The sequence below is a fragment of the Rosa rugosa genome, chromosome 7 (assembly GCF_958449725.1).
Source record: "Rosa rugosa chromosome 7, drRosRugo1.1, whole genome shotgun sequence".
Lineage (NCBI taxonomy): Eukaryota > Viridiplantae > Streptophyta > Magnoliopsida > Rosales > Rosaceae > Rosa > Rosa rugosa.
In genome coordinates this window covers 40,337,189-40,610,446 of record NC_084826.1, presented here as the reverse complement: position 1 = coordinate 40,610,446, position 273,258 = coordinate 40,337,189, and the positions used below count along the sequence as shown (strand labels likewise).

Genomic DNA, 273,258 nt, shown 5'->3' with positions numbered 1-273,258 from the left:
GGGCTTTCCATTAATTTTCTTTCCAAATTCATGATTCAACATAATTCAGAAAATAAACCCCTAAACTTACAAAAGCTAGCTTGGAAACATATGAGCAACAATGTACAAAAGTTCCACACCAAGGTTTGCTTCAAAGCCAAAACTAGCTAGCCTTACTCAAAAAACATCTTGGCAGTCACAGTCCTACATCAAACTCTGTATATAATCAGCCACTTCAATGCACACCTCGTCAATTTGATTTTGGCTATATGATTTCCGCGTCTTTACCGCCCACTAGAAATATATAAACATGCAACACATAAGGCACAGTGATTGGGTAAACAAGCTAATGAAGATAATTAGTGTGGAAACCCTATGGACTATCTATAGAGGCCAACACTGGCAATATAAAGACTTGGAAGTAACTGGAACGTAAAACAGAAACAGAAACAAAATAATACCTTTTTTCAAATGCTTCTATAACATCAGAGACAGATTGGAGATTCTCCAAGGGTTCCCATGTATTAGCTATCTCTGGCCAGCCACGCCCGCACAAGCACAACACCAACAGGTTGATTCTTCGGATATTACTCTGACTCCTTTGTTAACTAATGTTGCTTCCACCTGATCAGCAGACTGACAGCTAGTTGACTCTAACGTTCTGCATACAAATTGCAGAAACAAGGTCATGTGTCACTTATCTGCAGCATACATCAAAATCCTACAAATGTAGATATTATTGATGAGCATCTGAACACAATCTAGACTGAAATCTGTCCAGCAACACTTGATAAAATAAGTACTCAAATAATCTGAAAATCATGTAGAATTTCCAATAAAAGGATCACATATAAACCTGGATAACAGGTGTTCAGCTTCCAACTCCGTCATAAATGCACTAATAAGTGCAAAGTTTGAAACTTTGATCTGTCAAGTTCAAGCAAAATAAACATTTACAAACCCTCAGACAAATATCAAGCAAAACCAAAAAAGAAAAAAGAGGCATTCAAAGCATAGCATAGCAGCACTGAGAACCATTGCTAAAGGCAAAAGCCTTATTATCATATACTTTAAATCTATCCCACTGACACGAGTGGCATTGTATAACATCCCTAATAGAAATGCATTTATAATACTATATGTTAGGTTACAACTGAATATACAGACACTATATAATGACAGGTGCGAGAACAGCAATGGAATCTTGTTCTTATGAATTGAAATCTAAGTTTCTGGATTTAATCAAGCAGATATTTGCCAACGTTTATTTCAAAGGAACAACACCTGCAAGGCTTTCTCTCAACAATATGATAGAGACGGCCAGGTGCATACAGCCTCCTTGGATCTTTAAGCATCTTCTTATCAGGTATACATGTGTCCCGCATACATCTTAGGCATAGTAGACACGGCAAACTGTAAAATAAATCCAACTTTCATAATACAGTGAAAATCTAGATACGTAAGGGCAGAAAAATGATGTCATCACTTAATTAAGTCTTGTTATACTAGTCTGCCCACTCCTAAAATTAAAGTCTCCATTAACCCCTTTCTCAGATTGAACAGTTTGATGGTGCAGTGACTAGTGATATATATTAGCAACACAAAATGATATTGTAAAGGGCATTTTAATTAGTTTCTATCTTGTTCTGCACTCTAGTATTATCTTTACTATCCATCAGCTCAAAGAAACAGTTGAAGACAGAGTATATATATATATAATATATATATATATATATATATATATATATATATAGAGAGAGAGAGAGAGAGAGAGTATCAGGGAGATAAACTGAATAAAACAACTATGGAAATTCATTATATAGAAAAGAAATAATGATGATCCTCTGAAAACTTAATAATACGACAACATATTTTGATTGTTTTAGATGCATGCAAGTAACTTGGCTATAAAAGTATAAAAATTAGAAACGATCAAATTCTACAAGAAAGATATGCAGTACGTATTCTATTCTAAGGAAAAACATAAAGATACCAACCTTGCTCCTTTTGATCCGCTTGCATAGATCGCACAACAGTGCCAATAATTCTTTTAAAGAAAATTCTAGCCTTTAATTTCTGCAACATATAAATTTAATGAGGCAAAACCAGGACTTGGGGTTTATAAACAATGCTAGTGACTAGAAAGTTATAGCATATACTAGTAGAAATTGAACCAAGGGACACAAGTACTAGAACTGTTGAACCAGAGGATAAAACATCCAGTCATAAACAAACAGTCCAATTAGTCTATGATTCGTGGTGCCTGAATACAAATCCTGACCAGAAGTGAATGCCAGAAAAAAAAAAACGATCGGAGTATCTAAAAATTCTTTCTATAAATTCATTACCATGATTTGTAAAATACAAGAACAGAAACTGAATAGCTAAAAATGAGTATCATACAACTAACATACCAATCTTCTCTGCTTGCCGCCACCATTTGACGCAAGTAGTCCGTCCACATGAGGATGATTATATGATCATTTCTGTCTCATTGTTTTGTATCTCACCTTTGTTTCTGTAGTTAATCAATGAATGATACATGAGCTACTTTAAAGCCAAATACCAACACTAAGGATTGAAACAAATTGGGAGGTGGCTAATAAACCCTCTGTCTATACAACACATGGATGAGATAAATAGATAAATTAAGTCTTTTGCCTTTTTTGCTTATGGTTGTCACTGCCATCTTTTCTTTCCCATCTTCCTTTCTTGGGTCCCTAGCATTAGATTATAACAAATCAATTAGCAACTTCTGGTCTCTGCCTACCAACATGAAGTATAATCATGAAGAAATAAGTACAAAAAGGAAGCTAAAGTATACCTGAGCACTGAGAGACTTAAGGCGGTCCTTATCTTTCTTGAATCCACGGCAACCAGGGTTGTTGTTACCCATTGCAGCTCTCGCAAGCTTAACTCTCTTGTTGGCTTCTTTAGTTGTTGCATCCAACAGATAATCAGCCACAACTCGCAGGTGAGGAGTAGGGGGCTTCTTGCTCAGAACCTTGTCACTTTTTAGAGGTGAGAATTTCATTCCTCAAATCCTGAGCTCGGGATTCTCTCACGGCAAGTTTTGTCACACTCTTTGAGACATCCTGCATAATTCACATTTTAGCATTAATGACCGTCCACCCTATCTTTCTATCATCCAATGCAATGTCAGAATTAGGAATCACAAGAGTGCAACTTAAACAAGGTGATTAAGACAATTAAAAAATAGTACAGGGGTTCAGAGCCAGCAGAAAATCCCAACTTCCGGACACCCAAATACACCCAGTCACCAGATCTCAAACAAAACACCTAAAACCCATCAACCCAACTATAAATCCATCCTTCACTCACTACCCAAAACCTAATTAAGCAAAATTCCATCAATTTTCTTCAACAATATTCCAAATAAACCAACAAAAACACATCAAAATCGCACCTTGATGAGGATTGTGTCGCCCCTAAAGAGCTAGCTAGAGCTTCTCCATGGTCTCAGGGTGGACAGTGACGACGGAGTTGTCATCGTTGATGGCTTCATCGACGACAAGGAGATTTACTGCCTTCTTCTGTTCGAGAATCGCAGTGCTGAAATCCCTCTTGGTCCCCATATTGCAACAATTTTAAAAGCAATCGCATCATAAATCAAAATCCCTAAAAAATAAAAATTTCAGAAAACCAAAAAAGTTAGGTCAAAATCGAAAAGAAGAGGAATTGGATCTGAGGGATATGAAAAGTAGAAAACTGGATTGAAGCAACAATAAATATAAAACAAATCCAAATTCAAAATTCAAATAGGAATGAGGCAAATTGACTCACACTGGCTTTTGGGAGGAGGAGCAATGATGGGCTTCTTCGCTTGGGCAACCTGGAAAGTCGGAAACAAAGTTAGAAAAGAGAGATTTGCCAATCGGAAAGAAATTACCAAATCACGGGAAGAGTTGAATAGGGTTTCGGGCGGAAGCAAAATCAACTTGAATCCCTCAACTAGAAGAAATCAAATTCGAAACCGGACCTGTTTAACAGCGGGCTCACCGGAGCAGTGTCATATTAGAAGAGAGACAAAATCAGTAATGGTGGTGGAGAGAAGAGAGAGAACATACGCTGGTGGTGGTCGGAGAAAAGGCTTGAGGTGGCTTAGGTCGGAGAATGAGCTCGAGGTCAGGACGAAGAACGAGCTCCAGGCTCTGAGCTGAGGTCGGGGCCCCGGGTCAGGTCGGAGAAGGAGCTGTGGTCGGGGGCGCGGGTCAGGTTAATTGGAGAAGGAGCTGAGGTCGGGAACGCGAAGAAGGAGGCAGTGAGAGTTTATCAATTAGGGTTCGAAAGTTTCAGACAAAATGACTAAGTGTTGGAGGAATTAAAATTTTGGACCCCGCGTTTCTCAAACTTTTTAACTTAGTCCCTCCGTGTTTTTTTCAAAATTTTTGAACGAAAGTTTACACATCGGTTAATTTAACGACCGATGTTTATAACCACAATAGAAATCGATATTTCATAAGCCGATGTTTATATGTTTTTTTTACATCGCGGGCAATTCCGACCGATTTAATAGTGGTGATGTAAATGAACAGATTTCTAGTAGTGTGGGTTGTTTACTGATTTTCACAAAATGGTGACTACTCAGTATCAACAATCTATTAGAGTGTTTCAATCTGACAATGGTGGAGAGTTTGTGAATGGCCCTATGTTTGAATTTTGCCGGTCACAGGGGATTCGTCATCAAACCTCCAACTCTTATACTCCTCAACAGAATGGTTTGGCAGAACGGAAGAACAGACAGTTGATGGAAGTTGTTCGGGCTTCATTGTTTGGCATGAATGTACCTCGGTCTTATTGGGGAGAAGCGGTGAAGTCTGCAGCATACCTCATCAATCGTACTCCTTCCCGGGTAATTGAGTTTCAGAATCCTCATCAAAAGCTTCATACACTCTTGACCATCCCCTCTCTGCCTAATTTGGAACCCCGAGTGTTTGGTTGCACTGCTTATGTTCATATACCAAAGCCACACCGAAGCAAACTTGATCCCCGTGCGAAGAAGTGTATGTTTGTAGGTTATGCCGAGTTTCAGAAGGGCTACAGATGTTATGACCCGCTCACTAACACAGTACACCTCTCTCTTGATGTCTCCTTCCGTGAATCTCAGCCATATTACCCATGGGGAAATTCTCGGTCTTCCCTTCAGGGGGAGAAAGGTTGTGAAGGGAATCCTATTTGTGATTTTGATGTCTTTGAAGACTTGGAAAATTTGGAGGAGCGATTTGAAGGACGAAATTCTGCCACAGCCAAAAACGATCGATCGCCAGGGACAAACGATCGATCGTTTCCAGAGACAGAAACTTCCAGTGGACAAAACGATCGATCGCCAGAGACAAACGATCGATCATTTCCAGGGACAGACGCTGACGACACAAACGATCGATCGTTTGGAGAGAACGATCGATCGTTGCAACAAACAGGGACTGAGGCAGAAGCAGACACCACAAACGATCGATCGTTTGAGGCTAACGATCGATCGTTTCCTGATATGACCGGTTTGGAGAATTTGAATCAAAATCCAGACGTATCTGAAGCTCACACACAAGATATTTCCCCTTCTACATCACCAACTGAAGATTCCGCTCAGAATGATCCACCTCAGGTACCCCTAAACTTTAATGAGTCTTCTGGGTTAGAAAGTGTTGAGTCTAGGAAATCACAAAGGGTTACCAAGGGAATCCCAAAAAAACAATATGAACCAGATATCAAAGCCAAAGCTAAATACCCCATAGCTAACTTTATATCTAACCATAGGATTTCCGGGTCACATGCACTTGTTGTTGATCAATTATCTACTGTATCTATTCCTAGTAACGTGCAGGATGCATTGAAGGATCCGAAATGGACAAGGGCGATGAATGAAGAATTGGAGGCTCTTCAGAAGAATGCAACATGGGAGTTAGTACCTATGCCGGTTGGAAAGAAGACTGTAGGATGTCGTTGGGTGTTTACTTTGAAGCTCAATGCTGATGGAACTATTGATAGATACAAGGCTAGATTGGTTGCCAAGGGATACACACAACGTTATGGAATTGATTATGAGGAGACTTTCGCACCTGTGGCAAAAATCAATACTGTTCGGATCCTAATCTCACTTGCAGCAAACAAAGATTGGCCCTTGCACCAGTTTGATGTGAAGAATGCGTTTCTTAATGGGAATTTAGAGGAAGAAGTGTACATGGATGTGCCTCCTGGTGTTAAGAATTATCCAAGTGAAGCTGGCAAGGTGTGTAAATTGAGGAAATCGTTGTATGGCCTGAAGCAATCTCCAAGAGCATGGTTTGGAAGATTTTCAAAGTCCATGAGAGCTTTTGGATACAAACAGAGCAATTCTGACCATACCTTGTTTATCAAGCGGAAGAATGGCAAGATTACAGCTCTTATTGTGTATGTGGATGACATGATTGTTACAGGGGATGATCCGAAAGAGATGAATGAGTTGCAAAAGTATCTGTCAAAGGAGTTTGAAATGAAGGATCTGGGACAACTGAAGTATTTTCTGGGTATTGAAGTTGCGAGGTCTAAGAAGGGAATTTCTCTGTCACAGAGGAAGTATGTTCTTGACTTATTGGCTGAAACGGGGATGCTGGACTGCAGTCCAATTGAGACACCCATTGAGATGAATCACAGACTTGCCATTTGTCCTGATCAAGTTCCAACTGATAAGGGAAGGTATCAACGTCTTGTAGGAAGGTTGATTTATCTTTCACATACTAGACCTGATATTGCTTATGCTGTGAGTGTTGTCAGTCAGTTTATGCATTGTCCTAGTGAAGAACATATGGATGCAGTTTTTCGGATTTTGAGGTATTTGAAGATGGCGCCAGGTAAAGGATTACTGTTCGAGAAAAAAGATGAATTGGAAGTTGTGGGATACACAGATGCAGATTGGGCTGGTGATAAAACTGACAGGCGGTCTACATCTGGGTACTTCACGTTTGTAGGAGGGAACCTTGTCACTTGGCGTAGCAAGAAACAGAAAGTTGTTGCCAGATCAAGTGCAGAAGCTGAATTTCGAGGTATGGCACATGGAGTCTGTGAAATGTTATGGATTCGTAATGTCCTGAAAGATCTAGGTTACAAGCTTAAACAACCTATGGATTTGCATTGTGATAATAAAGCTGCAATTGAGATTGCACATAATCCAGTTCAGCATGATAGAACAAAGCATGTGGAGGTTGACCGTCACTTTATCAAAGAAAATCTTGACAGAAAGGTTATTCGGTTTCCATTTGTAAACTCAGAAGAGCAGTTAGCTGATGTTCTTACTAAAGGAGTGTCCAGGAAGATATTCGACAGCTCGGTTGACAAGTTGGGCATGATAGATATCTATGCACCAACTTGAGGGGGAGTGTAGAATCGCTGTAAATCTTATGTAATTATGATTCCTATTTAGGTAGGTTATCATGTAATTATAGGAGTATCTGTTTCCTATTAGAGTTAGACGACTCCTCTTGTCCTTGTATATATACCCCTTTGTGGATGAATAGAATTAATTATTGAAAACCCTAAATCAACGTATTCTTTTCTACTCCTACAACCTACAAAACAAAATGTCTGATACACCAAGGCAAGAATATACACTTCAAGAAATCAAATATTGCAAAACTTTAAACTGAAAATAGTACCTGTATTGGAATGTACAAAAAATGAGATAACATCAAGTTTCAGTATCTCCAAAACGGAAGTGCCAGCTTCTCTAAGCAGCTGAAACTTAATTCCAAAAATCGTTGTCATGTAGAGGCCAAAATAACGATGAAAATAAATAAGATCACCAAAACCAATATAGAATTCAGCAGAGTACATGAATCTCGCTGAATTCCAGTTGAACCAAACACCAAAAGATGAACTAAAGATTACACAAATTAACAAAACAACTCAAGATTAAACAAACAAAACAGACACCCAGAAGGCCAGGAACCAAGGCATCATCTATTCACATACTCATCAGTGTATTAGGAATCTATCTTTTTACATGGGCTATCATTATTTTATGGGCCTATTTGGGCTTTCTGTTACATGAGTCCACTACTTCTAGATATTTGGTCTGCTTAAATAGCTGATAGGACTTGTAATGGGATCATCGAAGAATTATTGAATTGTTTTAGTAAATCCAGAATATGTGTCTGGCCCAAACTCTAGGCTATTTGACCTAGTTGTAATAGGGTTTAGAATTAGAGATATTCTCAGAGATATTCATAGATATCCGATTAATTGTACGATTATCTTTCCTTGTACAACTCTGATTCTATGTCTTGTAATCCTCTATATAAAGAGGTCCCTATTATCAATGAGAACAGACAACAATTCTCTCCCAATTTTGGTTTTCCTTAAATACGTTATCAGCACGACGCCCTAACCCTAAAACCTAATAGCCAAAACCCTAAATCCGAATACAAAACTTTGAACCCCTTTCGGCCCCCGCAGCACATCTTGAAGCCCTCCTTCCCAGGAGTCTAGAACCGGCGGCGCCACCCCAAGAACCGGCCGGAAACCTACCGAACCGGCCACCGGAAGCTCCAAACCACCCGCAGAAAATATTCCACCGGTTCACCAACTTCAATACCTCCAATTGTTACCAAATTTTTCCACAAGTAGCGTCTCGATCCCAGAATCCGGGAACCGGAAAAACTTTCCCCGGAACCGGCCACCTGAGCGTCAGCACTCTTGAACCGGCAGAAGCAGAAAAGAAAAGAAGAAGAAAGAAGCAGCCCAGCCCAAAAGGAAGAAGTCAAAGCCCAGCCAACTGCCAGAGGCCCACTGACATCAGCTTGCCAAGTCAGCAGCCGGACCCACCGCCACGTCAACAACCAGACCCCATTGCCACGTCATCAACCAGACCCCACTGCCACGTCATCAACGACATCAACCTGCCACGTCATCACGCCACGTCAGCATTAGTGCCACGTCAGCCTCCGGTCAACGCTGGTCAACCCTCCGGTCAATGACTTTTCAGACAACTTTTTCCTGCCAAATTTCCCGACAATCTATTTCGAGGTATTTTTTACTAAAAGTTCCCGTTTTTGAAGTTTTTATTCAATTTCTCTTCTTTTTCTCAGGGACTTGCAAACTTCCTTCTTCTACCCTCCTTTCTTTATCATAGGGGAGACCTAATTAAGCCGAATTGTGGGGGTTCGTGCTTACTCCAAGCTTAGAGCTTGTAGAGATCTCCAAACTTAGAGTTTGTAGAGAATTTATGATCGACCACTTACGTCATTGTTTCGATCTAATCCAATATCTCTTGGAATTGAATTTCTTGGAAGCGATTACGCTCAGAATTTCCTAATTTCTTGGGAGCGATTACGCTCAAAAAGTTTATATGTTTTCGTGGTAGCCTTTTACGCTCTGAAACTAACCCTAATTTCTTGTTCTCTTTCAGGATGAGTAACCTGAACAAACTGGACTTCGCTCCATTGGGAACAACTGGCTCTGGATATTACAAGGATTCGTGATATCCGCCAGCATCTCAAGGCCGATGGAATCCTGGATATGATTCTCGAGCCTAGCCAGGACGTGCTAACTGTTGAGTAAGCTCAAGCTTTGGAGGCAAATAGAGTAGCCTTAGAGGCAAATAAGGCGAAAGCCATCATCCTAATGACTCGTCATATGGATGATTCACTCCAGTACGAGTGTATGAATGAAGAAGACCCAAGAAGGCTGTGGGTCTCACTCGAAGAAAGATTTGGCAACGTCCGTGACTCCCTGCTTCCTGACCTCGAAGTGAGATGGCATAGCCTCCGCTTCTGTGAATTCAAGTCAGTTCTTGACTACAACTCGGAAGCACTTCGCATTAAATCCTTAATGGAATTCTGTGATAAAGAGATCACAGATGCGATGTTGATTGAGAAGACTCTCTCTACCTTCCCCGTCTCTGCATTGATGGTTGCTAAGAATTATCGAATCGATGTTACTACAGGACGGATCACAACGTTTCATGAGCTCATTGGAGCTATGAATGTCGCTGAAAAGCATGACAACATCCTTGTGAAGAACTATAATTTGAGATCCGTGGAAACAGAGCATATTCTGGAATCCAATTATAGCTGCGCCCCTAAGAGAGGGCGCGCACCAAGAGCGAAACCCTAATCTTAGGGATACTTCTGGACGTTCTGGTCCATATAATCGCTCTACTTGGGAAGGTAACCGCCAAAATAGGCGAACACGAAACCGAATAGGTCAACGTGGAAAGAGAGAGGGAGGCAACGCCTCTGGCCATGTTGGTGGCGCCACCAACACTAAGAGCCATCTAAATGACACTTTCAAAGCGCCTCAATCAATGGAGTCTGAGCAAAGAGATGAATGTTCTCGATGTGGAGTATCCAGTCATTGGGCACACATTTGTAGAGCTCGTGAAGAAATCGTCACCGCCTACAAAGCATATTGTGAAGCAAGAAAAGCTCACTATATGGAACAAGAAGATCAAGAAGATGATCTAGAGTGAAGGATTGAAGACTACAAATCTAGCTGGGATCAATAGATCACCAATTCTGTTTAAGTCTTTATTTTTCCAAGAGATGTAATAGGCAATTGCCAAATACTTTGTAGTAAATGCCATTGGTTTAGTTTTCCTTCACATAGGCTCATCCAAAATGAGTGTGATGTCTAGAAAGGTTTTGAAATAAGTGGTACTTAAGCGAGCTTTGCTCCACCGACATCTCTCTACTCACCTGGTCATATTTATTTTGGAGTTACCGAAAGAAGTCAAACGACTACCTTTGTTTTGCATTAGCTAGCAGTTGGATTAGATTCTCCTAATGGTTAAGAGACAATGATATACTCCGTTGGCTTATGAATAAAATTTCGAGTTCTTTTCATTATGACTCCATTTTGATTCTGAGCATATTTCTTTGTGACTACGATGGCTGGGCCATCAGTATTAATTCAAGGACATGGAATAGCCCAAGTTTCCCTTTCCAAATGGCACCTTGATTACTGTCATAGAAACTCTCTACGCTCCTAGGGCAAATCGCACCTATGATTAGCCAACTGATTCCATGTGAAAACGCATGTAGAGAACGAAAATGAGTTCCTTTGCAATACCTCTAATGATTGCGAACAAAGGCGCATCTTAGAGAAGTTTATGTGTCTCTCTAGTGGACTCTATGTCATTATTCGAGCTATTAAATCCAATAAAGAAGATCTATTGGATTTAGACACATATTGGCTTTGTCACGACAAGATAGGTCATCCTGGTCATGATATGATGATCCGTCTACTAAAGACTTCACACGGACATCCATTCTTTCGAGCGAAACGAAGCATGAATCAAAAGTTGATTCTTGGACTAAGTGTGACCGCCATCGCTGCCTCCGTAGCCGCCGCCGTCCACCACCAGCCTAGGGCTGGCATAGTCCTTATCCATGACGCCATGGATAGCGTACATCATGGTGCTGACGCCCCAGGTGATGTTGCAATCACCAACTTTGCTTCAAATAGCGTTTCAGACGCTGAGGCCCAACCAAAATCCTCATTGGTTGATTCTAAGGCCTCTCGCTCGTTTTACAAAGCCCGTTCCTTAGGGAAATTAGGACTGAGACCGTCCTATGCAAAGGATATGAAAATACACGTTCTGTTCTTACATAGAATCCATGGGGATTCTGTGGACTGATTCAACCAACCTGCGGACGGTTAAATATCACATGATGTTGGTTGACACGCAAACACGCTGGTCACATGTTGTGCCATTGTCCACTTGTAATGCTGCTTATACTACACTCCTAGCACATATCATATAACAACGGGCTCACTCCCCGGATCATCCTATTTCGTCAATTGGACTTGACGATGCTAGAGAGTTTACATCGAAGACTTTCGATGGATATTGCAATGGGACTGATGTTGGACATCATATTCTCATGAACACACCTAAATGGTCTCACAGAAACGACTACGATGGTAGTCAGGACATTGGTAATGCGCACCAATCTCCTTATATCCGCTTGGGGTGATGCAATATCGCATGCAGCTACGCTAATTCGTCTACGACCCACCGCCACTCAATCTACCTCTGCGTTACAGCTAATGACTGGGTACAAGTATCGTACTTACGCATCTTTGAGTGTGCCATTTATGTGCCAATTGCGCCGCCACAACGCTCTTTGATGGGTCCTTACAGACAAATGGGCAACTAAGTTGGATTTAAGACTCCAACAATCGTCCGCCACTTAATGCCCTTCTTAGGCAATCTCTTCACCGCATATCTTGCGGGTTGTCACTTTGATGAGACAGTCTTCCGGTCGTTAGGGGGAGATAAGAACATGGATGTTCAGCAGAAACGACAGGAATTGTCGTGGTCTGTCCCCACTATGTCTCATCTCGATCCCTGTTAAAGTGACGAGATCACACATCTGCTGCAAATATGCCTGCAAGGAAGGACGTCCCTACGAGAGGACGTAGCGCCACCCTACACGGAGGTAGGCATGGCGCCAACGCCAAAGAGAGTGGCACTCTGGCGGATAGGCCATGGCCCCAGCTAGGATGCGTGGGAGGCCCGTGGGTTCGAAGGATACTTTGGCACAACCCAATCCTTGGATCATCGACACTCAAAATCCGTCTCATGAGAATCTTCCGGATTATGGTTATCGTTGGGGGACGCCTCAACGTCAAAACCTATTCCTGAGAATATAGAGCTCTATGAAAATTACACTAGTGTACATGAGACGTGGGATAGAAACTCCATCATAATTGATGATGTAGTTGTGCATGAGTTTATTGAGTCTGATGATACCGAACCACGCTCCGTTGATGAATGAATGCCAACGTAGAGAAATTTGGCCTAAATGGAAATATGCGATCCAGGTTAAGTTGGATTCTCTAACGAAGAGGAATGTTTTCAAGCCAGTGATGCCAACACCTCCTAACATAAAACTTGTTGACTAATGGGTCTTCGTTAGAAAGCGTGGTGAGAAAAAGAGATGGCAATCTCGCCTTATGGCTCAAGGCTTCTCACAAAACGCCCTGGAATCGACTACGATGAGACATATTCTCTCGTAATGGATGTCATTGCACTCCACTACCCTGTCAGTTTGGTAGTTTCCAAATAACTGATCATGCAGCTTACAAATGTGGTCACTACGTATCTCTACGGGGATCTAGATACGAAATGTACATGAAGGTTCATGGTGAACTTCATTTACCCAAATCAAGTGGCTCTAGACCACGGAGCGCGTTTACAATAAGGTTGAAACGCTCACTAAAGTGACTACTTGATTGGGAAGGGATATGCCCACGCGTTTCCATAACAAGTTTCGGATTCTATCGCGGTTCATGTTGGACATGATCTTCATTGGAAGCCCTTAAAGAGTTAAGGGAAACCGCTGAACACTTGAAATCCGAGTTTGAGATGAAGTATTTTGGGAGAACACGATTATGTCTCGGTTTGGAACTTGCGCATCGTGTCGATAGATGCTTTGGCATTTTGACAAGGTCAAGCCTTCAAGCAGCCCCATGATCATCCATAGTCTTGATCCTAAAAAGGATCTTCTTTGTTCGAAGGATGATGGCGAAGATGTGCTAGGGGCGGAAGTGCCCTACATAAGTACAATAGGCCCATTATTGTACTTAGCTCAATGCACAAAACTGGACATCTCATTTGCAGTGAACTTGGTAGCTAAGGTATAGCTCTGCGCCAATGCGACGCCATTGGATTGGTGTAAAAGATAGGATTAAATATTGTTTACTCCTTATACTTATATGGTTTCATCGTTTCAGTCCCTGACCTTCGAATTTCATCTAAAAAGTCCCTGAACTCTCAATTTCCTCCCAATTGGTCCCTGCCGTCAAAATTTTCTGTTAAAGTTGCTGAAAATGTCTATTATGCCCTCACTTACTTTTTTTATTTTTATTTTTATTTTCTCTGTTTTATTTCTTTTTTTCATTTCACCTCTTGAAGGTCTGTGGATTGGAACCATCTTGATGAGGAGATGAACAGAAGGAAGCGAAAGAGCCGGAAGAAAAAGTGGTAAAAATAAAAAAAAATAAAAAAATAAAAAAAGAGAGGAAGATAAATATATATTTTTTTAAAGTAAATGAGGGTATAATAGACTTTTTAGGGGAAGATAACTGAGTTTTTGACGGATGTTTGACGGTAGGGACCAATTTGGAGGAAATTGGGAGTTCAGGGACTTTTTAGGTGAAATTCAAATGTCAGGGACTGAAACGATGAAACCCTATAAGTATAGGGAGTAAGCAGTATTTAACCCTAAAAGATATCTTTCGATACTAGAGATGTACGATTGATATGGGCATGCTTTATACCTACATAGAGATGATGGATTCGGACCCATCACACACCAGGAACGCCGCCAACACTGGCTTGCGTCCTCTATCCCCATCCCAAAACAACATGTGTTTTGGAAGGTTTTGCTGATATTGGGTATTTCTCTGACCCACACAAAGGTCATTCCCAAACTGGTTAAGTGTTCACCATGGGTAAAGACCGTGATATCTTGAAGGTCTACAGAATAGACCCTAGTCGCTATATCTTCGAACAATACAGAGATTATTGCTCTTCACGATGTGGTTCGTGAATGTATATGGATTGGATCCATAATTATGCATGTTCGAACAATTGTGGTTTGAAGTCTACCACAGATGAGCCTACAGGATAATACTGCTTGTTTTAATGAAGCAAGGCTATATCAAAAGCGACAACACCAAGGATAATCAGCAACAACAGACTCTCCTCAGGATCAAAGTGAACTAGGTTTGATCTGAGGACAGTGTGGCAGACTTGCTCACTAAGTCATTGCCTAAATTCCACTTTTCAAGAAACATGTTGGTAGCATCATTTGCGGAAGTTATCCGAACTCCCATGACCGTAGTCATCAGGGGGAGATGTCTACATGTATGGTCTCGAAACGTGAAGGGTGTGTTGTGCTCTTTTTCCCCTTCGACCGAGGTTATTTTTGTCCCATTGGGTTTTTGTTACTCGGCAAGGTTTTTAATGAGGCAACTAGAGGAGCACCACGTTTGGGCGACACAAGGGGGAGTGTTCAAGTAAATCCAGAATATGTGTCTGACCCAAACTCTAGGTTACTTGACCTAATTGTAATAGGGTTTAGAATTAGAGATATTCTCGGAGATATTCATAGATATCCGATTAATTGTACGATTATCTTTCCTTGTACAACTCTGATTTTATGTCTTGTAATCCTCTATATAAATAGGCCCCTATTATCAATGAGAACAGACAGCAATTCTCTCCCAATTTTGGTTTTCCTTAAACATGAATCAGTTTATTCATTTGTTTCTCTTAGTTTTCCCTTCTTTCTCTTTTACAACAATGTCATTTTTGGGCTTGGATCCTGGGGATCCTAACAACTGGTATCAAAGCCCGCAACTGGTATCAAAGCCCGCAACTGGTTTCACGAAAACAATAAAAATTTCTGAGCGTAGTCGCTTCCAAGAAATTGAGAATTTTCGAGCGTAGTCGCTTCCAAGAAATTCGATTCCAAGAGGGGTTGGATTAGATCGAAACAATGGTGTTTGTGGTGGATCGTTTTATCTCAACAAACTCTACGTTTGGAGGATTCTACAAGCTCCAAGTTTGGAATGAGCACGAACCCCCACAATTTGGCTTTTTGGTCTCCCCTATGAAGAAGAAAGGGGGGTAGAAGAAGGGAGGTTGCAAGTCCCCGATAAAAAGAAGAGAAATTAAATTAAAAAACTCTAAAAAAACGAGAACTTTTAGAAAAAAATACCTCGAAATAGGTCATAGGAAAATTTGGCCGGAAAAAATCATCGGAGGTCGGCCGGAAAAGTTGTCGGAGCTGACATGGCAGTCGGACGCTGACGTGGCAGTCGAATGCTGACGTGGGTGCTGACGTGGATCAGGCTCTGGGCTGACGTCAGTGGGCTTCAGGCCTGCTGTGCTTCTGGGCCGAGGGCTGCGTCTGTTTCTTTCTTCTAGGCTGTGGGCTGCACCTTAGCTTCTGGGCCTAGGGCTTCCTTCTGGATTGGGCTCGGTGGTGAAGATGCAAAAATCTGGCAGATGCAAACCGGCTAGGAACGTCAGAGGATCTACTGGCCGGTTCAGGGTTTTTACGTTCGGTTCCGGGAAATTTTTTGGCCGGTTCCCGGATTCTGGGGTAGGTCTACAGCTTCTGACAGAAGATGGCGGTGAAAGGTGGACGGGAAGAATGAGAACCAAGCAAGGGATCTACATATTCTTCTTAGGGCCGGTTCAGTCACTTCCAACGGTCGGTTCAGGTTGATTCCGGCCTGTTCTGGGGGTGGCGCCGCCGGTTCTGAGTTCTTAGAGTCTGTGGCTTCAAGGTGGGCGGCGGAGGTTTCTGGGATTTGAGGGCTACAAATTTAGGGTTTCAGGGTTAGGGCTTCGTGCTGATAACGTGTTTTAGGGAATCAGAAATTGAGAGAAAACTGCTATGTATTCTCATTGATAATGGGGGCCTCTTTATATAGAGGATTACAATGCATAGAGTCTGAATCATACAAGGAAAGGTAATCATACATTGAATAGGAATCTCTAGATTCTTCTAATTAAACCCTATTACCACTAGGTCAAGTAACCTAGAGTTTGGGCCAGACACAAAATAGGGATTTACTTAAACAAATCGAACTTTCTGCAGTTTTTTATTTTTTATTTATTTTTATTTTTTTTAGGGAAAATTTCACAAACAGTACAACAAGTAAAAGCCACTAATAATTCTTATACATAAAGTTCCAAACCAAACATTTCGGTACACGAAATCTGAAACTCGACTCACTATCAGTACACGACGTCAATTTTTGACACCAAAATGTCCATTATGCCCTCAGTTCTTTTTTTTTTTAATAAATTTTTTTTCCTTCGTTTTTTCTGTTATTTTTTTCCTTTATTTTTTCTGTTGTTTTTTTTTTATGTTATTTTTTTTTCTTCCTTCATTTTTTTTTTCCTTCGTTTTTATCTCTTTCTTTCTTTTCACATGACTAAATATTGGCTGAGTTACAAATATAAGCTGTAGGACCATAAATCTCACCAATTGGAGGGCAAGGGCGGCGTTGGAAGCGAGGGAGTGAGCGTGGAGGTGAGGAAGAAGAAAGAGATAAAAACGAAGGAAAAAAAATAACAGAAAAAAAAATTTATTAAAAAAAAAAGAACTGAGGGCATAATGGACATTTTGGTGTCAAAAATTGACGTCATGTACTGATAGTGGGTCGAGTTTCAGATTTCGTGTACCGAAATGTTTGGTTTGGAACTTTATGTATAAGAATTATTAGTGGCTTTTACTTGGTGTACTGTTTGCGAAATTTTCCCTTTTTTTTATAGAGGAGCGCTCTAGTCTTTTATACCAACTTTTTAGTCATATATCGACATCTCCATCATTCAGTTTTTAGGTCCCTATGAGTAGATCACTTCTGCAGATTTTCAACCAAATTCATGATCGTTTGGCTACCGAACTAGATCAAATCAATGAACAAACTGAATATGTTCAATCTGAACCGTTCGTGTTCATAATTAGTAAATCATGATTATGAATACACAAATAATCATCAATTTGGCTGAAAGTTTGCAGAAATGATCTACTCATAATGACCTAAAAACTTAACGGTGGAGATGCTGATATGTGACTGAAAAGTTTGTCTAAAAGATGATTAGCTTCTTAATACGAAGCTAAAAAAGCTAATCAGTTAATTCTAGAGAGCTCCTCGTTTTTTATAATATTAGCAACTTATCGAAATTTAAATCTGTTTTTTTTTTTTTTTTTGATATTGAGACCCTAGTTAGTAAAAAAAATGAAACGTGTATAGTACATGTATTCTTCGGACATTTTATCAAATAGTTCATTGAAAAGTTCAGCAAAATATTTTTAATTAATTAAATAGTTAATTTTTAATTAAAAATAGAGGTACTGACCAATAACTACAATAGGGCTTGACTGTTTACCATGCGCAAGACTCGAATCACGTAGCCCATGCGGTCTGCTAACAGTAACGAGCCGTCACCACTCTAAAGCCCAGTGACAGAAAGGGTACTATAATTTCAAACTAATTACGCGAAATGCGATCGACACTGATACGACCAATTCATTTCAGTTCTCCCAGTTCATCGACACTGAGAGAAAGCTCAGACTACAAAATCGATCGTCAAGCAAGGAAGAGTTTGGTCCTGCAGTGAAGCAACAAATCGAGATTGGTGGCAAAGCAACAGATCGAGGTTCCAGCGGGGATGCAACAAATCGAGGCTTCGACGACGAAGCAAGAAACTAAGGCTCTGGCGGCGAAGCAACAGATCAAGGCTCTAGCGGTGAAGCAACAGAGAGAGGCTTTGACGACGCTGGGCCTTAAAGGTCAGTAACCTAAGAAATTTCTAGTTACTGAGGCTTAGTAAATATAGTTTCTGATTACTGGTTGATTTTTTGGTTTGATTTGGTAACCAAGAAATCCGAAGAAAGTGAATAATGGATTTATGTGGCTATAGGATAGTAGACTACTAGATTTGAGATTTGATTATGAACTTTCTGATACAATAGAATGAGTTAGGGTTAGGATGAGAAAATGCATGAAATTATTTAAAAATGGCGAGAAATTTCAATTTCAATTGAAGACAGTGAGATTGAGTAACAATAGCCTGTTTGGCTTGAGTAAAATCTGAGTTTTGAGGGTTAGTAGCATTAAAATTTCAATTGCAGTTAAAGCTAATGAGGATTGAGTAGCAGTAGCCTGTTTGGCTGATTAACCTGTGTTTTGAGGGTCAGTAGCATTAAAATTTCAATTGCAACTAAAGCTAGTGAGGATTGAGTAGCAGTAGCCTGTTTGGCTTGAGTAAAACCTGTGTTTTGAGGGTCAATAGCATTAAAATGTACAATTTGTTCAATGTAACTTTTATTATGTTTTTGCCTCCTATGCACTTAAAATGTGGAGTGATATAAAACTACTGAAAGTGATTTATCCATTGTTGCTTAAACTGTGTTTGGCTACTTTTCATTCAAAGAATTGGCTAGTTTTTTATGCATGAAAATGCTATTGAGCTTAAGTTTACACTACCGAGCTTATATACTGATATAGAGACTGCAAAATCATGCAAGGCCAAAGTCAAAGTTGCTCTATGTTGTTGAGTCTTTCAGCTTCCATTGGTCTTTAGCTTAAGCATAGGACCAACCACATATTGCTAAAATTCAATGATACTTTGCATAATATGGTAACTATCTTACTACAATTTACGACATTGTAAAATTTCTAATACTTTCATGATTGTGATGATAGTGCTATTACCATTAGATCATTTAGGTTCCTTATTGTATCTTCTGAAAGAATAATTTTTAATTCATATCTAAATGGTTTACTTATATTATTGAGGGTCAGTAGCCCCAATCACAAAGCCTTTTGGTAAACTATTTCAATTTTGTTCTGCTCTCTTATTTGTTATTAGGTCTTTTGTATTCTTATAAGTTATAAATGTATATTGATTTGTGGAAAAAATTATAAACTATAGTACATCTACTTCTGGGAAAAAGTCAGCTTACTAATGATTTACTAATCCTACTGAGGGTCAGTGGCCTATTGAGGGTTATATGTATATATATATTGATTTGTGGAAAAAAATTATAAACTATAGTACATCTACTTTTGGGAAAAAGTCAGCTTACTAATAGTTTACTAATCCTATTGAGGGTCAGTACACTATTGAGGTGCAATAGCTTCATAATTTCATTAAAACTATTGATTTCTAGCATGTATATGTTGCATTGGTTTGAAAATGCAGGATGCATTATATGATTTCCTTATAGTTCTGTTCTTTAGTAAGGATTTGATTTTTGAGTAGTGGGCTTGTGTTCCTTATTAGTCCTCTATGTTTGGTGCAACATGTGTGACTAGTTTGTGACTGTTATTCTTGAGAATGTTTCTTTTGGTTTAAAATTTGTTCTTCATGTTTTGTTACAACATAATTAGGATCAGATACATGGATAATGAGTAAATTAGTGAGGGTCAGTATTTAATGAGTAAGCTACTGAGAGTCAGTATTTTTTTTCATAAAGATGTTCTACTGAGGTCAATACTTATATATTTGCATATCATATACACTGATTAATTGCATTGGCAACGAGGAAGGGAAAACACTTGTTAAAGAAGCAACAAGTAGTCAAAAGACAAGACAAAAGAGGAAAGCTGTTGCAATCCAAGAAACCTAGAAAACTGCCTGGTAAGTTTATCTATAACTCATTGTCTTTTAGTAGCATTATCATATGTTAGCACAATTCAACTTGAATATATAAATTTTACTTTGTCTGTTGCTTATAACGCAGAGATTCATTTTGCGACGAAGACGAATATGAAATTATACAGAGAAATGATGTAGAAAGATTGCTAAAAGGATATGCAAGAACTACCAATATTTCTTCCAAACTATGAAAGACAAGATGAAATGCAACTTGTGTTTTTCAGTATTTGAATTGCTTAGACTCATTATAATCCTTATGCAAAAATACAACATTCTCATGTTATTGTGGTACAATAGACTTGAAAAAAATTATTTCACACTATTTTGAACATTTCTAAATACATAGTATATTCACACATCACTTCAAATCTTTATATATATATATATATACTCAAAATAAATATGCTAGTAAACTAAAAAGAGTCGGACAAAAGAAATATATATATTTTTCACAATATAAACTAGGGCTGGGCAGGTCAAACCGAAATACCAAACCCGTCCCGAACCCATACCGAAAATAGGCGGGACGGGATGGTATCAAAAATATGAAAATCACTATTCGGCCCGGCCCGTACCAAACTGAATAAAATGGGACGGGATCGGTATTAATGTTTTAGATACCAAATGGGCCCAACCCGTACCGATTTATATATATATATATACACACACAATATCTTGTCTTTCTTATCTTCTTATGGGAGTATGAGACCATCAGACCATGTGCACTCCCACTTTCGCAACTCTCTCCATGTATTTGAGTATTTGTCATCAGAAAAAAAAAAAAAAAAAAAAAAAAAAAAAAAAAAAACTCTCTCTCTGTTCATCCCCCCCCCCCTCCCTCTCTGTTCACTCTCCCCACTCTCTTCCTAATCCTTTATTCAGCCTCTATTTCGAATTTATATCGACACTCTAGACATCACCACCGCACCATCTTCAGTCGACACAGGTAGCACCACCCACAAGAAACGTGATAGGAGCATATTAATGCGACGTTTTAATAGTTAACTCCTCATATTTTGCTTAGTTATTTCCTTTACATAATCATTTTTAATTTAGTTTCTATTTTCTAGGTACATCGGATAAAAAAGGTAAAAAAGAGCAGAAACGAGCGTAAATGAAGGATAAGTCATTTTAGAAACTTTCCTCTTTCATTTTAGGAAATATTTCCTATTTTGTTTTAGGGAACTTTTTTCCTTTGAACTTTCATATTTCTGATTTTCTTGTTTTAAAGAGAGTCCATCCCATTGAAAACTCTTGAGTGATGAAATCAAGGAAACTTGAAGGATAAGAAGACTTACATAAATAAGGAGGAATTCAAGGAGTTTTCATTCACATAAATTCTTCTTATTTCATGGAGATAAAAGGGGAGTGTTTATATTCAATATTTATCCTAATTATCTTATTTGCTATTGATTATAACTCTAATTAAATTCTGATTTTTCTTGATTATAGGAATTCATTGTGTGCACAACTCTTGGAAGAAGAAATTAGTGCAATTCAAAGGAGGGAAAGATGGAGTTTGCCGTGCAAAATTCTAGGGAATTTAAGAGGAAGGAATAAAATCAGAAAATACTAGAGAGGAATAAGGGATGTATCCGGTCACTATTCAAGGGAAAAGAGATCAGAAAATTTAAGACTCTGTCATGAGAAAATCAAGGAAATTTGGAGGAGAAATCACCTCTAGATGATTGGCCATGATTGCTGTTTCTGTTGAAGAATACGGAACGAGACTAAGTGTGGATCATGAGAGGGAGAGAGAGAGAGAGACACAAGCATGTATAGTGGTTCACCTTGCCCTTGAGGCAAGGCTACGTCCACTTAGATATTGTACTATGTAGTGAGGCCAAGTAGCCTTTGATAGTGATACAAGTGAGGGGATCATGGATCCATCCCTTCTAAGAAGGGGAGGACTTCCCTTTTATAGCTAAAGGAAGTCCCCATCTAGTCTATATTTCCGATGTGGGATACAATGTACATATATTGCTTCTCTTGAAGCCTCTTGGAGAGCATAGGAGGGTGGCCTCCTGACTAGATACCGGCCGACCTCCACCATGGCAACGTAGCTCGGGTGTCGGCCTACCGGATGCATGCCATAGGCGGGGCTAGCCATGCCGCGGGGCCCACCTATGAGGTCGTTGATTATGCTTGGCGGTATGTAATATAAGTGATATCAACAAGTCCCCCAAGTCCCCGAGTAAGAGGCGCTTCTTGGTTGGGGAGTTTAAGTATGATGCCGCCAAGTATGAGTGATGACCTTGTTGAACGCCATACCCATACTAGTCCCCCAACTCCGTAAGTAAGAAGGGACTCTACGGGTATGTTGGTGCCCCGGGGCCCTCATGAAGCTAGTACCTGCAAATAAGATGAGAGTGCACAAAAAGCATATTGATTGCGCTAGGGCAATCGAAGTGACATTTAAGTCAAATGCATCGAGGTGCATGAATGTTTATGTGAGATGCATGTTACACATGGTGTGGATGCTCATATTATGTAATGTTGACAAACGACGTATAAGTCAAAAATGTATGTGGTTGTGATAGCATACAAAGTGTGTATGATGCATAGATATGTGATGAACGTGATGACGCGTACATAATGATATGTAATGTTGTATGCACGTGATACATGTGTGTTAGGATCGGGAGTGTTGTTACTCGCCGAGTCCCCCAAGTCACGTAGTAAAATAGGAATTTGGATTTAGGCTACGGTAGACGAAGCCGGTAAGGCTAAGAATAAAGCTCCGGGATCGAAGTAACCATTGACAATACTAGCGAGACTATGGCGTGACCATGATAGTCCCCCAAGTATAGGTTAGAGGAAGGAACTCTAACTTACCTAACCCGAACGTATAAGCCATAACCTGATTGTTTGGCTTATGTGTAACGGGAACGTAAGAGATGAGCTCGCTCATGTTGAGTGGGTGTGAGTTTTGTCCTATGGTCTTATTAATGGGATGTAAAAGAAATTTAATTGTTGCGATCAACAATAGGTGAAAAATTTCAATATTTCCATTAATAGACCATAACACGAAAGTATGAGCGTGAAGCTCAATGATAGTCCCGGTCGGGTACTACCTCCACTTGTGATAAGTGGTATGAATAAGTCCCCCAAGTATGGAGAATGCTCGGGAGGTGAGATGACTCAAAAGAAAAGGATTGGACCTTCGCTTACCCCGCCTCCGGTACCAAGTGGGGTTTTCTGAGGGCTTGAGCCTATGGTACCCGATAGGGTAGAATGAGGATTTGGGTCTCTGATACCCGGAAGGGTAGATTGAGGACCAGAGCCTCTGATACCCGGAAGGGTAAATTGAGGACTTGGGCCTCTGATACCTGGAAATGAGGACTTGGGCCTCTGATACCGGGAAAGGTAGATTGAGGACCTGAGCCTCTGATACCCGGAAGGGTAAATTGAGGACTTGGGCCTCTGATACCCGGAAATGAGGACTTGGGCCTCTGATACCGGGAAGGGTAGATTGAGGATTTGGTCCTCTGGTACCCGGAAGGGTAAATGATGACTTGAGCCTCTTATACCCGGAAGGGTAGATGAGGGCTAGGTGCCTCTAGTACCCGATAGGGTAGAGTGAGGGCTTGATGCCTCTCGTACCCGATGGGGTAGCATGAGGGCTTGATGCCTCTAGTACCCGATAGGGTAGAGTGAGGGCTTGATGCCTCTCGTACCCAATGGGGTAGCATGAGGGCTTGATGCCTCTTGTACCCGATAGGGTAGAGTGAGGGCTAGGTGCCTCTCGTACCCGATGGGGTAGCATGAGGGCTTGATGCCTCTGATACCCGGAAGGGTAGATTGAGGGCTTGATGCCTCTTGTACCCGATAGGGTAGAGTGAGGGCTTGATGCCTCTCGTACCCGATGGGGTAGCATGAGGGCTTGATGCCTCTAGTACCCGATAGGGTAGAGTGAGGGCTTGATGCCTCTCGTACCCAATGGGGTAGCATGAGGGCTTGATGCCTCTTGTACCCGATAGGGTAGAGTGAGGGCTAGGTGCCTCTCGTACCCGATGGGGTAGCATGAGGGCTTGATGCCTCTGATACCCGGAAGGGTAGATTGAGGGCTTGATGCCTCTTGTACCCGATAGGGTAGAGTGAGGGCTTGTACAGCGTGGCCCGGTGGGGTCACGTGAGGACTTGAGCTTCCTTAACCCAATGGGGTTGAATGAGGGCCTGTAGGCCTCCTTTACCCGGTGGCGTGGCCCCGGGTAGAATCAGAGATTGAGCCTTGTAACCCCGTTGGGGTATCCGGTAGCTTTCGCCTCCGGTACCCGGTGGCGTGGCCTCGGGTAGAATGATGGCATTGGCCTTGTAACCCCGTTGGGGTACCTCGCCGATTGGAGAGGATTTGTATAATGATATGACCTTGGCTTACCCCTTGGGGGTACCGCGCTCGGGGCGAGGATTTATGAGATGCATGTTGCATTTATTTTTGTGAGTGTCACATGTATATATGTAGCAATTTTAATTGTCGGGCAATTAAATAAAGTAATAACACGTAGGCATAAATGAATATGCTATCAAAATTGGACGCATTTAAAGACATGCTTAGACGATAGTGATCGCTATTGAAGCATGTAAAGCATTACATTAGCTCAAAGTGAAAGAGCATAAGTGAGAACTTATCTGGAGCCGTGAAGAAGTGGTATAAATATTGTAAAGTATGGGAATTGCTCATATGTAGGACTCCATGTCAGCTAGCGAGTACCAATAGTTTATTTGGCCTCGTTTGTACAAGGGGGTGCCCGGTTGGGATGATTGTACCTCACCAAAAATAAATAGGTGATTAGCAGTTTGTTTATATAATTTTAGATTGACTAAATATATGTAGTTGAGATTTCATGTAATCATGTTGAAACATAGCGTAATTATAACTACACGACATTAATAGACAACCAAATGCTTGAAGTTTCACAAGCGGGAGCATGTGAGAGCCTGAATATAGAGCTGCTAGCTGTAGGAATGCAGAAGCAGACAAGCATGCCATTTTGTTCATGTGTGTCACCAATTTTAGAGAATGGCATTGACACAAATGTGATTTAAATTATGACAAGTGCGCCTTAGCAGTAGCTATGCTATTTATAAGTTTATAATAGGCTGAGTGTATGTGTGCAGATTAACAGGGGAGCATAAGTAACATGCAATAGGCACAAATTAAGTTATTATGTGATAGGCGAATTATGAATTCGTGTGGTGTGAATGATATGCATACTTGGAATGAATATATATATATGAGTAAACCATCTAAGATAGAATATTGTGCATGGTACCCATGTGAAAACAATTAAACACGTGGTGGTGATTTAGTTATTTATGTACAAAGGGAATATAATTAATTAAGTGGCAAGATGAATGTGTGCCTTAGCTAGCAGTCATACCTGACCATGCATGGTGATACGTGGTACCGGTAGTATGCTAGCATGTGTATAGGTGAGATAGTTGGCATGTATGAAGTACTGTAGTGATAGAGTTGATCATGCTTGATATGTGTTGTAGAAATGATAATTATGCATGAACTGTGCCCGGAAGTTTGGTCAACGGGATTAGCTGGACCCAAAGTCATAGGGGCCAGGTATTCAAAGCATGCATGTATTTGAAGTATCAAGAGTCATATAATTAAGCATGTAAGATCAGATGAAAGTACTCATCTGTAGGAAGCAGTCCGAGTCGCGTAACTGAGTTGTTGGGTGTGGAGAAAATTTGCAGGGACTGGACATGACCAGCGGGTACCGGATAGGATCAGCGGGTACCGGAGGCCTCTCTAAATCCCGGTGAGGATCAATGCTTGGTGCTGCCGGATTGGGTCGTTGTAGACGAAGGACGTCACAGAGTTGCATCGCTCGAATGCTCGGTGGAGATAGCTCATGGTTGAGAAGAAATAAAGTCAAAGCTCTCAGTCGAGTTTGTCATGTACTCATGTGCACGAAGAGGACATGAGCTGGTTGATGAAGCCGGCGGGTGTCGGTGAGCCATAATGAGTTTGAACCCGTAGTGATTAATGAACTTGGGTCGGTCGGAGGCTAACGAGGTCGGACCCGATGGCAGGAGTTGGGAACAACTAGAGCAGGTTTGCAGGTGAACCCGGGATCCGAAGCAGCTAGCGCCGGTGGCTCGAAAGGTACTTCGGTGCCTGGAGAGAGCTTGAGCTAAGTACCACCGGTTGCCAGAAGCCATTTTTTTTTAAACCCCGAACGAACATCTGATATACTCCCGGAGAGTAAGAGTAGGAGAGGGTCAGGCGGTACCGGAGAATGCTAAATCGTTGGGTTCCCACCGAGATTTTTTTTTTGAATGGTTTGCTGAATTGCTGCGGTATCTCGCTAGAGCTATTTGAAGTTACCGGTGGGTCACTGAGAGATGCTTCCAAGTTTGGTACCAGTGCCGAGACCAACACCTGAGAGGTGGGTCGCCGGTAGATCGTCGCTGCTCGGAAGAGGCACCGGGAGGTTGGGGTGCTGGAAGCATTCAAGTTGGGTGCACGGGTGTACTAAGGAAATTGATCCTCGTTGATATTCAAGCAAGGGGTTGTCTCCGGGACCGGTGTGCCCAAAGGGAGATGCACAAGGGAAGAGGGCTCTGGAAGAGCAACGAGTTGAGTCACCGAGAACAAGGTGCAGGTCTCGCCGAGCGGTGTTCTAGTCCACCGGGACCCGAGTTGGTTAATGAAGTGTGAGTATCATGTGCCCGGAGTGGTGAAGCCTTCGGGTCTCGTAAATGAGAACGAGTAACCAGATTGAGGCTTGGGCTTGACTCCTTGATGTCAACTGGACCTTGACTCCTTGATCATGATGAGTGGTACCGAAGACTTGGCCCGATGATAGTCACCGGGAAGAATATGGTCCCGGGAGGTTTTGAGTTTGTGGGTGCCAAAATAAGATTTGGCCAATGAGTTGAGGGTGCGGGGTGTGCACGTACCCGCTGGTTTGTGAAAGTACCGGAGGCTTAGGGGTGGAGGTACCCGCATGTACTCATGTACCCGGATGGCTCATGGTACCCGGATGGCTCCTTGCTCAAGGTCGGAGGCTCACACCCAAATTTAGGTACCCTCCTTCTAGCGCCAATGTTTCTGTTGAAGAATACGGAACGAGACTAAGTGTGGATCATGAGAGGGAGAGAGAGAGAGAGACACAAGCATGTATAGTGGTTCACCTTGCCCTTGAGGCAAGGCTACGTCCACTTAGATATTGTACTATGTAGTGAGGCCAAGTAGCCTTTGATAGTGATACAAGTGAGGGGATCATGGATCCATCCCTTCTAAGAAGGGGAGGACTTCCCTTTTATAGCTAAAGGAAGTCCCCATCTAGTCTATATTTCCGATGTGGGATACAATGTACATATATTGCTTCTCTTGAAGCCTCTTGGAGAGCATAGGAGGGTGGCCTCCTAACTAGATACCGGCCGACCTCCACCATGGCAACGTAGCTCGGGTGTCGGCCTACCGGATGCATGCCATAGGCGGGGCTAGCCATGCCGTGGGGCCCACCTATGAGGTCGTTGATTATGCTTGGCGGTATGTAATATAAGTGATATCAACAATTGCATCACAAGAGAGGAGGATTCCACTATAAATAGTAGCAATTCTTGAAGACCACACCACTTCTCCCATAATTCTAAACACCAAAAATTTTCTCCATTAATCTCTAGTCTTCAGAAGCTCTGCGTCTCAACCAAGGAGGAGAAGAAGTCATGCAATACATCAAGATCCTAGCCGACATCCACCCTTGTGTCGTCCCTAGAAGATTGCTTGCTTTCAAGGATCTTCAAGTTCTTCGTCTCAAGGCTTTGTCATTCATCTTTCACGATGTATTTCATACTTTCTTTTGTTTTCCTTTCTTTGATTCGTAGAGTTATGAATTCTAGTTAACATGACGTTAAGGGCAAAGTTTAAAGCCCGTTTATATGTTTTGAAATAAAGTTGTGATTTCTTTATGTTGATTTATATGGTGCTTATGTGAGATTGCTTGACATCCACCCTTGTGACGTTAAGGGCAAAGTTTAAAGCCCGTTTATATGTTTTGTGATTTCTTTAGCCGACATCCACCCTTGTGTCGTCCCTAGAAGATTGCTTGCTTTCAAGGATCTTCAAGTTCTTCGTCTCAAGGCTTTGTCATTCATCTTTCACGGTGTATTTCATACTTTCTTTTGTTTTCCTTTCTTTGATTCGTAGAGTTATGAATTCTAGTTAACATGACGTTAAGGGCAAAGTTTAAAGCCCGTTTATATGTTTTGAAATAAAGTTGTGATTTCTTTATGTTGATTTATATGGTGCTTATGTGAGATTGCTTGATTGATTTTGGATTACAGAAATCTTTTGCATGTTTATGTTCTTTGGTGGCCAACTTAGGATATATGCATGTAATTGGAGCTAGATTTAGGTAAACAATTCACCTAATTGTTTTGTGAACCTAAATCATAACTAGTAAAGGCTTTGAACAAAAGTCGAAATCAATTAAGCAGGATTGCAAATAGATGAACTTTTTCATACTAGGTTGTGCACTTTGGTTGACATCCTTTCTTTGTTCTTCATGCATTGAATGTGTTATTGATTAGCTAGCTTTCTAGACTATGATTGCATGTTCAATAGGTTTAATTTAGGTGCTTTCACTTAGATTAAATATTCAAGGAAAATGAAAAAAAAGGGAAATCGTTTGCTTATTAATGTTTCACATGGTCAACTTCTTTCTCATGACATAGAAAATCAACTATAGGATTTGTAATTGGATTTCTTGCATATGGATGTGGTCTTGATCTTTGTTCCTTCCGTTCCACCCTTGTATATGTGTTTTTACATTTTTTTTATTTTTTTTTTATTTTTATTTTTAATTTTATAATCCTAACCCCCCCCCCCAAATCCTTTTACATTAACTTGTATATATTTCTATTCTTTGTTTTATTTTTGTAAATAATACTTTATACTTATTTTAATACTTTATTTGTTTTTGCAATTACAGGTGTACCCTCAATCCCTGGCTAGAACGATCCCTACTTATTCTATACTGACAACTACATTTTGCAGGGTTAAATTGCGCGCTTGTTTTTAACGTATCAAAACGCTGTCCAGATCTGTCCCCATCAATCTTGATGATCTTTTTTAAGATCTGGGTTTGTCAAATTGTGCATGTTCAATGAGGAAAATAGAATTTGCAGGGCGGATCATAGTTTTGTGTTTGTTTATGGGTTTAGGTTTGAGTGTTAGGTAGCAGAAATTGTTTGTTGCTGGAATTTGTTTCCTTTACAAAGTTGATTTAGTGGGTTGCACTGAATTTTGTTTGTTTTGAGGCAAAAAAAAAAAAGAAAGAAAAGGAATGCTTTTGATTGTAGGAGGACAAAACCCGGTCTGGATTGCAACTTTGCAACTTCGTTTTTTTTCTTTTTTTCTTTTCCGGTTCAGTCCCGTAATGGGCCCGAGCCCGAAACCGGTTGGGTTCGTTACCGTCGGTATCAAATTTCAAAAAGCCCCTTACTGTCCCGGCCCGTCCCGACTTATAATTCCGGGCCTGGGATCGAGTTTACCCCAAATCTGACCCGTCTCGACCCGTGCCCAGCCCTAAATTATAAACTAAGAGATTGATTATTATGAATTTATGTTGAACCAGTTTGATAAAGAATCAAAGAGAATCATAGCTCAGCTGAGGACTCTATCTCGAATGAAGAAGAAACAATATGAAACATACAAAAGTGTTTTGGTTATAGTTAGAAGGGTATTTTTATAAATTACTATTTAACATAATACGTTGAACATAAATAGAGTTTACCTGCACAGTTTAATTGTATGACCGCATGGATCTCGGCAAAACACGACCTGCGCATTAGCCATACATTTCAGGATGTGTATCTGATGGTAATTTTCGATTAAAAGTATTGATGTATATACTGTTTGTTCAATACAACTAGCTCCGCACATGTCAATTGACTTTTATTTGTTTTTTTTTTTTAAATTAAAAAAGTTACTGTAATTTCTCTCCTAAATTTGGGAAAGCTTCTTCTTTTTTCATGGGAGGTATTGCAATTTTTTCAAATATAATATAGTTTATTGACTATCTTATCCTCATATAGAAATAATTTGTTTATTAATATTTATAGTATGTGAGAGCATATATGGTACTTCAAAAATTTAACCATTCGCTCAAGAATTGACTTAATTATATAAGATACAATTTGTAAAATACGAAAAAAAATATAAAAATCGGGATAATATTTTTGACTTAAAAAAAATGAAAATATATTTGAAACGAAGATGCAAAGCGGCGTTAGCGCTATAAAAGGGGAGTAGAAACCCTAAAATTAGAGAAGCACTACTTGATCTTATCCGAGCAGGAACAAAGAGGGCTCCAGAGTTGCTTGAGAGCCACCCTCCCTTCCCTTAGGGCTGCCGGCGGCTCAATCTTGACTCTTTGCCTTCTACTCTTGCGATGAAGACTGCCCGCCGTCGGAGCCCCTCCTATCTCATGATGGGGGCAGTGATGGCTTCGCGGGCTCATCCCCCCAATCCAAATTATTTTGTTCGTGTTCTTGTTGTTGTTGTTGATCTGGTCTGTTTCATATTTCATCTCTTGTTCTTGATTGGTGTGGAATGCTTTCTCTGATTATTTTGGTACTTGCTGGTTATAATATGTATGTATCGCATGCGGACTCTTTAGTTGTTCCTCTATCCTCCATTTGAAAGTTGATTACTCTTAATTCATCATTCAAATTAATTTGATTGTGTGGGTACTTGTCATTGTTATGGCTTTTCTGAGAGGTTTCATTGAGAATGCTGTTTTGCTTTGCACTTTTCTGTGTCAAAAATCAGCGGCTACATGCTCTCTTGCTACTTCGTTTACCAGAAAAGGAAAAAAGATGAATTGGTTTCGAATTTGTTCACATTTCTCCTGGGAATACATTTGCATGCCTCCCCTATATAATATGCCTCTACATCTTTGGTCTTTGAATTCTTTCCGGGAAGAGACTGCATTCCTTCAGCCAATAATGTGGTTTCACAGCTAGTTCTCGATGGCATATTATTTGTTGGAATTGTGAGGATAAAGGAACGGCTCACTTCTTTAGATAGGAACTGTGATCTGTTGGGTATGACTGGCTGTATAAACCTTTCATTTGCTTACCATTTTTTAGTGTTTTAGTGTCGGAGCATGTTGTTGTTCCAACTGTTCCGATTTTGTTCTCTTTGGAGAAAATTGGAGGTTCTTTTTTCTTTAGTTTGAAATAGCTTCTTGTAAATGTTTTAATTGTATCGTTTGAGTTTATATCAGATGTTATATTTGTGCAAAATCAAAAGCACCTTCTTGGTTTACACAAATTTTATGCAGTAATCTGGGTTAACTGTAATTATAGATAGAAACTGTATCATTGAAAGTTCAAGGCTTGTGTGTCAAATCATGCTTTGTATGGGGCTCTTCCCCAAATGTAATTTTACACTTGAACTCTGCTCTAATTCTTGCAACGTGCTATCTACACTTTGTTTAATTCTTATCTTGATTGTTATTACAATGTATTATCCATTAGATGAATATTAATGATATTCGTGTCAATTTGCATTCTTTTTTTTAATATTTTTTTAGTTTTTATCAAATGAAGTAACCATTTATTGAAAGAAAGAAGGGTTACAAAACATTGGAATAGGTATCTATCCATTCCATTAGCCACTGTTGCCCTGATTCAACACTTCATTTTGCTCCAAAGTCCACAAACTTGTAATTCACACAGATAAGTACAGTTCTCAAGTTTCTACCATGTGGAAGCTGTGAATTTATCACTTCTTTATATATTGTTTTATCCGTTGCCTTCGGTGGACAATTCAGTGGAGCAAATCTTCCCAATACTTTTCAACTATTGTTCTGTCTTTTTTAGTAAGTTTGCAGGGGACAATGTATTAGCACTAGCAGTCGCTTCATTGTGCTCTGTATTTTTTCCCCTCCATTTTATTATTCTCTTCTTCTGTTCTTCTCCATCTATTGGCTTTGTTCAACTTTTCTCTTTACTGAGAATCATGTCGTGCGTTTTTGCCATTATTTTACTTCTTGTCATTTATGTCTGTAGTAAGGTGGCTAAAATCAGATGCAGTAGTAGCAATCAGGTCAAGTAAAGAGTTATGCTATAGCACTAGCAACATAATAGGATTCTTAATGCAGTAGTAGCTATTTTCTAAACATTTTGGCAAGTTGAAGAGTCATGCACTTATTACTAATCATGAAGTAATAGTAGCTCACTCAATTTTTTCCTTTTTTATTCCTTCTCCACCCATCCCTGATGCTTAAGAGATTTGAACCTAGTTTGGGTGCTCTTTGCACGATTCTTATCAATTATATTGTATTGGTACTATGGTGTTTATGCTCTGTATCAATTGAACTATTTTGGGTTTTGGTTTCGTTATAATGATTGTTAAAGGAGTTTATTGTTAGCTTTTGAAATCAGTCTTGATCTTGTACTGATTCAATTATTATTTGTTGTTTTGTGTTATAATGATTGTTAAAGGAGTTTATTGTTAGCTTTTGAAATCAGTCTTGATCTTGTACTGATTCAATTATTATTTGTTGTTTTGTGTTGTTTGAGTGCTTTCTATCTTTTCTCTGAAGTAGGGTACTTGTTATTATGTTCTTGTTGATTATACTTTGTTTAATAGCAGAGTCTTTAGGTTGTGAGAATTACTGTGAAATAGTAAAGTATTTCATGTATTGATAGAAACTTTTCAAGGAGGGGATATTGTGATAATCCCAATTCCAATTTATCTTTTCAATTGGGTTTACATTTTTCAAGCAATTAAAGATTTATTTCTTTTACTTATTTAGTTGGGTGCTTTTGTTTTATTTGTTTTTGTCTCTCAGTTTTTCTTTCAGTTTTCATTTACTTATATTAATAGTTCTTGAGTTTATTTCTTTTGTTGGTTTGTTTTTGGGTATTGGGTTTTAAATGAAGAGGATAAGAGTTCAGCTTTTGGGGGCTGACGAGAAGAGGAAAAAAAAAAAAAAAAGAAGAGAGGAGGAGACGGGAAAAGAAGAGGGAGAAGGGGAGAGGAAAAGAAAGAAGAAAGAAAAGAAGGGGGAGATCAGAGGTAAGATGCAAAGGAAGAAGAGAAGAAACAGAGGGGAGGGGAGCGCGACTATTTGAAAAAGAAAGAGGAATGAGAAGTAGAAAGAGGGAGACGGAGAGGGAATGAGAAGAGAGAATTAGAGAGTTTGGGGCTTTTTTCAAATGCTGCGAATTTTGGGTATTTCTAAATTGGAGGAGAGTGAAGCTATAGAATTGTGTGAGAGTTTCGATTGAATTTTAGAAGAAAAAGAAAGATGAAGGAATGAGAATGAGAGTTTGATTTCCTGCTCTTGAAACTGAATTGTGGGAAGGCCAAGGGAGGAAGTTTTCAGAAGTGAAGGGTTTTCGTCTGGGTTGTTTTGTATCTATGGTTGTCTTGCTTTACTGTGAGTGATTTCCATACTTTTTTATTTGTTTTATTTTCTTTATATCCACTGCCTTGCTGCCGTTAACATGGAATGTGAGAGTTTGGTATTGATAAAGGGTTATGTTCGTTGTTTGATGTCATGTGAACTTACTGAATTTGTTGATTTGTAGTTTGGGTGCTCTTTGCACGGTTGTTATCAATTATATTGTATTGGTACTCTGTTGTTTATGCTCTGTATCAATTGAACTGTTTTGGGTTTTGGTCTCATTATAATGATTGTTAAAGGAGCTCTTGGGTTTATTGTTAGCTTTTGAAATCAGTCTTGATCTTGTACCAATTCAGTTATTATCTGAAGTTTTCTGTTGTTTGAGTGCTTTCTATCTTTTCTCTGAAGTAATGTACTTGTTATTATGTTCTTGTTGATTATACTTTGTTTATTAGCACGGTCTTTAGGTTGTGAGAATTACTGTCAAATAGTAAAGTATTTCATATATGAATTTGGATTGGGATTGGTTCAGTTTTGTTAGTTTTGTCTGTAAGTTTCACATATGTTAGTTTCTGACTAGCAAGATTAAGCAAGTGCTCACCGAACCCTGTTTTGTTTTCTTCCGGCACTTATTATTGAGAGTTTAGGCTTTCTGCTAAATCCCATTTGTTTTGCAAATGACAATTTTAAATCGGCTCCGAAGGTTAAAAGAGAGGTACTTCTCTTTGTATGCCAGAGAGTTTGATTGCAGACTCCTTATTTGTTTAAAAAAATTATTTTGGTTCTGTTGGTTTGAGTTTTAAGCCTGTTGTTCCTTGGGTTTAAAATTGGGAGAGGTAGCTTTTGCTGCTCCTATATTCAGCACCTTGTCGCTACAGCTGAGGCTCACTACTTTTAATTGTTTTCAGAATACTTCTTTTCTATCTACATTTAGTTTGTCATCAATCTTCTGACTTCAAGTTTCATCCATATTATCTCGTCATTGGTGTTTGTAATAACTAGCTTTATAGATGTGGAAATAGTGATTTACTGGGAAAGTCTCTTGCTTTATGATTTTGTTTACTATATTTGTTAAAGTCTCTTGCTTGGTGTTTACTTGCTTTCTGTTGCTATTTGAGTACATGAGTGGTGATCGCTTTTCAGTGATGTAGTGGTGGAACGATTTCTACAATTGATTTCCAGATTTGTGTGATGGGAGCACGAAAATTATATATTATTTTAGAATCCTCTAGCCAGAAGGAGAGTGGTACCGGCACTGTGCACATTACTAATATGACGTGGCCATGATTTGTGGCACGATCATGGGACTGTAATAGCCTGATTTAGCTAACGGGTTTTGCGGTGGCAATTCTCATATGATATTTAGTTAACTGGTTTTGCGGTGGCAATTCTCATATGATATTTAGTTAACGGGTTTGCAGTGGCATTCCCATATGATATTTTGGAAATGGATTTGAGGTGAATTTTCCTTGTGTTATGATTGGGTTTGCGGTGGCATCCCATTCTTATTATGAGATTGCAGTGGCAGACTGGCAGGTCGTTGATTTTAAATGATCATTGTGTTGATCTTGTTTCAAGTGGGTGCGTGTTGGTTTTTGATTAAGTTATATTTCGGAGATGTAATATAACGGATTTTGTGAAAGTTTGTACTTTGAAAGTGCTTAATTAGTAACAAGTTCTCAATTCCTCAATCTTGTGACTGGTTCTTGACAATGAGATTGTCTCTTTAATTTATTATTTGGGTCGCTCACTGAACGTAGTTTTGCTCATTTCTCATTTGTTCGTGTTTGCAGGTTCTTTTAGTTTTCAATTCAAAAGAGTTTGGGTTGAATACAATGATGATAGAAGGTTGTCTTATTTTGTTGTACTTGTAAAAGAAAAACACTTTGGTTCTGTTGTACCGTTATTATTAATTTATTTACAACTAATTTCTTAAATTGTGTTTTTCTTTCTGCAATTCAATTTTAAAATTCAGCCAGTAAAAATGCTTTAGTTCAGTTTTGGGCCAAGGTTTAAAAATAGTGAGCCTCAGGTTATTACAGGTACTATTATTTTTTCTACTTGCTGAGGTCCACACTTTCTTTCGTTTCTTTTACCTTCGCTGTTTTGTTGGTAAGTGATGTCGAGTTTACAGGACTAAACTCTTTTCAAGGGGGGAAGAATGTGATATTCTATTCCAAATTTTTATATTTTTAATATATAATGTTCATTTTTTTATTTATTATATTTTGTTTATTTGTTAATAGTAGAAAGGTTATTATCTTGGTTAGTCTTTATATTACTTGCTCCATGTGGTGATGGCTGGGGAAGCCACTGAGCAAAAGGTTTCTAGGACCTGAAGTTTGGGGGTGGGAGGGGTGTTTTTGGGAAAAAGGGAAGAAGAGGAAGAAACCGGAGGAGGAAAAGAAAATAAAAAAGAAGAAAGAGTTTAGCAGAAGAAGAGAGGGTTTTAGAGGACAGCAAGAAGAAAGAGTTTGGTTCTTGTCAGAAATTCAAGGTTGGTGTTTACCTTTAGTTTGGATTTTTTTTTTTTTTTTTTTTTTTTTTTTTTTTTTTTTTTTTGAGGGGATAGTTTGATTTTTCTTTAGATCTTGTAGGAATGGTGAAATTCAATCTATTGGTTGTGTTGGGTTTAATTGTTGTGGAGTTCTGAGAAACTTAACTCTTAGATTAAAGAGTGGGTTTTCAAGGGGTTGAAGATGGAATTGGAGATAGAGTTCCTACAGTTCATGTACTGGGCATATATTATTGATTTGCAGTCAGGGGCACCAAATTGATTTTGTAGAGCTTTATTTATCAAGGAAACTATATGTAAGGTTAAGGAGACATCTGAATTTGTGTGTAGTATTCTTCTCTTTCAAAGAGAGATATTAGGTTTGTGTATTTTCTTTTCCTTGAATGATTAACCATGATTAGTGGCTTATTCATTTGGCGTGCGTTTGGCGACCAAATATAACGGGTATGCGCTTGGCGACCCAAAACTCTCATAGTGACTGTGGCAGCTCAATACTAATAGAACAGGTCTGTGGCGGTTCAAAGTTTTATGTGTGAGCAAGCAGTTGGCTGCTCAGCTTATAAATCCATGTCTGAGTTTGCTTGATTTGTTCTCAAGAGAGGGGTGTAAGAACAGTGGCAATATCTACTTGTTTCATATTTGATTGTAGTCAATGAACTATGCTTTTCTAACATCCTATAAATAAATCGTTTTGCATGTACTTATGAAGAGTTGTTTTAAAACCTATCTGGGGTGTGTGCTGAGTTTTAGAGATCACCCTATTTTGCTTTCTCTTGAGACGTTGTATAATCTTTCTGTGAAAAGTGTCTCTACTTACAACGATGCCCTTGTGTATATGACAGTAGATCCTACCTTGATCTTGGATATAAGTAAATAGTTAGTTCTGGTTTCAATCATCTATATTCCTCTCTTTTTGTTTTTTTGTTTCCTTTTCTTGTTTTGTCATGCAGTATATAAAGTTTGTTTTAATTGTCCGTACATCCAATCTCAGATAATTTTAGAATTGGGGTGTGACAATTTAAATGGTATCAGTAACTTTCAGTGTCAGTTATATGGCTATATTTGAATACATGTACAAGCAATTACCACACATTTATACATGATTACTTCAAAATGATGGCCCATTTCCTATTCTCTCCAACCCTTCCTCTTTTCCTTTGGTCCCTCTTTCTCCTTCGTTATTCTTCCTCTCGTGAATACTCCTTCCACCAGCTATTCCGAATCAACTCTTCCCTCCTTATCCATTCTGCCCACTATGATGCTGATGATGTCTCCTCTCAATTCTCAACCTGATTTTCAATTGCTTCTTAAATCCTTCAATACCCAAAGCTCACCCGTTTGTCTTCCGATCCAATCTTTTCGTTTACTGCCATGGGTCCTCGTCTACTGGTTAATATGTATCACAAGATGAGGTTCCACTTTAGCTTTAGCCTTTGTTGCTGCGAAATCTCTGCTTTCTACTGGGTATATACTCGTCAATTTGTTTTGCTTTTGGGTTCTTCATCATGTTTTTACCAATTTTTGGAAATTTGCCCGTAAATTATTGGCCGATAGATGAGGAAAATATGGTGCTTTTATTGTTGATATCTCAATAAAATTTCATTTTTGTTGGATTTTAGTAGGTATTAACTATAGGAGAAGAAATGGGAAGGGAAAAAAATAACAGCGCCTAGAATAATTAATGCAGAGATTTTATTGAGTTTGAAGGCATTGAATGCAATATTGCAGAATTAAAAACAACTCGAGCATAATGCGAAGAAGAATAATAATTGTGTGATAAGGAATGAAGCAATAGGGAGCATATCTTAATTTTGGTTATTAAGACCGAAATATTCATATAATTTTATTGTTCTTTCCTTCTTAAATTTTATGTTTGTATAGTATAAATATGAGGCATCTAACTCAATGTAACAGGTTCCGACCAACACAACACAACTCAATTTCAAATATATCTATAACTTTTGTGCTATCTTTTCTCTCTAGCCTAGTCAATTTTTATTGCTTTTTTTACATTTCGCACATCATCTTTCCTACCTTTTTAAATTTCACGCAATTCCCACATTTACTTTAGGATTAATTCCAGTTTACCTACCTCAACTTATAGTCATTCTTCATGTTAGTCCCTAAACTTTCAATTTCATCAAGAACACCCCTGGACTCCCAATTTTCATCAGCCGTGTCCAATTCTTCAAACTCCGTCCAAAATTTCCGTCAACTGATGACGTGGCAGACGACAGAAAGGTGAAATTCTGATAATAACCCTATTTGATTATAATTATAAATAAATAATAATTAAAAGCCAATGTTTTTAAAATGAAAATAAGGACTTATAGGAATAATATCTTCCACGTTATTAAGTCTTGTATTCATACATAATCACAATTTCTTGACAGATTCTTTCTTCTATATGAACACAACATCTCCTCCAAGATTTTGAGACTCTGAGCCACAATATCAAGTCTTGTTCAGTTTTTTTTTCCAGCAGTCTGCGATCTAACTCTCTCCCAGACTGAGAGTCTCAATATCTCGCACTCCCAAACCCAGTCCTTCAGTCTTTAATTCAAAATTCAATCGACCACCGCGCGCTTCTCTATCCCCTTCCCCACCGATTTTCTATATCCAACTCATAGACATGATTTATTTCAATTCCTCATTCTACCAACAGAAACAGAGATTTCAGATTAAAGATTGTGAATTTGATCCTAGAAATAAACAAATCGAGTTAAACAAAGGCGTATATAGTTATATACCTGGAAAATGAACCTCGACCAGTCAGTCCCTTCGATCTGAAGCAAAATGACTCTAACGGCTTCCAGGTTCGGTTTTTCTGCCAAGTTTAGCTTGCCCAGATGGCCAGACCTAGTGTACGGACAGCTCCGCATCTCGCACTCGATCGAATGGGAAATTTAATGTTGCTAGATTTGGCAGCCTCTCCAAGTTATATATTACGGTCAATTTATCTAATCCAATGGCCTTATCTCAAGCCTATCACTCCCAAGCATGCATTCTTCTTCTACAGATTCTTAAATTCAGAACTGCAACAGGTTTCTAAACCCATATGCTTTCCTCAATCTCTCATCTCCACTACCAAATTGGAAACCACAACGCCAAAAATTCACAGATAATTGAAGCCATCAAGCTATAAGAAAACCCAGCAATTGAATCCAGATTGCAACAATTGAATCAATCAATTCTACATATTTATGTTCTTGAACCCAGCAACAAAATAGAAAAGGAAAATCCCAACCAACGAAATTCAAATACCGGTGACCCAAGTCGTCGATGAACCCACTGCCACCATCAAAGCCGCTCGAGCACTTCCACCACCGCGACTCTGACGCCAGCTTCACAAGCAGATAGTCGTGAGGCCTTCCTATGGTTGCCGAAGGGAGGACTTTCTCGTCGTACTTGATCCCTAGGGTTTTGAAGATCTGATGGAGGCGATTCACCTTAGGGTGATAGAGAACCGTAAGAATGAGGTTCACGATCTGGAGATCCTTGGTGTCGGAGACAGAGAAGAAGATGTGGAGCTTGGTCTTGATATCAAAAAGAAAAAGAAAATGATCCCCTTCAAATAAAAATAAATAAATAAAAAAGGCAGATGAAATGTAAATTGACCATTTTAGCCCTTCTGTCTCCTGCCATGTCATCAATTAATTGAAATTTTGGATGGAGTTTGAAGAATTGGACACGGCTGATGAAAATTATGAGTCCAGGGGTATTCTTGATGAAATTAAAAGTTTAGGGACTAACATGAAGAATGACCATAAGTTCAGGTAGGTAAACTGAAATTAATCCTTTACTTTATTTCTCTTTGATTTACGCACCTTTACATTCTCATAAACATTATATATCTATATATATATATAAGTTTGCTCAGGTGCGGATTTCCAGTTTTGACCCACTTTCTGATCACATTTTTACATCTTAGCCGTTTAGTTTTTAGATCCTAATGTATAGATCATCTCTGCAAATTTTCAGCCAATTTGATTATTGTTAAGGCATCCAAAATTGCAATTTACACGAACGGACCGAATCTGTCGAACCGGAACCGTTCGTATTTATAATGGTAAATTGCAGTTTTGGATGCCTTAACGATCACCAAATTGGCTGAAATTTTGTAGAGGTGATCTATACATTATGACCTAAAAACTGAACGGCTAAGATGTGAAAATGTAATCGGAAAGTGGGTCAAAACCGGAAATCCGCACCTAAGCAAAAAGTGCGGACGTCCGCACCGGAGAAGCGCTGTATATATATATATTATTAAGAAATTGTTCAAGTAAATCCAGAATATGTGTCTGGCCTAAACTTTAAGTTACTTGATTTAGTGGTAATAGAATTATACTTAAATATGATCTCAGAGAATCTTGGAGATATCTAATCAATGTAATATTACGTTTCCTTGTACAACTCTGGTTCTATGTCTTGTAATTCTCTATATAAAGAGACTCCAATTATCAATGATAGCACGACTCAATTCTCTCCCAATTCAGTTTTTCTAAAACACGTAATCAACACGAGCCCTAACCCTAGCTTGAAGAAGCCAAAAACCCAAAAATCCTTTTTCTCATTCGCTGCCGCCATTCGCCGTGCACCTCCCCTGGGCGCCTGTGCTCTTGTTCCTGCTGCAAGCCTCTGTCGCTACGAGCCTATGCACATGTTCAGTCGCCTGCCCTTGCAGCACCGCATCCACCTAGTACCTGCTTCGCCATCTGCCGCGATCAGGATTGCAAATTAGTTATAATCCTAGCTTAGGATTGAAGTTCGATTGGAATACTACAACAAGGAAAAAGCACCTGCTTCGCCATCTGCCACGACCAGGATTGGAAACCAGTTGCAATCCTAGCTTAGGATCGAAGTTCGACTGCAACCCTACATCTAAAAAGCACATGCACGTAATCAGGATCGAAAGCACATTGCAATCCTGCAAGTCCGTTCGCCTGCACATAACTAGGACTGAAGCTCGTCTGCAATCCTACAACAAGGATCAAAGGCACTCTACAACCCTAAGAAGTATGTTTTACTAAAAGTTCCCGTTTTTGAGTTTTTTCAATTTCTCTTCTTTTTCTCGGGGACTTGCAACCTTCCTTCTTCTACCCCCTTTCTTTTTCAAAAGGGAGACTAAAAGCCGAACTGTGGGGGTTCATGCTCACTCTAAACTAAGAGCTTGTTGAGATCTCCAAACTTAGAGTTTATAGAGAATTTATGATCGACCACTTACATCATTGTTTCGATCTAATCTAATTCCTCTTAGAATTGGATTTCTTAGAAGCGACTACGCTCAGAAATTTTATATGTTTTCGTGGTAACTTTTTTCGCTCCGAAACTAACCATTTTTTCTTGTTCTCTTTTAGGATGAGTAACCTGAACAAATTGGACTTCACTCCATTGGGAACAACTGGCTCTGGATATCACCAGTGGGTTCGTGATGTCCGCCAGCATCTCAAGGCTGATGGAATCCTGGATACATTTCTCGAGCCCAGCCAGGACATGCTAACTGTTGAGCAAGCTCAAGCTTTGAAAGCAAATAGAGCAGCCTTGGAGGCAAATAAGACGAAAGCCATCATTCTAATGACTCGTCATAAGGATGATTCGCTCCAGTATGAGTATATGAATGAAGAAGACCCTAGAAGGTTGTGGGTCTTACTCGAAGAAAGATTTGGCAACGACCGTGACTCCCTGCTTCCTGAACTATATGTGAGATGGCATAGCCTCTGCTTATGTGATTTCAAGTCAGTTATTGACTACAACTTCACATTAAATCCTTAATGAAATTCTGTGGAAAGGATATCACATATGTAAAGGACTCTCTACATTTCCCATCTTTGCATTGATGGTTGTTAAGAACTATTTAATCGATGTTACTGCAGGACGGATCACAAGGTTTCATGAGCTTATTGGAGCCATGAATGTCGCTGAAAGGCACGACAACATCCTTGTGAAGAACTATAATTCGATACCCATGGGAACAGAGAATATTTAGGAGTCCAATTATAGTCACGGCCCTAAAGGAGGGTGCCAAGAGCGAAACCCTAAATCTAGGGATAATTCTAGACGTTCTGGTCCATATTCTCGCTCTAATGAGGAAGGTAACCGCCAAAATAGGCGAACACGGAACCAAAGAGGGCAACGTGGAAAGAGAGAGGGAGGCAACGCCTCTGGCCATGTTGGTAGCGCCACCAATATTAAGAGCCATCCAAATGACACTTTCAAAGCGCCTCAATCAATGGAGTCTGAGCACAGAGATGTATGTTTCCGATGTGGAGTATCCGGTCATTGGGCACACGTTTGTAGAGCTCGTAAAGAAATCGTCACCGCCTACAAAGCATATTGTGAAGCAAGAGAAGCTCACCATGTGGAACAAGAAGATCAAGAAGATGATCTAGAGTGAAGGGTTGAAGACTTCAAATATGACTAGGATCAACATATCGCCAATTCTGTTTAAGTCTTTATTTTTCCAAGAGATGTAATAGACAATTCCATATACTTTGTAGTAAATGCTATTGGTTTAGTTTTTCTTCACAAAGGCTTATCCAAAATGAGTGTGATGTTTAGGAAGGTTTTGAGATAAGTGGTACTTAAGCGAGTTTTGCTCCACCGACATCTTTCTACTCACCTGGTCATATTTATTTTGGAGTTACCGAAAAAAGTTAAACGACTACCATTGTTTTGCATTAGCTAGTACTTGGATTAGATTCTCTTAATGGTTAAGAAACAATGATGTACTTCATTGGCTTATGAATAAAATTTCGAGTTCTTTTCATTATGACTCCATTTTGATTCTAAACATATTATTTTGTGACTACGATGACCGGGCAATCAGTATTAGTTCAAGGACATGGAAGAGCCCAAGTTCCCCTTGCCAAATGGCACCTTGATTACTGTCACAGAAATTCTCTACGCTCCTAGGGCAAATCGCACCCTATGAATAGCTAACGGATTCCATGCAGAAACGCATGTAGAGAACGGAAAATGAGTTCCTTTTCAATACCTCTAATGATTGCATCTTAGAGAAGTTTATGTGTCTCTTTAGTGGACTCTATGTCACTATTCGAGCTATTAAATCCAATAAAGTTATGAGAGAAGATCTCTTGGATTTAGACACATATTAGCTTTGTCACGACATGATAGGTCATCCTAGTCATGATGTGATGAAGCAAGAATCAAAAGTTGATTCCTGGACTAAAGACTTCACACGGATATCCATTCTTTCGAGCGAAATGAAGCAAGAATCAAAAGTTGTTTCCTGGACTAAGTGTGACTGCCACCGCCGTCCAACACCAGCCTAGGGCTAGCACAGTCCATATCCATGATGCCATGGATGGCGTACATCATGGTGATAGCGCCCCGGGTGATGCTACAATCACCAACTTTGCTTCCAATAGCGTTTCAGACACTCAACCCCAACCAAAATCCTCATTGGTTGCTTCTAAGGCCTCTCGCTCGTTTAACAAAGCCTGTTCCTTAGGGACATTAGGACTGAGACCGTCCTATGCAAAGGATATGAAAATACTCATTCTGTTCTTTTGTAGAATTCATGGGGATTCTATGGACTGATTCAACCAACTTGCGGACGTTTAAATATTTCATGATGTTGATTGACACGCAAACACGCTGGTCACGTGGTGTGTCATTATCCACCTGTAAATGCTGCTTATACTACACTCCTAGCACATATCATATAACAACGGGCTCACTCCCAAGATCTACCTATTCAGTCAATTGGACTTGACAATGCTAGAGAGTTTACATCGAAGACTTTCGATGGTTATTGCAATGGGACTGATGTTGGACATCATATTCCCATGTCCACACCCAAATGATCTCGCGGAAACAACTACGATGGTAGTCCGGACATTGGTAATGCGCACCAATCTCTTTATATCCGCTTGGGGTGATGCAATATCGCATGCAGCTATGCTAATTCGTCTACGACCCACCGCCACTCAATCAACATCTGCGTTACAGCTAGTGACTTGGTACAAGTATCGTACTTACGCATATTTGAGTGTACTATTTATGTGCCAATTGCGCCGCCACAACGCACTATGATGGGTCCTTCTAGACGAATGGACAACTAAGTTGGATTTGAGACTCCAACAATCGGCTTCCACTTAATGCCCTTGCTAGGCGATCTCCTTACCGCTAGATTTGCAGATTGTCACTTTGATGAGACAGTCTTCCCGTTGTTAGGGGGAGATAAGAACACGAATAGTTGAACTTGGTTTAAAGGGAAAAAGTTTTCCAGGTATTTTGTATTGATGGTTGAACCATCACGCATGTATAATTATGAGATTATGTATCGATTTTTAATTGTGTTAAAAATCAGGGGCGTGACAGGTAGAGGCAGGCGAGAATCAAGAGACATGGTGTCCTCTAACCACTTTTGAAGATCGATCGTGTCACACCCCTGATTTTTAACACAATTAAAAATCGATATATAACCTCATAATTATACATGCGTGAACGTTCAGCCATCAATACCAAATAACTGGAAAACTTTTTCCCTTTATACAATATACATGTTGATGCCCTGAACCCACTATGTCAATATTGACCCGCCCACAGGCAGGGGTGGAGCCACATGGGGACCCAGTGGGTCCCGTGCCCCACTGACTTTTATATTTTTTTTTCAATTTCTGTACATGAAAACTTGCTTAAATAAACTAGAGTATGTTAATATTATCACTAGCCAACTTGGTGTAGTGGTAAGGTGTGCATTGGTTTTGTAATTGGTCCCAGGTTCGAGTCATGGATGCTGGAAATGTTACTTTTTTCAATTTTTTTTTCCTTTTGAGAACAATAATACAATTTTTCCTTATAGTTTTAAAAGTTAAAAATAAATTATGTCTCCTTAATGAAAAATTATCTAATATCTAAAGCTATAAAGTTTATTAATAAAATATGTAATTTAGAGAAAAATATTAATATTACCTTAATTTTATTTTACTTTATTATTTTTTATTAAAATTTTGGTATATATTTAAATTCTAATTTTGTTCCTCACTTAATAAGAAATTCTGGCTCCGCCACTGCCCACAGGGTCATATATTACATAAGCTTACGAATTAAATTGTCAACAACAAGATAAAACGTAAAAGCTCCTCAGAGTTTACTACACAACGGAAGTCATAAAAATGGCAAGGCCAACCAAATATGCTTCCTACCCGTTCTGCTGCCAACAAGCCACCTCAGCTTCAGTCACGATCACCCTGACCTGCAAGGTTAACCCCTACACCGTTTGAATAGTGCACCGGGTTGTCACACAACAAACCCGGTAAGCTTTTGCAAGCCCGTATGAGTAACTCAAAACAACTCACGCAAAATCACGGGATAAAAGCCCGCACAAGTCACGAGATAAACTCACTCAAATCACGTTTAAATCAATAAACAAATCACGGGATAAACCCACAAAAATCACGAGATAAACTCACTCAAATCACGTTTAAATCAATAAACAAATCACGGGATAAACCTACACAAATCACGAGATAAACTCACTCAAATCACGTTTAAATCAATAAACGTACAAATCACGGGATAAACCCACACAAATCACGAGATAAACTCACTCAAATCACGTTTAAATCAATAAACAAATCACGGGATAAACCCACACAAATCACGTTTCAATCAAGAAACAATGCACGGCGGACAGACTAGAGCTCTATTGAAATCGTAATCACTCGTCCTACCAATGACGTGATTACCTATTTCCTGCCTTGGTCACCATCTGCAACCTGTCACCATCTGTGACATATGATCTTTAGACCCCGTATGGTCTCAAAGTCAAACGTTAAGTAAGTCACACCTGACCTAAAACGTTACAAATATCTAATTTCGACTTTCCTATCCCTGCTCACCATCTGTGACCCTTGGTACAAAGACCAATACATTTAAATGAGTCACGCTTGACTCAAAAATGTAACATCAAACTCAATACATTTCAACAATAGAAAACATCTTTTTCCACAATATTGTTTCCATGAAAAGTCACATTCAACAATAATATAAGCATCATCATGCATATTATTCATCAAATACCATCCACAAGAATATATATATTTCACGTAAATATATATATATATATATATATATATATATATACGTAGTCATTCGCTCAGGAATGCCTACTAATACCAACTATAGTTTGCAGTTAATTAATTAACGCCAAAACAATAATGGTACTTCTGTTCATAAAGATCCTTGTGAGATTTACTCACCTCGAAACTCTCGCTGCGTCTTCAATACAGAACAAAGCAGCCAATCACAATAGCCGTCCAAAGAATACTTCGTCAAGTACCTAAGGAAACACAACTCTGATTCAGTTAACGAATCACAAGGAATAACGTTCGAAACCCTAAATCGAACCAAAATTCCCAAGGTGACGCCAATCGAGGCGAAACCACATCCGAGACCCCCCAAAGTCTCCGGAACACTTCCACGATCAATGTGTTCAAGCCACAAGTCGATCCGATGCTTAAATCCTCAAGGATTTGAATAAATTCACCGATATGAAACGGTGAAAATCATAACAAATCCATACGAACTCCAAAATCTGCATATTATATATCAAAACGCTCGTATCGACGAGTAGAAGATATATGGTACCAGAAACAGTTCCTTACATGGCCGGAACACCGCAGGAACGCCGCCACAGGCGGTGGCGCACCGCCGCCGGCCAAAACTCAATATTTCACAAAACTCTCAACATCAAAAAGCTTCATCTAAGCATGCTTGTGAACTTTCATAACTACAACAAAGTCCAATTATGAACCAATCGATCTTCTTTTCAAAAAAAAAAAAAAATGAACCAATCGATCGAATTTTACCTTAGAACAAAACAGCTCGATTGAAACCCTAGAATTTCAATTCCAAAATTCGACCTCCACGAGTTGAATCGATGCAAGCCACCTTGTGGGAAGCATCAACGTCCTCCAAGCTCCAAAAGCCCTCAAGAATCACCGGCAAAGGTGACCGGAATCTCCGACTCCGATCAAGGCGATTTGCAGCTCCACCGTGCGACTTCTCGGCCTTGTAGCGTCGTGCACAGGTCTACCCACACAGTGAAACTTCACAGGGTGCTAGTGGGAGTGAGGCGAAGAGATAGGAACAAGAATCTCGTCGATTGGTGGCCGGAGGAGGGAGAACGAGCTCGGTGAAGATGGCTGCTCGGGAAAACTCGGGAGAGAGGAGAGAGAAAATCCTTCCCAAAATGGAAATCTGATTTTTTTGAATAATTTTCCGGAAAAATCCAAAATGGAAACTTTTTCCGACGGCCATAACTTCCTCATACGAACTCCGATTTCCACGTTCCACATATCTACGAACTCGTATCGACGCGCTCTACAACTTTCGTGAAGGAAGTTTTCAGAGAATCTCAACGTATCAAAAGTCAACCTTGAAACCCCCCCCCCCCTAATTCCACACTTTACGAATAAAAATTCGTCCAAAACACTTCCGCTCCGTCCACGAGCCACGAAACAGTCAGATACCCACAATTTAAATTCTGAAAAATCCTCGGAAAATAAATACGAATTTCCGGGGCATCACAGATCGGGACCTTTTACACCAACGGTTCGGAACGCGGTCCGCTCAAATGCCAACAAGCCACTAAAAATTGACTACACTGGCGTAGGAGACCCGTACCAACATGTGCAAGCTTTTCGTTCACAAACGAGCTTCAAGGGATACACGGATGAGGTCTACTACAACATGTTCGAAGAAACACTCTCCAGGGAGGCTTTGAGTTGGTTATACGAACTGCCGGCTGGCTCTGTAGGATCTTTCAAGGAATTGGCGGACAAGTTCGTAGCTCGTTTTATTTTGCGTACCGACGGAATCAACACGCCCACGGGGCTATTAAAGGTACAACAAGGCGAGAGGGATACGTTGAAGTCCTTTGTCAACAGATGGCAGTCAGCCACAGCAAAATGTCAATACCTGAACAAGGAGTTGGCCGAAATGGCCTTCAGACAGGGTTGTAGACCTGGAGATTTCCTCTACAAGATTAACCACCACCCCCCCGGTGAGCTACGACGAGTTAATGGCCACCGCGATCCGGCATGCACAGGTAGAATTTGAAACATACGGCGATACTGTGAAACCAGAAAGGAAGGGGGCCATATCCAATTCGACCCCGATGGCTAGAGATGAGCCCAAGAAAAGAGAATGGAACCAAGACAGTGGCAGGTCATCTTATCCAGCGAGTAAACAAGGCAAGGAGTCATTAACTAGAGCTACCGAATACTCCAACAAATCTTACCATCGGGAAGAAAGGTCACAACAACATTACTCAAAAACCACACCCCCACCGAGGTATAAAGTTTTCACTATTCTAAATTCCTCTTACAAGACTATCTGGAACTAGAACAGGGATGAGATACCAAGGCCTCCACCCCGGAAATTCCCAAAAAGTAAGCTTACCCTGCGGGATATAGGTATATATTGTACTTATCACGAGGATGCCAGACACAATACCAATCTTTGCATGGCTTTGAAGAACACCATCAAGTCACTAATTCAGAATGGCAAACTCCAAAGGTATCTACCCGCCAAACAGGTGGGTGCCATCAACGTATACAGTCGAATCCTCACAATCCACGATGGAGGACCAAAGGACCAACAACCCCACAGGAAGAAGCGAATTAAGTACCAGGTCCGACCACACCGAGGTCTTCAATTTTCACAAACCAACGGGAGAGGCCAATGCATCCGGATAGAAGTCAATTACTTTCTTGGAAGAGGAGGAAGGGAATCTCAAGATGCCTCATGACGACCCTTTCCTCATCAAGCTACAAATGGACCATTATATCACTTCCAGGGTCTTAGTGGATACCTGTGCTTCTGTCAGCGTGCTATTTCGTGAGGCGTACAAAGCATTTAATCGGGGACTTTCAAAATTGTCACAGGACAACGAACCGTTAATCAACTTCTCCTGGGATATAGTTCAGCCATTGGGATCTGATTATCTGTCAATCACGGTAGGGGAGAGTCCAAACTCGTCGTCAATCAAAACTGAATTCATCATGGTCGACTGAATCTCTGCATATAATGCAATACTGGCCTGCCCGACACTATGGCGCCTCAAGACCTTTGTGGCCGGGCACATGCTTATGATGAAAGTTCCAACACTGATGGGTGTAGCAATGATCAGAGGTGACCAGGTTGCAGCAAGACACTGCTATGCATTAATAGTAATAGCGGATCCGTCACCTTCTGACAGATATGAAGACCCCAAAGATGACACCGATTCTGAAGAAGAGTGGCCCGGTGCCGTAGAAGACATAGAGGAAGTCTTCCTATCAGAGGAATACCTATACAGGACAGTCTGAATCGGTACAAAGTTAACTCCGTCTGTCCGGGATAGTCTAATCAAATTTCTATGAGCCAACTCTTCTGCATTCGCTTGGTCGTATAAGGATATGCCCGATATCCCCACTGATGTGGCCATGCACAACCTTAGCATCATCCCTTTCTCGGACCCGGTCAGACAAAAGCGCATAACTTTCAACTAGGACAAATACAAAGCCATACAGGCAGAAGTGAAAAAGCTGAAAGCCATCAAATTCATCAGGGACGTGACGTACCCACGTTGGCTGGCCAATGTAGTCATGGTCCCCAAGAAAAACAACGGGATCTTGGCGTATATGTGTCGACTACACAAACCATAACCGGGCTTGCCCCAAAGATAGCTTCCCCCTTCCAAGGATAGACCAACTCATAGACTCCACAGCTGGGTACCGGTTACTCAGCTTCACGGATGCATTCAATAGATACAATTAGATAAGAATGAACCCCGCAGACGAAGAACACACCTCATTCACTACCGACAAGGGACTCTACTGCTATCAGGTCATGCCTTTCGGATTAAAGAATGCCAGAGCCACTTACCAGAGACTAGTCAATTCCATGTTTGTCGAGGTCATCGGTACCATCAAAGAAGTATACGTGGATGACATGCTAGTCAAGACCCTAACTACGGACGATCATGTCACGAACCTGGCAATCATGTTCACCATTATTCTATGAAACGGTATGCACCTGAACCCGCTGAAGTGTATTTTTGGAGTCGAGGTAGGGAAATTCCTTGGCTACATCATCAGCCACAGAGGAATAGAGGAAAACCCAGAGAAGGTACATGCAATCCTGGACATGACTTCACCCACCCTCCGCAACAAGGTCCAATTCCTTATCGGTAGGATTGCCGCCCTCTCACGATTTGTATCACGACTCACCGATAAATGCGCACTTTTCTTCAAGTTATTAAAAAAATAACACATTGAATACATTTCCTAGACCGTTGAGCACGAAGCAGCATTTTTGGGAATAAAAGCTTATTTAGCAGCAGTATTGCTGCTGTCAAAACCTATCCCGAGGGAGATGATCTACATCTATTTGGCTACATCTGTTATGGCTGTCAGCTCAGCACTTATCAGGCGGGACCCTGAATGCGAGTACCCGGTGTACTACGCAGGAAAGGGCTACACTGGTGCAGAGTCGAGATACCCAGACATTGAGAAAGTCACTTTGGCCCTCCTGGTTTCTGCTCGGAAGCTCCAACACTATTTCTAGGCACACCTGATCACGGTGTTCACCAATCATCCATTAAGACAAGTACTGCAGAAGCTTGAAACTTCAGGTAGACCTGTGAAATGGGCCATTGAGCTGGGAGAATTTAACATCCATTACAAACCCCAAACATCTATCAAGGGCCAGGCAGCAGCAAATTTCATTTCTTAGCTTATCCCTCAACAGGACACACCCTCTCAGAACATAGAGCCAGCGGCCCCACACCCACCCCCACCAAGCACTTGGCATCTTTTTGTTGATGGGGCCTCCAACAAAAGAAGCAGCCGGGCAGGTATTCTGCTTGTTAGTCCTGACAACCAAATTTATGAGTACGCCCTGAAATTTGCATTCAAGGCATCAAACAATGCCGCTGAGTACGAGGCCCTCATCACCGGATTACAAGTGGCTCACGAGATAGGTGTCGAGCACCTTCATATCTTCAGCGATTTCCAGCTCATAGTGAATCAGGTCAACGGGGACTTTGAGGCAAAAGAACCACAAATGTCATCATACTAGGACCTTGCAAAGGCATTAGTACAACGCTTTGTCACGGTGACAATTACCCAGATACCACGAGCCAAGAACAACAAGGCCGATGCTTTGGCTAAGCTCGCAGCAACCCCACCGACCACATCCTACGGGGACATGAAGGTGGAGGTATTGGACAAGCCAAGCACTTGGAAGACAATATTTCAGGTATTTTCCATCAACACCAGTCCATCATGGATGGATCGAATCCTCAAATACATGATCGATGGTCTAACCCTGAAGGATAAGGTAGAAGCACGAAGATTACAACTGAGGTCCGCCAGGTACACCATCATGAACAGGAAGCTTTACAAAAGGGGCCACTGCTTCCCCCACTTAAAGTGTGTCACGGGGACCGAGGGCCACCAAATCCTCAAGGACATTCACGGAGGTGTTTCTGGCAATCATGCCGGCGCACAATCACTGGCACATAAGGCCCTCCGGGCTTGATACTTTTGGCCAACAATGTCTGTATTAGCTGAAACGGTCCCCAGTTCTTGCCACAAATGTCAGATGTATGCCAACGTTCCCGGGCTCCACCGATCGCTCAAACCATCTTACTCACACCTTGTCCTTTTTGCCAATAGGGACTTGACCTCATCGGTAAGCTCCCTACGGCAATAGGATAATTTAAGTATGTTATCGTAGCAGTTGACTACCAAACCAAGTGGGTAGAGGTAGAACCCCTGGTAACCATCACAACAGAGAAATCAAAAATTTCCTATGGAGGAATATATGTTGCAGATTTGGAGTCCCGGACACAATTGTCACGGACAACGGGGCACAGTTCAACAATAAAGAGCTAAGGGCATGCACATAAAATATGGGCACAAAGATCTTGTACGCCTCACCGGCACACACCCAAACAAATGGCCAAGTCGAGGCTGTCAACAGAATAATCAAGAAAACTCTAAAGAAGAAATTGGAGGACACAAAGGGACTCTGGGCCTCCAAGCTCCCGAAGACTTTGTGGGCAATCAGGACTACAACTACAGAAGCAACCGGTGAGACCCCTTTTTCCATGGCTTTTGGTACGAAAGGTGCCCTTCCAATTGAAACAAAGATACCAAGCGGCCGAATCGGGTACTTCGATGCGGGTACTAATGTTAAAGGCCTTCAACTGGACGCAGATTTGCTTGAAGAACGCCGGGATGTGGCGCACATGCTCAACCTAACCAACAAGATAAGAATAGCCCGCTACTACGATGCTAAGGTTCAGTCCCGTACACTTAAACTGGGGAACTGGGTCATGAAACAGGTTTACTCGGAGCCTCGAGGACTAGACCCTTCTTGGGAGGGTCCCTACGAGATTGTTGAGGAGGTTGGTCCCGCCACCTTCTACATCCGGGACATGTATTGAGTCAAGTCCAGGCACCCTTGGAACACACAGCGCTTAAGGTATTATTAAAAATAGCTCCCGGAGCATCTTACCCTAGCTTTTGATCATCCAGCTATGGCAAGCGACCCACCCGGTACTTCTTTTGTATTAGCCACCATGTGGTACTTAAATGGAAAAAGGAATTATTCAGACCATTGCTTCCATTTAACTTAGTCTCCGGGCATCCCGGACACCATTGGCTACAGTATTAACTACTCTATTCCGGCAATAAGTACTTAAACATAAAAGATGCAACAAAGCACAAATGGATGCAATCTTAATCCCTTTCAACATTTCCATTTAAGTAAGAAAACAAAAATATCACCATTCTTCATCATCAACAAAAAGCTTGGACTACCAAGCAAATGAAATGAATAAGGTACACCCAGGAGCCACCTGGGCATTGTTCAAAATAAGTTCCTACTACTAAAAAAAAAAATAGCTATTGTTGGGCTTCCATTTGACTCCCGGAAGCACCACCCTGGGCCCCGGCCTCCTTCTGAGCTTCTTCCTCTTGCCTTTTTCTCTTCGCCTCAGCAACATCCCCTTAATCTTGTCCACATCAATCCAGCCATAGGCATTCCATTCACAAAATTTCTCCTTGATGCCTTTCTCCCAGGCAGCCAACAGCATATCAACTAACTCCTGAGATCCCTTGTACTCCTCCATAACCTGAAGGTGCTCCTCTCCAATACTGCCCTCTAGGTACTCAGCCTTGGCCTTCCAGGAGTTAGCCATTTTCTCAAAACCCTGCAGCGGTTCAAATTCCTTTTCCAGCCTTCCAACACCGAGATCCTCTTCTGGGCCTTCCAACAGGAAGTTCCTCCACCTTCAGGGTCATGGCATCAAGGTTCTGATTCAGAGCTTCCCGTTCTTTCTCAAGCTTTACCTTCTCTTCATGAAGGTACTTCACCTACCCGGACAAGTTGCTCACCTCCTCCTTCAGCTTAGTGTCCTCCTCGCTAGCATCAATGGCGTACACAATGTACAACGCCTAGAACAAATCACACTAATCTATGAGTAAACACTAACAGTCTAGGTAAACTACACCGGATAAAGACACTTACTCACATCATGGACTCCCGGGCAACCCTGCGATTCTCCAGTAGAGTGTTGTCCTTTGCTTGCACTTAGTCAAGATCTATGTCCTTTAGATCTACCAGCATCGACCAGACAAATTTTTTGTTCAGCAACCCCATATTCAGAGAGAAGCTGCTTTATCGGTTTCTTGGGGATCAGGGGACAGCTGGTGCTAAATACCCAGTGACTGTGAGGTTCCTGAAGGAATGGATGGATTTCAAAACTTTTTAATTAGTGCGGAATTAGTTTAACCATTAAACTACTAACTAAACATAAAACCCATTCCTTTAACCCATGATCTTGGCTTATTATGATATGTATATAAACATAGCATGCTTAGTAAGGAAGAACAAAGAGGGAGTTTATGCTCTACTCACCCTTGGAGCGTAATCTCAATCCGATCCAAGTGAACCACCAAAGTTCCTCTCCTTGATCTATCCTTGTGTGTGTTTCCTCCACCTTGAAGCACCTCAGATTAAGAACTCCTTCTTGTACTCCTTCTTGTGCTTGTAGACTCCTCCTTGATGTTACAAGTAAAGCCACAAAAGGATGTGGCCTTTAAGGATCTTCACCAAGTGAATCAAGAGATGAAGAAAGATGAAAGGAAATGAAGAAGTAGGCAAGTGTTCTTCTTCCTTGTTATAACACCAACTTGTGCAATTAGATAAAGGGAGAACTCTCTCTTTTCAATTAAAAGATGATTGTGTGAAGACACACTCTTCACACTTACTTACACTCTTTGTCCATGCTTTCACCTTATATAATAGGAAATAACTCCAACTACTAAAAGTGAAATATTGACTTTCACAAAGCCAATACGTTGGCTGGTCTATACATGCTATTGTGTACTAAAAATGTGTCTTGGGCTTTCATTCAAGTCTCACTTAGTGAACCCCAAGTCCACACCAAAACCCGACAATCGTTTAGGCCCAATAGGTTCGGTTTTACCCGAAAAACCTAATTATGTCCAAATAATAAATCTAATTAATTATTTGGTCATAACCAACTCTTGTTTAATCTTCTTCATATACAATCTCAATGATCCACTTCTATGGTGTGTGATCTCTTAGGTTCTAATTAACAAGGCAGTGAAGTTTATAGAACCATTCTATTTCGTTTACGAATCAAAACTCCATTTTGATTCTCCCTTGTTATTAGGATCATAAATGTTTATCAATCCTCGGGGACTTCACAAGTCATGAGTGACGTCTTGCAACATATCATGACTACCCTAGTTAATATAGAATTACAAATAACCTATTCAATTGGAATTACAAAACAATACGGTCCTTCTCTAACACGATGTTCTAAATCACATCATTAGGGTATGGAATTGATATGTCAACCCCCTAATGTGATTTCCTTTCTTATGTGATTCTAAGAATGTGATTAGAAACTCCTTTTTAATCTCATTCAATGCTTTGGCCAAAGACTTTTGAATCACATCTTTGAACATACACCTTATTTACTTAAGGTTAGAGATTCATTATTGTACACTCACATGTCTCTATGACCGAATTGATTATACCAATGAATGCATCAATCATATCCATTAATAGACATAATATTATTGCATCATCAAGAGTTAATCAACTCACTCATAAGACAACCATGGTGTCTCAGGTCAAAGGACTAATTTGTATTATTGCAATTTAGAGTTCAAGTTTGACATGTAAGTAAAACTCCATACAAGAACTCTAACAATCGCGTTCAGTTTACTCTTTAAGATAAGAGCACCCACATACTTGTATTAGTGTCTCTACACGAATGACAAGAGACATATCATCCTCCATATTGAGCATACATAGTATGTGCTAGTCTTTCCGGATTATCAATGTCCAAATGATAATCCTATGACTAGGAACCTTTTAGGATAAGAGTGTAAAAGAATAAAGGTCTCACACATCTAACTCTTTAGATTACTTTCTCTTTAACTCATATTCCTTGGACCTTGTTCAATCAAATATCAAATATAAGCAATGAACAATAAACTTGCCCTTTTGATCAATAATAATTATATCAAAATGATTGTTTTAGGACACAACTCCTTCAGTTCCCAGTACAACTTTGTGGCTCACCCTTGCCTTTTTCACTCCGGCACCCATAACATCCTTGCCGGTGTAAGTTGCCTCCTTCCCACTATCCCGGTAGTGATGATGGCTGTGCTTCTTTTTCCTCTTCTCCCCAGGAAGGGACCCTCCTCACTTTTGACAGAGCCACTTGACCGGGACGCCTGGGAGCCACCTACCTTTTCTTTCTTTTTTTCCTGTCCTACCATGGTGACAACATGAGGCACATCGACCCTCAATGGCATGCTAATAGGAGCATTGGGATTCGGTTCCAGTTATCCTTCATCATCTATCTCCAACAACACCTCCTCCTTAGTTCGGTCGACCTTCCCGGTGGCCACATCCGCATCAATATGGAGTGTGTCCTCCCCCTCGTTGAACAACTTGTCCATCAAGGAGAAATCATCCATCCTGTCAATTGCTTTTCCCTTGCGAGGTTTCCTCTAAGCTACTTTCATTGAAAAACAAACAACACTGGGTCAAAAAAAAAAAAGAGGAGCTATTCCAACCCACTCACCGGGAACTCTACCTACACCCAACCGACTCAACACTTCATATCTAATGAACCTATACGAGCTTCGCTCCTCGTCTTGTTCCCCACTTAGCCTACACTCGTGGTATACACTTTCTCTCAACCTCGGAGAGAGTATAAGACTGGTCCCTGATGGCCTGATATGTTCCCGATAGATTCCAATTCTATTCCTAATCTGCCTCCTACCACCAGCAAGGAACACCTTATTCCGCCACCTTTTACTTGAGGACATGGGCAGATCGGTGACTAGTGGCTTGTAGTCCCTGGCCGTCAAGGTAACAGTTCCCTTGCACAGTTTCTTCTTCGAGCATGAGAGACGATACATGGCTCTAAATTCATTGATAGATGGCCACCCCATATCACACACATCCCACATGACAATCATGCTAAGGATTTGACGCCAAGCATTCAGCGTCAATTGTCCGGGGGAGATGTTGAGCATCCTCAATAGATACTGCAGGCACCGAGGCTATGGTAGCATCAACCCCTGGTACAGCTAATTCTCACGGAGTGCCACCCATCCAGCGGGAGGGTTCGCTACCAACTCCCACCCGATACAGGGGCCTCAGCTCCACTTCATCAAGGATCGCCCATCTTAACCTCAACAAGGTGAGCTCCTTCATTGTCATACTCCTCGTAGTCTCATCACATAAAGTCCCATCTACTAAGGTGTACCGCGACATCGATATTCCATGTGGTATGGCCACAGTCACACCAGCCTCTCCCCCAGTTCCCGAATTCTCTGAACTTCCTAATCCATCAGTACTCCCTGACCTTTCCGCCGTAGTCCCGGTAGACGTGCTCACCTCTCCAACCCTAGATCCATTTTTGGCACCGAATCACTCCAAGTACTAATCTATGTTCATCTTTCTCTCCCTTGCGGAGGCTTGGTGAGGGGACCAAGCACCAACCGCCGCAATGGACATTTCTGATTCCATCTTAAGTCTACTAGTTTGCTAGTCCCGCTGAGTTTTGCTCCGGTATATGGAATCAGAAACAAAAGGACATTGGGGTTAGCCTCAAGTTTTGGATCTAGGGGTTGATTAAAGTTTGGATCACCCCCCACTTCAACCTTCAAACCCAACAAACCCAGAAATAGTATTTTTGGTTTTCCATACAACACCCAGCATCACAGACAACCACAATCAACCTACCCACCACCAAAAATTAGAGTGTTTCTACCCCTAAACTCTACCTACACACCCAAATCACTCTTCACAAACATATCAACACCAGAAAAAAAAAAAAAAAGAAGCACAAATCCTGAAAACCAAATAACGCATCAAAACTGAGGTATACGGAGAAGATGCTCAAATCCCATACCTGTTTACCACTGTCGCTCTTCTCCCTTCTCGTTCTTTAGCAGCTGCTCCAACAAACGATCGGTTTCTCTCTCTCCAATATCCCCAAATATCATCGGCCGCACAAAGCAAAATACAAAGAGACTGATGCTGGTGAAATCAACAAACATAAAAACTGAATAGGAGAAGTCAGTTTCCCTCTTAAATTCAATTCTAGCACAATCCTAATCGCAAAAGATTAAATGACGATGGGCGTCAGATTAAGAAACGTGTCCCACGAACTCTCTAACTTCCCACACGCAACCGGCGTGCAGGCGAAGTGACCAGCATTTATTGCTGCCTCGATAACATCTCAAGCACCACGTGTCCACCATGCACTGGTTTTCAAAAAACTTCCCCAAAGTGTTCAACACACCGGCTATGCCTACCCCACCGAGTATTAGGCTTATGCCATCATTTTACCCCTTTGGGTACTTAGGCTCATGCCATCATTTTACCCCATCGGGTACTTAGGCTCATACACTCATTCTACCCCATCGGGAAATTCACTGTAGCGTAGCAACCTACAGCGAGTAGAACATGCCTACCCGATCCAGATATTTCTTCATCGGGAACTTGGGGGACTCCACAGGGGCACAGTAATCAATGAAACCTTATGCCATTCAATTTACTCAAGTCCTCACCCAAGAAACATCTTGAAAGGGAACTTGGGGGACATGATAACAGCAAATACGTCACCATCACAAGGTATCCTACTACCACTAGACCCCGTAGGACCATCCAATTGCCATACCATGGGCCGGGACTGGTACCCGGTGTTAGCCAAATAGCCACCCTCAAGTATAAGGGCCAAGTTATAGTGTAGGGGATATCGTACCCAAGGGATTGGAAAACCCACTCTAGCTAAGGAAAACCTAAATGGTGCTTGATGAATATGCAAATGTACAAATCACAAACAAGGGCTCACAAGTGGACCAAAGTTCATGGTGAATATATGCAAGATGGTGTAGTGGTTTGATTTTGGTGTTGGAGATGGTTTCAAGTCAAATGAACACACAATAAAAACTTGAAATGTAAACTAGGCTATGCTAAACTAGATGTGATAGAATGGATGGAAGTTAGAGCTTTAGGTTGTTCACCATAGCCTCCCTTGCATGCATTGATGTTCAAACTATAAGTAAAACAATCCCAAGTATCCAATTACCCTCTTAGCATCTGGATAAGACTACTAAGGCCTAAACTTCTTTGATTTTATCAATTCCCACCGGATAAGTGCGAAACTAACTACCCAAGAACAAGTTATATTACCGGGTAAGTATAAATTCCTTGCTCTTAGATGCATAAAGGTTTGAGTTTAGATAATCAAGCAAGCAAACCAATCCTAGGTCTAAGTGATTTTAACTCACTACGCTCACATACACACCTAGTGTGCTATCATGCTATTAATGTTCAAAGCTAGCTACTCTCTAAACATTGTTCATGTAATGACAAATGCAAAGTTTTCAAATTAGCTATATTCAAATACAAGCATTCATTTCTTGAATTAGCATGTGAAGATGATCATGGAAATTGCATCAAATAAGATTCAAACATCAATTCATTACAAGTTTGGCTAGGGCTTTCAACCCTAGCCCCAACAATAGACTACTCACACATATCTACATAAACTAGCATCAACATAGTGGAAAACATTAAGCTATCAAAGAATAGAGTTTAGAAATGACTAGGGATGATCACAAGTGAAGGATGATGAAGTGGTTGATCATGGAAACTTTGTCATGGAGATGATGTGGTGGCTCCTCTTGTGCTCTAGCTTCTTCCTTGAACTCCTTCTTCAAGACTTGAGATGATGATGATGCTTGGTATATGTAAGATGTTATGAGTAGGGATGTAGTTGGAAAATGAAGTGGTGGAGATGGAGGTTTTGTGGAGGAGATGGTGGTGGATTGTGTAGAGAATAGAGAGAGAAAAGGATGTAGTGGCTAAGTGTGGGTAATGTCCTCTTCCTTGAGATAATGGATGCTTAAATAGATAGAGAGAGAGGTGTTGTTAATGTCTAAGATTCATCGGTGGCTAAATCTTGGTTAACGCTGGTCCGATGGGCGGATGGCTACTTGTGATATAATCAATACTTCCGCTACCTGTCAAGTAAAATACAAAGGGTGTCAAAGGGAGACCGCGATGGGCGGTCTTCTCTTCTCCGATGCCTAAGTTAGTCAATGTATTTATGTTGACAGAATAACAGTAGGTAAGTAGTAAATGCGTAATTAATGAGGAGAGAGAAGAGAACCTTTTATAGGTGAGGAAGAGGCTGACCTCTTCCATGTTTTCGATGTGGGAATGATATGCTTCAGTTCCCAGCTTCTGGAGCTTCTGATGCCATCTTGGCACGGCGCGTGGCGGCGCGTCAGCTGTGATCAGGGGGTGAACCGGGGCTCAGGCAGTAGCCTGCTTGGCTGTGTTTCCATAGGTCACTCCTTTGGCGGGAGTTGATACTGCTGGCAGTAGCATGAGCGTGGCTCATTATAGCTAATTATGCTTTGGCAAATGCACATGTAAGTACAGGTGTCAAATGGTGTTGTGAAGCAAAAGAGAGCAGCTCACAACTTGCAAGGAGCATGGAGGTGGAGTAGAAAAGTGGTAATAGATCCCAAAATCAAGGGAAAATGGCATGGGAGTGATGGTGTAGGTTGGAGTAGGAAATGATGAGTGAGGGATAGTGATTAAACCTAAAACATGATGGATATTGGAGTGTTGATGATGATGGACTTTTGGGTAATAGAGTGTTTGGTTGAATTGGAACCAAAATGGTTAGAATTTGGTTGAGATAGAATGATGGTGAATGAATGTAATGACATGGATGCTATGGTACTCATCCTCCTTGCTCCTCCATGAATGTGGCCAGAAAATACATGACACCACCGTGAGTGGTGGTGCGCCTCCTCTTGTGCAGCCAAAAGTGGTGGTGCATGGAAAATTTGCCGGAATTTCACTTTTTTTCTCCTCTTGTCAAGATTTTCTACAAAACATGGAATTGGATTAGTCAACATTAAATTGGACTTTAGAACAAGTAATTTCCATGTTTTAGGGCACAAATATGTAGATGAATTATGATCCAACACCCGGCAAGATGGTGCCCACAATGGGCGACACCTTGGGCGGTACAGGTCCTAACTCAGCTTGGTAGGGCTAGCCAAAGCTCACACCAAAACCCGACATCAGTCTGGGAACTATGGATTCGCGTTCCACATCGAAGAAATGAGAGAATCACCCCCACCCCCGCACTCAACATATATAAATCAAGCTCAACCACCTTGAGGAGGTTAATAACTTCTTGGGCTAAATACAAATTACTACCCTGTGGTTTAGGTCCCAAATCAATTCAGTCCATGAACTTCCAATTTCATCAAAAACACCCCTGCACTTTCAATTTTGATCTAATAGGTCCAATTTGTTAGTTTTCCGACAATTGAGTTATTTAACTTGTTAATGTGGCTCATATATGGCCTATGTTTTATGATGTGGTGTCGAGGTGGTCTGCATAGTCAATTTAGGAGTGAGTCCTACTATTAAAAATAAATAGTTTTTCAACAAATAATCCAACTATAACTTGAACCCATAACAGAATATTAACGAATTGGACCTATTAGATCAAAATTGAAAGTGCAGGGGTGTTTTTGATGAAATTAGAAGTCCAGGGACTGAATTGATTTTGGACCTAAACCACAGGGTACTAACTAGTATTTACCCCTAACTTCTTTCCTTTTATTGTTACCCTGTCAAATTACATATAGAACCTTACTTCAGCATCAGAGAGGCATAAACCGTCTGCTATAGTTTATACCTCTGACGTTGTGTATTTCTTTTGTCAGGGTCCCGAAGTTATCTTGGTACCCGCTGTCGGATATAGCATTTTGCCTGACAATCTTGGAGAAGTCGACAGAAACACTTAGAGACTCATTTTCTTCTTCTTCTTAAAGATATGCTTGGGATGCCATAGTCTGTTCATGCATGATCATTTTGTAATCATACTCTTGCATGAATTTCGGGTACTCAAATTTCAAGACACACTCTAGAGGTGAGTGTTGTGGAGATCCACACAAGGCACAAATATGGTTGAAAGGCATGTGACTTCGAGGGTGAGGCTCCTATTGTTGATAAGGTTCACCATAATGGCTTTGTTGCTCAAACTCTCTTGGATCATTCCATCCTTGGTTCCATCCATCCATAGCTTAAAGAAATTATATATGTACCTATAGCTTCCCAAAGGATTAGTAACTAATAATAAAAAGAAAGAAAGAAAAAAAAAAAAAAAAAAGGAAACGATCGATCTCTAAAACTAGAAGATCGATTGTTTCATCTACGAAGTAAAATAAAAAAAACTACAGCAGAGATCGATCGTTAAAACCGTGAGATTGATCGTTTTTGCTCTATGTTCTTGAAAGATCGATCGCTGAAAACACCAGATCAATCGTTTGAGTGATTTTTTTCACTCTATGACTTCAAACGATCAATCGCCAGTTTTGTGAGATTAATCATTTACTAGGGGAATTACAAAAATAGCAAAATTTACAAGAAACAAGAAAACGTAGTAGCTTCCCCAAAGGCAAACCGAGTTAGGAATCAGATTTTACTCCAATCCTTAGCAACGGCGACAAAAACTTTTCTGCTAAATAGCCACATCAAGTATAAGGGGTGCAAGTAATAATATATAAATTTAAGAAAGGTTGTTAAACCCATGAGAATTAGATTCCTTTCACTAGCTAGGGTGTTAACCTAAGGAGAGCTAGAATATGGAAATGTACAATCACAAACCTAAATTCACAAGGAAATCTAGGCTCATGGTGAGTATGTGCATTGTGGTGGTAGTGAAACTGTCCATTGGATAGAGTGGTGAACCAACTTAAAATAAATGCTCAAATATAAACTAAACTAGTAATATAATGGATGAAGTTAGGGGTTGGATTCCCTACCACTAACCTCCCTTGCAAGTATTGAAGTTCAAATACAAGTGATGCTATTCTAATTTCCCAAATACCCTCTTTGCATCCGGATAAGACTACGAAGGCTTAAACTCCTTCAATGTTATCAATTCCAACAGGATAAGTATAGAATTAACTACCTAAGAACAAATTCTATTACCAGTTAAGTCTCAATTTATTGTTCCTAGATGAACAAAGCTTTGAGTTTAGATAACATGCAAGCAAACCAATCCTAGATCTAGGTGATTTTAACTCACAACATTCACATGCATATATAGGATGCAATCATGCTATCAATGCTCAAGGTTAACTACTCCCTAAACATTTTTTCATGAGATGACAAACACAACACATTCAAAGTAGTTAAGTTTGAATGAATGCATTCACTTTTTAAATTAGCATATGAAGATGAAAATCACAAATATCATCAAATGTAAAGTAAAAACATCAATTCATACAAGTTTGACTAGGGCATACAGTTCGATCTCGAAAGCTAAATCGAGTGGTTGGGGAACACTATGAATTGATAGGTCCCTCAAGTCCGACCTCGACATGGCCTTCAATCTTCAAATGCAGATTACTAGAGGTCATGTTGCCGTTGTTAACAAACATGTGAGAGGGAGGTCGCCGCAGTTAAAGATTTTTTATCCACTAAATATTGTTTGTCGTTTATGGAAACGGAAACTACTTTTTTCCCTTCCGTTAACGACCGTCTGGGGCGTACGGTACGTTTGGTGTATTCCAAAATCGTTCAAAGCTAAGAAGCATAACCTTAAAAATAGCCATACAACTTGGAACCAACGACAGTAGCCTAGAATATAGGTATGGGCATAATGCACCGAAAATACTGGGATTTTAAACTTTTGTGTGATTCCAAATCACAGAGGGAAAACCATAGAAAAGCTAGTTGAAAGTTATTTGATTAAGTGGTGGATTGATAGGGTTTTTACGATAGTTGTGGACAATGCAAGTCCAAATCAAGCTGCTTTAGACAATATGAAGGAGAAGATAGGAATTGGAATCAATTGGTGTTGGGAGGTTCTTTTTTGCATTTGAGATGCTGCTACCATATTCTTAACCTCATTGTGAGGAATGGAATAAAGGAGCTGGACTCTTCCATTGATGGCATTAGAAATGCTGTGAAGTACATTAGGTATTCAGTAGCAAGGCTAGAGAAGTTCAGGAAGTATGCATCTCAAGAAAAGTATGAGCACAAGGGATGAGTTGTCCCTTTAGATGCCTGCACAAGATGGAATTCGACATATTTTATGTTGGATATTCCTGTGAAGTACAAGAAGGCATTTTCTAGGCTTAAGGATGAAGATTCGCAGTTTGAGAGAAATTTCCAAGAGAGAGTACGCAGAAGCAAGAGGGAATGGCCTCCTAGATCTGCCGATTGGGATAAAGCAGCAATACTTGTGAAATTCCTCAAGATTTTCTATGAAGCCACCTTGAAATTTAGTGCTACAAAGTTTGTAATTGCCAATGAGCCTCTCCTTTGGATGTCCACAATAGTTGGTGAGTTGAACAAGGTGCATAAACAACGAGGATGCTTTAATGGTTAGCATTGGCAGCTCGGTGAAGAAGTTCGACAAGTATTGGCTGCAGCTAGAAGACTTGAACAAGATTCTGCTTATTGTTGTGGTTCTAGATCCAAGATTCAAGCTGTTGTATCTTGAGTTCTTCTTCCCAAAGCTGTAACTAGACCCAGCATTACAAGCTTTGAGGATTGATGAAGTGAGGAATAATATGAATAAGTTGTTTGAGGAATATGTGTGTTAATAAGTTTACTTTTCTTATTTCTTTTTTTCACTTTTTATTTTCACTTAGTTTCTGGTAAGGATTTACTAATTGCACTTGGTTTTTTCGAATTGCATAGGATGATCCAGTGGCTGCAGCAGCTTCAAGGAATGTGAATGCCAAGGCTTGAGTCGACAACGGTCCAAGAGCAAGAGGATAGTAATGCAATAAATCTGCGGCAGTTCAAACTTTGAGGCAAGAGAAAGATATTGTGGTGATCAAGAATGAGCTAGACAAGTACCTACTGCAGGGGACCTTTCCGATGAAATATTTCAAGTTTTGGACTAGTGGAAGGAGAATGCGCCAAGATATCCAACTCTGTCTAAGATAGCCAGGGATATGTTCATTGTACCCACTTCAATAGTTGCTTCAGAATCTGCTTTCAGTCTTGGAAAGAGGGTGGTGGACCCTTTTAGAGCTCAACTCACCCTAGGATGGTTGAGGGGTTAGTCTGCTTGAGGGATTGGTTAAGAGGAGGAGGGTTTAATGAATACAAGGAACCCTCGTAAGACGAGATGGAGCTGTATACTGAGTTGGAAAAATTTGAACTTGGTAAGTGTTTACTGTTTTTTTTTTTTTTTCAATTCTGTTTTAGTTTTCGACAATTTGGATACTTTGTTTCAAATTCTAACTTTGTTTTATTTTACTGTTTTTCTAGTTTGTGGGACTGTTGAATACTTGGATTGAATCAAATGAGGTTGTTTGTAATTCTGAGCTATGAAGGCTGAGTTATGAAGGCTGAGGAATGAAGGCGGCGGTTTTTAAGATCATTGGCTCATTGTTGCAGATTTAATGTTTATGTGTTTATGTTTAGTATTAGGCATGAAGGCTGCTGTAGTTTCTGGATTTGTTAAGTTTATGGATTTAAAAATAGGGAAAAAAATGCGAACCGTACCCGACGTTCGGTTCATTAGTAACTTCAGTGTCTTAACTTTAAAAAACATCACATTGGTACCTGAGTTTTAACCCCGACCCAACATAAATACCTGGAGCCGTTAACCCCGTTAGGGAGACTACCAACTGTCATATTTTGAAGGGTATTTTTGTCTCTTTGTATCTTAATCCATTATTTTTTTTTCTTTGAGCATTTTTTCCTCTCTCTCTCTTCTTTCTTATCTTCTTCTTCCCTCTCTCCAGATCAACCTACAAATGAATTAAAGGAAAAATGCATAACCAAATTGATACAAGTGCACTGATTTACATAACACAAGCACAACAACACCGCACCAACAAAAACTACATTTGACAGGACCCGCCCCAGATTTCACCCTGAAATCTGAAGTGGCCGTGCGGGGCCCACCTTAGAAGAAATTCTACCAAAAATTTGGCAGAACTTCCCTTAAAAATGGACTACCCAAAACCTGTAGAAAGACATTTACACTTCTAATGTCAAACACCATCCTCAATTCCTGGAGCCACCCTGCTCCCCAAATCACAACATCTTCCAATTCACATTACACAAATCTCAACTTAATAATATTCATCCCATAGGTTATCAGAGCAATTCTAATATAAAAGATAAATAAGGAAAACATGGATAAAATGGATACGCGGAAGCTGTGCTATTGACTATGCCTCAACTCCATGTACGCCCAACCTCATCAACTAATCTAGTCTGCAAACTGAGCATTTGAAACCGAAGGGCCCAGGGGAAAGTAATTGAAATACGCGTTAGTGTGAGTGGACAAAAATAAATAATCAAGATAATTTAAATGAAGCAAACTTGAATACTTTCCCACGTATTTAAACTTATAAAACCTCGATGCAAGCAACATTTGTAAAATGTATTTCTTTAAACTCAGAATCTCGTGAAAACATACCAGCCCCGCTGGTTAAGAAAAATCAGACTAGCCCCGCTAGTCAAGTAACAATAGGATATGGGGAAGAAGAGATCACCATACAACGAAGGAGCCTCCCAGGCTCGGGTCGGAGCCTCCCAGGCTCTATCCTCGACTTCGACCCACAAACACAAAGTAAGTGAGGAGGAGCCTCAACTGCAACTCACTTGAGGAGGAGAACTAAAAATAAAGCAACCCAAGTATGGTGAAGGAAACATTCGAAAACCAGTAAATCCATAAAACTTCCCCAAAATCTCGCGAAAGAAAGCACGAGCACGATTCCCAACCGTACTCGGTAAATCTCAAGAGAAAAGAAATAAAATAAATAACGACGTGTCCCACACGTCAAAAGTATTCCCAAACCGATAGCCAAATAGTCGGGATTAAAGTAGATTCATAAACAATAACCCAAAACTGAAATCATCACTAAAGAATTCCCAATGCCAAAACCGAAAGCCGTTAAATAATCAATAAATATAATTCCATCGAAAATCTCATTTTCAAAAATAAATCCATAAAGCTCAACATCTGTTAATAATATATAATATTAATCCCCATAATTTACCTCGGAAAACATATTCATCGAAAATCACATAAATCATAAATTCAAATAATACTCATATGTCGAAAATAAACCATCGAAAGCTCAATATCCAAGAAATAGTAACACAAATCCATTTCGCAAATCATAATCAAGATAAAGTATATTCAATCTCCGAAAATCATCCTTGAAAGCAAATCCACGAGATAAATCGAAAATCATCCTTGAAAGCAAATTATATGCTCGAAATATAACGTGATAAATAAATAAACCATTAATTCAAGAAACAAACGCATGTATCATCGTTTAAAACAAAAGTCCACTCACAGTACTATTTTGGCGACCACGCCTACAGGTTTCTTCGTCGAGCGGTAACTCGGTATAGCGCCCTGTGCACAATTATATTCCGTGAATAACAATTCGGCAATTAAATACGATTCCAAAATCAATCCTCTTAAGTCAACATCTCCATTTCCTTCTCCGATCCAACCCAAACTTTACCACTAACACCAAGAAACTCTGGTCAGAGCTCCAGCCACTCCGACGTTCTTGTCGTCGTTCGATTGATCGGCGATCCTGAACCTCCGCAGTCTCACCATCGACGCTGTTATCGTTTTGGCACTCATCGTTCCAACCCTCGAGGATTTTCGAGGAGTTGCCCAGCGCGTCATCACCGTGGTCGTGGTTATCGTTCCAGCCCCCGAGGATTTTCGAGGAGTTGCCCAGCGCCACCATCGTCGGCGTCCGTCTCTCGCCCCGACGCCGACGATATCAGCCCCATGCTTCTCTCGTACACAATCGAGTTCCAATACAAGCAGGCACAATCACCTATCTCTCTCTTACACCAGCACCGGCGAGAAATCACAATCAGCTTTAGACGTGGGTGCCCATAGCATTTTCTGGGTGCCCAAATCAAGTTTTTTTTTTTTAAGTAATGGGGCAGAAGGAAAGAAAAAAAAAGTTTTGAATGTCTACTGGGGGACAATAGACGTCTATTGGAGAGCAATAGACGTTTTAAATTTATATAATCTCTTCGTTTTTTTTCTTTAATCAAAGCTTTATTTATCTAATTTTAGGAATATTAGTTCCCATTCCGGTGACCGAAAATTCTATTAGGGGGCAAAAAGACTATTGGGGGGGCATAAGACGTCTGTTGGGGCAATAGAGGTTTTCAGAAAATTTCGGTGACGGGATTCCGACGGCGGTTGGTGACCGGAATTTGGCAAAAATTGGCCGGAATCCGACGGCCAGTGACCAGCTCCGGCGAAGTCTCCTATGGTTTCTCTCTCTCTCTCTCTCTAAATAACAAAGGTGAGAGGGTAAAATGATATTAAAAAAAAAATAAAAAAATCTTAATAGGGTATTAGGGAAGACCTCCTTAGGGGGGTGTATTGTATATGAAATTAGTGGAATTTTTAAAGAAATCTATGGAATTTAAAAATCTGGGTGTATTCAATATAGACTTTTAACAGTCCATGAAAGTCTTGAGGTATTCAATTAGGATTTTTAAAGATTTCATGAATTCCACCAAAATCTAGGGGTATTCAATTAGGACTTTTAAAAATGAATAAAAGTACAGAGGTATTCAAAATATCATTCATACTTATGGAATTAGAAAATCATGGATAATCATGGATTTTATAGTGTTAACTATACATACCAAACTCCAATAATTTTCCAGCCTCCAGACCAAAGATTTCAAAAAGTCTATCAAAGTTTCCTCTTAAAAAAAAAAAAAAAAAAAAGGTCTATCAAAGTTCTTCTCTCTACGCACGAAGAAGTTTGTCCTTCATCATCTCTCTTTCTTAATTTTTTGTCTTTTCTCTAATCTTTTATGATATCAACCTTTTTTGATACCCAACATGTTCATTGTAGTTGTTGAATGTGATTTTTATTTTTTGTTTTTTTTCAATTGTGATACTTCGAACCCTAATAGCAATAAAAATGATTTATGAAACCCTAAAACTCAAATATTATGGTCTAACCCTAAGACCTTGAACCATACTAAATTTTATCTTATTAATTAATTATTCTCATTAATTTGAATTCATATTATGGTTCAAAAAAAGGTTGAACAATTGAATTTCAATTGATTGATTATAGATCAAGACATTGACCAATATTGCTACAATATATGTTAATCGGCGAAAACAAAATTGATGAGAATAATTAACCATAAACATCAAGTGATCTATATTGTATATTTATGTTGTTGGGAGATTAGGAATAAGAACAAACTCGCTAGACAGACTAACAATCATTTATTTGAGTCAATTTCTATTAGAAGATACTGGAGCATTGAAGAGACAACAAGTTATTATTTTGTTTTGTGTTTGGGCTGCATTTGCTTTAATTTTTTTGTTTGTTTTTTTATTTTTTTATTTATTTTGTACATCCTAGGAAATCTGTAGAAGTCATTCATAATAAAGTATATAGATTTTCATGAATCAATAAAAGTCTGTTGCTAAAATCAATGGTTTTAAGAAATCCATAACAGTCTATCAACTTTTTAAAGAGTCTGTGGACTTTTCAAAAAGTCTGTCATTTAAAAAAAGTCTGCACAAATCCAAATACAATACACCCCCCTTAGAGTGTTTTGGGTAGGAGGGAATTTAAGTTTTTTTAATGGGGCAAGTGAGAAAAAAATCTCTAAAAATAGAGTAAATAGATAAAAAAATACAGTTGCGGTTTGGTTTGGATGCGAACTGCACCGGCCCGCATCCACCCTTAAAATAATAAGCATCATGAATGAAAAAGAAAAGGACACGGACGGACAGACCAACAGCCCAGAATTTTTATTGACGAAGCGGATTCTTTGTGGCTTCGCCGCTGCTTCGTCCGGCCACCTCTAGCTACGAAATTGGTATCATTCTCTTCGACAAATCGTAGGAGGAAAGGTTCGGCCATTTCCGGCGTATTTTTCAAATTCCGGCCAAGTCCGGAAATATTGTAGGAGGAGACCGACTGGGCTTTGTTCGCCTTTGAGTTCTCTACAAACTCACCAATTTTCACATCTCGATTCAATCCGAGGAAAGACGACTTTCGATTTGAATTTTCGGGCTGCCGAAGGTTTCGTGGGCTAACTCACTTTGTAAGGTTGCTCCTTTTGTTCTCTACAAGTTCATCAGTTAGGTTTGGCCGGGTTGCACAGCCGCTTGTGGCGGCGTATGCTTTAGTAGTTGGGTAGAATATAAACGAACGTACTAATATAAATATTCATGCAATTCTTTCTCTGAAATATTAAATTTGGCCATTGGAAATTTTCTTCAAGTCTCAAGACTTCAATTATCTTTTTGCCTTATTTCGGATTTTGAGGACCTACATTCTGGTTTGATCTTATGGTTTTCATTCTCAAGCTTGATTGCAGTTTCTTGCGGTTTGATCTCAATTTTAAGAAACTTTGTGATTATTATTATTATTGTTATTTCGGATAATTATTACTTGAGACTTGATATCGAGAATGGCGAATGTATGCGATTTATTGGTCTCTCTCTTTGCAAGACTTAGACTGAGATATTATATTTTCAGTTGTTAGTTATTGATTTCAAAGAGGAGGGGATATTTCAGACTTTTTAAGGATTTCTTGATTTACCGTATAGATTTTTATCTAGGAGAGTATTAGGTATTCAGAGCATTCATCATCCCCTTGTGTGGCGAGGTGATCTGATTGCCTTAGTGGCAAGATCACCAGAGCCCAGCATCCACTTTTATGTTAGTGGTTGATTTTCTTCCCCGCTGTTACAAGGATTTTATGGTTTATTCTTGATGATTTACATATGCCTTTTCTTAAATTATTACTTTCCAGTTTATTCAAATTAGTCCAAATGCATGCACGGTAAAGAAGTGGAAAAACAACATAAAATCTATTTAATTTTTTATTTCTTATTTTAATTTTGTCGCACCCTTTCGTTCCTGTTTGCACAGTTTGGAGGTCAGGCATACTTGGAGTCGAGGCATAGTGTTCCACCGCTTTCATTTTGATTGTAAGTTCTTATTTGACCTATATATTTATAAATATATATTGTTTTTGGTTATCCTTTTAGATAGCTATGAATTACTAACCTCTGTATTCATTGTAATTAGTTGAGAAGTTTCAGTTGTATTGGTTAGAGACCCTTTTATTTGTAGTTGTGGGAATTTGTTGTTATTTATGTCGAATGTTCGGTGAGATTTCTCATAAATTGGGTCCTACAAGGTCACTTCAGATCTTAGGGTGTAATCTGGGGCAGGTAATGTCAACTTTGTTTGAAGGCATTAGGTTTTCAGATTCTGTAGACTTTGTGCGGTTTTTTTGTTATCTTATATGCTCGGTAATAATCAATACCTCTCGGGAGATGGCTCGGCCATAGCATTTCCCATCAGATACTATTTGGTGTTGGTATGGTCATCATGTGTGTAGGATATGTGTGTGTTGTTCCCCTCAATTGCTTAACCTTGATTTTCTCTCAGGTAATATGCCTCATAGGTGTTGACCTTCTAAGGACACTCCATCTGTAGTTGAGGTTACAGGTGACTACTTCTCAGTTGCTGTACCCAAGAAGCAGGTTCTAGGGAGTTTAGTAGCGGCTCTTCCGGGTACTAGTTCTGATTATAGTATGGAGCAAGTCAAACAACCCGGAGCTAAGACCTATGCCATCGATCCGGCTATGGCTGAAAGTTTGATCACCCGACTTGAGAGTGAGTTATTGCATATGAGGCAGGGTGACATGACGGTGTTGGAATATGGGCGACGTTTCAATAGCTTGTATCGTTTTGCACCTGCCTTGGTGGCTAATGAGAGGGATAAAATCCACAAATTTCTACAAGGACTACGCGATCAACTCCGTGTTATGTTAGCGGCTACCTTATTTACCGAGTTCAGTCAAGTATTTTTGGCCGCCATGAAGTGCGAGGACAGACTTTTGAAATGTGTACAACCATTAGAGGCGGGTTCCCCTAGCCCAAGTCCATCCAAGAGGGCTACCGCTATTTCGAGGTCCGAGGCTTTGACCGGTAGTAGACCTGACAGTTTTGGGTCCGACTCACGACAGAGTTACAGAAGACGTGAACGGAGGCGGGGCAAGCACTATAAGCGACAAACCAAACGGGCCAGGAGTAGTGTTAGCGGTTATAGTAGAGGTTCTAGAAGACTTCCCATTCAGAGAGACCGTCCACAATGTCAGACGTGTGGCAGGCACCATGATGGACAGTGCCAAGTAGGACTATACACGATAGGGAGTGTGGTATGTTTTCATTGTGGCCAACATGGTCACTACTTGAGGAAGTGCCCTCAACTGACTCAGGGAGCTACTTCAGTGCCCATCTGAGCATCAGTTAGGCATCCAGTAGTGCATCCAGCAGTGAGACTCATACTAGTACAGCATGCCGTGGTAGCAGAGCAAGGCAGAGGGTACTGAGGATGCCCTAAGACTGACACCAAACTCCATGCCATGATCCAATAGGACCATCACGCTACATAAAGGTTAGCTTTTGGGAGAACCATAAATTTTAGGAACTTGTTAGAGAGTTGTCTCTTAAGTCAAAAGTGGACATTCCATTAACCTTAATTAGTACTTATTCCTATTTATGAATTATCCAGTCTTGTTTTTCCATTCATTTAATTTCATCATATTTCTTTTACTCCAGTTTGGACATCTAATGATTTATGAATTACGACCCAAATTCTTAATATATTTCTTTGTTCTCAGCTTCCTTAATTACAAAAGTCTCTTAGCTTATATTTATTATTAAAAATATTATCGTTATATTTTTATTTCTAAGACACTTTTCAGTTTTCCCAACCAAAAAACTCAAGAAAGAAAAAGAAGTCTTTCTGTTCTCTTTCCCATCTCATTCAACTCTCCCATTCATGACTTTTCCACACTTAAGCTTAGAAATACTGCAAGTCTAGCTATTTTGCTTCTAAGTTGACAACCAATAACACTCTTATTCCTGCGATTTGTTCCTCATCATATTAGGAGGTATGAACCCATAGTTTGATTTATTTTCTGTCGAATTTCCCAACTTCTTCAACTACAAATTTTTATCTTGCCTTGCATGTATTGCAAACTTCCTATAATTCAAACACTGCACCATGACAGATTAATTGGGGGAATTTGAGCTTTCAAATTGCTGAGCTTCTCTGCTTCGCATCTCGAACAGAAGCTTCAGTTTGAAACTTTCTTTTGGTAAGAGACTTCTACAATTAGTTAAATTTCTATCCATTTGTTTGTTCAAGGTTGTTGTGGAATGCTTTTCTCAAAAAAAAAAAAAAAAGGTTGTTGTGGAATACACTTTTGAGTGTAACTTAATTTTGTTAGCTTCATTAGAACTGAAATAGATCATGTTTAAGATGGTGCACACCATATGCTCGATAAAATTCCTCAAAGACAAAAACAAAGCCAAACCAGTGGACTTCTCTATGATTTTCAAAAAACGTATACTTGTTTTAACCTGAGTTTTTGATACATTAAAATAGACTCTTCAATGATCATTTTGAATATGGTTTCATGAAAAACGAAGTTAGAATGACATATTTAAACTTTCTTTTGCTATTTTGAATTTCTGCAGAATTTAGCATTTCACTTACTTTGAATTCTTGATTGACCATTCATTTGAACTGCGAATAACTTGAAATTTTGCGAATAGTAGCTTTACATGTCTACTTTAAATATGGAGAGTGTGCTTGAAATTACTAAAAGGATGACTGATGGTGAATTTTTCTTTCATGTTAACAGTTTTCTGAAAATTTCTCAAACTGGCAGCAACTTTGTTATAGAACAATTTATTTGAAGAACTTTTACCCTTATGTTAACACTTAATCTTGAGTATGTTAAATTGGATATGTCAAGGATGATTTGAAACTCAACTTTCAGTCCAAGAGGCTTACAACAGGTTTCACCTTTGTTGAAAAGTAACAGCAAACCATCTTACTCACAATCTTTGTTTTCTGGTCATTGCTATCAGTGTTTTCCTTTTGGTATAATTCCAAAGTGGTGAAGCTTAAGCTATTGTTCAGTCAGGAAGTGTGTGTAATAGTTTCAAGAGAGAGAGTATTAGAACTGTTGATGGTTTGCGTTTTTCATAATAAGATCAAGGACTCTAGTTGCCTGAAGATTGGTTTAGTGGTGCTTGCTGGGATTTGTAAACCATTGTTTCCAGGTAGGGGGTCTTCACTGGTTAGAGACATTTCTGGAAATACTTTTAGGTTTTTAAGCGTATAAATTGCATAATTTTTAAGTGGTGACCTGAGAGTGAAGGGAGCCAAACTTTGGGTTTCGACCCCCTAAACCTCCAGAGGACGTATACTGTATATTTATGCATGAGTTCTGGTATATTTATTGTAGCAAGCAGTTGGCATTAAGACCGGTCTTCGGTTTTAGAAAAATGGGTACGCTTTTCATGCGTGTTTTTACCAGGATCACCTACATAATTTAGTTTTCTGTTACTATTCTGTTAACTTTGATGGTACCAAAATCTAATTCGTTTTCAAACCTAGCTAGCATTGCTTGCTAGTGGGCATATGTAAGTGATGCTCACCTCTATCTATTTTAGGTACTATGCACGAAACTGAAAAGGAGCAAATCTGCAGTGGTGGCTTTTGACATTTGAAGCTCGTCAACCTCTGTCCTTTATGGTGTATATTTTTGCTTCTGAAATGTTGATGCTTCCTTGACTCATTGAGCCTCTGTTGTCCTTAAACTGCTATTTGGGAAAACGGGAAGTAGCTTGCTATGGTCATGAAATATGTACTAGGAGGCTCATTTTGGTCTTGTATAAATGTCCAGAACATCCATCTATAATGAATCACTCAGTATTCTGTTTTGGTCATGTATATATTGAAACCAATGTTCCTTCAATCGGCATTTTGTGAACCAGAACTTCATCTCATTCTTTTTGTTTTTAAAAGCAACCAGTATCTCAAATGTCATGCTATGACACTTGGGGGCTGAGTGATGGTCTTGTTCAGGGTTATTGTGAAGTAGTCACTAACTCATCCTATATTGTAGTTCAAGCATATATCTTTTTGGCGTGTCGACAAGCCATTATCTCTCTCAAGCTTTTAGCCAGAATTATGGACATGCCACAGTCAAGTACTTTCCACCGTGGCCATGTGATCCTAATGTCAAGATGACATTTGTATTCCAAGTCTTAATCCAAGCCAAAGAGCCGATGCTAGTCTTGATACTATGATTTATATTCTGGATTATTCTTTATCCCCATAGCTCTCAGTCATGTCTCACACTTTCATTACCGGAGGAGTCTGGAATGAACCAAAACAATTGTAGACCAACAGATGCCGTGAGGATTTCCGTTAGATTGACCGCGTCAACTCGCATATGACAGGAAAGATGAAACTGTAATTGGAGTTGTTACCATAAGGGGTTTTAAGGGAGAAGGAGAAAGGCATGTGCATCGAGGAGGTCGGAGATAAAGGTCCAGTTTGAAGAAACCATCAACACACAGAGACTCGTAAGTATCACTCTTCTCAATCTCTCTGCAATTTCGCTTGTTAGGATTGTGAATTATTCCAGGTCTGGAAATTGGTTGTTAGTGTTTTCAGGTTGAGATCTATGAGGATAACGATAATGCATGCGAGCAAGGACGAGTTTGCGGCTCTGCTCTCAGATCGATGACCAATATGTGTTCACTGCATTTTATCATAGATTGAAACGTACGGGTGTGTGTCTTTCTCTCTTTCTCTTGCATCTTCTTTTGGGATTTTTAAATGTGAGAAATTTGATCATCCGAAGACAAAATTTGTGATCAAGTTTAGCAAAGCAGGAATGTTCTATTGATTTAGGTAGAATTTAACCATTTGTAAACTTTACTCTCGAAACTCTAACTCTGATGTTTGCATAATTGCATATATGAGATACCCATCACTCATGCACCCACCCTTCATCTGTTTATTCGTACATGACTAGAAGGATTCCTATGCTATGTGCAGATCCATGAGTACCATAGGAGACATCCAGCTGCACGTACTAGTTGCTGATGCCAATGAGGAACATGAAGCACTGCTCAAACAGGAGCCTCAAGTGGAGAGGTCAGTCTATATCTTTTTACACATCTGTAAACAATGCTTGAGGTTACAAAGACAAGGGAATTTACTATTGCTTCAGTCTTTTCTCTTTCAACATGAGATTGGAAAATCGATTACCAGTGAAATTGCTAAATTTTCAGATGAATGATTGATTCGCCTTCAGTGAGATTGGAACTTATCACTTGCCTTCAGACGATTGATAGCAACAACTATCCTGAGGTACTATCTATACGAACATCTTTTGGTCTATATTATTTTTGTGGACAACACAACTGTGAGTTTTCTTGTTTTCATTGCAGACTGTGAATTGTATGTTTATCATTAATGCTGGTTCTGGTTTTAGAATGTTGTGGAGCACTGTGAAGTCCTTCCTTGATCCCAAGACAACTGAAAGGATTAATGTCAGTATACCTTTTGAGCTAAAAGTTATAGTTCTTGTCAGGACCATATTATTAACTAGTGGAAGTTTATTCCTCCAGGTCCTTGGTGACAAGAGCAAGTTACTTCAAATAATTGATGCTAGGTAAGCCTCTAAATGAGCAGAAGCTTATTTTAGCTCACTCTCTTTCACAAGTAAGACAAATAACTCTTTCAGCAAAGTATTTTAATGAAAAGAAATGCTTGATGAGTTGACAGCAACAGTTGAATTGGGGAATGGCTTTATTGGAGGTATAGGCGCGGTGTTATAATGGTGTGAGCGAGTGTGAGAGTTGAACTTATTTGAGGCATAGCAGGGTGCTAAAAATGTGTGATTTTTGGTTAAAATTGTGACAGTGGAGCCAAGTCTAGTATTCCAGACAGAAGAGATTGCTTAGAAAAAGATCAAATTGTTGTTATATATCCCAAGCTTTTCTTTTAGGTCCAGTGAAACATGATTTGGGAGGTTTATGTTGTGTTTGTGGATAGTTTGATGGGGATTCAAGTGAGAGATAGGATTGTATAAAGTGGCCATATTACAGTTGCTTCAAACTATTGATAGATATTGTAAAGCCCACACATGTATGACAAAGTTGTTCTTTTTCTGTCTCATAATTCTATTGAGTTTGCGGATCGCTATAACACCACCCTAGTTTGCCACAGATGGCTTTTCTTGGCATGTCACCCTCGCTTGTGGCTGCGAGTTGAACGATCCATTAAAGATCCATTGGAGCCTGGCGTCTTCCCCAGTATTGAGACAGCGGTTGCTGCCGCAAGGTTTGTAAAGTTGTATCTGTCTGTATTCCTCTTTAGCTCATTCGGTGGAGTATTAGAACTAATCATTCTTGTTTTTCGTGACATGTTTTTTGTTACAGGCTTGGCGACACCATTCTAATTTCAGCAGGGGGAAAGCATCTTGCTTCTGATACTTAAATAGAAAATAAGCCACTTTGCCTGGTATGTCTCAAAGTAATTAAGACAGTTTTTGCTTGCATGTATACACCTCTAAATATGGGAGATTACCTTGGTATGCTAAAGAATCAGCAAAATTTAAATCTTGTCAGTGAGGGACTTGTTAAGTCAATTTTAGTATTCCAGAAAGGCATTAAGACAGTCCAACTCTCTTGTTTAATTGGTTCCTCCCCTATTCATTGGTCAAAGCCTTCATAAGAGGTTGAAAATCAAGTATAGTTGTGCTTGAGAGATTATTAATGTTTTAGCCCAAAATAATTGAACAAGGTTTAAGTGACACTGTCTCCCCCCCCCCCCCCCCCAAGTACAAGAATGTGTTTGTCTGTTTGTTTTAGAGTTTATATAATCCTTTCTACTTGAAAAGTATGCAGTTGTCTCACCTGTACTGTACCTTTCTCAGCGAGTAATACTTTGTGTCCTACTTTCTGCTAGCTATGTTCCTTTATGCGTCGTACTACTAGTAGATCATGTGTTCTTTTGTGAAGTTATCGCACTTGTGTTGTAGGTTTTAGTGAAGTTATAGCAGACTAGCGTGATACAAGTTAAGTTGCGAACTAAGCAATTCACTTAACCAGCCTTGTTGAGAACTATGGTTTGGTTTCAATATGCCGTAGGAAATTGATCATATATCTCTGCATCCCTAATGTATCATAAAGTGAGTCTGCCTTTGCAAAAAAGTGATGCCACTTTACTTTATCTCATAAATTAACAATTAAGCGGTAGGTCATTTTGTTCTCCATTTTCTATCTCAAGTTACTTTGTTCAGATTGGTGGAGGTGAGCTGCCGGATGAGACAACCCTCATTTGTTCTCGAGGTGCAGACAGGTTTGCAAAGTATTAACTTATGCTCTACTTTATCACTCATGTGGTGTGATTGGTTTGGCATTTCTCTCTCAAATGTCCAATCACCAGGATCAACTTCCATGCTGTTATGTTTTTGCGGCAAATACATAGCAACTGGTTCCGTATCCTGCACTCTCTCCAATATACAAATTTCTTTGAAAAGCTGAATATATAAGATCAAAGAACCATGTCAAGATTATGGTTATTCTGCTTTTTATATTCTTTTCCTTAAGATTCCAGGAAAAAAAAAAAAACGTTCCAAGGGATGTATTTTGGGGTCAGCTCATAAACATGTCCTCTTGGATGCTATTTATATGGATACCATGTGTATGCCACTTTCTCTCACTATCAAGGACTTCTTTCTTCTTCTTTTGGTAAAGCAAATGTGAACCGTTGGGTGTTAAATTTGTTGCCAGTAGCAGTCTGGAAGTGATCCTGGAAATCACCACTCTTTCTTATTATTTCTCTTATAAAAAATTCATTTTGTTTGAGCAGTGCATTGGAGTTCCTGTCCACCAGCAAATTGGCAAACTTAACTGTAAAGGCAGAGCCGGGTTGTTGCTTGCTTCATAGAAGTGGAAGACTCACAATAGATGGGTGCGTGCTTCAGTGCCAGACAAATCCCCTAGACTTCCTTTCAGTCCCCATTGTGAGTACGGCAAGTGCGCAAACTCTGTTGTCTTCATCGGTGAAGTGTTATAAGGATGGTGTTTCTGTTTCTCGGACTCAAATTGGAGGTGCCAACTGCCAAGGCTGTTTCAACTAGTGGAGGCCTCTGACATTGCAGCGAGTCCGAGTCATTCATGCTCGGACGTCGACTCTTGTTTTCTGGTTTGATATGGAGCAACAATGATCTCTTGCATTCTTAGTTGGCATTTGTACAATAGTAATTGCTTTTTTCTTTTTGGTAAACTATGTACAATAGTAATTTGGAGTTGTTGCATTTATTTCATGGGTAATAATTTCCAGTATGTCTTTCCTATTGTTGCGAGCATTGATGTTAGTCATATTTCCAGTGGGTGAAATATTCTTGCAAGGATTTCCCCTTGTGCATCATTACTGATTTATTGATGTGGTTTTGTTTTGCTTCTAAAACCGGAGCCTAAGAACAATGCAGATGTTTAGTCTTTCTCCTGCGAAAGAGTGTAAGGCAGTACTTCATGGCTGTAAATTTAGAAACAAAATTACCGAGAGGCAGTGACGCTATTTGCAACTGATTTTAGTTGCATCCTTCTCCCATGCCAATGCAACACTAGCAAACACTCCTTGAAATTTATACAGAATATACGCATTGTTGTTTTAACAAATTACATAAAAGATTATACGAGTTTTCAGAATATGACTTGCATCAATGCTCGCAAAAAGTGACGTATGCCGCAGATAGTTGGAAAAGGGGACGTATATATTGAAAAGAATTAGGAAGTGGCGGAATTTCCAGAATATGACTTGCATCAATGCTCGCAAAAAGTGACGTATGCCGCAAATAGTTGGAAAAGGGGACGTATATATTGAAAAGAATTAGGAAGTGATAGAAAAACCGAAATTGCAGTAAATAAGTGACTTTATTTCCATTATCATATCCAAGACTAACAAGGATCAAAGTCCGATTACTCCTTTGTGATCCTGACTTCAGCATGCTGGAAATAGGGACTTATGCAAACATAACATGGCAAGTTACTCCAACTTCCTAGTCTGTCTTTGCATTATAATAAGGCTTCACAAAAGGATTAAATTCCCAAGGTGCAAAGAAAACAAAACACAAATCCTCAGATAGTTGGAAACCTGAAAATGTGGAAAGCAAAAAGCCAAATACCCAACGGTATTTCTACTAAAATTCCATGCATCCATTACCTGAAAGAAGAGATACCAGCAACAATCTGCAATAAGATCAGCAACATGAAATACAACATTTCAGTATCTGACATCCCGCTATGGAATTGGAATACAATCCCTTTCCGCATTGTCCTCACAATATCACAAAAAACACATTCTATTCACTCTGTGTTTCGAAAAATATAACTATACTTCCTAACTAGCCACATACACAAAATTGGTCCTTTTTGCTTTTATCAGTACCATCCAAGGTTCACAGCTCATAATACGCTCTCCATGACACTCTACCAATAGTAACAATGGTCTCCATGGTTCCATAAGACTAACAATTGATTTCATCATCTCTCCATCCAACCATTACCATTATAGCTTTTTGTACTCCCTAACAGTTAAGTGTAGAAAAACTGTCAGTTCCATTTTTCTAATGAAGTTTGCAATACTTGCATGAACAACAATTAATGTAACCAGTACATGAGTAAATATTTTCCAAACCATAACAGCTGAATATCTTATCAAAATTACAACATTGAACTCACCTAATTGTAATGCATAAACATCAGGAGGCACCATATTTAGATATTGTTTACTTTTAGATCAAGTTCTTCGTAACATATTTGTTGCAATTTTCTGAAAGACGATAAAAGTACAATATACAAGGCTCTTGCTGTAACAAATTTTAATATTTTGTTTAAACCTACTTTTTCCAATATGGATAAAAAAAAACATTCATACATGGGCTATATATACCATACATTGTAACCCTAAACTGAAATTAGCTTGTATTGGTACCAAGAATGTTTGTGACAAGAATACAGATCCTAAATTAAAAATGAAATTAACTTTGCTCTAGTAATTATTTTTTCCAAACAGACTTATGGTTAATTATTGACACTTATACGCCCTGAGTTGTCACACAACAACCCCAGAGCCCAGCTGGGAGAATAATTACTGAGCTATATACTTACCCAATATATGATATAAAAGCATGAGCTAAACTCAACTCCTGTAGCAGGTCTTCATTGGATTACCAAATCATCAGCAGAGTAATAATCTGCGATGAGCCGGGACATGAATGATGGATTATAGCCTCCATTGGAAACAAAGAGAGATTGTCAGAGGTACGTACATTTATCTAGGAAATCAGGATATATGAAACTGAAAAAGTTCAAAATACTGATCTGAAATTGATGGTTTTAGAGTTGAGGCTAAATATAAGCTATGATGGCAGAATCTAATCATAATGTTATATGTCCATTTTCATTCTTTTCCTTTGATTGAATAGAAATGCAATAGGTGAAACCTATCTGCAATAGATAATTACTTATCAGTGATAAATAGACTAACAAGCTTTGGTGGCACAAAATCAAATGTAGGATTGACTAACATGCAAAAGTAGTGAACCAGTGCCAATTCAAAAATCCATGCAATCTGAGAATTCTCCAAAATCCAGCAGCTCAGAAGGAGATCTTAACTCATTCAGCAAGACTACAGGGTTGTGTTGATACAGAAGGTACAACAGTAAGGCAAACAGACAATTTGGATGGAGAAAGTGTTAAGAGTGAAATCCAGGACAATAAGCTACAAACAGATAGTATTACCCTCAGTTCAATCCGGCTAGACCAACTCTCTTTGAGAATCCCATGAGACCAGATCCCCATTCTACCATTCTTTGTAATTAGTCTAATCATGCAAAAACAAAGCTAATAACACACTAGCAACTAACATAAACTTGAATGAAACCTAAGAGGTAATGCTATCTATTTACCATCTGACTTAATTATCAAACAGCTAAAGGAGACTCAATTCTTAGATGGGATGGATATTTCATCCCCAGATATTTGACTTAAATGATTCCTTCTACTCAACTCTTTCAAAGCTGCTCTTTACTTGCTACCCCATAGGTGGATTGTTATTAGACCAAGTTGTTTTTAACCCCAAAAATGAAAACAAAACGAAGGATTTTTCAAATGATAAAAATACAAGTAGTTTTGTGTTATGTAACCTTGTAACTGCCAGCAAGTACAACAAAAGAGACAGCATGCCTTTGGGCTGCAAGTGCAACCATATTCAACCCAACAGGTGCTATAACACCACCATTGGCCATGACAGCATGAGCACCAACTATAACCTTAAAAATACAAAATTCAATCAAGCTGGAAACATAGGATGTAGATTCCCAAATGGAAAATATAAGACTGCCTCCTACCATGATCACTTGAGATATCATAGCAAAAATTGCAGAATCAGTAATCAGCGCTGTTTGTAAACCTCTTCCAGCCAATTCTTTTGCAAGAAGATGCCCCTGATACCTAATAGAAACCACTTAATAACAAATTAGAATGGTCTAGGCAGACAATTCGCCGAAGGCAGGTAAGCTGTTGGTAGTCTGCTATTTTCTATATCTTAAGCACATCTTTTTGGGTTTAGGGTTTAAGATATGGAAACAAGTAAAGATGTGCTTAAGATATGGAAAATAGCAGACTACCAAGGAAACACCCAAACTATATGAATTAGAAATCTAAAATTTTGGAAGAATAGGTAGGACTTTGCACTAACCTTGGAGCTCCCTCTGCAACAAATACCCGAAATGATCTCTTTTTTTTCTCCTTTGCAGCAAAAAGGAATTCCTGTACTGTTTTTGAACTGCCTAGAGTTAATATAACCTCACTGCAGAAACACTGCAATTAGCATACTAAAAACAGCAGATGAAAAAAGTTATACTAAAATAAGAAAATTGAAGATCATACAGACTAGCCAGTAGTCACTCTACATAAATCTAGGTATTCTTATGGATGGAGAAGACACCCCATCCTGTCTTATAAGTTCTTTTTAGTACGTACAAACAGCAGGTACCAGAACATATAAGATATTATTCTCTTTCATGAAGTAGATCGATCACTCTCTTTCACGAGTAAGACATTATTCAATGAACACGGAGAGATGCTAAAACAAAGTTTTCAACTTAGTCATCGAATCAAGAACAAATAACGCTACAAAGAATGATATAGATCTTTGGAAAATATTACCACTCTGGCACAATAGCAAGTTTTAAAAAGAGAAGAAACAACAAAACTGAAGTAGTGTTATACTGTCTTGAACCAAATCCTGCCCACCATAGACAAGCACCCAGACCAACAATTTTTCAGCTGTTGTGTTTCATTTACAGGAGGCATTTGCATATCGGCAATTCAAGCATTGGCATAAAACACAATCAATTCTTACAAATGTGCTGTCTCATCTACCAAAAATAATAAAGGGCATCTTCTCCAAAATCAAAGAAATAATGCTTAGAATGCTAAGTAGTTGTTTATAGGATCCAGCCAAATTGTTCAAGCATAAAGCATGATCAAAGTAAGTAATATGAAACAAAGCTAAAACCTCAAGATTTGGGACCAAAATATCAAAATCATGATAGTTCTGATCCATTGACGTCACGACTGACAGTAAAACTAATAACAGATGCCACCTTTTCTGATACATCACAATTATATATGTACTGTAAGATTAACAATTAAACAAACAGTACGTAGCTGCAGTAAATGCTTGCTTGGCCTAAAGAAAACTATATATACTTACCTTGCCTTAGCAGAACCAAGGCTAATGCATGCTTGAATCGACCTGCTCTCGGTTGTGAACAAAATCCCCTTTCCAGTTGTTCTTACGGAGCGGAGCGGAGAGCACTGAATCATTGCATTGCAAGGAGAGGATGAACAAGATACCAACCCAGCAGCTGCATGTAAACCTCATCCCAGATATGCCAAAATACCAGAAACTCCTCATCCTTTTACCATGACAGCACAAAAATTACGGTTAACGTCCCATTACCGGCCAGTCAACAAAAAAGTAACCAATTTGTGAGGATGATAACTGGCCACGTCAGTGGGGCCCCTTTGGTGCAAAAAGTTTTGGTTCATTTGCAGCCTACTCCTTCATTTACCACAATAGAAAGCTTTTTGCCATAGCCAAAACTTCCACTTCAGTAACTATTCTACTCCATAACCTAAACCTCAACATTCATCACAACACCCAACTTTATACCCAACCAGGCCTGATGTCAAACCAAGATCATTATTGCAAGTCTTTCTCAAACCAAAAAAATTAGCACTATATCCAAAGTTTTACTCCTACAGCAAGCAAAACCCCCTATACAGTAATCACAAATTCTATATTATACTAGAATCCTAGACTTGCGGTCATGCTAGCACACTTAGCAATAGTCCAACTCATGCATGGGATTTGCCACTTCTGATAACCTGTGTCCTCTACCATGGAGAAGTCACAACTTCAATTAACAAAATTTGAGATCCAGTATTTTTCAGTAGCAAACCATATCAACTCAAACCCAAAATTGACATTTAGACCTTTCCTTCAACCAAGGCAAAATACCATGTTTACGGCGGTGGTGAACAAACACATGTATCATCAGAACCCAGCTTCATAAACTTAATTTGTGTCCAAACTTCAGAATTTAAGAGTTTTAACTCTATATCAGATCCTTTTTCTGCAACTTTCACAACTATTACCTTAGACCTATGTTTTGTGGTCAACTACCACCCGCAGCAAAATTATAGATATTGTCATTCCTCTTGAACCAAGTGTTTATGCAGTAAATTAGTCAGGCAAGGATCTACGCTCATATAATAAATTTCAAGTAAAAAGTTTTTCATACTCAAAGCATTCATTTATACACTCGTAGAATTCACAAGTCTACAAGTCACTGTTGGAACTTGGAACTACATACTATTGCAATAGCATGGTTCTTGCAATCAAGTCATGAGTAGAATGAAGTCAAGCAACTAGTCACAAACCAGCACATGGAGAGATATTAATTGAGACCACCTCATGAGTCATGTCATATGCAATTAACAAAAGAAATCCCTATATTTATTCAATGCAATCGATAGATACAAGAAAGTGTACTCACAGAGGCTACCTAGGAGCTGTACTGACACGATGAATCTCAAACAAGCGATCGACTTAAAACACCAAAGCATGGTCTGATCTTGTGTTCCAATTGCTCCTCAATTTTGTCTCTACATCTAGTGGCTTTGGGATTAAGGCCCAATTCATGGCCAATTGCCGCGGTGATCACTGCAGTAAGTGAAGATCCATGCCTATATTGAAGCTGCTTGCTCGTCAATTGAAATTTTCACGCCTCAGTTATGCTCATAATTGAATCACGCTTTATGAATGCAAATTCATATACAATCCTAAAACAAAATCCAACGGAAGTCACAAATGTGAGCACAGCATTCAAAATTCCATGATGCAACAAGCAATTACTCAATATTCAAACCCTCACTTTCCATGAGCTCATAAATCAAGTCTAACCATCCTAGATATCAAGCTCTAATTACTGTTTTTCAAATTTTTGAAACATTTGGGGAATGCACAGCTTCTGTGATCAATTTAGCTAACAACAAATTCAGTGGGAATTTTCCCAGGTAGTTTTGTCTTCACGGGTACCAAACTGAAGGAGATTCTGTTCCTGAATAATCTGTTAACTGGTTGCATCCTAGCATCTCTCATAAAGTTGGGCCTTTTCTGAGATCCAAGTCTTTGATGTGCCTCAATTCAATAACAATTTCTTGCCAGCTAAAAATTGAAGTTCTCAAAAAAATGAGTGAAAATTAATACAATCCTCCCTTAAAAGAGTGAACTAGAAAATAGAAAAATAAAAATAAAGTGAAAGATAATATTTTTCTGCGCTATTATTTCTCCGTGCAAAAACACGAGTCAAACGTATTGTTACACACACTCCAGTAGCTCTTCCATCAATGAATCAGGAAGAATAATATATTACACTATTACAGCAGAACAGAGCAAACCAACAATTGCACAAATGGTAGCTCTTCAAATTTACTCACACATGTTTTCAGGCCAAGGATTCCCAAAAACAAATCCAAAAAGCCTGCTACAACTCACAGGATTGACTTAACCTTCACTAATATCCTGCTCTCTAGCATGTATCTTTACATTACATTAAGAAAACAACACAACTGTACAGGGGGGGGGGGGGGCTCCATCGATAGGGATGGACGGTGAAAACCCGACTGCGTAGCATCATCTCCCAGCACTGACCATGTTTCTCTCCTCCGAGATTTGACCAGACTTCAATGTTGTTGAAGGCAGAGGAAGAGATTCTGAGTTTGAACGAGATGGTGCTGCCACAATCATTTCCTCAGATGCTTTTGCAGGCACAAATTCAACTTGTTTAGGGGTGTAGGTGAATTTAAGATCTTTATTAGCAGAAAGTGCGAGGAGCTCTTTCTCCTCCAACCCCTTAGTTGGCCCAAGGCTGCAGCGCTCTGGCTTGTGCTTGGCTAACGCATCTTTAAATTTTTTGATCTGTGACAGTCAACACACCAATCATGTTAGAAAACAACCAAACAGAAAGCTCCAGAATTACGAATTACCAGGAGGAATAATTGAGATAGTGCATAGATCATTATTGAGATAACCAGCCAAAGGTGAAAAAGATGCAAACATATTTGAAAATATAGAACACCAAAAATTACACAAGGCCAAGATTTCAAATCCCAAGGTGAATATGGATTACAACTGTTAGGTGTATCTTTTTTTTTTTTAAGAATGGATACATGGGTAGTAAACAATGGATGGTAAGAGATTGCATTGATATATAAAAAACAGACAAGTTTAGTTTCATAAGGATCCAACAACAGAGACTAGAGAAAACAGACCGTGGCGTTTGTACAGCTAAAGCTGCATACACGACCATGAGCTCCTCTGTAGAAGCGGAAGAAGGGTAGGACATGAACATTGAGGCTATAACACATGGATTTGTGTTCCTCATAGTTCACCTGAAGAAACTGAACATCTGGGTTCATCTCTGCAAACTGACATATCTGCCAAAAGAGAAATAATTTTTTTTTTTTTTTCCAAAAAAGGAAAAAGGAAAAATATATATAGAGATAGGATGAGATGAATTACTAAAAATGAGGAGCTGACCTTGGGATGAAGAGCTTTGCAGCCACCACAACCGGGAGAGAAGAAATCAAGGACGACAAGCTCATCTCCTGCGTTTGAGAGGGAATCCACAAGGTCTTGTGCTGACGTCACCTCTTTCATGTTGGGTTGGATCCCCTTTTCCCACCATCTATGAGCTTTACCGATTCGAAAACCCGGCGCCTGTTGATTCCCCCCCCCCCCACAAATCAGACATCAAAGTTTTGATTCCAATTCAGCATCATGGGAATGGAAAAAGATAGAACACGAACCTGAAGCTGTGAATTAAGGGCTTGGAATTGCGGCGGATCCCTTGCAGTGTGAAGCCCAATCCCTTTGCCAAGAAAGTCCGTCTTTGATGAGAATGACAACGATGATTGATTCCAAGTCTTTGGAAACACAGAGATGTGTTGATGATGGTGGTGGCATGATGAAAACAAGTTGGTTTTGCAAACAACCACATCCGCCATAGATCGAGAGAGAGAGAGAGCGTTGAACGAAGAAAAGTTTCTTTTTTTTTTTTGTGAGGAGAGGAGGAAGAAAAGTTGGAGGAAGAGGAAAGCAAAGTTCTCTTTTTTTTTTTTTTTGTTTCTTTTTTTTCTGGACACGATGGAATGGATGAATGAGAGAGGAGAGAAAGAGGGTTCCTTTTCCTTTTCCTTTTCCTTTTCTAGAAAAATGTTGTCTGGAACGTCCTCAGCCGTCCATTGTTAATCAATGGCTGGAAATAATTAAACTGTTGAAACTGGATAAGGTTTAAATGGATTTGAGAATGGGTCCCAGTTCCAGTGGTGGGATGGTCGACGCATGCCAACTCTCGTCCTCCAACACGTAGCAGCATTGGATAATCTTAGCAACTTCGTTTCGCTTTTCTTGCAATCGCATCTCTAATGGTTACGTGGCTCATTCCTATCACAGTGTGGAGTGGGATATTTTATGCTTAGGTTTTGGATTTGTAGCAAGGTCAATCTATTTTTTAGATGGCTCGAGGTACATACCTTTAAAAATGTCGGCTTTTGATAAGAAAAAGATTTTTAAGCCCTTATTCTTTTTATAAATATCTTTCACGTCTTAGGTTTTGGATAGGCATTACTTTTTTTCGTTGAAGAAAAGAAAAGCTACGAGGATTGATAGGCATTACTTAGTGACCAAAATTAGCAGTCATACGTGCCCCTTATAATACATTAGTCATGAGACACTTGTAACTTGATATGACAAACTTTGGTAAATGTTTAACAAGTGGCACAAGAAGGTTGGTAGATGGCTTAGGTGTCGACACATTCTTGATAGGCATTACTTTTTTTGGGTGAAGAAAAGAAAAGCTACAAGGATCGATAGGCATTACTTAGTGACCAAAACTAGCAATCATACGTGCCCCTTATAATTCCATTAATCACGGGGCACTTGTCACTTGACAGGACAAAGTTTGGTAAATGCTTGACAAGCGGCACAAGAAGGTTGGTAGATGTTGATACCACTTATATTACATACCGCCGAGCATAAGCAACAACCTTGTAGGTGGGTCCCGCGGCATGGTTAGTCCCGCCTATGACATGCATCCGGTAGACCGACAACTGAGCTACCTCTCTATGGTGGAAGTCGGCCGGTATCTCGCCTGAAGGCCACCATCTCATGCTCTCCAAAAGGCTTCAAGAGAAGCAATATGTGTCTTGTGTCCCACATCGGAAATGTAGAATAGAATGGGACTTCCTTTAGGTATAAAAGGAAGTCATCCCCTTCTTAGAAAAGGATGGGATCCATGATCCCCACTCTTGTATCACTACAAAGGTTACTTGGCCTCACTTTTAGTAGAATCTCTAAATGGACGTAGTTTTGTCTCATGGGCAAGCTGAACCACTATACATGCGGTGTCATCTCTCTCTCTCTCTCTCTCTCTCTCTCTCTTGCTTCATACATGGTTCCCGTATTCTCACACAGAAACAGTAGATGGCTTAGGTGTTGGCACATGGTTGTTTCCTATTAGTCATCATTCTATATAAATAGGAACTCAGTCACCTTTCCTTATCATTTCCAAAAAATCACTCTCTCTAACTTTCTCTCTCTAGTTTTCTCTTTCTAAAACTTCGGCAGATCATAACTTTTTACTTGTAACTCCAATTCAGGATCCATGAAAAGTTATGGATTCATTTTGATGTTCTCTTTCTATCCATGGAGGTTTGAGTTAGATCCAACTATTTCTAGAATGCTCATTTTAGGAGGCTCGGTTTATGATTAGTATTCTGGAAGGCGATTCGTACTGTCGAGATGAGTGAGTTGTATAATATGTTTCATGTATTCTTATCTGCTATAAAAATGGTGAAGAAGCATGATTTTATCTATTTATGAAATATCTCTATTTTCAAGTGAAGCATGTCTATTTGTGAAATATGCGGAGTTTATATATATTATGTGCTTGATCCATTGTTTGATTAGTCATGGGACATGTGAACTTTTTGATTGATTATGTCGAGTTAAAGATGTGTCACGCGGTGATATAGGGCTAGAGAAAGTCATTAGGGTTCCTGTGGGGTACACTAAATTGAAGGATAACCAATAAGAAGGGATGATGCGATGTGATAATTTGATGTGAATTGTTGTGTATACGATACACTACTTTTTAGCGTGTATAAAATGACATGACTTTACTGGCATATTATATGATCTAATAATTGATCGCGTGGTTTTGCTCACCCACCCATCTCTAATACATTTTGCAGAGAAGTGTTAAGAGTTTATCGAGCCTGAAATGGGTTGGAAAAGCCTAGATGGAAGAGTTTTATTTACGTTCTGCTTTGTAACACTCACACCTTGGATTCAGCGTTACATGCTTAAAATCTACCGACACGGGGGCCGAGACGTGACAGAATGGTATCAGAGATAACCATAGATTAGAACTCCAGGATTTGTGGTAGATTAGGATTTTAGTGACATAGCGTAGAGCCTTAAGTGTTTTGGGTCTTTGGGGTGAATTGAATTTCGAGACGAAATTCTTTTAAGGAGGTTGGATTGTGAGATCTTGAATTTTGAAGTTGGCCGAATTTTATTTTTGAGGTTGTGAAAAGTAGAGGTTGCCACGAGTTCGCAGTATTTTTGGGTGAAGTTTTCGGGTTCCAGAACTATTTTTAAGGAATTTTTTTAAGTTTATTTGGAGAAAAATAAAATGCCGACGTGGCGAGAATTTATTGGTTGATAGGCATTACTTAGTGACCAAGACTAACAATCATACGTGCCCCTTATAATTACATCAATCATGGGACACTTGTCACTTGATAGGACAAATTTTAGTAAATGCTTGACAAGTGGCACAAGATTGGTGGATGGTTTGGTGTTGACACATGGTTGTTTCCTATTGGTTATCCTTCCATATATATAGAAACTCAGTCACCTTTCCTTATCATTTCCGAAAAATCACTCTCTCTAACTTTCTCTCTCTACATTTTCTTTGGGGGTGGATGTCACGCCCCTGATTTTTAAGACAAATAAAAATCGATATATAACCCCATAATTATATATGCGTGAACGTTCAGTCATCAATATCAAGTACCTGAAAACTTTTTCCCTTTTAACTACATACATATTGATGCCCTGAACCTACTATGTCAATATTGACCCGCCCACAGAGTCATATATTACATAAGCTTACGAATTAAATTGCCAACAACAAGATAAAACATAAATGCTCCTCAGAGCTTACTACATAGCGGAAGTCATAACAATCGCAAAGCCAACAAAATTTGTTTCCTACCCGTTCTGCTGCCAACAAGCTGCCTCAGCTTCAGCCCCGATTATCCTAACCTGCAGGATTAACCCCTACACCGTTTGAATGGTGCACCGGGTTACCACATAACAAACCCGGTAAGCTTTTGCAAGCTCGTATGAGTAAACTCAAAACCACAAAGCAGGAACACATTCTTAAGTCACCTCAACCTAACAACGATAAGCACAACTCACAACTGGAACCATCTGTTCCAAAATCTTCCACAACATGCTTATGTAGGTCACATCGTGACTAAATCACATGCTCAGATTCCCAACCTAGCATCCAATCACACAAATTCCAGTCAAACAAAACCTCCTCAGGTAGTGTTTGGAATCCCTTAGCACACAACGGCGAGCCACACAGATCACACTCATTTCCTTCCCACCGGAAGCCTTTGTCATCAACATGACATCAAAGGTGAAAACAATAAATCACCTTCCTATCCTCATACAGAGTACAATCGTCATCACTATGACCTTAAAGATCAATCAAAACCATTCATAGTAACCCCTGCGTGCAATTTAGTTAAGGAAGTCACAGTAAAACAAGAAAAACAATTCATAGTAACCCCTGCATGCAATTTAGTTCAGGAAGTCATAGCAAAACAAGCAAAACAAGCAAAACAATTCATACCATAGAAATCATCAATTCAGTCCGACCTGGATAATACCACAAATCAGTCAAACCTGGACAACATCAACACACCTCAATCATATCCATCGTTAACCTAACAAATAGAATATGATTCACAAGCCTCCCCGGACATTTAAAAGAAAGAATCTCTGAAACTCCCTTTTAAAAACACGTCCTCATGAGCATCAGATAGCTCCCCGCTACCCCCCATGATGTACCATGACAACAGACAGAGCTCTAACTGAATATATCGTAACCTGTCACCTCGGCCAAGGTTCAACCTTACGATATATATTGCCTGAGGATGCAACCTGCAACCCCGGATCCTTAGGCCAACCTGACCCTCAAATCAAAACATTCAAACGAGTCGCACTGGACCCCAAATGTTAAATCAATCAAAAGAAGAAATCACAACCTGTGACTCTCACATCCTCAGACCACCGGTCATCGGATCAAAACGTTAAAACAGTCGCACAGGACTCAAAACGTTACACAATCTCAACGCTTTTCAAAACAATCGAAATCATCATTTCCATAATCATTGTTTTTCCGAAAAGCCATAACACAAAACAATAAAACGCATCAGGCATGCCTATTGTTTCCATAACTCCATAACCCACCAAAACATATAATTTGCAGTTAAATCAATAACTCACAAAACGATAAGGTGTTCCGTTCCAAAATGAACCTTGTGAGATTACTCACCTCGAAACTCCCGCTGCGTCTTCAATACAGAACAAAGCAGCCAATCACAATAGCCGTCCAAAGAATACTTCATCAAGTACCTAAGGAAACACAACTCTGATTCAGTTAACGAATCACAAGGAATAACGTTCGAAACCCTAAACCGAACCAAAATTCCCAAGGTGACACCAATCGAGGCGAAACCACATCCGAGACCTCCCAAAGTCTCTGGAACACTTCCACGATCGATGTGTCCTAGCCACAAGTCGATCCGATGCTTAAATCCTCAAGGATTTGAACAAATTAACCGATATGAAACGGTAAAAATCATAACAAATCCATACGAACTCCAAAATTTGCATATTATATATCAAAACACTCGTATCGACGAGTAGAAGATATATAGTACCAGAAACAGTTCCTTACATGGCCGGAACACTGCCAGAACGCCGCCACAGGCGATGGCGCGCCGCTGCCGGACAAAACTCAATATTTCACAAAACTCCCAACATCAAAAAGCTTCATCTAAGCATGCTTGTGAACTTTCATAACTAGCTCGAAGTCAGAAAACAAGCTTAAGGGATCGAAAACTACCTCACAAGCTTTGGATCCTTGCTCAAAATGAGTTGAACTGATTTCCACGTAAATCGATCCAAACAAACACCAAGGATCGATCAAGGAGGCTGCTCTGAGCTCCCCAAGCTTGGCCCGAAGCCTTGCCGTCGCCGAAGCTGCGTTTTCCGGTCGGGTCGAAAACCTACGTCTGCACCGCCTTGCTGCATCTCCTCCGCCGTGAATCGTCGCTAGAGGCTGCCACAGAGACGACCGCACAAGGGAGGCGAACCGTTCTGTGCAGATTTCAAGGCCGGAGGTCGCCGGAGAATGGAGTTCCGACCGGGTCGGAATACCGGGTTCGGGTCGGGTCAGTCGAAAAACCCAGATACCGAAGGTATCAGTCGAGAGAGAAGAGAGAGAGAAAAACTGAGGGTTTCCGGAAGAGGAAACCAAATGAAAATAGTAAGTTTCCCGAATGGGAAACTTCTATTTATACCAAAGTGGAAACTTTTTCCAATGGCCATAACTTTCTCATACGAACTCCGATTCTCGTGTTCCTCATGTCCACGAACTCGTATCGACGCGCTCTACAACTTTCGTGAAGGAAGTTTCTGGAGAATCTCAACGTATCAAAAGTCAACCTTTGCAACCCCCCTAAAGTCATACTTTTCGAATAAAAATTCGTCCGAAACACCTCCGCTCCGTCCACGAGCCACGAAACCGTCCAACAACCATAAAATTAATTCCGGAAAATCCTCGGAAAATAATTACGAATTTCCGGGGCATCACAGTGGATCATCAAATGTCACCGAATTTTTACACAGATCATAACAATTACCAAATTTAAATGCTGCTCCCATGTCAGCCCTATAGTAACCCTCGATTTGGCGGTGCTATAAAATGAATTAATAAAAAAGTTACAACAAATTTAAATTATATGCCACTAGATATAAAAAAATGATTAACTATGTCACAATAATTTTGAAAAAGCTTAACAAGACCCATACTTGATCCAATTGGTTTGCTCCACTTATTGTGCTCCTCTCGGCCTGTTTGACGCGTTGATGACATTTGTTCATCTTTGGAAAAATATAATTTTTCCATTGACAATTATAACTATCTTCCAATCTTATCTTTGGAAGAATATCGCCCTTGTAATAATTCAAGTATGTTTGTTAGATAGTTGCCCAAAGCCCTTCCTTCGATTGACTTGTACCAATCGAGCTATTTTCAGAGACTTTCACAAAAGTAATAGTTAGAGCTTCATCTTCCTTTGGTGTACAATTTTTCCTTTTTTTTTTTCGGGATTGGAAGTCATTTTGGAATAAGGAATAGGAACTTGAAATATGTATATGAGTGAAATGAGGATGAAAAGAAGTAGAAGAGGGGAAGAAAGTGAAAATTTATATGGAGTCATTGGATGTTGATTCCAAGCTTCAAATGTTAAAATTTGGCGGATTTGAATTTTTGAATGAGAAATTTGACCACATTCCATGTCTTGGTTATGGGTCATAGTAATTGAGCCAGTATCAACCAAAATAAATTCATAAAATCTTTGGCCTTTATTTGGATCATTAGTAACAAAACAATGAGGGTAAGTTGTTTTCATGAGAATTTGGTAAGGCTCACTGTCATAGATTTCTGGGTCAATGACAAGAATGGTTTTGGTTCCAAGCTTGATATAATATGAGCTTTTGAAAGGTTTTTGGTTTGAAGATCTGGGTTGACTTGAAGATGATAAAGCAGAAGATTTTGGTTGGGTGAATTTTTGAGCAAAAGTTTGAGGTTGCTCCGCTAAGGGAGTGAAACAGTTCCTGACAGGAACCAATTGACCTGCAATATTAATGGTGTTTGGACTGGAAACCAGTCTGCTTTGCTGAGGCTTTGCAGGAGTCATTGTATATGATTCTTTTGATGTTGGTTGAGTTTTTTTAATTCATCTTTCATGTAAGAATCAATACCCTTTCTGACCTTAGAGAAGATTCATATAGTGAATCTGATGTTAGTAAAATTGAAGAAAATTTTAAAGTAGAAAAATTGAAATTCCCCCTTCTAGAAATTATTACCCAAGACCAACTCCAATAGATTTACAATTTGAAGAAACAAAACTTGAAAAACATGCTGCATATTCTATTGGTACTTTGTATGAGTGGAATATAGATGGCATGAGTGAATATAGAGTCATACAACACATCAATGAAATGTTAATTGTTAGCAATGTTTATGTGGGCCCCCGAAAATTTTGTTTAATTTTTAGAATGTAATTTTTCGCCAATAAGATTTTCGCAAGGTGATTTAAGTGAAGAAATCGATTTTGGAAATTGTTTTGGTGTCGAGACCACCTATTGGGCCGACAATTTAAGTTTGGGCCAATGTTCTTTCATTTGGGCCTAAGATGAAGTCAATAATTGATCTAGGAAATTTCCGACGAAAAATGAATAAAAGAAAAGTTACGAGCTCTGTAGACCCCCGTATTTTTCTTGTTATTTTAATTTGTCACATAACGTATGAAGTTACGTATTCATAAGGTACGAATGTATTCGAGATTAGATTAAGATTTTGAGGCCATTAAAAGGATCATGAAATTAGAGAAAATCCAATTTGGGTCTAGGAAACTATTTTTAAAGTATCGAGGCTTAGGACAAGCCCGGAAAAATTTCCCGAATGGATTCGGTGAAGTGTCGGAGAAATAAGGATGTTTGAAGATGTATTTTCGAATTGGGCTTGAGGAAATTAAAATGAAAATGAAAATGGAGCAGCCCAAGCCCATTGGCCCAACAGGAGGGGCAACTTAGACATTTCACAATTAAATTTGGGGAGAGGTATAAAAGGAAAACCTTCTCTCAAAACCCTAGCCTCTTCCTCATTTTCTCCCTTTCCTCTCTCTCTCTACCCGAGAGCTTCTCTCTCTACCTCTCACCGGAAATTGCCCCACCACCGGACGCCGCCGCCACGTCGCCGGAACCCCATCCTTTACCAAAATTTCCAGATTTTCTTCTCTTCCTTCCCTCTTTCCATTTCTCCAACCAAAATCAAGAAATTTGGCCATCCAACCCTCCAAAAACCTTAGAACCCGAAGCTAAATTGGGGCTTTTTGTGATTTCTTCATTCCAAGTTCAAATCAAGGTATTATCCATCCTAATCTAGCCTCTATTCCTTCGATCTATACATCTTTCTTATCAAATTCGAGTTTTTGATTTCCATTTTTGATTTTTGGTGCATGAACCTGATTTTCCGTAAATCAAGAGGCTAGCTATGGGTTTGGCAAGGATTTGTGGTAAGGATCTATCCATGCAACCTTGTTTTCGAGTTTTTGGTTGTGGTATTGATGTTGGACGGATTTGTAGGTGAAGAAGGCCATGGAGGAGGCTTAGGCCGTGAGTTTTGAAGAAGAAAGGGTAAGAAATGGGTTTTGGACAAACCCTAGAATTTTTGGAATTTATTTGGTTGATTTTAATTTTGGTTGAATTATTTGGTTGGTGGAAAATTGTGAAAAATAGAGATTTGGAGATGGTTTAATTAGTAGGATTTTATTAGCCTAATTCTCAAAGTGTTGGAATTTTGGTGTTGAAGATTTGGTGATTGTTGTTGTATTATTTTGGCCAAAAGAAAAAGAAAAGAAATGGCTTTATTTTTGGAAGAAAAAGAAAATGAAGAAAATGGTAAAAGTTTGATTAAATGAGTTTTACCTTGGTAAATTGGTAAAAAAGTGAAGAAGGTGAAAGTAAAGGTAAATTCGGTAAAAAGGAGGTAAAAGGTAAAAGTGTAAGTGTGGAGGTGAAATTCATGGTAAAAGTGAAAAGGTGAAAAAGGAGAAGTAAATTGGTAAAGGTTGAAAGAAATAATTAATGGCCTCATTGAAATAAAAAGGAATACTTAGAACGATCATGATGTTTACCTGGATAATTACTTACAAACTAACTAATGGTTTAGGAAACATGATCGTTAAGGAAGCTTAAGCGGAAAGCGTCAGAGTGTGGAATACGCCGGCATTTCCAGGTAGGGTGAGTTGTCCCTTCCTTGTTAGAGGCTTTTCTATATGTGGAATGCCCTAGTATAATAATATGTTGCCTGCAAGTACGTTTTTGGGTTGTTCATTAGTCGATGCCTCGTGATACATGTGTTTTCAGAACTGATACTAGTATAATAATATGTTGCCTGCAAGTACGTTTTTGGGTTGTTCATTAGTCGATGCCTCGTGATACATGTGTTTTCAGAACTGATAATTGCTAATTGCAAAAACCGAGGCTAGACTTGCATGTTGAGATACTGTACCCTTGTATGTTTGTACTTGTGACCTGAAAGTGAATGGGACCTAGACGCGTAGATTCCTAGGGATCCCACGGTGTCGATAACCGTGAACCTCCGGAGGGGGCCGTGCTCCTATGTTTGTCGAGAAAGAGTGAGTACAGACAGTGAACTAGTCATAGGAGACTCAGGGCCAGGAAATGGACACTTTCGCTACTTATAGTCGGAAGTACTACAGAGTAGTTGGCTGGTTCTCGAATTCAGGACGAACCAGGTCGGTCACCGATTTGATTTATATTGGCCGGCAGGTAAGTATCTCGGAGCTCTAAGTTGTGTGAAGCATACTGCATATGTTTTATAAAAGAGATAAATGTTTGTGGTTGCCTATTTTAAAAGTATTTTCAATAAACGTGCACAATATTATGTAGTAAATATTTTCAAGCATATTATTTTCAAACCTAGCATGGTTGGGTCGGCCCCTATTGGGCATGCGAGGACGAAAGCTCACCCCTACTATAGTGTGCAGGTTTCGAGCATGTGATCGGGAAGCGTACAGGGGAGGCACATGGCCCGGCTTGGCGCATTTCTCTTTAGTTTTATCAAAAGGAAGGTTTTGGTCCCTTATCGGATTTTGAAGTAACTTAGTTATTTATTTTCTTACTAATTTATTTGTTTATTTGTTTTCTGTTCGCTCATCTACAAAATTTCGAGAGACCCGTAACCCTAGGGCGCGTCTCTCATAATTGTTTTTTTTACTTCGTGATTCGTTATTTTCCAAATTGGGCTCCTATTGTAAGCCCAAATCTTTTAGCTCACTTTAAATTCCGCTTGCGAAAATATGTTGTTCGGTTGCTAGAATGTTTTGTGACTTTTGTCCAAGAAAGTGTTTTGTAAACCAACAACCTAAACTCAAAAGGCCTTGCGGTTTCGGGTTGATGAGCTATCGAGATGTCATTCGTGACATGTCAATTCCTCATTGGCTCGGAGTCGCTGCGCTGTGGGACCTCCTTCTCGGGTTACCACAGTTTACAAAAATAAAAAAACAGATAGAGAAATCGGTAATATCCTCGTAGCAGGATTTACTGGACAATTGAAGGGTTGATGGGATAATTATCTTACATCTGACCAACGCCATCAAATCTTAAATAGTGTCAAAATATAACAAACAACTGGTGCAATGATTGTTGATCAGCAACATCAGCCAGTAACAGATGTGGCAGCAACTCTTTGTTACTCCATCATGACCCACTTTATAGGTGATCACAAAGCAATCAAAGATAGAATGGCCGAAACTCTCACAAATTTAAGATGTAAAAAACTCCAAGATTTTCGTTGGTACAAAGATGTTTTCCTCTCAAAAGTCATGCTTAGAATAGACTCAAATCAACCTGTATGGAAAGAAAAATTCATATCAGGATTACCAAATATTTTTGCTGAAAAAATTAGACAAAAATTAAAACAAATTTATGGCAATGAAATTCCTTATGGAGACTTAACCTATGGGCAATTAATTAGCATAATCAACACCACAGGTTTAGAACTCTGTGACGATATTAGGTTAAAAGCCCAAATGAAAAGAAACCAAATCACCACAAAGAAAAAACTAGGATCTTTTTGTGAACAATTTGGATACCAATCTATCAAATCCCTTTCTGGTAAAATACCAAAACATCATAAAAGAAGTAGGAAAAGAACCGTTGGCCAGCGGTTGGAAACTCAAATATGACTTCTTCTTTTTTATATACTCAAATATGACTTTTGAATAAATTGAACTTGCATGATGGGTGGACCAGCTGCTTGCCTCCAATGGTCTAAGGCCATCTCCAGTAAGAAGGAGCTATATTGGGGCTAGGGCTATAATTTAGCCCTCAGAAATATTATTCGTTATTCATGAACAAGCGAACCATCTCCATTAAGGCATGGCTAAATTTTAGCCATTTCAAGTATTTATGATTTTACGTTATGTTTTTCAATTTTCATGATTTTATTTTATTTTAATAATATTTTAATTTAGACTAAAATTAATTTTTGAGGAAACAAATTAATTTTTAAAGTGTATATTTGGATGAGGTATTTATGTGGTATTGTTGATAATATTTTCGGATAGGTTTTTTAAGTGCCACGTGCCACTTCGGAAGCAAATATGTAGATTCCCGATTAGATATTGTGTCGACGTAGCAAGATTGATTATTACAAAGTCTTATCAAATTTACTGATAGGATTTTTGAATGCCACGTGTTGTGTTGTGATCAACTCTCTAGATTTCCAATTAGATTTTATGCATACGTGGCGGTTCTATCTTCAGCTTCAAACCTCAATAAAAAGGGTGGTTTCATATGCATATCTTGATGCGGCTGAAATAGCCTCACAATTTAACCCTGCAAAATGTAGTTGTCAGTGTAGGATAAGCAGGGATCGTTCAGTCCGGGGATTATTGTAAGGTACACCTACACAAAAAGGTCAATTAACAAATAAAAGAATAGGATTAAATTCAGTTTACCCCCCTGAACTTTAGGCCTAAAATCAGACTGGTCCTTAAACTTTTTTTTTAATCAGACTGGTCCTTGTACTCTCAAACAACATCACCCAAGTCCAAAATTTGAATCCGGGTCCAAAAATGACGTCAGTTGCTGAGTTGGAGCCGACAAGGGGGTCCACACTTTAGTTTTTTAAATTCTCAAGGATGGCAGAATGGACATTTCCTATTTAATATAATTTTTATTTTTTATTTTTATTTTTTCTCTATATTCTCTCTCTCTCTTTCTCTCCCTCTCCCTTTCTCTCTCTCCACTGCGCAGTCCTCTCTCTCTCCCTCCCTCTCTCTCTCCCCTTTCTCTCTCTCCACTGCGCAGTCCTCATGGCGGAGACTGCAAAGTCTCCGATCCGATCCCAAATCCTCCATGAGATCCTCCAACTCCCAATCCGATCCCAAGTCCTCATTGCCTTATCTCTCTCCTCCTCCTACTCTGCTCTCCTCCAATCCTCGCCGATCCACGCGCCGCACCTCCCTACACTTCGACGCCCTCCCTCCTCCTCTTCCTCCTCAACACCCCCAAATCTGTTACGCAACACAAGAAATCAAAGCACAACCCTCCGCCAGTCCGGCTTCCTCCTCCAAGCCATGCAGCAATCCGCCGGCGAAGAAACCTATGGAAGAACCTGTGGGTCTCCCTTGTTTTCTCAATTTCAGGTTTTCTGGGATTCAAAGTTTGGGGCTTTCTCCCCAATTGCCTTGGTTTTGGGTAGATTTGGTTGTGCTTCCTTGAATGTTAGCTACTAGGTGGATTAGAGTTGGAATTGTTGATCAGGAAGTTGGAAATTGAGGCCTGTCTTTGACAAGACCCGCCCCAGATTTCACCCCGAAACCTGGGGTGGCCCTGCGGGGCCCACCTTAGAAGAAATTTTGCCAAAAATTTGGCAGAACTTCCCCTAAAGTGGACAACCCAAAACCTGTAGAAAGAAAATTTACACTTCTAAATCACCCATCCTTATTCTCCTGGAGCCACCCTGCTCCCCAAATCAACGTCAACCAAATTCACAACACACAAATCTCAGCTTAATAACCTTAATTCCTCAGGTAATCAGAGCAATTCTAATAGAAAGGTAAATGAGGAAAACCTAATTCAAAGGCAACGCGGAAGCCATGCTGTTGACTATGCCTCGACACCATGTACGCCCGACCTCAACTAATTTCACCTGTACACTGGGCATTTGAAACCGAAGGGCCCAGGGGAAAGTAATTGAAAAACACGTTAGCGTGAGTGGACAAAAATAAATAATTTAATATGAATAAACCAAAATAAAACTTCATACTTTCCCACATTTTTCAATATATAAAAAAATCCGGATGCATGCAACATTTATAAAACACTTAAGAAAATCACCCGAAAAACGTTGAACTCCAGAAAACCGACTAGCCCCGCTAGTCACAACAACAGAGTAAAAGATTGAAATTTCAATACTCGAAAATATGAGTCCAGCCCCGCTGGTTAAGAAAACTCAGACTAGTCCCCGCTAGTCAAAAATAGTATAAGTAGGGGAAGATGATAGCCATACGAATAAGCCACTCAGGCTTGGTTGGGTGATAGCCTCCCAGGCTAAAGAACTCCCATAACTCCCGTAATATACCCTTACGCCACTAAGTGTAGCGATAGGATACTGGGCTACAGAATTACTGTCACAGAGACAGTAACCTGCGCCACAAAGGCGGAAGGGCTACGGTGATCCCATCACCGCGCCACAAAGGCGGAAAATCAATGCTAGCATGATAAAATCACCCCTCAGTATGGCACAGGGAAACATAACCGAAAACCGAGTAAATCCAAAATACATAAGGCTTCCCCCATCTCTCGTAAAAGAATTTCCAACGACGTGTCCCACACGCCAAGATAATCTCAAGTTCAAAAGTAAATAAAAGAAAATAAGCATAGTCCAATGACGTGACCCCGCACGCCATAAAATCTTCAAATAAACAAAGTTCTCAAACCGCCATTATTGCTAAGGCATTCCCAATGCCAAAACCAAGGATCAAATAAATGAACAAGAAAAATAATTCCATCGAAATCCCATTTCGAAACTCCTTTAAAAGTCTCAAATCGAAATAAAATATAATTAGAGAATAATTCCGGAAATAACCTCGGAAATAAGATAATTCACCATTAAGATTATAAATCAAAAGCAATTTCGGAAACGAATCAATAATGAAAGTATTTATATGAGATAATACGAAATCAATTTATAATCTCATACTCGAAATGTAAATTGATGAATAAATAGAGCATACTTTAAGAAATAATGCATGCATCAATTACTTAAAAACAAAAGTCCACTCACAGTACTATTCCGACGGTCACGTATACGAGTTCCTTTATCGAGCCAGAGCCCGGTACGACATCCTGTACACGATTATATTCCGTGAATAATTATTCAACAATTTAATATAATTCCTAAACTCAATTCCTCATAAATTACATCTCCCATTCTCCTCGGATTCAGCCCAAATTATACCACTAATACCAATTCGTTAATTTAAAGGTTCCAAAGCAGAACCGAGAGATATCCGACGGTCGGATTCTCGTAATTCGATAATCGAAATCCTAAACTTCAAAAATTCATAATTAATTCCAAGCTTCTCCAAAATTCACCAAACTTCACATACAAGCTCTATGATAATTATAGAATTTAACTAGCCAAAAATTTAAATTAAAAAACTACCCTAGCCACCGCTACCGCCGCCCACAGTGGCGGCGCCGCCGCCACCGCCACCATCTCCGATGGCCACCAAAATTTGGCAGTAGCACCTTCTCAACACACCCATTAATTCTTTCAACTGTGACCAAGTTAGAAAATGAGCGGAAGTACCTCAACAATTAAAGAGAAGTTTGAACCCGAATTGTGAATAGTAACTCGGAATTTCAAACATTCGATTCGACCTCCACACTGCAAATCGTGGCTCAAGGCTAGGGGCAACATGATCCTTGGGAAAAACCGCTCCTTCGACGCCGGTTTGGTGGCCGGAGATGGCCGGAATCGCCGGAAATCGACGAAACTTCCGGATTGCTACAGTGAACTTCACAGCTCAAATCCGAGCTCATTGGGCCGAGCCACCGCAAAACACCACCACAGGCACCTAGAGGGAGCGGAGACGAGTCCAAAGATACTTGCTTTTCGTCGTCAGGTGGCCGGAGGAGGAAGAAGGCCGGAGTTGCAGGCGAGAGGGAGAAAGAGCAACAGTTCGGGGAGAAGAGAGAAAACGCGGGGAAGGGGAGAGAGAAAAGAAATTACCCAGCAACAGTAAATTTTCAAATTTATACTTTCTACCAATGAACAGTAACTTTACTATTTCGCTTGTAACTTTCGCATACGAACTCCGATTTTTACGCACCACATATGCACGCGCTCGGGTTAACGTCCTCTACAACTTTCATGAAGGAAATTTTCTCAAATTTTGGCCCGATCAAAAAGTCAACTTTTAGGGCCACTAAAAGTACTTAAACGACAGTAAAAGTGAAAATAACGGTCGTTTACCGTCCAACTAACTTGTAAATTGGTAATTTAAGATACGGGACGTTACATTCTCCCCTCCTTATAAAAATTTCGCCCTCGAAATTTCATGCCGGTTAGAACATAAACAGCACAGCAATTAATTCAAAAATATCACAATCTCGAAACTTATCACTCTTCCCTTAAATTAAACTTTCCTTTCTGTAACCTCAAATCGGCAATCAACAAAACTCTGATGATCTCCACTAGCCCTACATAGGATATTTCCACCCAACTGTATGACAAAACCTCACAACTACATCATTACAGATACAACATTGTTGAAAGTTCCCAACTCTGTATATACCAGATTCTTTAATGGACTACAATGTTTCCAACACTAGTTAATACTCCAAATCTAGTTCAAGAATTAATCAACTAGAAAAGAATTTCAATACTTGAAATAAACAATTCGTAATCTGAAACCTTGTCCGTCACAATAATTCAATCGATTCCATAGTAACCCCGCTGAACTTAACCATCCCACAAGAAAAGTTTACCCCCATTCGTGATTGAAAAACCTTATGTTCAAAGAAACCCGTAAATGATTCGAATATGTGAGCAGGAACACATGGTAGAATTTCGAGAATAAAGACTTATGGTTAAACCGAGGTCGGTGACTGGAATGAATCATACTTTGAGTACCACATAATGGAAAATTGACTAGCGTGTCAAGGGGAACGAGATATTGATGCAACAACTTATAACATATGCAAGAACAATTTCTTTCATAATCCCAAAAGACTTATCGAAGGAAAACCCCATTCGATGCTGTCGGAATCTCAAAACTTGTCGACTCTTCCTCTAGTTAAGTTTTCTTTTACAACCTCAAATCAACTACTTTAACAATCAATAGAATCTCCGGCAAACCCAACAACACAAACAAGAATAAAACATGCTTATAACCCCAAATTAACAACACTCAAGTCGAAGCACTTGTCTTGCCTAATAACGTAGCAACACAATCTCACAAATACATGAATTTCAGCGTCAAGAATTTCGTGTCCGCCAATAGCCCAAATGACGCAAGGTATCAGCATCAAAAACCATTCGGTTGGAACAGTGGCATTCACAGAATTCTCATATAACTCGTACGGGGAAGATCTAACCCGTTCACTAACAACGTCGTGAAAATACATTGACCCACATTTAATACGTTCTCAATTCGTACAGGGGTTTGTGGGAAAGTCCAACTGCTAATAAAACACCATAAGATGTTCGCAGATACCCCACAAGTCTAAAACAACCAAATTCCTTAGCAACCACAAAACCACACTTTCATTTTGTCCGTTTGTGCCTAGATTTCTGGTCAAATGTCGTTTACGTAAATATCCCACAGTTGTCAAAAGTAACGTAGGATAACTTTGATTAAACCGATAAGTTCCTATTCAAATAGTTTCTTCGGCTATCTTAAGACAATACTCTTTGAGTGCGACGTTTCCAATCAGGCTTAAATTCTTGTACGAAGGCTGCTACCATAGCGTTCCACCCTTTTCTTTGTGTTTCAAATTGTATTAATCCAACAACCAACATTAAACTACAGACTACTTAAACATAGCCATCCCTTCATCCTTGACTTAAAATTGACATTTTTTTGGCAACAACCGTCTATTACTGAGCTGACAAAAAAATAAGGTGGTTAAAGATCCACTCTCCTAATAATACTTATTTAACAAAAATTCTAGTTACATCGACAACCTCAATTACCATACCACACGAACAATTATTACATCCAAAAATCTCAAGCCTCATCTTAGTTCTTTTAATAGAATCCCATAAGAAACAATGAGATCGAAAATTTTCTGCATAAATTACTCCTTTTTTAAATTAAATGTAGACAGCAGCTTATCAAATTCAATCAATTGTTATGCAACTACTGCGGACCTATAATTTCTCAAACTGCAAATTTTTCAAATCCACGAGATCAGAAAGGATAAAACCTTATGGAACAGAAACGAACCACTTTTCCCCTTTTTGCATAAAATTTTTATATTCCCATTACATTCGAATAGAAAGCTAGAAGTCTGCAAATTCACCTTTCTAATAATCAAACTTTGCTTTGACCTTCCAATGGTCCAATCAATATTCAGAAATTTCACAATTCTACAAGGAAAACCCTTTTCAAGAAAACACTGGACGAAACACAATCCCACGAAATTTAAAAACTTAGGCTCTCGTGAGTAAGAAACCGAGGTCTTCAAATTCAGTTGATATTTCTAATATAAAACTGCTTAGCTCAAAATGGAACATAATCTCGAGGAATGTTTTGGCACTTAAGATTTAGTCCCCCTCAATTTATGCACATAGTTCGATCTTGAGATATGCAAACACTTTTATGCCAACCTCATATTTTCCGTCCACACAATTCTGCTAATACCCGTGCTTTGGTGACCATATGTCAATTACACAAATCCCCTTCCTAAATTCTCGATTAAGGGTCACCACAGGACAGAAATGTTAATCAAGGTAAGAATCACAATTCAACAGACTTACCTATTCCACATATACTAACACCAGTGTAGAAAGAACTCATTCAATTTCTCCCAAATCAAAACATTTAATACAAATACCCAACGCAAACGACAAACCATCATTCACCAGGTCTTTCTCGAATAAGTTGCTGGAGAGAGACGAAGGACGCTCGTCCAACCTTGTATCAATTAAGACAACACTCGAATCTAAAAGTGATCTTATAGCATGACAATCCAATTTCTCAAATTAATCGTCCAATATGCTGAATTATTTCATTAAAAAGGCAAACCTCAATATGCTTCACCCAATATAATTAAACAAACTGGTCAATTCTTTAACTTCAAATATTTCCCGACTTCAAAGATTTCCGGAACCTACTAGAAAACTTATTTCCATAAAGTTACTCTACTAACAATGCTTATAAAAGTCACTACCAAACTGTCGATCAAAAGTTCCACCAAAACATATCGCAATTAATCTCCAAGACTTCACTAATCAAAACTCGAATCACATTCCGTATCATAAAGTAATCCCACTCGAAATACTACAAATATCTGGCGATGTCATCTTAAAAAAAAAATTCTCTGATATTACAATCCACCATCTCGATAAACATATAAGTAAAAGGACACCTGTTGGCACGATATTACATACTAAAGGTTGATTCTAATTCTACTAGTTAGAAATATGGACTGAAGTCATAACTTTATAGTAAAACTTTAATCATTTCCTCGATTCCTCAAACTTCCACCACATATTAGCTTCAAAAACCCACTCTTTATCCGTTTTCCCATACATTTGACCAATTATAAATCAAAGTATCTAGAATTCACATTCTTCTAATCCAAACAAAGCTATCAATTGTTTCAGTCAAGTCAACAACCCCAAAATGACTCGTTCCACTTATAATCTCCTATCTACTGTTATCACCTCCACTCCTTATTTACCATCCTCAGTGACCACAGTCACTAGAAAACATGGCATCCAGCTATACAACTCAGAATATTTATTCAATTTTCCTCCGCTGTCTACCAAAAGGTAATACGTTCACAATTCCCACCTAAATTGTCCAATTGAAGAGATTCCAGTCCAGATTTACCTACAATCGGTTTCTTGCACTAAGATTCTCAAGGGACCTCCCATCAACTTCCCAAAGTATTTTATAAACTGCTCTACAATCAATCACCTCACAACACACGTTTGCTTAAACTTGGTTCCAAACAGAACCACCATAATTACCGATTCTATTTCCACCAACAATCATGATTTTGAATTAATTACAGTCTCTAAAGATAGGTCAAACCGTAGTTGCTCATTTCCAGAAATGAAACACACCATCAAACTCCGGTCTCGTACCCTAAACCATGTTCCAATAATCCGTTGACATCGAGGAAAAGTTACTCCCAACATTTCCTCGAATCACATTTCATAGCACAACACAACCAGGTAGAGTGCTCTTACCCTACCACAACCGGACAAGTATAAGACATGAAGACAATCCGATACACAGTGAAGTTCCTATGAGGTCGGCGTACACGAGGCATAGTACTTGAAGGAAATACCCACTAGACATGTACCTTACACACTTGATGAATACCACAGCACCGAAGAGTACACGATGGGGAACCGCTGCAGTCGGGCCATCACTCGGGAGGTACTGGGCAACACCTAGCATATAAGGTAACAGAATAGAAACGAGTCTACAGAATCTGACAACCTAATGCTCTGATACCAACTGACAAGACCCGCCCCAGATTTCACCCCGAAACCTGGGGTGGCCCTGCGGGGCCCACCTTAGAAGAAATTTTGCCAAAAATTTGGCAGAACTTCCCCTAAAGTGGACAACCCAAAACCTGTAGAAAGAAAATTTACACTTCTAAATCACCCATCCTTATTCTCCTGGAGCCACCCTGCTCCCCAAATCAACGTCAACCAAATTCACAACACACAAATCTCAGCTTAATAACCTTAATTCCTCAGGTAATCAGAGCAATTCTAATAGAAAGGTAAATGAGGAAAACCTAATTCAAAGGCAACGCGGAAGCCATGCTGTTGACTATGCCTCGACACCATGTACGCCCGACCTCAACTAATTTCACCTGTACACTGGGCATTTGAAACCGAAGGGCCCAGGGGAAAGTAATTGAAAAACACGTTAGCGTGAGTGGACAAAAATAAATAATTTAATATGAATAAACCAAAATAAAACTTCATACTTTCCCACATTTTTCAATATATAAAAAAATCCGGATGCATGCAACATTTATAAAACACTTAAGAAAATCACCCGAAAAACGTTGAACTCCAGAAAACCGACTAGCCCCGCTAGTCACAACAACAGAGTAAAAGATTGAAATTTCAATACTCGAAAATATGAGTCCAGCCCCGCTGGTTAAGAAAACTCAGACTAGTCCCCGCTAGTCAAAAATAGTATAAGTAGGGGAAGATGATAGCCATACGAATAAGCCACTCAGGCTTGGTTGGGTGATAGCCTCCCAGGCTAAAGAACTCCCATAACTCCCGTAATATACCCTTACGCCACTAAGTGTAGCGATAGGATACTGGGCTACAGAATTACTGTCACAGAGACAGTAACCTGCGCCACAAAGGCGGAAGGGCTACGGTGATCCCATCACCGCGCCACAAAGGCGGAAAATCAATGCTAGCATGATAAAATCACCCCTCAGTATGGCACAGGGAAACATAACCGAAAACCGAGTAAATCCAAAATACATAAGGCTTCCCCCATCTCTCGTAAAAGAATTTCCAACGACGTGTCCCACACGCCAAGATAATCTCAAGTTCAAAAGTAAATAAAAGAAAATAAGCATAGTCCAATGACGTGACCCCGCACGCCATAAAATCTTCAAATAAACAAAGTTCTCAAACCGCCATTATTGCTAAGGCATTCCCAATGCCAAAACCAAGGATCAAATAAATGAACAAGAAAAATAATTCCATCGAAATCCCATTTCGAAACTCCTTTAAAAGTCTCAAATCGAAATAAAATATAATTAGAGAATAATTCCGGAAATAACCTCGGAAATAAGATAATTCACCATTAAGATTATAAATCAAAAGCAATTTCGGAAACGAATCAATAATGAAAGTATTTATATGAGATAATACGAAATCAATTTATAATCTCATACTCGAAATGTAAATTGATGAATAAATAGAGCATACTTTAAGAAATAATGCATGCATCAATTACTTAAAAACAAAAGTCCACTCACAGTACTATTCCGACGGTCACGTATACGAGTTCCTTTATCGAGCCAGAGCCCGGTACGACATCCTGTACACGATTATATTCCGTGAATAATTATTCAACAATTTAATATAATTCCTAAACTCAATTCCTCATAAATTACATCTCCCATTCTCCTCGGATTCAGCCCAAATTATACCACTAATACCAATTCGTTAATTTAAAGGTTCCAAAGCAGAACCGAGAGATATCCGACGGTCGGATTCTCGTAATTCGATAATCGAAATCCTAAACTTCAAAAATTCATAATTAATTCCAAGCTTCTCCAAAATTCACCAAACTTCACATACAAGCTCTATGATAATTATAGAATTTAACTAGCCAAAAATTTAAATTAAAAAACTACCCTAGCCACCGCTACCGCCGCCCACAGTGGCGGCGCCGCCGCCACCGCCACCATCTCCGATGGCCACCAAAATTTGGCAGTAGCACCTTCTCAACACACCCATTAATTCTTTCAACTGTGACCAAGTTAGAAAATGAGCGGAAGTACCTCAACAATTAAAGAGAAGTTTGAACCCGAATTGTGAATAGTAACTCGGAATTTCAAACATTCGATTCGACCTCCACACTGCAAATCGTGGCTCAAGGCTAGGGGCAACATGATCCTTGGGAAAAACCGCTCCTTCGACGCCGGTTTGGTGGCCGGAGATGGCCGGAATCGCCGGAAATCGACGAAACTTCCGGATTGCTACAGTGAACTTCACAGCTCAAATCCGAGCTCATTGGGCCGAGCCACCGCAAAACACCACCACAGGCACCTAGAGGGAGCGGAGACGAGTCCAAAGATACTTGCTTTTCGTCGTCAGGTGGCCGGAGGAGGAAGAAGGCCGGAGTTGCAGGCGAGAGGGAGAAAGAGCAACAGTTCGGGGAGAAGAGAGAAAACGCGGGGAAGGGGAGAGAGAAAAGAAATTACCCAGCAACAGTAAATTTTCAAATTTATACTTTCTACCAATGAACAGTAACTTTACTATTTCGCTTGTAACTTTCGCATACGAACTCCGATTTTTACGCACCACATATGCACGCGCTCGGGTTAACGTCCTCTACAACTTTCATGAAGGAAATTTTCTCAAATTTTGGCCCGATCAAAAAGTCAACTTTTAGGGCCACTAAAAGTACTTAAACGACAGTAAAAGTGAAAATAACGGTCGTTTACCGTCCAACTAACTTGTAAATTGGTAATTTAAGATACGGGACGTTACAGTCTTAGTTCTGTAAACTAGGGGATGTGATTGTGCAATCATAATTGGTGTGGTGGATTTGATGAGTTTGAATGAAGAAGAAGAAGGAGGAGGAGAAAAGAGTTCGGAGTGGGGGCTTTGATTTCAAACACAGAGAGAGAGAGATTGAGAGAGGAGAAATCGGAACCGTTTTGGCGGGTGGGGCCCACCTGTAAATGTCAGGCAACAGCCCCGTCGGCGATTGGGCGGCGCGGGAGCGACAACAGCGCGGGCGTGGTGGCGCGACTATCGTTGAAGCAGAAACTGGATGAGTATGGCGGCCACTCGACGTTCTCGGATGATGCGGTCGTTTCTGATCTAGTCCACGACTGAATGAGGAAGGACGAGGTAGAGAGAGAGAGAGAGAGAGAGAGAGAGAGAGAGAGAGAGAGAGAGAGAGAGAGAGAGAGAGAGAGAGAATATAGAGGAAGAAAAATTAGAAATTATATTAAATTGGAAATGTCCATTATGCCCTCCTTGAGAATTTAAAAAGCTGAAGTTTGGGCCCCCTTGTCGGCTCCAACTCAGCAGCTGACGTCATTTTTGGACCCGGATTCAAATTTTGGACTTGGGTGATGTTGTTTGAGAGTACAAGAACCAGTCTGATTAAAAAAAAAGTTTAAGGACCAGTCTGATTTTAGGCCTAAAGTTTAAGGGAGTAAACTGAATTTAATCCAAAAGAATAAAATGGGGGTTTTGAAATTTAGTTTCTAATCTACTTAAAATAAAAACAAATTAAACAAATAAAACTATCTACAATGATCGACTTCTTCACACTCAAATCAGAATTTTCAAACCATATCAACATGCAACGAATTGTTTCAATTGATACAACCTAAAATCATGCCAACACTAAATATCATAAATGAATTCGAAGTACAAATCTGAAGAGATCGAGTACCACTTTAATTCTTCTTTTTAATCTCCTAAGTTAGGAAAAGTCCATAACTTAAAATATTTCATATAAAACATCACGTTAATACTGAAGAGCATACGTCAACATTAAATATGAATCATTAATTGCAGTTAGAATTCTGAATTCAAACATGTATGCATCCATAAGAAGTTACAAACGCACAAACATGTAGCATATAATCTTGACCATTGTGCATAGCCTTTACCACTTCAATTTTTGCCCTAAAACGATTAGGTGAATTAGAACACAAATTTGGCTTTATTAACCTGCATATTAACATCATTGTTCAACCAAAATCATATGCTTAAAGATATAAAAGGATGGAACGAAATCAGATTGTAGAGATATCATAAACAACTCAAGAACATAAAGAAACGAATCTGAAAATTACTAGCATAAACTCGTTCTTAACAAAAATCCAACTCCAATAACAAAGTTCATAATCAAACTCTGAAATTCAATACTAAAGAGTACGAAAACAGAAGTAAGGGCCATGGATTACACTTTTTGATCTTCAAGGAAGTTTGGAGAACGTCAAGAGAACACGAGGCTTGGGCCTTCAAGAACACGAACAGCCTTGGAGAATTCCTAAAACTCTTCACGGCAAGAGGTTTTTCTGAATTTTGGAGAGGGTTTTGGAGAGAAGGGAGCTAGGCTAATGAACTGAATTTTGCATGAAGAAGTGATGGTTTTGGCTTCAAGAATTGCTGCTATTTATAGTGGAATCCTCCTCTCTTGTGATGCAATCATGGCCATTCATCTAGAGGTGATTTCTCCTCCAAATTTCCTTGATTTTCTCCTTGACAAAGTCTTGATTTTTCTGATCTCTTTTCCCTTAATATATTCACTGGATGTCTCTAGAGTTAATCATGCAATGCTCCTCTTTTCCTTGAGTAGTGACCATATACATCCTTTATTCCTCTCCTTTGAATTGCACTAATTTCTTCTTCCAAGGGTGTGCACACAATGAACTCCTATAATCAAGAAAAATCAGAATTTAATTAGAGTTATAATCAATAGGAAATAAGATAAGTATGATATATATTGAATAAAAACTCCCCTTTTATCTCCCCTTGAATTCCTCCTTATTTTTGTGCTTCATCTTATCCTTCAAGTTTCCTTGATTTCATCACTCAGCAAGAGTTCTTAATGTGATGGACTCCTAAATTTTCTCTTTCAAACAAAAAAATCAGAAATAGGAAAGTCCAGAGGAAGAAAGTTTCCCTTAAACAAAATAGGAAATATTTCCTAAAATGAAAGAGGAAAGTTTCTAAAATATGCTTTATCCTTCATTTACGCTCATTTCTGCTCTTTTTCGACTCTTTTGTCCTTGAAGTACCTAAAAACAAAAACTATGTTAGAGTTAGTAATTTTAAGAGAATAACTTAGCCAAATGAGGGAAAATACATATTAAAAACATCACACTTTGTGCTCCTATGATATCTCACTATCTCCTCTATCTCCTCTCTAATTGTTCGTTCAGTTTTGAAGGAATTGATGGATTTCAAAACTTTTTAATTAGTGCGGAATTAGTTTAACAATTAAACTACTAACTAAACATAAAATCCATTCCTTTAACCCATGATCTTGGCTTATTGTGATATGTATATAAACATAGCATGCATAGTAAGGAAGAACAAAGAGGGAGTTTATGTTCTACTCACCATTGGAGCGTGATTTTAATCCGATCCAAGTGAACCACCAAAGTTCCTCTCCTTGATCTCTCCTTGTATGTGTTTCCTCCACCTTGAAGCACCTTGAATTAAGAACTCCTTCTTGTACTCCTTCTTGTGCTTGTAATCTCCTCCTTGATGTAACAAGTAAAGCCACAAAAATATATGGCCTCTAAGGATCTTCACCAAGTGAATCAAGAGATGAAGAAAGACGAAAGAAAAGAAGAAATTATGCAAGTGTTCTTCTTTCCTTTAATTTCTGAAAAATGGACCAAGAGAGAACTCTCTTTCTCTCTCTCTAATCTGAAAATAATAGTGTGGAGACACACTCTTTTCTTTGTCCATGCTTTCACTTTTATATAATAGGAAATAACTCCAATTACTAAAAGAAAAATATTGACTTTCATAAAGCCAATATTTTGGCTGGTCCATACATGTAATTGGGCACTAAAAATGTGTCTTGGGCTTTCATTTAAATCTCATTTAGTGAAGCCCAAGTCCACACCAAAAAACCCGACAATCGTTTAGGCCCAATAGGTTCGGTTTTACCCGAAAATCCTAATTATGTTCAAATAATAAATCTAATTAATTATTTGCTCATAACCAACTCTTGTTTAATCTTCTTCATATACAATCTCAAGGATCCACTTATATGGTGTGCGATCTCTTATGTTCTATTAACAAGGCAGTGAAGTTTATAGAAACCATTCTATTTTATTTACGAATCAAAAACTCCATTTTTGATTCTCCCTTGTTATTAGGATTATAAATGTTTATTAATCCTCGGGGACTTCACAAGTCATGAGTGACGTCTTGCAACATATCATGACTACCCTAGTTAATGTAGAATGACAAAGAACCTATTCAATTGGAATTACAATACAATACGGTCCTTCTCTAACACGATGTTCTAAATCACATCATCGGGGTATGGAATTGATATGTCAATCCCCTAATGTGATTTTTCATTCTTATGTGATTCTTAGAATGTGATTAGAAACTCCTTTTTAATCTCATTCAATACTTTGGCCAAAGACTCATTGAATCACATCTTTGAACACACACCTTATTTACTTAAGGATAGAGATTCCTTGTTGTACACTCACATGTCTCCATGACCGAATTGATTATACCAATGAATGCATCTATTATATCCATTAAGGGACACAATATTATTGCATCATCAAGAGATAATCCATTCACTCATAAAACAACTATGGTGTCTCAGGTCAAATGACTAATTTGTATTATTGCAATTTAGAGTTCAAGTTTGACATGTAAGTAAGACTCCATACAAGAACTCTAATGATCGCGTTTAGTGTACTCTTTAAGTTAAGAGCACCCACATACTTGTATTAGTGTCTCTACACAAATGACAAGAGACATATCATCCTCCATATTGAGCATACATAGTATGTGCTAGTCTTTCCGGATTATCAATGTCCAAGTGATAATCCTATGACTAGGAACCTTTTAGGATAAGAGTGTGAAAGAGTAAAGGTCTCACACATCTAACTCTTTAGATTACTTTCTCTTTAACTCATATTCCTTGGACCTTGTTCAATCAAATATTAAATATAAGCAATGAACAATAAACTTGCCATTTTGATTAATAATAATTACAATAATAATTACATCAAAATGATTGTTTTAGGACACAATTCCTTCAAGTTTATCTTTTCATTACATTTTGCAATGAATTCAAACTGGCACGCTACCCGTCATCGATCACGTGAGGTAGCTAATGAAAAATTGTTAAATGATTACTTCGTAGCTGATCTTGTGTAACCAGCCGAAACTTTCAGACGACGTTACATGATGAGGTATGAAGTGTTCCTCCGCATGTTAGAGCATGTCTAGACGGCGGACCCATATTTTAGGCAGTCACAAGATTGTGTTGGGTATCTGGGCTTCTCGCCTCATGAGAAATTAACGTGCGCACTCTAGATGCTAGCCACTACATGCTCGACTGATTCCTTAGATAAATCATTCCTTATGCCGGAATCAACCGCCATTAAGAATCTTAGTCGATTTTGTCATACCATTGTCAACATTTATCAAGAATGCTACATTCGAGCTCCTACAACAGAATATCTAGATATGCTCCTACAAAGAGCCGAGCGACGAGGGTTTCCTGGAATGATAGGTTCGCTTGACTGTATGCATTGGCAGTGGAAAAATTGTACAGTGGGATGGCAGGGTAGCTTTAGCGGCAAATCGAAAAAGCCAACCATTGTTCTCGAAGCTATGGCAGGTCCTGACACCTAGATCTGGTCCTAACACCTAGATCTAGCATGCTTTCTTTGGAATCCCGAGAGCTCAAAATGACCTCACTGTTCTCGGACGCTCCCATTTGTTTGATGTTGTCATAGCAGGTCAGTCACCACATCTTAAATACTATGTTAATGGAACTCCTTATGAGTTTGGGTACTACCTTGCTGATGGTATTTACCCTAAGTGGGCGACGCCGGTGCAATTTATCAAACAACCTGAGAATGAACAAGAGGAGCATTTTTTTTCACAAAACAAGAGGCATACCGAAAAGATGTTGAAAATGCATTTGGAATTCTACAAGCACGATTTGCAATAGTTAGGCAACCTGCAAGAAGTTGGGATAAAGATTCATTATCGACAATCATGTTGGCTTGCATAATACTTCATAGCATGATTATGGAGGATGAGCGAGATGACTACTATAATGATTAGTCCAATGATGATGAACCAAACCCAAATAGGTCAAGGAGAGCTCGAGCAAGAATATATGATGGCCCAAACCTACCTCTTAATTCAAGGACCGGGCAAATTACAATGGCCAAATACATGTCTCGTTACTGGAGGGTACACTCTCATATTGGAAATAGTAATCTACGAAAAGATCTTGTCAAACATGTTTGGTCAAGAAGAGAACGAGGAGGACAAGGTTAGGGGTATGACAATTACATTGTCATCCTAATAATAATTGACAATTCATTGTCATGTCATACAGTCATAGTGCTCGGGTCTTTTTATTTATTTATTAATGTGTGACTTGTTTTTATTTGCTTTAACTTTTATTGTGTCGCTTGTTTGGTTTCAATTGTAATGAATAAAAGTTTTACTTTAATTCTACTTGAAAATAAAATATTTCATAAACTTCATTAACATGATACAAAATAAATAAATTAAAAAATACATGCACTTAAAAGAAACTTTTTTTTTTTTGAATGAAAAAGAAACTAATTTATATGAACTAAAATTTGTCTTCAACAACGGTTAGTTAGCTGCATGCATGTATAATTATTGTAACGCCCCAAACTGCACCTCACCAGCTTAAAAACGTCACAGTGCCGCGAATCTCTAAAACATAAACCGAACGCTCGATTTACATTCTAAAGACCGCTAGGCATTTTATTTGAAAAACTTTTTGTAGAAACACAGCGGAAGCTACAAATACTTTTGAGGTGAAAAACTTGAATTTGTTAAACCCTATCTCATCCGTCCAGAACTTGGATAAAAGCTAGCATGAGGTACGAATCCCTATGAAAAGAATTCAACTCATTTTGACACGAGACTAGACTTCAACAAGTCCTGAAACACGAAGATCGCGAAGTAGAAATCAGATTGGAAACCAAACAAAGATTTACCGAACTTGTTCCGCACACCCAGCTCCGTCCGCTACTGTCCCGTCACCAGTGCACAGTACCTGCATCCATACTGTTGTAGGGGTGAGCTTTCGTCCTCGCTGCTCAACAGGAACTCTAACTCGACTAGGTTTGAAAATCAATAGACCAGTATTGGGAGCGCTCCAGTATGAAACATACTTAAACCAAATATTTTAAAGAACGACAAACTTTAATGTTTTTCAACTTGAAAACCGATGCATGATGCTTAAATAAATACGGCGCCAAATCCAAGTATTACCTGATGGCCGGTCCCATACACCCACTACACGACTTTACCTCAAATTAATTTATCACCAGGTAAGCGTAGCGAGAGCGTCCACCACCTAGCTACACACACGTACCGGGCCCGTCATTACAATCGGAATACCCGGACGACCGGCGTAACTAACCCTCCGGAGGTTAAGGGGATCGAACCCAAGGAAGTCAGAGCCACCCTTCGCTCTCAAGCCATCACACATTTTCTCACGGATTGGTTAGTATGCATTGCATTTTACATAACCAACCCATACCACTTATCATGCATCACATTAATAAAATATAAAAGAAAATCACCAACCGAGGAGAGTCCTGAATCCCTACCTGAATTCCGATGCTTTCTCTCACGTACTCCGAGAGTTGCGAACCTTCTGTTCCTCGGGTAACTGGAGTCCTGAGTCCCAACATTTCGATAGTTAATATCTTTTGAACAATTATACGAAATCTCGACGATTAATATATCGTCCAAACCAACTTTTCCTGGTTTGACCAGGAGTTGACCAAGGGTTGACCACTTTGACCATGTTTGACCAATCGAGGTAGATTCGATAATTACCTAAATTATCGAACATTTACCTGAAGTTACGTTATTGACCAAACATATATTGAGTGCACCCGATTTACTAAGGCCACCCAATACATGTAGACACACTAATTTCTTTTCTTTACTTATTATCACTTCAACACCCAATTTTATTTCTAACTCAAATTTGGGTCGGATAGTAGAATTACTATGGACACCCAAGCTTCACAACTTGACCATTTTCGATTATTCCACAACCAATTCACCATTTCTTATCACAACAGCCACAATTCAAACATGCAACTAAATGAAATCTCAAAACCATACAAAGCCTTCAACATTTAATTAAGGTATCAACAATACTTTACTTCTACCATTATCCAAGTAAGGTCTAGCTCACCTGGATATCCAAGTAAGGTCTAGCTTACCCAGATATACAAGTATACCTTTAGACAACGTTTCTGCAAGTTTATACCCATAATTGAATCAATCATCACAGTACCACAATTGTCAACAAGCAAACCCACTCATTATTCTTTAATTAACAGCAAGCAGTTAAACCAACTAAACTTGTTCCAAGATTTTCACAAAGACGTCACCACCTCAACATGCATGAACCAAAACCCACATATAATTATACCAATCATTGTCAGCTTACCTTTCTTGACCAATTTAATGATTAGGTTCGCTGATGCCCACACCCAACGCCTCTAACTTCCAATTGCAGCAATGAACGCTAGAACCCACTTCTCCAATTCTCCCTTCCTTCGTCCAATCTCAATTACCAACAAGACCAGAATTATCAAAATTGCACAACCTGATTTCTAATTCACCAAGAACATTATCTGGGCTCAAGAAGCTTACCTTAATCGATCCAGAATCCAAGCCTAAGACGATCAATCTCAAATGATGGGTCAGACACCCATATTTCCCTTCAGGTAATAACCATCATGGCTGGTTTCTATGGTGGGTGATGAAAATTACACAGGAAGAAGAGTGAGACTGGTGAAGGTTTTAATGAAATAAAGGAGAGGGTAATTGATTCGGTGAAGGAAACTTTGGTTATGAAATTTGGAGTTTTCTTTCTCTGCATGGTTTTTGGGACAGACTAGAAGAGAGGAAGGTGAAATAGGTGGGAGTGAGTCGGTGGGTGTTCAGAAGCCTAGACGCGTGTCTCCTTCCCAGCTATACACTTCATCTACAACATGCACTCAGGTAGCTGATGTTCTAATTAAACTTCCTCAATACAAACGTGTTTCTCTGAGAATTATACACGGGTAGCTCATGCACTCTAAGTGGGCTATTGTTCTAATTAAGCTCCCTCACTATGTTCAATAACGTGAGCTAACTCAAAACCTTGATAAACTCAACTTGTACCAGACCATACTAAAGCCCAACAAGAATCTTTAATTCCGAACTTAACCGAAAATTTCCACGAACTCGTCGTGCCGTATACTTTACCATCCACCTTCTAAATTGAGGATTTCACTTTGTGTAAAATTCTGAAAATATTCTCGAGCACTTTGACAATTACCGAGATCGTAAATATGTAACTTGTCAAACGATCTCAATTTAAGCTCGATAAATTTTTCGGGGCTCACAGTTCCACCCCCCTTAAATAAATTTCGTCCTCGAAATTTCATGATTGGTCAAACGGTCAGTCATTCTTCACTTTTCATGTCGGACTCCAGTACCCATAACAATTTCTCATTCTGAGTTCTTGTGGTACAACTCAACTATTACTAATCATACGTATCAACACAGGAGCTAGCATTTCTCTTTACCAAGTGTTCCTTATTTATCACCAACAGGATACACTTCGCTCCATTTCACTTTATTCTTCTGTACCCACAAGATTTTTCTTATAACAACCAGAATGAGCAATTAATTAACCGTTTTATCACTCTCCTCATAACACTGCCATACTTGGCATTTCCACAGACAATTCATGTCTGTACCAAATAAAACTGGGTAACTACTAATCCTGTTACCCTAACTCAATATTGCCACAGCTGGCAACTTGTAGACGATTTACGTCTCCATCCAATTCCCGCTTACTACAAGCACACCGTTATTCGGGAATTTGAACTTAACCGGAGACCTACGCAACTACCCGTAGGTATAAATTTGTTCCCCTCAAGGAACTTCCATCAACTATGAGCAACAAGTAGACATCGTCGTCACTAACATGAAATTCGCAATTCACAGTGGAAGAGGTCATTGTCCTTAGAAGGACAAACACATGCGAAGTGGGCTGCGCATCTGCCTTCTAATCAAGCTATACAAGAAAAGCACGGCGGAACCTAACAGCCAATTTCTAAAAGTTATTCCACGAATTGCCACGCGACGACACTTTACAAATTTTCTTATAGTGCACTCGAGTTCGTTACGTATTCGTTTATGACGCCGTCTTAGCTAATGCGTCCACTTCACGAACTCGAAAGCGAAGTATTCCCTTCCAATCACGCGGCCGATATGTGCCGTGTTAACAACATTGAATCATGTTGCCCTTCTCGCAACAACTACGTGCCAACGAGTTTTTGGACACCAGTTTGTTGAACCGTTCATCAGTCTTACCAATGAGCTTCAACCAGCGCTTCTGTCACGATCCGACGAAATTCGAGGATCACCGTTAAAGATTTACCTCTTGAAGACTGAAGACCCACACGCTTCCACGTATAGCACAATGTCGATTTCGAAAGTTTCGCCAAAATCAGAGAAGCTGATGGTTAAGCAACCACGAACAACACTCATAACGTACCTGGTGTCAAACACTTCCCCAGGTCACATGTCGTTCAGACCATGACAAGCCATGTCGCTGAAGTCACAAGTCGCGTTTCCAGCGATAACAAGGCAAACTTCCCACCTTTCGTTCTGCACACATCTCTTCCTTAAATTTTTGGTTGCTAGAAGTCCCGTAGTGTAGAGAGTATCCTCCCTTACTATAATTTACGTTGAACTTGACTTTTAAAAAAAAGCAACCAAAGTAATACCAAAATGGAGTTTTGGAAACTTCCTGAGGGAAGGAAATTAAGCTCTAGAGAACGTCAAATAGCCTTTCAACACCAAATGTAAACTCTCGGAAAAAAAACAAGAACTGAAAATTTTGCCCAAACAATTTCAGCAAAAATTTTCAAATTTCCTTCCTTGCAAGGCAAATTTGGAAAAATTACCACGACTTCAATTTCAGTCGAAACGAGGTAAAATTTTCCAGATCACTAACCAAAAGGCTAAAGATTGTTAGGTTAAAATTTTAAAAATTTCGGAGTTTTGAAAGCCCTTCAAAACTGATCCCAAAGTCACTGCCACGGAGAATAAACAAAACTGGAGTTTAAAATTTTCGTTTTGAAATTGTTTTGGAGGGTTAAAAGTTCTCACCCTTGGGTGAAACTTGTTGGAACAAAAGCCTGGATTTGAAAACAATCTCGGAAACAATTTCCAAACCATTTTAACCAGAGTACTTTGGTAATCTGAAAAGCTTTCTCAGAACCCAAGATCTTTTAAATCTTGATAACAATGCAAAGGAAGGAATTTCAAGGTTTAAGGAGCATGCTTTGCAACCACAACCAGAATTTTGGTAATGTAGGGAAATGGTAGGACCACACCAACCAAACAAAGGAAATGAAAACCAACGTATCTATTAGTAAGGAAGAGATACTTGCAGTCCTCAAAAGATCCTTACCGGTAACGCGCATCATTAGAAGCGGTTAGAATCCGAAGACGTGCTAGCTCTCCCCAGTAGGATGCTTTGTTCCTTATCGACTTCCTGACTAGCGACGAAGCTTCAAATAGACACAACACACAAACATTCCATAGCAAAGATAAAAGAATGTGAATCATTATAATAGTGAAGCATATGTTCCCGAATCTTGGAGTTGAAACCAAGAATGTAGCTCCTTGTGACCGCTTGTCTTGATCTCACACGACCAGCCTTCCCTTTCTCCTCAAGGCCGTGAGTGAATAAGCAGGTATACTGACTCACAGTCCAGTCTTCCTGCAGTAAGTCGGCTGCAAAAGGCTCTGCTGGAGGCTGCACTTGTCCCCAAGGTGGCCACTCTGGATGTGCCTGAAAATTTACCGAGGGACCACTAGCGGTAGATTCAGTTTCTGGACCAGTTAACGAACTCACTTCCACTGGATCTTCATCATCATTCACCTCTTCCTCTTCCCACGGCTCTTCTTCATCGGACGACATTGTCAAGCTGAAATGAAGAACAAATCTCAATACCACAATTTCGTTCAACAAAATCGGACTTAGTACGTAGTCCCATGCTATAATCATTTCAATCCGAAACCAACATTTCCACAACTCAATTACAACCAACTACATTTCACATTTCAACAATTTCCAACATCAATCGCATTCCCATATACTCAAGTTTGTCGTTCACATACCTTGCTCCTTTTATTTTTACCTCATACTGGGCTCACAACTTTGCCGCGGTCTGTGCACTGTGGAGGAGCTTTGGGTGGCAATACTTGTTCAAATTCAAAGAACAAATAATAGCATACACAATAATTGGACTTGATCAAATTTAGAAAACAGAAGCAAACACTGGCAATACTTCAATGAACAGGATTCACTTAATAACACAACAAATGGATACACACGGTTTGAGAGTGAATCCATCAATCAATTCAGCACAATGTATAAACACGTAACAGTTGGACTTGAAAGAATTTAGGACAATTCACCACAATCGAGTATGTGGAAGCAATCAAATAAACTAGACTCGACAAAATACCCAAAGAAGAAATAATTACCAAGCCCAACATTAATAGCAATGAGCACAATTTAACGAACCGGAATCATTGAACAAAAAGATGGCAAACAACCGAATCGGTAAATGAATCCCACAATATCTCAACATTCAAAGGGGATAGAAAACCGAGCAAACACAAGTTCAATTACAAGGACAAGTCGGAACATAAGTCAACCTTTCAAGGAGGGATAACGATTTTCGGATTAAGGAATCCGAAGAGGAAACAGACAATAGTTCCGACTAACAGGAAGTTGAAGTTTCAGGAAATAACTCTCGAGTACTTTAGTTGTCGCAGGTTGTATTCAATAATTAACAACTTCAACCCCGGTATACATTAGGGGGATCCGGTGGCCAGTCGGGCCCTAAACCGTGTGAAGAGTTGTAATTATATGAACACACACTAGCAACCATCCTTTTTAACAACTCGCCTTTCAAAGCACTTTCGCTTTTAGCACCCCTTTTCCGAAACACCTTTAAAACCCGCTCGTGAACTGATTTTCAAAATCCTCTTTCCGAAAACTTTCGCAACTAGGTCTTGAAAACCGAAGTCAAACCTTTTTAAACGTTAGGTAGAAATTCTAACAACTTTTCAAGTCAAAGGTTCGGAAACACGTTTTCGAACAAGCATTTCTCAAGTCAATCTTCTAACAGGATTTGAAAATTTTTCACGAGCCAACAGAACTGTTTCGGGTATCAGAGGTTTTTAAGTCCTTGAAATCGAAAACTCGGAAGCATTGCTCTGATACCACTTTCTGTAACGCCCCAAACTGCACCTCACCAGCTTAAAAACGTCACAGTGCCGCGAATCTCTAAAACATAAACCGAACGCTCGATTTACATTCTAAAGACCGCTAGGCATTTTATTTGAAAAACTTTTTGTAGAAACACAGCGGAAGCTACAAATACTTTTGAGGTGAAAAACTTGAATTTGTTAAACCCTATCTCATCCGTCCAGAACTTGGATAAAAGCTAGCATGAGGTACGAATCCCTATGAAAAGAATTCAACTCATTTTGACACGAGACTAGACTTCAACAAGTCCTGAAACACGAAGATCGCGAAGTAGAAATCAGATTGGAAACCAAACAAAGATTTACCGAACTTGTTCCGCACACCCAGCTCCGTCCGCTACTGTCCCGTCACCAGTGCACAGTACCTGCATCCATACTGTTGTAGGGGTGAGCTTTCGTCCTCGCTGCTCAACAGGAACTCTAACTCGACTAGGTTTGAAAATCAATAGACCAGTATTGGGAGCGCTCCAGTATGAAACATACTTAAACCAAATATTTTAAAGAACGACAAACTTTAATGTTTTTCAACTTGAAAACCGATGCATGATGCTTAAATAAATACGGCGCCAAATCCAAGTATTACCTGATGGCCGGTCCCATACACCCACTACACGACTTTACCTCAAATTAATTTATCACCAGGTAAGCGTAGCGAGAGCGTCCACCACCTAGCTACACACACGTACCGGGCCCGTCATTACAATCGGAATACCCGGACGACCGGCGTAACTAACCCTCCGGAGGTTAAGGGGATCGAACCCAAGGAAGTCAGAGCCACCCTTCGCTCTCAAGCCATCACACATTTTCTCACGGATTGGTTAGTATGCATTGCATTTTACATAACCAACCCATACCACTTATCATGCATCACATTAATAAAATATAAAAGAAAATCACCAACCGAGGAGAGTCCTGAATCCCTACCTGAATTCCGATGCTTTCTCTCACGTACTCCGAGAGTTGCGAACCTTCTGTTCCTCGGGTAACTGGAGTCCTGAGTCCCAACATTTCGATAGTTAATATCTTTTGAACAATTATACGAAATCTCGACGATTAATATATCGTCCAAACCAACTTTTCCTGGTTTGACCAGGAGTTGACCAAGGGTTGACCACTTTGACCATGTTTGACCAATCGAGGTAGATTCGATAATTACCTAAATTATCGAACATTTACCTGAAGTTACGTTATTGACCAAACATATATTGAGTGCACCCGATTTACTAAGGCCACCCAATACATGTAGACACACTAATTTCTTTTCTTTACTTATTATCACTTCAACACCCAACTTTATTTCTAACTCAAATTTGGGTCGGATAGTAGAATTACTATGGACACCCAAGCTTCACAACTTGACCATTTTCGATTATTCCACAACCAATTCACCATTTCTTATCACAACAGCCACAATTCAAACATGCAACTAAATGAAATCTCAAAACCATACAAAGCCTTCAACATTTAATTAAGGTATCAACAATACTTTACTTCTACCATTATCCAAGTAAGGTCTAGCTCACCTGGATATCCAAGTAAGGTCTAGCTTACCCAGATATACAAGTATACCTTTAGACAACGTTTCTGCAAGTTTATACCCATAATTGAATCAATCATCACAGTACCACAATTGTCAACAAGCAAACCCACTCATTATTCTTTAATTAACAGCAAGCAGTTAAACCAACTAAACTTGTTCCAAGATTTTCACAAAGACGTCACCACCTCAACATGCATGAACCAAAACCCACATATAATTATACCAATCATTGTCAGCTTACCTTTCTTGACCAATTTAATGATTAGGTTCGCTGATGCCCACACCCAACGCCTCTAACTTCCAATTGCAGCAATGAACGCTAGAACCCACTTCTCCAATTCTCCCTTCCTTCGTCCAATCTCAATTACCAACAAGACCAGAATTATCAAAATTGCACAACCTGATTTCTAATTCACCAAGAACATTATCTGGGCTCAAGAAGCTTACCTTAATCGATCCAGAATCCAAGCCTAAGACGATCAATCTCAAATGATGGGTCAGACACCCATATTTCCCTTCAGGTAATAACCATCATGGCTGGTTTCTATGGTGGGTGATGAAAATTACACAGGAAGAAGAGTGAGACTGGTGAAGGTTTTAATGAAATAAAGGAGAGGGTAATTGATTCGGTGAAGGAAACTTTGGTTATGAAATTTGGAGTTTTCTTTCTCTGCATGGTTTTTGGGACAGACTAGAAGAGAGGAAGGTGAAATAGGTGGGAGTGAGTCGGTGGGTGTTCAGAAGCCTAGACGCGTGTCTCCTTCCCAGCTATACACTTCATCTACAACATGCACTCAGGTAGCTGATGTTCTAATTAAACTTCCTCAATACAAACGTGTTTCTCTGAGAATTATACACGGGTAGCTCATGCACTCTAAGTGGGCTATTGTTCTAATTAAGCTCCCTCACTATGTTCAATAACGTGAGCTAACTCAAAACCTTGATAAACTCAACTTGTACCAGACCATACTAAAGCCCAACAAGAATCTTTAATTCCGAACTTAACCGAAAATTTCCACGAACTCGTCGTGCCGTATACTTTACCATCCACCTTCTAAATTGAGGATTTCACTTTGTGTAAAATTCTGAAAATATTCTCGAGCACTTTGACAATTACCGAGATCGTAAATATGTAACTTGTCAAACGATCTCAATTTAAGCTCGATAAATTTTTCGGGGCTCACAATTATGATCCTTAATTAGATATCATTGGATTACAACGGTTCTTTATTATGGGCCATTGGATTTTTTTTTTAAATGCATGCAGTGATGCAGACCATGCATTGCATCAGAACCAATTAATTGAGGTTGGTTTGCCGTGGGTCCCACAAGAACTAAAGGGCCGACCATAGGGCTATTTTTAGCCCTCTTCACCTATAGCACTTTGGACATTCTCTTGTTGGAAACCCATAGTTTAGCAAAAATGACTAGAGTTCTCCATTTAGAGCAACTCCAACAGATTCTGCATTTCCACATTTTTCTCTATTTTAGGGAAAATTGAGTCCTTTTCAGCTCCAACAGCTTCCCTAAACTCTTCCCTAAAAAAAAGATTTTGATGAGAGAGAAGATTACATTCCCTAAATCTACAGCAAATGCTAAAAATATAGCGATAGCTTCTGGCATTAATTTTTCACGTGCTCCACTCTCCCACAACGACTGAAGCTCAACCAAGAAAGAAGAAGGTAGCGCAGGTGAGCCATCTCCTCCACCTCTGTTCATGTCGATTCACTCCAATTCTCCATTTGTTTTCCTTTTTTCCAACATTGCTTGTTTTGATTGATCAGAGACTCGTCGAATTTTTGGGTTCTTGATTGTTCTTAATCGAATTTTCGGGTTTTCTTTTTCTTAATCGTTCTTGATTGTGCATGTATCTATTTTAGATTGGATTTTTTGGGTTTTCGTTTTCTTAATGTTTATTGATTGTGTATTTATCTGTTCATGAATTGAAGGTGGTTTCTGTTTAGTTCATGAATTGAAGATGGGTTCTGCTCACCTTAAAATTATTTTGGTGTATCAACCTAGCTGGTGATTATATTTTCCCTTGATTGATTGATTGCAATTTTGATATTTTGAATCTGTAATATTGTATTGACTCCTGTTTAAATTGGATATGATTCAACTATAAGCATCTAATTTAATCATTTAGATGAGGTTAACCTGTTCATTTAGCTCAAGAACAATCAAAGGAATTTTTTAATTAATAATAAAAAGAGGAAGAAGATCGAGTGATCAAGCCAACCTCTTGAAGTGCAAAAAGTGAAAGAAAGTCCAAATAGAAGCAGCAATATAGTGAAACTGGTTAAACTGGAGATTGATCTAATGTTTTGAAAGAAAAGGTTTTAAATTGATTGCTTGTTGCTAAGGTTGTTTTGGTATGAGGAGGATGGTGTTGACAAGAATATGTTACTATTGTTGGTATTTAAATATGCAGAAAAGGAAGAAGATACAAAATAATGCTATTTAAATATGTAGGACTAGCATTATTTTGTATCTCTCATCTGCCTTAATAGATCTTGGCGAAAGGATAGTAGCATTAGATAGTGATAATAATAATATCAATAAATTTAGTGTTAGTTTTCTTGTTCACGGTGATTTTGTTGTGGTTTTGAGATGAACTCGTTTAGGTTTCTGCATCCAAAGACTATGTGGGAGTGTTGTCTGTGCTTTAACTAAAGGCCCCCTGTGTAAAATAACAATGTGACAATTACCTGATGCAGTCGAAGCTGCTAGTGGATTAATTCTTGAACACAAATATGTAGGACTGGAAACAGATAGCTAGATGCCTAGATAGCTGCTAGAGTTTAATTTTAAAGGGTCCCCTCTTACCATCCGCTACATGCCTTATCTTTGTTTTCAAGTTTCCCGTTTTGTTTTTGCAATGTGCAGTCAAGTTTGAAGTTTGACATCTCTTTGTTTTCAAGTTTCCCGTTTTGCTTTTGCATTGTGCAGTCAAGGTTGAAGTTTGCATTGATTGCTTTTGCATTGTACATTCAGGAACAAATCAATAGATATATAGCACAAAGGTTGTTTGACTATTTATAACTTTGTATATACACATCTCTATCAATCTACAGACAATATATAATGTAACTTACTTTTTTCATTGTTTACTCATGCCAATTTGCAATAGAATGCTTCATACAATTTGTTGTCCATATGGATTGATTCCAAATTGCATTTTTGCAGATGGTTTCGACGCCATTGAATTTCACTAACCTCCTCAATAATGAATCAGCCCTCAATGACCTCAATGAACCACATTTGACATACGATTTCCCGGCGAGCCGTTGTAAACTAGCCGTTATTTTAAACTTGTTTTAAATGTAGAATATTTTATTGTTGTAATAAATGCAAAAATCTGTAAAAATTCTTCTGAACAAAAAAAAAAAAAAATGAATGCATACTGATAAGAGGGGTCCAACTTTTAAAGTTTTAGGTATGAAAATCTAAGGTTCGGCCCTGAAAATGAAAACATGTGGGAAGAATAGTAATGAAGAAACACAAAATTAAGATGAACCCTCTTCAGTATAAAAAATAAAGATCTAAACGATCTCATATCTTTGATAGTACAATACTTCGTGATATATACTAAAAATTGAAGAATAGCACTGAATCCTAAATATTTTAGATGAAATTCCATATTTTTTCATGCTATCCTCATTATTGTACATACATATACATGGGCAACCACGTAGAGCAAGTTCTTCCGTTGGGTCACTAGGTCAAAACATTGTTCACTACTTTTTTATGTTTGTTTCCACCCGTTTGGTCTGGGTCATTGGGCTAAGACACTGTTCATTCAATATTCTATTAATTTATTTATTATAAATAAAAAATTTATGATTTTAATAAATAGTGATGGTTTAGATTTCGGAAAATTGTTCGATTTTCACTGATTAAGAAAATTAAGTAGTTAATATCGATTCCCCTTGTACTAAGGAGTAAATTATTTTGGATCAAAACAAAAAAAGAAGTAAATTATTTTTTAATTATCTTATTAAATGATTTTTGAAAATATATAATGCTTCATCAATTTTAGTATTATAGAAAGAAAGTGAAAAATTATTGAAACATGAAGCAAACCATTGCAGAAGCAAATATTGAAACATGACAGAGTAAAAAATAAAGGTAAAAATCAGAAACATACATTTACGTGCATGTTATAACGATAATATCAGTAATGAAAATCCTGACGCGTCAAGCTACTGGGCTTATTCAATGGATCTATATGTCAAATTTTTTAGTCTCATCAATCAGTACTTTAACATCTGAAGATTTCACTTCCTAAGCATTTTCAATAGGGTTTACCCCACCTGGTTGATTACTAAATAGTAATTGTTTATACCATGTACATATGGTACACAAACACCGGAAGAACACGACAACTGGCCATCGGAAAAAGCTCGAAACCTAAACTCTACAAGATGGGCCCAAAGCCTAATGCATACATAAGCCTCACAGTCTCAACTTTAATAGGCCGCACTTAGGCCCACATGGAAATAAAAAACCTACACTATATATACATGCATCTCCTCTCATTTAAGGTAAGTATCCATTCTTCACTTACTCATACCTTATCTACATTCTTACATGCATCTGACTTAGGCATCAAAGAGTCGAAGGCCGGCAACCCCGTTCTTCCCTCTAACCTCTATTCATGGTTGATAGGTATGGAACTCGAAGATGGTTGCTCTCATGGTGATTCTCACATAAACAGTAACAAGTACCATAGAGGGATCAAGAGTTAGTTTAATGGTATGGGAGCAATAGGGATTTACGTACAAGGCATAAATCCTAAGAGACCAAATCTGGAATTAGAAAATTGAGTAGAACATCTCGATGTTATTGATAAAGGATAATTGTAAGTGTAGCGATCATGAGAGAACACTGTCTAAGTTGTATGATACCCTAGGGCGTCAACGATAGGCCTAAGCAAGCTCACATGTTCCAAAATAAAAGAAATAACCTGACTATTTATATAAAAATTTGAAAATAAACTAATATATTAAAATGTTGATTTGAGACCCCAAAAAGCCCATACAAAGCACTGAGTTCATTTCGTGTCGATGTTTTCTTTTGAAAAAAGGTATAGTACGTAATAGTCAAACCGGAGGTCGAAGCCCAAACTTGTACTGTGCTGATTTTCTCACTTTTACACCAATCCATCTAATCTTCAATTAACTCTGCCCTTTGTTCTACACCATCAATGTTAACTAACCTTCCAAAAGAAAAAATAAAAAAGGGTGACTGTGTAACCCATAAAGGGTGCACAAGGAAAAAAAAAAAAAAAGATAGTGCAAATTAATTCAGTCTTCATTTATGAAAAAAATTAATTGAATAATCTCAAACTATCACGTGTTTGTGCGTCGATAAGATGATTAAAGGGTTCTTGACCCAAAGCACCAAAATAAACAAAAATTATCCCACTTACTCCAGCAACAGATTTTTATTCCCACATACACAATTTAACAATAAATGACCATTGTGCCCTCAACTCAATTAATGAATTACAAGCACTGCCACTCACTTTCCTCTCTCTCTCTCTCTCTCTCTCGACTTCCGGCGCCGAATGACCGGGGCGACCTCGTCGACTTCCTCCATCGATCTTCTCCAATTCGACTTCCAATCTCCAAGCAGATCTAGCAGATGTTGATCGAGGTTCATTCGCCGACGATCTCACCAACTTCCTCCATCGATCTTCTCCGATTCAACTTCCTATCTTAGCCACCATGAACGACGCCGATGTCTCCAAGCACATCCAGCAGATGGTGAGGTTCATTCGCCAAGAAGCTGAGGAAAAGGCCAACGAGATATGATTTCGATTGATCGATTGGGATCAAAACAGCAATTGAGGGCCTGCAACCGGCGAAGAAAGGTGCAGCGATGGGTGCCCTAATCAAATTTTATATTTTTTTATTTTTAAGTAATGGGACAGAAGGAAAGAAAAAAAAAATTGAGTGTCTATTGGGGGGCAATAGACGTTTATTGCCCCCAATAGACGTCTATTGTAGGGCAATAGACGTTTTTAAATTGATATGATCTATTCGTTTTTTTCTTTAATCAAAGTTTTATTTGTCTAATTTTAAGAAGATTAGTTCTCATTCCAGCTACCGAAAGTTCTGTTAGGGGGCAATAGACGTCTATTGGGGGCAATAGACGTCTATTAAGGGGCAATGAGGGGTAATAGACGTCTATTGGGGGCCAATAAACCTTTCCGACAACCTCTTTGGGGACCTCCGACGAGGTTTTCAGAGAAGTCCAGTGGGCTGTGCCCGGTGACAGGATTCCCGCGGTCGGTGACCGGTTACCGGAATCCGGCGACCGGTTATCGGAATCCAGCGACCGGTGACCGGGCTCCGGCGAAGTCTCCTATGGTTTCTCTCTCTCTCTAAGTAACAAAGGGGTGAGGGTAAAATAATCTAAAAAAAAAAACTTAATGGGGTATTAGGGAAGACTTCCTTAAGCCAATGAGAGTTGGTTCAGTTGGCAAGGGCGGATTTGAGGTGTAAACCCACACAAGTTCGATCCCCGCTACCAACAATCTCTCATTTGGTGGGCAATCTAGAAAATGTCCTGCACAATTCCATACCAATAGGCTGGGCTGGGACACTGGCCAATTTCGTAAGTCCTGTTGGGTTGAGGTCGTAGGTTTACCCTGGCCCTGGTAGTGTAGGGAAGCCTCCCTCTTACCTAAACTTTTTGTAACAAAAAAAAAAAAAAAAAAAACTTCCTTAGTGTGTTTTGGGTAAGGGAGAATTAAAAAAAAACTTAATAGGGTAAGTGAGAAAAAAAAATCCCTAAAAATGGGGTAAATGGACAAAGGCCCCGTTTGGGATTGCTTCGCTTTTAAAAAAATCAGTTTTTGTTCAAAATTTTAGATTTTATTGTGTTTGGTAAATAAATAAAAAGCAGTTTTAATTAAAAGTTATAGGTCACTGGCAGCAGATTTTAGAAGCAGCCTAGAGGTTGCTTTTAGAAGCTGTTGTGGATTAAAACACACTCTGCAGTTGTTTTATGTACTGACAGTACTTTTAAAAATATTATTTACCAAACACGAAACTGTTTTAATTCACAGCTGATTATTCTCACAACACAGCAGCAGCAGTTTTTTAAAAAAGTCGCAGCAATCCCAAACTAGCCCAAAAATCTGATGATTAAAAGCGCAGTGAGTTTTAGATTCTACGGACTTGAGATACTTTCTAATTGAGTTGGGTCACCGTCCTTAACTTGTTTGAGCTTGTTAGTCGCTTAATGGATATCTTCTATTGTTTTATGATTTAGGGAGAGAGAAGAGCGTCAAAATATGGGCTCATTGGGCTCTAATTAAAAATGAGGTGGGTTTTTAAATAATTTCAGCAAGGAGCGACGCCGTTTCAGCGATTTGCTCTGATTAGAATTGGCAGAGAAAGAGAAACCCTAAGATTGTGTAATTGGGGCAATGGCAATCGCCAGGACGGGAGTGTACGTAGACGACTATCTTGAATGTAAGCGCTCATTCCACTATTGTTTCCAATATTAATCAATCTGAATTTTGGAATCTGGATCTGAATCTGAAATTGAAATTGAATTTGCAAAAGATGCGAGTACGTTGCCTGCTGAGCTGCAGAGGCTTCTGAACACTATTCGAGAACTGGACGAACGCTCTCAATGTAAGTCTCTCGCCTTACGTTCAATTGTTGTTTCTGAATTGTGCTGCTGCTGCTGTGTTCTGATGCTTTCATCGTAACTATCAAAAGCGATGATACACCAGACGAGGCTGCAGACCAAGCACTGCTTGGGATTGTCAAAGAAATGGAACAGCCAAGAAGATGAGGCCTCCATTGACAAAATGCGTAAAGAAATTGAAGCCAATCAGGAGAATGCAGTCAGTCTCTGTACTGAGAAGGTTTTGCTCGCAAAACAAGCTTATGACCTGGTCTCATTCTACCCCCTCCCTATAACTGCCATTTTTGTTGCTTCAACTTCTTTCAACCATTTCTAATTCTCCCATGTTGCGTTTGCGCCAGATAGATAGTCATGTGAAACGACTCGACGAGGATCTGAACCACTTTGCAGAAGATTTAAAGCAAGGTACTACAGTCATTTTGAAGGGTTTAAACCATTCCATCAGTTTTGTAACAAAGATTACATCTGTTCCAATTAATTACATCACTTCAAGTGTGATAGACAATCACATGAAAAAAGATAGAAAAGTTTAAGACTATCAACAACTGAACTCCATTAAGCCACATGTACATGAGCAATGTACTTCGAAGTCAAAGCCATCCTTTGACTGTAGATAAAAACCTGATACGTGATGTTCAAGATGGACAGATATCAGAAGCTTGTTTTGTTCACTACATGCTGCCATTCTGGACCTTCATATCAAGTACTAGTACCCTTTCATGATATATCAGCCGCTTCATACAGCACCCATGTTGTTTTTACTTTTGAGGATGCGTATCTTGAAAGCAATGAGTAAGTAAGCTAACTTTGTTCTGTGTTTTCCCATTCTCTCAGAAGGAAAAATATCACCCGATGAACCAGCAATTCTTCCTCCATTACCCATAGTCCCCAAAACTGAAAAACGAAAGCCCATTTATGGAACACCTCAATCAAAAAGGTTTGATTATAGGGATAGGGAATGGGATCGAGAGCGTGACAGGGACTTCGAGCTCATGCCACCCCCAGGAAGCCACAAAAAGGAATATGCTATTCCCATGGATGCTGATCAACCAATTGATCCAAATGAACCTACCTACTGTGTTTGCCATCAGGTTCTTCTTTCATATTTTTGTTATTTTCAGTGTGTGCTATCGTCTGATGATTATTTACAGTTTCTTTAATGCCTGCTGCATATATTGGACTAGTAATTATCATGATTTCTTCAGGTGTCTTTTGGAGATATGATTGCCTGTGACAATGAAAATGTAAGTCCTTTTTGCTTCATTGTGTTTATTTCTTACTCTTATTTTTGTTTTAATCATCTTTTACAATAGGATGCATCAGTTTAGCTTTAGAACTTCTATATCAGTAGCTATAGAAGTTTTAGTTATGTGTACATCTAGTAGACACTGGTCTAGAAATTTTGTCATCTTGAGGTTTGGAGGGGTATCTTTGTCCTAAAATGAGCCAAAGAAACTTAAATGCAAGCATTGCTGGGATACTTAATTGCAAAGCCAGGTTCGGAGTGGATTATTTGATTATTACATTTGAGTCTTAATAGGCCTACGCTGAGTTGTATATTTCAAGTAAATCCACATCATTGAACTATGCGACCACTTCTTATCTTTAGGACGGGTGTATTTTTGCTTGTTGCATAAACTGTCCTCATTTGGATTTTAATGTTGTTAACCTTTTCTTTGTGGTACTCATGCCACTTCTTATCATTAGGACCAGTATTCTGAGAAAGAACATTGGTGTTTTTTGCTTGTTGCATTAATATGTAGCTTAGAGCTTCTCACGGCTTTAAAAAACCAAATGTATAATTTAAGGAGGACACTCTTACCGTCTTATGCAATTTGCTAAATAATGTGTTTATTATATGTCACTTTTATTTCTTGACAGTGCCAAGGAGGCGAATGGTTCCATTACGCATGTGTTGGGCTCACACCAGAGACGAGATTCAAGGGAAAGTGGTATTGTCCAACATGCAGACTGCAACCACAAGGTCAATAGTTAGTTATATGAATCTAATGCTGGTTTCCAAGTATTACTTTTCCTAAGTAAGATGGGAGGTTATGACTTCACTCTATAGAGTTAGGATTGTAATAGTGTGATCTACTCAAATTCTTACATGTATGTATCTATTTCTTTTCTCTTCTGTCTCGGGAAGTTCACTTCCCCTTTTCCTATTTTGTGCAGCACTCTGAAATTTTGCCTCAAATTTTCTCTGGGTAGGTTATTGCTACTTAAACTAGAGTGAAAATCCCTAATTTCTTGAGCCCTTAGCCTCTTGACATAAGCTAAAGACCCCTGAAAAGGCTTTGGCATATGTTCTTGAGAGTTATTTTAGCCCTTGATACAGAGGAACAATATCCACAAGGAAATTGATGGCCCTTGACCCTTGATAAGGCTTGGGTACGGAATGTGGTACCCATGAAAATATCATTGTTTGCTTGAAATATGTTTGTTGCAATGAAATTAGCCGAGCAGTGGCAGATTTAGGGACTTTGAAACTGCTAGGAGTTACTTATGCCTGGCAAATTAGTTGAATTTTGTTTTGTTTAATTGAAATTTGAATGTGTTTTCCCTTTTGTTTCAGGGTAGGATGTTCATGGCCCATGCTTGTCGTATCTGTATGTACCATTGTATACCTAAATGAGGGGAACGATCTGGAATGGATACTGGATAAGTGGCTAGTGACGTTTGGATTTTTATTTTGTTTTTGAGAATACTTTTTTTTAATTTTGTTTTCTTGGGTTTCAAACTTTTGAATTTTGATGAATTATAAGAGCGGGAAATACACCTTTCTATTGACCAAGTTTTTTTTTTTTTTGTCCTGATTCATCCACCAAAGTATGAACCGACAAATGAATTAAAAAATTAATAAGATTTTATTTGGATTGACCAAATTAGCCCAAAAAAGATTTTATTTGGGTTCATCTCCATGTCGGTATCTACAAAGAATAACTTAAAAAAAAAAAAAATGGGCTTAGGGCTGAGAATAGAGAATAGAGAACAGAGAAATATGGGTTTTTTTCTTTTTTTTGAGAAACAGAGAAATGGTGGCTTTAGGTAGAAATGGTTCCTGGTAAAAAATATTACAATATGTCTAGATGTACTCGTTCAAAATATGACATATAGTTAAAAGAAGTTGCTGGATCACGGTTCTTTTATTTAATTGAAAGACTTATATCGAATCGGAGACACTTATTTCAGTCTGAACAGTTGCACTTGTTGCATTGAACTACTTAGTTCTTTAGTTTAATTGAAGAACTTTATGTAAAAAACTAATAACAAAACCGCGGACACTTGCTTCGAGCCAAACAATTGCATTTCAAAATAAGAGTTCGCACTGATCTAGCTGGTTTGGTTCGGTTATTTAATTTTTCAATTTATTATGCATAGCCCAAGTTAAGTACCTTAATGACTTCCAACTTGGCTCTTTTTTGCATGCATAATAGATATCTAGAGATCTAAAACTTTGAAAAGTCAGATTGCCGAATAGTATTAGAGAAAGCCCTATGAATAAGGCGAAGGTCGATACTGTTATGCGGATAGCCTTTACTTTTTTTAACAAAATGAAACATGGTTAAAGTTTACATTTAATGACTCTTCTGTAGGAATAGAAATACACAATATGCATTAGTGAAATTAGATTTTAAATCTTGCTTTAAGTTTAAACATGTCCAAGGTTCTAAAAATCGCTAGGCGCTAGTCGGGCGGTGGCTAGAGGACTAGCGCCTAGGTGGTTTTACCATTTTTAATTTTAAATTATTTTTATAGCATATAAAAATATAAATAAGAGTATATATGGACATTTATATACAAAAACTTATTATAATCTATCCATTAGAATAATAAAAAAATTACTTCTATAAGAATATATTTTATATTTTTATTCCCCGATTCCAATGCCTGTCAGTCACATGACCTGATGGGTTCTTTATTCATTTTTTTTGATCTAAATGGGTGCTTTATTCAACACAAACCCATGGAGTCAGCTTCTCAACTTTGTACTTCTCTCTCTCGTTCTTTTAGTCTCCGGTTTGAGCAGCGGTGCAGAGGATCCGAGCTAGCACCAAGCGACGTAGATCTTCAAGTCGGGTTCTCACGCCGGAGTTTATGGATATAATATTTCAGGTTCTCCGATTTTTTTTTTTTGCTAGTGTACATGTAATCCACTTGAACAGAATGTAATCGTAAGCGCCTTTGATCTAGTGGAGAATGGAGTCTCTGATATACCAGCGGCTGCTTTTGTGTTCGGGTCGTCAAGTCAGGAAAAAGGCATTCAAGTGCAGGTTCGGCAAGCATCCAAATCTGAAGGAGCTTGAACACGTCGCCGCTGTGAATCGGAGTGGTCCAAGGAGCTTGAACCCACCTAATGCCTAACCGCCTAACCCCTCCCAGGCGCCTAGTCGCTCGCCTAGGCCGCCTAACTCTAGCCCGCCCAGCCCCCCTGATTTGACATTAATCGAGTCGGACAGCTGCCGCCTAGCGCCTAGGCGGCCAACTTTTAGAACACTGAACATGTTATTTTCATTGCTACAAGAATAAGAGAATTAAAATAAGAACACAATTTTTTTTTTTTGGTTAATTCTAGACAGCACCTGATGTATAGCCACGATTTATCTTGGAAGGGAGCTTTTCTAATGAGGACACTAGTTGATGACTTTTTTGTGAGACTCACTTTTCAATCACATTTCTGTAAATCAACCGTTAGATGTTTAGATATTTATGTGTAGATCATTTATGCAAATTTTCAAACAAATTGAAAATCGTTGAGGCATTCATAATCGTGACTTATTAGCTATGAACATGAACGGTTCATGTTTAACAGATTTTGTTCTTCCATTAATTTAATCTAGTTCGGTGCCTTAACGATTAACAATTTTTTTTTCTTCCAAAAATTCAGAATTGATTTACTCATGCATACATAAACATCTAAGTGTTTATTTACCGTGTCTGTAATGTAATCAAAAAGTGAGTCTCTCAAATCGTTAATTGAAAAGTCCTCAAGACTCTCTATCTTGGGATAGCAAAATTTCGAAATTTGCTGATAGATAAAAGTAGAAAGAGGGGTATTATCGTCCAATGAAAATGGGATAGCGGTGGAATTTAGAGGAATGATTTGAAATTGAAGGTAGAGAGAGGCATTAAGACGGAGACGGAAAATTCATTAAGACAGACAGCCCTAAATACACGCTTACTATAAACCCAAAATCCTCGTCTCTTCTCGTCTCTTCTCTTCTCTCCCCTTGACATTTGATTCAACTAGAAGCTCCCCAGAGGTCGAACCGCTGTAAGTTGTCTCTCTTCTTCTTAAATTTCGTTTCTTTCGCTGATTTATGTCAAATCTGAGATACCCATTTGCGCCGGCCTAGACATTTTCTGTGTTTATTGCATCATCAAAAGACTCGTCATTAGTTTGATTGCTATGAGATAGTGTGACTAAAGAAACCAACTTTAGTCCTCAGTCTCTGAGATTTGAGGACAAAACTTGGATTTTGCGTTTCTTGCTTTGCTGCTTTTGCAAAACTTGAATCCGGATCTTGAATACTGATGATATGTTCTTCTGCAATGGTTAGTTTATATAATTTCATTGGGCATAAAATAAAATATTCAGTAACCCATTCATTCTCTTGATCATCGAAACTTAGGTCAATAATGGGTAGAAATTTAGCCCCAGTACTACAGAGAGAATTGGAGAATCTTCATAAAGATGCTGATAGTCGTAGATCAGCAATGAAAGCACTGAAATCCTATGTGAAAGATTTGGACTCCAAGGCAATCCCTATGTTTCTTGCCCAAGTTTCCCAGTCCAAAGACTCTGGTCCTTTGAATGGGGAATGCACCATTTCTCTCTATGAAGTTCTTGCTCGTGTTCATGGTGTCAAAATCGTCCCTCTCATAAACAGCATCATGGCAACCATAATCAAGACACTAACTTCGAGTGCAGGGTCTTTCCCTCTTCAACAAGCATGCTCAAAGGTGGTTCCGGCCATTGCTAGATATGGGGTTGACCCTACCACCCCTGAAGACAAGAAAAGGCATATCATTCATTCACTTTGCAATCCTCTTGCGGATTCCCTCTTGGGTTCTCAAGACAGCTTGACTTCTGGAGCTGCCCTTTGCTTAAAGGCTCTTGTGGATTCTGATAATTGGCGTTTTGCTTCAGATGAGATGGTTAACAAGGTTTGTCAGAATGTTTCTGGGGCTTTGGAGGAGAAATCTACTCAGTCGAATGCACATATGGGTCTGGTCATGTCTCTTGCAAAGCGTAATGCTATAATAGTTGAACCATATGCTAGGTTGTTGATACATGCTGGACTGCAGATATTGAACAATGGTTTAATAGAGGGGAATTCTCAGAAACGCTTGGAAGCTATTCAAATGGTGAACTTCTTGATGAAATGCTTAGATCCTTGGAGCATTTTATCCGAGCTTGACTTGGTTATTGAAGAAATGGACAAGAGTCAGTCAGATCAGATGGCTTATGTAGGAGGGGCTGCCTTTGAAGCTCTGCAAACTGCAAGGAGAATAGCTGCAGATAAAGGCCCAAAACTTGAAAAGGCTCATTCAGTCACTGGCTCAAACTTTAGTAGGAAGGACCATAGCAAGAGGCGAAATTTATCTAGTGCTGGCGATCAGTCCCCTGCATCAGTGTCACCTGAGTCACAGACCCTTGATTCCTTTATAGAATATGAATCATGGGTTGAATCACCTATTGCACTGGGGCAGGTTTCTCACAACTCAAATTATGATAGTAGGAGTGTCAACCGGAAACTTTGGAGTCATGAGCGTGGAGGAGTTGATGTGTCTCTCAAGGATGGTTTGTTCTCAGGAATATCCTACTCTAATGCACATTCAGACTCTGGGAATAATCAGTTCATGAACAACGAAGGAGAGTGCACAGAAGAATTTTCAGGTTTCCTTCAAAGAAATCCTAGAAATGGAGTATCAAGAAGTGCCACAACCAGTCCCCTGGTAAGTTGCTCCAGTAGAATTTAGTGTTTTCTAAATTTTTAATTCATTTTATATTTTATTTTAATTTTAAAGATTCATTCAATGGGTTGATTGAGATGGGGCTACTAGTTGTATCAAACTAGTTTATAGAGTAGGTGATCTGAAAATTATGCTAGCAAGATGGTGGTGATAATCTGCTTGCTGGCTTGCAACAGCAGAACAGGGATTGCCCAAGGAGCCTTCTTATGCCCAAGTATTTGGCAAGTTATATGCACTTAAATTCCAGAGTCTCAAATCCCAAGACTGCAAATCTTGGGATAGTATTGAATTATGGTGTTGCAATTTATTCCTGCTGTCCACTGAAGCTTTAATTTTAACTAAACTGGCGAACCTTTTGATGTTTTTGTTTATTGATTTGGTATTGATTCTGACAACTATATTCCTGTTGTGCTTCAGAGGTCACGAACTCCAGTTGATGTTGATAATATCATCTTCAAAACTCCGAGGAGGCTTGTTCATTCTCTTCAGGATCCATATAATGTCAACTCAGACTTCTCTGAGAAACAAACTAGAAGAGTTAGAAGTTTATCCTTGAGCGAAGATTGCAGCCCAAATGTCAGGTACAATCAAAATGGTTATTCACATGGTGCGACTTATGACCGCAATGGTAGCTTATATGACGGTGGTAGTGAGCAGTTCCAAGGTGGCCCTGAATCTGTATCATCAACAGATGGTAGTCCTAAAGACGCTGATTTGCAAGCATTTCATGATGTGGTTCCTGAAATAAAATCAGAAATTCAAGATTCTGGCATCAGAAAACCCCTTCGCAAGGCTGCTGTAAAATTGTTCTGTGGTCTCTCTTTTGCACTACTTGCAGTAGTTGTTCCGTTAGCTTTGATTACTGATCAAGGTCAAGGTCATGAAGGTTATTATCTTGTTCCAACTTAGTGTATTGATAAAAGAAAACATGGTAGGAAGCAGCTGTGAATGTTTCTGTAACATTAGAATTTGACCATCTGAATCAGATGTGGATGCTGAATGTGCTGAAAAGAATGTGTTTGTTTTTAGCAGTTAAAGAACAAGGTTATTGAGTTGATGTTTATCATTTACTGTGTGTCTTGTCAAATTTTACATGAAAATCTTATGCATGGTTATGACGTCTGCAAAGATATTACTGCAACCTGGAAATGGTTGACTGCAGAATTTGCTTTATTTAGAAGTAGTAATCTTCTCTGGTAATTTTTCAGCAACCATTGCATGCCAACATAGCAACACTGGAACAAGTTTTGCATCCATATAATCAAGAGCTACTTCATCTTTTCATTGACAATCTCATAACTATAAAGTTTTTGTTCTCATAACCACAGTTAGAGATTTGGATTGTGTAAGCGCTGTCCACCTGTCCATGATTCCTTAGGCCCCAAGATTATTGGATTGAGCACTGCCGACTGGCCAATGCAGATATAAGCATATTCGCCGTAGTATTCATGACTTGAGCCAGGGCTGAACATGTATAGCTCTTCAAACCCATCTCTTCCAACCACCACTGAGTTTCGTCTACCCTGTTCCATTCCATGGCAAAAAAACAGTGTGAACCGCAAGACAGACACCTTGGCAATAAGGAAAATGAAAAATGAATGTGATTGTGCCAACACAAGACAATTGCTTCCTTAAGTTTGTAAAAGTACAGTACCCACCCTGTCAATGATTGTGAAGTCTCGAGGCGCACTGGTGTATATTCGACACATTTGCTCCCTTAAGTTCTTATAATTGTCATCTTCTTCCCCTTCCTCCATTTCTTCTTCTTGTTCAGTTTCTGTTTGGTGGCCATTCTTAGGACCCCAACCATTGGATGTCATTTGTTTCCATAGTTGGCTGAATTGAGATTCACTTTTCTGGTCACAATCTGGAGGAATTATAGCTGAACCTGTCAAAATGGGTAACCTGCCAAAGAAATCTGATCTTTCCAAACCAACAGCGTAAGTAGCGTCTGGTGAGCTTACTGTCAGATGGCTTAAAATACACCCACTTAGTTGGAGTGACGAAGAATCAGAGTTATTAGAGACCATAAGCTGTGAGATTAGGACGTCGTCTTGGAGAGTCACAATGTACTTGACTTGAACCATGTCATGGGAATCAGTGCTGATCAGTTCGACCTGCATTAATTGCATTATCAAGTGGTGTTTTCTCAAAGAAATCAAACACGTCATGAATGATGGAACTAGATAAGTACCTGAATAGAGTCCTGAGGATTTCCCGTGATGTCATGAAGAGCCCAATTACTTGGAGACCATGAAACTTGTTCTTGACCGAGGCCGAGACTGAGACATTCCAAAGCCACAGACACCCCTCCTCGGATGGTATTGGCTTCTTCTTCTTCTTCTTGTGAGACTGAAGATTGGAGCAACTCAACAGTGCCACCATGCCACATGGAGGCTTTGTAGGACGCGATTAGGCCACTTGGCAGCATCAAGATGGCTTTGCTGCCATTATCAAGACTCATCTTGGCAACGCAATCGTCACCAATGCCTTTGAATACCACTCCACGGCCACTGAACTCTTGTTCCAGGTAGTCCACGTTGATGGGTTGTTGAAATGGGATTGAAGCAACAGCTGCAACTCTAAGTGGGAATCCCCTCTTGTTGTAATTAGTACAAGAGCAAGGACGGGATTTGGATAACAAAAATGGACTGGAAGCCACGGTGGTCATTGCCATTTGCTTTCCGCACTTTGTTTCTCTTCTACTTGATTGAAAACCAATCAATGATATAAAAGATGCAACCGGCCGGATAATGATACACTCGTACACACCGGGGAGATATTTATTTTTTTGCTACAAGACATTTGCTTTTAAGATTTCAATGAACAAGGCCCAAAGCTGAACATATAAAAACTAAGGCCCAACGGGGGACATAGTGGTAAACTGTTTTATTTTTTTTGGTTTTATTATTATTATCATTTTTTGGGTCGAAAAAATTCATCTGATAAGCAGGTAGTAGAATAATGTTCCACCCTTAAAGGGGTTTAAGAAGCCGTATTCAGAGAAACTACAAATAGTACACCTATTTTTTTTTTTGAAAGGGGTTTGGAACCCAGCCTAGCTGGGAGGCTCAGCCCCACGCCCGGTTCCATTTATTAAACTAATATTAAAATTTTGCATCGGGGGGGGGGGGGGGGGGGACATAAAACCTGAACCCCGAGCTACAATAGAACTATTACAATAATCCTCGTAGAGTACATCCTGAATAATAACAGGAGTCCCATCTAACCACACATCATCAATAAAAGATAAACTAGCAAGGTGTGCAAGCCTATGTGCAACACAATTTGCTTCACGGTAAATATGTCGAATTTCCACAGATTGAAAAGCAGTTAAGTACTCCTTACAATCATCAAAAACCCGACTTACCTCCGAGAAATTCTTCTCCTCATTCTTGAGTGCGGCAATCAGAAGGGCAGAGTCACTTTCAATTTCTACTTCCGTCCAACCTTGGTGTATACCAAGAAGAAGACCAACTCTACACGCCTCAGCCTCCATATTAATAGCCGAGTGTGCATGCAGAAAAGGTCTAGCAATGGCTGCAATACCCGTGCCCAAATCATCTCCTTTGTTACCTCTTCTATAGTACACCTATTTAAAACAAAGAAAACTTGAAATGAAGCAACCATTTCCTTTGTTACCTCTTCTCTAGGAATGGCAATGAGGCGGGTTGGGGATGAGGATCACAATACCATCCCCATCCCCGAGGTTCATTCTCCACCCCCATTCCTGCCCCAATCCCTAATAAAAATATATTGGGGATTCCCCGTCCCCATCCCTACTGGGGACTAAGCCTCCAAACCCGCCCCAAATCCCCAATAAGAATTTAATAAATAAAATAATTTTTTTCTCATATTGTTTTTTTAAAAATCAAAATCTACAACAAATAAAATTAAAACATAATTAAATTTATAAATTATAATTCAATGAGACAGTGACTGCAAAAGTCAAAACACCATTAAAGCAAAAGTGTAGCCATTAAAGTAAAGTAGTAAATGTATATATTTGTAATTTATATTATAAATATATATATATATATATATATATATAAATAAAATATATGTATATATTATTGGGGCGGGTTGGGGATGGAGATCACAATATCATCCCCGCCCCATCCCCAATCTTAGATAACGGGGATTGGGGATCCCCATCCCAATTTGTCCCCAAATTCTCCCCCCATTAGGGGCGGGTATCCAACGGAGCTCCGCCCCACTGGGGATTTTTGCCATCCCTACTTCTCACTTGAGTTGAGGGAGGAGAAGGCAAAGCTTCCTTCACCTTTGATCTTAGAATCTTCTTCCTTCCTTTGATCTTCAAACTAGACTTATCAGCTTTTGGTTTAGGGTTTAAACTCCTTCTGCTTTTGGCTTATTTCAAGCACCTTTTGTCTTACATGAATTTTTCTTATAACGGACATGATACTAATCAAATGGTTAAACGTTTTTCGATATAGCTATTTTTTTGTAGGATTCATATGTATATATATAACTAGAGAATGAGTAATTTATATTAAAAATATAATTTCAAGTTTACGGAAGTCCTTATATATATATATATATATAGAGAGAGAGAGAGAGAGAGAGAGAGAGAGAGAGAGAGAGAGAGAGAGAGAGAGAGGATCTAGAGAGGACCTCCTTAAACTTGAAAAGTGAGGATGTTTTTATTTTTAACTTGTAGTTTAATAATCTAAACCATTCATCATCTAGTTACATACACACATATGAATCCTACAAAAAATTAACCAAATCGAAAAACGTTTAACCATTTGATTAGCCCAATATACATTTTACTTTTATCTAATGAACCACATTTGTTTCCACAATTTTAAATGACCAAATGATAATGAATTTGGTTGATTTTTTATATACACAATTCTTGCCTAAGAATCTAAAGGATCAACAGTTGAGATCATTTAATTAGGTCACATACTAGTGTAAAATAGTGAAAACCCTCAAATTCTTAAAATAAGGTCATCTCTAGAACAGGTCTTATATATATAGGTAGGTATACACATGTATTTCTAACATATTCAAGTCGTTCTAGAATAGACTCTGAATTTAAAATTTGTCGATATTTACTTTTTCCAACTATTATGCAATGTAATTCAACGATATAAATATATTCATATGCAAGAAACTTCTAAAAGATCCAAAACTATTTTGTCATTTAAAATGTACAAAAATAAAATAAAAAATGTAGTCCCAATAAATTAGATAAGAATCGTAGGAATTAAATGACTTAATTATTTTCAATTTAACTACTTTTCTATCGGATTCATAAGAATAGGGAACTCCAATAGATAATAACATGAAGGAAATATGAGTCCTCAAATTTCAAATTCATCCCTATAAACCTAGTTTCATCACAATGATTCTTTCTGCACACCAATTTCAGGGGGAAACAAAATGACAAAAACCTCTCTTCCTCATCAACAGCTCACACTCTACTAAGCTAACAAATGACTGAAATGTGAAAATTAGGCACACACCTAAAGAACAAATGGAAATGTAAAGGCTAACAGCTCCCAAATTTTATTTGTAATAAAACTACTAATCTTCTCCTAAAAAATTGGAGATGAGTAGAGCTCTTTGAACCACACTAAGGTTTCAACACATGCTTAATAACTTTGTTATAGATTCGCAGCCGAAGGGATGTAAACAGATATGGTGGGGTAAAGCAGATGCAAAAGATAGGCAAGATGCAAGCAAGTGATGGAAGGAGTTGAGATGAAAAAATGAAATAGATATAGAGATTACATCCATCCACATCAATGGACACAACAGGTACTCATGTATGTGGAGTGGTGAGATAATAGTGTTTCAAGCACCAAAACTCATAGGAGATTTTATGATAACAATAGGAGCACATTGGTTTTCTTATACAAAGTAGGAATATTTTCACAATTTTTATTTCTAATTTTTAGTTTTTTAAGACGTACTATGCTACCGAATTATTTTAGTCATCTCCTTCCAAAGGTAAAACATTTACTTCCCTCAAAACTTTTGCTGCATCCTCTGGGAAGACTGGATTTATGTAACAGCCAGTTCCAATTTCAAAACCAGCTGCAACACTTAACTGGGGTATTATTTGCAAGAACCAATGGGAGTGAGGTAACTCTGAAGCACCGTCCTGAAGAGGAGAAGTCTGAATCATGAAATTAAATGGTGGATTATTCAACTGCAAAGCCATCTTCCGAAGCATGAGCTTCAGGATCCCCCCAAGGTCAACTGCCTGCAAAGTTGCACAGTAAGTAATAAGAAAGCAGTCCAAGTAAATAAATCATCAGATCAGCTGAAAACTTTTGAGTAAAGTTAATATGGTTTCAGATGCATGTCAAAGATCTAAGCCAAGTCAATTTAAAGTTGTATGCTCATTGTTTAGGATTTTTCACCATTCCAGTTTTATTTCTGGAGAACTGATTTGGGCCAAGGCCCCCGTAAAGGCATTAGCTCTCAGTTTTCCTTTTCAAAGACAAAGTCCTTATGCGCATATATTCAAGCTTCATAAAAACCCTATTATACCATCATACAGAAAGCATCTTCTAGTTAGGACAACTGGTGCAAAAAGAAACCAACCTGAGAAGTTATTCACATTGCAATTTACAATTGTATAGTAAGTGATCGTCAAGCACGGACCAGGAAAAAAAAGAAGAAAGAGTTATCAACTAACACGGATGCAAACTCATACTTGTGTTTCATTTCTGACCGGAAACAAAAACCAATGTCTCTTACCCATTTTCAATATTCGAAATTACATAAGCATTGAGCTGAATTGTGCAGATGGCAGGTGATAAGAAAAAAAGAATGAAAAATCAAAGAAGAATTACCTTGTCAGCATCAAGTTCATGGAAATGAGGAGAGTGAGTGAGAGGAATGATCCACATCTCGAAGGGAAATGTAGCAGCATAAGGTACAATTGAAATAAAATGGGGCGATGCATGGATCAAAAGATCGTTCGAGTTGAATTCACAGATACTACATTTGCCAGTCCGATTAAAATAGTCCTTCATAGAGTCAAGTCGAGCAGCAACAGCAGGAGGAACAATAGGCAGAGCCATCATCTGACTGTGAGAGTGACTCATTGATGCCCCAGCTGAAGCACCATGGTTTTTGAACACCTTGAAACAGAGACCACCATCATGAAATCTAGTAAACTAACTAACTAGATGTGAATACTACTAGTCATAAATAAATGGTAAAGATCGAAACCTGGACGTATTTGATGGAATGATTAGTGATCAAGTGTTGGATCCTGGTGGTATAGGCCCGAAGAACATGGGCGATCTGAGTTGGGGAAAGATCGGAGAGCTGAACAGAGTGAAGCGGGGTCTCAACCACCACGTCGTGGAACCCGAACCCAGTCATGACCTGACCCAAGGAGGAGTAGGACTCCTCCTGGGCAGGGACAGGGACGGGGACATCCGCACGGCTCAGCGCCGGGTACATGTTCTGGATCACTCGGAGATTCCATTTGGGGTCGTCGGGTGGAACCCGGAAGATTTCGGGAGCGCAGTCGTGCTCGTTGCCAAGACAAAAGGGACAAGATTGTTGATATTGTTGTTGGGTTGGCGTCGCCGGTGATTTGGATTTGAAGTCCGAAGGTCGCTTGGCTCTGGCCGGTGAGAATATCACCCACCGGTTTGTCACCCAGTCCTTCCTTATTTCTCCCATTTTTCCTTTCTCCATTTACTGTTACTCCTCATCGATCACTAATATTAAACCCTATGGCCCTCGAGAGGAGTCTTTTTCGATATCTTCCTATTCTTTTATCAATTAGGAATTTAGGTATCGTTTGGTTCACAGGATTGAGGGCTTGAGATTATATTTTTTTATATTTGGTGTATATAAGGAAATGAACAATTTTCCATATGGAGGAAAGTGAATCTTCTAATCATCTAAATGATTCATTTTTCCAACATTAATTACATGATACCACTGCATGGGTGTGTGAGTTACTAACAACTAACCCGATCAAAAAAAAAAAAAAACATTAATTACATGATAAAAATATATTTATATCCTTGTTGAAAATTGTTATTGATAATTTTATTTAGAAAGTTTATGATTTGTGTTTTAACATATGAGGATATAAATGAAATATTAGTATAATTTAGTTTCATTTCCTTACACAAACCAAACATTAGAATGAAAATAAACATATATTTTCCCGTTGCTTTCCCAATATCTCCAAACAGTGGAAAGGAAAGCTAATGCTGCAATGCCCAGCTCCCTAGCTACTTTTATCTCTAATGATTATGAGTATATATGGGTATTGAGTACTGTCTCTTTCTAATCCCAATTAAGTAGTACCGTTCCATCTTTGCTAATATATTGGTTCGTTAGAGATGCCAACATTTAGTTGTGAAAGAAACAATGCGATAGGTGTTACAATGATGATGTTACTTTACATGTCAAAAAAGATGTTTTCTTCTCTAACCCTCGCTAGAGGGTTTTCTTGGCGGCGGCGGTCTTGCACCTGCGATTGAGCAAGGTTTTTCACCTCTCTCTCGTCTTTTCCTCGAGGTTGACAGCGGGCTTGCTCGACGTTTCCTCGTGTTCATAAACTGTGGTCTTTTGCTTTTGGCTGTGAGAGGGGCTGGAGTTCGGGAACCCGGTTTGGAGTTGGATTTTCAGATCAGTGATCCTCTGGTTGAGAGGACCGGAGAAGTTTTGACGCTTGGGCCACATTGGTCGAAGGCGTCTGGCGATGGTTGGCAAGCTGCGATTGGTGACGGGGATTGGAGGGATCCGGTTCGTGCTTCTCTATTGGACGGTAGCAGTGATGAATCAGTGCACCGATCGTGGAATTCTCCCTACGGAGGCGCTGACAGGGATGCTGCTAGCCGGGACAAGGTTGGTCGCTATCTAGTGCAGGGTTTGGTCCTTGACGGCGGCAGCGGTGGTTGGACTGAGGTGGAGGCTGCCCAAGCTAGGGTTTGGTCTATTTGGGCTTTGTGGACTTTGGTCTTAGTGTGGGCTCATATAATATTTAAGTTTGTATTTTTTATTTTAAGTCTGGGCTCTCATCCTTTTTTACGAGAGGATGATGGGCTTTTTGTTTTATTTTTTTGAGTGGGGAAAATCGACAGGAAACAAGTGGCCTCGTAGGTAGTTTTATTGATTTCGGGGTTACTTTGTTTTTTGTTTATGCGCTTAATCAAAAAAGGTGAGTGTGCTAGGGGTGTGCTAAGTAGTATGCTCGTGTGAGGGGTGTGTTAGTGTTGTGTGCTCTATGTAATGGCTTCTAGTGACGGCCCTCTGGGCAAGTCATTATTGTACTGCTTGCTGAAATGCTGAATGAGATTGACCTTTTCACCTCAAAAAAAAAAAAAAGGAAAGCTAGTGGGAAATTTATTTTCCTTTCCCATGCCATGAGCTTTTCTAAGAAATTGATTTCCTTTCCTCCACTAATCTCTCCCCCAAAATCAAATCAATAAATTAAAGAGAGTTTCAGATTACATATAATTGAGAATCTGTATTGCCTATGTATGTGTGGCCAAATTCATTAAAAAGTCATCCAACAAATATAGAAAGGGATTTCACCTAATCTTTTATCCCTTATGAGAGGTTATGACCGAGATCAGCACTAAATCAAAAGAGATTCACAAATCGTCTACCATATATAACGAATCTCATATGAGGAGAGAAAACAAAACCCTTCTCTAGCCAATATCAATTATCTATGGCAACCTCGCAACAATATCGTTATTCCTCTCCACCAACTGCATTACAGTTTTGTCACTCAGACAGTGATGACGACGACGATATTGATACGAAGGAAGATGAGCAAGACAACAATTCTCCTTCCTTAGTGGGCTCCGACATGGAGTACCAGTGTGAATCCGATACTGAATCGGAAAGTGCTGATTGTTCTGAAAGAAAATTCAAGTCTAGCAGTACCAAAGCAAACCAGAAGATGAAGTCTTCCGTGCGAGTGCGAGTATGGGAGGAGGAGGAGGAAATTACCCTTTTAAAAGGTTTAATTTCACATAAATCAGGAAATTTCAATATTGAAATCACCAAGTCACTCCCCAACAAGTCAAAAACGCAAATAAAGGATAAAGTCAGGCGATTGAAGGAGAAATGTCAAAAGTGGAAGGCCGGCAAATTTGCAAGTCCCCATGAGAAGAGGTTATACAACTTATCAAAGAAAATTTGGGGTAATATTTCTGCTACTCGTACTACTTTTAATTCTCATACTATTAATTAAAAATAAGAAAAAAATACAGTTTTAGTCATTTAACTTTCGCTTGATTGACACTTTGGTCACTCATGTTTATAAAATCTCACTTTAGTCACTCAACTTTAACTCCGACTATCACTTTAGTCCGCCGGTGGATTTTTCTGATAAAAAAAGTCATATGACGCCTCACATGCCATTTTTTAAGAGTTATTTTCGTCCTATAATTTCAGAAAATTTCAATCTATATTCAAACCAAAGGTCTCATATCTCTTCAACATCTTAAAATAACCCTTAAAAAATGACATATGAGGCGTTATGTGACTTTTTTTATTGGAAAAATTCACCGGCGGACAAAAGTGATAGTCGAAATTAAAGTTGAGTGACTAAAGTGAGATTTTATAAACATAAGTGACCAAAGTGTAGATCAAGCGAAAGTTGAGTAATTAAAACTGTATTTTTTCCTAAAAATAATGATAATAATAATACTAATGTTACTACATTTATATGTAGAACCTGATCTTAAAAGAGGTGAACACGAGAAAAAATCGATTAATGCTGATGCTGTTGGTGATGATAAATCGAAAACCACTAGTGATACGGAGGACATGGTGCATGTAAATGATGATGTTATTATTAAGGCGTTTGATGAATATTTATTGCGCCGGTCACTTAAGATTAATGAAGAAGAAGAAAACAAGCGTTCTGAATTGCTGGACAAGTGGAGGAAAGTCGCATATAATAAAGCTCGACATAAGTTGGCCATAGCCGAGTTTGCACTAGAGTTGCAACAATATAAACTCGATGCCTACAACAAATGCTAGATCACACCCATTTGCAAAACTAGTTATGTCTTTCTTTGAGTGATTTTTTTGTCGTTTACTTTATTTTTTGGTTTTAAGTTGGTTAGTTTGCAAAGTAATTAGCTGATTATGTTATCATTTATTAACAGATGTACTAGCCTTTCAAATGTATTCTGGATGTGCTTAACTTCGATTGTAACTCTCCCCATTAGAGGTCTGTTATACAATTCCTTCTTCTGATTCAAAACAACCAAACATGATGCGTATAAAAAAAAACACCCAAACATGATATATGGGACTAAAAGACTTCAAGAGTTCAAAATAAATAAAAAAATGTTAAAGACTGAAGATGTTGAAAGTTTTTTTTTTTTTTTTTTGAGAATAAGAAAAGATGTTGATGTTGAAAGTTGAAACCCATCAACAAGTAGAATTTTCCAAATTCTGCACCAAAAGTCTAAAACAGGCCAAAAACATTAACCAAGTTGTATTGGAGTGACAGGCTAACAGGCTAATGTTTAGTCAGCCAAAGACATCGCCGAGGCTCCTGACCCCATCTCCGTCAAGCAAGCCCGCTTCTCTTTCCCTTTGAATTCAATTATGATGAAAATTGATAGAGATCATTCTAATTCCAGTTGATTTGGGTGCCTTCGATTACAGTGATTTGTTTGAAATTATTAGAAGTGAGTGTCTGATCTCACTGCATTACTATTGTGTTTATTGCTTGGTTAGGATACTTCTGGTGCCAATTCTCTCAAGGTTGCTTGTCCTCTGTGACCATTTCCCCTCTTAGACTTTAACAGTATTGCAAATTTTATTAAGTTTGGACTTGTTTATAAATTTCAACATGGAGAATTCCTCACTTAATTTCCATTCTTTTCTAAAGCTTCACTTTGTTTTCTATGACTAGTATGTTTCCTTAACATACTTGCAGCGAGACACTATGTCAAAAAATGCTTCATACCATACCCCTCAGACGACAGAAGACGTTTTTTCTGTGGTCTGATTTTTTTGAACGTCTTCAGACAACAGATTTAACTATTTATGTCGTCTAAATGGTATCAAAATCAACACCAATTCAACTTTTTCAAGTTTGTTATAATTTAGAGAATTCAGACAACAGATTCTGTTGTCTGAGTAAAGGGAAAAATTTATCAGGACAAATTTTTTTTTTTGGTTGAACGTACTAAAACTTAATGTGAACTATTTGCAAAAAAAAAAAAAAAAAAAAAAAAAAAAAAAAAAACAGCAGATGCCTAGCCTATACCCGAGTTTTCTCAACACTTGGTCAAAAAAACATAAAGTTTCTTTCTCAACCCTAACCACACGACAGCCGACCTCCTCTTCATCACCCTCATCCTCCGCCTCCGCTCCCATCCTCCTTCTCCGGCTCTGACGCCGGAGCTCCGCGGAACTCCACACTCCCGATCCAGCTTCTCTCTCTCCTTGGAACTTCCAACCCGTCTCGGCGTGAGGCATCTCTGCCTCTCCGGTCTTTCAAGCCCCACCCAGCCCCCACTGCCGAGCTCCTTGCCCAGCAACCTGCAACTAGAAAACCCGTCTCCTGACTTCGTCCCCCTGAAGGTAATGGTATTCTTCTCAGTTCTCACACTGACTCCGTCCCTCTCTCTCTCTCTCTCGTCTGCCATCTCTTCCTCGTCGAAACCAAATTGGAGCTCAGATTCTTTAGCTCTGAGCAAAATAAATCCGCTCCCCACGGATGGGTAATTCTCTCTCTTTCTTGATCTGTCGATTGCTTTTTCATTATTGCTCCCTCCCAAACAGAAAATCTGGAAAATTTATTGGAGAAAGAATGACAGTGTCTCTTTCCTCTCTCGTTGATTTTAACAACGTCGATCTCTCTCTGTTAGGTTCCAGTGTCTCCCTTCAATTAAGTGATTCAAAGTTTTGTTTTGTGCGTGGGTGTGAATTTGACTTAGGGATTTCAGGGAGGAAAGATTGAAAGAATTGGGGGCGATGGAGAAGGAGCTGGTGGAGGTGTTTGAGGAGGTGATGAAGGCGGCGGAACCCACGAAATCGTGTGACGGAGACGCCGAGGAAAGCAATTCCTTGAGCCTTGGCCCGGTTAGGGATTACATTGTTTATTTTCATTTCATGGATACTCTCGGCTTGAAGAGTAATTGCTTCTTTGAATCCTCTTGTAGCTGGAGGATAGATATGGGTCTCGAACTAACCTGTCATGTACAAGCCAAAGGTATAGAATTTCTATCGAGCTAGCTTCACCCAATACATTCCTTTATCAACACTAAGTTCTCTTTTTTTTTTTTTTTTTGAACAATCCAGGTTATCGAATTTTGAGATATTTGTTGAGGTGGATTTGTTGATTAGTGGAATTAATCTGTTGTGGTTAGGTTTGTTTAAATCGTCGTCTCGTCAATTAATCTGTTGTGGTTTGATTTTTTTTTTTGTTGGATTTTATATGAAGTTTAGGTTTGATAGCGAGCTGAGTTGAAGTTTTATGTAAATGAGTTTGAAATTTGTTCAATTTTGGGAAATTAGTGATTTTGATCAAGTTTAGATTTTGCTTTGGTGTGCTTACTGTTCAATTTATATAATGCTGGCAGACAATCTCAGTTGAAGGACAAAAGAAAAACCTCCAGACTGACTACATTTTGAAGTAAATTTCTGTACTAAATATTGGTTTTCATATAGATATTTATCTTTGAGGTTGGGTCCTGTCTCACATTTATGTACTGATAGAAGCTTCGCCAGTGAAACGGAAGATATTGGTTCGAGTAATTCTCAAGAGGGTGGAAAGTTCAATGATTATTCACCATCTATAAGTAAGGAGTTCTGTTTCTTTCCTACTAAGACTGCTTATGATCCCTCTGAGTCCACTTCAAGCATGTGGAATTCAGAGGGTGAAGATCGGAGTTTGGAGCCAACTTTAAAGAAGCGCAAAGCAACTTTTAGAAACAATGAAGAGGATGGGCAATTTTTCTGCCAGCCACCTGGCCAGCCCAACAAGTTTCCTGGTCGATTTACAGGGCCAGGTTTGTAGGCATTCTTTTCTTTTTGTAGTATATATGCTTTAAAGTTCAATATCTCAATATAAGGTTCTGAATCCTTTTATGAGAACTCTCTTCTTATGTAGCTCTGATTGTGAAATTTCACAAGTTCATGTTACTTGCTCCTTTTATGAGTCATGCTATATGATCAATGTAAACGTGACATAGCTTAAGGTTGAAACATGAAACTTTCTGCATATCTGACAGAAACTACTAAGATCAGCCAATATTGAATTACTTACATTTTTAAAGTTGAATGAAAATGATAGAAACAAATTTGTGTATAAAAGATATGAGAATTTCTGGTACTGTTTAAGATGATAGCATATAGGAACTTCAATGTTTGAGGACTTCGCTGCAATACATTGGTTTTTCCCCAGAATCTCCTCTCCCCAAGCCAAAACGAAATATTAAGGAATTCTTTTTTTTGTTTTGTTTAGTTATTAACTCGACAGTTCCTATAGCTTAAATGTTGAATAATGAGATTGAATCCTTTTAACTTTGAAATGGTCCTTAGAAGAGAAAACCTTTGCTATTTTTTTTTTTTTAATGATGGATTATAGCTTTGCCTTGTCATTAGCTGATCTTCAGACTGAGAAAGTACAGTGTTTGAAGATCATTAAGATACTTTCAATTCTTCTAAATATTATCAATTCTCTGATGGTCTGTAAAGAAATCCTTTGTTATCAGAATGGTTTAGGGTTTATAGTGTGTGTACACTGCACACAATGGTTGTGGGGAAGACAGGCTGAGTTGGATCTGGGATGTATATTATCTCGTTGTGGTGTTTGGTGTAAGTGGAATGACTAGTCCATAGGAGAAAGTACCTGAAGTTTGCATTTTCTGTTTGTTGATTTCACATGTGGGACTGTTGAAAAACATACCGAGTGACCAAGAAAAGATACTGAGTGGGGCATTGTTGTGACCTCTTCAAAAAATTAGTACACTTTGATGTATATGATCATTTATTGTCACGATAAATTTCAGCTATTTCTTCTGTTTGTAGTATTAAGTATACATATTTTCTTGGTCTGGGTTCCATCAATGTCTTTTGGAAACTTTTGCAATGATAGTTGTTCTCAGATTTACTTACGTTAAACTATTTCTTGAATTGGAAGCGCATAACTTGACATGTTCTTGCTGCGCAGGTTTACTAAATATCCTTTCGTAAGCTTCATGGCAGCCATCTTTCTCAAATGATTGTAAACCAACACAACCTTCACATACCTGAGATGACTGTAACAGAAATAATCAAATTTTCAGCCTGCTGTTAATGTCTTGGAAGCAGAGCTGGTACATTCCTCATCTCTTTTGATATTTTTTTTTGGGTTAGTTCTTTATTTCCATCATCGAGATGTGAAGTCAGAGGTTGATTTGCTCATGCAGATATAATGCTACAGGTCAGCAGGAGAGAAAAGAAAGAAGGAATTGCTGCTGATCCAAATATTGACACTAAAATGAAGGTAACCATAAAATTGAATAGTTTTGCCTTTGATAAATTTATATTTCTGTCAAACATATAGACATTAACATATATAATGCTGGCAGACAATCTCAATTGAAGGACAAAAGAAAAACCTCCAGACTGACTACATTTTGAAGTAAATTTCTGTACTAAATATTGGTTTTCATATAGATATTTAAGCCCTGAGAACTAATTGGATTAAAACAATTAGCTGTCATGATTTCTCTCTGCTTTTGATCTTTCAATATGTTGCATAAAGTAATCAAATCACTTTGTGTAAATATGAATAGAACTTTGTGATTCATAGAAACATCTCCTTCACTTCAATCAGCACTTCTTTCTCCATTTCATTCATAATAGTCAACACCATAGCAACATGCGGGTAATCTTTCTAGTTTGGTTGATATGTGACTTGTTTATATGTACACACAGATGGGTTCACAGTTCAAGGGTAAGATACTAGAAGATAACATGGTTGGCATTCTAAAGCAATGGCACGGTGATGTGAGGAGGAAAAGGAAGAAGGAAGAACAAGAATCACAATCTGCACACGTCTTCTTCCATGGAATGGAGCTCCATGAGGCACAACATATGTATATGCAGATTTCTTTACTTCTGGTATGAATCAAATTAGTTATATATATTTGAAGCCTACTTAGTGTAACAACAACTTTGAAGAATTGGTCAAAACAATAGAGTACGGCATTTTGGATCTTTATTCCCCTTTAATGAGATGGACTTTTGGTGTATTGTAGATTACTTGTATTGTATTTTGGATGATGTTGGCTAGGTTTAGAGTTGGAACTATGGATTGTATTTTGGATGATGTTGATGCAATTAATGAAACGTAGCCATCATTTTCAATGCAGATTTTAGTCCAATTTTATGGTTTTGATGATTGTAAATGACTGATGTTGAAATGGTTGAAAGGTAATAGATATATGCAGGTTTATGTTGTATCAAGAAAATAGAAACAACAGAAACAAATGATCATATGTTGTTTCTATCAAGTTCAAACAACAGAAAAGTAAAGTTCAAATAGCTCTCAGACAACAGAAGTAGGTGTTGATATGTTGTTTCTATCACGTTCAAACAACAGAAAAGTAGAGGTCAAATAGCTCTCAGACAACAGAAGTAGGTGTTGATATGTTGTTTCTACCAACTTCAAACAACAGAACATAACTAAAACAATGGTTGAAAGTGCAAACAAACAACAGAAAAATGAGATTGAATACTACTTCAGACAACAGAAATTTGAGTAAGACTATACTCTAAGTGACATTCAAACAACATAAAACAACTAAAACTGTAGTTGGAAACCAAATCTAACCACAAGAATCAAAATTATCTGTGGTCCAAACAAATCTCAAACAACATAACTCATGGTATAAATGTTGTTGCGTACGAAATCAGTCAACATATAACTGTCATTGTTCTTCAAATCAGACGACAGAAGCATCAACTAAGCTTAATATTGGTTCAATCAAACGACAGAAACATCAAAAACTCCGTCATCTTACATTAACTACATCGACAATTATTTTTTGAATCCGTTGATGAAGTGAATTTCCAACAACATTAATATGTAGTGGTATGGTGTTTCAGACGACAGATAGACTCCGATTCTTCAATATTAGGTACTTCAGACGACAGAACTTAAACTGAATCTGTCGTCTGAGTAGCTTATAAACGACGGAGAATATCTGTCGTCTGAATGGCTTAGAGACGGCAGCCACTTAGACAACAGATTTTTACTTCATCAGACGACAGATATGGTCTGTCGTCTGAAGCATTTTTTGGCATAGTGAGAGCACATTGAAAGGATTTGTGGAGAAGTCGGTTTAATCCCCCAAGCTTTTAGATACAGAAATATGACCGTAGTTTCTTTTGGCTGCCATGTCTACTGTATTTTGTAGTTGCTTCTGCTTGTGTTACTTTATTTATTTATTTATTTTTTTTTTTATTTTTTTAGCTGAAGCAAATAAGAGGCATGCCCCTTACTTGAATTTAATAAAAGAGTAAGAAGAAAAGAATGAACATAGGAGGGGGACCAAACCAAACCTCCCTACAAAAGCAACGAAAAGAAATAAGCTATCGTAACCGAAATTGGGGAAAACCCAATTGGTCACTCTGACAATGCGATAAAAGAAAAGATGGTGGAGCATCCCACCACACCATATTAGGAGCAGTCGTACCATAATTCGCCAAAGCATCAGCTACCTTATTACCTTCACGAAAAATATGTGATACACGAAAAGTCATTTGAGAAATCTTGTACAAGCAATTGAGCCAGCTAATACGAAGTTGCCAGGGGACCAACAAAGGAGATTTAATAAAATCCAGAATAAGAGAAGAGTCCACTTCTAGCCATATGTGCTTCCAATCACGAACCCATGCCAGCTCAATTGCCTTAATCACAGCCATCACCTCTGCCGCAATGGAACTAGGAATCTCAAGATTAGAAGCAAAAGCTCCAAGCAAACGTCCCATATGATCCCTAAACACAGCCCCATAACCTCCAACCCCCTCATCATGTTTCCAAGCTCCATAAGAATTAATCTTAACCCAACCAATCAATGGGGGATGCCAATTCACCTCTATCACTCTAGGGGCACGACGCAATCTGCAATGGGCCCCAAAGGCTTTCAAAATGCGTAGATCTTGGATGGAATTGTGCATGGTACCTGTTGCCAAACGACTAGCTGCTTGAATATGACAAGAGACAAGCCTACAAATAGTACCAACTGAAAACACCTTCCCCTCGATCATGTCTCATTTTGTTTCTAGCATTCCATACAAACCACAATATTGAAGTGAAACAAATCAACCATAAGTCTTTGAGCTGTCCACTTCGTCCTACAGCCATACCCACTTGTAAACCCTCCAAAATTGAGGGAGGAACTCCACCCAACTCAAAGAGAGAAGTAAAATGACTCCATATGGCAGCCGTAAAAGAGCAATTAAGAAAAATGTGATCAAGAGATTCAGAATCGATACCACAAAGATCACAACGAGAGACCAAAGCTACTCCCCTTCGTTGTAAAAAATCATCAGAAATCACTCTACCTCTTAAAACCTTCCAAGCTAGTAGAGACATTCGAGGCAAGATAAATTTAGACCATAATGATTTGCCCCATGCTACTGAAGGAGAAAGTTGCCGCAAAAATATGTAAGCATGCTTTGCAGTTAACTCACCAGAAGAGGAAGCAGTCCAAATAAGTTTGTCTTCTGCTGAAGGATCTGCGGCAATTGGAACTTGACTAATCCAATCACACAAGGATGGAAAATAGAAGTGTAGAAGCTGAGGCAAATCCCATGAACCATTACTAATAAAACTCGAAACCATGTCTGGAAGATCGTCCTGTAATGCAACACGGACACCGAAGAAATCACTAATGGGTCTGCCCAAGAAATTATCCCTCCAAAAAGAAATCTTATCCCCTGAACCAATTAACCATCGAGCATTATCTTGAACAACAACCCAAAATTGCCGAATCCCAGGCCAGATAGAAGAAGAAGCATAAGAACGACGCCGAATAAACCGGTTCCGAATGAATGAACAACCTTCAGATTGAGAAGAAAAAACCTCCCAGCAGCGCTTTAATAATAAGGAACGATTCAAGAGCACAAGTTGCTTAAGCCCTAAACCACCCTCATCAACTGGAGTACAGCATGACCGCCATGCCACTAGAGGAATCCCCCGCCGATCAATAGAACCTGACCAAAGAAAATTACGACACCACACCTCAACTCGTCTAAGTAAAGACACAGGCCATTCATACACTTGAAAAGTGTAAACAAACATGCTGTAAATGACAGATTTAATAAGTTGGAGTCTCCCGGTCATTGACAAAAAAGAACCCATCCAACTTGACAATCGTAGCCTTATTTTATCCACAATCGGCTGAAAATATGATACGCGAGGCTTGCCATGAAAAATAGGGGCACCCAAGTATATGAATGGAGCAGAGCCCAAAGGAATACCTAAGAAGCTGGAAATAGAGTGCCGGCGTCGATGAAAATGCTTACCAATAAAGACTTGTGACTTTTCTTTGTTGATTATTTGCCCAGAAGAATCCCCATACTCAGAAAAAAACTTCATAATTTTTGCTAAATTTCTTTGATCACCCCGGCAAAAAAACAATTACATCATCGGCAAACAATACATGAGATGGAGCTAGAGTACCTCGAGGAGAACTAATGCGCTGTAACCCACCTGAAGAAATAAGCCTTGATATACCTCGACTGAGGACCTCTTCTGCCAAGCAAAAAAGCAAGGGAGAAAGAGGATCTCCTTGACGAACCCCTCTTCCACAAGAAAAATAACCCACAGGTCTTCCATTAATTAAGAGAGAAAGCTTTGCAGACAACAATAAAGCATGCACCCACTGAACGAATGTTGGATGAAAACCAAAGGCATGTAGAACATGCAATAGAAAATCCCAAGACAACGTTGAAGGAATTGTGTCCTAAAACAATCATTTTGATGTAATTATTATTGTAATTATTATTAATCAAAAGGGCAAGTTTATTGTTCATTGCTTATATTTATATTTGATTGAACAAGGTCCAAGGAATATGAGTTAAAGAGAAAGTAATCTAAAGAGTTAGATGTGTGAGACCTTTACTCTTTCACACTCTTATCCTAAAAGGTTCATAGTCATAGGATTATCACTTGGACATTGATAATCCGGAAAGACTAGCACATACTATGTATGCTCAATATGGAGGATGATATGTCTCTTGTCATTTGTGTAGAGACACTAATACAAGTATGTGGGTGCTCTTAACTTAAAGAGTACACTAAACGCGATCATTAGAGTTCTTGTATGGAGTCTTACTTACATGTCAAACTTGAACTCTAAATTGCAATAATACAAATTAGTCCTTTGACCTGAGACACCATAGTTGTCTTATGAGTGAATGGATTATCTCTTGATGATGCAATAATATTGTGTCCCTTAATGGATATAATAGATGCATTCATTGGTATAATCAATTCGGTCATGGAGACATGTGAGTGTACAATAAGGAATCTCTATCCTTAAGTAAATAAGGTGTATGTTCAAAGATGTGATTCAATGAGTCTTTGGCCAAAGCATTGAATGAGATTAAAAAGGAGTTTTTAATCACATTCTAAGAATCACATAAGAATGAAAATCACATTAGGGGATTGACATATCAATTCCATACCCCGATGATGTGATTTAGAACATAGTGTTAGAGAAGGACCGTATTGTATTGTAATTCCAATTGAATAGGTTCTTTGTCATTCTACATTAACTAGGGTAGTCATGATATGTTGCAAGACGTCACTCATGACTTGTGAAGTCCCCGAGGATTAATAAACATTTATAATCCTAATAACAAGGGAGAATCAAAAATGGAGTTTTTGATTCGTAAACAAAATAGAATGGTTTCTATAAACTTCACTGCCTTGTTAATTAGAACCTAAGAGATCGCACACCATATAAGTGGATCCTTGAGATTGTATATGAAGAAGATTAAACAAGAGTTGGTTATGACCAAATAATTAATTAGATTTATTATTTGGACATAATTAGGTTTTTCGGGTAAAACCGAACCTATTGGGCCTAAACGATTGTCGGGCTTTTCGTGTGGACTTGGGCTTCACTAAATGAGATTTAAATGAAAGCCCAAGACACATTTTTAGTGCCCAATAACAAGTATGGACCAGCCAAAATATTGGCTTTATGAAAGTCAATATTTTCTTTTAGTAATTGGAGTTATTTCCTATTATATAAAAGTGAAAGCATGTACAAAGAGAATAAGTGTGTCTCCACACTATTATTTTCAGATTTGAGAGAGAGAGAGAGAGAAAGAGTGTTCTCTCTTGGTCCATTTTTTAGAAATTAAAGGAAAGAAGAACACTTGCATAATTTCTTCTTTTCTTTCATCTTTCTTCATCTCTTGATTCACTTGGTGAAGATCCTTAGAGGCCATATATTTTTGTGGCTTTACTTGTTACATCAAGGAGGAGATTACAAGCACAAGAAGGAGTACAAGAAGGAGTTCTTAATTCAAGGTGCTTCAAGGTGGAGGAAACACACACAAGGAGAGATCAAGGAGAGGAACTTTGGTGGTTCACTTGGATCGGATTAAAATCACGCTCCAAGGGTGAGTAGAACATAAACTCCCTCTTTGTTCTTCCTTACTATGCATGCTATATTTATATACATATCACAATAAGCCAAGATCATGGGTTAAAGGAATGGATTTTATGTTTAGTTAGTAGTTTAATTGTTAAACTAATTCCGCACTAATTAAAAAGTTTTGAAATCCATCAATTCCTTTAAACGTATCGAAAGCTTTAGTAATATCAGCCTTAATTGCCACGTTACCTCCATAACATTTCGAGTCCAATAGATTAAAGCACTCAGAAGTCGTCAAAATACAATCTGAAATGTTTCTTCCTGGAACAAAAGCATGTTGTTGAGGAGAGATTATGCGGGAGGCAATTGAAGACAAGCGAACTGCAAGGATCTTTGGAATAATCTTGAAAACAAAATTGGTGAGAGCAATAGGTCGAAATTGTTTAATTGAGTCCGCATGATCAACTTTTGGAATTAAAATAATAAGCCCTGAGTTGTAGGATGCCGATAACTGACCAGTAGTAAAGAAATGTTGTACCGCATTTATCACATCCGCACCAACAATCTCCCAACATGATACAAAGAACTGACCACTAAAGCCATCGGGACCTGGGGCGCTATCTAGATCCATAGACTTAACCACAGCCCAAATCTCCTCAGATAAAGGAACTGAAGTAAGAGCACAATTTTCTTCCTCTGTAACCAATGAAGGAATCACATTGGACACCAAACCATTATCCTGATAGTCTTCATGCTGAGTAAAGAGATCCATATAATATTCAAGAATGTGTGTCTGAATAGATTGAAGGTCATTCAATACCTTATCACCATCCCTTAGTACAGTAATAGAAGAACGATTTCGACGCGTCCTACACATAGCATGGAAAAAAGAAGAATTTCGGTCCCCCGCAGATAACCACCGCAACCTTGACTTTTCCCGGAAAAAAATCTCTTGTGCCCGAAGTGAATCATTCAAATTAGCTTGTATCTCGTTCTCCTTTGCATACTCATCATCACTCCCACCAGAAGACGCAATGACTCTTTGAATATCAGCTAAAGCCTCAAGATCCTTTTTAACTCTGCAATGAACATCCCCAAAAACCTCCCAATTCCATTTTCTAAGAGCTTTCCGTAAGATGCGTAACTTGTGCTGAAGAATAGTTAGAGGGCAGCCCAAAGAGTGAGCTGATGACCAACAACCCTTAACAAAGTTCATAAAATCATTATGTTCCAACCACATCTTCCGGAAGTGAAAAAGACTGTGATGAGAATCTGAAAATTTTGAGAAAGACATAAGAAGTGGATTATGATCAGAGCAGATTCGTGGCAAAGTGCGACAATCAAATTGATCCCAAGCAGCCAACCACTCCAGATTAGCCAAACTCCTATCCAAACGTAACTCTACATTTCCCCGAATACCTCTTCTGCTCACCCATGTAAATTCAGCACCTTTAGTATCAACATGAACAAGTTCACACACATCTGACATTGCCTGAAACTCCTCACATGAGCGCATACAAAGAGGAGCCCCACCTTTCTTTTCATGAGCACCTAGAACTGCATTGAAATCACCAAAAACCAACCATGGACCAGTTACAAAACTTCCCTTCACCATAGCGATATCCTCCCATAATTGGCGCCGACCTACCATTGTAGTACGAGCATACACTGCAGTAATAAAACAATTAACTCCATCAAACATTACTTGCAGAGAAACCTGTTGTTCCGAGACAGATAGCACTCGAACCCAAGGTATAAGAGAGACTCTACAAAAAACCCATAAATTCGGCCTTAATGAACCTCGATCATTAGTGCATACCACCCGCAAGCCTAGAGTATTCCAGAAAGACAGAGGAATAGACTCCAAAGAGACAAAAGGCTCCGCTATACATAAAATCTCTGGGTTGTTAGCCCTGACAAACTCTGTTAATGCATCTTGAGTGGGGTTATTTGCAATTGTGTTACTTAATATCTCCATGTAGCTGCTTTCTCTTGACCGGTATTGAACAATCTGTTGTATCTGATGGGTTGCTGAGAAGGCTTTTCAAAGTTGAGTGTCTTTGCCTTTTGCTTATCTGTGTAAACCTGGTAATCATCAAGTCATTTTTACTGTACACAAAAGTAGACATTATTAAACATAATTATTCTCAGGATTCTTGTCACACCCTAACCCGGAAATCTGCCATTTTTTTTTTCAGAGTAAGGGTGTGAATAACTTTTAATTGTCAAAGATAAGAAACACTTTGGCAAATAAAAACTATATTAAAAAAAATTAGAATCAGAAGTGACTTGATTGTTGAACTCTTTATTACATAAGTAAGTACTTGCAAGAGAAACAAAAGCAAGCTTAGGAAATAAGCTTTATTGTACAAAGATAAACCAAAACAGTAAACTAAAAATTTATTTCTCCTTCTCCTACTTCCAGATTTCCAGAAATTAAATTCTAACCCTCAAGAGCATGATCTGCACTATATCATAAAAGGGGTGAGCTTAAAGCTCAGTAGAGCAAACCTCATACATATAATTAGTGATGGTGCAAGATAGAAAATAACTCCTTATACTCCAGTTGTTAGTATTCTTGTACTAATCTCGGTCACCAGTGTCTTCTTGCCAAACATTAGATCGTTTTATCAATAATAATTGAAGGGGCTTCTCTCCCCAAGTGTATATACCATTGGCTGACATTGCTGGTCCCTTATGAGTATTAGATTCAACTACACAACCATTTTCACTCTTTCTTTAGGCTAGGATAAGATAAAACAACATGATAATGAACTAAGCATATATATATATATATATATATATATATATATATATATATATATATATATATATATATATATATATATATATATTTTACTCAGCATAAACATCCTAATCAGCAGCAAATGTCACTCAAAATCATATGCATCGACCCATATAATCAAACTTGAGGTTCCCCAAAACTTCCCCTACCTTAAACCTGATTTAGTAAAGCTGAGACTTTGTTTCCAGACCTCTAAAGACTTGTCTTCGGACCCTGCTATTTCCAGATTCTCTAAATTGTTTTTCTGCTCTCTTTTCTATCTTGTGTTTCCTACTGCAGGTAAAGGCCTCTTTTATACTAGAAGATGTAATCATGAGAACCTATATGTAGACTAGCCACCTCCTGTTTAGCTCAGTCAGTTAGATAAACACTAGGAGCAGCTTACTGCCAGCTACCGCTTAGAAAAATCATTTGAAGATTATCCCAAACTGCCAGCTCCTGCTTTGAGCTTGTTGCCCAAGTTTTAAGCTGCTCTAAGAGCAGCCACTTGTTGCACACAAGTAACTTTATGTCTGCAGACTCTTAATTGTGGTTAGAAGTGTGTAGACATGTGTTTTCAACAAGCTACTAGGTGACATAGCAGTTAAATAAAACAAAATAACATTCCAGATTTTTTTTTTCTTCTAATGTGTTTTTGTGCATGTGTTGCAGGTTTTAACAAGACTTCCAGCCAAAGAAACTCAAGAAGAGGGAACACAACGAGCTAAAGACAGTTGCTGGAAATTTTTGTACTTTTGCAAAATGTAATGGCAGCAAGTCAAGTTATAAGTACAAAATATAAATAAGAAATTGATGTATTGTGACATTTGGAAACATGTATTAATGTCAATATAGTACTTGTAGCTATCTATGTAACCTTATTGAAACCAAGCACAATCTGTACTATTTTTTTTTTCTTTTTCTTTTTGACAAAGAATGTAAACTAGGTAAATGTTTGCTTTTGTTTGTAAGAAACACTTGTGTTCTACTCTAATATTTTGTTAACCAAAGCTAGTTGGTTTTTGAGTTATAAAAACAAATAAACCAAAATCAGCAGGGATCAAACAATTCATCATTCATGACCCCATACACAAAGCTAGACCCTCTATATTTGATCCTTCAAATAAGTATCTAGCTATAACATAATTTAGTAGTGGTAAACTAGACTTTTATTAACTTAAGCCAAATCAAGTCTTCACAATTCTTCTGACTTCATTAGGTAGTTCCAAGATTTTTGGATAACATAGGTTTTTCTGTGATATGCCATAACTAATGCACACAAAGATTAAAGATAATAATTAAACTACTACACAGTTAGACAGCATTTTGATACCTTGTTTTCCAACTTTAACCGCTAGACAGCACTCAGCATTGCTTGAATGAAACATCAGAGCTTAGTAGAAGGCTGGTTTCTTGGTTTTCCTATGTGTCTTGCAAACTGTGGTGATGATGGTACAATAGTCACTGATTCTTGAAAAAACATGCAGTTCATGGCAATGGACAAGTACAGTGAAAAAGAACAGAAGAATGAATGCGACCATCCCAGCCGGGTATTAATTATGGGAGCCCCAAGATTCAAGCAGAGGGGAATAGTGGAATACTCATATGAAATATTATTCTTTTCTTTCTGCGCGCTCGTAGTCATATCGATGGCAAATGTTGGTGCTGGATGTGAAGATGTTGTTTATTACATTTGAGAGTAGTATTGCAATCCTAATAGCAAGGTAGATTTGAATCAGAACATTAGGGATAATGTGCCACTTGTACTCACGATTGTCCTGCAACGTGGATCATCTGTGGTTATTTCATATGCCGGTGCTTCTGTTTATTTCCAGGTATGATTCCCGGCTATTATAAGAAGTTGCTTATTATCAGGGTCGATCAATATAACTTTTATTCTTGTGATTACAAAGATATGCTAGTAGTTAGCTGGTGCTAAAGACTTGTCACCAAAAAGATCACCAAGGCTCCTCAGCTCTCAGGAAAGTTGACCGACCTCATCTCTGTCAAGCAGGTCCGTTTCTCTGCTCCTCGTGCTTATGTTTATTCACTTTGAATTCTTTTATGATGAAAGGGAAATCTTTTTATTTGATAGAGATCATTCTATTTCCATTCGATATTTATTTATTTTATTTCGGTGTCTTCGATAGTTGATTTGTTTGTAGTTATAAGAAGGGCGTGTCTGATCTTACTGCAATAGTTCTGTTTATAAAGGAATTTTGCAATTGCTTGCCATTTCTCTCAGTGGTCGTAGTGATTAAAGTTGCTTGTTCTCTCTGACCATTTCCCCTCTTAGCCTCTTACAATATTGCAGCTCTTATTACGTTTGGACTTGTTTAAAAATTTCAACATGGACAATTCCTTGTCCAAGTATTCATTTTTCTTTCTTTTCTAAAGCTTCACTTTGTTTCGTATGACTTTAATTAGTATGTTGCCTTAATATACTACGCATTTGGTGTAAACATGATGCAGCAACCATATCATCATATACTAACCAAGATCAATTCATAATTACACAAACACATGTACTGCAGCTATATATAAATATGCATTCAAGAACATTGCTAATAGAATTAGAAGTTCACCTGCATCCACACTCTTTATCCCATCTAGAATAGTTTGTCCAAGTGAATACATGTTCGACATTAGATCACCAACTCAGCAACACAGCAAGAGAAAAGAATGGTCTTCAACAGCAAAAGTAAATGAAGCCTTCTGCAGCAAATCACCAAGGAAATAATCTTCTGCCTTCTACCACTGTTTAACCTCACTAATGGAAATGAACTGAATGTTTTGGCGTGGTAGAGGCAGGGACTATCTCCTGCTATATATATAGGCAAATCTCAAGAAGAACTCAACCCATCAAAGAGTCCAGATAAAGCCTAAAGCTTATCACTTAGGAGACTAAAGTTTATCACATTAGCTTAATGTTAATCAGGTAAGGCTAACTTGAATTTCCAACTCCTAAAGAGAGACATACAATCTCAATAGGTAACTAGATAGAGATAACTCATGTATTTCTTGTTATTTATCTTAAACTAAATCAATTGTTATTTACTTAATGAATATAGATAATGTAAAGTCCACTTAATTCTAACATTCTCCCACTTGGACTCACATTGTCTATATGCCAAAACAATTGAACCATAGATTAAAACAAACAACAACCAAAGTGTGCACTGAAATACAAGGATACTCAGAATTCATTCAGTTTGGTCAAAATGCAGAAACTGATGCAGAACCAAGAATCAATTATGATTATCATAACCATACTGATTAAAGACTACTAACATCAATTGCTGCAATTCACATAAACTCAAAATGTGATAATAATGAGAACAAGAGAATTGTATATCTACCTGCAAGGTCATCTTGTTCTCAGTCCAGCTGCATTGATCTTGTAAGCTCAAGATCACACCAACTAACTCTTTACACCAGTGGACTTGGTAGTCTGATTCTTAACCTGTAAACTCATGCATAGCACAATAGTCCACTTGACAAAACACACAATTTAAAATCCAACAGATTATTCCAGAAAACTAAAATGGTACCATCAAAAGAAATTCATAACTGGAATACCTCATTTTATTAATAACTTGTAAGATAAAGATTACAAGTGGACTGAAAATTGAAAAATAGCTGAATCAAGGAACTGATTACACAAAAATAAATTCAAAATAAAAATTGACTCCCACTGAGCTCAAGCTCTCAAGTCAGATAAAATTCCCATGTTTGTAGCATGTCTCTGAAATGCTGCAACTGTCAATGCTTTTGTAAAGGGGTCTGCAAGCTGAGAATCTGTATCAATGTTCAAAATGCTCACTTCTCCATGCTTCACTCTCTCTCTCACACTATAGTACTTAAGATCAATATGTTTGGAATTGTTCGACCTTTTACTATTCTTGCTAAAGAAAACTGCAGCCTCATTATCACAAAAAATTTTAAGTGCATCTGAAACAATGAAGCTCAAGACTTTGGTATGCAACAGAAAATTTTTAATCCAGATACCTTCACAAACACCTTCATAAATTGCTATAAATTCTGCCTGCATAGTGGAAGTGGATATCAATGACTGTTTCATGGTTTTCCATGCCACAGCCCCACCAGCAAGCATAAATACATAACCACTAGTTGATTTCTTTGTGTCAGGATAATTACCTGCAAAGTCTGAATCTGTAAAACCAGTTAACTCTAAATGTTTTACTTTTCTGTAGACCAACATGTGATTTTTAGTTCTTTGAAGATATCTAAGTACCTTCTTACCAGCAATCCAGTGTTCATGGCTAGGATTAGACTGAAATCTGGATAAAATACCTACTGCAAATGATAAATCAGGTCTAGTACAGACTTGTGCATACATGAGACTGCCTACTAGCCTAGCATAAGGTTTGCTCTCCATTTCAGAATCACTCTTCCCCCCTATTTTGGAACCTTTGGTAAGTTTATCTCCTTTGGACATGGGAACTTCACCAGAAGCACAAGCTTCCATTCCAAATCTTTTCAACACTTTGGAAATGTAATTGTGTTGAGACAAGCCTAGCACACCTTGTGTTCTATCCCTCTGAATCTCAATTCCTAAGACATAGGATGCTTCACCCAAGTCTTTCATATCAAAATTATTTGATAAGAAGGCTTTTGTGTCTTTGAGTAACTTCATGTTAGTGCAAGCCAATAAGATGTCATCTACATACAGTATCAGGAAAATAAAATTATTTCCAACTGTCTTAATGTATACACACTCATCTACAATATTTTCTGTGAAACCAAATTTAGAGATTACTGAATCAAACTTCTTATACCATTGCCTAGAAGCTTGTTTAAGTCCGTAAATCGATTTCTTGAGTTTGCACACTAGATTTTCTTTTCCAGATTTTACAAAACCTTCAGGTTGTTTCATGTAGATGACTTCATCTAATTCCCCATTCAGAAAGGCTGTTTTCACATCCATCTGATGTAGTTCCATGTTATAATGTGCTACAAGAGCCATTATAATTCTAAATGAGTCTTTAGTGGAAACTGGGGAAAAAGTTTCTGTATAGTCAATACCCTCTTTTTGTGTAAAACCTTTAGCTACTAACCTGGCTTTATGTCTTTCTATATTACCCTTTGCATCCCTTTTGGTCTTAAACACCCATTTACACCCTATAGGTTTGTGGTTTGGATCAGGTTTGACAAGTTCCCAAACTGAGTTTTGACTCATGGATTCTAATTCAGCTTCCATGGCCTTTTTCCATTCCTTAAACTCACTGCTTTCAACAGCTTGTTTAAAGCTTAACGGATCATTGTCTTCTGCAAGATTTTCATCAAGTTCTTGTAGGTACACAATATACTCACTGTCTTGCCCTCCAAAGGTAGGTTTCCTAACTCTTTGGGATCTTCTGGGTGGAGGAATTTCTGCATTTTCAACATTATTTTGCACTGCAGGTTGAATTTGAGGTTCTTGGTTGGCTGGTTCAGCTAAATGGTGTGGTGAAGCAACTGGACTTATGATGTTTTGGTTCGAAACTACATTTTCTGTGGCAGTTGCAGTTAAGTCATGATCTTGTATCAAAGGCAATATCATACTTAAATTCACATTTTCCGTAATTTCCTCAAAATCTGAAGAAAGATCTTCAAAATTTGTGTTACAGAAATTTTCATCCAGAAATTTTGCTTGATTTGTTTCAAAAATTCTAGGTGAATGGTGTGATGCAAAAAATTTATAGCCTTTTGATTTCTCACAATAACCAACAAAATTACAACTCACTGTTTTTGATTCTAGTTTCTGCACTTGTGCATTTGGAATTTTTGCCTCAGCTTTGCACCCCCACACATGGCAGTGATGCAAGCTTGGCTGCCTACCACACCATAACTCGAAAGGTGTTTTATCTACAGATTTACTTGGGGCCCTATTGCAAATGTAATTTGCTGTTCTTAAGGCTTCTCCCCAAAGAAATTTAGGCAGTCCTGAGGTGCACATCATGCTCCTCACCATGTTAAGAAGGGTTCTATTTTTCCTTTCTGCAACCCCATTCTGTTGGGGACTGTATGGAGTTGTATATTGGGCCTTAATGCCTTGTTCTTGCAAGAACAAAGCAAATGGTCCCTTTTGTTGACCTGCCTCAGTATACTTACCATAGAACTCTCCTCCTCTATCAGACCTTACAACTTTAATTTTTCTTTCTAACTGCAGTTCTACTTCAGTTTTAAAAATTTTAAAAGCTTGAAGTGAATGTGCTTTTTCTGATAATAACTGAACATGGCAATACCTAGAATAATCATCTATAAATGTAATGAAATACACATTACCACAAATAGTCTTATGCTTGAAAGGACCACAAACATCAGTGTGTATGAGTTCTAAAAGGTTTTGACTTCTTGTTGCTTTAAGTTTTCTGAAATTTGTCAACTTTCCTTTATAGCACTCAATACATTCTTCAAGATCAGAAAAGTTCAATTCTGGTAAGATTTTGTTTTTCTCAAGTACTTTAAGTCTCTCTTTTGATATATGACCTAATCTTCTGTGCCATAAATATGCAGATTTTTCATTGAATAAAGATCTCTTAACACCTGCAACAGTGTTATTTCTTAATGTGTTTTGATTATTTTCAATCAACATAATATCCTGTTTAGGAACAGAACAGTTTAATTGCAAATAATTGTTCATAATAACACCTGAACCAAGATATGAAGAACCTTGATAAATCTTTATTCCATCATAATCAATAAAAAGTCTACATCCAGAAACCTTAACCAAAAGAGAAACAGAGAGCAAATTCCTTTTCATAGAAGGAATATAATAAACACTATCTAGAATCAAAAATTTTCCTAATCCTAAATCTAGCTTCAAGGTTCCAATTGCTTTCACAGCTACCCTCATCCCATTGCCTACACAGACATGGACCTCATCACTCCTTGGCACCCTCCTGTTTGTTAAACCCTGCAAGGAATTCGTAATGTGTATAGGTGAGCCTGAGTCTATCCAATAAGAATGTGGTTCTACATTTATAAAATTAACTTCTAAGGAGAAAACTGAATTTTGAACTAACTTACCCTTCTTAATCATCCAAGCTTTGAACCCGCTGCACTCTTTCTTCATGTGTCCAACCTTCTTGCAGAAGTAACACTTAAACTTGAATGGCTTTGCAGCCTTTGAGTCTGCAGGTTTTCCAGAAACTTTAGTATTGGTTGTCTTCTTCAGCTTAAGCTTGTTCTGTTTCTTCCACTTGGGTTTTTCAACCAAGTTCACTGCTTTAGTGGGTTCTTTCTCCTTCTTAACTCTATCCTCTTCATCCACACAAATTGAAATAAGTTTGTTGAGGTCCCATTTAGACTCAGTTGCATTATAGGAGGTTCTGAGGTTACTATAGTCACTTGGCAAGGAAAACAGTGCTACATGAACAACCTGTTCATCATTAACTCCCATCCCCATGTCCCTCAACCTAGCATTGATCTCTATCAGCTCCATAATATGTTCTCTCACACTCCCACTTCCAGAAAATTTCAGCTCATTGAACCTCTTAGAGAGCCTAGCTGCTTCAGCTTTATGACTTTCCCTGTATTTGTCAGCAATAGCTTCCAAAAAGTCCATAGCTAGGTCTGGTTCTACTATTGACCCTCTAACAGTGTTGGACATTGTGCTCCTAATTACATTCTTGGCCTTCCTGTTGCATTGGTACCACTCCTTGTAGTACTTCCTATCCTCTTCAGTGCTGTCTGTGTCCAGCTCAAGTGGCTGTTCTTCAATCAGACAGAGGTCCATATTTTGGTGCATGGAAAGGTAAAACTCTACTTGATTTCTCCAGGTCTTATAATTCCACCCATTAAGCAATTGGATCTGACCTAAGGTCACCACAGAGAGTCCTAAACAAAAAGAAAATAATTTTTGTGTAAGTTCCTTGTTTGTGTGTTTAAAGTTACTTAAAAGTTTTATGTAACCATGTACTGTTTCAAGAAAAACAAAACATACAAATAGCTGCAATCACAAAACGCAGTCATAACATAAAACAAAATTCCCATAACTGAAATCATTGTTAAGTAGCACCTTTGTGGCAGAAGACATAATGTAATACCCCGGAAAAAAATCCAAATTAAATTCCGTGGATTTTTAGAAATGATTTCACGATAGTAGGAGCGAGTACGAAGCTTGGAGAAGTTGTGGAATTAGTTCGAACGATTTTATTTTCGAAAACGAACGTTTTTAGGGGGTCAACAAAGTTGACTTTTTATACGTTCAAAATTTGGGAAAACTTCCCTCATGAAAGTTGTAGAGCTCGTCGATACGAGTTCGTGGACATGTGGAACGCATTATTCGGAGTTCGTATGATTAAGTTATGAATATTTGAAAATTGGGAATTTTCTATAAATAGGAAAAATTTCTGATTTATTCATTAAGGACGAAACTTTTCTGTTTTTGCGGAATAGTCCCCCGGACTCTCTCTCTCTCTCGATCGAAAACCCTCAGACCCGGCGGGTCGAGCTCGACCCGACCCGGCTTTTTCACCACCCTCCGGCCACCTCCAGCTCAGGACCCGGCTCCTCCCGAACTCGCCGCCGCACGCCCAGTCGCCTGGTGGTGTCATCTTGCTCCGCCGCTGCCCCCAGAAGTGGATCGAAGCCCCCCCGAAGCTAGAACCCGACCCGACCGGAAAACCACTTTTCCGGCGTTGCATGGGCCGATCGTTCCCATTTTCGTGATCTCCTCTTCATGCTGATCATCCCCATGTAAGCCTTTCATCACGATTTTGTGTATAGAATGCTAGATCATGGTTTGACTTTTTCGACGTCCCTGATTTAATCTGAAATCTGATCAGACGCACGAGATTAATCCAACTTCAACGCTTGATCTAGGACGATCTAGGCCAAACCAGACTTAGCTCCAGGTATGAAAGTCGACCACCCTTTCATTTTGAACCAGTTTGTAGTTGGTCACTTTGCCATCTGAGGTGGTTGACCGGCGTTGACCGCCGCGTTGACCGCCCACTGACCACCGCTTGTGGCGGCGCATCAGACCATATTTCGAGTTTTCATTATCTAGGCGATAATCTATGCATCCATACGAGCGTTTTGATATATAACATGGTCATGTTAGAAAAAGTTGATAAATAGTGGATTTACGTTTTGACGTTACTATTTAACGTTTTTACGTTTATCTTCGGTTTACGATCTGTGAAGATCTGACCATCGGTTTTGCTTCAATTTTGGATATGTTGATCGTATGACTGTCCCGGTGACTTTGTGAGGTCACGGGCGAAGATCCGACCGTTGGATCTTCGTATAATTGAGAAATAGTGATTCGGAAGGCGATTCGTGAGAATCTGACCGTCGGATTTTCATATAATTTTATGGAGATGTTTGTTAGAGTGATTCAAGAAGATCTGAGTCTTCGTGATAATTTTGGAGGATGATCCTAAAGGCGATCCGTGAGGATCCGACCGTTGGATCATCATTAAATTCAGATCCGACCGTTGGATCATCGTATAATTTCGATCTGACCGTTGGATCATCATTAAAATTAGAATCCGACCGTGGGTTTCCGTATATGTGTGCTTTTGAGTTGTTGGCTAAGTTAAGATCATTATTGGATTAGGTGATCGATGGATTTATTTGGCGGACGATTCGTGAGATTGTTAATGGAGCTGTTAAGAAGACGCAGCTGGATTAGAGGTGAGTAAACCTCACGTGGTTCATATTACGAACCCAATATATTTAATTGCTTTATTTTGCAATCATATGAACTATAGTTGGTATTAATGGGCATTCCTGTGTGAATGTCTATCTATATATATATTATTTATGTGAAATAATATGTATTGTTGAAATTGTGAGATATTATGTACTGTTATGGTTGTGTTGAGTTTATTGTTGAAAAGCAACAATATTGTGAGAGGTATTAAATTTATTGTTGAGAAACAATAAATTGTTGATTTGTTGAGATATATTGATCTGTGGAGATCAATAGGTCACGGGGGTGACCATGGCATCTATTAGTGAACCACGCCCTTGTACCGGGTAGGTGGAAACTAATAGCATTAAATCGTGAACCACGCCCTCGCGCCGGGTAGGTGGAAACGATCAGTTAGAGCTCTAGTCTGTCTGCCAAATGTTGAGTGACCTTATGAGGGTAACGGGGAGTGACTCATAAGTGTATAATATTTATATATATATATATTTATATATATATGAGAGTGAGAAAGTGAAGTGGTTTTGTGGTGATCATTGTAATTGTGATGTTTCTACATTTCTATACTTGAGTTAAAGGAAATGTATTTTATTAAATCAACAGTTCTTCTTGTTTACTCATACTGGCTGTAAAAAGCTTACCGGGTTTTGTGTTGTTGCAACTCCCGGTACACTATTCAAATTGTGTAGCGGGTAATCCTACAGGACAGGAGAACCAGGACGGTGATCGTGCGGTTAGAGCAATTGTTAGAGTTTTACAGCAATTGTACGTTGTGAGGTGTGTTATGCTCATTTGAGCTTTACAATATTGCTTGTGAGAGTGAATTGTAATAATGAACTCGAAGTTTCGAGATTTGGATTTTGTAATTGTAATTATTCATGTTTCGGATTTGAATTTATTATTCAAAATTCGGGGCGTGACACATAACATGCTTAAGTTCTAAATCATTACACTATATTCAGTAGATTCCAGTTATTCAAGGAAACAATCAACATCTTTGGATAGAGAAAAGTTTCAATGCATCGAAATAGGAATCTAGAGTTTACATGTAATGCTGTTCTGCATCTAAATATACACAGTAAACACTTCTTTGGAAGACAAAATATAAGTATACATTTAAAGGCAGTAACACAAGTTTCAGTTTTGTTAAACCTCAAAAATTTTCCGAAAAACAATAGTGAAGGTTTGCTTTGTGCAACATGATCAATACACTTTTCCAGAAAATTACAAAACCAAAAACTAATAGCTATATGTTCTGATCAACTTAAGAACCTATTAGTTTACTTCTTAACTGTGAAGACAACAACCACAATTCTGCAGATTCTATTCATAGACATAGTCATTGTCAGAACACGGCAAACTTAAGCAATCAATGTTCAATCACAATTAACAATATAGTCATTAAGAGCTTTATGAATCACAAAATCAAAGTTAATACTACATGTTCCGAGTTACTGTTTTGAACTTACTAACTTTTATCTTACTGTGAGTACATCAACAAGACTATCATTTTACACAATTGGGAGATATTGTTATTCTTAATTCTTGTCAAAAATCACAGCAGCATAACCAAGCAATAATCAATCATAAAAACAATAATTGAATCAGTATAAGCTTTATGAACACAGAATTCCCAATTTCACGTTTCAATCTCATACCCACGAGAATCATTCAAAACACATATGCATAATTCCAACAACCAATATGAACAAGCAATCTGAATTTGATTATGACAACCCTTTCCATATGCTAAACAATAATCCATATGACAACCCTTTCCATATGCAGAAATTGAAATTCGAATTGTGAAGATTCCATGGACATACCTTAGCCTCTGCTACAGCGCTGCATCAGAAAATTAGCGGAAGCAAAAATCGAAAGCAAGCAAGTAGCAAAACCCAGCCCTTCATGAATCGAGCGCCTGAATGGGTCTTGAATCCCTTTGAGATCCTCAATCTCATGGTGCGCTCTCATCCCCCAAACCAATCCCAGATGCAAAAGTAGTGAACGCAGCCAAAAAGAGGAGAAAAGCTATTTTGAACGTAATTGCACACTAGGGATTTCTGAACGTGTGTTCTTAACTCGGGTTTGACCCGAATCTTTAGTTATTGGGCTCGGGTTGTAAAACAGACTAAGACTTAAGGCCTGCTTTTATTAGACGCAGAGAAAAACATTTTATTTCCTGAAAATGATTTTTCTTTGTCTTTGTTTTTTTTTTTTCTAAATCAAAATAAAAAAATCACATGATTTGTGTTTTATGAAAATGGGCTCTGATACCATTTGTAAACATGATGCAGCAACCATATCATCATATACTAACCAAGATCAATTCATAATTACACAAACACATGTACTGCAGCTATATATAAATATGCATTCAAGAACATTGCTAATAGAATTAGAAGTTCACCTGCATCCACACTCTTTATCCCATCTAGAATAGTTTGTCCAAGTGAATACATGTTCGACATTAGATCACCAACTCAGCAACACAGCAAGAGAAAAGAATGGTCTTCAACAGCAAAAGTAAATGAAGCCTTCTGCAGCAAATCACCAAGGAAATAATCTTCTGCCTTCTACCACTGTTTAACCTCACTAATGGAAATGAACTGAATGTTTTGGCGTGGTAGAGGCAGGGACTATCTCCTGCTATATATATAGGCAAATCTCAAGAAGAACTCAACCCATCAAAGAGTCCAGATAAAGCCTAAAGCTTATCACTTAGGAGACTAAAGTTTATCACATTAGCTTAATGTTAATCAGGTAAGGCTAACTTGAATTTCCAACTCCTAAAGAGAGACATACAATCTCAATAGGTAACTAGATAGAGATAACTCATGTATTTCTTGTTATTTATCTTAAACTAAATCAATTGTTATTTACTTAATGAATATAGATAATGTAAAGTCCACTTAATTCTAACATTTGGTACTTGCAGCGAAATAAAGATCGAATTGAAAGGGCTTTGAAAAGATATGTGGAAAAGTGAGTTCTGTCACATTGTCTTTCCCTATTCTTTCAAATACCGAAATGGGGCCTTTGTTTCTTTTGGTTGGCCATGTCTACTTTACTTTGTAGTTGCTTCTGCTTGTGTAACTGGAGATATTCACGCAATGTAATGTAAGATCATATTGAACTAGATATATAAAGCTGGTATGAATACGAGTTGCAGCAGCAAAAGAAAATGAAGCTAAGTTATTGGGATTTAAATAAAACATTGGTGATTTAATTGAGTTATAAAATCATTTATAAACACTTAATTAAAGCCATCTGATTTGAATACAAACATTCAAATTATGCATTGATTAAGATAAGACCTTGTCTGACTAGATAAGGAGTTATAAACAGTTTCCTTGATGGAAGGAACTGCTATAACTGCAAAGCAGTTACAAAACTGTTCTACAGATCTGTTGATTCCCCTGCAAGAACATAAACTAATCTCTATATATATTCCCATCAATACAAGGAGATTATATCGTATGGATCTTGGAGAAGGAATGGACAACACCAACCAAACTGGTCATTTACTTAAACTCTATATCTAATCCTAGTCTGACATAGAAATATGTTTTAGTTTATATACTTGTTCTGCATATTAGTTGCAGTAGACTAAGTTTTAATTTAACAATTGGTATCAGAGCATCTATGCTTAGACTAAGATTGATATATCTATGATTCTGAGATTACATGAATGCTTATACATGCTTATATGATTATATTGATCTGGTTATTTTTAAAATTTGCAATATTAATATGATAAAGCCTGTATGCATAATTAAAATCTGTTAGAATAAATGTTGTGTAATTTCATTGAAGTTCATATGCTACCACAGTAGTCATGAATAGATTGACATGTTAAAGTTTATGAAATGTCATATAAGGAACCAATGTTGTTATACTGTATGCTATCAAAGTAGTCACAGTAAAAGAGCATTATAGTTTTCTGCAAGAAAACATTAATCAAGATAACATCATTTGAATTGTTATATGCTTCCAAAGAAGTCATTTCAATTAAATCAGAATGATGATATGTGTATATGTAAGAAAGAACTTTTAGTTGTCTTTTGAGATTGTATATCACAAATGATATCACTCTTATTTTGACAAATGTTTATCTTAAATATATACGCTGTGTGAAATGCAAATTATCAATTGCAATTGGGAAATTATATTGAGTCAATGGTATATAGATACCATACTGAATACATCAATACATATTGCAGCACTGCATTTTCCAATGAGCATCAATAACATTGAACTGCTCAATGGATCAAACTACAAGAAATGGAAGGGAGACATTGAATTGAACCTGGGAATTCTAGACTTTGATCATGTGCTAAGGGAGGATCCACCACAGGAGCCAGCTGCTAATGCAAGCAAGGAGACTAAGGACAAGTACCTGCAGTGGCATAGGCATAATAGAATGGCCTTGATCTGCATGAAGAAAAGCATGACAGATGCAGTGAAGGGAGGAATTGCAGATTCTGAAAATGCAAGGGTGTTTTTCAACTCCATTGCAGATAAGTACAAGGTGTCTGACAAAGCTGAGACTGAAAATTTGATGAATAAACTGATCAAGATGAGGTTCAATGGACAAGGAAGCATCAGGGAGTACATTATGCAAGGGATAGACACTGCTGGAAAGTTGAAAGGCCTAAATGTGACAGTTGAAGATACTTTCTTGGTGTATCTGCTACTTAACTCATTGCCAGACCAATACAGCCATCTCAAGAGTCTCTACAACACTCAGAAGGAAAAATGGAGTCTTGATGAACTCATCTCCATATGTGTACAGGAGGAGACTGAAGTACTCAAGAGAGGTAAGGCTATGACCATAAATTACTTGGGAAAACCCAAATTTAAGAAAAATTCTGGAAAATACTTCAAGGGAAGTTCATCTAAGAACCCTGTGAAATCTGACTTCACCAAGGGTAAATCTCTCAATGCATCGCCAAGTCAAGTGAAATGCTTCTTTTGCAAGAAATTTGGACATTTCAAGAAGGACTGCGATGGCTTCAAGAATTGGCTGAATAAGAAAGGTAACTTTTTACTCAAATCTGTTTTCTCTGTTGAGTCAAATGGTTTTGAAACTGACAATTCTTGGTGGTTTGATACTGGTTCACCTATTCACATTGTGAACTCATTGCAGGGATTATCCAGAATAACAATCCCAAGAAGGAATGAGACTAAAGTATGTACTGCAAGTGGACAAAAAGTAGAAGTTCAAGCTGTAGGAATTGTCAAGTTATTGTTTAGGAATAAATTTGTGTTAGAACTATCTAATGTGTATTGTATTCCAGAAATAAAGAGCAACCTAGTATCTGGTTCTCAATTTGTAAAAGATGGTGATTTTAGCTTTTCAAGTAATAATATTAGGATGTTGTTTTATAAAGCTGATTTCTGTTTTGGTAATGCTGATATCATTGATGGCTATTGGCATGTTAATTGTGTTAATGAAGTTTTCTGCAAAAATAGTTGTTCTACTGATGTGTTTTCAATAAATAAAGTTTCTGGTGTCAAAAGAAAGTTCAAGCAAAATGCATCTTCTTTTCTGTGGCATAAGAGATTAGGTCACATTTCAAAATTTAGAATGCAGGAACTAGTTAAACAAAATGTCTTGCCTGCATTAGATTCAATGATTTTGAAACTTGCATAGACTGTTTAAAAGGAAAAATGACAAATTCCAGAAATTTTAATTCTAAAAGAAGTGAGCATCTTTTAGACTTAATACATACAGATGTGTGTGGACCATTTCCAGTTCAAACCATTTGTGGAAATTCATATTTTGTCACCTTTATTGATGACTTTTCAAGATATTGTGGCATATATCTCATTTCTGAAAAATCACAAGTGTTGGATTGCTTCAAAATTTTCAAAAATGAGGTTGAAAGACAAACTGAGAGATTGATTAAGATGGTGAGATCGGATAGAGGAGGTGAGTATTTTGGCAAATACTCAGAAAAGGGACAACATAAAGGACCCTTTGCTTTATATTTGGAAGAGTGTGGAATTATTGCTCAATACACCACACCTTACACTCCTCAACAGAATGGGGTTTCTGAAAGAAGGAATAGGACCCTAATGAACATGGTTAGGAGCATGTTTGTTAGATCAGGCCTACCAAAATTTTTATGGGGAGAAGCCTTAAAGACAGCTAATTACATTAGTAACAGAACTCCTACAAAAGCTGTGAAAAATACTCCATTTGAGCAGTGATTTGGATATAAACCAAGCCTAAACCATTTTCATGTGTGGGGATGTAAGGCTGAGGCAAGAGTCTATGATGTGGAGAAGAAAGATAAGTTGGATTCACAATCAATATCAGCATTTTTTGTTGGATATGCAGAAAAATCAAAGGGGTATAAGTTTTATAATTCTGCAAGAAGTCAAAGGATTTTTGAGACAAATAGAGCAACATTCTTTGATGAGCTATTTGATCAGTGTGAGACAGTAATAGATGCATCAAGCACAAGTCAAAATGAGAAGAATTTTGAAGAATGGTTTGTTTATCCAGAAATTGTGGTTGAAGATAATCCTTATACTCAAGAACACGTGATCATTGGAAATCAAATTCCAATTGAAATCATGCAAAATGAACCAGCTGCAGTAGTTGAAGATCAAGCAAATAATGATGTGGAATTTCAAGAGAATGAAGTAGGTGGCAATGAAGCAGTTGAAGCTGTTCCAGAAGTAGTTCCAGCCAGGAGATCAACAAGAGAAAGAAGGTCTGCAATTTCTGATTATTATCATTTATTTTCTACTGAGGTAGAATTTGATTTGGGAGAAGATAATGATCCTATTTCTTACAAGGAGGCAATGCAATCTGTCAATGAAGAAAAATGGAAATTGGCTATGGAGGATGAGTTAATGAGCATGTCAAAGAATTGTGTGTGGAACTTGGTGGAAAGAACAACAGAAATGAAGCCTATAGGTTGCAAATGGGTATTTAAAACCAAAAGAGATGCAAATGGAAAGATTGAGAGGTATAAAGCTAGATTGGTTGCAAAGGGTTACAACCAAAAGGAAGGAGTGGATTACAATGAGACATTCTCACCTGTGTCAACCAAGGATGCTTTTAGAGTCATCATGGCTTTGGTGGCACATTATGATTTGGAACTGCACCAAATGGATGTCAAAACAGCCTTTTTGAATGGAAACTTGGAGGAAGAAATTTACATGCTTCAACCAGAGGGATATGTGGAAAATGAGAACAAGATTTGTAGTTTAAAGAAGTCCATTTATGGATTAAAGCAGGCTTCCAGACAATGGTACTTGAAATTTGACAAAGTGGTCACAGATTTTGGATTTGAAGAGAATAAACTTGATGAATGCATATATTGCAAGATCAGTGGGAGTCATTTGATATTTTTAATTTTGTATGTTGATGATATTCTACTTGCCACAAACAGTGTTGCTTTGTTGAAGTCAACCAAAGAATTTCTGAAAATGAATTTTGACATGAAGGATATGGGAGAAGCACACTATGTACTTGGTATTGAAATTGAGAGGGACAGAAGCAAACATGTGTTGGGGTTATCTCAGAAGCATTATGTGGATAAAATACTGCACAGATTTGGCATGGAGAAAGGGAGAAATGGTGAATCACCAATGTCAAAAGGTGATAAGCTTCACAAAGGTCAATGTCCACAGAACAATTTCCAAAAGAAAAGCATGGAAAATGTTCCATATGCAAGGCTGGTAGGAAGTTTAATGTATGCTCAGGTCTGCACAAGACCTGACATAGCTTTTGCAGTCAATATGCTATCCAGGTTTCAATCCAATGCAGGACATGAACATTGGGTTGCAGGGAAAAAGGTTTTAAGGTATTTGAAAGCAACTAGAGATCATGTGTTAGTCTATAGAAGAGTTGAAGATCAAGAACTGAAGGTAGAGTGCTTTACAGATGCTTCTTACAAGCAGGATCCAGATGATTTAAAGTCGACATCTGGATACATCTTTATGCTTGCTGGTGGAGCAATATCTTGGAAAACAAGCAAGCAATCATTAACTGCAACATCAACATTCCAAGCAGAATATATTGCTATCTTTGAAGCTACAGCTCATGCATTGTGGCTTAAGAATTTCAATTCAAAACTGAAGATTATTGATTCTGCAGCAAAACCAATGACTAGGTATTGTGATAATGCAGCAGCAGTTTTCTTTTCAAAGAACAACAAAAGAACTTCAGCATCTAGGAATATAGATGTGAAGTACTTCTCTGTAAGAGAAAGTGTGAGAGACAAAGAGGTGGAAATTGTGAAGATAGGAACAAAGGAACAATTGGCAGATCCTTTGACAAAGGCTTTACCAATTGCTTGTTTTGTGGAGCATGTTAAGAAGATGGGAGTGTTGTCTAGTATTAATGCTTAAGTTATTGAAATTGTAGGTTTACTGTGTAATGGTTGCAGTATTAATAAGTGCTACAATATTCAAGTGATTTGTTTTTCACATTTAAGTCTATTACTTCATTTTATATAGTATGAATTTAACTGAATATTGCATCTGCATAATCATTTCAAGTATACATGAAGTACTGATATGAATCAGTGATATTATGCAGTAGATAATAGACTTATTTCCAAGATTAATCTGGAGTCAATAATGCTTAAAGAATTGTTGATTACAATATATGTTAAGCATATTCAGTTCTTTGCATTTGAGGTAATTCATGTAATTGTGATTATTGTGTTGTGATTTCAAGAAACCTTGTGTTATTAACACATTGCAATTCTTGTAATTCAATGCAGTTGGTTGCAATTGACAGAATTTTGAGAATTAGATGAATGTTGTTTAAATCCAGTGCACACTACAGCAATAGGTTGTTTCATTTTTACATTTAGACATATATCTAGTTCAGTGGGAGATTGTAAGATCATATTGAACTAGATATATAAAGCTGGTATGAATACGAGTTGCAGCAGCAAAAGAAAATGAAGCTAAGTTATTGGGATTTAAATAAAACATTGGTGATTTAATTGAGTTATAAAATCATTTATAAACACTTAATTAAAGCCATCTGATTTGAATACAAATTACATTCAAATTATGCATTGATTAAGATAAGACCTTGTCTGACTAGATAAGGAGTTATAAACAGTTTCCTTGATGGAAGGAACTGCTATAACTGCAAAGCAGTTACAAAACTGTTCTACAGATCTGTTGATTCCCCTGCAAGAACATAAACTAATCTCTATATATATTCCCATCAATACAAGGAGATTATATCGTATGGATCTTGGAGAAGGAATGGACAACACCAACCAAACTGGTCATTTACTTAAACTCTATATCTAATCCTAGTCTGACATAGAAATATGTTTTAGTTTATATACTTGTTCTGCATATTAGTTGCAGTAGACTAAGTTTTAATTTAACATGTAATGCTAAGTTCCCTAGTTGCTTTCTCTCCACAGGTATTGAACAATCTGTTATATCTGATGCCGGTTGCTGAGAAGGCTTTCTAAAGTCTGAGTGGCTTTGGCTTTTTGCTCATCTTTGTAAGCCTGGTATCGTCAATATGCCATTACTAATACACACAGAGTAAAGATAAGGATTAAACATGATGTTTATTTCCAAGTTCAGTTACAGCACCCAACAGATTCAGTAGTTTCAACTACACCTGATATAGGTAAAAGGTTTTAGCCTTATACTTACCAAAATAAAAAAAAGGTTTGAGCCTTATGAGAAGGCCGTGTATGCTATATATATTGTTCATTTTACCCATCGAATTACAAAATTTATCAATGACTACAAAGACCACAACTTTGTAGCCAATTTGAGTCCTGGCCTTCCCTTTTGAGAAATTAAGAGTTAAGTCTGCCTAAATCCATGTCAATTTTCTTGTACTCTTGCTTTCTTTTCGCACTTGAGACGATGATATAATAATAATAATAATAATAATAATAGCCAAGATCTTAGAAAGTAAATGACTCTTTGTTTTATCAGGATTAAAAATTAGAATACATTATTTAGGTACATACATTTATTGAAAATTTCAACAACGATAGAACAATTAGGTCAATAACTAAGAAAACCATGCCATAATTTAATACAGAGAAACAACCGCAATTTGGAATCAAATTGTGTGGTTTCTTTGGCGCTCTAGACATGAATCATCAGTAATGTATAAAATAAACATTTTATTTTATTTTTTTATGTTTAAGCAGCATGCATATCTCACGGATTAAAGTTAGTGATGTCCTCCGCCACCTAAACCACCGCCAAATCCTCCTCCTACACCACCAAATCCTCCCCCACCACCACCACCAAATCCTCCACCACTACCTCCACCGCCTATCCCTCCTCCAAATCCACCACCAGCGCCTCCGCCATTTCCAATTCCACCATCGCCTCCTCCTCCAAATCCGCCACCAGCACCGCCCCCGAAGCCTCCACCAACTCCACCTCCGAAGCCTCCACCAGCACCGCCCCCGAAGCCTCCACCAGCACCGCCCCCAACGCCTCCACCAGCACCGCCCCCGAAGCCGCCACCAGCACCGCCCCCAACGCCTCCACCAGCACCGCCCCCAACGCCGCCACCAGCACCTCCTCCAACGCCACCACCAGCACCTCCTCCAAAGCCTCCACCAGCACCGCCCCCTACGCCTCCGCCAGCACCGCCCCCAACTCCTCCGCCAGCACCGCCCCCTACACCTCCGCCAGCACCGCCCCCTACACCACCGCCAGCACCTCCCCCTACACCACCGCCAGCACCTCCCCCTACGCCTCTGCCAGCACCGCCCCCTACGCCTCCACCAGCACCGCCCCCAACTCCTCTCCTTGTCCCTTCACCAATACCACCTTTGCTACCTTTCCCTCCATGTCCAATGCTTCCACCAACACCGCCTCCTTTTCTGATGCCTCCCCCTCTAGCGCCTCCAATACCACCCCCACTTCCTTTATGTTGATGGTGCTCCTTTTCTTTCTTCTTGCGTAGCTTTCCACCACCTCCACCAATTCCTCTGGCTCCTCCACCTTTCCCGATACAATCAGGTTTTCCAAAACCAACGCCAGGTTTCCCAGAAGTACCATAACTATAACCATATGATCCCTTGCCGAAACTGAAAGAATGGCCAAAACCATACCCTTTCCCACCTACAGAACCAGCCCCACTCGGATTGCTATCATAAAACCAGAGTGGCTTTTCAACTTGTTCACCACCACCATCCTTGTGATGAGGTTCCTCTAACTTGAGTAACTTCCTTCCTTGTACTGACTGGGTGAAGCTCAGCACAACAGCAAACAACATAACAACAGACACACACTTGCTCGCCATGATTGTTCCCATCTTAGCTAGCAAGACGATGAGTCTCTTTCCTGGGTCATGGCTCTTTATATAGAAGGGATTTGCTGAAATTCGATCTCGATCTGTTCCTTTATGAATATGTATAGTTGGAAGTTGGGACATGCATATTGAGGGAGACAATTGCAAGATCTAACTTTAGCCTTTACATGCAGTAGAAGCTGTACGTAGTATTGCCAGCTCCATTACATGCTCTTCTACGTGATTCCCTGCTTGTTTGCCATCAATGATTCCTATTGAACCCCGTGATTACTTGCTACTTCCTACCGTCGTCTGACCTAAATCTCAACTTGATCCGCCCCAGTTTACTATATTGGTGATCGATTAATACTTTACTTTAATTCATAAAATGAAATTAATGCATTAACAGTGTGCAAGGCTTTTTTTTAGCTAGGTCTCTGGGTTATAACGTTACCTTTATATGTCACAAATTCAATCTTGAAGAAATGAAAACTATTCATTTAAAACATGCAATTGCACGGTGATGAGCATTATTGTATTCATTCTAGTAAGATTATATAGATCAAGCAATTGTGCAAGGGTTGCTAGATAAAAACACATTTGTTTTTTTTCTTTTTCTCTTTCCTATAGTACTCTATTGATGTCTGCCAGTTTTTCTGTAACAATGAAATTGGCGGACTATGTGACTATGTAAACCAGTTTTGCAACGAATGTATATATGGATGTTGAAATCATTATGTTCCAATTATTTGAGAATTGGATATTTCAGTAGCTTTTTATTAAGGGTCCTTGATCCATAAGGACAAAAGTCCTCTAAATTTTCCCCACCAGTTGAGGACCCAAAACATATTTTCCCATAAGGACATTAAACCCAAAACTGATACAAAATTATAATATTACTTGGCCATCAACTACCCTAAGATAGTTTCACACACACACACACACACTCTCTCTCTCTCTCTCTCTGATCCGAATTCAGTTTCTCTCTCATTCTCTATAATCCAGACTCTATCTCGCTCTTCGCAATCGATCGATCAAACTGCATTAAGAGCTTATATGCAAAAACAAAAGTCATCTTGTAAGGTGTCATGGACACGTTCTCGAGTAGGGAATTTTTTTCACTTCCCTCAAGTCTGTGATGGCGCCTTGCTGCCCCATATGACAACAAGACCAGCCTAGCACACCTCAGAGTAAAATGTGCTTATCACTCAAGTGTTTCGCTGCCTCCCAACACTCACAGTGGACACCAATGTGTGGGTGAATGTTTCAATCAACAAGACACACGAAATACGGGGAAACCCCAACCCTTTATTAACTCACACTTAACAAAAGGAACTCGTGTTGGATCTCCACAATACACTCTCTATTGGATGTTGTTTAGAGTCTCAACACACTTGGCTATTTATAGAGGGCAGCCAACCCTCGGAAGTTGACAACCCCAACTTCCCTAGGTACGTGTGTTGAGCACCCCACGATTTTCTCTTACGGTTGACACCCCCAACCGCCTAGGGCTAAGATCGCTTAACTAGTCGATCTTGTGGTTGACAACCCCAACCACCTAGGTTTATCCAAAGGGGAGTTACTCAAGGCAACTTCCTCCAACTTCCTTTGGATAGGAGCTAATAACCTATGCTAACCACCGCTTGCATTGCCCTTGCATCAGCTTGCTTGCTCGCGCTTGCGTCACGCACTTGCAGCTTGCTTGCTTGCTTGTCAGCATGCCATCCTCGCCCCTCGCTGTGCGCTGCCCCTGGCAGTCCCTCGCACAGGCCATGCATTGCCTACTCTCAATGCATGGGCTTGCCATAAGTGCTTAGCGAGGTTAGTCCTCGAGTCTCCCTCCTTGCCTGCTGATGGGCCAATGTTGGCTTTGCCCGCTGCCTGCATGCTTGGCTAGCGAGACTTGCACACTCGAACACTGGACTTCCTTGCCTTGTCTTCCTTGGACAACCCTTGCTGCCCTTTGACACTCGAGGTAGGCGCAAGACATGCCTTAACCTCGGTGCTTTCACCCCTTGCACCTTCAAGGGTGTAACATAAGGCCATCTTCAATAGGAGGGTAAAATGAGATCTCTAGCAATTATTATTTTTTTTTTTTTAAAATGAACTCCAACAAGAAAAAGTCCATAGAGCTATATCATGTCTAGGTCCAAAAGAGGGAGGGGAGGGCTAAAAATAGCTCTAAAGGTGGCTTTTGGGCTCTTGTGGGGACCCACAAAAAACCCAACATCAATTATGCATAATTAAGAAGACTGCTGACGCAATGCATGCATTTGAAAAAAAAAGAATCAACTGCCCAAATGAATGAACCGTTGCAATCCAACGGTAGAAAATCAAGCTATCAATTAAACATAGTTGCACCAACTAGCCGTTTGTTCAAATTTTTTTTTTTATATGTATTAGTAACGTATAGATTTGTGTTATCAAGAAAAAAAAGTTCATTTTTAGCTCTGCCTTACTGGAGATGGTTCACTTGAAAAAGGGTCTTTTAAAATATTATTATAATAAATAAAATTGTAAAATTAAAAAACATAATGTTGTTTAAGGACAACTAGATTGTGTGTCTGACCCAAACTCTAGATTGTGTCTTACAGATATTCTCGGAGATATCTTCGTAGATATCCAAATCATTGTACGATTATGTTTCCTTGTAAGACTCTGATTCTATGCTTCTAATCCTCTATATAAAGAGGCCCCATTATCAATGAAAACAACAACTCATTCTCTCAATTCTCTCTGCTATTTTCTGCATCCATTTTTCCTAAAACACGTGATCAGCATGAAGCCCTAACCTTGAAACAAATAAACAAACCCTGAAACAAATAGCCAAAACCTAAATCCGAATACAAAATCTTGAAACCCTTTCTGCCTCCACCACACACCTTAAAGACCTTGATCCCAGGAGTCCAGAACAGGCGGCGGAATTCCCAGAACCGGCCGAAAAAGAACCGAACCAGCCCCCGGAAGCAGAATTAGATTCTTCACCGGTTCACCGCCTTCCTGACCTCCGATTGCCACCAAATTTTGTCAGCAGCAGTGCATCGATCCTAGTATTCAGAAACAGGAAGCAGAACCTCAAGAATCGGTCTAAAAGTCACCGAACCGCCCACCTAAGTGACTGAACCGCAAGCAGAAAACCAGACAAAAGCCATTTAGGGCAGTTCAGGCCAATTCCAACCACCACTAGCCAGAAGCACCATTTTTTGGCCAACTTCTAGCCAAAAGTTCTGTCAACCCCCGTTTGTCCATTTCAAGGTAATTTTTCATTAAAATTCCCGCATTTGTGTACTTTTCTTTAAGATTTCAATTCTTTTATTTTCTTTAGGGACTTGCAACCTCCCTTCTTCTACCCCCCTTTTTTTTCATGGGGAGACCTAAGTCGAACTGTGGGGGTTCGTGCTAACTCCAAGCTTGGAGCTTGTTGAGACCTCCAAACTTAGAGTTTGTTGAGAAGATACGATCAACCACTTACATATTTGTTTCGATCTAATCTAATACCTCTTGAAATCGAATTTCTTGGGAGCGACTACACTCAGAAATTCCTAATTTCTTAGGAGCGACTACGCTCAGGAATTCTCAATTTCTTTGGAGCGAATACGCTCAGAAATTTTTATTATTTTCATGGTATCCTTTTTGCTCCAAAACTAACCCTTTTTCTTGTTCTCTTTCAGGATGAGTAACCTGAACAAACTGGACTTTGCTTTATTGGAAACAACTGGCTCTATATATCACAAATGGGTACGTGATATCCTCTAGCATCTCAAGGCCCAAGGAATGCTAGATAGGATTCTTGAGCCTAGCCAGGACGTGCTAACTGTTGAGCAAGCTCAAGCTTTGGAAGCAAATAGAGCAGCCTTGGAGGCAAATAAGGCGAAAGCCATCATCCTAATGATTTTTTTTCTTTCTTTTTTTAAAAGAGGATCAAAGGATTTCACTCCTACCCCCATGGTGACTCGAACCCATGACCTCGATCTTAGGTAGTGGGTGCTCTAACCCTAATGACTCGATATATGGATGATTTGCTCCAGTACGAGTATATGAATGAAGAAGACCCCAGAAGGCTGTGAGTCTCAGTCGAAGAATGCTTTGGCAACGTCCATGACTCCCTGCTTCCTGACCTAGAAGTGAGATGACATAATCTCAGTTTCTGTGATTTCAAGATAGTTCTTGATTACAACTCGGAAGCACTTCGCATTAAATCCTTAATGGAATTCTGTGGAAAAGATATCATAGATGCGATGTTGATTGAGAGGACTCTCTCTAACTTCCCCGTCTCTGCTTTGATGGTTGCTAAGAACTATCGAATTGATGTTACTGCAGGACAAATCACAAGGTTTCATGAGCTAATTCGAGCCATGAATGTCGCTGAAAAGCACGACAACATCCTTGTGAAGAACTATAATTTGAGACCCGTGGAAACTATGTCTATTTCAGAGTCCAATTATAGTCATGCCCCTAAGAGAGGGCGCCAAGAGCGAAATCCTAAATCTAGGGACATTTCTGGACGTTTTGGTCCATATTCTCTCTCTAATAATGAAGGTAACCGCCAAAATAGGCGAACACGGAACCGAAGAGGTCAACGTGAAAAGAGAGAGGGAGGCAACGCCTCTGGCTATGTTGGTGGTGCCACCAACACTAAGAGCCATCCAAATGACGCTTTCAAAGTGCCTTAATCAATGGAGTCAGAAAGCAGAGATGTATGTTCTCGATGTGGGGCATCCCGTCATTGGGCACATATTTATAGAGCTCGTGAAGATATTGTCACCACCTACAAAGCATATTGTGAAGCAAGAGAAGTTCACTATGTGGAACAAGAAGATCAAGAAGATGATCTAGAGTGAAGGGTTGAAGACTTCAAATCTCGCTGGGATCAATAGATCGTCAATTCTGTTTAAGTCTTTATTTTTCCATGAGATCTAATAGGCAATTGCCATATATTTTGTACTAAATGTCATTGGTTTAGTTTCTCTTCAAGTAGGCTCATCCAAAATGAGTATGATGTCTAGGAAGGTCTTGAGATAAGTGATACTTAAGCGAGCTTTGCTCCACCGACATCTCTCTACTCACCTGGTCATACTTATTTTGGAGTTACCGAAAGAAGTTAAACGACTACCTTTGTTTTACATTAGCTAATTCGGATTAGATTTTCTTTTGGTCAAAGAAACAATGATGTACACCGTTGGCTTATGAATAAAATTTAGAGTCATTTTCTTTATTACTCCATTTCAATTATGAGATTTTGAGGAATGAATCCTAGAGAACTTCAATGTCTTGCAGATAGTGCGACTACACACACCATTCACCGCCATAAGCAATCATTCTTAAGAGATGTTGTATTGAGATATTCGAGCCAACGGATTCCATGCAAAAACGCATGTAGAGAACGACAAAGAGTTCCTTTGCACTACCTCTAATGATTGTGAATAAAGGCGCATCTTAGAGAAACTTATGTGTCTCTCTAGTAGATTTTATGTTACCACTATTCAAGCTATTAAATCCAATAAAGCTATGAGAGAAGATCTCTTGGATTTAGACACATATTGGCTTTGTCACGACAGGATAGGTCATCCTAGTCATGAATGATGATCTGTCTACTAAAGACTTTACACGGACATCCATTTTCGAGCGAAATGAAGCAAGAATCAAAGGTTGATTCCGGGACTGAGTGTGACCGCCGCAGTTGCCTCTGGAGCCCCGGCCGTTGCCTCTGGCTCCTCTGCCGTCCACTACCAGCCTAGGGTTGGTAACGTCCCTATTCATGATGCCATGGATGGCGTCCATCATGGTGGTGACGCTATTGGTGATGTTGTAGCCACCAACTTTGCTTCCAATAGAGTTACAGACGCTCTGGCCCAACCAAAATCCTCATTGGTTACTTCTAAGGCCTCTCGCTTATTCTACAAAGCCTGTTCCTCATGGAAATTAGGAATGAGACCGTCCTATGCAAAGGATACGACAATACTCCTTCTGTTCTTACATAGAATCCAAGGCGATTCTATGGACTGATTCAACCAACTTGCAGACGTTTAAATATTTCATGATGTTGGTTGACACGCAAACACGCTGGCCACGTGTTGTGCCATTGTCCACTTGTAATGCCACTTATACTACACTCCTAGCACATATCATATGGTGACGGGCTCACTCCCCATATCATCCCATTCAGTCAATTGGACTTGACAATGCTAGAGAGTTTACATCGAAGACTTTTGATGGTTATTACACTTGGACTGATGTCGGACATCATATTCCCATGTACACACCCAACTGGTCTCGCGGAAATGACTATGATGGTAGCTCTGACATTGGTAATGCACATCAATCTTCTTATATCCTTTTGGGGTTATGCAATATCGCATGCAGCTATGCTAGTTCGTCTATTACCCACCGCCACTCAATGTATCTCTGCGTTACAGCTAGTGACTGGGTACAAGTATCTCGTACTTATGCACATTTGAGTGCCTCTTCCGCCGCCACATCGCACTAAGATGGGTCCTCACAGACGAATGTGATACTACGTTGGATTTGAGACTCCAACAATCGTCCGCCACTTCATATCCTTGCTAGGCGATCTCTTAACTGCATGTCTTGCAGATTGTCACTTTGATAAGACAGTCTTCCCGTTGTTAGGGGGAGATAATGTGGTGACCCGAAAGGGGGTCCCACAGCGCCGTGACTCTGAGCCAATGAGGAATCGACATGTCACGAATGGCATCTCGATAGCTCATCAACCCGAAACCGCAAGGCCTTTTGAGTTTAGGTTGTTGGTTTACAAAACACTTTCTTGGACAAGTCATTCTAGCAACCAAACAACACATTTTCAAAAGCGGAATTCGAAATGGGCTAAGAGTTTTGGGCTTGCGATCGGAACCCAATTCGGAAAATAAAACAGATCACTAAGTAACTACAAGTATGGGAGACGCGCCCCAGGGTTACGGGTCTCCCAGAATTTTTGTAAACGAGTAGGAAATAAATAAAAAGTAAATAAACAAGCTACTACAAAATCCGATTAAGGACCAAAACCTTCTTTTGATAAAACTAAAGAGAAATGCGCCAAGCTGTGCCATGTGTCTCCCCTGTACGCTTCCCGACCACATGCTCGAAACCTGCACACTATAGTAGGGGTGAGCTTTCGTCCTCGCATGCCCAGTAGGGGCCGACCCAACCATGCTAGGTTTGAAAAATAATATACTTGAAAATATTTACTACATAATATTGTGCACGTTTATTGAAAAATGCTTTAAGAAAAGTGGCAACCACAAACATTTGTTTTCTTTCATAAAACATGTGCAGTATGCTTCACACACTTGGAGCTCCGAGATACTTACATGCCGGCTAAAGTAAAATAAATTAGTGACCGACCTGGTTCGTCCTGAGTACGAGAACCAGCCAACTACTCTGTAGTCTTTGTGACTACAAGTAGCGAAAGTGTCCATTTCCTGGCTCTGAGTCTCCTATGACTGGTTCACTGTCTGTATTTACCTTTCCTTGACAAACATAGGAGCACAGCCCCCTCCGGAGGTTCACGGTTATCGACACCGTGGGATCCCTAGGATTCTACGCGTCTAGGTCCCATTCACTTTCAGGTCACAAGTACACACATACAAGGGTACAGTATCTCAACATGCAAGTCTAGCCTCGGTTTTTCACAATTTGCAATTATCAGTTCTAAAAACACATGTATCACGAGGCATAGACTAATGAACAACCAAAAACGTACTTGCAGGCAACATAATATTATACTAGAGCATTCCACATATATCGAAAAGCCTCTAACAAGGAAGGGACAGCTCACCCTACCTGGATATGCCGGCGTATTCCACGCTCTGACGTTTTCCGCTTAAGCTTCCTTAACGATCGTGTTTCCTAAACCATTACTTAGTTTGTAAGTAATTATCCAGGTAAACATCATGATCAACTTTAAGTAATCGCGCACGCTAAATCCTTTTAATTTCAATGAGGCCACTAATTACTTCTTTTAACCTTTACCAATTTGGGAAACTAACTTCTTTCTTAAAAAGGAAAAACGTCCTTATCGCTCCGTTAAACTATCGCCAATCCGAGCGACCAAAGTCGAGTCGATCCTCACACTTTACGAGGTCGGTCAACCCTGGTCAACTCTCGGAGTTGACTTTCGACCGTTGACTTTGACTTCTGACTTTTGACCAAGTATTCCCTTATTTACCATTATTTCTTATTTATTAAAAATAAATAAGTAAATAATTATAAATAAAGTTTTACTTTTCCCTTTTACCCAATTACTTCTCATTTTTCACATTTTTACTTTTACCAAGACTTTTACCTCCACACCTTCACTTTTACCTCCTTTTTACCGAATTTACCTTTACTTTCACCTTCTTCACTTTTTACCACTTTACCACAGTAAAACCTCAATTTAATCCAACTTTTACTATTTTCGTCATTTTCTTTCAAAAATAAAGCCATTTCCTTTTCTTCATCCTTTTCTTTTTCTTTTGGCCAAAATACACAACAACAACCACCAAATCTTCAACACCAATTTCCAATCCTTTGAAAATTAGATCAATAAAATCCTACTAATTAAACTCTCTTCAAAACTCTATTTTTCACAATTTTTTCCAACAACAACAATATCTCAACAAAATCAAAATCAACCAAATAAATTCCAAAAATTCTAGGGTTTGTCCAAAACCCATTCCTTACCCTTTCTTCTTCAAAACTCACGGCCTAAGCTTCCTCCATGGCCTTCTTCACCTACAAATCCGTCCATCATCAATACCACAACCAAAAATTGCGAAACAAGGTTGCATGGATAGATCCTTACCACAAATCCTTGTCAAACCCATAGCCTAGCTTCATGGTTTAAGGAGAAATCGGGTTCATGCACCAAAAATCAAAAATGGAAATCAAAAACTCGAATTTGGTAAGAAAGATGTATAGATCGAAGGAATAGAGGCTAGATTAGGATGGAAAATACCTTGATTTGAGCTTGGAAAGAAGAAATCACAAAAGCCCCAATTTTAGCTTCGGGTTCTAGGGTTTTTGGAGGATTAAATGGCTAAATTTCATGATTTTGGTTGGAGAAATGGAAAGAGGGAAGGAAGAGGAGAAAATCTGGAAATTTTGGTTGAAATCCGGATTCCGGCGACGGCGGCGACCGGCGGCGGCGATTTCCGGCGAGAGTCTAGAGAGAGAGAGTCTCGGGTAGAGAGAGAGAGAGCTGAAGGAAAATGAGGGAAGTGGCTAGGGTTTGAGAGGGATGTGTTCCTTAAATACCTCTCCCAAATTTAATTGTGAAAAGTCTAATTCGCCCCTCCTTTTGGGCCAAGTGGGCTTGGGCTGCTCCAACTTTCTTTTTCTCTTAATTTCCTCAAGCCCAATCCGAAAATTACATCTTCAAACATCCTTATTTCTCCGACACTTCACCGAATCCTTTCGGGAAAATTTTCCGGGCTTGTCCTAAGCCTCAATACTTTAAAAATACTTTTCTAGACCCAAATTGGATTTTCTCTAAATTTCTTAATCCTTTTTAATGGCCTCAAAGTCTTAACCTAAGCGCGAATACTTGTGTACCATACGAATACGTAATTTCATACGTTATGCGACAAATTAAAATAACAAGAAAAAGTACGAAGTTAAAATGTTCTCCTTTCAAATTTGCTTCGGCGATCTTTTTGCTGCAATGAACTTTAGTACCTTCCAGGCCCAAATGAAAGGACTTTGGCCCAAACTTAAATTGTCGGCCCAGTAGGTGGTCTCGACACCAAAACAATTTCCAAAATCGATTTCTTCACTTAAATCACCTTGCGAAAATCTTATTGGCGAAAAATTACATTCTAAAAATTAAACAAAATTTTCGGGGGCTCACAGATAAGAACACGAATGTTCAATAGGAACGATAGGAATTGTCGTGGTCTTTCCCCACTATGTCTCATCTCGATCCTTGTTAAAGTGATGAGATCACACATATCTGCTGCAAACATGCCTGCAAGGATTGTTCAGGACTAAGTAGTTCCTTAACTACATATGAGAAAGATAATTCCTAAATATTTCATGAAACCCAAGGCATTCTAACCCTCCATACCAAGCTAGTCATTAGAGAAGTCATCAATTCCTTCAATACCATCAGTTTCTTGAGCAGAGCTATCATCAGCAACACAATTAATGTCGTCACTCCCATTCAATTTGCTAAATATTGCTCGCAACATAGATTTCAACTTCGCATTTTCAGATTCCAAGCAACTTACAGTGGATGTAAGCTTTTGTAGATTACCTTTCATCTCATTCCACTCAGAATTTATTGGCATTGAAGAAGAAGAAGAAGACGAGATATCCAAGCGAGGGAAAGCACCTAAACCTTGAACCTTGCCACCTTTTCTCCCACACTCCTAAACCATAATTGCAATCTCGTCATTCAAAGCCACTTCTATTGATTCAATAAGAGTACCTTCTGGTGCCTCTTCAATGAACTTTGCCTTGACATCTTCCCTCTTCTGCTTCATTTTCTCCTGCAACAAAAAGAATGATATGATTACACACACACACACACCCTAGATATTAACAAAGTCAGACTAGATATAATGCACTATATATGACATACATCACTTTCTAAAATACAAATCTAGATACAAGACATTGTACATATAATTCAATCAGCGTGGAACTGTACATGTGTATACATACGGATACAAATCACACACTTGAATTCTAAATCTTCTATTTCTATTTTATAAAACTTATATTTGAACTAAGATATTGATTGATAACTTACATGTCTCACTCGTTTAGCCTCACTAACCCACTTATGCTCTGCATCCTGATACATGTTTTCATAATTGTCTATAAATGATACAGGCTTACCACCTTCCTGCACTTGAAAAAACATACAGTTCAGTATATAAGAGTTTATCATAATAGAATGCCACACGAGCGACTATTATTTAATTACCTTTGCTGCTTGCAAAGCATGCTGAATAAATGGTGCACCACCCCGATGGGTACTTTCCTGTTGATCTCTGTTTTGAGCATTAGTAGCATGAAGAGGCTACCAACGTTTATTCAAGCACTCCATGCAGGGACATATTGTCTCATTCCTCTCATTCACATGATGTTTTGCAACCTCCATAAAAGATCTAAACCCTTCTTTATACTCTTCACTGAATTTGTCTTGCTTAAGTATCCATTCCCTATCCATCTTAACCTAATTCCAATCTAAACAAGATTAAAATGATCAATATGGATATGTAATAACCAACATGCAGTTTATTATATGCATTTTAGCAGTTTAATTGGCATAAGAACAAATGCATGTAATAGACATAAGTTACCTAAGTTTTCAGAAACATTATAGAGGCATTACTTATCTATATTACAGTTTATTATATGCATCTTAAAGAACATTTTTCACCTGTCTAATAAGTTTTCAGATTCATGTAATAGAAGTTATCCAAGTTTTCAGAAATATTAGAGGCATTACTATCTTCTTCTTTTTTAATTCATGTTACAGGCATCACTTATCTAAGTTTTCAGATTCATGTTACAAGCAAAGCATGATTAGTTTTCTTAAGTAAACTATAAAACACCTGTATATATGTTTCTAAATGAAGATGTAAATAAATACAAGTTGCCTTATCATAGTAGTTTATATGTTGAATAACTTACCTTAAAAAAACACGCAAACTCAACAAGTTCTTTGGACTGAAGTTGTTTTTTTTTTTTGAATAAAAGGGCTAGTGCGGCTGCCCTCAAGCCTCGATTAATGAAACTGTCGAATACAAAGGGGGGACATTGAGCCTATACCCCTGATTACAATAAGCATCTAGAATATTTTCTGAAATATGTCCTAGGAAAAAATGATGATATAGTTAGTCAGAGAAATAAGTGTTACTAAATGATGGTAATTAAATTGGAAAGAAAACTTATACACCTGTCAATACATTAAGCTAAAGAATGATGACATAATAAAGATACATGAATATCTAGTTTGCAGATCGATAATACAAAAGCTCAATTATTACTCCCTAGCCTCCATCTTAATCTCGTTCTCATCAGTCTTTTGAAGTCATATATATTCAGAAGAGTATATCGATCAACTAATGACACCTAGAGCTAGACAGAACACACACACACACACACACACACACACACACACACACATATGTGTGTGCCGTACATGGAGCTAATTGTGTTAGATCTACGGACCCTCTTTTGGTTGTTAGTCAAGGCAATCAGATATAACTAGGAAGAAGAGGCCAAGTTTAATATAGAGGTGTTATGCTCTTAAAAAAGCACTCAGTCAAAAGGTGCCTCTTAAAATCATGCACTTTTAGATGATCTTCAAACTATTACTACATCAACAAGAAATGCACAATTTCTCAATTACACTGAAGGACAAAAACTAAAGAGTAGTGACACTATCTTCTTTATAAATTCACCAAAAATTCATTCTAAATCCAATTGACTTGAAATCAGTCTTGAAACAACCATTTGAAATGTCAAATTCAATATACATAAAAATCAGAGGCTCATTGATTCAAATGGGAGTTCAAATCTCAACAGAAAATCAGAAGATACATTCAAAATTCTAAAACTTTCTCAATTACAGACCAAACTTGGAAAAAACACCCAAAACTCACTTTACAACGGAATAAGATGAAACTTTCCAGATCCTTTGTTAACTAACAAAACAGAAACATGTCAAAATTTCAGAATATTCGGAGGCCAATAAGTTGGTTAAAATAAATTCCGAAGAGGGCGGTGCTGCAGTTTCTGCAGAATTTCAGTAAAACTGTTCTCTCTTCTAGATGGATTTTAGAGTTCAAATTTGTTTTGGTTTTGGACAAAACTTTCTTGGAACAAATCTTGGGGTGTCTATTTTTAAGTAACAAAGCTCAGATGAAGTCATTATTGGAAGATATTTGAAAATAACAATCAAAGTTTATGCTGAAATAAAAGTATGTTTTGGAAAGCCAACATGGCCTATTTTGTAACACATTCTATCCACATCGCAAGAACCTACTCTTCTACACCACAAACTGAACTACCAGACGTGAAGTACCAAACTAAAGCACATAAACAAACTAACCAACAAGATTCTCAAACAAAAGTAGCTGATGTCTAGATATATGAACTTCTCTGTGTTACTCATAACTCACCACTGCTATAAGAAATGCTGCTTTAAGATTTCCACAGGCTTCACAGCAAGCTTTACTCAACAAGAAAGGAAACCACCTGTCAAGAAAGAATTAGATACATAAGCCACAATAGAATTAGTACAGCAAATGGCATCCTCGAACAGAAGTTTGCTAGAGTATTATATTATATACACTTTGAAGCAAATGCATTATCCATGCAGTCTCATATTTTACTAGAGTATACACTATGCCAAAAACCTTATTAGACGACAGAAGAAAACTGTTGTGTGATTTGGAGTGCCACCGTTGTAGAGCGAGCCGCTGTCTGATGAAAATTCAGACAACGGTGGAACACAGTTGTCTGAGAAACATACAGACAACGGGTATGTGTTAAACGTGTTGTGTGATACTCGGCAGATGGCTCAGCAGGTGGCTCGGCAGATGCCTGGCGCAGCTGCGCTGCAGTTGCGGTGCTGCCTTCAGACAACAGTGCTACTTTTCAAGCTGTTGTATGTTGACCTTCTCAAACAACAGACTTTTATTTTGTGTGTTGTCTGACTGATATTCAAACTTCAGTTCTTGGACTATATCTGTTGTCTGATTAACTTTGGGACAACAGAATTCAATTACTTCTGTTGTATGAGTGTAGATTAGAAGACAGTGATTTGTTAAAAACCGATGCGTCATATGAATGATTGCAGTGTGATTTGTCTCTATTTTGGCCATTCAGACAACGGGCAGTTATCATTATATCTATTCTGTTGTCTCATTATATCTCATTCCTGAATTAGATTGTGCATCTGATCCATTTACATACTAAATATAAACATTACAAACAATCAAATATAAACATTGCAAAACAGTAATCATTGAACCCAACATTTTAAACAAGAAAAGCATTCTAGTGCATGCCCATCTACTTGGGACATCAAAAAGCTGATACATATATATCCACTGTTTCAAAACATGCAACACATGGTGCATGACAATGTACCAGTAGAGAAGCACAAAAAAAGATGCTTTCCTAAATAGACCGGCAACAAGCGCTACTTCATGGCTCATGCACATATGTGTTGACAACAAACTTCTCCCACTCATTTAACTCTAAAGGACGTATATCCGGTGCGCTTAACTGCTCTCTCAAGCAGAGACTTCATCATCTTTCCAAAGCTCCCAAGCTTCTACCTCTGCTCCCCTTCTCACTTCTACCAGCAGTACCATATGAAGTACCAAACCTATAATTCAAACACAGCAAGAATATTTAGTTATGCAAATCTATTATCTAAAATAAAATGTTACATCCTATGTTCTTTCAAAGTGATTAGTTAACAGCAGAGCTAATATTATGCACAGCATCAGATGTCTCCAGAAAAATCTAGCAAGTACAGAAATAGCTTTGAATTGAAGCACACCAGTAGCTTTGACAAAGTAATATTCTTTTCATTTCATGTTAAACCTAGCAAGGACACAGAAATAGCTTTAAATTGAATTGTCATCCAATTGAAAGGTCTTTGGTTTCCTTGAAACTAATTCTCTGTTTATGCAGAAACCAATTGATTTTAGAAAGCATAAACAGATTTCTTGCAAGTACTTAATAGAGTGAAAATGCATCCCCTTGTATGAAGAGTTTACAATGCAAAAGATATAAGCAGGGCAGAGTCATTTTTTGTTTGTTTCTAGATTTCTATGCAACTATGTATGAATGCTAGTAAATCAAAAGAAAAAAATATCGTGCCCACCTCAACAGAAAAAAAATATAATGCAGCCTCCCACCTTTCGCCCATATTCACAAGCTTCTTTGCTATACAAAATTACCTTTGCTGCCCATCTATTTGACGAAAACAAGTCGGAGCATCTCTTGAATAAAGTTGACAGGACCCGCCCCGGATTTCACCCTGAAATCCGAGGTGGCCCTGTGGGGCCCACCTTAGAGATAACTCTACCGAGAATTGGCCGAGTCACCCCTAAAGTGAACTACCCAAAACTATTAACTCACAATATATCAGAGCCAAACGTAGAAGTGCGGAAGCTATTCGTCAACTATGCCTCGAACCACGTACGCCCGACCTCAACTAATAACTCCTGCAAACTGGGCATTAGAAACCGAAATGCCCAGGGGAAAGTAGACGAAAAACGTTAGCGTGAGTGGACAAAAATAAACAATTTAAAAGAAAAAGGATTTCATACTTTCCCACATTTATTTCAATAAAAACCGATGCATGCAACAATTAGAAAAACACATTTAGCTTTAAATCCAAGAATTCCAAAACGATAAATCAACTAGCCTCGCTAGTCACGACATTCGAAAACTATATCGTAAAACCGAAATCTCGTTTCTCAAAAAGATAAGACCAGCCCCGCTGGCTACAGTGAAAATCGGACTAGCCCCGCTAGTCAAGCAACGATAAAATATGGGGAAGAAGTTTCACCATACGAAAGAAGGGAGCCTCCCAGGCTCGGGTCGGAGTGTCCCACACTCTGGAGCATCCCATGCTCTGCTCCTACTCACCCACAAACAGATAGTAAGCAGGGAGGAGTACTAATAGGCTAGCTAGCAATAAATATGACGACCCAGGTATGGCGGGTAAAAACCATTCAAATCCAGTAAATCTATAAGGCTTCCCCATGTCCCACGAATAAAGAAAACACGGGTACGATTCCCAACCGTACCCGGAAATTCTCGTAAAAGTCGTATAAAGCAACAGCGTGTCCCACACGCTAAAAGAATAACTAGATTAACAATAAGGCATTCCCAATGCCAAAATCGAAAGTCAATAAATAACAAGAAATATAATTCCATCGAAATCCCATTTCGAAAAATATTCCAGAAATCTCAATATCGACGAATAAAATATATTAATAAATTCCGGAAATCACCTCGGAAAAATAATTCGTCGAAAATCACTTAAATCACAAGTTCAAATCCAAGCGAATAAAACTCACTTTCCAAAAATCATGATGGAAAATCCAAGCAATATTCCAAAACCGAAATCATATCCGAAACTAAAATAATATGATAATTAATAAAACATTCATTCGAAAAATAAATGCATGCATCAATATTCAAAAACAAACGTCCACTCACAGTACTAATGGGCGACCACGCAAACGAGTTCCTTCATCTAGCCGTAGCTCGCAACATTGCCCTGTACACAATTACACTTCCGTAAACGACAATTCGAATAAATAAATACGAACCTAAACGAAACCCAAAAATCCCTATCTCCATTACTTCACAAATTCCACCCAAATCTCTTCCACAACACCAATTCCTCAATTTACATATTCCACAACGAAAACGAGGGAAATCCAACGGCCGGATTTCCCACAATTCCATCACAAAACTTCAAACTTCGGAAATTCACAAACAATTCCAAACTCCTCCAAAATTCACCAAACTTCACATACAAGCTCTATGATAATTATAGAATTTAACTAGCCAGAAAATGAAATTAAAAAGCTACCCTAGCCGCCGCTACCGCCGCCCACAGTGGCGGCGCCGCCGCCACCGCTACCAGCTCCGATGGCCACCAAATTTTGGCAGCACCATCATCTCAACATTTCAAACACTTTTCTCAACTACCACAACCCGAGAAAACAACTAGACCTAGGTTAACAATATAGAAAACAGTAAACCCAGATTTATGAATAGTACCCAGAAATTCAAACCTTCGATTCTTCCTCCACGCTTCAAATCGCTGCAAAAGATTTGGGGAGCATCATCTACATTGCAAGGCGCTTCCAAATGATTATGGTTCGTCGCCGGAGGTGGCCGGAATCGGGAGAAACTGGCGTTGACCAAACTGCCACCAAAAAGTTCTCGGCGTCGATTCGTGGTTTTTCGGTCAAGTCACGGCGAGCCACCACCACCAGCGAGTCCAGGAGGAGGAGACGAAGCTAGGGGTGGTCGCGGTTCATCCCCAGGTGGCCGGAAACGGAAACTAGCTGGAGCTGCAGAGGAGAGAGAGAGAACCGGGAAGGAGAGAGAGAATCGCGCGGGGAGAGAAAGAGAGTAAGAAAAAATATCAACCCCAACAGTAACTTTTTCAAATTTATACTACTTATCATGAACAGTAACTTCTACCTTTTCGCTTATAACTTTCGCATACGAACTCCGATTTTTACGTACCACGTATGCACGCGCTCGGTTTAACGTCCTCTACAACTTTCATGAAGAAAATTTTCTCAAATTTTGACTCGAACAAAAAGTCGACTTTTAGGGCCCCCTAAAAGTACCGAAACGACAATAAAAGTGAAAGTAGTTGTCGTTTACCGTCCAAATGACTAGTAAACGGGTAAATTTGGGTTCGGGACGTAACAAAAGTATCCCACTCTATCATACATTCATAACCAAGCTTTCTGGAACTACCTATATCATTCTAGAAAAGGTGCCAATGCAGGTTAAGTGAACAATGTAGAGACCAAATGTGAATGCGACTCTCTAACAGAAACATGTTCTTCTACCAACCAAAAACATGTATCCACAAAAAAGGAAAAACACATTATTCATACGGTTACCACTTTTGCAGAACTATTGAAGTAAACTTGAATTGTGAACTAATAAGGGTAATGTCCACAATATATAATGAGATTCTGATTATATCAATAGAAATGACCAAATATTGAATCTGTTGGTGAGTCGTAGTTTTTAGTTTATATAACTCTTGGAATTTGATTCTTTCCTTACACTTGGAATGCGTTGAACATAAGATTGAAATGCATAGTGCAGCAATTTAAAAGCGAAATTAAAGCTTGGTGTGAGTTGTGCACTGGTGAAGCATTTTGCATGTGCTCCTTGCACCCATATATCAGAAGACATGATTCAATTTCAGCTTATCTAAATGGAACTATGTGAGTATCTCTAGAAAAGAGATGAAAGAATCCCAAAACTGTGCAGATTAAAGTAGATATTGCAATACTCACAAACAATCAAAGCTAAATTGGAACAAACATGACAAAAATTTAAGCAAGGAATGACTAAAAAGGAAAAGAAAATAATACCTTATCATTGACCTTGGCTCCTTTGAGGCGCTGTGTATAAATATATTGTCCAGGTATATCAATGTATTGGCGCCCTGCAATCTAAACACACAATTATAGTCAGCTTATAAGCAATGAAGAACAGATTTCCCAAATTTAAAAGCTCGCTGAAAAAATAGAGAGATACGAAGCTGCAATCTAAACACACAATTATAGTCAGTTCACATTCAACTGTTGGAAAAAAAAAAAATGAAGGCCACTACTTTGCTCTTAAGAAACGAAGCTAACTAACCTGAACGCGTTTCCCTTCAGCCGATGCTCTTGAATATATGTTCATGCCAGCCTTTTGATGTAAAGAATATTGTGTAAAAGTACAATTAGGTTGGCACACTCAAAAGCAAATTCAGAGCTATGTAATCATTGACAGAGAAATAAGGAAACTCAAATGGAACTAATTCACATTGGATCAACAAAATGCAGAAGACACCAAATTATTTAGCAGTGGGTGCCTATTTATATATATTGGAGTTGATAATTCACAAATCCGAATGAATTGCTCAAGCTATATTAAACCAAACTAACTAATTCAACAACGCAGTAGAAAAGCAAAAATATGAAAGATTAGGGTATGTGCAAAAGGTGTAACCTTTCAGAAATGCAAGCTTTGCCTGAGAAAGAGTGAAAGAGAGTCGACCGCTTGGAACCTATAAGACCGGGCCGAGCTGATGAAGAAGGACAACTGAGTGCATATAGATTACCAATAGTATTAACATGAAGCAATTCTCAATAGTATAATAAAATCATTCTTCTAAAATGACCATATATTTTCAATAGTATAGTAAAATTTTGTTGTGGAGAGCATAGAGATTACCTCCACCTATGCAACTGCCTCTTTGTTTGGAAGCCATCACTTAAAAGCTGTCAACAGCTGAGGCTGCCAAGTTACAGAAAAAGTATTGACATGAGAATAAATTTAACTCTACACAACTTTCTCAGAATCAATATATATCTTGTAATCAAACTAACTTTGATATGAAAAGGTATTTTTAATACACTCCAAACCCTTGTGAGAGTAAGTCATTGTACCAAAATAAATGCATTAAAACTTTAAATATAACAACTAACCTGGCATGGTCTGGCTATGAAGAGCAGCTATGGTGGTTTGTTATATGCTTCTTTGCAAAATCTAACTTTTTAATGTCACGATATCTCTCTTGCTCGAAATCCCAGATTTCTTCGGTCCTCTAGCGCTTCATTGTGTGTGACCAATCAAATTGAAATTGGAGTAATCAAAGGGGGGTGAAAGGCACCAATGGACAAGATAAATCGAACCAACCCTAATCTAAAACATCGAAATTGACTCACCAGATTTATTGATTCACCAGATTTATTGATTAATGTACCGGAGAGACCACACCCCCCATCCTCCTCCTTCAAATCCCCAAATTGAAAATCCTGATTGAGCAGATCGAACCCTAATCAAGTGTTTTCAGAAGATGGGTTTCGAAGAAGATGGGTTCAATTCTTTAAGAGAAGAAGACGGGTTCTGCTTTGAGAAGAAGAAGATGGGTTTTGCTGTTTTTCTCGAAGACTATCTAAGTGTTCGATGGGTTCGAGAAGAACAGGAAAGCGAAAGACTCAGCAAATTGAAATCACACATATGCACTAAGAAACCAACTAGATCCTACTACAACCAACTAACAGAGAATGACCTTAGAGTTTAAAATTACACATATCCTGCTGCTTATAATCAAAACAGAGTTCAAGGTCCTTCTTTCTAGCTAGTTCTCATTATATAATGACATGTGGGAAACTTCTCTCTAGCTAGTTCTCATTATCTATCTAGCTAATCAATTAGTAACCTCATTATCATTCAATCTGAAAGCCTTCTTTCATATTTCTATTCTTGATAATTAACTTATGCTATATTTATTAGGTGCATATTTCACTGGTGGGAAAAGATCACATGAAATAGACAGCAAACAAAATTACAGAAATTGCAGAAAAGTAAAGTCAAGAAAAAATTGAAAAAGTTCAGCAGAGTAAAGTAATTGATGATAAAAAAAGGATCACCAAATGCACAAAAAGGAGAAATCATTAAACAACAGAACAAACAAATTGAACAAACACCAAATCACATGACAACAACGGCAAGCAAAAATAATTTATACCCAAAAGCAACTCAAACACTAAGGCTGAGGGAAAATTAATAAATGCTACCTACTTGCCCCTAACTCATAATTCATATGTATGATATATATTTCATCAATTCAATCAACACGTGGTACTATCCATCTTTGGATTCATAAATTGGACCTATTTCAATCAAGTATGGTCAATTCAAGACAAATAAAAACCTAAAGCCCCCAAATAGTCTTGAAAATTAAACCTGAATGAGGAATTATTTTAATCAACAACTTGAAAAACCAACTAAAACACTCAAAACCCACATTCAAATCATAAAACAAAATCAAACTACAAGAAATTGCTAAACCACAATATAGTTAAAGCAACTGAGAATTAAGTTGAGATATATGGAAGAGAAAGATTGAACCATATACCTACGTTGGGTTATACTTGAAAAGATGAAAACGATTGAAATTGGATGATCACGATTGAGGAGGTACAGTGTCGCAGATAATCGATGGTGGTCACGGGCAATTGAAGGTGATCTCCGGCAATCAAAGGTGGTCGCTGGTGATAAGAGAAGGGGTTGGCGGTGGATCGATTAAGATGGTGGGAGGTGATCGAAGAGTATAGTATGTAAGAGAGAACTGGTGTGTAGAGAGTTCTATCGTGCAATTTGGGTTTTTTTTTTTTTTTTAAGTTATATAATGTTAGGGGTTTTCAGCGAGGAATGTCTATCTTTCCTTGTAAAATATTTTTAAATTGGCGCCATCTTAAGCCGCCAAAGATTTGGCATAAAAAAACAAAAAACGCCAAAGATTTTGTGAGGAACTTAAAATTAATTGTGAGGAATTTTTGGCGTAAAATTTTGGCGCCAATTCTTGCTACATCATAACCAAGGAACAACAAAATTCCTCACTCAAAATGAGAATTTGCGAGGGATGTTTCCTCACACATTTTTAAACAAGCGACGACTATCTATTCCTCGCGAAATCCAACTTTCTGCGAGGAATTGTTAATCGTCGCAAATATTTTCCTCGCTTATGACATGATTTCTTGTAGTGATCGTGTTGATGGATGCTTAGGCGTTTTGACAAGGTCAAGCCTTCAAGCATACCCATGATCGTCCGTAGTCTTGATCCTAAAAAGGATCCTCTTTATCCAAAGGATGATGACGAAGATGTGCTAGAGGCAGAAGTGTCCTACTTGAGTACAATAGGCGCATTATTGTACTTAGCTCAATGCACAAGACCGAACATCTCATTTGCAGTGTGTTTCTACTGAAGAATACGGAACGGGAACTAAGCATGGATCATGGAAGGGAGAGAGAGAGAGACAAGCATGTATAGTGGTTCACCTTGCCCTTGAGGCAAGGCTACGTCCACTTAGATATTTCTACTATGAGTGAGGCCAAGTGACCTTTGTAGTGATACAAGTGTGGGGATCATCGATCCATCCCTTCTAAGAAGGGGAGGACTTCCTCTTATAGCTAAAGGAAGTCCCCATCTAGTTTACATTTCCGATGTGTGACACAACATACATATTGCTTCTCTTGAAGTCTCTTGGAGAGCATGGGAGGGTGGCCTCCCTACGAGGTACCGGTCGACCTCCACCATGACAACGTAGCTCGGGTGTCGGCCTACCGGATGCATGCCATAGGCGGGGCTAGCCATGTCGTGGGGCCCACCTATGAGGTCGTTGATTATGCTTGGCGGTATGTAATATAGGTGGTATGTACAAGTCCCCCAAGTCCCCGAGTAAGAGGCGCTTCTTGGTTGGGGAGTTTAAATGTGATGCCGCCAAGTATAAGTGATGACCTCGTTGAATGCTATACCCATACTAGTCCCCCAACTCCGTAAGTAAGAAGGGACTCTACGGGTAGGTTGGTGCCACGGGGCCCTCATCACGCTAGTACCTGCAAATAAGATAAGAGTGTACAAAATACATATTGATTGCGCTAGGGCAATCTAAGTGACATTTGAGTCAAATGCATCGAGGTGCATGAATGTTTATATGAGATGTATGTTACACCTTGTGTGTATGCACGTATTATGTAATGTTGACATACGACGTATAAGTCGAAAATGTATGTGATTGTGATAGCATACAAAGTGCATATGAAGCAAAGATGTGTGATGAACGCGATGACGCGTACATAATGATATGTATATGTTGTATGCACGTGATACATATGTGTTAGGATCGGGAGTGTTATTACTCGCCGAGTCCCCCAAGTCACGTAGTTAGTACAGTCGAAGTTTAGGACTTGAGTTATGTTTGTCGATACAGGTGAGGTTGAGCAAAGAGCTCCGGATATATTGACAATACCAGCGAGACTATGGCGTGACCATGATAGTCCCCCAAGTATAGGTTAGAGGAAGGATCTCTAACTTACTTAACCCGAATGTATAAGCCATAACCCGATTGTTTGGCTCATGTGTAATGGGAATGTAAGAGTTGAGCTCGCTCATGTTGAGCGGATGATAGGTTGTGAGAGTTTTGTCCTATGGTCTTATTAATGGGATGTAAAAGAAATTTAATTGTTGCGACCAACAATAGGGGAAAAATTTCAATATTTCCATTAATAGACCGTAGCACGAAAAGTATGAGCGTGAAGCTCAATGATAGTCCCGGTCGGGAACTACCTCCACTTGTAATAAGTGGTATGAATAAGTCCCCCAAGTGTAGAGAATGCTCGGGAGGTGAGATGACTCAAAAGCAAGGGACGGGACCTTGGCTTACCCCTTGAGGGTACCAAGTGGGGTTTTCTGAGGGCTTGAGTCTATGGTTCCCGATGGGGTAGAATGAGGATTTGGGTCTCTGATACCCGGAAGGGTAAATGAGGACTTGAGCCTCTGATACCCGGAAGGGTAGATTGAGGACTTGAGCTTCTCGTACCCGATGGGGTAGCATGAGGGCTTGATGCCTCTAGTACCCGATAGGGTAGCATGAGGGCTTGATGCCTCTAGTACCCGATAGGGTAGCATGAGGGCTTGATGCCTCTCGTACCCGATGGGGTAGCATGAGGGATTGAGCTTCTCGTACCTGATGGGGTAGCATGAGGGATTGATGCCTCTAGTACCCGATAGGGTAGAGTGAGGGCTTGATGCCTCTAGTACCCGATAGGGTAGAGTGAGGGCTTGATGCCTCTAGTACCCGATAGGGTAGAGTGAGGGCTTGATGCCTCTAGTACCCGATGGGGTAGCATGAGGGATTGAGTTTCTCGTACCCGATGGGGTAGCATGAGGGCTTGATGCCTCTAGTACCCGATGGGGTAGCATGAGGGATTGAGCTTCTCGTACCCGATGGGGTAGCATGAGGGCTTGATGGCTCTCGTACCCGATGGGGTTGAATGAGGGCCGGTAGGCCTCCTTTACCCGGTGGCGTGGCCTCGGGTAGAATGATGTAACCCCTTTGGGGTAACCGGTGGCCCTGGGCCCCGGTTCCCGGTGGGGTGGCCCCGGGTAGAATTATGGCTTTGAGCATCGTAACCCCGGTGGGGTGTCCGGTGGGGTGTCCGGTGGCTTTGGCTTCCAGTACCCGGTGGCGTGGCCCCGGGTAGAATGACGATATTAGCCTCGCATGATAGGAGGAGATTTATACAAGCATTTGACCTTGACTTACCCCTTGAGGGTACCTCGTTCGGGGCGAGGATTTTAAGTGCCGTATTTGACACTAATTTAGTGCCATATGTATATATGTAGCAATTTTAATTGATAGTCAATTAAATTAACGTTTGACATTAATGCATAGGCACAATAGATATGATATCGAAAATTAATGCATTTTTTAGACATGCTTTGATTATAGTAATTGCTATTGAAGCATGTAAAGCATTGCATTAATTTTAAGTGAAAGAGCATAAGTGAGAACTTACTTGGAACCGGTCGAAAATGATATAAACATTGTAAACAATGACGGAGTTGTCCGAGTATGAGATTTCCATGTTTTGAAAAATAGCGTCACAGTGTGGTGCCGACAATATATCCGGTTTGAGTGATTGAGCTTTCTCAAAACAAAAAAATGGATGTTAGTCCAAAGTGATTTATAGAGAATGGGACCATGCTCGACAGAAACATTGGGGAGGAACAGTTAGCGATCCATATTTATTTTGATCAATCAAATATAGTTTAATTTAATTGCATGCTTTAACATGGAGAAGAATGGGAATCATAGTGTATTGACTAGAAGATTTGTTTTGCATGGAAGTGGTGCGCAATTGATGCAGCTTCACATAAGGTGCACTGTCATTAATTGTATAGTAAATCACGTGGCCTAGTAGCTATAATGAATGACATTTGATCATGTATATCTATCACGAATGTCAAATTGGCAAGTAAACTCAAAAGGTACTTCAAGCACTTGCAAGTGTGAAAATTTTGACTAATACTTGCTGGAAGTGGTATGCTTAGATTTCACTAAACTTTCATAAATAAGAGACAAGTATACCATGAATGGAACATGGATTTTCTAATAATTGTCAAATGATATGTCTAGGAGCAGTAGGTGATTCACAACAGCAAGACATGAAGGTTTATTCTCATAGTGATTATGGGCTGCCATGCACCTACTTTGAATGATGCATCTGGTCATGGTAATGTATATATCGACCAGTACATTAATTATGCAATGGGTCCTACACAATGAACAAGTGTTAAAGCACCTAGAAGGATGTGTGTAGTAGGCATGCACGGGCAAGCAAGTGCGTGATATGTGTCATTGTATTGAAGCATAGCAGGTCATGTGATGGGGAAAACATGACATGTAGCAGGTAGGCCAGCAGCTATGCTAATTGTGAACATGGTTTAGATAATTATAATATGCACGTGTATGAATATATAGCATGCTTCGGGTTTGCAGTGCAAAGAGTAAAGATTTGATTTTTGAAAGCTTATCCTGTTCTCTGGTTTTGCTGAAGGGTTGTTTTGCCATCAGCGTAAAGTCAAGTGCATCGAAGAGTTGAAAGCTAGATGCAGCTGGGTTTGGAGCCCTCCGTTTTTGGTGAGTGCCCGGAGAAGAGCATCCTTCATGTTTGCAGAGCGAAGAACTTCTCCTTTTTTTTTTTTTTTTTTGATCCCGGAGTGTTTGATGCATGAATGAGTTGGTGAAGTTGGGTCAGAGGTGTAGACAGTTGTTTGTTGAAATGGTGACTATCGAGATCTGAGGCCGCCGAGACAAGCGTGTACTCCGGGATGTTTTGGTGAGGGAGGTGATTGAGCTGTTGCCGGGAACTGTCGGTGGGGGTACCGATGATGATCCGGGATTCGTGGGTGCCCAGAGCAGTACTTTTTTTTTTTTCGAACGGTACTTGGCTGAATTGATCATTGGCTCTGATTCGGGAAGGACCAGAGGGTACCGGAGGCTGCTCAATTGTCACCGAGAAGAGGCCAATTGTTCCCGGTGAGAGACAAAGTTGATGCCCGCGGTGGGTGAAGTTTTGGTGAGGCACCGAGATGTCGGGCTGAGAAGAGTACCGGTCGGAATGAGCCTCCACTGATTCGAAGCCGGAATCGCACTTTGAAGTGGTGGACCAAGGTCAGCGGTACCAGGCGGGTGTCCAAAGTAAATTTCCTTCCCTTTTTTTTTTTTTGGAATCGGTACCGGTGATGCAGCAGGTACCCGATGAGGTCAGCTGGTACCGTCGAGGTTCTCGTTACAGAGAAGCTGGGATTTTTCTTGGGTTTGAACCGAGGTGTGACCGTGTGAAGATGATGCCGGTGAGGTGAACCCGGGATCCGGAACTGGTGGTGCCGGGAGGTCAAAAGGGTTTTTCTTCAGTGCTTGGAGAGCTTGAGCCAGTACCCGGACGAGAGTAGAGAGGGGAGCTTGTTGCCGGAGAATCACCATCTCTTTTTTTTTTTGCTGCTCGAACTGTCGAACAGAATTGGTTTCCAGAAACGACGTTGTTCCCGGGACTCTGGCCTACACATGATCCCACCGGGATGTGTCAGAGATGGGATAAGTTTCGAGGTTTAGTCACCGAAAGGAGAAGCGGCTGCGTCAGTGAGGGTGAAGAAGCTGCCGGAATGACACATGTTTTCCAGTTGAAGAGGGTACCGGACGGCCTACAAAAATGCGGGTCCCGGATGGAGTAGGTTGACTGCGTACAGAGGGTGCCGGATAGTCTAAATTTGAACCTGGCAGATTGCGTACAGGTGCTGGTTCCCGGATGGCTACAAGCTCTGTTGAAAGGCCGGTCCCGGAAGGTTCGGCTGTGATAGCTCGGGGATGACAAATGTTATCCGGGGAGATAAGTTGAGTTTGGCCCGGGAAGGGGCTGCGTGGAAGCTTGTCCCGATCGTTTATGATGGGTGGTGCCTGGAGGGTGGTGATGATCACCGGTATATGCTGAAACGAACAGAAACCCATAGCCTTCCCTTCCCCTCCTTTAAGCCCCGGACGACTGTCTCTGATGTTTGGAGAGCAAGAGTTGTAGGGAACCTGTGGGTGCCTGAAGGGTTCCCTGCTTGCTTACCGAGAAGTGAAGTGATCACTCATGAGGCACCGAGAGCTGACGAAGCCAGCGGTGACTCGGTGAAAGTCTGCCAGGATGGCTGGACATGGGTGCGTAGAGGAGTTTGGGTGAAGAAGCTGCCGATGGAACTTCACTTGACATGGTTGTCGATACCGGGGACGAGGTGGTTCCAGTAGGTCCACGTACGAGTTGGGCCCATCACATGGCGTCGGGATGAGTTGATGAGGGAGGTCAGCAGCTCTGTCCGGGTCCCCATGCAATTGGACCTTGATTCCTAGATGGGTGGTGGTGTGTTGCACGATACCGTGATACATGTGATGAGCAAGAGTTGTTGCTGGGCCCAAGGGTGCATGAGATTCATGCAATTATAGTAAGTACCCGATGAGGCTGAAGTTGCTGCCTGGTTGCATGCACGAGTAAGAGCTGCTGACTTGTGGTACTCGATGGCTCAGGTACCCGGAAGCTCATGGTACCCATCCATGACTCTTGCTCAAGGTCGGAGGCTCATACCCAAACATAGGGACCCTCCTTCTAGCGCCAATGTTTCTACTGAAGAATACGGAACGGGAACTAAGCATGGATCATGGAAGGGAGAGAGAGAGAGAGACAAGCATGTATAGTGGTTCACCTTGCCCTTGAGGCAAGGCTACGTCCACTTAGATATTTCTACTATGAGTGAGGCCAAGTGACCTTTGTAGTGATACAAGTGTGGGGATCATCGATCCATCCCTTCTAAGAAGGGGAGGACTTCCTCTTATAGCTAAAGGAAGTCCCCATCTAGTTTACATTTCCGATGTGGGACACAACATACATATTGCTTCTCTTGAAGCCTCTTGGAGAGCATGGGAGGGTGGCCTCCCTACGAGGTGCCGGTCGACCTCCACCATGACAACGTAGCTCGGGTGTCGGCCTACCGGATGCATGCCATAGGCGGGGCTAGCCATGTCGTGGCGCCCACCTATGAGGTCGTTGATTATGCTTGGCGGTATGTAATATAGGTGGTATGTACACAGTGTACTTGTTAGCTAAGTATAGCTCTGCACCAATGTTATGCCATTAGACTGGTGTTAAAGATATCTTTCGATGCTAGAGATGTACGATTGATATGAGCTTGTTCTATCCCTACAGAGATATGATGGATTTAGGCCCATCACGAACCAGGAACGCTGCCAACACTAGCCTGCGTTCTCTATCCCCATCCCAAAACGATATTAGATTTTTGGAAGGTTTTGCTGATACTGGGTATCTCTCTGACCCAGATAAGGTCGTTCCCAAACTGGTTATGTATTCACCATGGGTAAGACTGAGATATTTTGAAGGTCTACAGAACAGACCCTAGTCGCTACTTCTTCGAACCATGCAGAGATTACTGCTCTTCACGAAGTAGTTCATGAATGTATGTGGATTGGATCCATAATTACGCATGTTCAAAGCAATTGTGGTTTGAAGTCTACCACAGATGAGCCTATGAGCAGCATTGAAAAAATAAAGCAAGGCTACATCAAATGCGACGACACCAAGCATAATCAGCAATAACAGACTTTCCTCAAGATCAAAGTGAACAAGGTTCGATCTAAGGATAATGTGGCAGACTTGTTCACTAAGTCATTGCCCAATTCCACTTTCGAGAAACATGTTGGTAGCATCGTTTGTGAAAGTTATCCGAACTCCCATGATCGTAGTCATCAGGGGGAGATGTCTACATGTTTGGTCTCGAAATGGGAAGGGTGTGTTGTACTCTCTTTCTCCTTCGACCGAGGTTATTGTCCCATTGGGTTTTTGTTACTCGGCAAGGTTTTTGACGAGGCAATGAGAGGAGCACCGCGTTTGGGCGACACAAGAGGGAGTGTTAAAGGACACCTAGAATGTGTGTCTGGCCCAGACTCTAGTTACTTACCTGAGTTGTAATAGGGTTGGTCTTATAGATATTCTTGGACATATCTTCGTAGATATCCAAATCATTGTACGATTATGTTTCCTTGTAAGACTCTGATTCTATGCTTGTAATCCTCTATTTAAAGAGACAATAACTCATTCTCCCAATTCTCTCTGCTGTTCTCTGCATCCCATTTTCCTAAAACAAATGTAAAATGATAAAATACTTGAAAGGGCTAAAATTTAGCCTTACTGGAGATTGTTCACTTGTTCATGAATAAAGAATAATATTTTTAGGGGCTAAATTATAGCCTTGGCCCCAATATTGCTCCCTCCTACTAGAGATGGCCTTAGATTGGTGACCTAGTGCAGCAACAAAAAACGAAACAATCCTTGATCCTTAGAAAAATTTTTTGTCCAACAATTTTGGAAAACTTGTTCTTTCAATTTAGGAAAAATTTCTTGACTCTCAGGAAAAAAAAATACAGAGGCTCCCAACTTGTACTAACAAAAATTCCTTGACCCCTAGAAAAAAAAGAAACAAAAAAAAAAAAAAACATAAAGGCTCCCAACTTGTACTAACAAAAATTTCATGACCCTAAAAAAAAAAAAAAAAAACACAGAGTCTCCCAACTTGCACTAACAAAATTTTTTTGATCCTCAGAAAAATTTCTTGACCTAATGAAAATTTTTTTTGACCCTCAAGAAAAATAACACAGAGGCTTCTAACTTGTACTATAAAAAATTTCAGGAGAAATGTGAATAAGATCAAAATCAAAATTAATAAAAAAATTGAAACCCCAAAATTTAACCCATAAATGAAATCAGAAATATATAAACTCGATCATATCTATTTATTATACCTGGTAGAAGTCAACATCAGAGAAAATAGGGAAATGCTCCTTGATTGGCTCTAAAAAAATTAAAGGGTAATTTACCTAAAAAAAACAGGAAGCTTCTTAGCTAATTAAAGGGTAAAATGGTCCCAAAAAATTAAAAAAAGAAATGGGACAATAACTTCATTCTTATGGTTATTCAAAAAAAAAAAAAAAAAAAAAAAAACTTCATTCTTATGGAGAAACAATTGACTTATATTTGATTTATGAGGAAAGTTAGTAATAAGGGTCAACTTATAGGGAAAACTTTTGTAGTACCGTGTGGCATGTAGGTGGATGAACAAGGGTGTCAAATTTGGCATTATTTCTTAATATTTTTTTCATTAGAATAATCACATTTTGACACCGTAAGAAGGGTGCTAAATTTGATTTGACATCTGACAGTAGTTATAGTTGATAATGGTACCATTAGGCAATTGGTGCTCTATATCTTATTAGAAACTAGAGAAAAGGGGACTTACACTTGAAAGGTAGCTGTAATGGCTAATGTGATGAACGATGTCAATTGTAGCCAACTCACACCAATATTGGATGGTGTCCTATAGAAAAGGAGAAAAAAAAATGTAATTATTTGTTGTTATTTTCAGCTTCTAACCAAAAGGGACATAAAATTCTAATTTGGGGTTTGACCGGCTTGACCGAGCAATAAACAAAGTTTATTTTCTCAAATTGAGCAGGTGGAGATCATACTTTTATTTATAATAACACCTAATCCGCAAAATATTCAATTCAAAATTTTCAATGTTCAAATATTGTTAAAGTCGTCACAAAAAATTAAGTAAGACACATGTAATAGTCTCAAAGGGGATTAATGATGACTCCTCATAAGGGAATTTTATAAAATGTGGATTTTATAATTGAAGTGATTAGTGTGTATGAAATTGTATATAGCGTGAAAGTAATCTCCACTTTCGACATCGTATTGCATTTGGTCAAGGAAATAGAACCAATGTGAAGTACTATTAAGTGTTGTAATGTTTGGTAAAAGTTTGGCCCTCCTTGTAGGCTTTTGTAACATTTCGCAAAGTATAGCAACTATCTTGTCATACAACTAGGTCTCTAATAAGGTTACCATGGCATCTGCCCTCCTCCCTCCTAACCCCTTCATTGGAAATTACAACACTTTATAGTTTTTCCTCCAACTTATCTACATCTTCGATCATCATATCATACAACTCCTTTAAAGATGACATGAGAGGGCCCACCTGTTAGACTTTGAACCCTTAAGAAGGGCAAAATGGACATCTCTCATTCCTGATGAACTTCTCCTTTAATCTCTCTCTCCATTCGAGAACACAGCCGCACCTCACTCTCCCTTTCTCTTTCTTGTACTTCTCCACCACCAAATTCTCATTAATTCCACCCTAAATAGGCTACCTAGTATTCAAGTTATGAGTGTCCTTAACATGTTGTTGTGGGCAAGTAGCTCTTCAAAACCCTATATCCACCCCCAATTCCAAACCTAACATCACAATCCAATTCAACCAAATTTTCCAAATCCAATCAACCAAAAACACAATGAAATTTTCATCCTCAATAGTTTGTGTAATTGCTTCTGGCATAGATGATGTATGAGAGTCTAACACCTGCTTTTTGATAGGAGCATATAATACAACGTGTATAAAGTTTAATTCTCATATTTTGTTATGCTTTTATCTTTTTATTTAGTTTTTAACTTAGTTTTATTTTTATAGGTCTTTTAGAGCAATAGATTGAACAAATGAGCTAAATGACACATGTTAAGCATGTGAAGACACAAAATGACGACATGAGGAGATGAAGGAGGCGAAATTGACATGTGCTAGGCACATGTGACATTTTGGGAGCAATAACACATGTTTTGCATGTGAGAATTAAAAGTCTAAATTTTAGCTAAGTGTCATGTGCATATTTAATGAAGGCATGTAACATTTAAATGAAAGTGTGCAAGACTTAAACATCATGTGCAAGGGAGACTATGACGCCACATAAGCCTAAAGTTTGGAGAATTACTTTCATGAATATAAGAAATTTTCTATAACTAACTTTATTAAATTTTAGGGAAGTTGTAGGTTGACTTTTCAAAGTCTATCTGGACAAGGATTTCTATTATAACTTGGAGTGGATTCCTTAGCTCACAAGGAAACCTAGAAGACTTATAATTTCGGCCATTAAAGCATGTAATGTCGTGAACATCATCACAAATTTGTCTTAGACTAAGGCAAGGCCGTGAGAAGCTTCAAGATCTTTCTAGAAGTTTGTGACGTTAAAGACGAAGACCAAGTCTTTCTAGATTAGTTTTCCTTAACCAAAGTAGATTAGAATAGTCTAGGTTGCTTGAGAGAATGATTTGTAAGGCTAAACTCTATATAAAGCCATTTATTTTCACAATGTAATTCACCATCTTTTTCTCATCCATAGTTCACTCAAAGTTTCAAATTTCTAGCAAGAACAAAGTGTAAAAGCCAAACTCATCTTCCTTATGCCGTTAGCCTATTCCATCTTGAGATGTCAAGATTTCATCAATACATCTTCTTCACCTTTCTGTTCTCTTTTCAGATTTTACTTGTTTTATACTTACGAAATTTTGCATGATTTTCGAAATAATGAGTGGCTAATTAATTTCTTTGTTAGGAATGCAAGTTTGAAACCCTAATTATGTTAGTCTTTATGTTATGATTCTCTAAGTTATTTTTCTATGTCTTATGTGAGATGACTATATGATTTCGTGCATCTTGATAACTTTTGCATGTTTGTGTTCTTTGGATCGACACTTAAGAGTATTGGCATATAATTGGAACTAAAATTAACATCTAATAGTCTTAAAACTTAATTCACGAGTAGTAAAAACTAAGAATAATAGTTAAAATCATATGGTTCGAGTTATTGATTAGGCAAACTTCTTTGTACTTTGATTGACTCGATTTTTTACCAAACTTTCGCATGATCTTATTGCTATAAATGTGTTGTTGATAGGATAACTTTTTATACCTTGATTGCATGTTTAAAAGGACTTAATTTGGTACGTCTATTAAGTTAAGTTGGTAAAAGAAAGGCACGTGTGAACTTTGTTTGCTTTTAACTTAGTTTTCCAGTTGAAATATTCTCACGACATAGTAAAGGATGTTAGTGATTATAAATTGACTTGAACATAATTAGTGGTCATAACGAGTATTCCTAACGTTTCATCATCATCATTCAAACCTTTTAAAACAATTCTAAAGTAGTTTAATTTGTTCTTTTCGATTTCAAAACCAAAAACATCTAAAAATCTTTTCTTGTTTTGTTTCCTTTCAATTTTCATCACCTTCACAACTTTCTTTGTTATTTTCATCATCTTTCCATTCCGTCACCATCTTTCTTTCGTTTATTGTCTTTAACGTTATCTTTAGCTTAGTATTTATTTTTAAAGAGAAACAATATTTGAAGAATGTTTTCTTATCATTCACAGTATGAAGATACAGACTTTATACAAAGTGCACAACTACACGATCCACAATTCTAGGCCTACAATCAAGCACTAATGTATCTAAACAATTATGACAGATTACACAAATCAACCAAATCAACTCATTGACTCGTTCTGATTCCTTCCTTTACTGACGCAGCAGTATCTCCTTCCTCAAGACTCCCCCTCAAGTTGGAGTGTATGTTAATTACACTCAACTTGCCAAGTAAAGCTTTAAACTGTGCTGCACTCACCGGTTTAGTAAATAGATCGGCCGGCTGCTCCTTGGTTCTAATGTGAGCTGTTTTGATCACTCCTCTTTGCACTTTCTCACGCACCACATGATAGTCAATCTCTATGTGCTTCGTGTGCTCATGAAACACCGAGTTCGAAGCTATATGAATTGCAGCAAGATTGTCACAATATAACTTAACTGGTTGCTTGTGATGTATGTTCAAATCACACAATATGCTACGCAGCCAAGTTATTTCACAACACGCTGTCGCCATTGATCGATATTTTGCCTCAGCACTAGAGCGTGCCACAGTGCTTTATTCCTTCGTCTTCCATGAAATAGGTGCATTTCCAAGGAGCACGCAATAACCTAACACTGACCTCCTCGTGTCTCTGCATCGAGGCCAATCAGTGTGGTAAAACGCTTTCAACTCTAATGAACCCCTGGAAGGCAGTAGAATTCCTTGACCTGGCGTTTGCTTGACATACCTCAGAACCTTGTGTGCTGCCTCAAGGTGTGGCTGTCGTGGTTTGTCCATAAACTGACTCAATATATGAACAGCGTAAACAAGATCTGGTATTGTAATGGTTAGATATATGAGCCGCCCTACAAGCCTGCGATATTGAGAAGGATCACTTAACAAACTTCCATCTACTTGAGTGAGTGATAAACCTTGCTCAACTAGGAAACGTGAGGGCTTGGCACCAATGAAACCAGTGTCTTTAAGGATTTCCAAAGCATATTTTCTCTGACATAATGCAATTCCTTTCTTTGATCTCGCCACTTCTATTCCCAGAAAGTATTTAAGTTGCCCCATGTCTTTCAACTTAAAACAACTCGAAAGGAATTGTTTAGTTTTCAAAATGTCATCCAAGTTGTTCCCTGCCAGTATCACATCATCCACATAAACCAATAAAGCGGTAAACCTTCCTTGACAGTTTCGGACGAACAGAGAGTAATCCGACCATGATTGGTGAAACCCGGCAGATTTGAGTGCACTTGAAATTTTGATGAACCATTGCTGTGAGGCCTGTTTTAGGCCATAAATTGATTTGTGTAATTTGCACACTCTTGTCTCCCCCTTTCGTCCGAAACTAGGAGGAAGCTGCATATAGACTTCTTCATAAAGATCACCATTCAAAAACGCATTGTTCACGTCAAGTTGGTGTAAATGCCTACCCTTCATAGCTGTAAGGATGAGAAGAACTCGTACTGTTGTTAACTTAGCAACAGGGGCAAATGTTTCCCTATAGTCCACGACTTCTATCTGATTGTATCCCTTAGCGACCAACCGAGCCTTATATCTTTCAACAGACCCGTTTGTTCGGTGGAAGTGAGACCAAACTCCAGGTATGATTAGACTGAAGAGCTTGAATCTCTTTGTGCATTGCCTCTCTTCATTGTGGACATTTGACTGCCTGCGAAAACGAGGTTGGTTCTTTCTGTATGGTGAGTTTAGTGGTAAAAGCTCGATGGTTAAGGGAAAGTCGATTATAAGACAATACATTAGAAAGAGAGTGGGTAGTACCTTGAGGAGCCTCGTTTGTTGAAGATGATTGTGCAGGCCGAGAAGGAAGAGTAGCTTCAACGTGGAAATCTTGAAGAAAGGATGGTGTTTTGGTAGGTCTGCTAGAACGACGTAGTGGTGGTGATTATGAAGGAGGCACGGGAGTAGAATTAGTGGGCGGTGATGAAGGAATGACAGACTCTGATGATGATTCCGTATTCAAAGGAATGATTGACTCGGATGATGTGTTTGGACTGGATGTTAGGTCAGTTGGAGGATTTATACGAAGAGAATCTTGAGTGTCTGGTGAGGTCTCATGATCAAAAGATGATGGAGCTATTTGTGGCAAGAAAATGGGATTGTGATTTGTAGAGTGTGAATGAGAAGCAGATTGAAAAGGAAAAGAATCCTCATAAAACACCACATCACGTAAAACCAAGATCCTTTGTTTCTCTAAATCATAAACTCTATATCCCTTTTGACCGTGGGGATAACCCAAGAAAATACACTTTGTGGAACGGGCATCAAATTTTGATGGTTTGTGAGGATGTGTGGACGCAAAACACAAACATCCAAAAACCTGTAGATGTAGGTAGTTAGGTACCTTGTGAAACAACATTTCGAAAGGCGTTTTGCCTGTGAGAATTGGTGTGGGTATCCGATTTATGAGATAAGCAGAAGTAAGAATAACATCTCCCCAAAAAGGTTTTGGTAAATGAGCTTGGAAAAGAAGAGCGCGAGCAACATTGAGCAAGTGTCTATGCTTACGCTCTGCCACACCATTTTGCTGTGGTGTGTTGACACAACTGGTTTGGTGGATTATCCTTTTTGACGCATAAAAGTGTTCTATTTTAAACTCGGGACCATTGTCACTACGCACAATCTTGACTCTTTTACCAAATTGATTTTCAACTAGTTGAATGAAGTTGACTAGGAGACTGCGTGCTTCTGACTTGTGTTTCATTAAATACACCTAAGTGCACCTAGTGTGATCGTCAACCATGGTGAGGAAATTGTGCACCAGTGTATGTAGGAACATGGTACCCACCCCAAATATCGACATGAATTAATTCAAAAGGAGATTCACTAGAATTAACATGCAAAGGAAAAGGCATTATGGTTTGTTTAGCCAGAGGACATACAGAACAACTTGTATCACAAGCCTTATTTGCAGGAAAGGGAAATAGTACATAAACTTTGCTCAAAGGGTGACCGAGCCTTTGGTGCCAAAAACTTTGAGTGCGACCATGAACGGCATGACATGTTCCTTTCTTGATCAAGTCGAGGCAGTAGAGTCCTTCCCTCTCAGTTCCTGTCCCAATCATCCTCCCTGATCGTAGGTCCTGTATGAAACAAATTTGGCTGAGAAATATGGTAATGTAAAAGGAGCCATAAGCCAATTTATTAATAGAGATCAAGTTCAAATAAAAGAATGGGACACAAAGAACATTATGGAGAACAAAATGAGGAGAGAAGACGACTTTGCCAATATGTGTGACTCGTGTGGTAGTTCCATATGGCAATTTAACGAAACGATTGGCAACAGGTTTAAATGATGTAAGGAGACTGGTGTGACAAATTATGTGATCACTAGCTCTACTATCTAGTATCCATATGGTTTCTTTACCACTTTGAGAGAGGTGAAATGCTTTACCTGAACGTTCCTCATAATTGGGAACATTACCAACTTGATTAATAGTAGTGATACCAACCTTGTTTTTGTGGATGAGACCCAGCAATTGTTGGCAATCTTCCTGAGAGAAAGGGAAATTCATGGCAGTCTCCTTCTTGTCATTGAATGAGACCGCATTGTTTGCCTTAGAGCTTCCTTGACCCTTTCCCATGATAGCCTTCCTTCTTCGACAATACTCAAAGGTATGGTATCTTCCATTGTAGAAAGTGCATTTGAGATGTGCACGAAAATTCTTGGTAGAATGATTTGTCTTGTTACACTTCTCACACCTTACTGCTCCTTCCCCATCTTCATTTTCACGGTTGCCTTTCCTCACGGCAAACACAGTGGCTTCTGGCTGTGCCATGGCTTTTCCGGTGGACAATTCAGCTTGCTTCTCGTGGCGGAGTGCCATCGAATAAGCCTTGTTTACTGTGGGAAAAGGCTCCATGTTCACTACGCTGCTCCAGATTGTTGCATAGTTGTCGTTGAGGCCCATTAAGAATTTCATCGTGTGGCGACCCGAATGGGTATACCACAGCGCCGTAATATTAAGCCAATAGGAGCTCGACACGTCGTAGACGTACCGTAGACCTACCAACTTAATACTACAAGGCTTGTTAAAAATGCAAATTTTGGGAAAATGGGAGACCAAGAAAAACTTTTAAGAAAGGACTTTAAATCAACAACCCAACATTTAAAATAACAAGTCTGGACATGCTTAAAAATAAAGTGGCAAGTGCACTGTGGCGCCTTAGGGCTTACATCATAACCGAAATGAAAGGAGTTCAACAATAACAGTAAAACAAAGGGGTGAGGCGCGCTCCCAGGTAGGCGGACCTCACAGAGTTCAACATAGAAAGAGAAGCTAGTAAATCGATAGAGTACCAAATGGGAAGAACTTCAAGCAACAGGAACAGCAACACACGGACTCGGCCAACGACCCACCTCTAATCCAAATCGTCCGGAATGACCTCGTTGTAACCTGAAATGTAGGGGTGAGCATTTCGTCCTCGCTAGCCCAATAGGGGCCGACCCAACCTTAGTTAGGTTTGAAATCTAATAGGTAAAACATAGCTACTAGAATATAGGTTGCGCGCATTTGTAAAATCAAGTAAAACAAATGCAAACAAAAACAATCACAGTTGTTTCGTTTCAGGAAATCATATGCAGCATGCTTCACACAATTTGGAGCTCCGAGATACTTACCTGCCGGCTAAAGTAAAATAAATCAGTGACCGATCTGGTTCGTCCTGAGTAAGAGAACCAGCCAACTACTCTGTAGTCATTGTGACTACAAGTAGCGAAAGTGTCCATTTCCTGGCTCTGAGTCTCCTATGACTGGTTCACTGTCCGTATTTACCTTTCCTTGACAAACATAGGAGCACAGCCCCCTCCGGAGGTTCACGGTTATCGACACCGTGGGATCCCTAGGAATCTACGCGTCTAGGTCCCATTCACTTTCAGGTCACAAACACAACATACAAAAGGGTACAGTATCTCAACATGCAAGTCTAGCCTCGGTTTTCGCAATCAACAATTATCAGTTCTGAAAACACATGTATCGCGAGGCATCGACTAATGAACAACCAAAAATACTTGCAGGCAACATAATATCATACTAGAGCATTCCACATATATCGAAAAGCCTCTAACAAGGAAGGGACAGCTCACCCTACCTGGAATATGTTGGCGTACTCCACACTCTGATGCTTTCCGCTTAAGCTTCCTTAACGATCGTGTTTCCTAAACCATTACTTAGTTTGTAAGTAATTATCCAGGTAAACATCATGATCAACTTTAAAGTAATCGCGCATACTAATCCTTTTTATTTCAATGAGGCCAATAATTATTTCTTTCAACCTTTACCAATTTGGGAAACTAACTTCTTTCTTAAAAAGGAAAACGTCCTTATCGCTCCGCTAAACTTTCGCCAATCCGAGCGACCAAAGTTGAGTCGATCCTTATGTTTTACGAGGTCGGTCAACCCTGATCAACTCTCGGAGTTGACTTTTGACCTTTGACTTTGACTTCTGACTTTTGACCAAGTAATCCTTTATTTACCATTATTTATTATTTATTAAAAATAAATAAGTAAATAATTATAAATAAAGTTTTACTTTTACTTTTATCCATTTACTTCTCATTTTTCACCTTTTCACTTTTACCATGACTTTTACCTCCACACTTTCACTTTTACCTTTTACCTCCTTTTTACCGAATTTACCTTTACTTTCACCTTCTTCACTTTTTTACCACTTCACCAAGGTAAAAACTCATTTAATCCAATTTTTACCATTTTCTTTATTTTCCCTTTTCTTCCAAGAACAAATCCATTTCTTTTCTCCTTCCTTTTCTTTTTCCTTTGGCCAAAACTACACAACTATAATTACCAAATCTTCAACAACAAAATTCCAACACTAAGAAAATTATGCTAATAAAATCCTACTAATTTATCCATCCTCAAATCTCTAATTTCACAATTTTTCCAACAACAACAATAGCTCAACATAAACCAAATCAATCAAATAAATTCCAAAAATTCTAGGGTTTGTCCAAAACCCATTCCTTACCCTTTCTCCTTCAAAAATCACGTCATATACCTTCTCCTTGGCCTTCTTCACCTACAAATCCGTCCATAATCAACATCTCAACCAAAAACTCGAAAACAAGGTTGCATGGATAGATCCTTACCACAAATCCTTGCCAAACCCATAGCCTAGCTTGATGGTTCAAGGAGAAATCGGGTTCATGCAAACAAAATCACAAACCCAAATTAAAATCTCGGATTTAGGAAGAAATAGGTATAGATCGAAGGATTAGAGGCTAGATTAGGATGGAAAATACCTTGATTTGAGCTTGGAAAGAAGAAATCACAAAAGCCCCAATTTTAGCTTCGGGTTCTAGGGTTTTTGGGGGATTAAATGGCTAAATTTCTTGATTTTGGTTGGAGAAATGGAAAGAGGGAAGGAAGAGGAGAAAATCTGGAAATTTTGGTTGAAATCCGGATTCCGGCGACGGCGGCGACCGGCGGCGGTGCGGCGGCGGCGGCGATTTCCGGCGAGGATGAGGAGAGAGAAGCTCTCGGGTAGAGAGAGAGAGCTGAAGTGAAAATGAGGTGGGTTGAGGCTAGGGTTTGGAGAATGTGTTCCTTAAATACCTCTCCCAAATTTAATTGTGAAAAGTCGAATCTGCCCCTCCTTTTGGGCCAATGGGCTTGGGCTGCTACTATTTCATTTTCCTCTATATTTTCCTTAAGCCCACTCCGAAAATACAACACCAAACATCCTTATTTCTCCGACACTTCACCGAATCCTTTCGGGAAAAATTTTCCGAGCTTATCCTAAGCCTTGATACTTTAAAAATACTTTTCTAGACCCAAATTGGATTTTCTCTAAATTTCTTAATCCTTTTTAATGGCCTCAAAGTCTTAACCTAAGCGCGAATACTTGTGTACCATACGAATACGTAGTTTCAAACATTATACGACAAATTAAAATAAACAAGAAAAAGTACGGGGATCTACACTCTACCCCCCTTAAAGAAATTTCGTCCTCGAAATTTGTACCTGATTAGCTGAAAAGGTGGGGGTGCTTCTCACGCATTTCTGTCTCAAGTTCCCATGTAACCTCCTCTTTTCCTTGGTGTGTCCATTGAACTTTCACCAATGGAACCTCGCGGTTCCGTAGCTGCCTGGTACTTCGTGCTAAAATCCGTATAGGCTCCGTCCTGTAGGTGGCATCACTTTGCAGTGGCAAGTTTCTCCAAGTAATGACTTGCTGGGTCTCCGGCGGGCTTTTCTTAAGTTGAGACACGTGAAACACATTGTGGATATGCTCTAGTTCTTGTGGCAAATCTACCCGATAAGCCATGTTGCCAATTCTTTGGACTATAGGAAAAGGTCCAATGTATCGGGGTGCCAACTTTCCTTTGACCCCGAACCGACTGATTCCTTTTCGAGGTCTCACCTTGATATAAACAAAGTCTCCTACCCCAAACTCTAGGGGTCTTCTACGCATGTCTGCATATGATTTCTGCCTGCTCTGGGCTACTCTCAGTTTCTCTTTAACCACTTGAATCTTTTCAGTGGTTTCCTGAACTAAGTCAGGTCCTAGTAATGCCCGTTCTTGAGCATCAGCCCAACATGTAGGCGATCTGCATGGCCGTCCGTAAAGTGCTTCGAACGGTGCCATGCCTATGCTACGGTGATAACTGTTGTTATACGTAAACTCCGCGAGTGGCAAACAGTCATACCACTTCTCTCCGAAGTCCAATACGCAAGCTCGTAGCATGTCCTCCAAAGTCTTGATGGTGCGTTCCGACTGTCCGTCGGTCTGAGGGTGGTATGCCGAACTCAGAATTATCTGTGTTCCAAGCTCTTCTTGAAGCTTCTTCCACAACCTCGATGTGAACCTAGGATCTCTGTCAGAGACGATAGTCTTCGGCACTCCGTGTAACTTGATGATGGTGTCGATGTACAGTCCCGCAAAATACTTTACAGGTGAGTCCATCTTCACTGGTATGAAGTGGGCGGACTTGGTTAGTCGGTCGACTACTACCCACACTCCATCGTGTCCTCGTGTCGAGCGTGGTAATCCGGTGACGAAGTCCATGGTGATGTCTTCCCACTTCCACACTGGTATAGGTAGCGGCTGAAGTAGTCCTGCTGGTACTTGGTGTTCTGCTTTTACTTGTTGACATATTGCACATCGGGCGACATAGTCGGCCACATCCTTCTTCATCCCTCGCCACCAAAACTGGCGCTTCATGTCTTGGTACATCTTTCCTTCTCCTGGGTGCATAGTGAAGCAAGTACGATGTGCTTCTTCGAGCACCCTCTTCCTAACATGGTCGTTTTTAGGGACAACCATTCGGCCCTTAAATCTAACACAACTATCTTGGCCCACCGTCCACTCGTTAGTGACTTCTCCGGCGTAAATCTGTGCTCGGAGCATATGCGTATCCGGGTCGTTCCACTGGCTTTCTTCCACGAGTTGTAGCAATTGGGGTCTCAGAGTTAAACTCGCAAGGTACCCCTGAGGGTTTCCCTCTTGGGGATACAAGCCAAACTCCTCCAGAGTTTTCAACGTCTCGTTTCGTGACAAGAAGATGCAGGATAACGAACTTCTCGTCTTTCTGCTCAAGGCATCAGCAACGACATTCGCCTTTCCCGGGTGGTAGAGCAAATTGAACTCGTAGTCTTTCAAATACTCCATCCATCTTCTCTGGCGTAGATTCAGGTCACGCTGAGTGTAGATGTACTTTAGACTCTTGTGATCAGAGTAGACTTCAAATTGCGTGCCATAGAGATAACACCTCCAGATCTTCAATGCAAAGACAATAGCAGCCAATTCTAAGTCGTGAGTCGGGTAGTTCCTCTCGTGCGGCTTTAACTGTCTCGAGCCATAGGCCACGACTTGGCCATTTTGCATAAGCACACAGCCTAGTCCGTTCCCCGAGGCGTCGGTGTACACTTGATACGGGTCGACATTGTTCGGAAGAACTAGTACAGGTGCGGTCGTCAGCCTCGTCTTAAGCTCTACAAAAGCGTTCTCACACTTGTCGTCCCACTCGAACTTTGCGCCTTTCCTTGTCAGCTTGGTCAATGGTAGAGCGATCTTGGAGAAATCTTGGATAAAACGGCGGTAGTAACCAGCCAGTCCAAGAAAACTGCGGATTTCGTTCACGTTCTGCGGTTGTTCCCAATTAAGTACAGCTTCAACTTTTGAAGGGTCCACTGAAAGTCCAGCTGCAGAGATGACATGTCCAAGGAACTTTACTTCTGTGAGCCAAAAGTCACACTTGGATTTCTTGGCGTAGAGTTGGTGATCCAATAATGTCTGCAGAACTATGCGAAGATGATAAGCGTGCTCTTCTTGCGTCTTGGAGTAGATGAGGATGTCGTCGATAAAGACAATCACGAACTTATCCAAGTAGGGTCGAAACACTCTGTTCATTAGATCCATGAATGCGGCTGGGGCGTTGGTCAGCCCAAAAGGCATGACAACAAACTCAAAGTGCCCGTAGCGCGTTCGGAAAGCCGTCTTCGGTATGTCCTCTTCACGCACTCGCAACTGGTGATACCCTGATCGAAGGTCGATCTTAGAGAAGAACATTGCTCCCGCAAGTTGGTCAAACAACTCGTCTATCCTTGGTAGTGGATACTTGTTCTTGATCGTTACTTGGTTCAATCGTCGATAGCCTACGCACAAACGTAGCGTTCCGTCAGGCTTCTTAGCAAACAAGACAGAAGCTCCCCAAGGTGATGAACTCTTTCGGATGAATCCCTTGCTTTCCAGATCTTCTAGTTGTATCCTTAATTCGCTCATCTCGGCTGGTGCCATCCGATACGGCGATATCGAGATCGGCTCGGTACCGGGAACTAGGTCAATGCGAAATTCCACTTCACGATGCGGGGGTAATCCTGGTAGCTCCTCCGGAAATACGTCGGGGTACTCGTCTACAATCGGCACGTAGCTGTTGGACTCCATGTTTGCTTTTCCTCCTGCAGCGATGATGCTGTAACAAGCAAGCGTTCTCCTCCCTCGAAAACAAGCCTTCAATAATGAACTTGAAGGTAATAGGGGTTCTGCCATTTTTATTTCGAAGGTCTCCCTGCTTGGTGGTGTGATTCGTACGGCGCGTCGATCGCAATCGATGAGTGCTTTGTACTTGCTCAGCCAGTCCATCCCGAGAATTAGATCAAAATCATACAACTCGATTGGATAGAGATCGGCTTGGAGCTTCCTACTGCCAATAACAACTTGGCACTTCCTGTAGACTTTGTCTACTCCAGTCCCCACACCAAGCGGTGTGTTGAAGTCGAAAACTCCGTCTAGCGGGGTTGGTTCTAGTTCTAGTGACTCAGCTAACCATGTAGTGATGAATGAATGAGATGCACCAGTGTCAAGCAAAACTCTAGCCTCAGAGTTAGAGATGAGTATCGTACCAGCTAGTGCGGTGCCAGAGCCAGAAGCCTCAGTAGTCTCTCCACCGGTGATTGCATACAGTTGTCCACGTCCTCCCTGGTTGCGTCCTCCACGGTTTCTTCCTCGGTTTGCCTGGTTGGTAGGTCGTGGTGCAGTGATTTGCTGGTCATACCTCACTGCCAGCGGCTGAGGTTGTTGGTACTGCTGCTGAGTAGGGTTCGGTGGTCGATATGGTGCTGGTGAAATCTGAGTCGATAGTGACTGAGCTGGCCTCGGATTCTGGAATCCCGAGCCAGAAGACGCTCCTTGTGAGTTGTTAACAAATGGGCAGCGAACCTTGGTGTGTCCAGGCTGGCCACAAGCAAAACAAGTGTAGGGTGCAGGGCCCCGTCTTCCTGAAGATCCACTGCTACTGCTGGAACTGGCATTTCCTTGGGAGTTTCCTCCTCGGAGCTTCCTCCGGTGCACCCAGTGATTCTTCCGTGGGTGAGAGCTTCCCTGACCATCCCCACGTCTTGGGTATGCAGCTTCATCAGCCTCGATGGCGTAGGCGGCGGCTACGGACTCACTGTAGCTCAAGGTAGTGTCCGAGCGTAATTCGCGTCGAATCGAGTCTCGGAGTCCCGCCATGAACCTCTGTTTCTTCATCTGATCGTCATTGGCGATTGCTGGCACGTACTTAAGTAGTCGTGTGAAGGCCACAACATACTCGTGAGTGGTCTTGTTTCCTTGGGTCAAAGCAAAGAACTCACTGATCTTCTGTGCCTTCAGGACAGGTGGAAAGAATCTCTCCAGAAAGAGTTGCTCGAACTCTGCCCAAGTTAGATCAGCGACAGTCCGTAGGCTACGGACGGTATCCCACCAGTTGTCTGCCTCCCCGACAAGCTGGTGTACAGCTAGGGACACACGATACTGCTCCGGTGTCCGTAAGATCTCTAAGATCTTATGAATTTGCTTCAACCAGTTCTCGGCCTCACAAGCTTCACCGATTCCGTTGAACTGGGGTGGTTTAAGCTTGGTGAACTGCTCCAAGCATTGCGTCACCCTATATCTTTCAAGTTCCTCCGGGGTCTGTTCCGGGGCATTGCCTAGGGCTTCGAATGCCCTTAGCACTGCTGCCATTCTAGGATCGGGTCGTGGCGGCATCGTAACAGGAATCAAACTGAGACAGAACAAAAGACAATATGATTCACAAAGCTCACAACATGAGAAATCATAAACTCTTCAACGTCCGGTTGAAGTCTACAAATCAAAGACTTTTCCATTATCATGTGCCAAATGCACGATGTGGAATCTCCCTAATGAAGATCTCACGATATCATTTTGCAACAACACATAACTACGATGATCGGATTATGCAACGAATGAATGACTCTCGAAAAGAAGCAAAGTAGATAGGGGAGCCACGCGAATGGATATGATAGCGCAAAGGAATCTAAATGAGAAGCGATGGTTTTGGGATAAGGCGTCACATGTGATTTGAAACTTCTTTCTTAAATCCTTTTCTTTTCAAATCGAAACAATTTGCAAGACAACGAAAACTCAAAAGATTTTCCCTCAAAGTTTTTTTTTTTTTTTTTTTTTTTTTTTTTTTTTTTTTTGGAAAAAGAAAAACACTTTTGCAAAACCAAGAGAAACTTTCTCGAAAACGTTTTTGGGTTTTTAGAAAAACGCTTTTACGAAAACAATTTTTTTTTTTTTTTTTTTTTTTTTCGAAACCTGCTTTGATACCACTCAACTGTGGCGACCCGAATGGGTATACCACAGCGCCGTAATATTAAGCCAATAGGAGCTCGACACGTCGTAGACGTACCGTAGACCTACCAACTTAATACTACAAGGCTTGTTAAAAATGCAAATTTTGGGAAAATGGGAGACCAAGAAAAACTTTTAAGAAAGGACTTTAAATCAACAACCCAACATTTAAAATAACAAGTCTGGACATGCTTAAAAATAAAGTGGCAAGTGCACTGTGGCGCCTTAGGGCTTACATCATAACCGAAATGAAAGGAGTTCAACAATAACAGTAAAACAAAGGGGTGAGGCGCGCTCCCAGGTAGGCGGACCTCACAGAGTTCAACATAGAAAGAGAAGCTAGTAAATCGATAGAGTACCAAATGGGAAGAACTTCAAGCAACAGGAACAGCAACACACGGACTCGGCCAACGACCCACCTCTAATCCAAATCGTCCGGAATGACCTCGTTGTAACCTGAAATGTAGGGGTGAGCATTTCGTCCTCGCTAGCCCAATAGGGGCCGACCCAACCTTAGTTAGGTTTGAAATCTAATAGGTAAAACATAGCTACTAGAATATAGGTTGCGCGCATTTGTAAAATCAAGTAAAACAAATGCAAACAAAAACAATCACAGTTGTTTCGTTTCAGGAAATCATATGCAGCATGCTTCACACAATTTGGAGCTCCGAGATACTTACCTGCCGGCTAAAGTAAAATAAATCAGTGACCGATCTGGTTCGTCCTGAGTAAGAGAACCAGCCAACTACTCTGTAGTCCTTGTGACTACAAGTAGCGAAAGTGTCCATTTCCTGGCTCTGAGTCTCCTATGACTGGTTCACTGTCCGTATTTACCTTTCCTTGACAAACATAGGAGCACAGCCCCCTCCGGAGGTTCACGGTTATCGACACCGTGGGATCCCTAGGAATCTACGCGTCTAGGTCCCATTCACTTTCAGGTCACAAACACAACATACAAAAGGGTACAGTATCTCAACATGCAAGTCTAGCCTCGGTTTTCGCAATCAACAATTATCAGTTCTGAAAACACATGTATCGCGAGGCATCGACTAATGAACAACCAAAAATACTTGCAGGCAACATAATATCATACTAGAGCATTCCACATATATCGAAAAGCCTCTAACAAGGAAGGGACAGCTCACCCTACCTGGAATATGTTGGCGTACTCCACACTCTGATGCTTTCCGCTTAAGCTTCCTTAACGATCGTGTTTCCTAAACCATTACTTAGTTTGTAAGTAATTATCCAGGTAAACATCATGATCAACTTTAAAGTAATCGCGCATACTAATCCTTTTTATTTCAATGAGGCCAATAATTATTTCTTTCAACCTTTACCAATTTGGGAAACTAACTTCTTTCTTAAAAAGGAAAACGTCCTTATCGCTCCGCTAAACTTTCGCCAATCCGAGCGACCAAAGTTGAGTCGATCCTTATGTTTTACGAGGTCGGTCAACCCTGATCAACTCTCGGAGTTGACTTTTGACCTTTGACTTTGACTTCTGACTTTTGACCAAGTAATCCTTTATTTACCATTATTTATTATTTATTAAAAATAAATAAGTAAATAATTATAAATAAAGTTTTACTTTTACTTTTATCCATTTACTTCTCATTTTTCACCTTTTCACTTTTACCATGACTTTTACCTCCACACTTTCACTTTTACCTTTTACCTCCTTTTTACCGAATTTACCTTTACTTTCACCTTCTTCACTTTTTTACCACTTCACCAAGGTAAAAACTCATTTAATCCAATTTTTACCATTTTCTTTATTTTCCCTTTTCTTCCAAGAACAAATCCATTTCTTTTCTCCTTCCTTTTCTTTTTCCTTTGGCCAAAACTACACAACTATAATTACCAAATCTTCAACAACAAAATTCCAACACTAAGAAAATTATGCTAATAAAATCCTACTAATTTATCCATCCTCAAATCTCTAATTTCACAATTTTTCCAACAACAACAATAGCTCAACATAAACCAAATCAATCAAATAAATTCCAAAAATTCTAGGGTTTGTCCAAAACCCATTCCTTACCCTTTCTCCTTCAAAAATCACGTCATATACCTTCTCCTTGGCCTTCTTCACCTACAAATCCGTCCATAATCAACATCTCAACCAAAAACTCGAAAACAAGGTTGCATGGATAGATCCTTACCACAAATCCTTGCCAAACCCATAGCCTAGCTTGATGGTTCAAGGAGAAATCGGGTTCATGCAAACAAAATCACAAACCCAAATTAAAATCTCGGATTTAGGAAGAAATAGGTATAGATCGAAGGATTAGAGGCTAGATTAGGATGGAAAATACCTTGATTTGAGCTTGGAAAGAAGAAATCACAAAAGCCCCAATTTTAGCTTCGGGTTCTAGGGTTTTTGGGGGATTAAATGGCTAAATTTCTTGATTTTGGTTGGAGAAATGGAAAGAGGGAAGGAAGAGGAGAAAATCTGGAAATTTTGGTTGAAATCCGGATTCCGGCGACGGCGGCGACCGGCGGCGGTGCGGCGGCGGCGGCGATTTCCGGCGAGGATGAGGAGAGAGAAGCTCTCGGGTAGAGAGAGAGAGCTGAAGTGAAAATGAGGTGGGTTGAGGCTAGGGTTTGGAGAATGTGTTCCTTAAATACCTCTCCCAAATTTAATTGTGAAAAGTCGAATCTGCCCCTCCTTTTGGGCCAATGGGCTTGGGCTGCTACTATTTCATTTTCCTCTATATTTTCCTTAAGCCCACTCCGAAAATACAACACCAAACATCCTTATTTCTCCGACACTTCACCGAATCCTTTCGGGAAAAATTTTCCGAGCTTATCCTAAGCCTTGATACTTTAAAAATACTTTTCTAGACCCAAATTGGATTTTCTCTAAATTTCTTAATCCTTTTCAATGGCCTCAAAGTCTTAACCTAAGCGCGAATACTTGTGTACCATACGAATACGTAGTTTCAAACATTATACGACAAATTAAAATAAACAAGAAAAAGTACGGGGGTCTACACATCGTCTTCTGTGTGTCCAAGTAAGCCTTAATTTCCTTAGAAGCTTCACAAATGCAGGGAGGAATTTCGCATAGCACATCCTTCTCATCCCATAAGCTTTTGAGTTTGGTAAAGAAAGAAGTGACAGAACTCGTACTTTGCTTACAATCATGAATGGCATTTTCGATATGGAACAGCTGCATTGTGTTAGTGTGAGAAAATCTCTCCTGTAACTCTTGCCACATACCTCTTGCAGTCTTGTAGTGGATGACGCTGCTGGATATTTCCTTCGACATAGACCCCAGCAGCCAAGTTTTAACCAATATGTTGCAACAGTCCCATTGTAACTGTTCTTCAACTCTCTGGGTTGATATTTGAATGGTTCCATCGATGAAGCCCTTTTTATTTTTAATCATAAGAGCCATGCTCATAGACTGAGCCTAGGTGGTGTAATTTTCTTCCACTAAGGGCTGTGCCACGAGAACCGCTCCAGGCTTATCTGAGTGATGGATGAACAAGGGGTGATTGGAATTTTCCCATGGTTCTGGCATCTTCAGCGTAGTCGAAGTTTTTCCGTGTTCAACGACTTGGCGTTCTTCGTTCCCTTGCATGAAGGCTTTGATTTGAAAATTCTGATATGGTGTGGTTGTTCTCACGTTTTAGGTCTCAGATCTTGCTCTGATACCATAAAGAGAAACAATATTTGAAGAATGTTTTCTTATCATTCATAGTATGAAGATACATACTTTATACAGAGTGCACAGCTACACGATCCACAATTCTAGGCCTACAATCAAGCACTAATGTATCTAAACAATTATGACATATTACACAAATCAACCAAATCAACTCATTGACTCGTTCTGATTCCTTCCTTTACTGACGCAGCAATATCTCCTTCCTCAAGAATTTTATTTTAGTTTTAAGTTTAGTTTACTAATGTTTTTAGTTTATTTGTTTCAGGTACAACTTGAAAATTGAAGTGTTCCTCAAATCCTTGGCGTGAATAATCTCTTTACCAATATATTGCAATTGAACAACAACAACGAGGGTTTAAATTAGGTGCTTAATTTTGGTGTGGCACTCTTCCTCTTTCTTTGAGCTCTTGAAATTGGATTGAGCTCTTTTAGACCATGTCGAGTTACTAATACCCTCAGGGTAACACTAATAGGCAAGCCGGAGGAAACAAGGGTTTCAGTAAAATCCAAAAGGTCTTTGTCCCAAAAAATCAAGACCAGAATCGTCGGAAAAGCCCTAAATCAAGATCTATACTCTCACATTGTTGTCGTTGACCTCAGTGTCGACGAAGGTGGATTGGACGCCTTGGAGTCTCAAGGAGTCGTCGATCTTCTCAATAGAGAGCTTGAAGCTTGACAAAACAAATCTCCTAACTAGAGAAGTGGATCTGCTTTGTTGTTGCTGTGACTATTACTTGAGGTTGGCTTTGACATCATTGAAGTAATTGGAGAAAGAGGAAGATTCAGACTGGGGATTGGGTTCGGTTAGGTCTGTTTAGGGCTGGGCATTTATGCCCGAAAACCCGTAACCCGGACGGGCCTGGCAAACCTCGACCCGTATGGGTCGGGCCCTCTTTTTTTTTCTTCATCAAAGTAGTTCGAGCTGAGCCTTGGTATTCAAAAGAGAAAAGCCTTGGCCTTGATTTTCAGAAAGAGAAAAGCCCTTCAGGCCAGTATGACATAAAAGAGACACATATGTATATGTTATTGATTATAAGATAAGGCTCAAAATCCTTATAATAGGATCAGACTCACTGGATTAGAGTCTCTAATCGAATACCCCAAAACCTAATTGACTAGTCTTCAGTCTTCACGATCTGAACCGAGAGTCTTCAGCCTAGCCGTCCCCTTCATAATCTTCAGTCCGATACTCTTCCGCCATAGCTAAGACGCTCACAGCTATGGTTACTCTATACCTGAGTTGGCTTCTACAGAACTCTCAATCATGAGATATATATATATATCTGATGATCTTACTCCCACCGCCGCTGCCATTACAATTGAGTAGGTTTGAAGTTTGATTACTATAATTACTATTAGTTTTGTATTTGAACTCTCAATTCACATGGCCCCCTGATGGACCATATCAACGCATCCAGTAGCTTCTTTTTATTTTGTGGATTTTGGGACCTTTCTTCTTCCTTGGTGAGTGTAATCGATTTGGGTGACAATCAATCATCCAAAAGAACCCTTTTTGTGTTTCACCAGCTCTGACCTTCTCGGCGGCGGCACCGCCACATCAAACTCAACCTCATTCAGTCCTTCCTCGCCATACAAGTTGTAGATCTGGCGCTTTTGCAAATCACTAAGCACATCGTAGGCCATTACCGAGCTTCAAAGTTGGGAGAATCGGAGTTGGGCCCTAAAGCCCGGCCAGAAATGAAACGGGCCGGTCCCAGGCTGGTCCCTCTCGGTGTCAAAACAGGCTTTGGGCCTGAACCATAAAAAAGGGTCGGTCTCGGGCCCAGTAAAATTTTAGTTGCAATCGGTTCACGCCCAGCCCTAGTTATGTTGAGTCGAATGAGTCACAAAACTCGGCCATGGAAGCGTTACTAGTGCTTTTGCAGGAGAAGGATAAGAACGTGATGATTGCGGTGGCACAGGGGATAGTTCTTGTGATGGTGAAGCTTCATGATTCGAGTTATTTCAAGATGAAGGGGAATGTCGTCGTTGCGATTTTGATGGTGTCGATGGTGGAGATGGTTGCGGTGGAGTTGCTGATGCACTTGGCTTCGTGCTCTCTAATTGCAGAAGCTCTTGTTACAGATGGGTTTGTCACTAGGATTGTTGAGGTATTGAATTGTGGTGTGTTAGGGATGAGGATTCAAGCGGCTAAGGCAGTTTTCGAGCTAGGGTTTTGCTCAAGAATTAGAAACTAGGTATTGAATTTTCCATTTTACCCTTCTTAGAGGCTTAAGGCTGAAAAGTGGAGCCCAATCTCAGCTCTAACTCAGCAAGTGATGTCACAAATTTAGGGAAATTTGAAATTTGGACGCGGGTGATGCAATTTGGAAGCGCATGGACCATTGTGATTAAGAAGAAAGATCAGGGACCGAACTGATGTTTGCCCCAAAGTTTGAGGTAGTAAATTGAATTTAGTCCGTTACAATTATTACCTTCAAACATGGATAACTATGTTTAAGGACACTTAGTTTGTGTGTCTGGCCTAAACTCTGACTACTTATCTGAGTTGTAATAGGGTTTATCTTACCTATATCTATGGAGATTTTGCAATCATCGTATGATTCAGTTACCTTGTAAGATGCAGATTCTTTGCATGTAATCTCTCTCAATTTCTGATTTCCTAAAACAAACTAAATATTAATTATTATTTTTAATTCAAACTCTTTTATGTTCAAATGAAGAGAGAAAACCAAATGAGACAAAAAAAAAACAAATGAAGAGAGAGAAACCACATCAGACACTAATCCAGTTCTGCTATTGCACTAGTCTAGTTTTGCTACTGCACCCGTTCAATTCTGCTACTACTTGAAGATTGGACAATATTGAAGGTTAGCTCTGCTACTTAATTTTAGGAATGGAGAAGAAATGAAATATTTTTTCTAGTGCTTGGAGATCAAGACAATATTGAAGGTGAGCTGATGCTACTTCAAGATGGAAATGAGATGAAAGCTAGCTTTGCTATTACTTTTGAGGATGAAATTTAGCTTTGCTACTACTTTTGGGGATGAATTAGCACTACTACTGCTTCAAGAACATGTATACGTGACTTCCAACACACACACACACACACACACACACACACACACACACACACACATATATATATATATATATATATATATTTATTAATTAGTTTTAAGTCCAAAAACCATGATCTATTTTGAATGTAATCCGGAAGAAATATTTTGTTAATTGCGGTCCAGTGACTAGGCATCCACAACAGCTTACTTTCCTATATTAGCATGATGAGCCAATTTCTACTTTTTCACATACCGAATTTACCCATAACAATATTACTCAAAACAATCTATAATTTCTGAGTTGTTCAAGTAAATCCAGAATATGTGTCTGGCCCAAACTCGAGGTTACTTGCTCTAGTTGAAATAAGGTTTATATTAGAGATATTCTCGGAGAATCTTAGGAGATATCTAATCAATGTACGATTATGTTTCTATGTACAACTCTATCTCTATGCTTGTAATCCTCTATATAAAGAGGCCCCTATTATCAATGAAAACACGACTCAATTCTCTCCCAATTCAGTTTTCCTTAAACACGTTATCAGCACGAAGCCCTAACCCTGAAACAAATAGCCAAGCCCCTGAAACAAATAGCCAAACCTGGATTCAAGAAGCTAAAAACCTTGAATCCGAATACAAAACCTTGAAACCTTTTCTGCCTCCACCTCACACCTTGAAGAATTCGATCCCAGGAGTCTAGAACCGGCGGCGCCACCCCAAGAACCGGCCGGAAACCTACCGAACCGGCCACCGGAACCTCCATCCAACCCGTAGCAAATATTACATAAGTTCACCATCTTCCGGCCATCCAATTTCAACCAAATTGTGTCACCAGATACCTCTCAATCAGATGATTCTGGAACTGGAAGAAAAGGCACAAAAACCTCCCAGGTCAACATCAGTCAACTACCGGTCAACCTCCCGGTCAACGCCGGTCAACCACTTTTCCGGCCACTTTCCGGAAGTTTTCCGGCGACTTTTTCCGAACACTTTTTCCGGCCAACTTTTCCGGCGACCTATTTCGAGGTATTTTTTTCTAAAAGTTCCCGTTTTTTAGAGTTTTTACATTTAATTTCTCTTCTTTTTCGGGGACTTGCAACCTCCCTTCTTCTACCCCCCTTTCTTTATCATAGGGGAGACAAAATTAAGCTGAACTGTGGGGGTTCGTGCTCACTCAAAGCTTGGAGCTTGTAGAGTCCTCCAAACTTAGAGTTTTTTGAGATAAAACGATCGACCGCAAACATCATTGTTTTGATCTAATCCAACCCCTCTTGGAATCGAATTTCTTGGAACCGACTACGCTCGGAAATTCCTAATTTCTTGGAAGCGACTACGCTCAGAAATTTTATTTGTTTTCGTGGTAGCCTTTTTTCGCTCCGAAACTAAACCTAATTTCTTGTTCTCTTTCAGGATGAGTAACCTGAACAAATTGGACTTTGCTCCATTGGGAACAACAGGCTCTGAATATCACAGGTGGGTTCATGATGTCCGCCAACATCTCAAGGCCGATGGAATCCTGGATACGATTCTCGAGCCTAGCCAGGACGTGCTAACTGTTGAGCAAGCTCAAGCATTGGAAGCAAATAGAGCAGCCTTAGAGGCAAATAAGGCGAAAGCCATCATCCTAATGACTCGTCATATGAATGATTCGCTCCAGTACGAGTGTATGAATGAAGAAGACCCCAAAAGGCTGTGGGTCTCACTCGAAGAAAGATTTGGCAATGTCCGTGACTCCCTGCTTCCTGACCTAGAAGTGAGATGGCATAGCCTCCGCTTCTGTGATTTCAAGTCAGTTCTTTACTACAACTCGGAAGCACTTCGCATTAAATCCTTGATGGAATTCTGTGGAAAAGATATCACAGATGCGATATTGATTGAGAAGACACTCTCTACCTTCCCCGTCTCTGCATTGATGGTTGCTAAGAATTATCGAATCGATGTTACTACAGGACGGATCACAAGGTTTCATGAGCTCATTGGAGCTATGAATATCGCTGAAAAGCATGACATCATCCTTGTGAAGAACTATCATTCGAGACCCGTGGGAATAAAGCATATTCCGGAGTCAAATTATAGTCGTGCCCCTAAGGGAGGGCGCCAAGAGCGAAACCCTAAATCTAGGGACATTACTGGACGTTTTGGTCCATATTCTCGCTCTAATAAGGAAGGTAACAACCAAAATAGGCAAACACGGAACCGAAGAGGTCAACGTGGAAAGAGAGAGGGAGACAACACCTCTGGCCATGTTGGTGGCGCCACCAACACTAAGAGCCATCTAAATGACGCTTTCAAAGTGCATCAATCAATGGAGTCTAAGCAAAGAGATGTATGTTCTCGATGTGGAGTATCCAATCATTGGGCACACATTTGTAGAGCTCGTGAAGAAATTATCACCGCCTACAAAGCATATTGTGAAGCAAGAGAAGCTCACTATGTGGAACAAGAAGATCAAGAAGATGATCTAGAGTGAAGGGTTGAAGACTACAAATCTGGCTGGGATCAATAGATCGCCAATTCTGTTTAAGTCTTTATTTTTCCAAGAGATGTAATAGGCAATTGCCATATACTTTGTAGTAAATGCCAATGGTTTAGTCTTTCTTCAAAGTAGGCTCACCCAAAGTAAGTGTGATGTCTAGGAAGGTTATGAGATTAGTGGTACTTAAGCGAGCCTTGCTCCACCGACATCTCTCTACTCACCTGGTCACATTTATTTTGGAATTACCGAAAGAAGTTAGACAGCTACCATTTTTTTGCATTAGCTAGCATTTTGGATTAGATTTTCTTTGGTCAAAGAGACAATGATGTAACTCTGTTGGCTTATGAATAAAATTTCGAGTTCTTTATGACTCCATTTTGATTCTGAGCATATGACTTTTGTGACTACGATGGCTGGGCCATCAGTATTAATTCAAGGACATGGAATAGCCCAAGTTCCACTTGCCAAATGGCACCTTAATTACTGTCACAGAAACTCTCTACGCTCCTAGGACAAATCGCACCTATGAATAGCCAACGGATTCCATGCGAAAACGCATGTAGAGAACGGAAATGAGTTCCTTTGCAATACCTCTAACGATTGCGAACAAAGGCGCATCTTAGAGAAGCTTACGTGTCTCTCTAGTGGACTCTATGTCACTATTCGAGCTATTAAATCCAACGAAGTTATGAGAGAAGATCTCTTGGATTTAAACACATATTGGCTTTGTCACGACAAGATAGGTCATCCTGGTCATGATATGATGATCTGTCTACTAAAGACTTCACATGGACATCATTTCTCTCGAGCGAAATGAAGCATGAATCAAAAGTTGATTCCTGGACTAAGTGTGACCGCCGTTGCTGCCTCTGGCACCGCCGTCATCCACCACCAGCCTAGGGCTGGCACAGTCCCTATCCATGACGCCATGGATGGCATCCATCATGGCGATGACGCCCCAGGTGATGTTGCAATCACCAATTTTGCTTCAAATAGCGTTTCAGACGCTTAGCCTCAACCAAAATCCTCATTGGTTGATTCTAAGGCCTCTCGCTCGTTTTACAAAGCCCGTTCCTTAGGGAAATTAGGACTGAGACCGTCCTATGCAATGGATATGAAAATACTTATTTTGTTCTTACATAGAATCTGTGGGGATTTTGTGGACTAGTTCAACAAACTTGCGGACGTTTAAATATCTCATGATGTTGGTTGACACGTAAACACGCTGGTCACGTGTTGTGCCATTGTCCACCTATAAAATGTTGCCTATGCTACACTCTTAGCACATATCATATGACAACGGGCTCACTCCTCGGATCATCTTATTCCGTCAATTGGACTTGACGATGCTAGAGAGTTTACATCGAAGATTTTCGATGGTTATTGCAATGGGACTGATGTTGGACATCATATTCCCATGTACACACCCAAATGGTCTCGCGGAAACGACTACGATGGTAGTCCGGACATTGGTAATGTGCACCAATCTCCTTATATCTGCTTGGGGTGATGCAATATCGCATGCAGCTATGCTAATTCGTCTACGACCCACCGCCACTCAATGTACCTCTGCGTTACAGCTAGTGACTGGGTACAAGTATCGTACTTACGCATATTTGAGTGTGCCATTTATGTGCCAATTGCACCGCCACAGCGCTCTATGATGGGTCCTTACAGACGAATGGGCAACTACATTGGATTTGAGATTCCAACAATCGTCCGCCACTTAAATGCCCTTGCTAGGCGATCTCCTTACCGCTAGATTTGCGGATGTCTCTTTGATGATACAGTCTTCCCGTTGTTAGGGGGAGATAAGAACACGGATGTTCAGTAGGAACGACAGGAATTGTCGTAGTCTGTCCCCACTATGTCTCATCTCGATCCCTGTTAAAGTGACGAGATCACACAAATATGCTGCAAACATGCCTGCAAGGATGGACGTCCCTACGAGAGGACGTAGCGCCACCCTACACGAAGGTAGGCATGGCACCAACGCCAAAGAGAGTGGCACTCTGGCGTTACAGGCCATGGCCCCAGATAGGATGCGTGGGAGGCCCGTGGGTTCGAAGGATGCTTTGGCACAACCTAATCCTTGGATCATCAACACTCAAAATCCGTCTCATGAGAATCTTCCGGGTTATGGTTATCGTTGGGGGACGCCTCAACGTCAGAACCTATTCTTGAGAATATAGAGCTCTATGAAAACTACACTAGTGTACATGAGACGTGGGATAGAAACTCCATCATAATTGATGATGTAGTTGCGCATTTCATTGCGCATGAGTTTGTTGAGTCTGATGATATCGAACCACGCTCCATTGATGAATGAATGCCAACGTAGAGAAATTTGGCCTAAATGGAAAGAAGCGATCTAGGTTAAGTTGGATTCTTTAACGAAGATGAAGGTTTTGAGCCAGTAATGCCAACACCTCCTGACATAAAACTTGTTGACTAATGGGTCTTCGTTAGAAAGTGTGATGAGAAAAAGAGATGGCAATCTCGCCTTATGGCGCAAGGCTTCTCACAAAACGCCCTGGAATCGATTACGATGAGACATATTTTCTCGTAATGGATGTCATTGCACTCCACTTCCCTGTCAGTTTGGTAGTTTCCGAATAACTGAATATGCAACTTACGAATGTGGTCACTACGTATCTCTATAGGGATCCAGATACGGAATATACATGAAGGTTCATGGTGGACTTCATTTACCCAAGTCAAGTGGCTCTAGACCACGGAGTGCGTTTACAAAGTGGTTGAAACGCTCACTAAAATGACTACTTGATTGGGAAGGGATATGCTCACGCGTTTCCATAACAAGTTTCGGATTTTATCACGGTTCATGTTGGACATGATCTTCATTGGAAGCCCTTAAAGAGTTAAAGGAAACCGCTGAACATTTGAAATCCGAGTTTGAGATGAAGGATTTTGGGAGAACACGATTATGTCTCGGTTTGGAACTTGAGCATCGTGTCGATAGATGCTTAGGCATTTTGACAAGGTCAAGCCTTCAAGCACCCCCATGATCGTCTGTAGTCTTGATCCCGAAAAGGATCCTCTTCGTCGAAAGGATGATGACTAAGATGTGCTAGAGGCAGAAGTGTCTTACTTGAGTACAATAGGCGCATTATTGTACTTAGCTCAATGCACAAGACCGGACACCTCATTTATAGTAAACTTGTTAGCTAGATATAGCTTTGTGCCAACGCGACGCCATTGGATTGGTGTAAAAGATATCTTTCAGTACTTGAGATGTACGATTGATATGTGTTAACGTTAGAGATGCGAGGGATCTCTAGTTAGCATAAAGAATGAGAGAGAGAGAGAGAGAGAGAGGGACACACGATGTATAGTGATTCGTTTCCCGCCTTAGCGGGAAACTACGTCCACTTGAATGTTGTAGTATCAAAGTTGGTGATTGCAGCATCATCTAGGGTGCCATCACCATGATGGACGCCATCTATGGCGTCATGGATAGGGACTGTGCTAGCCCTAGGCTGGTGGTGGACTGCGGTGGCGCCAGAGGCAGCGGCAACCGTCACACTTAGTCCAGGAATTAACTTTTGATTCATGCTTTGTTTCGCTCAAGAGAATGGATGTCCGAGTGAAGTCTTTAGTGGACGATCATCATATCATGGCCAGGATGACCTATCATGTCGTGACAAGGCCAATATGTGTCTAAATCCAAGAGATCTTCTCTCATAACTTTATTGGATTTAATAGCTCGAATAATGACATAGAGTCCACTAGAGAGACACATAAACTTCTCTAAGATGCGCATTTCTTCACAATCATTAGAGGTATTGCAAAGGAACTCATTTGAGTTCTCTACATGCGATTTCCCATGGAATCCATTGGCTCGAATAGCTCAATAGGGTGTGTTTGGCCCTAGAAGCATAGAGAGCTTTTGCGACATTAATCAAGGTGCCATTTGGCAAAGAGAACTTAGGCTATTCCATGTCCTTGAACTAATACTGATGACCCAGCCACCGTAGTCACAAAGTAATATGCTCAGAATCAAAATGGAGTCATAATAAAAAGAACTCAAAATTTTATTCATAAGCCAACGGAGTACATCATTGTCTCTTAACCATTAGGATAATCTAATCCAAATGCTAGCTAATGCAAAACAAAGGTAGTCGTTTAACTTCTTTCGGTAACTCCAAAATAAATATGACCAGGTGAGTATAGAGATGTTGGTGGAGCAAAACTCGCTTTAGTACCACTTATCTCAAAACCTTCCTAGACATCATACTCATTTTGGGTGAGCCTATGTGAAGAAAAACTAAACCAATGACATTTACTACAAAGTGTATGACAATTGCCTATTACATCTCTTGGAAAAATAAAGACTTAAATAGAATCGGCGATCTATTGATCCCAGCCAGATTTGAAGTCTTGAACCCTTCACTCTAGATCATCTTCTTGATCTTCTTGTTCCACATAGTGAGCTTCTCTTGCTTCACAATATGTTTTGTAGGAGGTGACAATATTTGCACGAGCTCTACAAATGTGTGCCCAATGACCGGACACTCCACATCGGGTACATACATCTCTGTCGCTTTGAAAGCATCATAAGGATGGCTCTTAGTGTTGGTGACGCCACCAACATGGCCAGAGGCGTTGCCTCCCTCTCTCTTTCCACGTTGACCTCTTCGGTTCCGTGTTTGCCTATTTTGGCTGTTACCTTCCTTATTAGAGTGAGAATATGGACCAAAACGTCCAGTAATGTCCCTAGATTTAGGGTTTCGCTCTTGGCGCCCTCCCTTAGGGGCACGACTATAATTTGACTCCGGAATATGCTTTATTCCCACGGGTCTCGAATGATAGTTCTTCACAAGGATGATGTCATGCTTTTCAGCGATATTCATAGCTCCAATGAGCTCATGAAACCTTGTGATCCGTCTTGCAGTAACATCGATTCGATAATTCTTAGCAACCATCAATGCAGAGACGGGGAAGGTAGAGAGTGTCTTCTCAATCAATATCGCATCTGTGATATCTTTTCCACAGAATTCCATCAAGGATTTAATGCGAAGTGCTTCCGAGTTGTATTCAAGAACTGTCGTGAAATCATAGAAGCGGAGGCTATGCCATCTCACTTCTAGGTCAAGAAGCAGGGAGTTAAGGACTTTGCCAAATCTTTCTTTGAGTGAGACCCACAGCCTTCTGGGGTCTTCTTCATTTATATACTCGTACTGGAGCAAATCATCCATATGACGAGTCATTAGGATGATGGCTTTCACCTTATTTACCTTTAAGGCTGCTCTATTTACTTCCAAAGCTTGAGCTTGCTCAACAGTTAGCACGTCCTGGTTAGGCTCGAGAGTGAGACCCACAGCCTTCTGGGGTCTTCTTCATTTATATACTCGTACTGGAGCAAATCATCCATATGACGAGTCATTAGGATGATGGCTTTCACCTTATTTACCTTTAAGGCTGCTCTATTTACTTCCAAAGCTTGAGCTTGCTCAACAGTTAGCACGTCCTGGTTAGGCTCGAGAATCGTATCCAGGATTCCATCGGCCTTGAGATGCTGGCGGACATCACGAACCCACTTGTGATATTCAGAGCTAGTTGTTCCCAATGGAGCGAAGTCCAATTTGTTCAGGTTACTTATCTTGAATGAGAACAAGAAATTAGGGTTAGTTTCGGAGCGAAAAAGGCTACCACAAAAACATATAAAATTTCTGAGCGTAGTCACTTCGAAAAAATTTGATTCCAAGAGGTATTGGATTATATCGAAAAGATGATGTGTTTGTGGTTGATCATAACTTCTCAACAAACTCTAAGTTTGGAGGATTCTACAAGCTCCAAGCTTGAAGTGAGCACGAACCCCCACAGTTCGACTTTTGGTCTCCCCTATGAAGAAGAAAGGGAGGTTGCAAGTCCCCGAGAAAAAGAAGAGAAATACAATAAAAAAAAACTTCAAAAACGGGTACTAAAAGAACCTTTAAAACATTCCTCAAAAAGTGTCAAAAAGTTGCCAGAAAAATCACTGGAGGTGGCCGGAGCTTGGCGGTGGTTGCCCGGAATTGTTTCGTTGGTGGGTGCCCTTTTTTTTTTTTTTTCCTTCTTTTCTTCTTTGGGCCGCAGGCCCTTCTTTTTTTTTCTCTGGGCTGGCCTTCTTCTTCTTTCTTCTTTTCTTCTTTAGGCCGTGGGGCCTTCCTCTTTTTTTTTTTTTTTTTTTTTCTCTGGGCTGGTCCCTTTTTCTTTTTGGTCTTTTTGGTGGCAAGTGGGCCGCGGGGCCCTCTCTTTTCTTTTCCTTCTTCTTTTGCTGGGCGCCGCGCCCTTTTTTTTTGTTTTTTTTTTTTTTCTTCTGGCAGCACGTGGCTTACTTCCCCTTTTTCTTTTGCTGCCTTTGACTGAAACGTAGGCCGCCTGCTTCCTTTTTTTTTTTTTTGGGAGAGATGCCGGCAAGCTTGGCGTGCGCTGCTACGTGGCGTTGGGACTAGCGGCTCTGGAAGAGCTGGTGCAGGTGGAGCGGATTTGTGTGAGAGGGAATCAAGTAGCAAGGTTAACGTGCAGAAACTTTGTAGACGAGGCTAACCAGCAGTTTAGCGAGGCTAACGCGCACATTTTTTTTCAAGGGTTAGGGATTCGTGCTGATAACGTGTTTAAGGAAATCTGAAATTGGGAGAGAATTGAGTCATGCTTTCATTGATAATAGAGACCTCTTTATATAGAGAATTACAATGCATAGAATCAGGGTTGTACAACGAAACGTAATATTACATTGATTGGATATCTCCAAGATTCTCCGATATTATCTCTAATTCTAACCCTAATACCACTAGGTCAAGGAACCTAGAGTTTGGACCAGACACATATTTTGGATTTACTTGAACAGATCATACCTTACTATCATTTTTCTACACCATATATCTTGTCTCTTTGCTTCTCCTTTATATTCATCACTTTCTTATTGTTTTTACACCTTCATTATAGAATTGTCCTGTTGTTCAACTTCATTATACAATCAAATAGATATTTCAGATGAGTATTCATAAGAAGGTTTTGATCCATCTAAAGAGGTAATATTCTACTTTGTGCATATCTACTTTTGCACCTTAAGAAAAATCGTACAAAGAAGAGAAATTCTAAAAAGGTAGATGCATTTTTCATATCTTAAGGGAAAGACGAGTTGCGATGGTTCTTTTATTTCTGTACCTTTTGATTATGAACAATGTTAAAACTAAGTTGCTCTTTTTTCATTACTTTGTTGATTACACGCATTTCTATGCATGTAATTGTATCTAAAACACTAGAACTAAGTTAATCCTTAAGTTAATTATAATGTAATTAATCCATTTTTATTTATTTTGTAGTAAATAAGCGGAGTTGTGGATTTCAGATGAAATTGTGCGAAAATGAAGCTAATTAGGATTACCGACGAAAAGACGAAGTTGTTGACAAGATCAACCATGGTCAATGCAAGTTTGAGAGCGAAACCCGACTGGTCACTTGACAATATATATGGAAATATTCGAGATTGTGGATGAAGAGGAGAAGAAGAAAATTGCAGAAAAGAAAGAAAAGGTTGTATTAATTAATCATTAGCTTGATTAATTAATAAGCACGTTGACTTCCAACCATTAGCTGCAGCACCTTACTTAATTAGACCTTAGTTTAATTAAACCTTACACTTAATTAAGCTTTGGTTTCAATTAAGCATGTCTGCTGCCATCACGTGCCCATTTCTTCCTTCCTTCCTTCTTGGCCACTCCCATGATGCCACGTGGCTGTCCTATCTCCCTCCTCACTCTCAGCGATCTGCAGCCACAAACCTGAATTAATCCCATCATATATTCTCTCTTCCTCACATTGACCATGACCTAATTATCCATATATATACATCCTCCAACAGTAGCCGACGCACCGAGATATACTCTCTCACCCAACCATCAATTATCGGATTCCCCTTCCCCTTCGACCACCAGACATCCTCCAGCGCCGCACCATAGATTCCTTCAATTACCCATTATTCTCTCTACCATCACTCCCTCTCCTCTCAACTATTCTTCATCATCACTCACCCAAAGTTCATCAATTCTTTATAATTCCGGATTTATAGGTACAAGAGAGAGTACTGTAATTCCAAGCTAGTCATGCTCACTCTCTAGTGTTGTTGTGATTAGTGTTGGTCTCTCTCTTTTCTTTACTCTCTTCTTGCTTTAATTTCTTGTAATTGATGAATTTCTTTGTGGGTATGTTGATGGGTTGTGAGTAGTTTTTTTATTTGGGTCTAGGGCTTGAATCCCTAGCAATTTTTACCATGTAATGACATTAATTTTTGGTGCTTAATGAAAGTGTGTTGTGGTTTTTGTTCATGACTTTGCGTAATTTTCGATGGGAATTTGTTATAGAAAGTAGCTAATTTTATGACTAGTTCTTGTCCTCATAATGAAATTCATTTAATTAGTGGCTTAATTTTATGAATGAGCATGTTGTCATGAGCAAATTGTTAGTCTCTAAAAATTGACGTAATGCCATTTCATGCATGTTAGGAGCCCTAGTCCGGTCTTAATGTGTGTGTGATGAGAATGTGAATGCCCTAGCCCAGATTTACATTATTTTTGTACTATGAGAATGTGAATGCCCTAGTCCGGATTTGCATTATCACTCTAAGGCCCTAGTCCGGCTTAGAGTTAGGGATTGCGCCATTGCCCTTTTGTTGTGTGCCAAAATTGTGTTGTTACGGTAAATGATTGCTAGAGCGGATGCCTTAGTACCCAAATTTTGTCCATTGTTTTCCAAACCTTTAAATTTCTAGCACTTTACTTTTTTGCAAATTTTAATTTCCTAGTTTTTAATTTCCAAAACCAAAAATTAATTCCCCCAAATATTTGCTCACATTTTTCATTGTAAGTACCATAAGGCCTTGAGCCTACCAATTTATTTTGGTGAGTTCTTGGCTACTTTTTGGCTTCGGGAGACCTAAGCCGTGCATGTGTGAGACTTGGTGTCTCACTTAGCCATTTTACAATTTTTCTTGTAGTTTAGCAAGTGACTTTTGTGACCCATAAACCATTGGATTTGAGTTAGCTCAAGATCCCCGAGGTACGATATTTCCGGGTTTAAATATTTCCCAATTCTTTGATGACCGTGTCCTTGTTGCGCGTAAGTTGCATTTTAGGCTTCAAACCACTTGTGCATAGATATGTTTGCAATTTTGATACCTAGTACAAAGATAATTTCTTAAGGGGAAAGCCAAGCTGCAATGATTTTTTTTTTAACCTTTTTATTAGGAACCATGTTTAAACTACCTTGCTTTTTTTATTTTTTATCACCTTGTGTGTGTGTGTGTGTGTAGAGGGCCCTTCCACTAAGGGATCCCTTTTTTTGGTCTTTTCTAGGGATAGCCATTAGACTTACTTTTCGATTACATTTTGGCATCTCAACTGTTCAGTTTTTAGGTCCTAACGTATAGATCATTTCTGTAAATTTTCAGCCAAATCGGTGTTCGTTAAGATATCAAACTAGATTAAATCAATGGACGAACCAAATCTGTCAAACCTGAACGTTCATACTTATAATTTTAAATCACAGTTTTGAATGCCTTAACGATAATCGATTTGGCTAAAAATTTACAGAAGTGATCTGCACATTAGAACCTAAAAACTGAACGGTTGAGATGCCAAAATATGATCGAAAAGTTGGTCTAGTGCCTTCACCCTAGAAATACCAAAAAAAGGGATCCCTCACTAGAAGGACCCTGTATGTATGTATATATGTATATGTGTGTGTGTGTGTGTGTGTGTGTGTGTGTGTGTATATATATATATATATATATATATATATATGGAGGATCAAGAGAGGACGTCCTTAAACTCTTAAAGTGAGGATATTTTTATTTTTATGATGTATTTTAATAATCACAACCACTAATTCTTTAGTTACCTATGCACATATGAATCTTACAAAAAATTAGCCAAATCGGAAAACGTTTAACCATTTGATTAGCACAATGTTTGTTTTAATTTGATCTAACTGACTACATTTGTTTACACAATTTTGAGTGACCAAGTGATAATGGATTTGGTTGATTTTTTGTAGACACAATTATTGCTTAAGTTCTTAAGAAATCAAAAAGTAGTGGCTGTTTTTCAGCATATGATAGTTGTAATGCTGCAATTACAACTCACCTATAGCTAAGATTCTTAGGCTTTAAGAAGCTAGTTGTACCCGCCTCAATCTAGTATAAATAGAGGACCTATGTTATAGAGTGGGGATTACATGTTGTGAGTAAAAACATAGAGAAGTTTAGAGAGAAAATAGAGATTTATCCTAAAACTCAATTGTCTTTCCTTTGTTAGAGTGTATTTCCTCCTGTTATAAGAGAGAGAGTATTGTCAATTGTGCTCTCCTTATTGCAGAAGAGAAATTGTTGTATCCTTCTGCTATAGTAAAAATCCTTCTACAATTTGCCTATCATCTTGTGCTCCACTCGTTTTTATAGTTTCTGCTTTAGTTGTAATTGGATGCCCCATACCACAATATCCTAACAGTGGTATCAGAGCACCGGGTTTACAGCCGGTTTTCGTGCTACAGTAAGATCTAATTAGTGGAAAGGAGGCATCTTCAACAATGGTTAACGAAGTACGAAGTAGAGAAGTTCAATGGGAACAATTTCTCATTGTCGAAAATGAGAATAAAAGCAGTTTTGAGAAAAGATAACTGCTTGGCGGTAATTGGAGATAGGCCTGAGGAGATCACCGACGATGGCAAGTGGAACGAGATGGATGGCAATGCTATTGCTAATCTACACCTAGCACTAGCCGATGAAGTATTGTCAAGTGTGGTAGAGAAGAAGACGGCCAAAGAGATATGGGATACACTAACAAAATTGTACGAGGCCAAATCACTACACAACAAAATCTTCTTGAAGAGAAAGCTTTACACCCTTCGGATGATGGAGTCGACTACGATGACCAACCACATCAACACCCTTAACACCTTATTTTCACAACTCACAACAATCGGGCATAACATAAAGACGGGTGAATGTGCTGAAATTCTACTTCAAAGTCTACCTGATTCGTATGATCAACTCATCAACTTAACCAACAATTTAGAAATATTAGTCTTTGATGATATTGCAGCTGCGGTTCTTGAAGAAGAAAATCGGGGCAAGAGCAAAAAAGATAGATTGGGAGGCTCACAGTAGGCCGAAGCTTTGATGATAATGAGAGGGAGATCAATGGAACATGGCCCAGTGAGAGTTAAAATCAGAGTAGACCAAAATCCAGAAGTAGGAAGAATGTCAAGTGTCATCACTGTGGCAAGAAAGGGCACTATAAAAAGGAGTGTTGGCATCTCAAGAGGAACGAATAAACCAAAGGAAAAGGTCCCGAGTCAAAAGCTCAGGGTTGTGTAGCAAGCACCTCAGATGATGGTGAAATTTTATACACCGAGGCAACAACAATTACTAAAGGCAGGAGAAAATTTGTTGATATATGGCTTATGGACTCAGGAGCAACATGGCATATGACCCCCTGGAGAGAATGGTTCCACCAATTTGAACATATTATCAGGAGGATCTGTGTTCATGGGAGATGATTATCCCTATGAGATTGCTGGTATTGGTACCATCAAAGTTAAGATGTATGATGGTAAAGTTCGCACCATTCAGGAGGTACGACACGTGAAAGGCCTGAAGAAAAATCTATTGTCTTTGGGACAATTAGATAGTAGTGGATACAAAATCTATGGTCAACATGGGATCATGAAAATAGTTAAAGGTGTGCTTGTGGTAATGAAAGCGATTAAGATAGCTGCAAATCTGTACATGCTTAAAGGAGAAACACAACAAGAAGGAGAAGTGTCTATTGCATCAGTAAGTTCTTTAGAAGAATCAACGAGGGTGCCACACCGTAACATTGGTCATATGTCAGAACGGGGTTTGGAGATTCTCACTGAATAAAAGCTTCTTCCAGGGGTCAAAAAGGTTTCATTACCCTTTTGTGAGCATTGTGTTACTAGTATGCAGCACATATTAAAGTTTAACAATTCTAATGCTAGAAGCAAAGCTATCTTAGAACTGATCCATTCCGATGTTTGGCAAGCACCAGTTCTATCCCTAGGAGGTGCAAGATACTTCGTGTCTTTTATTGATGATTACTCCAGGAGATGTTGGGTATATCCAATCAAGAGGAAGGTGGACGTATTCCCAGTTTGAAAATATTCAAAGCGCGTGTGGAGCTTGAATCTGAAAAGAAGATCAAGTGTTTGAGGATGGACAATGGAGGAGAATATACCAGTAATGAATTTGATAACTTCTGTAAACAAGAAGGTATCAAGAGGCAGTTCCCAGTGGCATACACTCCACAACAAAATGGAGTAGCAGAGGGGATGAACAGAACCTTGTTAGAACGGACAAGAGCGATGTTGAGGACTGCGGGGATTGCCAAGTCATTTTGGGCAGAAGCAGTGAAGACAACCTGTTATGTGATCAATCGGTCACCATCAACCGCAATTGATCTGAAGACGCTAATAGAGATGTGGACTGGTAAGCCAACTGATTATTCTCTCTTACATACATTTGGAAGTCTTGTATACGTTATGTATGTACAACGCCCAAGAAACATCAAAACTGGATCCAAAATCCAGCAAATGTATTTTCCTAGGGTATGCTAATGGAGTTAAGGGGTACCGCCTGTGGGATCCCACTACCCACAAGGTGATAATCAGCAGATCGAGATGTAATATTTATAGAAGACAAGGTACAAGGAAAAGAAAATTATAGCACTTTCAAAAGAGAAACCAGAGACTATTACAGTTCAATTTGAAGATAAACAAGAATAAGAAGTTCCAGATTCTTCTGAAGCAACACTAGAGCACGAAGAAAAAGAACAAGTTGAGTTTGCAACTCCACGAGTTCGATGGTCAACTCGGGAAAGAAGAGAACCAGCTTGGCACTCACAATACATTATGGAGGGAAATGTTGCATACTGTCTACTAACAGAGGATGGAGAGCCATTAACTTTCCATGAGGCTACAAAAGGCCAAGAAGCTTCTTTGTGGATGGCAGCAATGCAAGAAGAAAGTGAAGCCCTCCATAAAAATAAGACATGGGATCTTGTTCCACTACCACAAGGAAGAAAGGCTATTGGCAATAAATGGGTCTACAAGATCAAACGAGATGACAATGACCAAGTGGAGCAGTATCGTGCTAGATTGGTGGTGAAAGGATTCACTTAGAAAGAAGGCATTGACTTCAATGAAATATTCTCTCCTGTTGTTCGACTCACAACAGTTTGAGTAGTCCTGGCGATGTGTGCTACATTTGACTTGTGCTTAGAGCAGTTAGATGTGAAAACTGCGTTTCTTCATGGAGAACTTGAAGAAGAGGTTTACATGCTCCAACCAGATGGATTTGAAGAAAAAGAAAAAGAGAACTTGGTTTGCAGGTTGAACAAATCTCTATATGGTCTCAAACAGGCGCCGAGATGTTGGTATAAGAGATTTGATTCCTTCATCATAAGCCTTGGATACAACAGACTCAGTCCAGATCCTTGTGCTTACTACATGAGATTTGGTGATGGTGATTTCATTATTCTACTGTTGTATGTTGACGACATATTGGTAGCAGGCCCTAACAAAGATCGTATTAAAGACTTGAAGGCACAGTTGGTTAGGAAATTTGAAATGAAGGACTTGGGACCAGTAAACAAGATTCTAAAGATGCAAATTTACTGAGACAGAAATAGTGTTACGTCCGGTACCTCAATTTACCAGTTTACTAGTCATTTGGACGGTAAACGGCAATTACTTTCACTTTTTACTCTGTTTCGATACTTTTAGTGGCCCTAAAAGTTGACTTTTTGCTTGAGTCAAAATTTGAGAAAGTTTCCTGCATGAAAATTGTAGAGGACATTAAACCGAGTTTGTAAACATGTGGTATGCCAAAATCGGAGTTATAACAAAGAAGTTATAAGGGTTTCAAGTCAGTGGCAGTTTGGTAATTTCGCTGACATTGTATGCTATAAATAGTAAGTCTGACCTGCCATTTCGGGTAAGCCCCAAAAATTTCCAGATTTTTCCCCTCCCACCGACCTAACTTCCCGACGTCACTACCGCTTCGTCCGACCACCTATGGCCATAAAATTGTACCTATCTCTTCGTCTTGAAACAAGCTTTCCATCAATATATGCTTTGCATCCTATCATGCACCATAGACGACGAATCGAAGCCAAGAAATTTACTGTAGCAAATTGGGTTTCTGGCTATTTCTTCAAATTCCGGTCAAGTCCGGCCAAATCGGATGTTGAGGCTATCTGGGCTTTGTTCATCTTGCCATGCTCTACCAACCTACCAAGTTTCATCATCAAATTTGAGCTGTGGAAGGAGAATCGGAGATTTGAGCAAAATTGAGGGTTTTTTTTTCGGTTTTCAGGTAAAATCGACCCTATACACTCAAAATTGATCAATGTTGTAGTTATGAAAGATGTTTAGAATGTTGAGATGATGCAGTGGATGAAATTTGGTGGCCGGAGGAGGAGTTGGCTGCTCATGAACAGTGTCGCGCGTGAACAGTGGTGGCTTGAACAGTAACTTAAATTATATATATTTTTTGCTAATTAAATCACATAATTGATGTAGAGTTTGTATATGTGATTTTGGTAAAGATTGGAGAAGTTTTGGATTGATTATGAATTTCCGAAGATTTAGAATTTCGGTTATCAATTTACGAGAATCCAATCGTTGGATTTCTCTCGAATTTGTCTATAAATTATAAATTGACAAATTGATATTATTGGTGAAGTTTGGATGGAATCCTAAGTGAATTGAAGGAGTTGAGGTTAAGGGAAACGTTTAGAATTTCGACATATAATTATCGTAAATTTAGATTTCCGTCCTGTAATTATTTATTTACGAGCGTTATATTATACAAGACGTGAGGAGGAACCACACGAGGAAACTTCAAATAAACGGCAAGCTTAGCCGTATACTGTGAGTGGACTTTTGTTTTAAATAATGATGCATGCAATTATTTTTCCCGAAATGATGATTGATTTATTTAAGTATTTATCGTTTTATTTATTAAGCATAATATTTGGCTTTGGACTATACTTTTGGCATTGTTTTTCCATGAGTTTCAGAATTGAATTTTATTATACTCGGATTTGGATGAATTGTTTTCGGTAATATGAATTGATTTTCGGAGATTAATTATGATTTATTTCAATTATGTTTCGAAGTGATTTCCGGAATTTAATATTATATTTTTATTCGTCGATTTTGAGATTCTGAGATATTTTCGGAGATGGGATTTTCAATGGAATTATAGTTATTGATTATTTCTTGCCTATTTGTTATGAATTTGAGAATATTTTGGCGTGCGGGGTCATGTCATTGGATTATACTTATTTTTCTCGTGAGATATTGGAGAAGCTTTATGGATTTATGGATTTACTGGTCTTCGATTATTTTCTTCACCATACTGGGGTCGTTCTATAGTGTCTCCTCCTCACTTTGTGTTTGTGAGTGGCAGTCGAGGGATTTATTCTCCTCCTCACGTGAGTGGTAGTCGAGGTTATTAGTTCTTCTCCTCACACAATCTATGTGTGAGTGGCAGTCGAGGGTAGGTAGAGCCTAAATGGCTCCTTTACCCGTATGGTGATATTTCATCCCCATATCCTATTATTACTTGACTAGCGGGGCTAGTCCGATTTCTCTTAACCAGCGGGGCTGGTATGTTTTCACGAGATTTTGAGTTTAAAGAAATACGTTTTATAAATGTTGCATGCATCGAGGCTTTATAAGTTTAAATACGTGGGAAAATATTTAAGTTCGCTTCTTTTAAATTATCTTGATTATTTATTTTTGTCCACTCACACTAACGTGTTTTTCAATACTTTCCCCTGGGCTCTTCGATTTCAAATGTCCAATTTGCACACGAAATTAGTTGAGGTCGGGCGTACACGGGTTGAGGCATAGTTGTCATTGCTTCCGCATTGTAGGAATGTAGGATCTATCGATCCTTCACCCTCTTTACTTTTATTTCTATTATACCTTTTGTTTTAGAATTGCTCTGATAACCTGTGGGATTAATGTTATTAAGTTGAGATTTGTGTAATGTGAATTGGAAGATGTTGTGATTTGAGGAGCAGGGTGGCTCCAGGAGAATAAGAATGAATTGCTTAGAAGTGTAAATGTCTTTCTACAGGTCTTGGGTAGTCCACTTTTAGGGGAAGTTCTGCCAAATTTTTGGTAAAATTTCTTCTAAGGTGGACCCCGCAGGGCCACTTCGGATTTCAAGGTGAAATTCGAGGCGGGTCCTGTCAAATAGTAGGAAGATTTGGCTTTCTCAGAAGAACTACTTGAAGAAAATCTTGTGTTGCTTCAACATGCAAGATTGTGAGTCAATCTCTACCCCTCTTCCTATTAATTTCAAGTTATCCTCAAGTATAAGTCCTAGCAACGAAGCAGAGAGGATAGAAATGTCTCTAGTACCGTACACATCAACAATGGGTAGCTTAATGTTCGCTATGGTTTGCACAAGACCAGACATTGCACAAGCAGTGGGAGCGGTCAGTCGATACATGACGAATCCTGGTAAAGATAATTGAAGTGCTGTAAAGAGGATCCTGAGATATGTCAAGGGTACCTCAAATGCTGCGTTATGTTATCACTACACCAATAACCTCAACACACAACACTTTTTGCACAACGAATTTTTTTTTTTGTTGTGTGATGAGGGAAATTGAATCATACAACACATTTAAAAAACTTTCGTTGTATATGGCTGTTAAAATTTTGAAGTTTTTAGCTAGAAGGTAATTGCACAACACTTATAAGAATAGTTTGTTGTGTGAATGAAAAAAAAAAAAAAGTGTCACATTTTCCTCCTAGCTCGACTCAAATATGGCTCCAAATTAGAACTACATAGCACAACAGAATAGTTATATCTGTTGTATGAGTGTAACTTGCAAAATATCATACAACAGTTTTTTACTTTCTGTTGTATGATAAATGAAGATATATTGAGAAGATTCGGACGTGTCTAGATTTGCCCCAAAATGGCACCCACTCCCTCTTATAACCTCCAAATTTTGGTCGAGATATATCTAGTGATTGCATGCTCCCACAACCAAAATTATTTATTTGTGTTGTGTGAATGAGCAATGCCTAAGCGCCAAACTACATACTTTGATTGCATATAGCGGGAACTTTCCCCTCTTTTTCCAAACTCAAGTTTAGCTTCAACACTTAGACGAAAGAGTCTTTTTCCTTTTTTTTCGAGCCGTCTCCTCAAGGGATCAGACCCATCTCCCCAATAAACTTTTCCCCAATTGAACTCAAATCACCAAACACCCAGACGTCTTCGTCTTTAGTTTTTCCTTGGTTTCCTTTTCGTTTCGATTCACAGAAATCCAATCAAAGATTACCTCCATTACCAAATTTCCTCCAAACCCTAATTTCTCTGAATCCCAATTTCCTTTCAATTTCGAACCACTCCCTCGTCGTTACCGGGCCGCCGTCCGGCTCCGAACTCTCGCCCAACTGCGTCAGGGTTGCAACTGCCTCTCCGATCTATCGCCGTTTCCACCACCTTCTCCTTCGTCAACATCAGTACGACGAGCCCAGACCAAAAGAGGGAGAGAGAGTTCCTCTCGTCTCTCTAATCACCTAAATCCCTAATCTTTTCTTCCCCCAATTTTCCTTTCTTGGAGAATCAGGGTTTCTCTGATGCTACAGAAGATCAGAAATTGCAAAATTGAAGAGGAAGAGGAGGAGCAGAGTTGAATTGAAGTTTGGAGTGTTTTGAGTTTCGTTTGATGGAAGGGGGGAGGAGGATATTGGCAAATCCTTGGCCGTGTAGTGGTCGGAGGGTAGCAGCGGTGAGGAAACGACCCCGTATTGGCGGTGTGAATGGGGTTCGTTAACAGCGTTAAGAAGCTTCAACGAAGTGAAATCAGTTCCAAGCGTGACCGAGCTATCACTATGAGCGATGCCCGGGAGAGGTTTTACAATATTCATCTCCAGGTACAAATATATAGTTGCTTTTGATTTTAATGGAGGTGAAAATTTGGGGCTTTCGATGGTTTGGTGGTTGGAGTTTTATGAAGAGCTCTGGGGTTTGTGCTGGTTTGGATTTAATTCAGTAGAAAAAACAAGTGATGGGATTTTGTTGTTAATATGCTTATGTTACTTGTTAATTGTTAATTTTTATTCCTGTGCTAAATTCTTAGTGGTATTAACGTGTTACAGGCTCTACTTAGGATTTGCATTTGGAGCTTTTTTTGTGTGATATTGATACCAATACTTGGAAAGCATGTTGTATAATAAGGCTTAGGTGCTAGGTTGCAGTAGGAAGTTGTAAGTTTTAAGATTGAAGTTTGGAACTTGTATTCGGTTCTTTTAACAATCTTAATTTGTTGAAAATCTTAATGCACTTAAGCTTCATTAGTCATAAAAATCGTTGTAAACTCTGATAGATATAGACTACCTGTGCCATGGTTCTGCCTTTTCTGCGAAAGAGGTAAAAAATTATTGAAATTGTAGCAGCACGTGACATTGTGTTTGCTCTTGCGCAGTCTAGTGTTTGTGCAGCGTTTAGCCGAGGTAGTAGCTGTTCTATTTGGATTTTCAATGTTATATGGATCTACTGAAATAAGTTTTTACTTCCGGGAAGTTCATGGAGGATATGCTTTTTGAATGTTAATCCCTGCGAAGTTATAAGAAGCTTGTTTTATAATAAAAACAATGACTCTCCAATCACAATTTCAGTTCTTTGAAATGTAGAAACACTAGGATTGAGTACGTGAATACCTCCACCCCTCTGCCACTAACAAACAAACACAATCACACACATAACCTCTTATATTTCTAGTACAGTTCTCTTGGTCATCTTTTTGTTCTTGATTTATCTAATTTTTGTTTTCCATTATGATCAGTATATACATGGTGTTTGCTCTAAAAACTATACAATGTTGTACTCCATATCAGATACACATGTCCAAGAAATTAAGATTAGGTAAGCTTTCTTCACATTCTCAATGACAGACCCATACAACGATGGTTGTTTTTGCCTTTAGCCTTTGTTCTTTTGTTATTTCATAACTTGCACTTATCTCTTTTTTTTTTGTTTTTTGGTTTGTTTTCTTGCTGCAGTCCGGGGATCATGTTGTTATTGGTTAATATCATTTATGGTTATTCGTCTTTCCTTGTATGTCAGGGGAACTATATACTTGATCATTTAATAACGTTCTGATGCAGCAGGTACTGCCAATTATAGAGCTTTGTTCAAACTGCAGCATATTTATTGATATGAATTGTCAGCAACTGAAGAAAGTTTTTAATTGAAAAAAAGAAAAACACAAACATTGTATTTTGAGATGTGGTGTGTGTTCAAATGGTTTAGTGGATATAGCCTTATGACACATAATTATCGGAATAATAGGAATGGCCTTCTTGCAAATACATTACTTTTTGTCCTCCCAATTACAAGTTTGTTTTGTTTGAAATTGATTGCATACTTCATACTCACTCAGATTAGTTAGTTATTGCATAGTTTCACTGAGAACCATGCGGAAATTTGAACCCCTTGGAATAACAGATATAAGCTGTTGGCTCTGTACTACGTATTATAGATTTATAGGTATATATTGAAATTGCTTAGGGTCATATGTTATTAGTAAGGAAGAATATGTTTATCAAATCATGGGCAGAGCCATAAATGGTGAAAATATGCTATTGGAGAAGTACTATTTAGTCAGTTATTCATCAGAATTACTAATAAATAATACATTTTGCTCTGACATCAGAGTAATTTCTAAAGCAGTGGAATATTTTGGGTTTTTAACACAGGTCAGCAAGGCACTTCTTGCAGAGTTTATGACAGCTCAAAAGAGAAGCAAACCATTTAAAGCTTTGGGATCAGAACATATGAATAAACCTTCCCCTGTCATTCCATCTAACCTTACAAGTTCTACTCTCCAAAGTCTCGAATTTCAGGTGATATAGTTTTTCAGAACTTATGGTTTGTGTTCACAATATATTAGATGCATCGCTATAGATTAGTCATGTTAAAATTCTCATTGTTGTCTAAATTAGATGGATGCATTTTGCTTAAGAGAGCGGGATCTACTGAATCGCTTTATTATGGAAGTGTCATAACTACAAAAATAGGGAGAAAGCAAAGAGTACTCGGTTCTTCTAGTGAGTATTGTAGTGAGAATAAATCCAATAACTGATCGTTGTTTGTTTCTGCTGCATAATGTCTTAGCTACGTTGAGGACCTTGTATGCATTGATTTGCTTGGAAGAGGATGTGGCATTCCTTTGATACGGGTACTTATCAACAGATATGGGAAAGAAGTAAGCAGCCTCTGCAGGGAGCTACTACCTCATGCACTTGCCTTGGTCAGTTCTCTGCTTTCAAATATATATATTTATCACTAACTCTTTATACTTTTGATACTAAAGGCAAATGCTCTTACTATTCTATTTTCGAATTTATCTATTCATTATATTTTTGCTCTTTGCAGATCATATTGTTCAAATAAAGGATGGTGCATAGTTGGTGCTGGAAAGGCAGGTGGAGAGCTAGATTTGATCCCACATCCCACCACTTCCTCCAACCATTTCACCCAATGTGAAGCTAAAAGTCCTGATTTCTCTCAAGTATTATGTACCAATTCATTATCAAAGTACTAGGTCGATCATTTTACTTTTGGGTTGTTTAGTGAACATATGCCACTTTGGCTTGTTAGGTTTCATGATTGTGGAACAATGACTAATATGAATGCATATTGGTGGATCCATTTGATGATTTTCAGTGTGTTTTGTTTCCAATTGATCACTGTTCATTAGGTAAAATGGAGCTATGCTCAAAATATAGCAAATGAAATTGATCGTACAACAGTTTTATAGTGTGGCAATCCAACGTTGTCTGAATACACAAAACTTGCCATTCACTCAATGCATTCTTTACATATCACACAATGGTTTTAAAGAAAAAATGTCTTCTCATTTTACGATCACACAACGATAAAAACTGAACTAATATTGTCCAAAACCAATTCACACAACAGACATACAATACAACTGAAGTGTGATGGTATATCAGACGACGCTGAAATTAAAGAATACGTTGTCTGACTAGGCTTTCCAACAACAGCTTGAAAACAAGATCTGTTGTATGAAGGATGCACCTGCCATGCTGTGTGGCAGCTGTGCCTGGCATCTGTCGAGAGAAGACACAACGGTGATAACAAAAATATGTCGACTGTTTGTATATCATACAACGGTGCAGCACCGTTGTGCAAATTTTAAACACACAACGCTCCGATACACAACGGTGATCCTCCGATCCAAATCAGACAACGAATTTTACCCGTCGTCTGTTTCGTTTTTTGGTGTAGTGTATGGACGATCAGATTTTACTGTTAGAGGCTATGTTGATTCAGATTATGCAGGTGATCTTGACAAGAGCAAGTCCACCACAGGTTATGTGTTTACTCTTGCTGGAGGAGCTGTACGCTGGGTTCGAAACTGCAGTCTATCGTGGTTACTTCTACGACAGAGGCAGAATACATCGCAGCTACAGAAGCTAGCAAAGAGGCAATATGGTTGCAAATGCTACTGGAGGAGCTCGGACACAAGCAAGAGAAGATTGCTCTATTTTGTGATAGTCAGAGGGCTTTGCACCTGGCAAAGAATCCAATATTTCACTTAGACAAAGCACATACGAGTTCAATATCACTTCATTCATGAGAAGGTGGAAGAAAGAAGTGTGGATATACAAAAAATCCATACGAATGACAACCTAACAGATTTTCTAACAAAGCTGATCAACAATGACAAGTTTACTTAGTGCATGTCAATCCTCTATTGGCCTAGTAGCTAGAAACATAAGCAGTATGGACATGGCAAAGTAGAAAGGAAAGAAGAATTGCAAAAGTGACTTTAAGTGGGAAGATATGTGGTGATAAAGCCACTTTTGCCTCTTACTTCTTCCTTAAGCTCTTGAGAAGTCAAAAATGGTGACTTACTTCTTGAGAAGTCAAAAAATGGTGGCTGTTTTTCCTCATATGATAGTTGTAATGCTGCAATTACAACTCACCTATAGCTAAGATTCTTAGGCTTTAAGAAGCTAGTTGTAACCGCCTCTATCTAGTATAAATAGAGAACCTATGTTATAGAGAGAAAGAGAGAGAGAAGTTTAGAGAGAAAATAGAGATTTCTCCTAAAACTCAATTGTCTTTCATTTGTTAGAGTGTATTTCCTCCTGTTATAAGATAGACAGTATTGTCAATTGTGCTCTCCTTATTGCAGAAGAGAAATTATTGTATCCTTCTGCTATAGTAAAAATCTTTCTACAATTTGCCTATTATCTTGTGCTCCTCCCGTTTTTATAGTTTCTACTTCAGTTGTAATTGGGTGCCCTATACCACAATATCCTAACACAGCCTAGATTGCACCGTATGATTGTTCTTTTCTTTTTAAATGAATTTCCTTAAATTCCCAAACTTCCAAAATCTGAAATCAATAGCTATGATGTCGGAAAAATTTCTTGAAAATTACCACAAACTCGTCGCTTTAATACCAGCACTTAAATTGGACATTTCCCTTCAAGAAAATTTTTGAAAAATATATCTCAAACACCCTAACAAATAACGAGATAATAAAATAGTCACAAATAACTCCATCTCAACTTCTTAAAATTTTACGGGTCTCACACTACCCTATAGTGGCATTGCAATAATTTTAACAAAAAGTTGTTATAATTCGTAATTTCACATGAAATATTAGGGATTAGGCCTACTGCATTTTCCTTAGACCTGGGCTTTGGGTATATAAATTGATTTTGCTGTATTTCTAACTGTTGTTTGGTGCTATTATGTATTTTTTGATATTTATAATGGCCATAAGAGTAACCATCAGAGGCTTGGTATTCATTTCTGAGTATTCAATTGTTTCTTCACTCCAAATGGTATATAGTTGTTAGTGGACAAAGTTTTTTCTCTTTGTATTTTTCGTCGTCGTAGTTATATTAAAAGGGAATCAAATATATAACAGGTGTAATTCTAATCATATTTTCACCGGAGGAAAAATCAGAAAAGTTACAAATAAAATGTAAATTATCAAGGACTTTTGAGTTAAAACTCAACACTTACCGGGTGGTTAAGTTGAGACAAAATCTTTTGAGAAAGAGAATAGAGAGAGAGAGAGACAAAATCAGTTTTTGAGAAAGAGAATAGAGAGAGAAATAAGGTGTGCGCGATTTGTTCCGAAGAAAATAAAAAATCTATGGTGGGCGCAGAGGCGGGTAGAGTGAAGAGACGGTGGTGGATCTGATGAGCAATTCGTGAATCAATCGATTCGATAAAGGAAGAGGCTAAGACTTGATTTGATATGATGAGGACCATAAGTGGATGGCGTCGCTTCCTCATCCTCGTCCCTCTTCTTTTCTTTCTTGCTCACTTCTTCTCTGGTAATCCCCCCTTTTCTTTCTTTCTTTCTTTCTCTCTCTGTTTGTTCATCTTTTCTTTTTGTTTTCAGTTGATCAATTGCATTACAACCCACGACCTGTGCTCAACAAACAAAGCAAATTCAACCACTTGGTTCTCGGACCTGCTGCCGGCCAAGGCTTGACCAATCGTCTCCAATGCCAACCCCAAGGTACCTTCAAGCTTCCAAGCTTCATTTCACTTGCCTTTCGTCTCTCCCTACTTACGTCTCTCTCATATCTACAGGAATTAAAGCTCTTAACAAAACCCATTTCTCCTCTGCCACTGCCCCTGCACTTGATAACATTCACTTTGTCACCGTCTTCACCCTATATAATTCCACCCCTCCCGATGATCAGTTATCAAACTTGGTTACAGTTGGCAATGCTTCTTACACTAAATTGGAGAGGTCTATGACCATTCTCAATATTTTCGTTAACTTCATCCAGGTACTTTCTAATTCAGCTCTCCTTTCTCCCCTGCACAATGAATTACTTAGTAACATTTCATATCGTGTCTAACAGCCTATGATTACTATGTATCTCTTCTTGTTATCTTTAGACCTTTGGAATATGAATTCTATATGATATGGATACTTTGTCAGAAGGAAATCAATATATGTTTTTTTTATTCTTGTATCTTGTTCAATGCTTAGCCTGCAATGTGTATTTTCCAAATTCATGTGTGTACTTCTTTCGTACTTGCAGGTGGCAATGCCCCGGAGCAATGTAGTGATTTTAACTGACCCAGCATCTGATCTTTCAATGCACAGAAATGGGGTCACCATATATCCAATTCAAGGTGAATATTCGCGAGACAAGTTGATGCTTCAAAGAATCAGGTCTTACATTGTAAGAGCAAAGTATTTAAATTATAACTAAAAAAAAAAAAAACATGTTATTCATCTTTAGCTATGCTTCTGAGGACATAGTTCAATTCATACGTTTGAATTAACCAGCTCCTGAGCTTCGTTGAGGTCGTTCTCTTATATCGCTTATTTCATTTGTTTCAATTCACCAATTTCCAAACTTGCTTTTAACTGATTTTCCTGTGGCTGACTGATGCTTGTGTTTGGCCATCCTTACCTTGGGCCTTTCATCCCTCTTTTATTTGGTTATTTTGACATCAATATGTAATACCTCTTGACATGTGGTAATGGCCTCCTTTCTTGTGTAAGAAATTTCTGCAGCTTGCAGCTTTCTTTATCCGTATATCACTTTTGATGCATTTTGTTCTGTTTGTAACCTTTTCTGCATTTTTGGGTTTCTAAAATGTTAACCACAACCACCTTGTGTCCTCATTTATATCGCTATATATTCTGTTTATCTAGATATTGAGAGAACAGACTAATACTTTATAGTTAGGGATATAAGTGTACCCAAGCCTGAAATTGTGTATTTATCATCATCTAATATATTTTCTATCAATGCTCTAACTTAAATGCTGCATCAAATTTCTGTAATTCAGGCCTTCCTAGAAACAAGGATGGAGGAGGTTTCTCAGAACCAAGGTCATATTCATCATTACATCTTCACCGACTCAGATATAGCCGTGGTTGATGATCTAGGACATATATTTCATGATTATCCAAATTTTCATCTGGCACTGACCTTCCGGAACAACAAAGAACAACCTCTGAATTCAGGATTTATAGCAGTCAGGGGTACTCCTGCTGGCATTTTAAGGTGCGTCTGTCACATTATCTCGTTTTCTTTTTCATGTATGCTCGGCTGGGTTGCAAGTTGCAACAGAACAGATACAGAGAAAGTTTATCTGATATCCGATAGTAAAGGTAAGATGAAGCCTAGTAAGATGAAAAAAAAAAAAATACAAAGAAAAAATAAATTGTGGAGTCAAGTTCAAGGTGTTTTTTGTTTTGTTTTTGTCATCTATCTAGTCAATATGCACCGTTTAAGACAATATGTCTAGTTTTTGGTATTGACAAGTTTCTTGCAGTTACAGAATGATATTAGTTTCTATGTTTGTATCTTCTCAGAGAAAAAAAAAATGTGTGTATCTATCTCATATATTAAGCCAATAGCCTTTTCAAATGGTTAAATTTATGAAAATCCTGTTGTACCCTTGGTTTATTAATTTGCAAGAAAAGCACAATTTATCATAAAAAGGCAAAATTGATATTAGCCATAAAACTGGAAATAACTACCCACTATACATTACTTTTCTTTTTCTTTTTTTCACTAACTCCTAAAAAAAAGGCCAGATGACACAGATGGAGTGTGTGTTACGAGGCTAGTATATAAGTATACAGATTGCTTGGTTTTGTCAAAGTTTAGGACTCCCAAAGTGAAGCTACTCCAATACTTTGTATATATAGCTTTTTTGTTTTTCCGGCAAAACTTTCTGGGGCTATGGCCCCCTGTGGTTTACACTGGGTTCCAACCCTGTTTTGGATCATCTTCCACATCTCACTTACTGGAACAATGCAGGGCAAAGACTTTTCTACAAGAAGTACTGAAAGTTTACAGGTCAAGGTACATGAAAGCTTCACGGATGCTTGGGGATCAGTTGGCCCTTGCCTGGGTGGTCAAGTCACACCCATCTTTTGATCCAAAGAAATTCACTAAAGCCCAAGCTTTCATAGAAGATATCGGCGGTGCTGCAGTGTTATTTTTACCCTGTGCTGTATACAATTGGACACCACCAGAGGGTGCAGGTCAATTTCATGGCATGCCCTTGGATGTTAAGGTACACTGCTATTCTCCTACGCACGAAACCTGGATTTTCATTTCAGATGATTTCCTGTAGTTTTACTGATGAATTGAATGTAGAAGCAAGTTTGATGCTTAATGGTGCTTGTTATGTAAATTTCCAAGTCTTATATCATATGCTTGGTATAGGTCATTCATTTCAAAGGATCAAGGAAACGACTAATGCTCGAATCATGGAACTTCTTCTGTGCATCTTCTGACATTTCAGATATGTTGTGTCTGATATTGAAGAGTGGGAGAACGAAGTACGATTTTTAACCAACTCGATTTTGTTTAACATAGTTATGAGTGGTACCTACAACAAATTCCATTGAACTACCTGCTGATCTAATTTGAAGAAAGGAAGTATGCTCTTTACCGCTCACAACAAATGGCAGCACAAGGTAACTACTTTCTCGTCAGCAAGGTTATGGTGGCTGCATCAAATGCTATTTCATGTGTGCTGGATGGATTTGATAGAGAAAAGGCATGGTTACTGGTGTCTACTTAACCTTGCACTAGCCCTTTCTTCTTCTTCTTCTTTTTTTTTTTTTTTTGGAATTTCTTGATATTTTTCTGTATTGGTAGTGCAAGTAGATGTCGAATGATTCAAACCTCTGAAGTACAATTATAGATTTTTTTTTTTTGAGAAGAAAAGTATAATTATAGAATGAGTGTTTTATTCAAACCTCTCTTCCCATCTCCCTCCTTCCCTCCCTTGAAGAAAATTTGATATTAGTTTAGATAACAACTAAAACAAGGGTAAATGCTTACATTGTAGGACTGTTGACTTTCATGGTATACCATGAAATCTGAAGTACGATTTCAATCCGCATTGAGGTGCCATAAGTTTTAGTACCTCAATCCGCATTTTTATTAAAATTTCTTATGTGCACGACACATTTTGTTGAGAACTATCCCTAGCCATTTGGAAAGTTAATTTCTTATTCTCGAATGCTTGTGCTTGTTGGGATAAAAGTGCCAATGCTTATCACCCGTAGTTGTCCGCCCGAAAAACGGCACAAACTATAGAAGCTTAAACGTGTCAATGCCTATTATGAGTTAAATGTTATAAAGCTTCCAATTGGTAGTATAAATTTTTTTAAAGCATCATTGGATATCTTCTGTTCATGAACATGAACTCTAAAATTTTCCCAAGAGCCATATCGTGTATCAATTGAGTTCTTTGTATAACTACGGAGATACTATCATGTATACAACAATGAATCAATCACACTTCCGTAATTGTTCAATTAAAGAAATGTCCCTGGAAGCCACTCGACAATATACTCGAACTCTCTGGCTTAAATACTTGTTGATCAAGTTATGGTTCGCAATAATTGTTTCAACAGGATTGGGATAACTGTGAAGACTTGAACTTGGTTTAAGTTAATAAGTCTAGTTTACTCTACTTCTAAACTATGTTATAGCTATATACTTATTTGTTTTGGTAAAAGAAGGGCCAAATATAGAGGTCTAACTTTGTGTATGGGGTCATGAATGATGAATTGCTCAATCCCTGCTGATTTTGGTTTTTGTTTTTATAACTCAAAAACCAACTTACTTTTGTTAAAAAAGTACTAGAGTAGAACACAAGTACTTTTTACAAAGAAAAGCAAATATTAACCTGTATACAATCACTGTCAAAAAGAAAAGAGATAATACCGATTGTTCATGGTTTCAAGAAGGGTACATAGATAGCTACAAAGTACTATATCTACATTAATACATGTTTTCATAAGCCACATTACATCAATTTCTTGTTCATGATTTGTACTTATAGCTTCCTTGACTTGCTGCCATTACATTTTGCAAAAGTACCAAAATTTCTAGCAAATGCTTAGCTAATTGTGCTTCTTCTTCTTGAGTTTTCTTTGGCTGGAAATTTTGTTAAATCCTGCAACACATACACATAAACAGATTAGAGAAAGAAAAAAAAAAAAAATTCTAGAATGCTATTGACAGGACCCGCCCCGGATTTCACCCTGAAATCCGAGGTGGCCCTGCGGGGCCCACCTTAGAGATAACTCTACCGAGAATTGGCCGAGTCACCCCTAAAGTGAACTACCCAAAACTATTAACTCACAATATATCAGAGCCAAACGAAGAAGTGCGGAAGCTATTCGTCCACTATGCCTCGAACCACGTACGCCCGACCTCAACTAATAACTCCTGCAAACTGGGCATTAGAAACCGAAGGGCCCAGGGGAAAGTAGACGAAAAACGTTAGCGTGAGTGGACAAAAATAAACAATTTAAAAGAAAAAGGATTTCATACTTTCCCACATTTATTTCCTTAAAAACCGATGCATGCAACAATTAGAAAAACACATTTAGCTTTAAATCCAAGAATTCCAAAACGATAAATCGACTAGCCTCGCTAGTCACCACATTCGAAAACTATATAGTAAAACCAAAATCTCGTTTCTCAAGAAGATAAGACCAGCCCCGCTGGCTACAGTGAAAATCGGACTAGCCCCGCTAGTCAAGCAACGATAAAATATGGGGAAGAAGTTTCACCATACGAAAGAAGGGAGCCTCCCAGGCTCGGGTCGGAGTGTCCCACACTCTGGAGCATCCCATGCTCTGCTCTTACTCACCCACAAACACATAGTAAGCAGGGAGGAGTACTAATAGGCTAGCTAGCAATAAATATGACGACCCAGGTATGGCGGGTAAAAACCATTAAAATCCAGTAAATCTATAAGGCTTCCCCATGTCCCACGAATAAAGAAAACACGGGTACGATTCCCAACCGTACCCGGAAATTCTCATAAAAGTCGTATAAAGCAACAGCGTGTCCCACACGCTAAAAGAATAACTAGATTAACAATAAGGCATTCCCAATGCCAAAATCGAAAGTCAATAAATAACAAGAAATATAATTCCATCGAAATCCCATTTCGAAAAATATTCCAGAAATCTCAATATCGACGAATAAAATATATTAATAAATTCCGGAAATCACCTCGGAAAAATAATTCGTCGAAAATTACAAGTTCAAATCCGAGCGAATAAAACTCACGTTCCAAAAATCATGATGGAAAATCCAAGCAATATTCCAAAACCGAAATCATATCCGAAACTAAAATAATATGATAATTAATAAAACATTAATTCGAAAAATAAATGCATGCATCAATATTCAAAAACAAACGTCCACTCACAGTACTAATGGGCGACCACGCAAACGAGTTCCTTCATCTAGCCGTAGCTCGCAACATTGCCCTGTACACAATTATATTTCCGTAAACGGCAATCCGATAAAATAAATACGAATCTAAACGAAACCCGAAAATCCCTATCTCCATTACTTCTCAAATTCCACCCAAATCTCTTCCACAACACCAATTCCTCAATTTACATATTCCACAATGAAAACGAGGGAAATCCGACGGCCGGATTTCCCACAATTCCATCACAAAACTTCAAACTTCGGGAATTCACAAATAATTCCAAACTCCTCCATAATTCACCAAACTTCACATACAAGCTCTACAACATATATACAATTTAATGGGCTAAAAACTGAAATTAAAACATTGCCCTATATGCCTCCACGCGCCACCAACAGTGGCAGCGCGTGGGCCCCACGCACCGGCGGCCACCACCTCCGATGGCCACCAAATTTTGGCAGCACCACCTACTCAACAGACCCAACATTTTTCACAACTACAACAAGTTCCAATTTTACCTTGAAGGGCTCCAATTTGGCCGGTGAAAAATTTCCAGAAAACTCCAAGAACCCTAGAAATTGCAAATCGTTAATTCGACCTCTACACTGCAAATTGAAATGAAAGACCTTAGGGGAAATGATCTATGTCAAAAACCGAACCTTCGAAGCCAATTTGGTGGCCGGCGACGGCCGGAATCGCCGGAAATCGACTGAAATCCCGATCTGCTACAGTAACCTTCACAGCACCAAATCGAGCTCTTCCGGCCAAATCGCTGCAAAACACCACCACAGACGTGACAAGGGTGAAGAGGCGAGCCAGCTGATGCCCGGATTCCATCGTGGGGTGGCCGGAGGAGGAAGAAATAGGAGGAGGAAGAATCGGGCCGAAGAGGAAGAAAAGGTCGGGGGAGAAGAGAGAGAAAAGGCCGGTAGGTTTCCAAAAATGGAAACTTACCACAGTAACTTTTCAAATTTATACTATCTACCATGAACAGTAACTTTACCCTTTTCGCTTATAACTTTCGCATACGAACTCCGATTTTTACGTACCACATATGCACGCGCTCGGTTTAACGTCCTCTACAACTTTCATGAAGAACAATTTCTCAAATTTTGACCCGAACAAAAAGTCAACTTTTAGAGCCACTAAAAGTGCTGAAATGACAATAAAAGTGAAAATAAATATCGTTTACCGTCCAAATGACTAGTGAACCAGTGAATTCAGGTTCGGGACGTTACAGCTATTTTGTTTTATCTAACTGCTGTATCACCTAGTAGCTTGAGGGAAGCACATGCTTGTACACCTCTAACCACAAATAAGAGTCTACAGACATAAATTTAATTGTGTGCTGCAAGTGGCTGCTCTTAGAGCAGTTTAAAACTTGGGCAGCAAGCTCAAAACAGGAGCTGGCAATTTGGAGATAATCTTCAGGTGATTTTTTCTAGCAGGAGCTGGCAATAAGCTACTCTCAGGTGTTTATCTAGTTGACTGGGCTAAGCTAGAGTAAACAGGAGAGGTGGCTAGTTTACCTATAGGTTCTAATTATTATATCTTCTAGTATAAAAGAGGTCTTTACCTGCAGTAAGAAAACACAAGTTGGAAAACAGAACAGAAAACAATTTAGAGATTTTGGAAACAGCAAAGTCCAGAAACAAGTTGTTAGAGATCTGGAAACAAAGCTCCAACTTTACTAAACTAGGTTTAAGGTAGGGGAAGTTTTGGGGAATCTCAAGTATGATTTTATATATCTATTTATATGTTTTTGAATGATATTTGCTGCTGATCAGAATGTTTATGATATGTGAAATATATGCTAGTTCATTATCATATTGTTTTTTTGATATTAGCTTGAAGAAAGAATGAAAGTAGTTGTGTAGTTGAGTCTAATACTTGTAAGGGACCAGCAATGTCAGCCTATTGTATATACATTTGGGGAGAGAAGCCCCTTCAATCACTATTGATAAAATGATCTTATGTTTAGGCAAGAGGACACTGGTGACTGAGATTAGTATAAGATCACTAACAACTAGAAATTGAGTCATTTTATGTTTTACACCATCATTACATCATATGTATGAGATTTGCTCTACTGAGCTTTGAGCTCACCCCTTTTATGACATTGTGCAGATGATAATCTTGAGGGTTAGAACTTAAATTCTGGAAATCTAGATCTAGGAGAAGGAGAAATAAACTATTAGCTTGCCGTTTTGGTTTATCTTTGTACAATAAAGCTTATTTTATAAGCTTGCTTTCGTTTATCTTGTAAGAACAGACCTATGTAATAAAGTGTGTCACAACAAAGTCACCTCTGATTCTTATTTTTCTATATAGTTTTTATTTGCCAAAGTGTTTCTTATCTTTGACAACTAAGAGCTATTCACATCCTTACTCGAAAAAAAAAAAAAAATTTCAGATTTTCGGATTAGGGTGTGACAATAACCTAAGTGACTTAATATAATTTCATATGACACACATTGAGATAAAGATTTGTGTGACAAAAGAACTGGATTGCATTCTAACTAAACCAAGGTTTGGCAGAGTATTCCGATAACATCACGAATACTTCTATGCATTATGGGTACCCAATGCATGTTAAAAACCCTAGCTCTGTGAGTTAGAGCTTTTCCAATAGTTTCCTAAATTTTGTTTTTTCTCTATTTTAGGGAAAAATATGCATTTTTTTTTTGCTCCAACAGATTCTTTCTATACTTATCTCTATTTTACAGAAATTGAAGAGAGAGAAAAAAAATCCCTATATTTATAGCAAACTCTAAAATTATAGGGAAGTGTTTAAGGACACCTAAATTGTGTGTCTGGCCCAAACTCTAGTTACTTGTCTGAGTTGTAATAGGGTTAGTCTTTTAGATATTCTCGGAGATATCTTCGTAGATATCCAAATCATTGTACGAATTTGTTTCCTTATAAGACTCTGATTCTATGCTTGTAATCCTCTATATAAAGAGGCCTCTATTATCAATGAAAGCATAACTCATTCTCCGAATTCTCTCTGTTGTTCTCTGCATTCCTTTTTCCTAAAACACATTATCAGCACGAAACCCTAACCTGAAACAAATAGACAAACCCTGAAACAATCAAACTGTTTCAGCTGTCTCGGAAGGGGTTCGATCCAGCTAAATCATGAGATGTTCTGGTTTGCTACTATCGCTATCGGTCTTGCTTATCTGTAAAACAAACAAAGGTCAGAGGGAAGACTGGGTGTGCCGGCCTTCAACTCTCCGATGCCTAAGTCAGTATCGTTATAAGATAATGATAATGGAAAGCGATAGTATACAGTTACCTCTTTGAGTTGTTGGAGACGACCTTAATGTAGCAGATTTGTGGAAGCTTGGTTCCGTTTCTTTCAGTGTGGGACGATCGGAGTTCCCGATATCGCCTTGGGGGGTATCGGGACCCTCAGCTAGGAGCTTTCCCTACCTTTGTATTGGCGATATGAGTCTTGTGCTTCCGATACTTGTGCCTAGGAGGTATATGCATACCAACAAGTCCCCCAAGTCCCTGATCAAGAGTTCTCTTGGGTGGGGAGTTTGTCTTTGGTAGAAGTATCGGAAGTGCAAGACGAGTACACGGCACGTGACTTCCATACAACCATTACCCCCAGTCCCCCCCCTAAAAGGAGTATTGGCTGGGGTGAGGAGATCATACTCGTAATTGGCGTTGTGTCATTATCGCGGATCTATGGTAGGGTTTCATGCGTCTTTTGGTCCATACGTTATGCCCTAGTGACACGTGTGTTGTTGTTATTCATTTTTCGTGTGCGGGAAGTCCAGTGTACTAGAGTTCGTAACATGTAATAATGGCGTAGTGGTATTGAGTCGAGGCAACGGCGCATGTCCTTTGTAACGCTCAGAGATGTCGGACACATGATGAGATCTGGTGTCGTCGTCCTTGCACGTCCAACGGTCCCTGTATTCTTGAGGACCCTATATATGGACAGAGGAGGGAGATGGGGGCGGTTATTGTTGCTCTATTTTTGTTGGAGATTGGGATAAGAACTGGTTAAAGTTAAAGACTTTAGCGTTCCGGGGGCTTGAATCTTTTGTTTTGTAGTCAGAATTCCAGGTTGTGTGCGTCGCTGTCTCTGTTTTTCGGTTGGAGGAGTGAACAGGTACGCTGTCTCTTGACTTTCCTGGGTTTGTCTAAGAGCATTTGTGTGTGTGGGTGTTGTTAAGGGGGTCGTTTGCCGGAACTAGGGTTTGCCGGTAGGTGTTGGGTCGTCGTGGATACGGTTGATCTTTAGGGAAAATGGATTTTGGGTTTGGCTGGACTTGCCGTTGTGGCCCCGGGGAGGGTTTTTAGATTTTGAAATTCATGGGGCTGGTCTGGGAAGGCGATAGTCAGGGAGCGATTGGCTAATTTTGGGTGTCGCTCGCAGTATGGCACGGGAGTATCGTGGTGGCGGTAAGCGAGAGGGTTAGTCTAGTGGAGGTGGCGAGAGTGTTTCTCGTGGCGTTGTCGAGGGTGTTTCTTGCGAGCGTTGTGATGGTGCTCCTCGCGGAAGTGTCGTGGTCGCTTCTCAAGGTGGTGGTGAGGGTGTGTCCCGAGGAAGCGGTAGGGTTGCTCCTCGCGAGGGTGCCGTGGGTAAATTCCGAGGTAGCGGCAAGGGTGTTTCCCGAGGAGGTGGTGAGGGTGCTCCTCGTGGGGGTGCCATCGGCACTTCCCGAGGTGGTGGCGAGGGTGCATCTCATGGAGTTCTGAGTAGGGTTAAGCAAATTGGGGGTTCAGATGTTCCCGAGGTGGAGAATGTTGAAGTGTTGGAGATTCCTCACTCGCCACGTGGGCAGTTGCTACTTGGCGAGGTGCCCATTGATCAGCCGGGTTCGAGTATGACGGAGGAGCAGATCACCGAAATGAGGACGACCTGGGGCATTCCGGATACTGTGTTGTTACGCCCCTTACAGGATGGTGAGTGTTTTAGCCACCCCGAGGTGGGGTGGGCGTGCTTTTATGAATATCAGCTCAAGTGTGGGTTGACGTTCCCGATACCGGAGGAGCTGCAGTATCTGCTGTCGTGTCTGAATATATCGTTGGGGCAGCTATCGCCAAATGCATTGAGGCAATTGATGGGGGTGTTGTTGTTGTGGAAGCTCAGCAGAGTGCTATGTCCCAGCATTGGCGAGTTTAACTCCTTGTTCAAGATGCAATACTCTACGAAGGCTGGCAATAACAGGTGCGTTAATTTTAGGGCGCGTGGCCGCTCGATTATCGAGGACCTTCCGTCAAACATTTATGCTCGCTGGCGGGGCAGGCCTTGCCTAGTTAGGGGCCGCTGGCAGAATCCAGACATGGTGCACCGAGTTCCGACTCGTTTCCAGCCTATATGTAAGTATCGTGATTGCATTTTTGGTGGATTTTGTCATTGGTGTGTGCTAACAGCGTGTCTTTATATCGTAGTGAGGCAGGAGACTGTCCTGACCATGCTAGAGCAGAAGCATGTGGTGAGGGTGTTGGGCGCGTTTCCCATGGGGACGAGGGGGTTCTATCGCCTGTGTAGGCTCCCGATATATGAGAGGTGGGAGCTGGGGAGGCGTCTGGGTGAGGGGCTGTTTATTGTTTATGGTGTCTAACCATTCTTCTATTTATGGTCCTTCGAACATTATTTTCTTGTGTTGCAGCGGATATGCCTAGCGAGGCTGCTAGCAAGAGTGATGCCCCAGATACGGAGTTGGATACTGATGTTATCATCAGGGAGTTGTTGCGAGAATCGGAGACGGTAAGGCGAGTTGACGTCGAACTTCCTGATAAGAAAGTACGTGTGACTGACCATCGGGTGAACATGGTGTTGCCCGACGAGATGTACCTGAGGTTTCCCGATACTGTGTTGGAGTATCTCAACCAACAAGCCGAGAAGCAGGCAGGTGCTGAGGGGCAGGTGAGTCAGGGCCATCCAGAGCCAGGTGTTGGGGCCGCCGCTCAGTTTCAGGAGCAGGCGGGCGAGGCTGGTCAACATTCCCGAGTACTCGTTGAGGAGCTCCAGTCCCCGAGGTTCTGGAAGGTACGACGCAGTCCCCCCGAGTCTCGATGGGAGGGGTGGAGTGTGGCGTC

At 39.3% G+C, this 273,258-nt stretch overlaps 9 protein-coding genes, 17 long non-coding RNA genes and 1 pseudogene across 38 annotated transcripts; 11 read left to right on the top strand and 16 right to left on the bottom strand.

Moving 5' to 3' along the window:
- Positions 1-10: 10 nt before the first annotated feature.
- On the bottom strand, positions 11-2,634 carry LOC133720219 (uncharacterized). Its single transcript, XR_009851767.1, has 6 exons — positions 2,394-2,634; positions 1,977-2,055; positions 1,264-1,392; positions 836-906; positions 441-640; positions 11-273 (listed from the first exon to the last, which is right to left on the bottom strand). It is a non-coding gene; the product is annotated as an uncharacterized LOC133720219 (long non-coding RNA).
- Position 2,635: 1 nt separating this feature from the next.
- On the bottom strand, positions 2,636-4,449 carry LOC133720220 (uncharacterized). 2 transcript variants are annotated; one of them, XR_009851769.1, is made up of 5 exons: positions 4,068-4,447; positions 3,784-3,832; positions 3,407-3,618; positions 2,804-3,074; positions 2,636-2,699 (listed from the first exon to the last, which is right to left on the bottom strand). It is a non-coding gene; the product is annotated as an uncharacterized LOC133720220 (long non-coding RNA). The 2 variants fall into 2 exon arrangements; XR_009851768.1 differs by having other exon boundaries at positions 2,641-2,699; positions 3,784-3,979; positions 4,068-4,449.
- Positions 4,450-30,436: 25,987 nt separating this feature from the next.
- On the top strand, positions 30,437-36,758 carry LOC133721405 (uncharacterized). Its single transcript, XR_009852185.1, has 2 exons — positions 30,437-36,040; positions 36,132-36,758. It is a non-coding gene; the product is annotated as an uncharacterized LOC133721405 (long non-coding RNA).
- Positions 36,759-69,391: 32,633 nt separating this feature from the next.
- On the top strand, positions 69,392-78,909 carry LOC133722325 (F-box protein SKIP5-like; annotated as a pseudogene).
- Positions 78,910-81,398: 2,489 nt separating this feature from the next.
- LOC133721681 (uncharacterized) lies at positions 81,399-83,501 on the bottom strand. The gene is made up of 4 exons (XM_062148361.1): positions 83,348-83,501; positions 82,328-82,438; positions 81,978-82,080; positions 81,399-81,899 (listed from the first exon to the last, which is right to left on the bottom strand). Exons 1-4 carry the CDS (start codon positions 83,458-83,460, stop codon positions 81,765-81,767), a joined length of 462 nt encoding a protein of 153 aa, XP_062004345.1. The 5' UTR covers positions 83,461-83,501; the 3' UTR covers positions 81,399-81,764.
- Positions 83,502-85,457: 1,956 nt separating this feature from the next.
- On the bottom strand, positions 85,458-87,364 carry LOC133721538 (thioredoxin-like 1-1, chloroplastic). The gene is made up of 4 exons (XM_062148181.1): positions 87,010-87,364; positions 86,741-86,920; positions 86,473-86,637; positions 85,458-86,119 (listed from the first exon to the last, which is right to left on the bottom strand). Exons 1-4 carry the CDS (start codon positions 87,205-87,207, stop codon positions 85,835-85,837), a joined length of 828 nt encoding a protein of 275 aa, XP_062004165.1. The 5' UTR covers positions 87,208-87,364; the 3' UTR covers positions 85,458-85,834.
- Positions 87,365-95,241: 7,877 nt separating this feature from the next.
- On the top strand, positions 95,242-97,432 carry LOC133723520 (uncharacterized). The gene is made up of 4 exons (XR_009853082.1): positions 95,242-95,495; positions 95,616-95,646; positions 95,717-95,767; positions 96,303-97,432. It is a non-coding gene; the product is annotated as an uncharacterized LOC133723520 (long non-coding RNA).
- Positions 97,433-100,251: 2,819 nt separating this feature from the next.
- Positions 100,252-107,156, bottom strand: LOC133720081 (uncharacterized). The gene is made up of 3 exons (XR_009851672.1): positions 101,979-107,156; positions 101,451-101,512; positions 100,252-100,320 (listed from the first exon to the last, which is right to left on the bottom strand). It is a non-coding gene; the product is annotated as an uncharacterized LOC133720081 (long non-coding RNA).
- A 12-nt stretch (positions 107,157-107,168) lies between these two features.
- On the bottom strand, positions 107,169-109,593 carry LOC133720079 (uncharacterized). The gene is made up of 3 exons (XR_009851671.1): positions 108,896-109,593; positions 108,368-108,429; positions 107,169-107,237 (listed from the first exon to the last, which is right to left on the bottom strand). It is a non-coding gene; the product is annotated as an uncharacterized LOC133720079 (long non-coding RNA).
- Positions 109,594-115,096: 5,503 nt separating this feature from the next.
- LOC133723386 (uncharacterized) lies at positions 115,097-118,026 on the bottom strand. The gene is made up of 3 exons (XR_009852969.1): positions 117,519-118,026; positions 117,313-117,430; positions 115,097-116,525 (listed from the first exon to the last, which is right to left on the bottom strand). It is a non-coding gene; the product is annotated as an uncharacterized LOC133723386 (long non-coding RNA).
- A 2,873-nt stretch (positions 118,027-120,899) lies between these two features.
- On the bottom strand, positions 120,900-124,656 carry LOC133722424 (uncharacterized). The gene is made up of 3 exons (XR_009852731.1): positions 124,195-124,656; positions 123,989-124,106; positions 120,900-123,201 (listed from the first exon to the last, which is right to left on the bottom strand). It is a non-coding gene; the product is annotated as an uncharacterized LOC133722424 (long non-coding RNA).
- Positions 124,657-131,019: 6,363 nt separating this feature from the next.
- On the top strand, positions 131,020-134,209 carry LOC133721477 (PHD finger protein ING2). 3 transcript variants are annotated; one of them, XM_062148101.1, is made up of 8 exons: positions 131,020-131,231; positions 131,325-131,396; positions 131,484-131,632; positions 131,754-131,817; positions 132,247-132,503; positions 132,618-132,656; positions 133,294-133,396; positions 133,991-134,209. In XM_062148101.1, the coding sequence occupies exons 1-8, from the start codon at positions 131,186-131,188 to the stop codon at positions 133,993-133,995; spliced, it is 735 nt and encodes a 244-aa protein (XP_062004085.1). In that variant the 5' UTR covers positions 131,020-131,185; the 3' UTR covers positions 133,996-134,209. The 3 variants fall into 3 exon arrangements, with proteins under 3 accessions (XP_062004085.1, XP_062004083.1, XP_062004084.1); XM_062148100.1 differs by having other exon boundaries at positions 131,024-131,231; positions 131,484-131,662; XM_062148099.1 differs by lacking the exon at positions 133,991-134,209 and having other exon boundaries at positions 131,022-131,231; positions 131,484-131,662; positions 133,294-133,404.
- A 2,329-nt stretch (positions 134,210-136,538) lies between these two features.
- LOC133721475 (protein SINE1) lies at positions 136,539-139,481 on the top strand. Its single transcript, XM_062148097.1, has 3 exons — positions 136,539-136,690; positions 137,049-138,375; positions 138,811-139,481. Exons 2-3 carry the CDS (start codon positions 137,056-137,058, stop codon positions 139,300-139,302), a joined length of 1,812 nt encoding a protein of 603 aa, XP_062004081.1. The 5' UTR covers positions 136,539-136,690; positions 137,049-137,055; the 3' UTR covers positions 139,303-139,481.
- A 143-nt stretch (positions 139,482-139,624) lies between these two features.
- Positions 139,625-141,147, bottom strand: LOC133721476 (protein NDH-DEPENDENT CYCLIC ELECTRON FLOW 5). Its single transcript, XM_062148098.1, has 3 exons — positions 140,588-141,147; positions 140,052-140,510; positions 139,625-139,916 (listed from the first exon to the last, which is right to left on the bottom strand). The coding sequence occupies exons 1-3, from the start codon at positions 141,068-141,070 to the stop codon at positions 139,722-139,724; spliced, it is 1,137 nt and encodes a 378-aa protein (XP_062004082.1). The 5' UTR covers positions 141,071-141,147; the 3' UTR covers positions 139,625-139,721.
- Positions 141,148-144,118: 2,971 nt separating this feature from the next.
- LOC133722461 (ADP-glucose phosphorylase) lies at positions 144,119-146,120 on the bottom strand. Its single transcript, XM_062149349.1, has 3 exons — positions 145,606-146,120; positions 145,224-145,514; positions 144,119-144,628 (listed from the first exon to the last, which is right to left on the bottom strand). The coding sequence occupies exons 1-3, from the start codon at positions 146,080-146,082 to the stop codon at positions 144,353-144,355; spliced, it is 1,044 nt and encodes a 347-aa protein (XP_062005333.1). The 5' UTR covers positions 146,083-146,120; the 3' UTR covers positions 144,119-144,352.
- Positions 146,121-148,078: 1,958 nt separating this feature from the next.
- Positions 148,079-149,400, top strand: LOC133723305 (probable transcription factor At1g11510). The gene is made up of 2 exons (XM_062150116.1): positions 148,079-148,574; positions 149,090-149,400. The coding sequence occupies exons 1-2, from the start codon at positions 148,079-148,081 to the stop codon at positions 149,398-149,400; spliced, it is 807 nt and encodes a 268-aa protein (XP_062006100.1).
- A 2,460-nt stretch (positions 149,401-151,860) lies between these two features.
- Positions 151,861-154,725, top strand: LOC133723729 (uncharacterized). Its single transcript, XR_009853227.1, has 4 exons — positions 151,861-152,390; positions 153,554-153,698; positions 153,792-153,868; positions 154,303-154,725. It is a non-coding gene; the product is annotated as an uncharacterized LOC133723729 (long non-coding RNA).
- A 7,238-nt stretch (positions 154,726-161,963) lies between these two features.
- On the top strand, positions 161,964-163,778 carry LOC133721395 (uncharacterized). Its single transcript, XR_009852179.1, has 2 exons — positions 161,964-162,071; positions 163,441-163,778. It is a non-coding gene; the product is annotated as an uncharacterized LOC133721395 (long non-coding RNA).
- Positions 163,779-182,618: 18,840 nt separating this feature from the next.
- On the bottom strand, positions 182,619-183,704 carry LOC133723304 (glycine-rich cell wall structural protein-like). Its single transcript, XM_062150115.1, has one exon. The coding sequence runs from the start codon at positions 183,702-183,704 to the stop codon at positions 182,619-182,621; it is 1,086 nt and encodes a 361-aa protein (XP_062006099.1).
- A 6,875-nt stretch (positions 183,705-190,579) lies between these two features.
- LOC133719968 (uncharacterized) lies at positions 190,580-192,896 on the bottom strand. Its single transcript, XR_009851603.1, has 5 exons — positions 192,649-192,896; positions 192,496-192,524; positions 192,375-192,425; positions 191,493-191,558; positions 190,580-190,805 (listed from the first exon to the last, which is right to left on the bottom strand). It is a non-coding gene; the product is annotated as an uncharacterized LOC133719968 (long non-coding RNA).
- Positions 192,897-193,669: 773 nt separating this feature from the next.
- On the bottom strand, positions 193,670-194,867 carry LOC133720199 (uncharacterized). Its single transcript, XR_009851736.1, has 3 exons — positions 194,620-194,867; positions 194,443-194,538; positions 193,670-194,179 (listed from the first exon to the last, which is right to left on the bottom strand). It is a non-coding gene; the product is annotated as an uncharacterized LOC133720199 (long non-coding RNA).
- Positions 194,868-197,583: 2,716 nt separating this feature from the next.
- Positions 197,584-203,430, bottom strand: LOC133722439 (uncharacterized). 3 transcript variants are annotated; one of them, XR_009852741.1, is made up of 6 exons: positions 202,910-203,430; positions 202,656-202,718; positions 202,431-202,523; positions 202,077-202,127; positions 201,806-201,886; positions 197,584-198,039 (listed from the first exon to the last, which is right to left on the bottom strand). It is a non-coding gene; the product is annotated as an uncharacterized LOC133722439 (long non-coding RNA). The 3 variants fall into 3 exon arrangements; XR_009852740.1 differs by lacking the exon at positions 202,910-203,430 and adding an exon at positions 202,811-202,868; XR_009852739.1 differs by lacking the exon at positions 202,910-203,430 and having other exon boundaries at positions 202,656-202,802.
- A 17,227-nt stretch (positions 203,431-220,657) lies between these two features.
- LOC133719967 (uncharacterized) lies at positions 220,658-223,107 on the bottom strand. 3 transcript variants are annotated; one of them, XR_009851602.1, is made up of 5 exons: positions 222,846-223,107; positions 222,693-222,721; positions 222,572-222,622; positions 221,678-221,744; positions 220,658-220,983 (listed from the first exon to the last, which is right to left on the bottom strand). It is a non-coding gene; the product is annotated as an uncharacterized LOC133719967 (long non-coding RNA). The 3 variants fall into 3 exon arrangements; XR_009851601.1 differs by having other exon boundaries at positions 222,693-222,717; XR_009851600.1 differs by lacking the exons at positions 222,693-222,721; positions 222,846-223,107 and having other exon boundaries at positions 222,572-222,682.
- A 5,705-nt stretch (positions 223,108-228,812) lies between these two features.
- LOC133719988 (uncharacterized) lies at positions 228,813-231,262 on the bottom strand. 3 transcript variants are annotated; one of them, XR_009851611.1, is made up of 5 exons: positions 231,001-231,262; positions 230,848-230,876; positions 230,727-230,777; positions 229,833-229,899; positions 228,813-229,138 (listed from the first exon to the last, which is right to left on the bottom strand). It is a non-coding gene; the product is annotated as an uncharacterized LOC133719988 (long non-coding RNA). The 3 variants fall into 3 exon arrangements; XR_009851610.1 differs by having other exon boundaries at positions 230,848-230,872; XR_009851609.1 differs by lacking the exons at positions 230,848-230,876; positions 231,001-231,262 and having other exon boundaries at positions 230,727-230,837.
- Positions 231,263-251,887: 20,625 nt separating this feature from the next.
- Positions 251,888-252,505, top strand: LOC133723331 (uncharacterized). The gene is made up of 2 exons (XR_009852936.1): positions 251,888-252,252; positions 252,330-252,505. It is a non-coding gene; the product is annotated as an uncharacterized LOC133723331 (long non-coding RNA).
- A 2,447-nt stretch (positions 252,506-254,952) lies between these two features.
- LOC133721143 (uncharacterized) lies at positions 254,953-258,632 on the top strand. 4 transcript variants are annotated; one of them, XR_009852081.1, is made up of 6 exons: positions 254,963-255,845; positions 256,757-256,836; positions 256,974-257,081; positions 257,670-257,816; positions 258,088-258,223; positions 258,349-258,632. It is a non-coding gene; the product is annotated as an uncharacterized LOC133721143 (long non-coding RNA). The 4 variants fall into 4 exon arrangements; XR_009852080.1 differs by having other exon boundaries at positions 254,956-255,845; positions 256,974-257,816; XR_009852082.1 differs by having other exon boundaries at positions 254,953-257,816; positions 257,916-258,223.
- A 2,405-nt stretch (positions 258,633-261,037) lies between these two features.
- Positions 261,038-264,529, top strand: LOC133722564 (uncharacterized). The gene is made up of 7 exons (XM_062149447.1): positions 261,038-261,296; positions 261,365-261,484; positions 261,559-261,761; positions 262,020-262,163; positions 262,780-262,997; positions 263,760-264,018; positions 264,171-264,529. The coding sequence occupies exons 1-7, from the start codon at positions 261,218-261,220 to the stop codon at positions 264,297-264,299; spliced, it is 1,152 nt and encodes a 383-aa protein (XP_062005431.1). The 5' UTR covers positions 261,038-261,217; the 3' UTR covers positions 264,300-264,529.
- Positions 264,530-273,258: the final 8,729 nt, after the last annotated feature.

Bases quoted from the DNA above. Each gene is read 5' to 3' on its own strand.
- LOC133721681 (XM_062148361.1), bottom strand. From the start codon at position 83,460: ATGATTCAGTGCTCTCCGCTCCGCTCCGTAAGAACAACTGGAAAGGGG. The intron at 82,439-83,347 runs GTAAGTATATAT...GTGTTTCTGCAG, and splicing joins CTTGGTTCTGCTAAGGCAAG to TGAGGTTATATTAACTCTAG. The intron at 81,900-81,977 runs GTAGGAGGCAGT...TGTATTTTTAAG, and splicing joins TGATATCTCAAGTGATCATG to GTTATAGTTGGTGCTCATGC.
- LOC133723305 (XM_062150116.1), top strand. From the start codon at position 148,079: ATGGCAACCTCGCAACAATATCGTTATTCCTCTCCACCAACTGCATTA. The intron at 148,575-149,089 runs GTACTACTTTTA...ATTTATATGTAG, and splicing joins GGGTAATATTTCTGCTACTC to AACCTGATCTTAAAAGAGGT.
- LOC133722564 (XM_062149447.1), top strand. From the start codon at position 261,218: ATGATGAGGACCATAAGTGGATGGCGTCGCTTCCTCATCCTCGTCCCT. The intron at 261,297-261,364 runs GTAATCCCCCCT...TTTTGTTTTCAG, and splicing joins TCTTGCTCACTTCTTCTCTG to TTGATCAATTGCATTACAAC. The intron at 264,019-264,170 runs GTACACTGCTAT...TGCTTGGTATAG, and splicing joins GCATGCCCTTGGATGTTAAG to GTCATTCATTTCAAAGGATC.
- LOC133723304 (XM_062150115.1), bottom strand. From the start codon at position 183,704: ATGGCGAGCAAGTGTGTGTCTGTTGTTATGTTGTTTGCTGTTGTGCTG.
- LOC133721475 (XM_062148097.1), top strand. From the start codon at position 137,056: ATGGGTAGAAATTTAGCCCCAGTACTACAGAGAGAATTGGAGAATCTT. The intron at 138,376-138,810 runs GTAAGTTGCTCC...GTTGTGCTTCAG, and splicing joins GTGCCACAACCAGTCCCCTG to AGGTCACGAACTCCAGTTGA.
- LOC133721476 (XM_062148098.1), bottom strand. From the start codon at position 141,070: ATGGCAATGACCACCGTGGCTTCCAGTCCATTTTTGTTATCCAAATCC. The intron at 140,511-140,587 runs GTACTTATCTAG...CAATTAATGCAG, and splicing joins ATCCTCAGGACTCTATTCAG to GTCGAACTGATCAGCACTGA. The intron at 139,917-140,051 runs GTGGGTACTGTA...GGAATGGAACAG, and splicing joins ACTTCACAATCATTGACAGG to GGTAGACGAAACTCAGTGGT.
- LOC133722461 (XM_062149349.1), bottom strand. From the start codon at position 146,082: ATGGAGAAAGGAAAAATGGGAGAAATAAGGAAGGACTGGGTGACAAAC. The intron at 145,515-145,605 runs GTTTCGATCTTT...CTCTGTTTCAAG, and splicing joins ATTCCATCAAATACGTCCAG to GTGTTCAAAAACCATGGTGC. The intron at 144,629-145,223 runs GTAATTCTTCTT...GCAACTTTGCAG, and splicing joins ATGAACTTGATGCTGACAAG to GCAGTTGACCTTGGGGGGAT.
- LOC133721477 (XM_062148099.1), top strand. From the start codon at position 131,186: ATGGCAATCGCCAGGACGGGAGTGTACGTAGACGACTATCTTGAAT. The intron at 131,397-131,483 runs GTAAGTCTCTCG...AACTATCAAAAG, and splicing joins ACTGGACGAACGCTCTCAAT to CGATGATACACCAGACGAGG. The intron at 132,504-132,617 runs GTTCTTCTTTCA...TGATTTCTTCAG, and splicing joins CCTACTGTGTTTGCCATCAG to GTGTCTTTTGGAGATATGAT.
- LOC133721538 (XM_062148181.1), bottom strand. From the start codon at position 87,207: ATGGCGGATGTGGTTGTTTGCAAAACCAACTTGTTTTCATCATGCCAC. The intron at 86,921-87,009 runs GTTCGTGTTCTA...GGGAATCAACAG, and splicing joins CCCTTAATTCACAGCTTCAG to GCGCCGGGTTTTCGAATCGG. The intron at 86,120-86,472 runs GTCTGTTTTCTC...TGACTGTCACAG, and splicing joins TTAGCTGTACAAACGCCACG to ATCAAAAAATTTAAAGATGC.